Here is a 234331-nt window from a genome sequence, read left to right as displayed (position 1 = left end):
CTTCAGAGAGATAGGCTGGAGCAGGAGAGGGGAAAGATATAATGAGCGAGGTTTTCATCCTTGCTCTGCTCCTTCTATAATGAATAAAATAATAAGAGCAGTGAAGAAGAATCCGTAAAAGCCCCAAATGCAGCTGGAAGAGATGTTGCCTCATGCAGAAAACAGCCATCGGTCTGCCTTCTAAAGGTGCTTTAAGAAGCACTGGCCCTGGTATTTTGAGAAGATGATGCTGGAGACAGAAGGGCCCAGAGCAAGAGCACAGCCACAGTGCAGAGCAGAGTGTCTGCCCCAGGCAAAGCTCTGGCATCCAGAGGGCAGTCGCTGTGGGGTGTGTGCCACAAGTTAGCCAATGTCCCCGAAGTCATCTAAAGCTATGTGGAATAGTTCAGGATCAGGAACATGCCAAGTTATCTTCAGACTTGATGGTTGGACTAGATGATCTGAAAGGTCCCTTCCAACCTAGGCAATTCTAAGACCTGTCTTTAGCCCTATTCTTGGAGCTGCAAGATTCTCACTTCAGTAAAAATCTGATTTAATGTCATAACCTCTCTGAGAAAGATGTCTCTTTTCCCTTAGAGACTCCATTCCTCCCCTTGCAAGCTAAGGCTCTGAATTTACTTGAATCCTTAACTAAGCCTTCCCCCCAGAAAGCACCCGCTGACCTGAGAATCTGACCAACTGTGTTTCTGTCTCAGATTTGCTTTTTCCTAAAAGGTTATGGAGAAAGTTCCCAGTTTGGGATCCTGTGTACAGGGCAGATTTAACAGCAGCAGATGAAGTGGTGACCACCCTTGGCTGCCCAAGAGAACTGCTTCTAGGGGAGGTCATGGGAAGCACTGCTCCGCTACTGGCCAATTAACCCCCAACCCAGCATAGTGGGATAAATTGAAGCCACCAGTGAGGATGCTTGCCTTCTGTTTCCTGGAGAGGAATTTTGAGCTGGCTTTTTTGTCCATGTTGGGGATTATTCATTGATATTTTAAATTGTGAACTTTATATCACCGTCTTATGCTGCAGAATAGCCTGTTCTTCACCCATCTGATAAGAATCGCCCAGCATCTTTGTGTATAAATCTGTTAGGTCATGCCTGCATTTTCGAGCTATTGTTTTAGGAGTCCCCTTCCGGTATTTAAAAAGGGGAAATATCTTCTTTAATATCGTCCTCCAGCTTTGAAGCTGTACTGAACAACAAAGACAGACAAACATTTAATTCTCCCCTAATCCTTTAAATATCCTTACAAGCACATGGTGTTGACACAGTGTTAAGCCCGTCTCCTGTAGCAGCTGTACATCTTCTTTTAACTCTGCCTTTAAAGCCTACAGCTTCAACTGGGGCGGAACAGGAGCCCGCGATACTTCATCTCATGGTAGCTGTCTTTCTGGGTGGTATGGAAAGGGATGTTTTTCCATAATAAAGCGATCATCTGGATTGAATTGCAGATATCTAATCCTCACACAAGCTACTCCTGTTTGGTTTTGTGAAGCGAACAAAGGCATCAACTTAGACATGTTCGAGGCTGGATTTGGGTATCTCTGGGACCTCCTCATCATTCCAGCAATTAGCCAGCCTGTCTTGGTAGCTTTAACACAAAAGGGCAAGCATAGAATCAAAACCTTTTTCTTCAGGAAAGGGGGCTCAAATGGAAGATTTCCTTAACTTCACCCCGCAGGAAAAAGACTGAAGGGGCAGGCAAGACAGTTGGGACAAACCCAACTCTCTCAGGCCTCCTGCCGTGTTTTTATGGCATGGGAGCGGAGAGGGATTTGAGTAGCTGCGTTACAGGATGGGGGGGGGTGGTGGTGGTGGTGTTCATATGAGTTGGTGAGTATTCATTGATTTAAGCCACACAAAACTCTTTAGTGACTTTTGTCCCTTTTCTTCCTCAGCATGAAAACCTTCTGCTTGTTTTCCATCCTTTTCTGTCTTTCTGTGAGGACCCATGAAGACCTTTAGTCCATTCCCCTGGCTGAAGGCAGATAAACCGTATTGGTATAAGTTCTGACAGGTGCCTAACCAGGTCCTGAGGACCTTCAGACACCAAACCCTCCTCACACAGACCATCCTCATTTTATCCTTCCTGTTAAGAACTTCCACCTGGCATCTATCCTGAAAACGTTATTTCTTGGCCTGTATGAACCAATAATGGAGATACATAATCTTTTCCCTCAGCAGCAATGATTTACCTATTCAAAGACTCTTTATGCTATCCCACCTCAAACCTCCTCTTCTTTAGGCTATACAACATCAATTTTTTTCTATATATTTTGCAGACTTCTGGTTATCTGCATTGCTTATTTCTGCCTGGAGTATATCATGTTACCAAAGTGCCCCTATTCTGTGAGCAACCGTGGGACTAAAATCTGAGCGCCACACATCACCATTTTGATCAGCATGGGCACAGAAGCCAGACTTTGGGCTCCTTTTTGATAATCTTGCCTTTTATCAAAGGCTGTAAAAGCCCGGTTTAAGCATTCGATGAAAGCTTAGATAGTTTAATATAAAGTAGCATTTCTGGAGCTAATCTGCCATCCAAATGCACAGCTACACTGTGTCACGGTGTTGGTGGCCATTGGGGGATTTTTCTTTATTGCACACTCTTGCTTAGTGAAAGCTAAACCCAATCTAATAGCAGGAGGCCTTGGAGGCACAGCAAAGTGTATAAAAAGGACACTATTTCATTATTTTTTTTAAAAAAGAAAAATGAAAAAGAAAACCAAAATAGGCCACTACTGAGGATTAAAAAACTGATGTAACAAAAGGAAATTTCTGAGGTTTTGTGCACTTGAGTCACTGCAAAAAGAATATATTCAATGTTGAGAAAGTAATGAAATATTCTCCAGGACGGGCTTTTTTTTCCTGTTTTTTAATGATTTGCTTCTTTAAAAGGCACTGTCTTGTTGGCATTTGAAAGCTTCTCTTTGTAACCCTCTAAAACACTCCAGACATTTTCTACAAGAAGGTTTTAAAAACTCCCCAGTATAAACAGATGGTCTGTTGGTATTTGTATATAAGAAGCTATCAGATTATATTGTAAAACAGACTGGACAGAGTCTTTGGGGTTGGAGGGAAAGTTAATGAACAGGATTAACATGCAATAGCTTTACTATAGTGAGATCCACACAATTAATCAAGACCATTGTGGCACATTATAATATAAAGATGCAATGTAAAATGGGGAAACACCTTTGATTAGTGGATTTGTTTCTTAAATGAAGGGAAAGGTTGGCTTTGAGGAAGTGTTGTGCATGAAATCCTGGTTTTAGCTCTACTAATGCAGTTAACTTGCTACTCACGTGTGAATGGGGATACCACAGCAGCTTTGCTCAGCCTTTTGGGAACACATATGGAGTTTCTGCCTCTGCTGTAGACATCCTGTGAGTCTGGTTTTCCGACAGATCAAGGCTAACACGTTCACACTAAGGAAACCACAGGAGAGAGTGCAACAGGTTTCTTTACACCAGTTCTAAATTGCTGTAGAGTTCAGTTACTCGGAGAGTTACTATGAGCAGTAACATTATGCCAGCTAGAATTCCCACTGCAGGATGAGTAACATGGGGAAAAAAGCATAATCCTTAAGAGCAAAAGGAACTCAAAAAATGAATAAATCATCACTGGCACAGTTGACATGCAGATTGATCAAGGGGTATTTTGGCCAATACATATATTCTTAGACATTCTTCAGTATTTACCTTAAAGACACTGGTAAATTTAATGAATCAAATAGTATGCCATATGTATTCTGATACATTTATCTTTTTAAAATTACACTTTTGGAAAATTTATCAAATTCCTTCTAAAATAAATTTGAAGAAATGCAGCCAACCTGCTGAATCCCCAGGTATGCAGATATCCCCCTAGAGAAAGTTAGATGTCTTTCATGGATGGAAATTACACTCACGTATGAGTTACACTCCTATACTAACCCGATGGGCATGTATGCCCAGTCGTTTGTCATGAGATCAATTATGGAACTGACCCTATGGGCTACTTCTACAAGAAGGACCCTTCCAAATCAGATCCTCAAATTATAAGATACTAATATCCAATAAGGATTTCTCAGTCAGTTGGTACCCTGGAGCTTGTGCGCTTCAGGCACTAATTTAATATTTAAAAATTTTTAAGCCTCTAGAGTTGAACTTCCCTGTTGTGCTTAGAGACCAGGTTAGCATGAAAGGCAGTTTGAATACATTCCCTGGTTTTATTTTCACCATGTCACTCCAACATAATGGTGTCTAGGACAAATTCTGCCTTTACATGATATTCATTGACCTTCACAACAACCAGGAACCTTTCCTTTCACTTCAGATCGATATTGAGGGGTCGATTCTGCCACCAGATCTCTTTACTTGGACATGAGCTACATGGGTGCACCTACATGCAGCATTTCAGCCAAATGCTTAACAGCAGCACAGGATTTTCCCAATGTTCCGGGACATGAAGGATAAAACAGAGCAACTGTGTCCTGTAGAACAAGGCAGACCAGTCAGCCAGAGTGAAAACATCGCAGGCAGCCCTCCAAAAAATGTAGATAGAGCATCTTTGTTGTCTCAAGCTGTGCACAGGAATGCATGACATGTCTGGGGAGAGAGGGCTGCACACCAGGCACATGCCAGTGCAGACAGTGGGGCTTTAACCGTGCAGCTCCAGGAGATGCCAACTGGCTCTGCTGTTGCAAAACTTGAGGGATGGGATGTCATCCAGAGGGACCTGGACAAGATTGAGAAGTGGGCCCATGTGAAATTCATGAGGTTCAACAAGGCCAAGTGCAAGGTCCTGCACCTGGGTTGGGGCAACCCCTGGTATCAATACAGGCTGGAGGATGAAGGGATTGAGGCCACCACTGCCAAGAAGGAGTTGGAGATACTGGTGGATGAAAAGCTGGGCATGAGCCAGCAATGTGCACTCGCAGCCCAGAAGGCCAACCACATCCTAGGCTGCATCAAAAGAACTGTGGCCAGCAGGTCAAGGGAGGTGATTCTCCCCCTCTACTCCGCTCTGGTGAGACCCCACCTGGAGTACTGCGTCTAGGTCTGGAGCCCTCAGCACAAGAAGGACATGGACCTGTTGGAGCGGGTTGAGAGGAGGGCCAGAAGGCTGACCAGAGGGCTGGAGCACCTCTCCTGTGAGCACAGGCTGAGAGAGTTGGGATTGTTCAGCCTGGAGAAGAGAAGGCTCCAGGGAGACCTTATAGCCCCTTCCAATACCTAAAGGGGCTACAGGAAAGATGGGGATAGGGGCCTGTTGCGACAGGACAAAGGGTAATGGTTTTAAACTAAGAGAGGGTAGCTTAGACTAGATATAAGGAAGAAATTTTTTACAATGAGGGTGGAGAAACACTGGCACAGGTTGCCCAGAGAGGTGGTAGATGCCCCATCCCTGAAAACATTTAAGGTCAGGTCGGACGGGGCTCTGAGCCACCTGATCTAGTTGAAGATGTCCCTGCTTATTGCAGGAGGATTGGACTAGATGACCTTTAAAGGTCCCTTCCAACCAAAACTATTCTATGATTCTAACTAAGAAACTCATCTGCCTTGATACACACACACCAGCAACACAAACATGAACACGTGTTCACCATGGGCTGCAGTCACTTGCTGGGTGCTTGCTCTTCAGCACAGAAGAGGCTGAATTGTTACAGAAAAAACAGTAGTTTAAAGTTCAGCTCTTTTACAGGAGTCCCTTATAATGAAAATGCAAGATGCACAAATGCTAGTTTTGGGGTTGGTTTTCTTTTTTTAAAAAAAACTAGATTTTTTAAGTCCTAAACAGACTGCTTTTATCACCTTGCCTGACCTGTTCAGTAGCATATGGATTGGGATTTCATCCTGTGAGTCCTCCAGTAAGACAGTAGCTTATGGCTGAGCTAGTTTGCAATGATCTTATGAGCTTGAAAAAAATCGAAAAAGTAAATTTTATATCTTACTTAGACGGATACTGGGGATATGATTTGGAACTCTATTAAAGGGTCAACGTGGTCTACATGACCCAGATTGCCTAATTTAAAAATTAGGGTGATGTAAGCTTTTACCATGGTCTAAGCTTTTATTGTGGCAGGACCCTCTCCGTGTCATCCCTGGTTCCCGCAGTTGCTGGACCACAGTGCTGCCGTGGGAGGGAGCAGCGCTCTGGACTGTGTTGTCCATCCCAGCTGGTAGCACTTCCCACCAAGTGATTCGGATGCAGCGGGAAAGGTCAGCCCTCACCTGGATCTGGTGGAGTTCCTGTTGTGCTGCGTCTGGCCGGGCAGGGACAACGCTCACTGCTACCAGTGTCTCCCACGCCCTCCGTGTGGTCTCGCTGCCTGCATCCCCCCGGGCACAGGGAACATGCTTGGGCACATTCTCTCGCACTGAGGCCATGTTGCACAGAGTGACTAATGTTGATATTATTATACCCTCTTATCACCCTGGACCCAAAGTTGGCTCTTGGTTGTGGGACCTGTTTGGGTGGGCAGTCATTGCACCCAAGCACTACCAGGGACCCTCACAGCCTGGTGGCACAGACAACCGTGCTCCAGGGCCTGGGAGAGGTCCCTGCCTGTTATTCAGCTCACCAGTATAGAAGTAGCTTCTTCAGCCGGGCAGCAGCCCTGCCTGAGGCTCCCCCATCCCACCAGCCCCATCTTCTGCCTTTACAGCTGGGATAGGCAAAGAAGCACCTTTAAGGCATTAATTTCTTGACCTCCTTCAGATGTACTCTTGGATGAGAGAGACTGTGCCCTATTTTCCACGCTCGAGTGCAAGGGGAGCACAGTCTGCCACCTGCGCTGGAGATGCTGAAGCGAGGAGAGAGCTGCAGACCTCCTGGGCGCCTCCTTGCTTCAGCATCTCCATCCAGGATGGGGAGCGCAGGAACAGCTGGGGTGGTGGAGCACAGGACACATGCCAGCATCCCTCCCCTGTCCCTGCCTGCGCAGCTCCCGGATGCCAGGGAAGGATGCAGGAACTGCTTGCGGGTGGCAGCCAGACACAATGGAGGGACTGAGCAGTGCTGGCAAAAAGATGGGAGGGCAGCAGCCAGCAGAGCTGGGGACATGGGGGGCAGCCAAGAAAGGTGTCCCCCTGCTTACCCCGTGGGGAAGGTGAGAGGAGGACTAAAAGGGTGGAGGTCCCCGAGCATCACCGCCTGCAGTGAAGCAGTTAAGGAGTAGGGACCCCTTTTTTGTTTGCTACATCTGAACATAGCACCGCCTTCGAGTACCGGCAGCGCTGCACTGACATTTGTCCCTTTGAAGTGTCCCCTCTGCCACTCCTTGTTGCTCAGTTGATGGGGCAGGAAGTGCCACGCACTTGGAGATGGAGTCCGGCTAACGAGGAAAGCCTCTTGAGGAACGGGACATCACTTCCTCGGGGCTGGCCTGCTAAAAATAGCCTGCCGGGGATGAATACTTGTGTGAAACAGTCCACAACCCAGCGTGATCTGGTACACGCTGGAATTTCTTTGGGCTAAAATGAGGCATAGTACAAAGCAGGCAGGGAGGGAAGGAGGAGAAGCCCGTTCCTTGATTTCTGGCATCTCATTAGGGGTCTCTGCTGGTGGGGAGGGAGGGGCAGATATCTCCAGGGCATGATCCAGGGCAGGGCATGGGCTTGGGGACCCAGCCAACCCTCTCGGGTCCCCTCACTCTTGGGGTGCCTGGCTCTCTGCTTCAACTTCAGCAGGATCCCAGAGCAAATGACTGTGCTGCAAGCCTACACCAACCCATTCTCCAGGAGCTAAACCACCATGTGTTATTTGTTAACCCTTGCTGGTAATGAAACCATGGCTTCAGTCAGTAGGAAAAGGCTGCAGCTCTTGCCAAGAGGCAGACTGAGCTCCCAGAAGCTGCCAGATGCACATTTTTCTCTCCCCCTCCTAGAATACCACTGTAATTTTCATTTACCCAGACAAACGAGCAGTTGACTAAACAGGCATTAATTATAAACTTCGCATTAAGAAAAGAGACACTTGGGATAATTTTGATTGATTTACTTGGCAGAGTTTTGATAGCTACTGAAAAACATACTATTCATGTTTAGGTGAAAAATAAATGGAGTCAAATAAGTGTCACTGCATAGTACTAGGAGGTATATACAGCCACATGTAAAAATGCATAAACACAAACATTTCTGTACAGCAACTTCTCCTTTCAGTCTGTATAGAGAAACACTGGTTTATAATATGGGGAAAATATAAAGCAGACATACATGCAACAAGGACATGACAGTTACATAGGTCCCACCTGCCTCCCAAGAGTTACAATAATAATAACAATAATAATAATAATAATAAAAGCCTTTTTCAGGGAAAAAATTTGAAACCTGGAATGTTTTCATGTTGAGGTTTCCAGAGAGCTTCAGATGTCAAAGGTATCTGAAGGTGACTTAAAGGCTTGATTCAAAGCCCTGTGAAGGCAATGGAAAGACTCCATTGGTTTCAGCGAGCTTGGGGTCAGGCCCAGCTATTTAACCACGATCCCGTTCTGCCCTCCCCCAAAATCCAAAGTTGAAGTCTGCAGATAAAAATAAACAATCGTATCATACAAAACTTTGTATATAGAATACAAAAGGTAACCGCTGACTTTTTGTATAAAATACAACTTTTTGATAGTATATTTATTTCACATATGTATAAATATAACCCAAATAATATGATTTTTTATTATTTCTACCAAAATATTATTACTTTTTGTTTTGTTTTTTTTTACAAAAGTTTACAAAACAAATAATTCTTTATATTTACAACCCAATACTGCGAAGAGTGCCCGGTCGATGATGAAAAATAGACTATAAGGGTAGTGCACTTAGCCATTGCAAAGAAAGAGAAAAAAGACACTAGCTCTGTTCAGATCCAAGTGTTCTGAAGAAATGATATCGGATTCAAGTTTTGGTTGCAGGAGTCTTTCACAAGCTCGCATTTCAAATGCATCAGGCATATCTTTACAGGACTGCGAATGGCCTCCCCCCTTGCTGGATTTACTTAAGACAGGATGAAATTTTGACCCCGAGGATGGCACTCACAGCCCAGTGTCTTCTCCACTCCAGACTGAGGCCGACGGGACAAAGCTCAGCACTGAATCCACCACCGGATGATACCCTGAAGTCTCGGGACCAGCTCCTCAGCTGAACTATTTTTTTACATCATTTGAGGATCTGGAAAACAATCTGGTCTTAATACAGAAACCAGTGGTGGCTTTTTCAATGGCGTGTGAGGGTAGTTGAAGTTACCCGGCTTCAGTGCCCATTGCTCATGATGACACTAACTCAACCTCGGCCTTAGTGGCATCGCAGTCGCCTGTTCCTACCAAGAACAAAACTCTCCAAACGTATGCGGGGCGCCAGAGGCCTGGGCTGAAAAGCTCTTCTAAAGACTTGGAAAAATTTGTACTGGCATATCAAAGAGACCGCATGCACCCCAGGCAAAACAGGGGAGAAGAGGGAGGTTTCTGGGCAGCTGAGCCACCGCGTTACACAATGCACGGCTGTGCAACGATCGCTAGCCTGGGTAGCAGAAGGGACTCTTCAGCAGCCTTTCTCGTCCCTCTTACGAAAAACATGTCTGGGAATGACCAGCATCATGGCCCAGCACGCCTCAACTGGCATATCTAGCTAAATGCCCACGTTACACCTGTCCTGGAGGTGCTGGTGCTTGTGTGCGTGACGATGCTTCCCGAAACATCATGAAAAATTGCGCCCACGTGAAATGACAGGGTGAAATGACTGGAGAACCCTGATTAAATAAAACCTCTCTTGAGAAATAGGTCAGATAAGCGCAGAGGCTATTGTCAAGTAGTCTACTCATCCCACTGCCACTAACAAGGATGAATAAAGCACTTGCACGGGGTAGAGCGATGCCTCTTGGCACCGAGGCATGTGGACGTAGGCATTGTATTCCTTTGCCACATCTCGTTTTAGCTAATTCAGAGGAGGCTGTGAAACACGTCGCACCACATCATTTTAAAGAACAGCCCTTTCATTTGAATTGCAAGATCTGTTCCCATCTATGAATCCTCCCGTCTGACTCTCTGCGGAGCTGCTTTATAGTCACACGGCACCTCCGTCTGATGCCCTACACTGACCACGTCTATAGGAGAAAATTTAATATGGTCAAGACTATTCCCCGGCACTTAGGTCAAGCGGTGTGGAACAATCTGTATCCTTACTGCTCTGCTCTGTTAGGCTCTAAGGCAAGGTGGCAAATTGTCTATGGGAATGGTTCTTGCCCCAGGTTAACTCCTTAGTGATGCACAGAAGTTGTCAGGGCAATGTTAGCTGGGCCATCCCCAAACCCAGAACAGATGAATGAGTCCAGTGCCCAGAAATATTCCCCCAAACTCTTTCATTTACAAGCACAGATGTGGCTGAATGGAGCCTCCTACTGCGAGTAGCCCAGGTGGTTATAGCTGAGCTACATGCTAGTTTCAGGGGTGGCACCTCTTCTACTCTGCCTGTTCAAGGTTGTGGGGACATGGGTCATCACTGGACCTCTTTCAGGAAAGCGGAATGGAGCCAAAATGCTGTGCAATCAAAGTGGTAGCCTCTCCCCAGACAGAGATGCTACCATTTCTGCTGGAGTGAACCTGTTCAACAGAAGAGGACCGGGCTGAACTACCTGACACTCGCCATGGGTTAAGATGAAAGTGAGGATTGTGGCTTAGTTGAGCCACTTCATGCATTTGCCCTCCTCTAAGCTGGACTAGGAAAGTAGTCAGTGAGGGTCAAATCGTGAGCACCCTTCTCACTTAAGTTGTCCATTAGGTCACAGGAGTCTCTGTGGTAGGGCAAGGTGGCAAAGTGAGGATCCTGAGCTTTGGTGTAGTTCATCTCATGTTTCCCTCAATGCCGAAAATGATTGTGCTGCTGGCAGGACAGTAGCGTCCTCTGATAGTCACTGCAAGCACCGATGAAAGGGAGAAAGCAAAGGCTAGAGCACACCAAGTAACGCACTGGATGATGTTTCCTTCTTCCCTTGGATGAGACCAGTTACCCTTTTGTGTGCTACAAAACAGAGGTTTTAAACCAAAATCATTGGAAAAGCAAATGTGAGTTTGTACTGTGTAGAAGTAAACAGTTTTTGTAATGCAATGAGATTTACACAGGGCCTGATCCTGTCCGGGCTGATAGTCCCGAGGAAGTTAAGGGCTGCGAACACGATGACTGAAGAGCTCTGGACCACTTGGGCTCTTACTTGCACTCGGATAAATGATGTTCCACAACCCATACCACTGTCTGGTGCTTGCACGTGTGGGAAGCTAAACACATTTTTCCATGCAGCTCCCATGAGAAAAACTGATGGGTTTGCAATGTGCTAGGCACCGATGTGGGGAACAGGCCCTTCACACGTTCTCACTCCTTTGCGGCAGGCACGAGCATCGCTTACATTGTCATTTCATCAGGGGAGACTTCAGTTTTGTTCCTAGAGCAACTCTTCAAACCGGGCAGTTGCCCTCCATGGTATTTTAAAGGACAGCCCAGTTACTGGAGTGTAAATTAATAAAGCAGGTTGTTGGCATGTAAAGAGAAAGCTAGCGTCTGTAACTGCCTCTTCATCTGGTTCACCCTTGGTACTGTCACTTATGAGTGGTTCCCCAAGATTTCATCGAGATTGATGTCTTTCATCCAGTCATCGTTACCAGGTTCTGTTTTCAGTAAAGAATCTATAAAGTCTGAGTCACTGTTGAGCGCAGGTCCTATACTGTCACCTTGCTGGTTCAGAAAGTCAAACGCTAGGTCATTACCATGGTCACTTCCTTGGTAAGCCCGAGAGTTTTGGTTGGTAGATGTGAAACTGGTTGATGTCAGAGATGATGGAGGTGTCATACTTGTTCCTGGCTGATTCAAGGTAGGCACAGTCTGTCCTCTCAGCTGGTTGGGTCTTATGCTGAGACCTCGTAGTGAGCCAGCAGATTGTCCATTCAGAGTCTGGTGCATTTGGTTTAGAGGAGGCCTCATTTGGACTCCCGCTGTTAACTGATTAGGAGGTGCCAACGCACGCTGAGGAAAATGCTGGTTGCCTACATTGCGTTGCAAAGACTGGTTAGGATATGGAGTGCCGGTGGGGAAACGGACCCCTGTGGGTTTCAGTGCATCCTGCTGCTTCACTGCAGCTTCTTGCGAGGCCCAGTTCTGGGCAGTGGCAGTAGCCGTGATCATCACGTTGGCTGGCCTTTGGGCGGGGATACCTGTGGCTCCATGGTTCAAGCTTGGCCTTACTTGCTGCGAGTTGACCACTGACCCTGTCCCAAAAGCCGTTACATTGTTTCCCTGTGTCATGGTTTGCTGTCGAGACATCACGGGGTTATTCTGGCTGGGCAGGACTTGATTTTGGTTTCTGTGTGGCTGCATTTGGTTCATTCCTGAAGTCACGTTGTATGTGCTTGGTTGGTTGCAAGGAACGTTCCCATAGCAGCCCATACTCCGAGTGGCAGGAACAGAAGGCATTCGGGTCCCAGCCAGAGTGGACATGAGGCTGGAGCTCTGGGGCATGATGCTATGAGTTGAAATTGGGTTGGATAAGGACATGTTGTTGGAGCTCAAAGTCACCGCCGGTGAAGCACCTGGAAAGGAGAAAACAAAAGTGTTAAAACAAACATGAGTGTATCAATGCGTTGTGTCATTCAAATACCAACAGGTTAAAAATCCAGTTTGCTAACAGCAGAATTTCTTGAAGAAGATAATTTGCTCTTAAAAGGACTTGCATGAACTTGCTCAAGGCCTTAAAGATGCCTATCATCCAAAGGGTGGCTTGGTCTATATGAAGCCATTGGTAGTCTTTCCATCCATTCAGGGGATATCAGATAAGCCAAAACCAGTGCTCATTGTAAGAGAAATATTGGACCAGGGAAGGACAGAGGGGGGTCACTGGGAACCACTGGGCAGGAGAGAAGACTTTTTGCCTTTTTCTACAGAAGCACTAGACACCTCATACAGGACAAAGCCTGTCTAAGTGAGCAGAGGCTGGGAAGATCAAGAATTTTTCTGCCTTACAGGGCATGGCTTATCCTGGATCCCTCTAGAGACAAGGAGGAATGATAGGCACCATTGTCAGCCTTCTTTTCCACCTTCCACCTACCACCTAGAGCAGTGGTATCTACTTCTTCTGGGAATGCTTGACCTGGGTGATAGCAGGAACCAAGACTACGTCTCACACATTTGCAGCGCTCAGAGCCTCCCTCCCTCCCTCCCTGGGGGAGCAGCACAGCCCAGTCTGTGACCTGCTTGTCCTCCTGTGTGGTGGCTGAGCAGGCATGAGGAGATGGCTCGGTGCTGCGCCTGGTGAGTGCCACCCACGTGCCCCTTCTAAGCTCTATTCCCAGCTGGGCTATGGACATTTGCCCCTGCAGAAGTTGACTTGCCCATGAGGGAGCCACACATGATACCTGATGTGCAGGCATTTGCTGCACAGGAACATCATCTTTTGTGCGTCAGAAAACTAGAAGTTATGAGTTGGCATGAATCCACCTTTCATGGCTAATTCTGCCCAGTGGAGGATTTTCCTGTACCTGACATCTATCGATGAATCACAAGGAGAGACGTTTCTCTTCTCTTCGGCCTCCAAACTGTGGCACCAGCTCACTTCTGTGGCAGACTTGCAGCTACATAGTCTCTATTTGGAAGCCACAATAAGTCGTTTGTGCAATGCAGGCTGATCGCTTATGCAGTGTAAGGCTCTGAATTAATCCCTGAGAGATTGGTTGAAGACCAAACGTTTTCTGAACACAGCCAGTGTAGCTAGTGTAAACACAGGCTCTCCACTGTGGAGAACCCGCCTCGGCACACAGCTTAATTCCTTTTGCTACTGTCGCTTTCCAGTACAAGCCCTACAAGAAGGGCAGCTAGGAGAAGTCAGGTTCAAGGCAACCAAAAGGAGACGTCTCTTCACATAGTGTGTGGGTCAGCTGAGGTGATCTTTGCTACATGGCACAGAACAAGTTAAATTCTCGTACCACTTTGGATGGCTCCCAGAGTGTAAGAAAAACCGTTGAATGGGCTTGCTACCAAGGTACCACCACATTTCGGGAATTCTCTGAGCCTCTCCCAGAGGAGGAATCGAGGAACATACAGCCCTGGAGCTTTGCTATTTCATAGGTAGCAACTAGCAGCAATTGTTGGACATGGAACGCTGCCTTGGTTTGATCCTTCGTGCATATAACAAAACCAGACTGAATTTGACTAACTTTGACTTCGTCATCAAATCTTATTATATATTAGTCTGTGTGATTAATTTTATTAGTTGGTCCATCATCAATGGTGCCACACAGGTGCTTCAAGACTGTGATCATGCCTGCAGCGTTCTCCAAATACATCAGTCTCAATGCGTGGCATGTTTTCCAGTCCCTCGGTCCTTCTAAGATCTTTACAGAACGTGACAGTTTTTCAACATTTGATTTCAAGGCTGTACATCACAGCTGGTCACAGTAATAGCTCTTGCACATCCCCAACATGGAAGTAAAGTAAGCTCTTTTGTTCTTGTTCAGCATCATCTCAGACTGCGCTTGTCCTTTCGGTTGCAATCACACAGCCCGTTTACAGTGATAGCTGGAGACCTCTCAGCCATTTCCTTATGCGTTATGTTAATTTTGTATCGCTCTGGTTTCTTAACCAAAATAGGCAGTACAAAATCAGATGCTTTAAAGGACATTATGTGAACAACTATTACCTTTATCAACCAAAGTTGATAAAAAGCCCATGCTAGTTTGAAGAGATTCTTCTACATCAGCCCATGTTGCCTGACATTAATTACATTCCCTTCCTAAATTCTTTATTATTCGGGCTGTATCAGCTCCCCAGTATTTTTGCTCAGCTCTGCGTTAGGTCACTGGGGCTGCAATTACCTACTTACTCTTTTAATTTTTGTCATGGCATTAACAGCCTTCCTTGGAGTTTCAAGACTAAACAAAAAGTGACATTAAGAATTTGGAGAACCTCTCAGCCAGCTCTTTTAAAACTCTTGAAGACAAATCATGCGCATACGTATTTAAAAAGTCTATGTTTAGGAACAGCTGTTTAATATACTCTTCTTGTTGAAATTTCACCATAATGATGTTAGGTTCCCTCGCACTGGAACCAAAGAAAGAATTACCATATTTTTCTGTCTTTTCTGCATTATTTTTATAAATATGCTATTTCCATTTAGTAATGGATGCAAAGGATGCCTTTTTTCCTTAAGTACTTAAAAATAATCTCTTCCCAAATCATTATTAACACTGTAACTCCACAACTGGAGTTGCTTGTTCCAAATCAATATCATAGAATCACAGAATGGTTCGGGTTGGAAGGCACCTTGAAGATCATCTAGTTCCAACCCCCCTGCCCTGGGCAGGGACACCTCCCACTGCACCAGGTTGCTCAAAGCCCCATCCAGCCTGGCCTTGAACACTTCCAGGGATGGGGCATCCACAGCTTCTCTTTTATATCTATATAAACATAAATACCTAAATTAAGATCACCTTATCCTGGAAGGCAGGCTTTTCCTCAAACTGTCTCTAAGCAGGAGATACTTGATATAGAGAATTTAATTGTCTTAACAATTACATTGTCCTAACTTAAGCACATAAATTCAGTCCCCGAGCTGGGCAGTCCCTGGGACAGGAGATGCTATGAGGAGTCCACCTGGTTTTACCCCCACAGGGACAATGAGATTCTCCTCCATGTCCTTCCCGGGAGCTCCCTAACTGTATTTAGCTCTGAAAATGGAAGAGGAGAAAGTCAGTGCTCAGCAGGCAACCTCATGATTAGCCCCATCTTTGGCTTTGCTCGTGGGTTCCATATTGCTCGCTGCTTTTTGGAAATACTGGAACATCTTTTTGCAGGGGGGAGAGAAATGGGGACCCTGATTCTTTGCTCCCTTCTGCTGGTACTAAAACAGAGGAACCGCACAGAAATTGGTGGCATTTCAGAAGACCTGGAACAGCCATCTGGGGAGAGCTGGTTCTCTCTCTCCAGCTGAACTACAAGTTTGTGGAGTCACTTCACTTGTCCCTGGGATGAATCCCCTCCAGGGGTGACCCTGCCAGCTGTTGAGCAGCCCCCAGGGCTACCAACGCACGGCTCCTGCAAATGCCACGCTCTTCAAAGAGCACAAGTGGTCGGGCCACGGGTTGTACTTGTTGTGCAGAAGACGAAGCTTCCTCTTTCTTTGTATCGCTATTTTCGTCCTCTTATTTTTAACGCAAATATTTTCCATTCTGATTTTTTCCAGATGGGAAGAAATGTCTTCCCCGGCAGCGCTGCATACAGCAGCTGGGCACCCCAGGCTGCGGAGATTCGGAGAAACGCCTTCCCTGCCCAATTCACCTGCTCTTGTCTCGGGGGTTTCTTGCCGTGACATTGCACTAGGGGGAAAAGCATAGAGGAATAAAATGCTTAACCATGTGTCTCCAAGCCACTCTGTTATTTTATTTAACTTTTTGCCTCTTCTTCCCTGACCTGAGTGAAGTCATTCCCAGAAAAAGGGAACAGATTCCCTGCTGTTACTCCCTTATGCAAGAGTTTCCTAATCGCTCCATCTGGTAGCTTTGCTGCGAGCTCCCAGCTCGGCCCTTTCTCCCGGGCTCGCCTGAAAAGCTGCTCTCCTCCCTGGGCTCACTCAGCGGGGACTTGAGATTTGAATGGCCGAGTGCTGCCAATCCCACATGTTTCAAACCCAGGAGATGGGGCTCCAAATACCACGAGATTGGCAAAGAGTCCATCAGATTAAGAAGAAGAGGAGCCACATAACAATGGCGATCTACTTATTTTGGAGCCTTTCACAGATGTGGCTGCAGTCATTTCCATTTTCTCTCTCGGGCTAGAAATGGATTGTTTTTAAGTGAAAGCCAAGGATCTCAGTTAATCATTTGATTCCAGGAACGAGCCTTTAAACAACAACACCACATCGAAGCACAGGATTCCCCAGCAAACTGCTGGGGTTGCCAACACATTTGTTGTATGAGTGCAGGAGGTGCCAAGCCAGCAAGCAGGGCTCTCTCTGCCCTGTGGCATTGCCCTCACCACGGGTTATTACACTGGCATTGGTGACGCTTGCGCAAATTTACTGAAGATGATAAACACTCAGGCCCGTTAGAAAGCAGCAGTTTCCAGATTGCAGCAAGCTTATCGCTTCTAGAACTTGTAAACAAAGCAAAGGAGTGCATGAACATTGCCTGAGCTGGGCTGTTGGTGCCAGGTTGGGCCGGCACGTGAGCGAGCTGCACTGGGGAACTCGTTAAAATCGTAATAGAACAAGTTTTGCTACAAAGGACAGGTGTGAAGGAAAGACTAAGATCCCTGGCTGAATCTGCAGAGCCAACAGTCACAGAAAAACAAACTAACCAAACCATCTTTTTTTTTTTCCACAGGGTGTTGTATACAAAGGTATACTAGAAGATAAAGAATCCTTTTTATACTTAAATGCACGGACGCTCTGCAGTATAAAGAACATCCTTTGATCCCACCTGCTGCATTTCGCCCCACCTCCTCTCTCTCGCCAGCATCTTTTCCTTACTCTGCCTTTGCTCTCAGAGCAGCCTCCAGCTAACCAGCAAGGTGAGCAGCATGGAAAGCCAAACGGGCAGTCCTGTGCTCCCAAAACTAGACTCTCCAAGGTGGTGAGGACACAAGAGCTGAAACAAAGGACTACTCCTGAAGTGTTGGGCATTTTCTGCCCTAGGCAGTTCTGGCTGAAAGCAGGGGCTTTCACCCTGCTGTTTGACTGATCTGTTGAAATGCTGCTTGTAGAGCAGCACTGAGGCCATGACCATGGCACATTAAAGAGACCAAAAGTTCAGATGGTAGCTCTGGTTGCCCATGATGGTGTCATGCGAGGTGCTTAAAAATCAGTATGAGGGTCCTCATGAGCTGCCATTTGAAGGGAGGGGTGGTTCTCCTCTCAGGCTCTGAAGCAAGATGTACCACGTACATGAGAGAAGCATCCAGATGGAGTGAGGCTGCATAGTCAAGGGGACACCTCTGTACCAAGTATCTGGGAGAACATCTGCCCCAGGCAGTGCTAATGGGAGGGGTACCACCCCCTCCTTCCCCATGTCTGAGGGACGCAGCATCAGCCTGGATGACCCACCAGCTGGTTCTCCAGATCAGCACTTCTCAGTGGTGGGGGGGACAGTCAGGTAAATAGCACAGGAGAGCAGCAGCCACCAGCCACTGCCTCTGCGGTGATGTAAGTGGATACCCAGAAAATCAGGCCCCGATCATCATTGCATGCATGGCTCTTCTGGATGATCTTCCAGCTGCAAGGAAGGAAGGAAACAGTTTCATTTAGCCCATGGGCACTTACCAGAATATTGATTTGCTTGTTGCATGTTGACCACGTTCCTTCTTTGGTCTTTATAATCTGGTGGTGGTCGCGTCAAGTGTCTGTTCAGCTGATCTTGTGGAGTGATTTTCTCCTAGAGGATTAGAGTAGAAAAATATTAATTTGCTTTTTTTTAATGCTTTCCTGGCTCTATGTTCTGCCTGCCTCTTTCTTTTCTCAGTGTGTAAATAGCTGAATTGTTCCTTCCTTTCACCTCGTCTGGTCGACAGGAGAGGCAGCTGTGAACCTGTGCCATCATAGAATCATTTAGGTTGGAAAAGACCCTTGGGATCATCGAGTCCAACCATCAACTCCACTCTACAAAGTTCTCTCACCCACTGAAGGCTGTATAGAAACCTTTCTGCTGGTTGTATTGTGTTTGAGTCTGGTCTAACTTTCCCTAAAATCACCGAGAGTTGCTCAGCCTCTGTGAACACTGGCCACGTCTGCACTGTAGTACAAAGTGTCCTCTGATGTCCACACCGTCTTGCTCACCATGTTCATCAGACAGAGGGACCTGATGGTTCTTCATGGCTCCCACCCTGTCTGTGCAGCTGGGGAGCAATGAGGGTCCAGACCTGCAAGGTCCACACCTGCACCTTGGTGGCATCAGTGCTCACCAGCCCATTTCACTCACGCAGCCCTCGCAGCCTGCACAGCTGGCAAGAAGGATTTCAGCTTGTCATCCCCACCCACAGCCATACCCATCCCTCACTCTCTCCTTCCTCCTGCACCAGAGGGGCTCCCACAAAAATCAGCAAAACCCATTGCTTTGTCCTCCCTGTGCCTCTTCTCACCAGGGATGCCAGCAGGAAACATGGCCAGGGTTTAGCAAGGATGAGGCTGGGACATTTGGTTTTCATGCCACTCATCGTTGCCCTGTGCTTCCCCGTACACATACATAGTGCTGTCTGTCCTCTTACTCGGGGAGTGCAAACACTGGGGAAAGGGCAGCGGGGAAAGATTGCAGAAAAAGCCGACTAGTAGGGGAGATTTTTTTTTTTTTTTTATTTTGGGCCTGCCAGGACACCTCTCTGGTGAAGGGAAGGTAGAAATCCAAGTCCTTGGACTGAAATATGACTAACTGCCCTGTGTTCATAAAGATCTGGAAAGTGCAGGAACAGGACTCAATGCCAAATCTCTCATCAGCACCAGCGTGACTTGATGCCTCCAGAGTGCCACTGCCCACCCATGAGCAACGACTCTTTGGGATATGTGGCCCCACGGCAGGAAAATGTGGGTTTGCCCACCTCAGTCACTGGTAAGTCATTGCTGGTGCACAGGTGCCTCCCGGAGTCGTGCTTACGGGCAGGCTTCATCCCCTCTCTGCAACACAACTGGGTTTCGTGTTCGGCTGCCAGAATGGCAAGCCAGCTCCTCAGCGTGAAAAAGAGTCAGGCCCTGGCTGGTGATGGATGTCCATCAGAGTAATTTGGGGATTTTCTGCCTGAAAAGAGCATGCAAATGGACCTTCTCATGAAAAATCTGGTTTTTCTTCTGCCAGGAGCACTTTAAAACACTGGGAGAAGAGCCTTTCTTGCGCTATTTAGGCATTTCCGTAAAGCACTCTGGGAGTGAGGGATCTGATTAAGATTTATAAGGCTCGTTTTAACATACCGCTGACCTGGACCCTTGTGAAGAAGAAAGACAAGTTATTTCCCAGGAAATCCCTGCAATACATGTAAAAATGGCAGGCAGGCTTTGTGTGTATTTCTATGTACACAATACAAAAGCAAAGGCAAGCTGATCAAAAAACCACATTCCATAGAGTGATTTTAATTTCTATTTTATTGATTTTTAAGAAGAGCTATTTGAGTCATTAACTTTCCATTCTGCTAAAAAATCTGACAGAAAACTGCAGCACATAGAGCTGACTTGAAACCTCAGTTTTCTTCTGCATAAATTAAAACGTCAACAAATATTTCCCTTATAGGACAAATTAAATCCTTAATTTCAAACTCAACTTTTCTATTTGTATTTTTGGAATGGAAATAAATTTGTAAACGAAAAGATATTCTCTACAGAAAATGGAATCATTTTTGTTTTGAAAACATCCCCGCAAAACCATGAATGCTTTTCCACTTCCGTGTTGTTCTTTAATTACTGAATGGCATCCACTAAATGTGTCAGTATTTCTGAGTCTACATCTTTATAGAGAAAACAAAGTTTTGGATTCAAAATGTCAGGCCAGCATGAATGGGGCTGCCCTGTAGGCTGAGAGATGCAGGTTGAGGTAAATAAGCCACAGGCTTGGGGTTTGCTGTCATTTCAGCCTGGGGGAAGCAAAGGAGGTGGTGGTGGTGTCACCTCCGTCCTTCCCCAGCGTCCTCCTTGCAGCCCTTCCCTAGTTGCCGCAGGGCACCCACGTTGCTTTCTGCCTGCCTCAAGGACGTGCCAAGCTCCGTTCCTCTTCTAGGACTTCTCTTCTGCTTTGGCAAGCAGGACTATCAAGGAACGGTGAATATGAGGATGTAGAGGGCACATGTTCCTGCTCTGGGCAGCTGCGTCTCTCCCTCATTGCACTAGCCATGGGTGATGGGCCATGAAGCACCTTCAGCTGACTCAGTTCATGCGATATCAAAGGCAATGACAGTTTAGTGGAACTAAACTAGTGGGTGCTAGCACTTCTCACTGCCAACAAGACCACAAATATCCCCCACGCCTCATAAAATGACCAGAAACTCCCAACTGGTCTCTCGGATACCAAAAGAGAGAAATGAACTGGCTACAAATATCTGGAAATGCCAAAAGAAACAGAGAAAGGAGGACTCAAGTATGATCTCAGCCAAGCACGCAAACTTGTACTGAACACTGAAATCGATGTACCTGATCCTGGTTTACACACAGGCACTTTATATCATGCTGCTTGGATTGCGGAACATGGAAGTCAACTTTCCTCTGTGGTCGAAGCAGCACAGCAGCCCACCTTAGCTTATCTTGCAAAGAAAAACCACTGGCAACAATCATGTGCCTCAAATTAAGCATATGCTTAGACTCTTCTCATAACGAAACCACAGTAGCTCGGATACTTGAGTTCTTACAAACTGAAGAAGGTTTCAAAAGGGCCGAGCAAAGTGTTGAAAAAATATGAGGCACACTCTGGAAAGTCTAGACATTGCCAAAACGACCCCGAAGTTTTGGGGGCTTTCTTCCCCCTGTCTTAGCTTTCTTTTCTATTGTTTCTATAATAATCTTTTCCATGTAATATAAGGAATTCGAAAACTTACGGCTTCTGCCAACATCTGCTGCTGTAGAAGGAGTTGTTTTTGCTCCATCATTTGCCGTTGCAGAGCCTGTTTCTTTTCCATCAGTTGCTGATTCAACATTGATTGCTGGGATGAGTTCATGTAACCACTTCCAGTGTTTGGATTTGAGCAAGAACTGGAGCTTGGAGTGGGGCCAGCTCCCTGGCCTACCACAGAGTGTTGATCCTGAAACAGAAGAAATGGCTCGTGAAGGATCAAAATAATAACAATCATCAAGAAAAGGAAATAATCCTTTTTATGCAATTAGTTCAAATACGGGACACAGCCCACAGACTCTCAGGACAAGTGACCGATACATAGGCTTTGACAAAGTAAGAAGGTGATCGAGTAACTTCATCGGTCATTGAAAACTCTGAAAACGCGCCAGGTGGTTCCAGTGGAAAACCTCAATGTTGTACCAGGAGCTTGGGAAACGTTAACAGAAGTAACGGAGCCGTCCTGGGGATCTTTCAGGAAACTTGCATCGGGCTGTACAGCAGTTTGTTTGACCACAAGGGAACAAACGCGGCGTCTGCTGGTTCCTGCCATCTGGCCAGCAGCAGCGAGAAGTTACAGACTCATTGCTAGAAGTGGCATGTATTCTTAGAAAATGCAGAAGCGGTAAGTTGTTACTTCGCAGTGGGGTGAGTGGTGCCACTTTCATTCGTCCTTGTCACCTCCCTGACAAGAGTAATCTCTGAGAGATTGCTAATTTTCTCCCATTAGTGGCAGGATTAAATAGGTTTAGAGTTTATCGACTTCCTTGGTAAAAGAAATGTGTAACTGAACAGGACTTTGAAGAGGGCTTTAGGTCTCCCTGGTCTTTGCGATGAATCTAGCTCCGCTTCCTCTTCCCCATGTGCAGCTTCGTGAGGAAGAGATGGCAAAAAGTCATCTCAGGGGGCAACGGGGAAGGCACTTGGGAACTCAGACCAAGAACATACAGGATGGGAGCGAACGAGAGATGATAATATGCTGCTCATTTTCTTTTACCCATGGTTTCCCTTGGCAGCAATATGTTCTCTGTCTACTTGCTCCACCAGCGTTTGGTACTTGGACCTTTACCAAATGCAGGAAATAGTTTTCTCAGTTGAAAAATGCGTTACCCCACAAAAATACTCAGCCTATGTTGGATCACTTGATAGTCAGGTATTCCATAGCTGCCCGGCTACAAATAAAATAGGAGACACTGGAGAGGTCACAACAGTCATGAGAAACATCAGCTTTCTGACTACACTTTGTTGCAATTCACCATAGGAACCAAACCATTTAATTCTGTATAGCCTATTATTGCAGCGGCGTATTTTCCCTACAAGGGGAATCCACAGCCGGAGTCTGATGCTCCCTGTGATGCAGCAGCTCTCTCAGTCCCGAGGTGTACTCCCAGGGTCTGGTCTACAACCTAGGTGAAGCTCTGCTCCATGGACATTGCCTCTCATTGCATCCAGGGAAATAAATACGGACCAACAGTGAAGCATGAAGCAAGGACTGGCCAGGCGTAACCTACCCGTGCCCTGAAGACTGCGGAGAGTTGATGGTCATCGCTTTGCAAACTCCAGGAAAGCTCATTTCTGTGCCTTAGCTTTTGCATCCCCCCTACCCTTCCCACACACACAATAACACGCACACACTACAAACTAATCCAACTTATCTTTCTACCATCTGGCATGGAAGAAACACAATGATTGTTATGGGTATTTCTATTTTAAAATAATTCTGTGGCTTTTAGATGGGGCCACATGAGTGCGTAGCTAGCTAGATAAAGTATTTGACGTCTGTTACTGAAATAAAACCCATGACTTTCTTCTGGAGCCACCTGCAGCCCCCAAGGCAGTGTTACAAACCCACCCTTCAAAATTTATTGGGCTCTTACACAATTATATCCCGCACACTTTCTTTCAGTTCCAGAAGGAATCCAGGATTGCTCGGCACTGCCACATTTTTCAGCCCTTATGTTAGCTGCGAGATAGAAAATACCTCCTCTCAACAGACCTGCTTGCCAAGTTGTTGCGCAAACTTTTTTGTCTTTCTTAAAATATTTTGAAAAGAAAAATATGTTACAATAAATTGGCTTTGACTTCTATATTCAAATGACAACTCTAGCTTGAACCCAGCCGCATGTTACATCCATTAATAGAATTCATCTGTTGTGTTTTTGCACAGATAATGCAGGCTCCCCCCGGCGTGCTTTCATAGTCCTGTGTAAAAAAAACCCGAACAACAAAGCCCAACTTTTTTTTTCCTCATCCCCTGCCAGCCCGTATAAGCTGTGGGGAGGGATTTTGTTTTAAGATAAACCGTGTAGTGTCCATTCACGATACCTATCAAAGAAAGCTCTTCTGTAATAGGAACTGGCACAAAACACCAGCTGCTTGGCAAACGGGCCCTGAGAAAACAGAATAAATCACCAACTTGGAGCCAGTTTGGGGTTTTTTGCATGGCCCTTTCTCTGCCGTTCGTGAAATGTCAGTGTGAGCCTATGAATCTACGATGTGTTACTTCTCCTGCCTGCTGATCTTCCATCGGCAGCAATGTGATGGGAGAAGGGAGAACGGTTTCCTAATAAATCAGGGGAGTTGCTGTGCAGCAGCTTGACCTTTCGTGAACCGGTGCTATGGAGCCTTACTCTCACCCCGCGCTTGCATCGCTGCAAATCAGAAGGCAGAAGGGCTACACCGCTGCCAGGGACGCGGGGCTCTGCCCCTGTGCTCGGACGAAGCGTGCTTTGCAACGTCCCTGCCGAGGAAGGGCGGATCTGGGTTTCATTGGAGCTACCCTGCCTTCATTGAACTGCTTCATCCTGCTCTAAGCCTGGCTTTACTGCAGCAGCTTTACTATGACTCCACACATCTAAAGCTGCCGGTGGCCTTTTGAACTTCATTCCCGGGTTCCCATGCCTGCGGTTTATGCACTTTAACTTTGGAAACCCTGAGTGAAGAAAGGCCGGAGTGGGACATGTGTGTCCCCTGTCCCAGGGGTGCCTCCGCCCAGCAGGCTGCAGGGGCACCCCAGCCTCTTGCCTGCTGCTGCCTCGCCTGCACCGTGACACCATGTTGCTTCCCTGCACAGGAAAGGTAATCCTCTCCCTGCTTTGCCTCCAAAGAGGTGACGTGACCGGGAGCGCATCCCTGCAGCCAGCCGTGTGTCAGGGATGGGCTGGAAGCATCACATCTCTGACAGGTACAAGTGTCTGTCTGGGTTCACCCCCAACTCCTTAGGGTCAAGATCTACAAAGTTAATGCATCGAATAGAATAACAGAATTGCCTAAGTTGGAGGGGACCTTTCAGATCATCTAGTGCAAACATCAACCTAACTCTGACAAAACCCATCACTAAACCATATCTCTAAGCACTATGTCTACCTGGCTTTTAAATATCTCCAGGGATGGTGCTGGCACTGCTCATGCGTGCCGCGTCCCTCCAGCCCTGCAAATGAGCCACATCCCACGTGGGGACGTGCCAGCTGGGGCAGGGGCACCAGCCGAGGGCTGAGCTAGCGTTCACCGAGCACCACAAACCCCCATCTGCTCTGCTGGTGCCCAAACTCCAGCACAGCAATGATCTAGGTGCAAAGCTGGTGCGTTGCACGCCGTTACCTGATGTTACAGTGAGATATAAAACCTACAAGAAGCAGAAAGAGAGGCAGAGTCAGTGACACCTCCTCAGAGCTGGTAGCACAACTGGGGTTTTGTGCATAAGCATCACAAAGAACATTATGCTCAAATGTTTAAATCTGCAGTAAATCAAAACGTTTAAGACTGAGTTTGCCGTTCACTATCCCTGCTGCAGCTGACCTGTATTCATACAAATGAAGGGAGTTTTTGGCTTCTAACACACATTCTGAAATAGACTTTTCTTTCTTTTCTTTCTCTTTTCTCTTTCTTTTCTTTTCTTTTCTTTTCTTTTCTTTTCTTTTCTTTTCTTTTCTTTTCTTTTCTTTTCTTTTCTTTTCTTTTCTTTTCTTTTCTTTTCTTTTCTTTTCTTTTCTTTTCTTTTCTTTTCTTTTCTTTTCTTTTCTTCTTTTCTTTTTTCTTTTCTTTTCTTTTCTTTTTTCTCTTCTCTTCTCTTTTCTCTTCTTTTTTCTCTTCCCTCTCCTCTCCTCTCCTCTCCTCTCCTCTCCTCTCCTCTCCTCTCCTCTCCTCTCCTCTCCTCTCCTCTCCTCTCCTCTCCTCTCCTCTCCTCTCCTCTCCTCTCCAAAGCTCATCCTGAGCCCCTGAAAGCCTTTTGCAAGCTGGCATTTCTGAATTCCTAGTTCAGAAGCGGTTTACGGACACTTGGTTGGAAAAGGACACACAAACCTTTCACCTCTTTCTCCTGGAGACGTCTGGAATTGATGAATAATTTTGGTGGGACAGAAGGGAAACAATGGTCAATTTTTTTACTAAACCACAATGCCCTCAGAGGCTGTTCTCTCCCCTGCCAGGAGCGCTGTGTCTGTGTCACAGGATGGGCTTCTGCTTCTTGCACATTTTCCCTCAAAAGGAGGGGGTGAATTTTTCCGCCTTTCTGTTCCTCTGTGGGGCAGCTCATTCTGTGCCCGGTGTCAGGTCAGGAGCGACAGCGCTGACTTTCACTCTCCTTTTCCATTAGTTCTGGCTTAAAGAAACAAAGAATTAAAAAAAAAAGAAAAAAGAAAAGGCTTCAGATCCATCCACTGAAGGCTGCTCAGCGACGATGCCTGTCTTATCAACAGCTGCTTCCAGGGGAAGAGCTCTGCAAAGTTCTGTTCCTCTGGTGACCAAACCTGTGCACGATGTTCCCACTCATAAGCAGTTTGATTCAGTTGTGACAATTGGCATCACAGGCTGCTTAGAATGAGGATGGCGGAGATCAAAGCACCTTTGTGGATTTCTTCAGGGACCAGTGGCCTTCCTGACCCTGTGAGCTTTGGCTGTGAACCACCCTGGACACTGAACACTCGGAAAAGGAGGAGGAGAAGGAGCGGGAGGAGAAGAACTCCAAGAAGTGGCTCACTGAAGTCCTGCCACACTGTTTCAGGGTGGTGCAGGGCTGGTGGCAAAGCCCAGACCCCCCGAGACCCTCTGGTGTGAACCTCCATCGCCTCAGCTGGTGTGTTCCTTTCCACAGCCAGAAACTGGGGCTCTCCAGTGGACCCCAGGGCCAAGCATGGGGCAGTACCAGGCTTCATAGATATTTCATAGAATCATAGGGTGGAAGGGACCTCTGGAGATCATCTAGTCCAACCCCCCTGCCACAGCAGGGTCACCCAGACCAGGTTGCACAGGAACGCGTCCAGGTGGGTTTTGAATGTCTCCAGAGTTGGAGACTCCACCACCTCTCTGGGCAGCCTGTTCCAGTGCTCTGCCACCCTCAGAGTAAAGAAGTTCCTCCTCATGTTTAGGTGGAACTTCCAATGCTCAAGTTTGTGCCTATTACCTCTAGTCCTGTCACCGGGCCCCATCCTCCTGACACCCACCCTTTAAGTATTTATAAGTGTTGACAAGATCCCCCCTCAGTTGTCTTTTTTCCAGACTGAAGAGACCCAAATCCCTCAGCCTTTCTTCATAAGAGAGGTGTTCCAGTCCCCTCATCATCTTGGTAGCCCTTTGCTGCACCCTCTCCAGCAGTTCCCTGTCCTTCTTGAACCGGGGAGCCCAGAACGGGACACAGTACTCCAGGTGTGGCCTCCCCAGGGCAGAGTAGAAGGGGAGGATGACCTCCCTCCACCTGCTGGCCACACTCTTCTTGATGCACCCCAGGATGCCATTGGCCTCTTTGGCCACAAGGGCACATTGCTGGTTCATGGTCATCCTGTTGCCCACCAGGACTCCCAGGTCTCTTTCCACTGAGCTGCTCTCCAGCAGGTCAGCCCCCAACCTGGACTGGTGCAGGGCGTTATTCCTCCCCAGGTGCAGCACCCTACCCTTGCCCTTATTGAATTTCATAAGGTTCCTCTCTGCCCAACTCTCCAGCCTGTCCAGGTCTCTCTGTATGGTGGCACAGCCTTCCAGTGTGTCAGCCACCCCTCCCAGCTTTGTGTCATCAGCAAACCTGCTGAGGGTGCACTCTATCCCCTCATCCAGGTCATTGATGAATATATTGAAGAGGACTGGACCCAGCACTGACCCCTGGGGAACACCACTCATCACTGACCTCCAACTAGACTCTGTGCCCCTAATCACTACCCTCTGAGCTCTGTCTTTGAACCAGTTAATTATCCACCTTACTGGTGGCTTGTTCAGAAAGACCTGATCTCACTCATGCAACTTCAGGAAGCCAAGCACAGGGTGCTCTGTTGAACAGATGATCTTAGCACCCGCCAGCCCGCTTCTGAGCCACCTCTTTTCTGCTACATCTAATGCAAGCAGAAACACCCCTTTCTGCTAAACGCTGGGGTTTCCACGGATGCCTGGACTCCAAGCCCTGCCTGCTTGTGTCCTTGCCTCAGACGAGAAAACAAAACTACAGGAGGACCATGGCAGAGTGCCTGCAGAGGGAGAACTCTTTCAGTTATAGTGAAAAAGCTAAAAGGTTTTCTTATTTTTAGGAACAACTCCCACTCCCAGCTGGAGCAGGGAGGGCTGCTTTCTGTGCCAGTGTACGCTGCCGGAGCCCCAAGGACTTCCCGAGGTTACGCTCATTTGCTACAGCCGAGGATCTGATCTACATATCAGGGCTGGAAATAACACAGACTGGGCAGAAATACAGCCAGCCCCATTCCCCCTTGCCTTATTGCTTGCTCGGCCCCATGGGGGAGCCAAAAGCATCTTCCTGAGCACCTCAAACTCATTCAACCTTTTTTTTCCGCATATCTGGAATACACAGCATAAAAGTGAGACTTCTCTAAGTTTAGGTCTCTAACCAAAGGCTTAGATCAGATTCCCTCTAAACTGCCTGCTGGAGCTCTGCATTCACGATACAGAGGGACTGGGCTGTATAATTAGGCTCTAGATGTCTAATTTAGATAACTAAGTTAGGAGCCTGGATTCGAGGATATGAACATTTCCTTACACTCCTAATTTTAGATGCTTCTAGTCACACCTGAGTAGGATGCCTGGAATAGTGAGTGTGAAGAGCCCTTGATCTGCCAAGCACTAGTGGATCACTTTCTAAGGATGTATAGAGTGACCTGAACGCCTCTAAAGTTAATCATGCTGGAGATACTGTTATAGGTTGAATATCTCCTGACACCCTGCCAGAGAGCAGTTTTATGCATTCCAGCAAGATCACGATCATATGTGCAAACAGCGTTTAAAAAAATGAATATTGCAAGATCCAAAGACCTGTTTTTCCTGTGTCTGATATCCAGAGATACAGCTGGGTGAAGACTGCAAAATATTCCCCTTCGGTAATTTTGTGGAGTGTTTATAAGGAGTTGGCTCAGCCACATGGGACCATCTTCTCTGTTTTTCTCCTGTGAACATCTGAGCTCTCAGGACAAAAATTTCAGGGCCAACCATGTTTCCAAGGCACATACACAAGGAATCACGGACGCTAGCATTTTGCAATTTCACAAGCCCAGGCTGTCTGCCAGAAATACTTGTGCCTTCATCCAACCAGGGAAAAGAAGCAAATGCTGTGTCACTCCTCCAACAAACCATGCGACGGAGCTCGAAGAGGAAAGGCAGACGAATCCCTTCAGATACTACGAAGCTGGAAACGATCAGGACAGTAGGGAGCACACACCTGATTTCTGCAGGCTCAGGGGTGTGAGTCGCCCACTGGAGGGACAGGTTTGGATATGGAGGGATGCAGCAGATACTCAGCAGGCAGAGGGATAAGTACTTCAGCACACCCAGCTGCTGCAGCTCTCCCTGGGAGGCTTCATAAAAGGCCAGTTTTTTGGACACGCTGAAATTTAGGTGGGCCCCAGAACTGTTTTCAGAAAGAGGTTAATTCTCCCGCTGCTCAGTGCTGTGAAAGTTTATACATAAAAAAGAGTAAAAAAGGACACTGTGCACAATCTCCTAGGTAAAAATGGGTGATCAAATACAGCAAAGGAGCCAATCCCAGCTTTCGGTGAGAAAGCACAAGTGAGAGACTTTGACAGATAGTTATTTGTGCAGTTCTTAACAGCACTTTAGCACTGTCCGTAATAGCACTAACAGCACTTAATAGCACTGTCCTTTATAGCACTTGGCCTTTTCAGCACCAACAGGGAAGCTGCTCACTCCTGAGATCCTTGTGAACTGATTTTCAGCCGTTAGTGATCTATTTGTAGCCTTGCCATAATCCCTTGCCGGAAAGCTGCACAGCCCTATAGCCACTGGCAGGCACTCGGAGAACAACCTTCCCACCCCAACTCCTTCAACTTGGGCAAAGTGGGAGCTGCATCTCTCGCGGGGTCCGGGGCTGAGATTCGGCACTTGCACAACCCCGTAGCAACAGACCCAGGGACAGCCCCTCATTACGAGCCTTGTGCGACAATGCAAGTCTTGAACGAGAACAAAGGTTGACAGTGATTAATCATTAAGACATTTCTTGTTCCTTGCCGCACGTGTTGGAGGCAGCCTCCTGCCGAGGCAGTCTGGCAGATTTCCTGTCTGCGCTCTACCAGCGCCCGTGGCCGGACACACAGAGACGTCTTTTCCCAAAGCCCAGCTCACAGATGAACGTCTTGTCTCCGTTTCTGAGCACGGCAAATTTGGAATGCGTGTGCATTCTGCAAAAATAATAAACCCTCAGCTGTACATCTGATGGCTGTATATTCAGGCGAAACGAGCTAAAGGGGATTTGTTCACGTAGAAATTTTCCCAGAGACTTCAAGGATGGATTATTAGTGTTTTACCACATGCACCCTGATGAACTTTTAATGTGATCTTCTGGCATAATGTATATATGAAGGTCTCCATTTTAGAAAGATTTTTGTTTATTTGTAATGAAAATAACACGCACGTGTTGAAAGTTCAACAGAGGAGGTTATTGTGAAACGTCCGCATCAGAACAGGAATGTTGGCTCCATCGAAGCCGATGGCAAAACTCCAGCTGACTTCAGCGGGGTTAGAATTTCCTCCCAGGTCTCCATCCAGCTACAGGGCACAGTGGCACCCTTGGCTTGGAGCGACCCCAGCGTACACCTTCTGGACAAGACACTTCCCTGGTTCAGAGAGACACTGGCAAAGAGCCTCCACTAACGCACCTGGGCAACGACTACCCTGAGATCTGTACGGAGCTCTGGTTTCAAATGCCTCACGTGCTCTGATTTATATTGAAATAAGTATGCCAATAAACATGAATGATGAAGACTCCTATCAGGTTTTTGACAAGATCAGACACATACTGATTTGTTCTACTTGAGCATTATCATTTGCAGTGGCTGTAATGTGCAACGTGTATTGCAACAAGCCAAACCCTTTAGTTTATCATCACACAATTGCAGGAAACCGAATCAGAGAGGTTTGAGAAGCTGCCACTCCTCCAGTGAGAGCAAGATCTGGTGTGAGTGGACCTGTTTTGCCTGGTACTTCAGGACAAGGCACATGCATGCTCGCAGGCTCTGTGCCTCTGCTAAGGAGTGGTAATTAACAGCTGAGGCTGTGAAAACTTCCTAAATGGATTGAATTAAACACTTGTGATTATCTGTCTGTATCTTTAGTGTGGGCATATATTACCTTATTCATCTAAATGTTCTTGCCTCATTGCCATATGTTTATTATCTTTCCCCAAAATTATCTAGCCTGAGGTTTATACAGAGCATGGAAAATTTCAGCCCACTTGGCAAAACTATAAGCATCAAAACCAGGGTCTCGTAAGAGGAAGCGTTGGGTGAATTCAGTGATAGGTGGCACTCTCATACATACGTGCTTTTAGGAAGAAGTTCTTTACAATGAGGGTGGTGAGACACTGGCCCAGGTTGCCCAGAGAGATGGTGGAGGCCCCATCCCTGGAGACATTCAAGGCCAGGCTGGGTGAGGCTCTGAGCAACCTGATCTAGTTAAAGATGTCCCTGCTTTCTGCAGGGGTATTGGAACTAGATGACCTTTAAAGGTCCCTTCCAACCCAACACATTCTATGGTTCAAGTTACGTCAGGGGAGGTTTAGATTAGATATTAGGAGACATTTTTTCACTGAAAGGGTTATTAAACATTGGAATAGGCTGCCCAGGGAGGTGGTGGATTCACCATCCCTGGAGGTGTTTAAAAAAAGAGTAGATGGGGCACTGAGGGACATGGTTTAGAAGTGGCTCTTGTCAGGGTAGGCTAAAGGTTGGACTCGATGATCTTAAAGGTCCCTTCCAACCTCAACAATTCTATGATTCTATGATTCTATGATTCTACATTTAAACGTCCGGTTTACAAAGCAGTGCTAAAAATGACACTGAAGTCTCACGTATAATGTGCGTCTTTTTTTGCCATATCATCCTCATGCCTTATCCTCATGTTTCCCTCCCTGCAGCAACTCTGGCAGTCCCCCTAACCCAAGGGCATATGGGCAACATACAGGGGAGTGTGTCCCAGAGGTCCTCGAGCTTGTGGAGACCCAGACAGCAAAGACCGCGTGGGGCAGTGCCAAGTGAACTAGCTAGGTGTGCAGTAATTATTCTCAAAGGCCACTGTTTGTTTTCAAAGATAAACCATGCTGAGGGACATCGAGCTGAGGGACGTTTAGCTCAGGAGGATGCTGCGTGAATGGAGCCAACATCCAGAGCTGAACCAGCCCAGTGTAAGAGCAGGTCAACGCTAGTGCTGCGTTGGCAAAGCTATGACCTTCTAACAGATCTAATGGAAATTGACTAAAACAGTCTGTGCCTTTTCTTCTCCACCCTAAACACTCATGCAAACTTCTACAGGAAAATTACTGTAATTTCTTTCTCCTCTTGATTTCCAGGCTGTTCTCTGGTTTCCTCATCTTTTCCCACTGGCATTTATCTAGGTTTTCCTCACACCTTCCATATCCCTCCTCATATAGGATTCACCCTCTCTATTAATTGTCTGCAGTCTAAACGCATTTGTGGCACTTCTAAACAACAAGTAGGAAAAAAAAAAAAGGATGATGACATAATGTGAAAATTTTCCTCAAGCAATAAACCAAAACAAAGCAAACACCATAAACTGCCAGTTTTTCTGCGGGAGGGTATGAGGGAGCAGGCAACCTGAACGAAATATTTAATGAAGAAAGAAAAAATAATTAAACACAAAGAACAACAACAACAGAAAAACCACATCACTGGGACCAAACACTTGAACACAAATGGGCACAACATGGGTGACATGACTGTCAGAGACACATATTAAGATGAAAGCCCTCCTGCTGAGAATACACAGCAAGAACATGAGCATCCTCAAACCGGCGCCTCCTGGGATCCACTTTCTAAACCAACACAGCTCTGAACTCGGATGGAAAATAATGCCGAATACTGAAAAGCAATGTGTGAAGAATGGCTCTGACCTGCGTCTCCCTCCGCTGATTAAAGCCTTGGGTGGGACACGCAGTGGGACCGGATCTCTTTGTTCCAAGTTGCCCGTCCCGGGACAATGACTGATGCTAACCCAAATCAGCATCTGGGGCTGGGGACCAAGTGTCGCTGGGCACAGAAGGGGTGGGGGGGGATGACGAATTGTTTCCCTGCTGTGACAGTCCGTGGCCATGGTGCGAGTGCACGAGGCGGGGTTCAACGGAGCAGGTATGACTGCCCATCTACTCGGTTTTAAATGAATCCCCAGCACACAACCCCAACAGTGGTCTTCCCTCTGTCTTTGTTATAAAACAACTTAATTTGATGGCTGTTAATTTGCGGGAATTGACATAAACCTTAGGCTCCTGCCATCCCCCCTCACTCCCTTGAAGAGTGTGATAATACGATGCCAGTGGCCACAGCAGCCTGAGGGATGGACAAATCCACGTATCCTTTATCTGCCTGGGCCAACAGCAGTTTCATAAAATGTGAAAACACCAGGTTTCCTAAAGAGCACTCCCGGGACTTGCCTCATTTTTCACTATGAACTCCAGATGTAGGAAGAAATGTGGTTTTATCAGGTATCCCAGAAGGTCTGACTACTTCTCTGGGGGATAACAGAGTTAGACAGAGCTCACCCAATTCTGCTGTCATCCCTGCAGAGATTAGCTCTTTGCCTGGCCAGATCCCCACCAGGGGACCTTATCTGCTGTCCCACCGCCCCTCTGGTAGCATTACTGGACATGGCGATGCTGCACTGTGGTTACTTTTTTTATCTAGCTTCAGGGAAAAAACGGTTAATCAAAGGTGGCAGGAGGCCGCTACCACTCCTGCGTGGTACAATGGCACAGGACCTTCAAGGAGAGCATCTCACTGCGCTCAAAGAAAGGTGCAACAGTACTTGGACATAGTGAGTTGTTTCTTCTGTCCTTTATCTGCAACCTTTAGAAAGCTGAAATGGAACCAGCTACAGAGGTCAGAATAGCTCAAGCCACCAGGGACTAGTCCCGCCTTGGACAGCATGCCTGGGAGGAATTATCTGAGGAAAGGCTTCCTTAAATCAGATGAACTCAAAAAGAGTTATACTTCTGGCATTTATTTAAGCTATTTACTGCCCAAATCTTGCAGCGTGGGAAAGAATAACAGACTATCCAGGGCCTGCTGTATTCCAGCTATCAGATAAAGTGTGACTCCAGAGAATGGGAAGGCTGGTGCCAACAAAAACCTTCTTGGACTTCTTCTGCTCATTTTGTATTATTCTTGTGCAAAACCAGTGAAAATCCGTTTTGCATCCCCGTTTTTAAAGAGACCTACTCACCTATGAAAAATTGCAGGTGGACAGGGTAGCACTGTCCTGTTTTCTTTCCCTGAGCAGGGGAAAGCGCAAGTGCAATGGCCTGTGTCTACACATCACCCTCAAATTATGCTGTGGCATTTCCCACAGTTTGGGAAATAGCAAAGGTCAGTAGCCCACAGTGCAAGGACTGGAGGGTCTCTGGTAGCCTGTTCCGCTCATGCTGTGGACAAGCCCTGGGCTTGCCTGAGGGGGACACAGCGCTGCCTTCTGTCAGAGCCTGCAAAGGGGCATTGGGGAGGTGCAAATTCTGCCTCCGTCGTTGCATGGAGGGGGAACGTGGTCCGTGGTTTGAGGAGTGACCTGACCTCTGTCTTGTCTCTCATCCTTTTATCTAATACGACTTCTTAATTAGGTTACCACGAGCCCTAGTGAGCACATCCTGGCACCAACAGGTTCTCTTTTCTGCAGTTAAATGTTGTCGTAGCTAAATGCTTCGTTTCAGTTTTTCATGTTCCTGCTATTCTGTCTGGAGAGGTCCTTGGGTCCTTGTTTCATGTGTCAGCAAAAATGTAGAGGAAGGGAACTTCATTGTGAACTTTGCTTTCTTGAATGGCCTGGCTTCGACTGGTACTCAGTCTCTAACGCCTGTGGGGAGGAATTATTTCAGCGCCCTCCCCACTGCTGTTTTGTGCCCTAAACCAGCCCTTTCCTCCTCAGTCTCATAGCACATACTAAAAATATATAAGTAGCATTATCTTTAGAAGCAACTAATACAGAAATCCTTTGTCAGCATCGCATTGCTCAGCTTTTCTCCAACAATTTGGAGAGGTTGAATACAACCCATGAACAAGACAGCAAGCAGATGTCAGAATGAAGATGTTCAGCACCCTGATGGTCACGGCCACGCAATTTAATAAACACATAAAATAAGAAACGACTCTATTTGTTGGTATCAGGCTTTTCAGGGCACAGAATATATTCTTACTGTCTGGTGGCAGAGCTGAGGAGATAATAGTACAGTAAGGAGCCTTTCATAGGCATCTGCAATGCCTGTTGAGATGCGTTGGACCAGACAGCTCAGGCAAAACGCTGAAGTAGAAACACCCCACTGACCACTTAACTGTGTTTTCATAAAGACGAGGAGAGAAAGCAAAAGCAATAGTACAGGGAGAAACCAGCTGAACTAAATGAACTACATGGAATGGTACTATGTTCTCTAAATACTTGGTTAGACAGCACAGAGGTAAAAAATAGGATTTGGCTTGGCTTGATTTGACTTGGCCTGTGGAGGTCACCCCTTTGCAGTCATGACAGTTGGACAATAATGTAGGAGAAGAGAGAACCATTCATTTATTGCGAGTTTGGATTATTTTGGATTTTAGCTATTCTAAACCTGCATATTTGCTCTACTGAAAAAATATCTTGATCTGTGACATCCTTTTCCCTGTCCTAAAAAGCAAAAGTTGGATTCACTCTTGGGCAATAAACAGCATATGCCTCCTTTAACTTCAAAATAAGGTTTAAATGGGATTTACTTGGCTCACTGGTTTGTACTATCTTGCACAGAAATAAATTTTACCCAAAGGCTTCTTTGCAGGTTGCTCCTGCAAGTGACCTTCCCTCTGGGCCACAGAAAAGTTTCTGGTAAGCTTTTCAGATGTTACAGGCAGGAGAAGCCTACCAGGCTGGAGACTGTGTGGATTCAAACAATAGGAGAAGACTCTGACACAGGAGAATTCACCTGCATTTGTTGATTAGGGGAAGGACAAAAATCTTGTGATGTGCCAAACTGTGGGTTCAGAATATTCAGAATATCATGATAAAGGTTTATACTGGGTAACAAGGAGTTCTGATGTGACATATGTGGGGTTTGACACCAAAACTCTTGATAAATTGTATGAAAGTTACTAGAAGCCTTGATAAAACATCTCTAAAATACTGTGTCCCTTCTGTTATTATAAGTACAGAAGCGGTAAGATAGGAAATAATGTGAGTTTTAACCAATGGCATAAAGTACCTTAAATGTGTGTTGAAATATGTATGATTATGTAAATTAGATCGTTTTGGATGTGTAGGGTTAGAAAGGGCAGGTTCATGAAGTAGTTGCTTGGCGTGCTGAAGAGCTCTTCCCAAGTTCATCTTCTTCTCCAGACCAAAGAGGTGTCAAATTCAGGGAATAACCCCTTACTAGCATGGTCTTGCTCTGTAAAAATGCTTCCTTAAGTTTTAATAGTAAGAATGTAAGAATGTTAGCTGTGCCCCTTGATTTCTGCCATGCTTCTCTGTAATAATTTTTGTGTGACTAATCAGAGGTGAATCTAACAAAAATGAAGTGTTAATTAAGCTTTATCTAATCTCAATCTAATCTGACAGCAGCAACCCACATCTGCTGCTCTGCTGTGCACTCCTATTTGGACCACCTACTATACATGGATAATTAGGTGTCGCAACTGCTATGGCATCTAAATTCAAGAGAGTGCTGAGTGATTCAGACAGCCATCTTAGCAGCCAGACCCACCAGCCCCTGCCTTCCTAGACATGCAATGGACAGGAGTTACTCTGATGTCCCATCTAGCAACCTAGTCTAGTGGAAGGTAGTCTTGAGCAAACGAGTCTACTGGAAGGTGTCCCTGCCCATGGCAGGGGGATTGGAACTAGATGATCTTTAGAGTCCCTTCCAACTCTAACTGTTCTACGATTCTATCATCGAAGAGCCAGAAATGGATTAATTGCATGTCATTAGAAAGTTAGGTACCTAACCCAGTCACCGAGGCTCTCCCAGTTGTTCATGGAGAGAAGGTGACTTGGTGCCTCCAGGGGGTGGCTGGTCAAGACTGGCCTCTGAAATGGATGGGGTGAGTCTGGAGGTGCCTCTGTCCTTCTGCTGAGTGAAGGAGCACGGAGGGCTAACTTGGACACAAGACCATACTTTAAATGGTCAATTCTCACCTGATGGTAAGAAAACTTAATAAGAAATTGCACGGGCACCAAGTCTGTAGTAACAGATTTAGGAGCCAAGAACAAATGTATTGGAAAGATTCCACTCGACCCCGGACCGGGCTCTGTCATAAAAACAAATTCTTATCTGCTGTGATACACTTGAGGGGAAGCAGGCCAAAAGCTGCACAAAAATACTGCACGCCACCTCATCAGATAAAGAAGGAAAGCAAATGAAATGTAGAGCAGAGACATTTTGTGGCACTACCCTTGCACGCATTATCCTTACTCGCAGAGCTTCTTTGTCACACTATTGCTTCATTCTAGCCTTGGAAAAGGATAATATAGTGTAATGCCACTGATAGAAAAAGGCTTGTTTTGCCTTGGGGAAAAAAAAACCCAAAACAAGTTAAATGGTAGCTTGTTACACTGCTTCCATGTGTATCAAAGTTAGCAATCAAGACCATGACCCAACAAGATGTTTAAGTTTCTTAATTTCCTCAGGCTGATATCAGTGGGATATCACTGCAATCCGAAGAGCTCTTCATAGTTACACTTAAAATACTGTTTTTCACACTTCTGCATATTTTCAGTGTGTCCACACAAAGACATTTCCCATATTTGCAGTGTAGTCCTTTTGCCCAGCAGTGAGGATGAACTGAAGTTTATTCTGTTTAGGATGGTCTGGTTGGAAGCCAGTTAGACTTTGGAAGTAAGGAAGATTTGGTGAATCTGGGCCAAAATACCAAGTTTTTCTGCCAACACCATTACCAGACAGGAGGGCTGAATGGTATTATTATTTTGAGTCATCAACATACAGTTTTCCATTCCTTCTGCTTTTGGAAACATTAACTTTTTAACAGGACAACCAACGTATCATTAATAGCTTCATTTAGCCTGCAGAGACTCTGGTGCTGGCAACAAATTTTCGGAGTGCAGGGACCCAACCTCTTTCAGAGCTCAAGCTGTGGAAGCTTGGCTGAAGGGGAGGGAGTGTTTCTTTGTGCACAACACCGAGATTTCCAGGTTTTACTGGCTGCCGGGGCAGGGTACATTCAATCCGGAAGGACAGAGACATAGTCACGGAGCAGCCAGGTGGCATTTTGGATGAGAAGAGCACTTTAGAAAAGTCACATTACACCAAATGGCATGGAGGGGAATGCGTGCAATAAAATATTGTTCAGGTGTGGACCTTAGTAGTAATTTACATGCCTTTAGACGTTAAACTGAATGTGTTCCTTGTTCACTACTCCTGTCTTTAATGAGCTTTTGTTTTGTGGCCTGTCTGATTGTGGCTGGAGCTGTTAATAAGGGAGGGACATGGAGTGCGATGTGCAAAGAACTCCAAACCCAACCACCCTCATGGAGATAATGCTTCTGGTCTGCTCCTCTCAAGCTCTTCTGGAGGGAATTACTCCGACTAATGCCCATCTTGTACGTGCAGTCATTTTGCAAGGATAAGGGATGATCTAATGTATTTTCCTCCTTTGCTCAAATCAGACTTATCTGGTCTTTGTCCACACACGCCGCATGACCTGATTTTCCTCTCCGAGGTAAGTCTTCCTAAGCTGCTAAAAGCTGGCCTGAAAAGCCAGCTCAGAGGTCAAGTGAGCAGGATTTCATGCTTTCGCTGGATACCTTTAAGGAGAAAATGAAAGCTTTGGGTTACACTGCTAGTCTGCCAGCATTAGGCATAAGCTGGGTCCAATGGAATCTTGCAGTGCTCAGTCCACCAGTGGAAAGCACATCCATTTTGAGATGCCAGTGGTCCCCTCACCAGGGCAGCTATTCGTTCAGATGAATAAAAACAAATTAAAGGGAAAAAACATTAAAAATTCCTAAGGGCTAGGCTGACACCTTACCATCTGGTGTCGATAAAGATCTCCAGAGAGTCACCACAAGGACTGTGCCTTTTTATTTTTGCTCCATGAGCTCTGGAGGAGAGAAATTCTCTGCTGAAATTAGGGGCAAAACTCCTACCAACTTCAGCAGGGCCACAGGATCCCGGAGAGTTTGCACATCTCTGCACGCAGACGGATCACCGGCCTCTGCAAGGAACAGCCATTTAAAGGCATGGCACACTGCAAATATGTGGCATACATGGCACAATGGTTATACAGATAAGCAGATGGCAGCTGATATATTCCTTGCTAACAAAGAGGGACAGCCCTCTTTACAGCGGAGAGACCTATCAGCATCTTTGATATCATTGTTCTTGGGGGAACTGCTGAATAAAGGGTCTCTGTCTTTTTGAGCATAATTACAACTGATTTTTTTTTCCTGATAAAGAATGTAGTCATTGAGCCATAATGACATTATTTGATGACTTAAATTCATCCTCTAGTCCCTCCAAAATGGTATAAATTATTGAATAAGTCACTCAACCCCATAAAAGCACTTTAAAAACATTTTGTTCGGCACAATAATGATCAGACAGAATGTAGCAAGAGTTACAGTAAATTAGACTCATGCTCCGAGCTGGCTGCCACTCAATATACTCATAGCTAAATTCTCACCTACTGAGTAAGACACTCTGCTATGGATAAATTAAGATACAGTCAGTTCTAAAGTGTGTTGGCAGGGATCTTTAGTTCCTTCCCATTTTTAACAGAGCACGTCCATGTGATTTCTGGAGGTACTATCAGAGAGCCGCACAATGTTGTGCCTTGGAGAGATGCTGTGGTACCTTTGAGCAAGCTCAGAAACAAGAAAAAATAGTTTGGATAGAGCCAATGTTTCCAGCACACCATTTCCAGCACGGAGATTTGCTTCTCAGACACTCCCAGCTTCTCTGCTGCCAGCCTCAAGCAGTGCCACAAGTTAACCCTGAGGTGCCCACACCTCATCCAGAGGTGAACCTCCCTGCTTAGGAACCCACGTCCACCAGCAGCAGAGCTGCTCCTGTAGCATTCCTCCTGTGCCATGAAGAAACAGATCTACCCCAAATCCAAGACCGCCATCAGTGAAAGCCTTGCTGTGCGCACCCGGTCTGAAGCTACCACTTCCCATCTCTTATATGTCAATGGTGATGCTCCAGAAAGGCGAGTCCTCACAATGCTGTGATACTGGAGTAGCGAAGTAGACCTCTGAACTGAAGCCCCTCGTGAAAATTATGATTAGTTATCACTGCTGATAAAATAACACCAACGATAGATATCTGAAATACTCGGCTGAGAACACAGTTTGACAGCATTGTGACAAAATAATTATTCATGATGCTCCTTAACATAGGGCGTGTTAACTGCTTAAGCGTTACCAGTGATGATGACCAATAATGCACACCGATAATTACAACGCTGCTGTAATTTCCACATTTCTCTGAATTGCTGATAGGTAACTGACAACTTTATAAAACTGAAATACCTTCCCTAAGTGTCACTATGTGATTCCCTTTTACTACCGCCTAATAGAGTCACTACAACCCATAGACTTGGGGCACAGTCATGGACTAGCAGACACTTTTGAAGCAGGTCCCTTCTGAGGAATTTGACCCATCTTACAAAACACTGCCTACGTTTGTTCCTGTGCTGGAACGGAGAGCCAGTGTGCTTGGGAGCCAAGCCAAAGCACTAATTCTGCCCAGTTGCCAATGTATTCTGGGAAATTTCTACCCACAAGCTAAACTTCAGCTTGTTTCTCTTCATCGTAACTGATGCCTCAGCAGAAACCCTGGCCTGACCTTCTCTGCTGCCCTTAATACTGTGCAAAAAATCAGTGATACATCCACAATACAGCAAGATGCAATACAAATTTCCCATGGGAGTTATAGTTGGTTGTAACAACTTTATTCTATCCCAAATAAAAGAGCATAAGAACTAGCAAGCAGCTCCAGTTACCCGAGTATCCTATTTCCAGCAGCAACTGGTAATAAATGCCTGGTACAGGGAACAGAGCACAAGGAAAGTGTTTCTCCCCCTCGTATACCTTTTCCATGTCACTCGTATCTCTATGCCTCTGTCAGTCCCTCCCGGCTTTCTCTTTTTCGAGCTGAAAAGTGCTGGACTGTTTAATCTGTTTCCACCTGGAGGCCATTCATACCTCTTGATCATCTTTGCTGCCTTTCTCTCATCTTCTTCTAAGGAGAACAGAACTGCATGCAGCAGTCGAAATGTGGGCGAATCATGGGCTGAAACACTGGGATAATGATGCTTTGTAGTCTGCTTTCTATTCCCTTTCTAATACTTTGTACCTGCTATTTGCCTTTCCGATAACTGTTGATCCTGATATTTTCAGAGAACTACTCATAATAACTCAATATATCTCTCCTGAGCAGTGGCAGCTAAGTCAGAGCTCACAAATTTGTACATAAAGACAGGATTGTTTCTTTTAACCATGTCTGTCGCCCTGTATTTATAGATTTTCACCATTTCATACAGTCACTCAGTTTTCAGAAACCTTTTCTTCGCTTTTTGCAGCTGGCTTTTGGTTTTACACTGAGTGATTTGCATTATGAGCACACTTTTTCACTTGGTTACTCAGACCTTTTTCTAGATCTATGTGTCTGTTGCACCAAAGGTCCTGGCCTTAATCTCAACGATAAAACTCCTTTATTTAGAACCTGACCATTATCCCCACAGTTTCCTTCCCAACTTGATCCGACTTTCTCTCTTAGCCCGTTGATAGTCTGAACTTTGTTAGATAAATGTCTCCACATCTCCTTATTTACATAACAGAACTGAAAGGAGGTGGAAGTTCATCTTAAGCAAGATGGGGAGCAGAAAACAGGTATCTGCTAAAACAGACACAAAATCCAGCCACGTTGGCACTCCCAAATTGCATTCTTGCCTGTACTTTCTGTAACCAACCATCAGACCACTTCCAAAACTCAGGATAAAACCTAAGGACCCCAATATCCTACATTCTGGCATTCAGAGATGCCAAAACAATCCTACATGTGAGCTAAAGCATCTTGAAGTCTGTTCTAACCTATGACAGCTAGAACGGTCCTGGAGGAACTACGTGTCTGGCCAAGACCCTCCTTGCGTGACCCTGGCCATGAATGGTCCCTGTGCCTACAAAGCAGTGGAAAGTATAAATCTGGTTACACTGGCTTCTGGCTACTTGGGGATGCCTGTACCTGAAAAATCTCAGTTCCCTGTGAGGACAAATGTCCATAGCTTTCACAGCATTGGAGTGACACATTTAATAGTTTCTATCCTCATCTCCTACCTTGGAAGCCAACATGCGAGGTGCTGACACAATGGACACAATCCCAAAGTTCATATCTTGGTGAGAAACAAAGTTACCACATTTGGATTATTACTTTAAGATCTGGATTATTACCTTAAGGTTCCTTACTATCACAGGCATGTTTTGATAAGTGAGAAAAATATAATGCTCATCAAGAAATTCCTGTCATCGTGACCCCTCCTGCAATCTTCTGGGGACCAAACCAAACATACAGCTGGTATCTCTGCAGGGAAGATACGGACTGGAGACTGAGTCACGGTCACTTCTGTAATCTCTGAAAATGTGAAGATTGATATGGGCTTTTTTTTCTCCCTAGATATGTCAGGCTGGAGCACCATTACATTAAAAGGAAGAGGTGAAAAAAGAGAGTACGGATTTTTAGGCGATACGGAAAGATTTGGAAGCCAAGCTTCTGCCTCCTCGGGAAATAATCTTTCAAAGACAGCATTCAGTGGCAGTAATACAAGGGGAAACTTCCTGATTTGCTTTCTAAGACCTCCTCAAGCATTTCCTTAGAAGACAGAGGCCTATTTTTGAATAGTGTGACAAGACCAAGCAGCATTGTATTACCGGAGAACAAGGTCAACCTGACAGACACTTGGGCCAGAGATGCCCAACACAGAAGTCTGCGTGACCTTGCGCCTTTCTTCTCATCGCCAGCCAGCTCATTCAGAGAGATCTGCTGAATGGCTCTGCCAAACTCTGTAACCAGCAACATGAGCCATCAGAACAACACTTCTCCTTTTCTGTGGCTTTTCCTGGAGTTGTGTTGTCCCTGGCTGATGTTTTGACTTGGCAAGGAACAAACTTTCTTTTCATTCCTTCTCCGATCTTTTGAGATTCCCATCAGTAATGCTGGGAGAGCGAAGTGTGAATCATACGAAGCAGGGATGGAAAACTGGCTGAACGTCCTCTGGAGAAGACAGAATTCGTCTGACCTGTTGTGCTCATCACTGCTTTCCACCTCCCACCTGACACCCTCTCCCTGATTCTCTCTTGCTCTACTCTGTCGAGTTTTAAACATTCTGCGCATTTAGATGGGAGATGATTTGTCCGGTGGGATATTCCCTGAAAACTGGCCTTTGCTAAAGTCCTCTGTGCAACAGCGGCGCTCGCTCCCTTTTGTTATGACTCAGATGAGTAGGCCCAATGACTCAGTGGTTTGGAGAGCTTAAATATCAAGGGACTATTGACAATAGCCTTCCTAGCTTGAGTAAGGATTACAAATCTCAGTGCTTTGGGATTGAAAGATTCCCTCAACACCCTCCCAGCTCTTTAAGTTGTTTGTACCCTCCCTCCCCCATATTGCAAAGGCATGCTCAGGTGGTACTCTGATGAGAAACTGGACATAAAACTTCCCTCTTTCCTGCGGCTGCTTAGGCATCATGCTGGGATCTTCAGGGAACAGGGTCAGCATGAGGAGATCAGCGTTATCCCACAGTTTCTGACCCCACAAGACTCAGAAGTGTTCTAGCATTTTCTCGACCTGCACCTCCCCTGTCTCTTTCCTCCAAGAAAAGGGAATATAAGCACCTAAGGTTGTTGCTGTATTTCTACTAAAATGCAAAGGGCTCAACTGCCAGAAAGCCTCAGGACTAGCTGGCCATGGAAGTTTGAAAGCTGCAGACGAGAGCAGTGTGCCCTTGTCTCCATGCCAGGTCCTCCCTCCTGTCCACCACAACGAAGCACCTGGCAACGTTAGGGTGAATGGTGCTAGCGAAGAGCAGGCAGCAGAAAAACAGACATTTCCAGGAGCTGGAACAGTCTGAAACGCACATAATGGGAGACGAGAGACTGAGCAAAAAGAACGAGAGAGGTTGCTAAATGGATGGGAGCAAAAAAAAAAATTGTAAAGGATTTTTATTGATTTGCCTGAATGTCCCTTTCCGTATACACATAGGAAGCACCCAGAACCACAGTGACCAAAATACAGATGCTATCCAGATAAATACGTGTTTACTTGTTTGCTTTGATGTAGGTTAACAATAAGGAGTAGAGAGGATGAAAACATTCTCAAATAATCATACTCTTAAGAGATTACATTAAGCTTTGATACACTGTTGATACATCCAGGCAGGAAAAGATCATTTAAACTGAATGTGATTTTTACATATGTAAGTAATTTTATTTGTGCACATTTTTGTTCTACTTTCTAGGGGAAGGAAAATCTGAGTGCACTGTGAGTGCCTAAAAACTTCATCTTGACATTTATCTCATTTGTTGAAAACAGATCCCTCTGAATTGATTTAATAAAAGCTTTAAGTGCCAAGTTTCCTGCTTGGAGCAATTGTTTTAAACACTGAATGAAGGTATTTCAGTACCCTTCCCCCTTTTTTTGTTCCAACTCCACAAAACCACCATTTTTTTTACTTCCAAATGGCCACTCTCTTTTCATTATTTCTTAAAAATTTTCAAGTTTGACAATGAGATTGTGGCTGCTTTTTGTTTTGTCCTAAATCCTGTAAATTCCTTCTCCTGCCAAATCAACAAGCAACCAAGTGATGATGGGAAAGAATTAATACCAAACCTTGTTGGAGGCACCTAGCTTTTTGGCAGCATACGTGTTCAAACACACTAAAAGCAAACAAAACATTTGCTTGTACGTATTTGCAAAAAGCTACCAAGTTTTATGACAATAAGAAGGCAGCTGCCTAACTCCTCCTCTGACGTTCCAGAGCGGATTTCGGGGCGCTAGGACTGACTTACATGTCATGTGGCACATCTTGTAGAGCGACTGTGTACCTTATTTTTCACTAGCGGGGAGAAGCAGCATTGCAGCACTGATAACAGCAACGTTGCTCATGGGCTCTGAGTACATGTACAATTCTTGAAACGGTAGGATTTACAACCTCCCCTCTTCCTCTGGCTACTGTTATTATTGGAGTTGTTACTAGTATTGTACTAGTTTAATTTAATTATGTTGGGTGTATTATTGCATTCTGACAAAGAAGTCCTCTGGTGGTATTGTCTTCTGTGGTGTTAAAGTCTTGGGACAAGCACGAAGAAACCTTGTCAGATGTAAGAACTAAATTCAGGAAGCTTGGAGAGACTGAATTTCAGTAGTAGTTAAATCGCAAAAGTTTGCCCTCCCCCCCCTTCCCAGCAATCCACTTCTTCTCTTTTAACTGGAACAATCCCTAAGCTTCCCATGGTGCTGCAATCCGGAGCCCGTATAAAACTCATTGGTGTCAGGGATGGCATAAATGGTCTTATTCTCCCATCTTCATGTTGTTGGGAAAAATCACGCAAAAGATGTCACCTTGATTTTGAGAGGAGCTGGCAGTGATGCTTCCAGTAGCATGGATTCCCTCTGGAAGAGCAGGTCCCTCTGCTCACTCCAACGAGAGGAGTAGGTGAGCCCATGCTCTCCACCAAGGTGAGGTGCTTCCTGAAGTGACCCCTCATGGAGATCAGCGTAAAAGCCCCAACAAACTGTTAATCCTTCAGTGGACAGTTTCAGGATCCAGGTGAGGGAGCAAAGACTTGAACTTTCAAGCAAATGAAACCCAGGTCATCCAGAGGTCACCTTCTTGAATCCCTGGCCAGCTAAGTGGCTAGTTAGCCATCTACACACCCAGCTACCTATGTGACTGCCTATTGTTTTTCATCACCATTATATCTTAACTCCTCCAGATCTTTGAGATACAATCTTTGAAGAGCTTTGAAGATTAAACTTTACAAGTCTCTAACAATTCATAGTTTTGCAAGTCATCACTATGAGCTATTGGTTGTTGCCAGTGCAAGGAAGACAACACAAAACGGATATACGATGCACCTACGTTTCTGCTCTCTCCTTTCTCTGTTCATATTCTCTCTCCCACTCTTTTCTTCGTTGTCCTTGAAATCTTCTACTTCTTCTAATTCTTTCTACTTCCCAGTCCCAAGATCCACCTAAGGATTTTGCCAGGGCCTCCTGCTGCTAAAGCAAGACCCATGGTTCATGGTTCCCAAGGGCTTAACGCTGGCCTTAAAGCCAGTGGAAGCATCTAATGGCACATGCCTATTCCCATCCACTCCAACAGGAGCAGAATCATGCTGAACCTATCCATTTTTCAGTGCTTCCCTTTAAGGCTCTGAGTCGTATCTCAGGTAGCATATGAAAGTGCAACCCCACAGCAATATACATTTGTTTACATTCGAACTCTGATGCTAAAGAAGGGTGCTTGAGCCTATTTTTTTTAAATCCCTATCAATATGTGTTGTGAGGTGTCATTTCGCCTTTTCCATGACAAACTGACACAGGTATCTTCGTTCCTGTCAGCTCACCCAACTTGTTTACAGAGAACTTCTCTCATGACTGCTGCCCAAAGCATCTTATTCAGATGGGCTCCCATGTGTGTTATGCTTGCTTTCTTCTTCTTTTTTAATCAGCTGGCATAGCCCCAGATATTTCCTGATAAATCATATCTAATGTCTGCCTGGTGGTTTTCTGATGTGAACAACAACAACAACAAAATAAAAAATCAAAGTGGTAAAAAGCAATATTAAAAACACATTTAGTGCAATCACACACTGGGGGGAAATGAAGAAAGCACTAAGCTCTACCTACTTCTCTACAACCACCTTGAAAGTTTGAAAGTTACAGTGAAAACACAGTGGGTTGCAGAGAGAAGCAGTAATGAGAATCAGAGGATTAAATCAAAAAACAATTAACAGTTTTATTCTTGACATGCTGCTTCCTGCATTTGGTTTCATTTTATCTTTATCGTTCAAGCATTTGCATAAGTGCTTAACTAAGGTGTTAGCAGCATTACTCAGTGAAGTTCAACATTCTGCTGGATTAGAGACACACATTCATCAGTCCCCATTGATGACAATTATTGTTATTGCGGTTCCCGCTATTAAAAGCTTTCCCTTCCAAGGCTTCTGTAGGCTTATTTTTCTTCCCACTTACATGTCTAGATTTTTAACCTTTTATTCTCCTTTATACCCACTCTTACAGATTGTCCTACATCTTTCTATTCAAACTCTTTCTCTCTTCCCCTCCACACTCTCCTTCCCAGCCTCATGCAACCACAAACGGCAGTGGTGGCCGTGATTCAGCAGCTGCGTGGCCAACAAGGGTCGGACAACCACCCCACCGGGAAGAAAGTAGTAGCTTCAGCGCTCCAAGCTGCGGAAGAAGCGGGAGGTGGGATTCACTCCTAGCTAGTGGCTACTCATGGATGCTGAGCATTAATTTAATCTTCCCTATAATTTGCTCACAGCTGCTTTCAACTCTGCTTCTCCTTCTGACAATGTCCAAACTTTCCAGCAGATGGCATCTCCCCCTAACTTCTACCTAAGCTCGCCATGTGCCCAAAGACAGAGCCTGCAATCGCTTTCTTCTAAAACAACCAATTTTACAGTCTATTTGTGCAGGAAACGTGCTGAAGGAAAGTGCAAACGGGAATGAATCTACACCGTTACACGTTCATTTTGCGGCTTAAGCTAATATGTTTCTCTGAGCATTCAGACAATGATGGGTTTTTCACCCCCGGAGAAGAGCCAGTGTTTATTCACAGGTCAGCTCAGAAAAAGCCACCAAAGAGTGCAGATCATTTGCATCTATTTTGACAGGAACTCTAAGATGGAGTACAATTTATTACTTAACCAACCCGAACGGAAGCAACAATAACAAGGGCAGTGAGGCCGATGTACAAGAACTTCCCTTCTTAGGCAAGAGCTGTAGAGCTGGAGCGGTTGCAACCCCCAGACAGATGCTGGATAAACATACGCAGTAGTAGAACACTCCCCCGTGTCCCCCCCGTGTAGCTGCATTTCACCTCTGAGGACGGCGTGAGCCTGACTGAGTGACACCCAAGGACTTTGTCCCAGTGGTTTGACGATAGGCAGGATTTAGGTGGAGCTTTGACTAGCACAGCCACAGCGGCACTGCCAGCTCTGCACATCTGCAGATCCACCTCCAGATGCTCCTCAGAGCCAAATTCCTTTGCACGTCACGAAAGAAACAGGGAGGGAGAAGGGACAGAAAGTTGGGGAGGGGAGATTTGGAGGAGGATGGTGGGAGAAGAATTTAGGAAAAATGTGAATGACATATTGACGGGATGCACTGAAGAAAAAAATTAGGACACTACCACTTCTTGGGACACCATGCTGGCTAAGTCCAACTCTATTCTATCTCCAGTTGGCATTGCCTCACTGACCAGTGAAAAGCAGTAACTGGAGGAATATAGATATTTTCTTTTCAAACTTAGCTGTTATGGCTATCAAATGAACAAATAGAAATTATGCTACTGCGCTGGTGTGACCACATATAATTAACTATCACAGCTGGACCATGAAATGCGTATGGAGAATTCTTCACGAACAGTCCAAAGTTTAAAAACACCCCTCCAGATAAAATCAAGCAATGCAATTATCTGAATATCGGGAATTTGCATCGATGCTCTACAAACAGAAAATGAGAGTAAGTATGTAAAGGAGCCGCTATCTCAGGTCTAACTTTTGACAAGATGGTCTCCCTGAAGGCAGTCTGCGGAGAACACCAGCTAGTCACGTTCATAACTGGATTTAAGAAGTACACAAAACAACAGCCACAGAAATGATAGTAAACAAGAGGAGCTGCATCAAAGATGCATTTTTTTTTTTCTGCTTTACAGCTAAAAAAAGCCTGCTCATATGAAATGTGATTAGCACTGGCACACTTCTCGTATTTGTTCCATTTATTATCGCTATTAAATTGCACCACTTGTGTGCACAATGCTGCAAAGACGATGATCTTAGAGTGCTTTCAGCCGCAAGTTGACCTAAGGCTTTTATAATCTGAAGCCTCCCTCTTGGAAAGGAAGACAAAGCCAAGCCAGACGCTGAAGATGAAAAAATAAAAAATAACATTTAGTGCAAAATCCTGTGTAAATATAAACTGGATCTCTACAAGATGTTTGCTGGTACTCTGTTCCATCATGTTTCTAGATAATGAGCGAGATTTTATAAAAGCTTTCAGCCAGAGTCTGTTCCTGTTGCAATCACTGGTCATTTTTTTAGTTGAAGAGGGGCAGATAAACTAAAGTTGTGTGTTTCTGAAATTGCCGCCCTGCCATTTAACTGGAGTGGTCATTTCCTTTAACATTTTTGATGTGAATTCCATTCCCAAAGAGAGAGCAGCTCAACAGCAAGAGCTGCTAATGCAACTCGTGCCGGTTTCAGAGCATCTCCAGCAGTTCATTTAAAGCGGCCATCTAAAATCCCCTGAATTTCTGGGGAAACTGTCTTGGCGGGGACTTTTAAAACATAACCTAAATTATTATTTCAGTTATAACGTGACTTTTTTTCTCTTTCTTAAATGCCTTGTTTGAATTTTAATTGCTCTGAAATTTCTGATTTGAAGCACATAGTAAATGGGCAGGAGGACACAGGTTTGCTGGGCTGTTTTTGCCCCCTGCCCCCCTGCCCCCAAATGCAGTTTGGTGACTTAGGAAAAAGTCAGAAGGGAAGATTAGTGCACCACAGGGCCCTTTTTGATCCCCTAGCAGCACAGCGGGAGGTGGTGACCTGGCGCCTCAGTCCCTGAGGGGAAGGCAGGCTGCAGCAGGGACCTTTGGGAAAGAGACGCATCAGGGAGGTTTAACACAGAAGGCTACATTCCATGAGACCCTGGAAAACGAATTTTAAACAGCTCTTGGTTTGGGTTGTTAGAGGGCACCAAGAAGACTCTTGCCCTGGACTGGCAGCGGGGTGAGCAGCTCATGCAGGACACTTGGTAGCAGGAGTCTCCCAAATCCAAGGGATGCCAAACACAAGCCAGTGGCTCAAGTGAGACAGTCCGAGCCGAACTGAAGTCCGGTCGGCTATTTATGCAAATATGTGGGGCCACAGGAGGCTCTCGGTTCCTTACTGAGGGAACAACTGAAAGCAGGGTGGTGCGGAGCCGTGTAGGTCCATGTGCCTGCTGCAACCACCCGGCACACGCTCAGCATCTTCCCCTCCCCGAAACAGGCTTGGCAAGGTCTGGAGGGCTTGGGGAGGAAGGATCCCCCACCAGAATGGCAGTCTTTTTTTTTTTTTCACCCCAAGCACCGGCTAAAATCTGAAGAGACAGGCTCGCCTTCGCTCACAGATGCGGTGGAGACCATGAGGGATTTCAGTCTTGGAAAAACTAAGATCCCCTTCTGCCTATTCAGTAAGAGTACAGGCAGCTCTGAGAAACGCCTTTGTGCCGGGCTTGTAAGGGGCAGCCTTAATTATTCCCGTTCCTCTTAAATCGTCTCTTTGTGCTACGGGCTCAGTCGTGATGATTTTTCATTTGAGAGGATTGCATCACATCAGACACGGGGCCATAAATCCCCGAGAACGAGCAGACTAGTGACAGCACTGGCCTGTTTTACAGCAGGAAAGTGTAAAGTTTACTGTCATTTTTAGAAGTGAAATGATTTTAAAATGACATAATCTTAAAGGAAAAAAAAAAACAAACAATAAAACCAACTCAAAAAACACTAAAAGCAACACTGCCGAAAAGTTAATGTCTTCCCCAAACAAAGTGATCAGGTTATGGGAAGGGGTGGGAGTGGGTGTGTTGGTGGAAGTGGCCAGAGATGAATGAAAACAGGAAAGGAGAGTAGCTCTGATGTGGCTGCGATGGCCTGAACACCTTAACCCTTTGCTATCCTTTTCCAACACTCCTGTGGCTTTGGGCTGCCTGGCTTCAAAAGATATTCTGACCGATGGTGTTCTCCATCTATGGAAGGGATGGATGGGCTCAGTCATCCCCCAAGGAGCTGCATACTGGGTACGTCGCTCTCAGGCTGTCCCTTCCCTGGGGACAACCAGCCATGGGCACAGAAGAGAGCCGAGAGGCCCTGGGATCATGCTTTATTTTGACAAAACATTTGGAAAGGACGCGCTGAGATTTGGAGGGAGGGATAGCAAAGCGCAGCCCAAAGACCTGGCTCAGCATTGTGCCAGCGTGGTGTTTCAGGGGTGGATGGGAGGATTTTTCCCACGTGCTCTGCACTGGCCTCACAGTGCTCCCCTGGAAGCCAACAGCACCCACCCCACGCTGAGAACTTCAAAAGCCCCAACCTGAGGGTTTCGGTTCTGTGGTCGCCCAGCCATGCTGGATGGGAGCACCTCTGCTGTCACGCGGGACTCGCTGAGCTACCAAAGTGGGGAAAGAAGCGCCTCAAGGAAAGGCAGGGGACACAGAGGCAGAGGAACCGAGCCCTGCTCTGCATGTCCCAGTGTCACCTTTATTGGGGAACTTCTGTCTTTGGCTGGAAAAGGATGCAAAGGATCCCTTCTGCTCCTATAAAAATTGTACCTAACACTCAAAGCCCCTTTGTGATCACAACACCAGAGCAAAGGAGGACCGAACACTTCCAAGGTGTGTGTTAGCGGCCAGAAGAGGCAGCCCGCAGCCCTGGAGGACAGTGCGTGGGTCAGTCTGAATCAGCAGAGCAAGGCTGGGAGGTCTGCAGGGAGCCCTGCACCCCAAAGTCCCCCAGGCGGTATTTGAAGCTGACGATGTTTATCACAAAGGAGCCTGTACTCTGCATGTCGGGTGAGATGGAGCTCCAGCACACAAGTATTTCCCAACCCTGCTCCTGGGAATAGCCCATGCCAGTTGACGACGTAACTCCGCTGCGCTCCTGCAAATCAAGCTCCTTGTTTGGTGCCATTACATCAGGTGGCAGCACATCCCAAAAGCCAGCTTTTCATATGTACCCAGCATTTTCAATTCAAAAGGGCTTACGAACTCAGGTCCCTTCTCTGCAGTGCCAGCCCCAGTGCCTCCAGAGGCTACGGCGTCTCGCAAGCCTGACACAAGGCAGTGTATGTCTTCCCCAAAAAGCCCGACTTCCACACTCAGAGCAAGTGTTTCAGTGAGTTACAAGGGATGTTTCTGTTCAGACAAACGCATTTCTGCAGCCAGCTGCAAATCCATCTAACAGTAATGTTTCTATTTCAGTAGGCAAGTCTATTATGTCAGCAACCGTCTAGCCACAATCGTTCAGAACACAAAAGCAATCGCATAATCCCCTTACTCTGTGCGAGATAAGCGAGGCTCCAATAAATGGAGCACTTCTTCTCTTGCGGGTTTAATCCCCATTTGAGGGTTTTTTATTGTTATTATTATCCTTTCTAATCACCTAGGAGTAAGCAAGGATTTCAAATGAAAACTGTCCCCAAAGATTTCCATCTTTATATACATGTACGTGCATATTACAAACATACAGGCATGTATACACACAGAGGCATATACTTCCATGTATATATATCACTGCATTCACTCGTAAGATTCACAAGAACGTCTTTTATTCTGATTCCACAAGCGGAATCCCTCTCCAGCAGAAATATGAAGTGCCGCAGCTCCGTGCCAGTGGTTTCAAGTTGCAGGCTTTAAGCTTTCTTTGACCTTTGTACAGAATTTTAATTCTTTCTTTTCTTCCTTGCATTTCTAGCTGGAGGGTGATGACGGAGGCCTACTGACTCAAAGGGGTCCCATCGCCCCAAAAAGCAACTGAAAGGAATAAAAGTTGTGAGCTTCACAGGAATCATCGCCCAGCAGGCAAGGTAAGTGATAAAACAAACTCTATGGAAAATAATTCACCAGATCTCTTTTCTGTTTTGACAGTAAAAGGGAAGACCAGCTCTTTTTCTTAAGTATGAAGACATTTGCAACCAGGGAAAGACATCATCTCCCCAGTTCTGAACCAGGTCGCGGGCTTGAACAGCATCTGTCCCTGCTGGGACTGTGTCGGACACTCAGTAGTGAGTTTCGGGACTCGGTTGTCCTGGCCACTGGCCTGAGAGAAGGAAAAAGCAGCTTCATACCATTTCCTTTGGCCTGGAAAGAACTGTTTTCAGGATAAGTAGCAGATTGCTTCTTCAAATGAGGAGCGCGATAGAAGAATAAAAAGTCTGGAGATGAGAGCATGAATCAAGTTTACAAGAAACCTCTTGGTCATGAATGACTAAGTGAGAAGATATTCCTCCCTGTACCAGTGCCTCACAATTAATGCAGCATTTAAAGGATACTTAAGAGATGATATACATGAAACAGATCTTGCTGGGAATGCTTTGTCTTGGGCTCAGCCTTCAAAGCCCAACATAGTTTTGCTTATACATACATGGCTGGCAGGAAGACCCGGCTCCCTCATCACAGCAGAAGTATGAAAGAACAAAAGCTTATACCAAAAAATGCAAAACACTGATTGCTGCAGAGTGCTGGGACCACTTGTGGTACCAAAAGCAGGTGTGCAAAATGAGGGTGAGCAAACCCAAGTCATTCAAGCTTTTCCCAAACTTTTCCCTGTAGCTTGGGGCACAGGCGGATGCCAGCGAGGCACAGCAATAGCGGGACAGTGCCCTACAAGAGCATCTGGTCAGGCCACAAGCAAAACAGTAGCAAGGGATCGACTTGGTGCTCTTGAAGAATTTATTGTCCCCTCAACTTGATGCCACCTCAACGTGGGTTTTAATGAAGTGAATTTATTTTGCATTGCAGACTCCCAGTGGACATCCTGGACTCGTGCAGTTACCGAACACCAGCTGAGAGGTCAGGCTGAAGATGTAAAAGTGCTACGTCAAACCGAAAAGATATCAACCTTGAAATTTGGCTGAAGAGCCAAAAGCTGCCGAAGAGCAACCTTTGAAACTGTTCTGACTTGTCTTGTAGCTTTGTATAGGCAAAAAGTAACAGCAACTCTTTCAGGATAGGTAACAAAAAAAGCTTCTGCATCACTTTCCACTAAAGCAATATATGCACGAGTAGTTCTGCTTATTATATACCTACAAAATATCACAACAAGATATCACAGTTTACAAACGAGTCAAAGAACAGGTACAGGTTTCAGTACACAGGATGCCATTTACTTTATCATTGAGCGCACTGAGGACAACACGTCTGTGGTCTGGCTCGCCTTTATCTGCTTTTGCAATCAAAGAGTGAAATAACCTGCAATAATTACTTGTAGTCAGATTGTGAACCAAAAAATTCAGATGGTAGTTGGATTATTCTAGGGAGTAAAATTAGGCGAGTGTATAAATATTAGCATGAAGGTATTATATCACAAGCTTCCAGCCCATGTGCGCTGATCCGTGATTCAGTGATGTCAATGGAAGAGATGAGTGTCTTGCCAGATTTTGGGCTGCTACAAAAATAAAAGTGCTACTGGCGTAGGAGTGAGGATGCACATTATGAAAAGGGTCAAGCATATTGTTTTCAAATCATCAGTGTTTTTTGGATACACTGATATTTCAAAATTTTTTTTTTTGCTGAGGGTTTTGGTTTAGTAGTTTTGGGGGCAGGTCTCTAGTCTAATTTAAATACCCAACATTGAAATCAGAAAAAGTAAGGGAAATTTTAAATTCTAGTTCTGATAGAAAGGAATTTTTCCTTTATTTCCGGCACTTATTAAAGGTGCCTCTGCATTTCATAAACATTAGGAGAGCTCAGACTTCATGGATATTTCATTTGGTTTGATGATAGAATCAAGTCCTTCATTGAAACATGACTTTTAAAAGGTATAGTTAGCATTAGATTTAAATTCGGAAAGCAAGAGTTGTTTTTTTCCTATGCCAGAAATCTTTCATACAACTAAATAAATTATATAAATACAATTAGAAAAATTATTTATAGAACCAAAGTCATTGAAGTCCCTGGAAGGGTTCCCATTGACTCCAATGGGTCCGTAGGATAATACTGCAGATCTCAGTGCATTTAATTGAATGAATTAAAACCTTTCAGTTAAACTAAATTAAATAATTCACAAGGCAAATCCTACCCTTCAAAGGGACCTACCTAAAGAGTAGGAGATTTGCCTGAGGTTCACTTCTAACTGATTCTTCAAGGAGCTACTGGAAGCCTCTTCCCTCAAACTGCTAATTCAATGGATGCACAGCATGAGTCCTCCCATCCCTCCTCGCTCCACTGCCAGAGGTCTGGCATTAGCTGGGGAGGAACCACAAGACAATAATAGTGACAGGAAATGATAAATGCTTTTTGTCTCCATCCCTCTTTTGCCTCAAGGGCAAAAGTTTTTATTGCAGCCTGGTGGTTTCACCTCTGCGATGTGCCGGCAGCATGTTTGAGAGCAGCCTCCATTGGGAGTGCTTCCTAGTGAGCGTAAATAAGCGTACACAGCATGCACGTGAGCAGCTCTGTAGAAACTGGAGGAAAAAAAGACTGCTGGCACCAGTTTCCATCCACAAACACCAAACCTAGTGAAAGCCGAAATGACAGAGGTAGGATAATGAGTATAGATATAAGGTTCATGCAAAATTGGCACCTACTAGGCCAGCTTATTTCCCTGGTTAAATGGAATCTGTTTTGGTTAGCAACAAACACAAGAGACAGATTCAACAGTGTGAAATACATTGCTATAATCCCAGTTTAGCCAGCTCGTTTGGTTAAATCTTGTTTTCCAACACTGGAAACAGACGGGAGTATTTGGCCCTTAGGCAGTTAATGCAGAGTCACGGCACACGTAGGAGACTGAACAGGACTTTCTTGGCATGAACCTCCTCAGCTGACAGATCAACCAACCGGTTACTTTATCATTCGCAAGATCATTGGCACGGCCCAAGTCCAGCTACGGAGATTTTCTTGGGGAGGGAGAAGAGGGCATCCTCCCACGCCGTGTCCCGGCTAGTGATGCCTGGGGTGGTGAATGGACGCCTGGCCTTGGGACAGTAAAACCCCCTGGTTTCTGTGTGGCCTCCTGCTGTGCCCCACTGCCTTCCCTTTTGGCTTTGTTTCTGCCAACCCAAGACTACATCTCTGTCCTCAAAAAGGGCATGGGCTGGCTTAGGGTTTACTAAGGGTGGGACATGTCCCACAGTTTTCTTTTTTCAAGCAGTCTGTTGATCTAGCTGCGTGGTTTTAACCAGCTATGCTTTTGCTCAGTATCTGCTGTGAACATGGACACTCAGAGGGCTGGGCTCACGTTTTCTTTCCATTGCAAAATCCCTCATTCGTGTCTCCTAGCTGCCAGGACTGTGAACGCTACCTGAGGCCTGAAAGTTGGGCTGTGTTCTTCCAGCCTTCCAGCCTGTGCATCATCACAGCAATAAAAACGTAGTTAACTCTGCTGTTGGTGATCTGAGAGCCAGAGTATGACCCAGTCGATCCTCCCTTAGCCGTCAGTGCTATGTGTTGCTAATAGGAAGGGAAAAAAAAAGAGTAAAAACTTGTTTTTGTTAGTGAAACAAGCAGATATGACTCATAATGCACACCAGGGACTGATCCGTTGAGCAAGAAGGTATCTTTTTCATTCCTTTCCTTTCTGTCCATAACCAGTGACGCTTTGGCCTCAAAATGAATATTGCAATAGTGCTACATATAGTCAAAAACTTGTTTTAGATGGTTTTCTCCAAAAACCTTAGAAGTTGGAAGGCAAATGGAAATTTAGACAAGACAGATATTCATTTTATTCTCCTGCTCCTTTACTTTATCTGCTTTCTTCTTCCTATGCTTCTGACAGATCTGAGTCTAACTAGAAAGGATGGAGTTGTTCCTCCTTCCAGGGACGACTGTATTGGGTTTTGATAGAGATCTGCTGCCAAGGGCTGGAATCGAATTATATTTCAACCTCAAGATTCCCGTCAGCTGGGATCACTGAACTTTTCTAGCTGAAGGAAGCAGATAGTAGTCCAAACCCCCCTCTGAAGGGACTTCAGTAAGGTCTAAACTGAGGCAGCAGCAAGCAGTCTGTAGCTAACGCCTCTGTAGCAGTTCTCAGTTACATGAACCAATCATTCATCCACCCTTTCAAACTGTAGCTACTCAACGTCAAACCTGGGATGACAGCCACCAGCAGCTCCGGATCCACTTTTCAAAATCCCCCATTTTTGGCTTTTGGCACCAATGTCTTTGGAAGAGGTGGATATGGCAGGTGCATGCTGACTGCTGAAATCAAGTTACATGCATCTGAGAGACAGCTGTCAAGTGAAGAGCTCTAGAAAACCTGACCTCCAGCTTGTCTAAGCATCTTCATCAAAAAAATGTACTGGCTGAGTTCTCGTTTTTGCAACCTTTAAACACACAATAGCTCTCGTGTCTTGCTCCTTCCATCATTAGACAGCTCTATAGAGCTGAGTCACACAGGACTCATCTGGGGTATTGGTCATGCGCCTGAGTCACATGGAGGGAGATGGCTCATAACAGCAACCCAGGCCACGGAGATGGCTCATAGCAGCAACCTTGGCCATGCAGATAGTTCATAGCACCAACCTAGGCTATAGAGATGGCTCATAGTGCCAACCCAGGCCACAGAGATGGCTCACAGCACCAACCTAGGCCATGGCATGGCTTCTGACCAGCCTGCTGGAGCAGGCAAGCACACAGCGAGCACATCGCGTGTTGCATCCCCAGCAGCAGCGCTTCGCCATGGCCTGACTTCTGCACCAGACCCTCTGGCGCACAGTGCATATGGCTCTCGAGGGATCACAAATCCACCCAAGAAGCTTTGCCAGCCATGGGCTCTTCTGAGACATGGCAGAGGCCACCACATTGCCTGAAATGGAGGCCTGCCTCCAGGGAGGCACGACACAGAAGCTCATGACACTCGTGAGGTCTGAATTTGGGCACCTCTATGATGCTTTTGAGATGCTGGAAGTGCTGAGACCTAGCTGCCTGTATCATTCCAGAGGGGACTCCTGTAGTTCTGAGCTGGACTGGGTCCTAGGCAGGCATTTGGCACCTCCACTGCATGGCCTCAGAAGCTGCAAAGCACTTCTGGAGATCTGGCCACACTTTGGCTGAGTTGGATGTATGCTAAGATACCTTCAAATCCCTCTGCTGTGTAATAGAGACTTTACACAAGGGGATGATACAACCAGGTAATGCTTCAAAGCTCCTTCAGGATAGCAGAAGGAGACCAAAGCTTGTCCACACCAGGATGTTTCCATCACAGCAGACATGCTGGTAGAGCCCCCAGTGGAGATGCACTGTATGCTGACAGGAGTCCTTCTGTTGGCGGCTTTACTGCTGATAACAATGCTTGCCTGTGAGCATAGATGTGTCCACCCCAGTGCTTCAGCCAGCACTGTGAGCAGCAAGAAGGAGAAGGGATGGCAGTAAATACTCTCTCCTGCAAGCTGGCATTGCTGTGCTGGCCACCATGGAACTCGAGGTCAGGCCACCATGTATCTGAATTTCATGGGGCTGGGCTTTATTCACCCTGTAGCGCATTTATGTCAGTCTGGGAGCATCAGGAACTTTAAGATGAGAAGTGACTGTAATTTCTGCAACTAATTTATTGTCCTTGTCCATGGCCACTGTGGCAGCATTGGTGAGGATCCACCTGGGCGCATTCCTGAGTCATGGCTTTATGTCGTGATGGTAACAAGTTTGGATCAGCTATGTAAAAAAGTTCTCAGGTTACGGACAGTAATGAGATGAACAAGGACAAATTCTCATCCTCCCTCTCTGGTTACGATAAGGGAAATATGCCTTTTCTCCACTAAAAAGTGGAATTTCCCACTAGGAGGAGAGCTTTTGTGTGTGTATGTCACACAGCTTTACTAGCTGTCAACCGTACAAGCTGATCGAACTCACCTTCTTTACAAAAATTATTTTTTAATTGCATGAAAATCATACATTTACATAATGAATGAGGAATCATATTGGGAAAAAAACCCAGAACCTTCAAAAGGCCATTTTAGATTTCATCCTGCTCCAGCATCCATCTTTCTTGTGTCTTCCATGCAATTTTCCCCCAAACACATGGTCACTGGGCTGCAAATGGGAGCTGGTGCAGCTCCAGCTGGCCTTCTGCCATCTGCATCTATGGGAGCAGGAACAGCCCTGTTCGTGACCACATTTGAACACAAGAGATATAGTCTAGTATAATTAGAAAAGATTAACACATCACTCAATCCTAAAGGGTCGTATAATCATTTAGGACATGGGAACAGTGTCAGTTCCTGATTTAGAGGCCTCAGTCACAGATATGACATGCTAGCCGTAAAGTAGCAGGAAAAAAAATACACGGTGCAATCTATCTTGCTTTCTGAACCAAAACTGTCAGTAGGCACACAATAAAATGTCCACCAGAACATGTAAAATGAATGTTCACCAGATCACGATCACGCAAGGGTCCAGCGCTTCGACTGTGCTGCGGTTTCACTTCAGTTATTTGTAACAATACAGCCCAAAGGCCACCCCAGTGGTGAATTAAGGGCAAAAGAGGATTTTTCCCATACCCTGCAAGCGAGGTAAAGATTTTTTTTTCCCCCTCCCCAAAGACAATGTGGTCACAGGAATGTTTAGAAGCGCTATACTTTTCTGGCAGATGTACCCTTTCTCCTTCAGATCTCTTAAATCCATAGTTTTCAGTGTTAAGATCAGACGCCTGGGAGTCCACAGATTACTTCTGAGGGTCAAAAGGTAACGAGGAAAAGCAAGGTTTCTATTTGCTGTACTGGGTCTGCGGATTTCCTTGAAATAGTGTGGGTTCCCCAGCTGGAAAAGGTTGAAGAGCAGCATGCTGAGCAGCCTGTCGGAAAGCTAGAAGCTGGAGGAAAGTCATGGAAAATAATTTCAGATTTTAAAGTTTTGTCCCCCCTGTGCGATATCTGCATCTCCCGGCTAAATGTTAGCAAATGCAGCTCTTCAGGATGTCCTTTTGCTGTGAAATAGGCAAACAGAAATTTCCCTCATTCCTTACATCCAGTCCATAGAAACTGCTGGTGAATCATAAAGTGGGTGGTAGAGAAAAGAGGACAGAAAGAGGAGAAAAGGAAACGTAACAGTCTGCACTGGATCTGTTATCCAGGAGTAATAAGGGCAGTTGTGGAGAAAAAAAATGTTTATCCCTTGCAATTACTAAGTGTACCTTTCATCTTGATCACAAAACTTTGGTAATGAGATTATGCCATTTGGCCGTGAAAAACATCATTTTAACTCTACAGTATCCTCTCCCCGAGGATTTGTGCAAACATTACCTCAAACATCAAATGTGCATATTTTAATGAACTGTACGAGTCTGCCTTCTATTAAACTCCAGTTCAGAACGCCAGTGGTAGCGAGTTCTTCCCATTTCTGATAAAATAAAAATAGCTAGGAAAAAAATTACTTTCTGCTGACAGGGGGGTTGAAATGATTTGTGCCGAACAAGTCGTAGAATCATAGAAGAGAAGTCAAATAAAGCCAGTCTTATTTTTTACATTAATTTTTACTGTGCAGCTCAGGGGATGAAGCCCAGTGCTGCCAGCAGCGAAGCCTTCCCGATTTGCCCCCGTTAGGGCCGGGCGGGTTTGCTGCGCCGCGCTCCCTGGTGTGTGCAGGTCCAGCTCTGCCCTCCCACAGCGCCCTGAGAAGCCTCGGTGGGTTTCAGCGCAATTCCTTTGGGTTTGCACCCGGGTGTAAACGAGAGCGACGCCCAAGCAGTCGTGATTCAGAGCGTATTTGGTGGGGCGCAAGGGCAGGGACACCAGGAAGATCTGCCAGCCTCACCGTCCTTGTCCTTACCACCGTCCTCCTCCGTCCTTACAAACAGGCAGCCACAAACACAGCGTCTTCCCCGCTATCTGCTCCGGCTGCTCACAGCGGCTTCCTCCGTTCCTTCCAAACGAGGATGGAGTCCCAGGGGGGAGCTGAGGCATCTCATTTTTGGCAAAGAACCTCATTCCCATGGAAGTAAGCGCAGCTTTTACACCGCCATTTAATAACATGGCAACATTCTCACGCATTAGACTCATTTCCTCGCTGCCCTGACTTGAGAAATACATACTGCCGTAAAGCAAGATTCCTGAACGCGAAGCAGTTTCTCAAGCTTGCCTTCTCCTCTGAGACGATGTTTTAAAAAAATACTCAAACATACTTTTGTCCACAGTGCTTAGTGTCATTGCAGACTCTGTGCCCTTCCGCCATGTACGCGAGACGATGTCAACCCGCTTATTCAGAGAGGGAAGACTGCTGAAAAGCTGCTTCGGTTTCCATGAGCACGACGGAGCCTGCACGCACATTCACACAGCCTTGCCTGCAACAGAAGTGGGTGTGAAAACGTGACCCGAGTCCTTCAACAGGGTGGCCGTGGGACAGAAGGCTGGGTCTGCACCTGCAAAGTGTGGTCCTGGTCAAAGCTCACAGCCACAAGCGGAAAGAGCTCACACGGATAAAGAAGAACGAAATTGAAAGATTCTAACCTGGGCTTAAACTGCGTCCTGTGACTGCAGGCTGAGCTGCAGTTCGAAAGCAGCCTGAGAAATACCAGGCTGAGGTGGTTACATGGTCTATGCCGGCTGCCCAGGTCTAAATTTCTTCTCTACCTGTGCCAGAACGGGATGGTTTGAGACCAAACTCTCAATTGCTGGTTGCTTAAAGGACTGTACTGACAGCCTGGCCCCACAGCCGAGCTCCCGCTGGGGGATCCCCCTCATCCGCCTTTAGCTCCCTGGCACCAGGAGAGCTGTGGCATCATCATCCAAACCGCCGCCACCGCCACCACCCATCACACCACCTCTCTCAGGCACCCCCTGAGGGACAGTCATTCATCCCCCGGAGGTGCCCATCGCTCTCCATTGACTGCTGAGGTAATGGGGATTATGAGTGTAATCGAGAAGTGTCATTTTTAGATAAGTATAGTCCGCTGAGACAGCTGTGAACCTGAGCCATTAGTAGGGAAAATTCTTCCTCCAGGCTTTTTATATCGTATTCCCTGAAATGCAGGAAATGCCGAAGAGACCTTCGCTTGTGGAGATGAAAAAGCACTGCGTGAAGGTTCCTACAGCACCAGACCTTTCTGTCACCATTACACTGTATTAACAATTTTTAGCGATTTTTATATGTATGGCATATAAAATTAACAAACATAATTTATTACCCTCTCACACTGTAGCTGAATGTTTTACACAGAGGACCTATTCATCACTCTCTAACTAGTGCAAACAAACAGGGTTCCATGGTGTTGATTGATGGATGTATCGGGTTTCTTTACTGCTGCTGCTGCTCACACTGCTCTTGAATTAATAACTCGGAGTTTACTTTGCACATTGTTGTCCCTTCTTTTAAAGAGCACTTCGAACACCTAAAGCCTGATTCTTACTAACACTAAGTCCCTGTTACAGCAAAGCGGCCTGAATGTGTAATTAAATTTTTCTTCTATTAAAGGCTCCTTTCTGTGCTCGTAATGATATAAAGGGCATCTCAGCCTGAATAAGAATCAGACACAAAATTTTTGCTTAGGAACTTGCAATAGCAGGGAGGAGTAAACAAGGATCGCTGCCACTATTTCCAGAGATCACCCCAGTAATCAGCAGAAGTCTTTTGAACGTAATGCGAAAAGCAGGCATTGATATTACGGGGGTTTTAGTCTCTGCTTGAAAGGGTTCCTGCAATAATTAGTTTAGAAAATGACTTTCCTTCATTTTTTGCAAGAAGCCTTTGGAAGTGAGCGAGACTAGTACCTTGATACTATTGCTTTTGGCTTCCCCATGAAATGCCATTCCAGTTTGGATCAGTTTTTAAATGGCTGAAAATCACCATTTCCCTTCCATTGCTTGCGTTCCTCGGGACAGTTCTGCCACCCTGTGAAAGCAGTCATTAAACCCGTCTTGAAGGCAGCAACAGGAGGAGCACAAATGGCAGCAGAAACTGCTGGGGGATGCTAAGCTCTCCCAAAGCCGCCATCTTTAAAAAAACACGTTTCCAAGAGGCATGGCTCACGGTCACATCGTTGTGCCTGCTCTCACAGCTGAAAAGCAAACAGTAGATCCACTTTCACAAGCCCTGGGGCTGCTTGGCCAAAATGGACCAGATCAACTGGAGATGAGTCAACGGGCAAAAATACTGCTGCAGTGAGGAGCTGGTAGGTTAGGTGGTACTAAACTTCAGTGGGGGAGACATGGCTAAGCTGAACTCCCAGGCACCATTTCTGGCATTCTTTGTATTAATAACCTTTTCTGCCACAATCAGGCGGAGTTATTTCTGTGGCACCAGACAGAAGTGTGTGTGACAGTGGTCAGAGGGACCAAGGGGAGACGTTCAGAGATGGACTATAGGAACACAGCCACTAGATGCAGAGCCTGTCTCCAATGTATCTTCTGGTTTCTGCCATTTAGGGATTTTTCTGAGTGCAACTTTGCACCTACATCATGGTATTTGGCTGCCCCTGACAAATATTTCTCCTGAATTTTCCCAACCTCGACTTTGAATCCGTGCCTACTGTTGGTATCCACAATGTTGTGCAGCAGAGATGCCCACAGAAAGTGTTCCCTGGTATTAGCTAGGTAAGGCGCCTTCCTCTTGCTTGTTTTGCTGCCTGACAATTTCATTAGGTGTCTACAACTTTCCTGCTAGGTGAAACACTGATTAATTCTCCCCTATTCATCTTCCCCATGTCATTCATGATCTCTATCTATATCTCCTCTCCATACCTTCTTGTTGCCTGAAAAGTCTCAGATTAATTATCGGGAAGCTGCTTCCATGCGTTGCCTGAGACGGATGTGCAGGTTGCAGGTGGTGTTTGGGATGCAAACACCCAGTGGTACGGTGGCATTATCCTGTACGTGTGTCTATACATATGTGTGTGTCTCCGTGTGTGTGTGCTCCCCACTTCCACCACAGTGACTCCTGCCGTTCACTTTGCCGTTTGGAACAACCATGGTGAGGGCATTTCAGGTGAGTGCAGACTTCGTCTCCTTCTTGTTCCCTGCAGCACTTGTCCTGTGTTTCTCACAGGACTTAGTAATACTCTGAACTGATGGACAAGAAGGAGTCTGCATGGGGAATAAAAACCTGCTTTTCTAATCTTTGAAAGCATTATTTTGAAACTTAAAATATTTGATTGTACCTTTTTTTCCCCTGTTGTTTATGTAATATAGCAATTATGAACAATATTTTGATTACTATTTCAGTAAGGACAGCATTGCCCTCTGCATCGTCACACATGAAAATATATTTGCCTTCTGCGTAAATGGATATGTATAAAGTAGTTGAGATGCAAATTCAGACGTCCTGGTGTGAAATCAATTTCGCCTGTGACCTACGTTTGAAAGCGTAGATCTTACCTTGCACCTATTTGCCATTTTCTGAAGTCTTAAGATGCTACTCTAGCGTACGTGAGCTCATTTTGATCACACACAAGTATTGACACCTACAGCCTCCCTCAGCATGGAACGCAAACCCCTGAATTTTTAAACTGGTTTAAACTATATATATTTAAATATTAATGAAATTAAATTCTGACCGCATTGGTTGCTGAAACCTCTAAATCTTTAAAAGGAAGTTTCCTGAAAATAGTCATTGACATTTGCAGGAATCTTTGCCTATCTGAATTTTTGACGGGGGAGTGCTTGGTCAAAAAATTTTAATTTGAAAAATTTAGAAAAACTGCAAAGTTTATGCTAATTCTGAAGCCGACCCTATTTTGGAGACTAAAACTAAAGCTGTACTTATTCATCTAAATAGATGGCCTTTTTCACAAGCACTGATCTCCTTCGCCTCTCCTTGATTCGGTCACTTTGTACCAAGACACCTGTTTAGAGGCACCACGCGTATTTGTAAATGCTTTAACTTCCCCAGCTGTGTTACAAAAAAAGCGTTACGCTCACCGTCTTCAATTTTTAACCTTCACAGAACAGTTAATAGTTACTGACTTCACAGAAGCTTTATGGATGAATTAGTGTGTAGAAAACAATTAGCATATATTACATAATTTCATTACTTCTGCTATCACTGCTATCTCAGTGTTCCTACTGATATTTGTGCGTGAACTTAACTTGGTTTAGTTTTTGCTTGTAGCATTCGTGTGGCTAAAATAACGCAAAATCCGGGCATTCTACATCTTTTCTGTTCACTAAAATTTATAGCATAATTCCAGCTCCTGCACTGTTTTGTTGCCACAAAAAGACCAGCGATGAAAGGAAAATTTGGGAAAGGCATTATAAAGACTACCCCCAATATTTACCGGGGGGGAGGCAGGAGACCAAGAGGCACCTTGAAAACGTCATTTGAGAGGACACGGCGCAGCAGCCATTCGCTTGCTTCTTGCCCTGGGAGTAACGTACTATGTTGTCCAGATCCATAGGCTCAAATGTAAATATCCAGACAAAGTTATCTGATTAGCAGCTTCACAATTGCCTCTGGGTTTTCTATGTTGCTTTTGTCAGGCTTGGTTTTGCACAGTAGTCTCCTCTCTTTGAAAGACTATAATGAAGGTGATTAAAATGATTCATTAACATTGTGCCTGTTTGAGCAAACGGTCCAAGCATTTCTATATTCCCTGGTATCAAGGGCAGTGATCTTCACACAAACGTCCAAAGGTCTTTTAGCCTTTTTAATTTTTTCCACAGCTTGACTTTAATTAATGATTCATGTGCAAATGTATATACAATTCCTGCACCAACTGACTAGCTTTCGATTTGCTTTGGATTCTTTGGGAGTAAGACAGTTATGAGCTCCTCAGAGCTCATAACAACAGTAGACCATATATTTAAGTGAATGCTACAATTAAATGTCTGTAAGTCTATCTGGTGTCCCCAGCCATGCCATCTACTCCACCTTGCTTAGTAGTGGCCTACACAGTTCCCCACTTGGTTCCTTCAAAGAAAGGCCCACATGAGGCGACAGCCAGAGGAGTATTTTGTTTTGAAAGCAGAGGAGTAGAAAGGGATTCCATTTTTAAACGGAGTGCCTTGCTATCACATATCATCTAACATTTATTCCAAATTTTATCTTAAAAGCAGTTAGGTTTTTGGCCACCCGGACTGTCACTGGGAAAGCCAAGTGATTTCTTCAATTGCTGGGAATGTGCTGCTAATTTCCAGCCTAAGTTTACTTATGGCCAATTTCAAAGGTGGTTACTAGGTGCACTGGTTGGAAAACTTGTCAGAAGAAAAACAGGGGTGGATATGTTAAAGCTATATGGTTTTTGGACTGACATTCTCTAGATCTGCACAAATAATTTGGCTATAAGCCTGACTTTAAAAAGCTCAGGCTTAATAGGGAGATGAATGATTGTATCTCCACAAACCAAATTTCATTAGTATTTTCAGGTGGTGAGTCCAATGCTCCAGAAAGCATTTCAGGAGGACTAAAAATCTGAAGATTTTTTGTTTTTTTAATGCAGTGTATATATATATATATATGGCTATGGAAAACCCTTCTGAAGAACTGCTCCAACGCTTCCTGGGGCCCCGGAGCTTGGCCCACAGAGATGTGCTGCTTCTGAAAAAGGCCACCCTTAATAGCACTTTGAATTCAAAACAAGATTTTGACAACACAGCTGTACTTAGACCATGAAGTAGATTTCATGTTTACCAGAGGCCTGTAATTTGTGGATGGAGAGTTATTTACTTCTTTTAAAAATAAAACTCAGCAGTGAAAACCCTACATGAAGAAGAGAAGACACCAAGATCAAGGACTGTGGCACATTTGGGTGTCCTGCATCAGTGTGATGGATACTGCTGCTTTCTTGCTGTGTTCAGCAGCCCATGGGGCTGTGAGATGTTTCTCCATGGTGTTTCAGCTCCCCAGAGTCGGTGTTGAACAGGAACCAGGGCTGAGAAGGGACAGTCACTGGGGTGGAAGTACGATGATTAAAAGTAATGATAGGGCTGAGAGGAAGACAGCAAAGGAAGACTTTGCACCCTCCTTATGCCATTGCACAACCAGCCAAAACGGAAGAGGAATCTGGGTTTCAAATACCTTTGGCTTTTTTTAGGAAACCCTGGCCAAAGACAAAAAAAAAAGCCAGTTGGAATATGTCAGAGAAACAAGTGAGCTGGTCATGCAAACAACTCGTTTGACAGAAAGCAAACAAAGTGGAGAAAGTACAGGTAAAGTACAACAGCTATAACTGGAAATGAGACGCCCAGATTGTTTTGAATTTTCTCTGCTTCAGTTGATGCAGCAGATAAACAGTTAATGCAGCCATTAAAGAACAAATGCAACAATCAAAAACCAACAGGAAAAGGCCATAGCTTGCCATAATATGAGCAAAATTACTGCGCTGAATGTCCACCCTGCTGGGAAGTGGCAACACCAGATAAAAGCAAAAGGAAAAAAGAAATATTTTGGAAAAAAATACACCCTGCCCCAAACCTGTTTCTTCCTGCTGGAAATTTTTGAGGTCCAGTTATTACTGTTTAGCCAGGTTTGTTCACAGGAAAAACAGGATGATGGAGCTGAAGGAAGGCTCAGTTTTCAGCCTGTGAAATGCTCATAAGACCCACTTTAGAGCTTGTGGATCCCACGCATAACGAGGCCCATGGACTCCGCTATAGGGAGAAAACACTGGAGAGAGAGAGACAGGCAGGTTCTTACTTGGGGTGCTGCAGAAAGGGTTAAAAATGGTCAGTTCATCACTCTTCTGTGTGGTGCCCTGGAAGTTTTCACAACACCAGATGTGCGAAAAAAAAAAGAAGAAAGAAAGAAAAGCGAACACTAGTAGACATCCTGGTGCCCTGGAAGCAGTTAAATTAACACCCAGCAGGGACAAATTTGCAGCTTTGGGAACAAGCTTAAAGTTAGTCTGTTTTCATTCCTGGAGCGAATTTGCAAGTGTATGACAGTGAAGTATAGCCTGGGAAGGAGCAGGCAGCTTTGGATTAAGGATGGATAGCCAGAACTCATTCCCACCCTCCCTCCTCCCACTCTGTTTTGCACTTAGGTTGTGAAGCTCTCAATACTTCTGCTAATCCCTATGTCTTCCCATGTCTTTTGCCAGTTCCAGTAGGAAAAAAAAAAAAAAAGCTATTCTTTTCTTTTTTTTTCCATTCTAGCTGAAACCAGACAAGACTGGAGTCACCCCAGCGAAGCCTGCTTCAGCTGGGATTGCAGTTTACAGCCATTCGGAGAAGTCTAGTTCTGCAATGGATAAAGCTGGATGCTCTTCTAACCAGAACCAAAGCACTAAATCCTTTAGTCATACATCACACACTTGGATCCAGGCTGTGGCCCGGCTTGCAACCACTGCAAATTATAGAAAGGACTGGAAAAATAAAAGGCTGTGGGAGTACATCTAACCCATCTTCACAGAATTACGGAAAGCCCGCAGAGTCTCTCTCCTTCTTACAGGTTACAGAACAAACTGGTTCCACAGAAATACCATCTTCATTTTCACACTTTGGTCATTGTAAGTTTTTTGGTATCAGTCAACCAGGGGGAACTTTTCAACAAAGGCGTACCACAAAGCTTCTTATGAAGGCCCGAGAGAACCATTCAATCTCCATCATTCTTCCTCATGTGCCTCTTCTGCAAGGCAGGAAGAAATTTCAAGCCCTGAAACAGGCTTCCTAGAGAGATGGTCAATGCCCCAAGGCTGTCAGTGTTTAAGAGGCGTTTGGACAATGCCCTCAATAATGTGCTTTAACTTCGTCAGCCCTGAATTGGTCAGGCAGTTGGACTGGACAATTGTTGTAGGTCCCTTCCAACTGAAATAGTCTATTCTTCTATTCTATTCTATTCTATTCTATTCTATTCTATTCTATTCTATTCTATTCTATTCTATTCTATTCCACTCTATTCCACTCTATTCCACTCTATTCTACACACGTTGGCTATTCAATGGCTACACTTGCAGCCAGGGATGGCAGAAGAGCTGTAGGGTCCCCTGAAGGAAAAAAACCAGAGAACAGGATGTATTCATTTTTTTCCAGTGGGACAAATATGCTGCTTATTCTGTCTCCCTGACTGACGGAGACTGTCAGGATGAATAACACAGACTGAAACATGTAGTATGTCCTTTCAGCTGGCAATTTGAAGGGCTCAGAGTAAGGCAGGTCTGGAAAGCTGCATTTCCTGCCCTGTCCTGAAGAATTCCTGCAGACGCTTTGGGAACTACTGGACAACAAGCCCCTTATGCCCCTTCACTTATTCCTGGCATAGGATACAGAAACAGTTAGTTTTTAAGCTAGTTTTAATCTTCCACACTCCCCTTTGCAAAGACCATAGGTGCTTGTCCCCCGTGCTCCTGTTCTGCTCCATTTCCACCCACACTATCTCCCACCCTCGGATCCCCTGCCCTTCTCTGCCCGCACCCAGACGCACTCTCGGCTTCCTCCTCCTGAGCCGCCAATCGTACTCCCTCACCCAAACCCGGTCTGCATTCTGCATTACTGCCTTCCAGGCTTCTTCCTACCCTCAGACCCTGCACTTCACTCCTTCACCACCTCCTCCCCCATCTCTGTCCACCCCATCACATTTGTCCTACTCTGGATCCAGTCCCACCTGGCTGTTCCCTTCCCTTGCAGTAACCTTTCTGCTCCCTGACTCTCTCCTGCCCTCAGTTCGTGTCCTCACACACACAGGCTCCCTCTTGCAGTCAGTTGTCCACCTTCCACTCCCTCTCCAGCCACCCCAGTAGCTGAGGCTCTCCAGCACCAGCCACCTGAATTGAGTTTAACAACTTGCTGCTGCTGGCAGGAGCGATCCCATCTCCACGTCTTTCCTCCAGCTATGTGCTCCTGCCACTTCCCTTGTGCCAGTGTTGGCTTTGTCTGACCCCACAAGCTGGAGGAAGTCACTAAAAGAGCAGAAAACCAGCACAGAGAGGAAAAGGATTGTTTTCTGCAAGTTTTGTGAGAGCTCAGACAAGTGTCAGAGCTGGTGCCAGAGGAAGGAGTGGGCATGGGCCTGGGGTGGGGGGGGGACTCCTTGCCCTTTTCTGAAGCTCCTACGCTTTAAATCAGCTCTGCCAGCCTGTGAAACCTCGCCTGAGAGTGTCCAAAGCACCTTGTCCTCCCTTTCCTTTGCCACATTTGCATGCAATTCAAGGCCCTGTAGTTTCAGTCTGCGTGTGTCTTGCAGGCAGAGCAGCACAGCTGGATGTTGTTGGACTCTCATGGATGCTGAGACTCTCCTGCAGCGAGGTTATGCCCCACGTTGTGTCTGGTTTAGGTACTCTGAGCTGTGTCTTCCTCCCTGGTTGCAGAGGAGGTTTAGAGGGTTAACACTAAATACAGAAAACTGGTATGAAGAAGAGGGATGATTATTCCCCCTTTTACCTGACTTCTGTGCTTTCTACTCATTCACGATATGATGTGGACCTCACATAAATCCTCACCTTTTCCTATGAAATTGGAAAATCGCTCAACTTATATTTCCACGGCTACATCAAGGATAAGGATTACTTATTAAAAGACTCTGAAAGGCTCTTGGCTTTTCAGAGGGACCATCCCCTTGGGCACAGCCCCTCTCTAAATTCCAGCTGGGGCCTGACGGCAAGAGCATTGTCAGAGAGGACAGAGAAGTGAGGACGCTTTGTGAAGAGATGACATGAAATCAACACAGCTGGCCTGTTCAATGTGGTGTGAGGCTACTCTCAAGACCCCACTCCTTTCCCACAGACAAGGTGGCAAACAGAGTCTCAGGCATAGCCGGGGCATGTCCACCCATGCACGGGTGTCTCAAAGGCCCCTTGGAAAGTTGGCAAGCTGCTGGGTGCACCTCGATGGGCTGTTTGCCATCAATCTAGAGATACAGAGAGAAAACGAGGCACCAAATGCTGTTTTAAGTGCTCTAGAGGTCTCCTCTGGGGACCTGTGCAGGCTGTGAAGGCTCGGAGCTGTGGATGTTGGGTCTATAGAGAAGACAGACCAAGGGCAGAGGGCAGTCAGGTCAAGATGAGCTGTCGGGGGGAGTGACAGGTTCAGACACTCTTCTGGGACATAAGGGTGGTGTCTCTGAGACTGACACTGGGTCTAATTCAACTCCAGACTCTGCCAGAGGATTTCTCTGCAATGGTAATGTGTTACTTACGTCCACGACTCCAGTGGATTGATAGTAATAGCTTTGGATGAGACCTGCCTTCTCTCTTGCCCAAAATATATAATAATATATAAAATATACAGTAACATTTCCTTCCTCTCAAGGTTTGGCTGGCTTGCATATTTAGATTATAAATTCTTCAGGGCAAAAGCCGTCTCTTACACCACGTGTGTACATTACCAGAAACGGGCATGCAGCAAATGAAGCAGGCAGATGGTTCTGGATTAGTTCTATTGGAGCATCTGGCTGATTTTCTGGATCACCATCACATACAAATGGTAAATTCACCCGTGAAAACTCACATTAAAGGAATATTACTATGTCTGTTGCTGTCTTAATGACAGTCATCTGTGGCCTGGGGCAGGTCTCCATCATAAACCCACCAGCAGTAAAAGCGGATGAGTGGAGGAACAAATATTTGCCATTATAATATTCCTTCATTTTGAACCCTTAGAGAGACAAATTACTGGGACTTGCTCTTGAGAACTTCAGGGAATTAAAATAATAGGAAGACTTTGGGGAGTGAAATGGGAGCTGGGGCTTGTTAAAATTTTTTTGTTCCTTGACTTCTTGAGGTATTCATAAATTGCCTACAAACAAGCAAAAACTTACAGGAAAGGGTTTTTCACCATGCCAGCTCCAAATGGCTGTGGAATTATATTGTTTTTCCAGGCTGCCTTTCCAAAATCCCTGCAGGAAGTTGACTCAGGGCTTGACTCTGGCCTCAGATGCACACGCAGCAATAGCAGAAATCCTCACTTCAACCAGGTAAGAAGTCCTTATGGATATCCCGCCCGTATTGACAAGATCACAGGGTCAAGACAGACTAACTTGCTTAGTAGCAGAGAACCAGACCCGAAACATCTCTGGCCCCTTTCCTCCTGGTCAGCTTTGCGTCTTCACAGTTCCTCGTCCCAGTGTTGTCCTGTTACACCTCCTTTCCAGTTAATCTAATAAGCACAAACTCGTGTCCTGTCTTTGGTGATGGTTTCCTAATCTACCTCAACACCCTAGGTCTGTAAACTGTAAACTCAGCCACCAGCACTGCAGATCTTCTCACCTGCCCTTTCTTCCTTGCAGCCACCACCATGTTCTCCTACATATGCACCAGGCACCTTGGCTTTCCCTCTGCTTCCCCATCCTAGTCCATGTCTTCAAGGTGGCAGGGAAGTAAAATCAGAGGACTGAAGCAACTGGCACCCTTACTGTGCCTCCTGTCTCCAACCGCATTTTTTTCCCCACAGCCAAGGTAACTGACTGGCTCATGAAGTGCCTCCTGGATCACCGCAGTCCTCAAATCAACATCTCTGGACGTGCAGATGGGTAGAAGCTGATATCCTTCAAATTCCTTCTATAAAACTCATCTTTTCCTTGATTCTTACAGAGGAGGCAGAGGCCATTTTTAATCCAAGTTTATACAGTTCTTCACAGAATGACATTTTGCCTCATCAATGGACCACCCAGGCACTTTCACAATGCTAATAAATAATAAATAAGACTTCAAGTGTATTGATACTAAGCAAAGAACTCATCCAGGCAAGTGCAATGATGATTTTTATTGGTATCTTCATGGAAGTACCTTCAAAAAGCAGTCCAAATGAGACAACGGGGACTATCTCAGCTACATCCCAAATCCCCAAACCCAGAAGCATTTGGCCTAAGTGGCTAATAGTCTGCTATTCTACCAGTGTAAATACTTTATGCAAAGAGTTCAAGAAACCTTATGGAACTGGCAGTGTCTCTGAGCCTTTGAATAACAATGTCCGCAGGGACTGACCATCCACAGTGTGATTGTCTGTAAATTTCATTCAGCAAACTAAGCGTGAATGATACAAGATACTACCAAGACAACTGTCCACCATGACAATACAGAAACTTAGGACATTATCTCTCTGGTTTCATGTTCATAAATCAGCTATGACCCTGCCGTCAATGGTGTTTATTGGGACACACTCAAGTTTTTATCCAGAATATTTAATTCAGAAGCCCTTGCATGAAGGAATGCGACCAAAATGGAGCTATCAAGAAAAGCTGTCATCCAAATATTATTTTTATAGCGGGCATTGAAAGAAAGGTCACATTGTTATTTTCTTACACTATGGAACAGTTTCTATTATTGCAGATTCCAAAGGCCTGGAATCGTTGTTATTTATGATCTAAGTCAAATTTAAGTCCTGGTTTGTACCAATTACCACAAGCCACTCTAGATTTTCTCTCTTCATTTCACAAATATTTGCAAAATAATTCCTTCACACTTGAAAACAGAGAGGCTGCCTCACCAGAATGTGCTTTTCTTTTCTTCTTTAGTGGTGAACACAAAGGTCTAGGAAAATACTGTTTTGATATGAATCATCCAAAGAAGCCGCATTTTCTTTGAGAAATTTTGGAGGCTAAATTAGAAGCGTAAGTTATCACTCAGCAGTGAACGATAACAAGAGTTTTTCTATCTGCACTTTCAAAAAAGCCATTAGATCTTTTGCTCCTGGTGCTTCTTCCTCGCACAGCACTCTAACAATCTGACAGTTTAACATACTCTTCTTATTAAATCCGTATGGTGCCCGTGCTTTAAAAAAAAAGGTAGAAGGCCATATCCTGCTGCGTACTATACTGCCGTAAGTCCAATTATGCTCTCCTGAAAATAAATGAAATTACCCTGGGTTTACGCTGGAGAAAATGAGAGGAGAATCTGTCTCAGCATCTCTGCGGAGCTGCCAGGTTAGTTGAAATACCACGTCTATCCCTTGGAGATATTTAAGAGCGGTGCATATATATCGGTTAAACACTGATTTTCTGGGCATTCGAAGGGCTGGTGCAATGGAGGGGGCCTGCAAGAGGGAGTCACCTCAGCACCTGGAGCTCCTCTGAGTGGTCTCTCCCCAGCCAAAGCCAGCCATGCCATGTCCCTGGGTCATGAAGCCATTGGCCACATGCTGCAAAATACAAAGCCTTGTGGGAGAGCATGAGGCAAGAGGCACGTATGGGACATTCATGCTTGGAGCAGGTACTGGAGAAGGGATTGCTCAGTATTCGGTAGGAAAGGAGTCTAGTTGGATTTAAAAGGAGCCTGTTAAGATCTGATGAAGAAAATGATCTAAGGCGTGCTCCAATTAGGGCAAGTAAGGGCAAAAAAAAACCCCAAACTGCAACTAATCACACTACATTCCTGAGTTCTTGAAAAAAAAAAAAAGAGAAAAAAGAAAAAAGAGAAAACGATCCCATCCTCAAAGCAATTATAAAGGAACAAGGACTAACAAGGCCCTGAGCTCTGCACGGGGAAACTCTGTTGTGGGTTGTAACTACATAGACACCATTGACGCTTCCAGAGCCTTAAAGATAAGGAGCACTGCTTCTTCATGTAAAGTGCGGGCTGAAGCTCTCGCGATCCCTTGTGTTACCCTTGTCCCCAAAGCCGTGACTAAATAGGGCACGTGCCCACACGTAGCTGATAGAGTGGCCTTGCTCCATTAGGGTTCCCGTTCTCATGAGCTCAGCCTTCTTTTCTCCCCTTCATTGAGTAAATGCATTTGAATTAAAAAATTTGGAGAAGTCAGTTTGAAACTTCTGAGTTTAATTTGGCTTTAGGTCAAAACCAGAAGGGGATGAGTAATATTTTATTTAATACATAAAAGCTTTTTTTTTTCTTTTTTTTCTGACTTCTTGACAGAAGACTGATGGATCTTATTGAACAAGTCTTATAGCCTGTCAAAAAACTTTAAAAATACGCGCAGAAATTCTTAGACTAGTTAAAAATGTCATTTTTTTTGTTGAAAAACCTTAAGTCAGAAGCATCTTTCATTGACTGGACAACGTTTCTTCACAAGGAGAAAGTTAGACTTCAAACTTCTACCCAAGCCCAGTTACAGATTTTCCCCGCTTAAGCCCAGGTTCTGTGTAAGTATTGCAAACCTGATTAAACCTGTGCAGAGTCTGGAGCTTCTGATTATTCCCTAAACAAAGACAGTGTTGAATTTCTAAGAGTTTTTTCATGACTGTGCATATGTTGCATCCTGATAGACAATGGAAAGGTGAATCTTTCCCACAACAACGGAGAGTAAAACAGAGACACAAAACAAAACCTTCATTCAGATCAACCTTCCAGGAAACCAAGACGATTTCCATCATTTTTATGACTTTTCCCTGGAGGCAAAAGACATCTAATTAGCAAATCCCACTACAAGTTCACTCCATTTTGACACAAAGTGAATGTGACAAGCAGAGAAATTATAAGCCTTACATTGCCAGTTAGCAAGCTTGGGCTGATAAAGTCAAGTTCAAATGCTTTTTTTGGATCTTAAAGCTTGCGGAGTAAAAATCCAGAGGGTGAGCCGGTTCAGCTAAAAATACGAATTTATAGTGTTCCAGTCAGTGTTATCTGATGTCACAGCAGCTCTTTATGAATGTGCACTCACATTTCCAGCTACAAAGCATCACAGACAGTACTGAGGTGGTCCTTATAGTCCACCATTATAATGATCTGAGGAGTTGGATGATGCCAACAGAATCAACCTTGATTCCTCATGTAGAAATAGGGCATGAATAAAATAAATATTAATTGTGAAGCTAATTAGTAAATGCTAGTAATTAATCATCCATTACTGTTAATGATGTGTAGGAATCCTCAGAGGTGGGAGATGATCCTCCAGGAAGGAAGACTGTGTGGCCTAAATAAGGTGATGTCCCCATTGCGAAAATCAGTGGAGCTGAGCCATGAGGTGGCTTTGATATTTGTTGTCTTTATTGGAAGATACTAGTGGTGTCTCCTCCTTCAGACAGGACCTATGGGGCAAGCAAGCCCTGACCAAGGGGTTGGTGGGCTCTTGCAGCTGTGCAGGCAGGTGCTAAAGGAGTCCACAGAACTCATAAATATTGCCAGGTGAACAGTAATGTTCAAACCTTTCAAAAACTCTGCCATTTATGGACCAATTCTATTTCTAAATGTCGTTCCAGCAGCTACAGAATACTCTACTCAGAGAGACCTACCTGATTTTCTGAACTTCAGCAGAACTTTGGAACAACTGCTAAGGTTCCCTAAAAAAATACAGTTATCTCTCTAGAGCTTAGAAAAACAATATTCTTACTACAAAAGCCCCGCAATCTATGTCTACAAAGCTTCTAAGCTTCCCAGCTGTGCTGTGGGTGAGGTAGCCACGTCCTGCAGACATAACTGTGGAAAGCGGTCAGATGACAAGAAACTTTGGGAAGCTACTTGCAGAAGTCTGTGACGATAGGCAAAACTCCTTCTTTGGTGTAATATCTAAAGCTTGGCACTCGGCAAAGTTCACTTAGGACAAATTCCCTAAGTCAAAAGATCTTGTGGCTGCACAGGTGAGAGATCCCACTACACTTACGATAAATCTTGCAAGTACCACTATGGCCATGTTGCCAAGTACCATCTTGTTGGCTTGCCTCCCTGAGCAGCAGCCCAGAAGGACACAGAGCAAGGACCTAACATTGCCTCAAGCAGGGTTGCTCTCAGTGTTTTTATTCCTTTCCAGAATGTGACCTTGCATATTTTTTTCAGAAAAATAGTAGGGTTTGCAAAAGTCCTGCTTGTCTCCCCTGTGCTGACAGATTGCTGGAAGCTTCATCATGGCTGAATGAAGGAACTGTTAAAATTCATCTGCCTGCCAGTCTATTAAGAGAATGGGGAAATGCGCCTAAGAAGTGAGCACACAGTGGCCCACGAAGGAGAGGAACAGCCAGCAGAGACCTCCTGTAAAGCAACAAAGCTGGGATTGCTTCCTGCTGCCACTCGTTCTCCAGCATCTTCCAACAAAGCAACGTCTCCCCACCCAAAGATGCCTAAATGTTTCACGTGGTACCTCCTGCTAAGGGATTTTCCATTGACGAAAGTCATGGTTATTTGGTCAGGGAATTTAAAAGAGTTAAAAGGAGAAAGTTGTCCATGCATACAAGTACATTTACTTTACTTTTTTTAAAAGCGTCAGACTGTTCAACAAACAGTTTGGCGAAGAAGCTCCAGCTCTGAATGACTCATTCGCAATGCTGCTTCTCTGGGACTTCATGGAAGACTTAGGCTTCCACTTGTCAGTAGTACCTTATAGCTGTTTTTCATATCCACACACGATCTCCACACCTATATTGCCATTCCACACCCTCAAATGTGTTGAACCTAAGTTCCACCAAAACTCCCCGGAGTGGCTTAAACCTCCCAAGGTCAAATATGTTTTTTTGTTTTGCACCTGGTTTCCAGTTTCTGGGGTACAGTCAGGTTACAAATTCCAACTTTGATTGGCAGGCCTGAAACTTGGGATCCTGGCGCACAGTAACCTGGCACAGCACAACTGAGCTACAACGACCAATCGTCTCAGAGCCCCGTCTCATGATAACACAGTGGGAGCTGGCCATGCGGTATGTAACTGTAGACGTATCTGCGGCAACCTTCACCTTCACGTCTAAGCACTTATTCTATCCACAGAATATTCCCAGAAGTGTGATGGGTGTTTACAAAGCTCACAGATAAGTCTTAGTTTTCCTTTGCCAAACAGATAACAAATGTGCAAACAGTATTTTTGTCATGTCAGTCAAAAGGTATGTAAAACCAGAATCTTCTAACCCTCCCTCTCTCAGGAAAACGATGGCCTAAAAATTAACGTTGTAAAATACGTTACCTAAGATAACACAGGAATTCATTAAAATTTTGCCATTCAAAAGAGCTTTAATTTTTGTAAGCCAGAAAACGTAGGGGTCCAAAATAAGCTTGCATCCACCCTACTGTCTCACCTTCCTGACAAGTATCTACATAATATATATCAGGGACATATTCACTCCATTGCGTTAAGAACAAAGTGTTATGAATATGTCTTTCTTGAAATTCTTAAAAATGTGCATCCACGATATACCTGAATAGGTGCTAAATGTGCCATCACCAGCTCTGCTGAAGTATGCGCTGAGATGGTCATTATCTGCCACCAGTACACATCTCCTGGAGGAATGAGGCCAGGCTGGAAAAGCCTTTTTATTACTCAGGACATAATGATTCTGTAACAAAGAAGGAGGAATTTGCCTTACCTGTCTATGCTGCTGAGAGACTGGATACTGCAAACCTGAGATTTGCTGGCTCTGCTGCATTTTCTGAAGCATCATTTTTTGCTGCATTGCTAGGGGTACGTTAGGTGGCCTTTGAAGAGACTGGTTGGAGAGAGGCTGAGCAGGCTGCGGCGGCGGCTGTTGCTGCTGCTGTTGCTGTGGCTGTTGCACAGGGGCTGAACCCTGTGCCTGCTGCGTGTAGTGCAGAAGGGCAGGCTTGTTTTGGGAACCCAAAACTGAAGGCATCTGCTGGTTTGTTTGCTCTGAGTTAAAGTGAAACAAGGGCTTTGTGTTGCCATGATGCTGCTCTAGTGGTGGCTGAGCGCTGTTGATAAAGTTTCTGTTGAGGTCCTGAGGCTTCTGTTGCATGATTATGTCCATGGGATTGCTCTGGGGAGTGGTTGGTTTATAAACGTAGTTGTTCATCCCTTTCGACTGGTTTCCATTCACTGGTACCCCAAGCATTGCTGAGCTTTGTGGGCTGAACTGCTGCTGGCGAAAAGAAGGACTGGGGATTTTCTCTTGCACAAAGGGTCCAGGGGAAGGTCCTGATGGAGACAAGGTGGACCAGCTGGCCGTCTGGTTCTGCTGCTGCTGTTGCTGCTGAATCAAGGCATGCTGCTGCCGGTTGGCTGCAATCTGTTTGAGCTGCTGTGCATGAGAGACCTCCTGCCAGTTAGGCAATGGCCGACTGGACGCAGAAGAAACCTGCGATACCTGTGTTTGACTCTGAGGGACCGAAGGGATGGGTGAAGAGGTGGACATGGCAGCGGTGGCCATAGTGAAGGCTGGACCTGTAGAAGAAGGCCTCATCTGTGGGGAGCCCACAGGCGCCTGATTCATGCCTGGTGCATATTCACTCTTTATCACCATCTTATCCATCTGCAGGGATCTCACAGGGCCCCTCTGGCTTTGCTGCCCAAGGTCAATGTTGAATGGCTCATCTTGTTTTATTGTGGCATTTATCATATTCTCTAGCTCAAGATCACTCATTGGTGGCACTGATATGTTAGTCAGTTCATTAAACAATTCTTGAAGCTCCAGATCCATCATTTGTTCCCACGAGTCTTCCCCGTATCTGTTAGGAAACATGTTCTCATGGGACGTCTGGCTATCTAAGTGTTTGCTGCAGGACATCGTTTCCCCTGGTTCTTTCTTTACCTCTTTCAAAGCCATATTAAACATGCCGTTCCCACTAGCATGTGTATTGTTTGCTAGGTTGCTGGCCTTTCTTTGTGATCCTTGCCCCACAGACATAGTTCCTGACATTGACTGGCTTTGGCAATTGTTAACATGTTGTCCACCTTGTCCCACTGAGATATTATCACCCACTCTTATCCTCTTAATGTCAAGGAAAGAGCTCTCTGAAACACCATTGGGCCTCTTGTTGTTGACCGGCGACAGATTTACCACCAACTTTCTCTTCAAGGAGCCTTGGAGCTGAAAGAAGCAGAGACAAAACCCCCAATTATTAGATGACAACGAAGAAACAATCTGTAGTTTATTTGATAGATTGATCTTGCAAGTCAACGGGCAAGTAAGCATTGCTTAGTACAGAATGCTATTCTGGGCTTTCTCAGTCAATGAAACTACACAGAAATGCAGGAAAATACCTTGTAAGTGAGACACCTCCCTGTCACCACCACCCCTGTCCTTGTAGCCACCAGCACTTTTTGGGCACTACTGCCTCCACAGACCCCCTTTCCCTCATGGGTGTGAGTGGAGGGAGGTGGCCAGAGCTGCAGCTGGCAAAGCCTAGGACATACTTGCTGCAGATTTGCACCCATCTAACTGTGCCAGACAGATCTAAAGTATTTTCAGACAGCAGAGACTAATGCAGTCATGAAATCTGCCCTTCTACCTATCCAGTGCTGCAGGATTTCACTCTCATGATTCTGGTATATGATCCAAAAGACCATTTGTGACCGCTGTAGAGTCCAAAGGTCCTAGAAGACATTCTAATGGCACACAAGAGATCCAGTCATCCCGATCTCACTTAGGTTTATACGGGCCAGAGATGCGTATAATTAAAGATGTTAGAAGATAACTTGTTCAAAACTGAAAATGAAGCCACTGGAGCCATGTCAGGTTATGTCAGCCAAGGGTCTGGGCCATAATGCACTGCTGGATTATATTCCAGAGAAGTATATTAATACATTAAGACCTAATTGTTTATGTCCTAAAACGTCTGCTATAAAACACCCAGGGCATGCAACACTGCTCTGAGAATTGTAACTCTTTATTTCCTTTCCTTGAATATTTACAGCGATACTTTCATCTGTGCACAAGCCCTGTGGGCCTACCCAAGGAAAAGAGGTTCATGGCCCTGTCCACCTGACGTATACTTATCTGCCATGGTTGTACACACAAATTCCTACCCCGGCAGAAGTGCACTGGCCTTGGAGGCAACAGGACAATGTCATCTGACAAATACCACCAGTGTTCACCAGCGAGAAAACAGGGCTTGTACAAATCGTGCCACCTTGTGAGACTGTGATGGGCTGAGAGAACACTGAGGACCCTAATTTTCCAGTCAAGTGAGGAAGGATGATTTATAAGGTCTTCAGATCACTTTATTTGTATCGTGCTGTTCCATGTACAGACGCCTGTGGACACCTAATACTCTGTTGTGGCCCCTGTTCCCCTCAACTTCAGGCTTATCTATAGGCAAGAGCTTTTCCCAGGTAACTCCAGGTGTGAACACCTTTACTCTGGAGTCAATACCAGTGAGTTGCTGGGAAAAACTCAACTGACAAATATATATTTCCTCCGTACCCACCTACCTTTCTATTGCGCATCAGAAGGTCACTGAGTTTACCGCTTAAAAAGAAAGCTTGCGATTTCTCTTCCTGACACTGAAAATCTCATCTCGTATCTCAAGTTGAGTTTCCAGGAGAGCTTTTGAATCACAGGTTAATGTTTTCATTTCATAAGGGCAGTCGTGTTGGTGCCTATTTGTACATGTCTGCAGACCTTGTGCCTTTAAGAACAACTAATTGTCATTAGGTGTCCTCGGGGTGGGAGATTTGGGTGGTCACTTGCAAAAAGCACAGACTGTCTCTGGTTAGCGTGTTCCTTCTGACACATGAGTCACTGTACTTTCCTTTGCAAAAAAAAACCCGGTAAGCTGCACTTCCGTTTACCATCATCATCTTCGCTGTCAGTGTGTTTTTTAGAAATCATTCTCGTGCCCCCAGATTCATCTTCCTGGGAAACGGGGAACTCCCCAGGTCATCAGAATACATGACTTGGCAGCATGTTTTGCTTTCATATGTGCTGCTGACAGAAAGCCTGAAGAGATAACGAATAATATATCCTCTGCGTGTCTATATGCTTTATGTGGTTAATATGCCTTTCTGAGTTAATTTTGCTTTTGCTTGACATTTTAAAGCAGAGGGAGCTGTTTAAAATGTCTTTGCATTTCCAGAGCACCTAGAGGAGGCCTTCTGACACGATTAAGAACACAGGTGTCTCACTGCACTGTGCGTAGCAGCTGCTGCTCTTCTGCGTTTGAACTAGCTGCTAGCAGACACTGGGGAGCTGGGAAGTGATTTGCCCGGTGACAAGGGGCACATCAGCAGCAGAGCCAGGGAGAGCACCACCACCTCCAGACACATCCCTTAACCAAGCGCTCCCTCCCTCGACGTGGGCTGGAGGACTCCTCGTCTCATTACATCTGCTCTGCTGAAGTGCCCACCAAAAAGGGCACTATGCATTTCTGAAGAAGTAACAACTGCTGGCTTGCCACATCGCCCCAAAACCTTGCAAGCACTGGCCTCTGAATCCGGACAACACCTTGGTCAGTAGATGTCCCCAGCTTAAAACAGTCATGGGAGTGAATGAGGCCGCAAAGGTGCAGGGGACTCTCGGGGGACTTCACTGAGGCTGCAGGAAAGGTCCTGGTTTCACATCCCCCGTGAGTTAGGGATGTGGAGGGCGAGGGCGTGGGAAGGACGTAGCAGCCTACAGGGATGAAGCCCTTTCTCCCTCCTTGCACCAAGCTGTTACCGATTATGCGTCAATTTATGCTCGCAAGGGACCGGTCTGTGTTTGTCCAGTGGGATGAGTAGTGTCCATCACAAGCCTCTCCATCTTGCTATTTCATATGAACTCTGCCTTATACGGGGCACTGCTGCCTGAGCATTACACCTGTTTTGTTTTCTGAAGGGAAAGGGTCAGGGTTCGATCACTCAAATCTTTGCAGTTTTCCAGCAATGGCATTTTTCAACTACTGATTGAAAGTCGGTACTCGAGCCCTTTTTCCCCGAGCAAAGCACAGGCTCTTCAGAGGGTAAAAAAAGAGCTTGCCAGATTTCAAGCTCCATCTCTTCCAATTTGCAAGCCGGGATTGATTTGGGTCAGTAAACGTAAAGCAAAAGTTCCTATGAACACACAGGCACATTCCTCAGATCAAACGGGCTCGCTGATTACACATCTCACACCGCTTGAACTGCGTAATACTGAAAGGCTCTGTGATGGGAAACGAGTGACTTGACAGTAAGCGGGAGAGGAGGAAGCCCTCCATGCACAGCTCCATCCCACAGGTAGGAGGGCAAGCGCCGTGTGAGCCATCAAAGAGCACACGCGTTTCCTGGCAGCCCGTGTTATTGTGAGCCCTTGCACCGAGCGGGCTCTGGTGAGTCAGCACGCGTCCACGCACCCACAGGCAGGGAGTGCTGGACGCATTCATTCTTCTGAAGCTAACACTGGTCAGGCTAAGCCTCTGGAAATCACGTCTGTAAGAGTCAGCGGGGCCAGGCTCTTCCAGTGTCTGGAGCTGGGCACTCCAGTGGAGCCCGGTGACAGGACAAGGGGCAACGGGCACAAGCTGGAACATGGAAAATTCCATCTCAACATGAGGAAAGACTTCTTTGAGGGTGGCAGAGCCCTGGCACAGGCTGCCCAGGGAGGTGGTGGAGTCTCCGTCTCTGGAGACATTCCAAACCCACCTGGATGCGTTCCTGTGCAACCTGCTCTGGGTGACCCTGCTCAGGCAGGGGGTTGGACTAGATGATCTCCAGAGGTCCCTTCCAACTCCCACCATTCTGTGATTCTGCGATTCTGTGATTCTGTTACTGGCCAAACTGCTCAGCGGAGGGCAAAACTCTAGAGTTGACTTGGTCTAAACGACCCAGTGTGACACCACGTCCTGTGCAGAGAAACAATTAATTTCTATTTAAAACAGATTCTGAGTCTTAAAAGGGATTTATGAGGGGCAGCTTCTTCTCTAATGCTCCCTGACACCAGGCCAAATCAGCAGGAGTTCCACCAAGCCAATAATTAGGGCTCATCAAAATCTGGTATCAAATAATCTCACTTTTGGCCAAAAAAAAAAAAAAAAAAGGCTTTTGCTTCACTTTCTTTTAGTTGATTTTTTTTACTAAATGTAAAACTAGAGGATTTTGCTGAAAGTTGATTTTTTTTTTTTCTGGCTCAGAAGGTTTTTCAGAAAATGGAAACAACTTCTTTGGTGCAAAAGCAAAATTTGTCAATGAGAAATTTTACGGATTGTTTTCCCCCAACTACCCATATTTAGCAATATTATTATGACACCTTTGAGCTGTTTCTGACATTAACCCTGTGCATTCGCCTTGTATGCCTTTCCACAAAGACTGTCCATAATGGCCAAGAAAAGAATTTGTCTGTGACAGCAGGAAATAATAAGGACTATCTGGTTTCACTTTCATTGAAAGTCTTATTTTTTGTGCACTTCATGCAGCTTCTTCAGTTGGGCTTCCTTTACAATTTGCTAGAATTTAAGAATGCGTAGGAGCACAGCACTTGAGAGAAGTCCTCAGTCAACCATCCATCAGCCTGGAGTTTCACAGCTCTCAGGACAAGTGAAACACAGCTTGTCCCTCTGACTTGCCCAACTATCTCCATAGTGCTTGCAAATCTCAAACCCCCTTATTTCCCAATGCAACCCATCCTTGGCCTTGTACTGAGATGTGAGTAACACACCCGACTGTCATCTCAAAATGTTTGTAGCCAGACACTTAAAATTGGACCAAAACACCAAAACGCTCCAAGCAAACTACGGAGAAAATATCAGATTGTGATGGTTTTTAGTCTCTACTAATATGTAGTGTTTTAAGACGTGAAAGGAAGATCTCCTACCACCTTTGTTCTCCCATCTCTCGCATTTTCCTACTAAGGTTTGCAGCTTTCTTAGCTCGTGTGGTGGAACAACAGGGACAAAACTTGTAATGTTCTGCTAACTTAAACCCCAAGGGATTATCACAGTTTGTTTGCGAAGCAGGCAGCACAGCAGCGTTAGCGATTCATGTGGAGTAATAACTTCTGATGTGAAAAAAGCAGCTTTGGATTTTATGCTTTTAATGTAGAAGCAGCAGACAGATCCACTTTAGGAGGTCCCTTTTGGACTCCCTAGACTTTCTCACAATACATGCTGACCGTATCTATGGCTGCACTGTGAACAAAATCCTTCATGTATCTGGGGAGGGGAAGGGGTAAAAGAATTACATGAAAAATACAGAAAATATTCAAACAATGAAAGTGGCCAAAAAAAAAAAAAAAAAAAAAGAATTCATTCCAAAGGAGGAAAACATGCTGAATGCTGCTTCTTATTTATGCTGTGAAAGCACCTTTTTACATCCCCGGGCTGGGCCCAGCGAGCCACCCCTGGGATTTAGGGCCCAATCCTGAATGACAGCAGCTCTCCTTTCCAAAACAGTGGTTTGCAGCGTTTGCTGCCAGCCTTCTGCAGTGCCACCTCCCGCGGTGCCCGGAGGTGAGCTGAGCCGAGGAGCATCCCTCCAGGCAGGGTTTGGGGTTCACCAGCGCAGAACCCCCCCATCGCGGGCATCTCCTCAGCACGCTGGAGGATGAGGTGCCCCTCTCCTTGTCTTCTCACCCCTTCGAGCAGGCACGCTGGTCACAGTACTCACGCCATGGCCAGCTGCAGAGCCACCGAAGCACCCCGGGGCTGATACAAGGATGAGGAAGGGCCACTGCCCTGAGCTGCCACCTCCAGGGCCATCACAGGTCCTAACGCCGTGATGACACATGCACGCTCAGAGCCTGTTTCTGACTACAGACACACTTTTTAGGAACAGGCAAAAGAGCTCCCATTACCACTCTTTCTACACACCTCCTGAAATCTGGCAGCTCTGTCTGTTCCCGCTCTTCCCCCTACCCTGGGGCAGCAGATTCACCCTAACGTCTCTCCTGAAGATCTCAATAGCATGGTCTTCTTCTGAGCACCTCTCCCCAGCCCCTCTGCTCTACATTTTCTCTGCACAGCATGAGAGTATTTATTTTTAATGTTTTGTCTTCATTTGCAACTGCTACCTGACATGGCTGAGAATGCAAGCATGACAGTTGTCTTCAGAGAGATTTTAGCACTCCAAGCTCAGAAAGTCCAATCTGCTGGATGATGCTGATCTGGAAAACAACATAAATTTTTCATGCAGGACTGAGTGACAGAGACGGGGCCCTGGGCACCCGGAACGATGGGGAGCAGCACCGAGAGCTGGTGTGTCCTCACAGCACCGCACAGCACCGTGGTGGGGTCAAGGTGGTCCTACCACGCTTGCAAAGAGCTATGCAAGGGTAGCAGATGCTGTTTTCCCACTCCAGCCTGGTTTGCACAGGCTCAGCTCCAGGTGCCTCCTCTTCTTCATGTTCCTACATGCCACCTGCTCTGAGTGTGTCCGCAGGAAGGGGACCAACCGCTCTCTCTGAGCAGTGAGGAGGAGGAGCAGGTGCCTTCAGCCCCATGCTGCTGATGAACGTGGCAGCTCGAGCCAGCACACCTCCACTCTGCCTCGCTCCTCTCCCATTTAGCTAATTGGTCCTGAGACTGCTCCGCTAACCAGGAGCAAGGTTTGCTGCCATGAGGATTTTTCTCTGCACATCCCAAACCTTCCCACCACCCATCCCTGTCTTTCTGATCACAAAGACCAGAAAAGATCTGGGAAAAGACTCGGTGTCTATCCAGGGCCTCTTGCACTGGCGTCCTAGTTCTGGCTGATCCTTAGGCATACGCGCCACTATCAATAATAATGCTGACTGAGAGGTAACACAAGTTTTTCTCCCTGTTTACTGTAGTAAGTGCCACTAAAAGTGAATTTATAGTAACAAATAAGGATGTTGCTTGGCTGACAAGTACCCACTTAATTCTCATTAGCTGGGAACAAGGCTGGAATAGTAATCAGTATGTTAAAAATCCCACAATTTACCTTCACTTATGGAAAAATTACGTATCTTGCCAACTGAACATACCAACCTAAAAAAGCATCCATATTATTCACAGTGTACTGCCTAGAAATATAACATCAGGGCTTTGGTCCAAGTTGCTGAAGCACAATAATTATATTTTTTATGCAGATTTTACATCTGATGGATTATAAAATATCATGTCTAGCCACAGTCTTTTAGAAGAATAGGAACACAGAGAAACAATAGCACTTTAACTAGGTCAAGATTACTAATCAGAATGTAGCAGTCATTACTGTGTGCAAAACAAATAGGCGTGAAAGATCTGTATTTCTTATCCTGCAAGCTGTGTATTTGTCTTCTGGAGAAGTCTTTTCTGTTCTTTTTTTTTTCTTTCCTCTCTTTTTTTTTGTTTTTAAGATCCTTTTCAACCATGAATAAATTAACAATCACTTTATGTGAAATCTACAGAAATTTATGTCAGCGTTTATTACCATGAAATGTGGAACAAAGCATAATGCAACCTGAGCTTTGGGAAACGCGACTGCTTAACTGATCCTATCCTGATGAGAAGGAAATATCAAATGCATTATAAATGTTGACAGGATGATCAGGCATGTAAAAGAGGTCATCCAACACTACCCTCCACATTGTTTACCAGTTTCATAAGTCAGCTTAAAGTATTAAAAACACATACTGTCTTGCACAGGAAGCTCCTAATCCTTAAAAATGTGGCGGCTGTTATTTGATTTGCCTTTTAGAGATCAATAGCGCAGCAGATTTCACCTAAGGAAAGGCTGCTGAGAGCAGTCTGGTCCTGGTTTTCTGCCTAGCATCACTTCCAAACTGGCTGTGCGAAGGCTTCGTAGCTTCACTGGAGCACATACCCATGCCCACACTTGGGCTTTCATTACCCGTCTAAGCACCCGTCTCTGCAACACTCCGTATCAAAAGTTCAATCAATGGAGGAAGACAGCAGCCATCCATCCAGCCTCGGAAAATAAGGAAATATTTAGACCGTTTCTCTCTTCCTGCAAATCAATGCGTCACACAGGACACTCATGCCAACTGTTTGGCCTTGAGGTCTTCTGCAGGCTAAGTTACAGTTCACAGGAGATACAGTCATCGCTTGTCAATTGGAAAAAAAAAAGATCCTTTCGGCATATTTACCCAGTCATAGACGTGCTTCCAGCACCAGAGTCTATCAGCCAGGACAAGGAGGGCCTGCTTGAACGAGAACTGCCTTCCATCATTGCTTCAACTAAGACTCTTAACGAACAACTGGCAAAATGGCTTGTTAGGAGGAAGGAGTCCTGATCCTCTGCCAAAAACTTCAGTTTGAACCAAATCTGAAGTGATTTGGACCAAATCCAGGCCTGTGGTAAGAGAACATCTCTAGCAAAGTTGCTGCACTCACTTGCTTGATGGCTGGATCTGACCTGTGTTAGCATCGTCCCTCTGCCTCTCCCCATCACGCACGTTCACCCCATTAAGAAGGACATAAAGTAAAAGCAGTACTTAATAGCTCAAAAGCTTCAGCTTAAACGTGCAGTGTCAGGACAGGCCAAGTGTACCCCATCAGGAGTTTGACCTGTATGAGCAGAACAGGCAAAAATTTGGAGGATTTTGGAGACAAGCAACAATAGTGATTTGAGAGCTTTGAAGATATGTCTATGAAGAGAATGGACAATAGAAGGGACAAATAAAAAAGAAAATTATGAAAGTTTATATAATAAAACTCTAATGGATTAACTGCCGATCAAGAGGTATTTAGCAAACTTGAACGGCAGTAAATTCAATCCCAATGAATGGACAAACTTTTTCTTCCAGTGTGGATAGAGTCTGAGGAATTACATGACAGATCCAGAGCTCAGCAAGATCTAAAGAGGGACTGGGCATTTGTTTGGAAATGGGAAGATACTGACTTACAAAAGGTGAGGATAAAATATTTAGAAGGGGATGTGAAATAGTAAACCCCAAGGTTCTAACCGGTCTATGGTTCATGGGGCCTGGCTACAGTTGTCAGTGGGCAGGGGAGGAAGAAGTAAGGGAGAGGAGTGGTGGTTTTTGCAGGCCTATCAAGGTGAAAAGTAAGTGTACATTCCCCTGATATATATCTCATTGCTATTGACGAGATGCTGCAAGGGTTTAGAAAGAGCACGTGTCTGGCCGTGTTTCACAACTCCCGTATTTCCAACACTTCAGAAGTCTGGAAAAAAACTGTAAAAATGGAAGTAATCTGAGCGTTATCTAAATGTTTACTACTAATTTTACTCCCGAGTTTCAGTTTTAGCCTGAAAACATAGACAGAATGATAGAACAAGAATGAACAGTAAAACTTGGTCTGAGACAATGGAAGATCATCAGCAGGTTACAGGAACCCCAAATGCCTTACTGTCTTGAACTAGCACGTGTTGCTATTTGGGTGATTTGCGTTATTTGGTCTTTTTATGAATAGCATCTTGATATATTATGAGAAGGTTGAAAGAATCCAAACCCAAGAAAATGGCCAGAGAAGGTGAATGGAAAGGTCTGGAAACAAGCAACCATCCAGGAAGGAATGCTCCAGGAGCTGGAAAAGGTCTGTGTGGATAGAGGGGGCCAGAAGCAGTCCAGGGTAAGAAAAAGGCATCTACAAGCTAAAAAAAGCCCCAACCATACAGGTACTGAAAAGCTTACAAGATTACGCTTAAAAGCAATGTGAGAAATGACAAGCGGAGTGAAGTGGATGACTGAAAGATGTTTGCAAAAGTAGACAAGTCAAATGCATGGAGACATCTCTCAAGAAAGTGAAAATAAGTTTTCTGGCTTTCTTTTTCTCTCTGATTAGCAAAGACATTATTTGATAGCACAGAGCATGTAGCAAAAGCTTTGCTTTGGCAAAAGAAGGTGGCATTGTAATAGGGTTCATGTGTGTGTCTCAAGAGCTGTTGATTCTGCACCAGATGCCACCATCACATGGTTTAAAATGTAACTCCGAACAGTGTTAGACTGGTCACTGAATAGGTAGGGAGAGTATGTGAAGACCAAATCTGGTGCAGGGAAGGGATAAAAGAGGGAAAGAAAACGTGAGCGCCGTGCCTTGGCCTGTGTGCAGGAGACAGGCTCACCAGCAGTGCCCTCAGTGGCCCTCACATGGACTGAGGAGAGGCCCGAGGAGTCAGCTCCAAGGTGGACCTTGAAAACCTCCTTGGTGATGAGGTGACACTGTTTGCACACTGCAGCCTTTCAGCTGCTTTGTCCTGCCCCTCTGAGGCAAAGCCCTGCTGCTAAGCACACACCGTGGTTTGTGGCTTGGAGCGGCAATGCCAGTGACTAAGACCGTTACCGCAGTCCCCTGCTGCAGACGCTCACGTCTCTGTAGCCATCCAGTCTCCTAGGAGCCTTGGTACTGAATGCCTTTACCCCGACTACAACTTTCTTCACGGGGATTGTCGGCCCTAGACTCATCACTGAGTCCCACGGAGACACAGGGGGATGCTAAGCAGCTGATGATGATGTTCCTGGTAGTTCTGGACAGGAGCCTGTCCCCCCAACAGTTATACATTACATCTCCTTTGGTGGTAAACCGTGAAGCGTCACCACAATACTTTTAGGCATTTTTGGCCACTATGATAGTTTTCAGTGAATGGGACAGAAGTAGATTCATTACACTTGATGTTTCCTATATGCCTTATTTCCTATATGCCTTATTTCCTATATGCACCAATCACCTGTTGAATGAACTCATGCAAATAGAAACAGCACTGAAAAATGAGCAGTTCTAGGCCTCTCAAAGATAACAGCTATTCTCTAAGTCATCCTTTCCCCCATAGCAGCCTTAAGCCTGTTTCTAGAGCCAATTGCGATCCCTGGCTTTGAAAATTCAAAATGAGAAAAATTCCCTGTTTGGCAATGACTGAGTGGAATAGCATCTCCTTCCTGACACAAAGGACTGCGATAAGGGAACGTGCTCCTGCAAGACTGGACACAGGTACCACAACCATCACAAGAAACAGCATTCCTTCGGCTACACAGTGAAAATGGCTCAGGCAAGGACTCTAAGGATTCCTCAACTACAACAGAGGTTTGTTGCATCAGTGTTGTATCACTTTTGTAGCCTACACCTTGATGATGCACCAGATGTGGCCACAGAAGAACTGTTCAGCTACTCTGTTGACTTAGATAAGGGAGTCCAAGGCACCTGGAGTAAGTGCCCACCAAAAGTGATGCAGTGGAAACCCTCTGCAGTCATGTAACTCCATAGCTGGGTCTCTAAAATGAAATCTCTGCAGACCACTAACCCAGTAGAAAGAGAGTTCATTTGCTACTTGTCCATTTGCCATGTTATTCACAGAAAGAAAACAAAAGTATTGTGGCAAGGGCCTTAGTGGAGAGTTCTTTAGAAGACCTATAGTATCATAAAATGATGTAGCTGTGAAGAGACCTCTGGACAGTGTGTGGTCCAGACCCTGCTGAAAGCAGAGCTACCTTCAAAGTTACATCAGGATGCTCTGGACATTGTCCAGGCAAGTGTCGAACACATCCCAGGATGAAGACTCCACAACCTCTCCAGGCCCTATTCCAGTGTTGACAGCTCCCCTTTTTTTCCTTATGTCTAGTTAGCAACTTGTGTTCCTCGCCTCTCATCCTTTTGTTGTTCGCCTCTAAGACAAATCTGATATGTAACTGGAAAACTTTGACTGCAGAGTGAATGGAGGAAAGTTACAAATTTGACTTGTCTCCAAGTCAGTGATGAGGGGGGAGGAGGAGATGAAAGCCATAAATGACAATGCACTTGAGAAATGCCGATCTCTGTTTCTATGCAGATTCCTTCAGGGAAAGCATCAGATCAGTAGCTTTTAAATGACACAAACAAAGGGTTGACCACGCAAACTGATTCTGCATCAGATGATGCCAAGTTGCTAAAAGATGCCTTTCCTTAAGCCTGATCTAAATTCTGTTGAGATATCCAAATGTTTAAATGGACTTTGCTGGACTTCTGCTCTCTCCTCTTGATTATAAGGTTCCATGACAAGGACATTATCTCTCTATATTTTTCTGAAAAATACTCTTCATGCATTTAGACACTGCCAAACACATTAATAATGAGCCCTGTTGTCCACCTAAATTCCAAAAGACACAAATGCACATTCAGCACCTCTGAAAAGCAGACACCTATTTAGATGTCAAAATAATGAATCCCAATATACTTTAGAAAATACTAGACTGGATAAAAAATAATTTTCCATTTTAATAACTAATATGAAACCTTTCACCTTTACAGAACCAGTTAATGGTGACACAAATCATCACAACTGAAGAGCTGCACAGCAAACTGCTATATATGAAACTCTGGAGGTAGCAGACCTAGTGGACAAATGACCACATCATTCTTGGTGCTAATTAGTTCCTTTTGCCCTTCATATGCTCCCCTTTCTTTCACAAGCCTTAGCTAGGAAGCTCTGTGTCAAATGTGCTCAGAGGGCACTCACCAAGTTTCCACTCTCAGAAGGACCAACCAAAAAGTCAGGGTTATCAAAGCACTTCAGTGAAACTTTGCTTGCTTATTACTTAGACTGGACTTGCTTTGGTAGAGACATATCTATTCTCATTTATTGTGTGGGAATATGCATTTTATAGCCTGTTAAAATATCTGCAAAAATTCAGAGAGATCTCTGGCTAGAAAAAAAAGTCTTTGTTTGCACACAGAGTTCTGTCTATGGTGGTCTGTACGTCGGAGAAGCCTTTGGAAAGGCAGGCCTTGGAGTCTTGCTTGGGACACGGCCTAAATCTGAGCAATCTCCAGGGCAGTTGTTGCTCTGGCAGCCACAGATGAGTTAAGCCTTTAGGTCATCAATCAGGCACCTTTCACGTGCACTTAAAAAACAGAGGTGGGAAAGTGTTTTGCTGCGTTCCTCAAGTGGAATTCAAATTCCAGGGACCCTGTATATGGCGATATTTGTCTGCATGCGTGTCCTTCTCTGTGAATCCGTACTGAAGTGCGATGAAAGAGTGAGCCAAATTTTCACTCGCTGTTAACAGATGCAGCTACACTGACCTGTATCAGTGTTTTGTTAAGAACCAGCCCCGGAGCCTGAATTCTGGATTATGAACCAGCATTTACTGGAAGTGCGGATTACAGCAGGAACTTTTGTTGGATGTCTATTGCAACAGACCCCTCGCTTCTTTTTAAAGTGCCTCTAGTGTTGCAGGCTTTTACTGAAGGAACACAATGGAGCTGGCAGGAAAGCAATAGCTCTTCACCGTCTCAGAAGAGCAAAAAAAAAAAAAACCCCAGCAGTCCTTAAGGATACAGCACTGCTAGGTAGCTGGGACAATGAATTAACAAGGGCTGACTTTCCCCTCCCTCTGTTTTCAAAGATAGTAAGTAACAAAATCTGGCAGGCTGAAAAGCCCCTGCTCGGAGGAGAGAGACAAAGAGGCAGGGCTGAAATTCATCGTGTCAGTTTAAAAAAGGCAGAGTTTTGCATTTACACAATATGCCCATTCTTGTTCTCCTTGACTCATGGAAAAATATTGAACATCGGACAAGAATGTAGGAATGTGTCTGGTGTCTGATCTCCGCAAAAATCTAAACGCCGTTTGCATTCACGTAAGAAATAAAGAGCGGCTGTCCAGGCTCCCTTGATGTGTTAAGAAAACAACAGTAGTGATAGCAATATCGTTATAATAACAGCAGTAATAAAATTTTTAAAACTGACGGTGTAACTAGTACAAATAAAGCACGAACTCAGGCATTCCGAGCCCTTAATCCCAAACACAGCTCGGCAGAGCTTTCTAGACCATTTGCCTGTCACAAGCATCGCAAAGACTTCTCTCCACCAACTGCATCCGAAGCCACTGTTTGTTTTCCTGGACAGCAGAGGTTAAAGCTTTTTATTGCTTTTTTGACTTCAGATGCCATAATAGTTGCAGTGCCTATATTACCATCTATGGCAGACAGTCTGCGTGTCTGCCAACTGTCAGGCAGCCTATTCATCTCCAGTTGCCTTTTGCCTACTTTCTGCAGCAGAAGAATTTCCCTCCACTCGATTTCATGTGCTGTTCCTGCCGACGTTTCTGCTGCTTGTTTTTAAACGCAGCCTGGCTTCAAGCCTGGGGGGCATGGGAGCCCATAGCCCTGAAGAACCGGTGGCTTCTAGGTTGCGTGCAGCCCGCCAGCAGGCCAGCTACGGCCCTGAGTCTGGACAACATCATAAAACTGGCCTTATGTGACTAGGGGTTGCTGGATAAACCCAATCATTGACTGAAGGAAGAGCAAGCAATGGGGTCAGCATGGCCTGCACTGATGGGCTACTCTAGGATCCCCCAAAACACCCTCCTCCTGCTTGTCCCATGGCAGAGCTGTGGAACCTGGCTACTCATCCTCTGCCTAAAACCCCCTCTTCTTTCCCCAGACCTTCTCATCCATACAAGGCACGTGGTCTGTGCCATGAGGATATTGGTGCACATCATGTTTGGCCACTCCTGGCCACACCCAGGTGTTCATGGAAATCCCCTCAAGTACTTGCCAGCATCTTTAGGCACCAGTGTATCTCTAAAACACCCAATACACTGGTATTTTACCATTTTACCTAAGCCTGATTAGCAAGTAGGACTGTGCAGGAAGATAGGATGGGCAGGTCCCCAGGCCATAAAGTCCAGACCCTGTGATCACAGCCCTATGCTCTATTATCCTTTGCCTGAACAAATCGTGCTCCCATTTAAGAGATCCCCTGAATTCAATAGAGGTGATGCTGATATCTGCTGGTTGCCTCCTCTTGTTCCCAGTATGTTAGGGATCTGAAAACCTGCAGACCTACATATTTCCTGACCCACGACATGAGCTAGTGACTCATAGGAGGTGGAGGGAGGATGAACAGCTCTGCCAGACCTTGCGACAGGGGTAAAACAGATCATTCAGTTGCATGAAGCCGGTCAAACTGCTGTGTTTATTTTAATTTTTCCTAGGTGTGACCCAGCTCGTGGCCTCCTTACCCAGGCTGTGAGAAGATTCTGAAAATTTCACTTTAAATCCTAACCCAAAAGGATCAGTCTCATAGTTCACAATTACCAAGCCCCACGTCATGGGTTGCTCTTTCTGGCATTACTGCCTTATGAAATTGCCTACAGAAACGAAATGGCACCTTAAAATAACCTCCCTCACACACCCCAGGCAGGAAGCCCACAGCTGAAGGCATGTGCCCACCTCCCGGCTCCCTGAGGAGCCCGGGTCTAGAGCTCCTGAAGTCAACAGAAAGACTGTTGTAGACATCAGTGTGTCTTGGAGCAGGCCCCAGCTACCCAAGAGAAGAGATGGGCTTTGCAGCCCATCCAGATGGTTAACAGGTTTAACATACAACCGCTGCCTTATTAAATCTCCAGTAAATTAAATGAACACTTAAGACACTCAACTGAAAGTGCTATTGACTGTGGTAATTAAATCGAAATACCCAATTAACCACACCAGAATAGGAAATGAATATATCATGGCACACCACTCTGTAGTGTCTGAGCCAATCAGATGTTGTCTATACCTTAATTTGGGCTGAAATAATTTTTAAAAGGAGTTTATGATTATTTAGAGATGTGTTTGTATAGCACACACATATATACGTGTACATATGTGTGCATATATATATATACATACACACACATACTATACTATTATATTTAAGTCTTCTGTCTGGCCTCTTAGTCTTACGTTGGCAGAGCGATACTTTTAATTCCAGGTCAGCCACCATCTTCCAAGATAAACTCGCACATTATTAAAACATGTAAATCAGAAGGATTACAAACGTCCCGCAGTGGACTTTTTTTTTCTTTATTAAGAATATTTACATGAAGGTGTCTGCATTTCTAAGCCATTTCAGACTGAGGCCAAAGTGAATGCTTGGTTAAAAAAAAAAAAAAAAAGAAAAGAAAAAAAAAAGAAAGAGCCTTTTTTCTCTCTGTTTAGCCTGTGCTGTCAGGTCTCTGCCTGCTGCTCTAACCACAGCCACCCCAAAGCAAAAGTTTACCTTTAATTAAGTCATCTAAGCGTTAGGATTCTTAGGCTCTGAAGGTCTCTCCCTTTCTTCCCCCTCCTTTTTTCAATCAGGGGTGGAAACTTTATCTCACCTACAAAGGTATACTTTGCCCAAATGTTGATAGATTGCAGTGATAAACCTTCACTTCTTCACTCCAGGCGAGTCTCCTGGTGGAAGGTGCTCAGTTTTCCCCAATGACAGAGCCCCCCCAGAAACACGGTCACGTCGGGGCTGCCTCAGATGGGAGAGGACCCGGGCACGGCCACCGCACCCTGCTCTCCCAGAGACAGGGTATGAAGCCCTGGCTCTGGTTTGGCCTTTGTTTGGAGGGGAATTTGCTCTCCACAAATCACGAAACTGCAGCCTTGTAATAGCAGCACTCAGAATGACAAAAGGCCAAATCGGGTTACAGTCACTCAACCCTACTGAGTTATTTGGGTAGTGGCAAGAGGAGTTATTTTTAATGACTTCACGTCCCAGCCTCATAGACAATAACCAGATAGTGTCTATAAGCCTGCAAGCCTTAATCTTCAGCTCAGGATTGAGCAGCTCCTGAGAAAATAAAGATGTCACAGGGTGGAAGATGTCTTCCAAATTTGGGTTTTTTTAAGCAGAGAACACATTTCTTTCCATTTCCTCAGCCACCTCGGTCACCCTGGCATTGCCCTGGCACTGGTCCTGGCTTACCCTGGAGTGGTGACCAGGTCCCGCTCCCATCTGGCATTCCTAATAGCTTCAGTGTGTTGATGCCCAATGGGCAAAGCTGAGGCAGGTGGCTCTCCTTTGATGAAGCTGGACCCTGCGGGACCACATTCAGAGGGTCCGAACTGCTGTCCTCTACCCAGGCTGCAGAGCTGGGGAAGGCAGAGGTGACCCTACCACAGCCCTGCAGTGTTTCGGAGGGGCCATACAGGTACCATTTCTGTAGGTCTTCTCTTTGCTTTGGTCACGCCTCCGCTTTGGCCACTTCCATATGTTTTCTGGACCAAACTGATCTCTTATTGTTCCTCTCCTCATAAGTGGAATTGCAGCCCCTGTGGCCCTCTGCCACTGTTTATGCTGGCAGAGACCAGTGGATATTGGCAGGCAAACTTGGATGGGATTCACACAGTGAGAGGGCAGGGAGGGAAGAAAGGGCACACTGTGGCCCTCAATGCCTTCGCTTGCCTTGCGGAGAGCATGCCCGTGGATAGAGGGAAAGGAGGTCACAGGTGCGGTGAGAACTCTCCTCACTGGTCAGGAGACTGGGCTGAGGCAGGTTTTGGAATGCTTAGATCTGAAAGATATCTCAGATCTTGGTAGGTATCTATAAGACCTGTTCTCTCTCGGTGGAAGATGCTCAGCTGGCCCCAGAAGCTTTTTTTTATTCATCTGACAACACTTCTGGATATATTCTGATGCACACCCTACCTTGTAAAGGAGAGGTCGTACACCATGTACAAAACATGTGCTGGAAGAGATGCCTCAGGCTTCAAAATTCATGGAGAAGCTCGAGCAGGAGGGCAAAGCCGCTCTGCTTGGCCATCCCTCTTGCACCCTACTGCAGAGGGAGGCAGGAGAAATGAGGCTGCCATTGACCAAGGTGGCTCGCCTTTATGCCTGTGAGATGCCCAATTAAACCAACTCCGATTGAAGTCAACAGAAAACTCATATTGGGCCCCAAGGCCGGTCCTTGCTGCATCAGAGCCTAAAAGAAGAACCTGGCCCAGACTGCCTGGCTACTATTCAAAACGGCTCTTAGTTATAAAGAACAAATTGTAAGTTCTCATGTAATGTCCCTGGCAGATTCCAAACTTGTAAAAGAAAAGCCTGTAAACATCATTCCCACTCAGGAACTGTGCAGTGCTATTTTCTGACCCCGATGCACTTTGACATATCGCAGAACTACGCAGGTTGAATCTCACCCTGACGGTCCCGAATGACAAATTTTAAAAAGGTTTCTCTCCTTTTCTTTCCCTCACTGCTTAATACAAAGAAATGCCTCGTTTTGCTCACGTGGATCTAAAATGATGACATACAACAGGGAGATTACGAGCAAGAGCAGTTCATGAGCTCCAATCCTGCATTTACCTGCTGGGACTCCAGCAGCGAGGAGGGGGTCCCTGAGCCCCGGACCCCTGTGCTGAGCCACGGGGTTGTGCATGAGGCATTTGTTTACACGCCGGAGGAACAAAGTCGTGTCATGGAAATTCTGCAAATGGCTTTGCTGAATTTTACTTTTGCATTTTCCAGCTCCTAGTTGAAAGGAAGCACAGCTTCGCCCAACCTGAATTCTCGTCTGCTGGCGGATTATTTATTAAACAGCGATGGTAGGCTGAAGCTGTTTTCACTTAAGAACAGTTCGTTCAAAGCCTAACGGAGAAGCAGAGTTGCCATAGTTACCTGAGCAAGCCCTCAGCACAGCACAGTTCCTTCCTACAACCCAAGAGTTTAGGTCAACTTGCAAGTTTGTCAGACAAAGCTTAATGATTTGCTGCTTCATGCCAGTGAATTGCATTTATCGAGCGAGAAGGTGGCGTGCAAACCACAGATGGGATTGCCCCCCACCCATTTTTTTTTTTTTTTTTTTTTTTTTGCTGGTCCAAGAAGCCCGTGGGGTTCACACCAGCTGGAAATTCTGCCGGGTATCTGGACAGCTGGGGAGGAGTTTGGAGTAAAAACACATTTAGATCTTGGCACTGGTTTCAGCCGTCCAATCCAGCCCATCATTAACAGCTTCTGTACAGCACTGTTCTTCCTCTAGGGGCTGTAAAAATGAACAAAACCTTTGTTCAACCTAAACTTCCTTTCCTTGTCTGCCGTTCCTGCAGACTTTCCATTCTAGTGGTCCTATTGTTTCACTTGGAAATGTCAGAGCGCTGCACAGCATGCCCATTTTATAAGGAATATATTCCATTTTAGGAGGCCAAAATCGTACACTGTGTTGTTCCACAATTAATTTACTTGAAATTTGCTTGGGCTCACTATGGCTTGTCTGAAATAGCCCTCTTTCTTCCTTTTTTTTTTTTTTTCCTTTTTTAGGCCCCTGCATCTGTATTTAGATTGGTAGCTACCCCAGGCACCAGCTTTGCACCTGAACAAATAGGATTGCTGAGGACAAGATTAGCTCCTTTGTGCCAGCCGATTTGGACACTGGGCATCTCAATGAATGGGCATTTTGCTTTTGAACATCCCTTACTGGAAGCGGCAAAAAAAGAGTAAATACCCCGATTGTATCATCTGTTAAGTGGGTCATTCCTACAAAGGGGACTGGAAAATCTGCCTTCCTACTCACAGTTTCCTTCAGTTCTCCTTGCTGTAGCATTGGAGTGAGCAAAAGGGAGACGAATGTGCGTAGACACTTAATTCTCCTGAGAACTTGGTGAGGTTGGGCAATCCACAAACTAGCAGCCCTGCATCGCCACGGTGCCCTAGGCTTCCATATTGCTCTGCCCTTTTCCCCTCTCGGCCTCTTCCCCCAGCAGCTTTTTATCGTGACTTCAGGCATAAGTACATCCCCGCCCATTGGCACAACTGCAGTTTAATTAGGAAGGAGGTGATGCGAGCACAGCGAAAAGTGGCCACCTACACTGGCCACTTCTGTCATTAATAGCTTAAGTTTTGTGCGACCACACTGGTGGGTCTTGCTAAGGGGCTGCGATGTGGGATGGATAATGTTGCTGACTTGGGACCAGGGACTCAGAGGGATTTAGTCCTACTCAAAATCAATGGGGATTAAGTGTCGAAGCTGAGCAGCTGTCTAAACTCCTCTGGAAGATCTGAGGCTGAATTATAAGGTGCCCACTCAAGCGGTCCTCCTCGCTTCCACTTCTCTTTCTGACAATATGGTTGATGCGCGTTTTAGAAGGCATGAGTTTGGGTAGGCACGGTGCATTACAAGTAAGAGATAGCAAAGAGGAATGGGGCACAGAGAATAAAAGAATAAATTTTGGAGCAGGGAGATAAGGATGAGAAGGCAACAAGACAGGGGTAGAAAAGCAGATAGAGAAAAAAGATAAAATGATGGGAAGCATGGACAGGGAAGGGAAGGAAAGGAACAATCTAAAGGACCTGGAAAAAGAAGGAAGTTACCTGTCTGAGACAATGAGGAAGAGGAGAGTGAAAAAAACTGACAGTGGATGATTTAGTCTGAGAACAGAAAACACTGAAGGAAGAGATCTGCAGAGAGATCCCGGAGAACTAAAGAAGAAAGGAAGGATGAATGAAGCAAAGGAATAAAGCACGGCAGGCCCGGAGAGGTTGTGTCTCTGTTTTGTGGCAGCAGGTCTTCACAGCCCTGAAGTTTTAAGGGGCAGCTCATTTGTGAAGTAGTTTGTCATTAGTGAACCTTTGCAGGACGCACCCATGTTCTGATCTACTTTTAAGTATGATGGATATATTAAAACAGTATGTTCCTGGCTGGACGATTGGCACGGGGGACATTTGATTTCCAGAGACAGTAAGCATGGAAGAGCATCATGCCATTGGAGTTTGGGTTGCTTGGGATCTTTGCATTTCTCTCCTCTCTCTGCCAATACTGAGCCAAGCCCGGTCCAATTTGACAGACTGGTGGGAGTCTCAGAGAAGCAAAGCTCTTACGCATTCCATGAAAACTAGCAGCTGGGAAGAGAGCACCCAACCTGGGGCGCAGAGAAGGGAGGTGCTGGTTGAACCCAGCCATCTTTGTTCAGCAGAGGCTGGCACAGTTATAAATCTGTCATCTTTTGCCTGGTGAGGGTGTTACAGGACATGGGAGAAGGAGCTGGGAGCATTGCAGCTGGTAGGAAAAAGGAATGTAAAGGGACAATGACTCAAATCTGTAAGAAACCCAGCTTCTTTTTCTGTTTCTTTACCATCTCAATTTGCAGAGGTAAATTACCCTGGATGATTTGGGCCCTAAAAGCTTTTGAGTCATCTTCACTATTTCGCTGTGAAAGATGAGACAGTTCAGTTCAAATTGCTCATCTGAAGACATGTTAAATAATTAACAGTATATGGACTGCAATGCTATTTACTGTCCCACGGGGCTGCTAGTCCTCTGACCTTGTAACAGCCCCATGTCATAAACAACACTCCGCAGGACTGCACACCGACAAAACTTCTTAAAATAAGGAACTGTAATTCGGTATCAGCCTAATCGATATGTGTGGTGGAGCAGGTAGTTTGTGCCGGTTCTTCTGGGCCTCGGGTAAACAGAGTGAGTGAAACAATAGAACGAAATGCAGAGGAAAGAAAGGGAATGCAGTATACGCTGGTGCCAAAGCTTGAATACATTCATACGATGTAGTAAACTAAGGTCACTGCCTTTGTTAAGAAAATCTTGGCAAATTGCATCTGCTGTAGAGGTCAGGCAATTATGTTCACAAGGAAACACAAACTTGCACGTTATTTAATGTTTCCAGCCTCTGTAGCTGGGTCCTACGTCAGTTTAAATATACAACATCCCCGATGAGTAACAGATACTGCTGAACACGCTGCTTTCTTACAAGCTCAGTTCTAACAGTGGTAGAAACATTTACGGCAAAGTTGTGTTTTCGCTGAGAAGAGCGACCTCTTTGACATGGAAAAATGTTGAGAATGACTCAAAATAAAATTGAGTGCTTTATTTCACCTCTTTCCAAGTTTTCTATTTTATGGTAGTTTTTATTTAACTACTATGCTAGTTTTTATTTAACTTTGTTTCAGGTTTACTGTTGCTTTTTTTGTGTTCATCATTTCACGTCAGGTTTCCCAGTGCTCTGCTCTCTGGCTGGCCAAGCATCCTTTACCAAAATATTTGTCAAACTGTGAAAAGATAATCTAGCAGATAATCACTAAATGTTATGGGTTGACATTAGCAGCAAACTAAAATGCCAGGTCATTCAGAATCTTGCAAAACTAAATTATTTTCCAGGAAAAAACAACAACAAAAAAAATCTATATTTTTTCTACTTTTATCTTGGTTCAGCTGAACTGCTAACTATAGTGTGCAGCTTTTGGCTGAAAACGATCTTGGCATCAGAAAAACTAAAAGGTGGCAAATATGGCACCAATTTTTAAAGAGGTTCTAGGAAAAAATGCTTATACCAGGCAAAATGTATATATAAAAACATTCTAAAGAATAGCTTGAGGTGACACCTGGATAAATAGGATATACTGGAGAAGTCCAGTTCAGCTTTTGCAAAGGAAAATCGTACTTCACAACTCTAGTAAGGTTTTTTGAAGGAGATAACAAGCATGTGAACAAGAGGAATTCAGTTGACATAGCTCAACTGGAAAGCTTGTGCCCAAAGGCACTCAGCAAGATCACTTGTTAGAGATGCTTAAAGAAACGAAGCTGTTGTGGGGTGAGAGGGAAGCTCTTCACAGTTCTGCCTCGGTTAAAAGGCAGAACGGAAGGGTAAGAGGAAATATCAGTTTTCGCAGTGAAGGGAGATAACCAGAACTAGGTGACAGAAGAGCAGATGAAATTTAACATAGACAAATATAAAATCCAGCATATAGGAAACAGTCCTTACTCTGCTTACCGTGACGGGCCCTAAACTCAGTCTTACCTCCTTGGGAATGAGATCTCAAGGTCAGAATAGATGGTGCTATACACACCACCTCGGTGCTCAGAAGTGCAAGTGCTCAGACAGCAAGCCGAATGCCAGCAAAGGAATAGAGAGCAAAGCAAAGACATATCATGCTGGCACTGTTTAAATCCACCCCCTGTCTCGAAAAGAACACAGTAGAAAGAAAAATATACAGAGAAGGGCAAAAACGACAGTCAAAGGGAAAAAACAGCTTCCGCAGAGGAACCAGTTAAATAGACTAAGGTTTTTCAGACCAGAAAAGGAAAAATCGAGGGGGGAATATGATGCAAATGTATAAAACATGTTGCATGGAGTAGGTGACCAGAGATCGATGAACCTTCCAAGAGCTGGAGGACGTCATGTAAAATGAGCACATGGCAAGGTACAGCAGACAAGAAGGTCCTTATGTGAGGCGCAGCTATGGAGCTATTTTTAGCAAGATGTCATACACGCTGTAAATTTAGATGGGTTCAGAAGGCAACTAGAAAAATTAATTGAAGAAAAATCCTTTCAAGCTATTAAATGCAAATGCACCATTTATTGATGTTTAGCCGAAGCTGGTTGGAGGCTGGGAGAGCATCCTGGGGAAGGCTTATCTGGTTACTATGCTCTTCTACTTATGACCACTAAGGGTGACCACATACAGAACCAGACAAACCTTTGGTCTTAGACAGTCCAACCTTCTTATTCGCGTTTCCTCTTAGGTTTAAATCACAACATTTTTATGTGTGTATGAAACGAAATGAGAAAATCGCTTTTTTTCGCAAGCTCAGTTCCTCTCAAACTGCTCTCAGTTTAGTGATCCCTATTTAGAAGATACATTGGGAAAGGTTACAAGAAATTTTTTAAGGTCTCATGTCTTCTGGCCTGCAAATGTCATTTGTTATATATATGTTCATAAAACAGATAGGAAAATGCAGCTTTCATGTGGTAGAGATCATTGGGTGCTGGTGTAATATAACAAACACTAATGAATGTCAATAAAGGGATCTGTTTCTGCAGACATGGGTGATTCTGTTCCATGCTGTTTAAAAGGAAGCTTCCAGACTCCTCTCTCATCACTAAGCCCAAATTTATCTATTGCAGCGTTGAAACAAACCACTAGAAAACATAAGCGTTGGTCTGTCAGAAGCATCTCCCCACACAGCTCTGAGGCTGAGTCCACGGTGCTGCAGTCTTCACCTTTTGGAGATCAACTCAGCCATGAATTTCAGAATAAGCTGGAATGTTATTTCCCTTGGGTGAAATCTGTTGAAACTGATGTGTGTGTTGTTACTGGAAGTCCCAGTGGGGCTGAAATTTTACTTGCAGTCCGTAAGTTTTGAGAGCAACAAATGATTTAGTTGTAATTGTGTAATCCTGACCAGGAAGCAGGGAGTGGATGATCTAAGAACAGGTTTGTCATCTCCAGCCACTAAATACTGACAGGTTAAAACTTTCATTTAAAAACAAAGCATGGAGGAAGACATATTAGTGTTCTGCACTAAAAATAAGCAAGTAGATCGACCCGGGGAGGGGACAGGTGGTCCAGCCCAACTCAGTCCTTGGACCTGACATCATTTTTCTAGTCCCAGTCCCTGCATTTGCCTCATGTTTTCATCCTTTGCGCTCCCTGTTTCTCCTGATAAAGCTAACAATGCTGCAGTTGTTTTGCTCTCTGACGCTGCTGAGGGCTCTATTTTTAATCGCAGTTAAAGCGGGGGCCAAAAAACAAAGCAAAACTTATCTTATTGTTTGTAAAGGGGCTGTTTAGTCTGAGGTCACGGGGCATGCCTGTCGCCAGGCAGCTTCGCGGCCTCCTCCAAAGTCAAGCAAAGCTCAGGGCCTGCGTGACTCCTGCCAACGAAAACTGTCTTGCAGGTTTGCTTTGTACACTACGTTTTTTTATCATGTCATAGAATCATAGAATGGTTTGGGCTGGAAGGGACCTCAAAGACCATCTTGTTCCAACCCCCCTGCCATGGGCAGGGACACCTCCCACTAGATCAGGTAAAGGCCATTTGAGGCCTTCTAAGTATTTTCTGCAGCCTCACGCTCTCTGTGCGGGTGCGTGGCATGGCGTGGAGGGATGCTGGGGAGACAGCACTGTTTCTTGGGCTGTCTGTCACTGCCATGGCCATCTTGGACCTTTTGAGCAAGAATCCATTTGTCAGTAAAGATGCTTTACGCAGACCCCAGCAGCTCCTCTCCTGACCATGGCTTATTTTGGCCAGAATCAGGCCATCTTCACCACAGTGGACTTAATGTACCTGACCAAAAGGGGTGCAGACAGGTTTTCTAAAGCAACAACTAACTCCTGATGGGGCCTGAAATCAACAGCTGATGCTCCTGAGAGCCCATTTCCTTGGGTACCAAAGGCTTATGAATGTTCCCCAAAGCATCTTAGTGTATACAGAGAAGCGGAGATCTCAGCACCGTTACTTCAACTTTCTGTAATTCCGTACAGAGCTCCTTTCAGTGAATGTGTTTGAGCCTTCCTCACCTACCCAAACAGTTTTGAACGTAATACAAGAAATGGTCCACCTCCGGCAAACTGCCTTCGGAGTCCTTCAGAGTTCACCATGCAGGCAGGCCGCTTGGGTACCGCACCACCTGAGTGGGCAGCTGCAGTACGCCCTATGGCGACCTCAGGAAAACAGTATTATTTTCTTTGGATCTTTTTTTTTGGGGGGGATTAATTCCTAAACTGCTTATTTATCTAATTTACAGGAACTGGTTACATTCCAATTTTGCACACAAAGAAATAATAAAACCATCTTAATTTCAAAAGACCTTGCTTATCAAATGCATTTTTCATAGACAAGATATTTGTTGAGCATTAGTGTTTCAAGGCAGTTTTCTGTGCCTGTGCCAACAGCCACTTTTCCCTGAAGAACTGAATGTATTTAAAATATTTTGAACCCCCACTTTCTGCTTCACTTGCTAAATAATTTCACATTTCTTCCAAAAGCTGATCTTCTTTCATCAGATAGCAATCCATATTATTGCAATCTCCTGGAACAGAGGAATGCTACTGACAGAATGAATATTTAGGTACAGAAGTAATTTTATTTTTTGCTTATTTTACTGCAGGAAAATGCTAAATTTGCACATTTCTAACTAGCATATGTGTAGATGTACTTTTTGCTTCAGCTGTCCAAACCAGGTTATGTTCTACGAGCATGCTTAACTAGTCCTCGGGGTTATTTCTTCCTACTTGCTTTTAACACACCAACAGCCAACAATTCAACTGAAGGTCGGCTTTAGCAAACTTCCATGCATTCGGCTTTCCATGCATTCAGGCAACCTTATGTCCATCACTAGCAGATTCTAAAGACATGGAAAAATGCACAAGGGAAATTTTATTAAAGGTTGCCTATAATATTAACTGCTTGCAGCTGCCCTATTAAGAAACAACATTATCAGCCTCAGAAATACCAAAGCTGGTTACCAAAATGGTTAGGGACTAAGCTGTCTACTTAGTTTTAGTATATATTTTATTTGAGCAAATGAAGTGAATAAGCATGTGTGCAAATGATCAGACATGCTGATTTGTGTGTGATTACTCAAGTCAAATGTTTAATTTGCATAACTGAATGCAAATTAGGTACAGAACTGCAGGCTAATGTGAAGCATGCCATTTGGCGCCTGACAGTTTTAAAAATCAGACTCAAACCCTCCATGCTTAGTGTAACTAAATCAGAGCAGTGGAATTCAGCACAGCAGATATCTATCATTTGATTCTGCTTATAATTATTTGCCAATAAGGGAGGATGACATGTAAACAAGCAGCAGAACTACGAGTCTGCTTCATTTTCTGTCTCTCCAAGAGAAACCGCTATTCTGAGCTTCTAGCATATTCTTTCTCGCATTACATTTTACATAAAAATCTCTGACAAAGGAAAACCTACAAGTGTACAAGGATCTGCAAGGGCTCCCTTAGAATAGCTGTTTAGTAGTTTTTTTGGAAGTGGAAGTTTTCCACTGTACATGGTCCTCAAATTATTTTTAGCGTTGTTTGTTTACAGTCTGGAATGACATATTCAATGTGATTTGATGTTTCCTAGTATTCTTGATCCACTCTTTTCCAAGGGAAGCAGTGGAAAGTCTACAATGTAGTAAACTGAATGCAAGACTTCATATGAGGAAAATATTTGTAGAGAACAATCTGACACAGATCGGGAGCTGAACTGGATGATCTAATGGATTACATTGCTGGAGTCTAATGATTCATAGTAGCAAAATGGCAAAATGGCAATTCTAATGCTATTTAAGAGCACAGCAAGTAGGGTTTTTTTTCTGGGGGGGGGGATATTTGAACTTCTGTCTGACTGTAACATACAAGAAAGCACATAAACTCTGCTTAGGATGTCTTTTTATAATGTCTATAAGTTGGTTATAAACCCAAACATTTCATAAGCCAAGCTTGTGAGTAGAAAAATAAGCAGGAGATCAAAATGTGGCTGAAGAAATCCCAAACTCCAGCCTACGTATATATCCCAATCTGCTGCCTTCCATTTGAAGATACACTCCAGCTGAGACTGCTGCTGAATGTGGAACTACTGCCTATTTAAACAGGGAATTATGAAAGAAAGGCACACAAAGCTCCTACCACCTAGGAGGCAAAAGACACAGAGTTAAAAAACACAACAGCCCCAACAGCCCCAAATGACATGATTTTGCATGCCCAATTAATGATTTATGAGTGACTGAGGTTGGCAACACTGAGGAACTGACTCATGAACGCTCTGCTTTCTCCATCAAGAAAAAAAGAAGCAGAGGGAAATGTCAGAGCTGCCCTTTGGTTGTCTTCCCCATGGCAGGCAGAGCCCTCTGCAAGTGTGGCGTAGAGGGGACCAGGACTGGAGCAGCCCCATGGAGGGCACCGGTCCCGCCACACACACTGGGCCTTCAAGAAGTGCCAATTCAACATCTACGTGGAAACCGAAGGTCTGTGCATGTGCCTTGTCCAGGTGATGGCTCTGGCTGTGCAACCACTAGAGGAGCAAACATGAAGAAACTTTGGACAAAAGCACTCTCACTTCTCCTGCTGGATTATTTCAAGTCCCACGTACAAATCTTTTGAGGTAAAATCCAAACCCTGATGATAGAAATAAGCTCTATTTATTTAAACATACTAGAAGCATCATTTACTACTACCCTGCATAATGTAAACATCTAGAAGACAGGCTGAGGGAGTTGGGGTTGTTCAGTCTGGAGAAAAGAAGGCTCCGAGGAGACCTTATAGTGGCCTACCAGTATCTTAAGGGGGCCTACAAGAAAGCTGGGGAGGGACTTTTTAGGATGTCGGGTAATGGTAGGACTAGAGGGAATGGATTAAAACTAGAGATGGGTCGATTCAGACCGGACGTTAGGAAGAAGTTCTTCACCATGAGGGTAGTGAGACATTGGAACAGGTTGCCCAGAGAGGTGGTGGAAGCCCCATCCCTGGAAGTTTTTAAGGCCAGGCTGGATGGGGCTCTGAGCAATAGAATCATAGAATGGTTTGGGTTGGAAGGGACCTTAAAGATCATCTAGTTCCAACGTCCCCACCATGGGTAGGGACATCTCCCACTAGGACAGGTTGCTCAAAGCCCCATCCAGCCTGGTCATGTGTGATGGACTGGTAGAAGAAAGGTTTTCTGTGTGAGCCTTACACGCAGATATTCACCGCGTGTATGCACATCCGGGAACACACTGTATGTTAGCCTGCAAATCCCACTGCTTCACTCTAGCTGAAATAGAGCTAACACCAAGGACAAGGATTGTTCTTCAAAGGCAATAGAGTAAGCAAGCCTGTTCCTGAGGAACCAAGATATTAACAACTGAGAGAGACGCAGATATGTCAGCGAGCAGCTGAAATTAATGGAATCGCACTTCATCATAATTCAGCTAAGAATCTGACCCTCTGTCAATACAAGTTCACCGGTAGATTCATAAAGATCAATCTATATGTATATGTACATCACACTCAGTCTCTAGACTAATTTGTCTGAATTCAGCTTCCAGCCATTAAAGCCTGTTCTAGTCCTGCCCGTGTGGCTGCAGGGCTTTCTACCCACCTGCGGCACCTCATGCAGCAGCACACCAGACTCACAAAGTCAGTCCTCACCCTTCTCTTTCATAAAAGAAACAGACTGAGATGCCCAAATTCAATTCAGTTCCTTCAATGTTGTTAGGCCCGGTGCAGATACGCTGGTTCTCCTCCAGTAGAATATATCCGTATGAGTTCAGACTCATAATTCAGCTCCCGCAGCTTGACACGTTGGCATGTGTCAGCTCAGTCACGGCAACTCCGCGCGTCTGTGTGTGTTTGTGTGTCTGCACAAGCGCTCACAGTCCCTAGCAAATGGGATATAATTCAAGTAATCGTAAACTAAATTATACTTCAGTGTCAGCGAGCTATGCTAAGTCACATTGCCATGTATCTGTCAGGAACTAAGAGTGTGCACATGGGCAGTCACCGCCGCTAATCAGAAGAGCACAATTACTGAAGTTGTGGAAACCTAATCGAGAGTCTGAGCTCTATGTTCGCACAGGCTGCGGAAGAGGTGTTGGTTGATATAGGTCAGATTTCCCTGCCTTTTCTTGACGACTGCTTTATTCGCTTTTCAGTGATACTACGCAGGTCTTCAAGAGTTGCCAAATTTCGAGCTCCGTTTGTAACCTCACTTACAGAAAAAAAATAAATATATTCTTTTGGAACTGCTAACTGAAAGAGCTCGATGCTTTCAGTGCACTTTGTTAGGATTTAGAATCTCCAGGGAAAAACACAATCAGCGTTTGCAATGCAATGTAAGTATACAAAAAAGCAAGTAGAAATAGGAATATTCCCCCAGCCAAGAATTTTTGCGGACTGGATTTGCTGATGTGCCGGCGGCCACAGGGGCTTACAGGCAAGGGGCTTGCAGAGGAGCATGTAGGGTGTCTAAGCTGTCAGAGTGGGAATGGACAGACAGCCGAGGAGGCTTAGTAAGAGCAGGGTACCCATCTTGGCATTTTCAAGTCTTAGGTTGTCGCTGTGCAGGGAAACTATTCTGATTTAAACGATAGCCGCCTCTGAAAACGGTCCTGCTCCTCTCCTCCCACTCTTCCTTCTGCACTGGCATTTTTCTGGCCTCGGATGAGCTGGGTTGGAGATCTGAGCCAGCTGACGGCTCTCCGCTCATTCCTGTAGGGTTAGTTTTCTGCTGATTTAGCCTTCTGAACAGGTTTGCTGGTGGGGGCAGAAAATCGTCGGTTCCAGCAGAAGGGGAGCGGCAGGGGGGAGGGCACAGGCAGAGGAAGGGAAAGCAGCAGAGCCCTCCTTGGCTGCAGCAGCTGAGCTTTAAGTCCATTTAGTGGCACCGAAGTATGACACCGTTAGCATTCCTGTCCCAGAAAGGAAGAACAATCGGTTCAACTTTGATTCTTAGGACTTCGAATCTGATTTTTCTAGCAAATAGTTTGATGATAAGCTACTTCACTTTGCTTACTGCAGATGATGCTGAAACAGGACAGTGTTTTGAACTTTTCTTTTCCCTGAATCCTCACAAATGCAAACTGTCCCTGGTCCCATTTGTGTAACCTCTCTGGGAACAGGGTGTTGTAGGGGAGAGACCAGCAGCCGGTCCCACATGTGGATGCATTTGGGTGCCTTGGCCCTGGCCAGGTGGGCCCAGGGCTTTGTTGACCCTCTGAGAGAGGCTGAGCACAGCCCAGACCACCCCAGAGAAGGACGAGAAGGGGAAGGAGGACACAGGGAAGGGGAGGGATGGGGCCACAGGACTGCGATGGGAACTCAGGCATCCTGACTGCCAGCAAGGCACCCTGACCAGTGTGTCCTACAGCTTCAGTGCAGGCGGTGCATTCCCTCGAATGCAAAGGAGCTGCACTATGGGCCTGTCATCTTGTGGCAACAGTGACCCCCAGAAGGCTATCTGGATGGAGTCTGACCCCTTCAGTCCAAACACTGCTTTACGCAAGTCCAAACAGCACAGAAAGTGGGCCCGAACTAACCAAAACCAACCAGGTGGCAACCATCATTCACCCCTTCCTCAGGCTAAACCAGTGTAAACGCTTTCTAATTGAATTTCCAGATGTCCAATACAAAATAAATACCAAAAACCAGCTTCAGAAACATAAAGGCTGCAAGCGGCACAAGGCACGTGGAGTTGAGGTGCACTCTTCCCGGTCGTGCCATGCTGTCCTGCTCTCACCCCACCCTGCACGCGGTCACTTTGGGGGTGGCAAGACTAATCCATTAGTGCTGCCCGACGTCTGTGGAGCTTTTTTCAACAGGGTGAACTAAAAGAACATGAATCATCCCTGACACAGCAGCTAATTAGGCCAGAAAGAGCCAAACAGCCTCCACCATGAACCACAAGAACAACCTAGTCTTATTTTGACACTCCAGGCTCGTGAGGTCTCCTCAGCTTCTGAAAGCCTCCTTAGCTCAACAGATTTCACATGGAGCAAATGGCACATCGGCACTAGCATGTCCAAAAAATATGAAAATGGAGAATTGAAAGGTCCCAATCTCCAGTCTGCGCTTTTATTCTCCCTCTCTCAGACGTTAATAATATTTTTTGTTATCATCTGGTAATTTACTGACCACTCACTTCTTCCCAACAGCTGCAGCTTACAGACTTTGTCTAACATTATTCCAATGAAAGTTTAATGAGATCTTTGCTTTAAATAACCTAATGAAATAAGGGTACCAATTAATCCCTTTGGGCCAAAGTCAGTTCCTCTTTATTTTTGTGCTCTAAAAGAGGCTGTAAAAGTCCCTCCTGCAGAGGGTGGTCCTGTGGAACTTCATGGAGATTAACCCGTGAGGTTCGACTGAAACAGTGACGGGGAGTTGGAAATTTTCACTCCAAACGGATTTTCCATTGCAGAAATGCTGATTTGTCAAAACCAATATATTTTGTGGAAAGTATTTCCAAAGAAAAAAGCATTACAGAATTTCAGCGCTACAAGAAACCAAAAAAAGTCTTACGAAGTAAAACAAAGACAAATGTTAAAATATCAAAATTCACCATGACATGGAAATTCTGAGTTTCAGCTGGTTTAGCAGAAACTTTCAACTATGCGAGTAGCTTGACCTCCCCGAGTACTTCTCAACAGGTCCTCAACAGCATCCACTTTACGCAGCCGCGCGGCATTCCTAAAGCCAGAAGGGGACCTTAATGTAAAATCTCTCCACATCTACGTGCAAAGCGAGACATGGCATGCCACTCACTAATTTCAACATTCCTCCATGAGATGTTGCAGTATTAGCTACGCTTGCTCTTGAGGACTCTGACATGGGCTCTGCAGATCGCAGGTCAAGCGCTGGGATACTCGGCGAGGTTAAACGCTCGCTGGACGGCGGGGAATGGCCGGGCTGCAGCAGCACAGACCTCTGGGCAGGCGCTTTTATTCTACTGCCCTAAATCAATCTGGGATCTCCCGGCCGCTGCTGTTGGATGGCTTTTGCTCTCTGAATTAGCTCATTTAACGTTCATGTATCTCAACACTGCGCTACAATCTGCAGTGTAGACAGAGCATTATTTCTAATCTAAATTTATCCAGCTTCAGTTTTCAGCCACTGGATCCTGTTATGTCTCTGTCTATCCATTCTAAAAACCCCTTCTATTATTAGAAATAAGCTACAGAGTTGAACAGATCACATCCATCATCGCTTTATGATCCTCCCACTGTTTTCCTCGCTTCTAAACCACAGTCTCCCTTCTCCGCATTCGGGTCTCCTTTTCTCAGCCTCTGTTTTGCAGCGGGGGAGCAAGGGCAAGGCTGCGAGCATGGCACTGCCTGGGGATGCGGCTCTCGCTGGACGAGGGCGGTCAGAGGGCAGAAAGTGCTGGCATCTGTTGTGCGGCTGGGTACAGCACCACTGCAGGCACGCTTGCATTATGCCAGTGTTTCACATGGTTGGTGGTGCCTGAAAGATTATTCTGGCTTTGGCTTGATTTCTCACCTGATAGGTATTTAGCTTCTGTCGTGCCCTGCTTTGTTCTAACAGTTCTACGCCAATGAAACTACCTTCTCTTCTCCTCCAAACCTTCCAGTAAAGCACGCTACATAAAACAGGCTCCGCTGTTCACCCAGCTGTCAAATCACGACAGGTTTTGGAGAGAGCTGAGATAGGGACCTCATCGTGCGAGAACAGGTTCATCCCCGGGGACGAGGAGAATCCTTTGTCTGCAAAAAGCGGTTTGCAAAGTTCAGTGCAAGTTCCCCGCACGGTCCTGACGTTTGTGCTCTGCCCACACAGCCCAAGTGAACAATGAACTGTGGGAAACATTCCTCTGCCGCTCTCGCCGAGCTGCCAGAGCGGGATGCAGAGCTAGGATTTATAGAGTTAAGAATTACACAAGGTTACACGGCTATATAAAATGCAATTAAGATGCAAAGAATATTTTATAGCCTGACTGCATCAGTGTCATAGAATTTCATAGCTGACTGTGTGTTTTTCCATTTCCTAGAGCACTCTTTAAAAGCTGAAGGAAATGTATTAAAAGCCAACGAGATTAAATTATACATAGTTCCTATTACTTTGCTCTTATAAAAGGACCTCACATGGACACCTCAACCTGAAACACGGGAATGATGAGGTTATTTTTGCCATAAGCCAAACATATGTCCTTTAGGTTATGTAAGAAATATTTGTGGTCCCTGCTGGTGTTGTCAGAACGTTCATCATATATTAGATTCCCAAATATACAGAAATACCCTGCTATTAAAGCTAAACAAAAGGGATTTAACGGGTTGGACTAATGAATTTCAGGAACTGATTATCCATGGCAGTATGATACTGGCTGACGTGTTAAAAACAGTGAAATAATGTAGGACCTTGCCTAAATAAGATTTATACACAGTGCCAGCTAGCTGGTAAAAAATAGCAATAACCTTTTAAAACATTAATTTAGGCTTTTATTAGAATACAAAGAACCTCCAGTTTTTGAAAGCAGGCATTGTCTCCCCTTTTAATTTCAACAGCACCATGGCTTGAATACAACACAGCAGGGTGTGTGTTTTCTAAAGTTGGGTTATTATCAGAGTGCTCAATGCAGTTTGCCAATAAGCCTTTATTTGGCAAAGCTTAAAACTGCTGACAAATGAGATTCTTCCTACAGCAGTAAAAGAAGGCACAGTTAAATATCCCTAATTACAAAAACACACCGAGAACCACCGTGGAGTATGTACATCACTGAAAAATCAAACGATCTCTGCATCACAACCGAGGGGCTGGCATCCCAGCGCCGTCTCATCGCATGGATTAAAAATACAGAAACCCAAAAGATCAGGGGACGAGCTCCTGCCTGGGTTACGCCGGATGCAATCCTGCAGTCGCGCTGACTTCTAGGAGCCGTCTCACCACTGCAAAAGGAGCGCCCCGGAAGATCAGAAGCAACTTTTAAGCACGCAAGAGGGAGAAATCTGAATATAAATTTCTCATCTTGAACCATAAGTTCAATGCACTGATCATCTGCCTACAAAAGTGTGGCTGTGCTTATTCTTCTGGACCTCTGCTACGTTCTTTCCATAGGTGTGAACTGATATAGAGATCAGTGTAAATAAAACCTTGAAACTAAAGGAAAAAAAACAAAACTGTTTAAAGTGAGGTAGTTCTTCATACCTTTCTCCAAGGCAAGACTGGGTCACTAACAGACTTGTTTCTTTTCTCTAATAGTGTAGGATAATGTGCACTTTGAATTTAGGTGTGAATCTCACTCCAAGACAATTATACACAGCACTGTCGAACACTAGTCTAACTCCAAGGGAATTGCTAGCGTTTTGTGGGAGATTGATCTGCCCAGTTGGGCTAAGGTTGATTCTAATGTACCTTTTGTGCATTTCATCCAGCAGCTTTTCAGCAGCTGTTTGTGAGCAACATTCACCGATGAGTGAATATAAGCAACGAAAAACCACAGCGAACATGACTGAGAAAGAGAAAATGATTAACTGCTGCATTTGGATTGAGGAACAGAGTCCATTTAGTTGACGTAGTATAAAACTTACAAACAGAAAACTCTCTTGACCTCAATTCAGGACATTTAATAGTATTTCCAGGCAAAACTCGAGACAAACAGGAGTACAGCTATATGCAACATTGCCGTTTCATGTCTACGCTGTATTTTTTGCATATTTTAAAGATTTCGTATTTACTAGAAATATTTACAAAAATGCATGAGGAACCACAAAGAGGAGCAGCCCATCACAGCAAAAGCAAATACCCAATAAAAATGCCAGAGCCTCAAATAAATGTCCTATAATATAATGGAGCGTCTTATTTGTTACCGTGTCCCATCGTTCCTTCAGCGACACTGAGTGTCCCTGAATGGGGATTTACAGCAGCCGCCACAGCGTGTCTCAGTCACTTAGACTGAGACCATACTAAAGACAGAACTGAAGGGTTTGTGTTTATTCTCACTACTTTCAGGATCAAATCGTCTTTGTTTCCAGCATAAGTTTTTCTGTGCGTTACACCCCTAAACTCAAATTTTAGTTTGAAAATTAAACCCGGTACTTTGCCTGTTCTTCTGTGCTAGCTGAGGTCTGATGCACTTGCGCCTAAATAACATAAGCAATCTTGTCAGGAATGCCTGAAACGCCTAAGGAACCCAACTTCCCTTTTCAAAAGCATTTAATTCATAAGGGAGCAACAATCTAATAGACATCAATTGATTTAGGCTCCCGAGTGCACCAAGTCACTTTTGAAAATAAGCCCCAGCCTCTAAGGTCATGTAAGCGCTTTTGAAAACTTTACACACCAGCTCAAATTCACCTTAATTGTATTGCTAATAGAGTTCAGGCTGAAACAGGATTCCTGGGAATGATGCGTAACCAAAAAAAGATCCCAGCTGCATTGTGAGATCCCAGGTGAGGCTTACGGAGCTGGCAGGGTGAAGAGAGGAGCTTTTCATTGATCATATGTGGTCTGGAGATAATGGAGACACAACAACAGAGCTCTAGATGCGCATCTTCCTGAAAAGGGCGGTTGTTAAAAGGATAGGGGGAAACTTGAGGAAAACAATACACAATATTGTTTGGAAATTAACGGCTGCCCATAGCGGAATCGTTATTCGAGGTACGGAAAGTGCAGTGTCCGGGTCACTCAAAGCTACGCTCATACCTAAACCTAAACTCCTGTTTACGGTGTGCTCGTAAACGGCTGCGACGGGAGCCGCGGAGCAGCGTGCTGCGGTCCCCAGCGCCGGAGGAGAGGGGAAACGGCGGGAAAGTCAGAAGGCAGCAGCAAAAGAGATGAGGCAGATGGAAGGACCAACGTATGAGAAAACGAGTTAAGTATGTATAGCCCGCCTGGGCACCGAATTAAAGTGCCCAGATAATACAAATGCCTTGGAAGCAGAGGTATTATTATTATTATTATTAAACCAGGGAACATCAGGGATGGATTTAAAAACTTGGAGCCACGGGAACTCTTTACCTGTGCATTTTAGCCCAAAAGCTCATTTGCCCAAAACTGCCCTGAAATAGGTTAGAGCTAAGCTGGATTTTTCGCACGCCACACCGACACCACCAGAGCTGAGCTCAGCTGGGGTAACTTGTTTATGAGGCCAAGTGTTAAGAAAAAACGGGGAAAAAAAAGTGTTCTGGATATCAGCAAAAAAAATCCCGACTTGAGATCTACTGGCTTTTACTGTTGTGTCTCTGGGAAGAAGTGGAAGGGCTTATTGCTTGGGTTGTTTAAAAGTAGACTGACAAAATACCATACAGTGTACTAGAAGGAATGACTCTGAAGCAGAAAGGAGATTAGTTAGATGTCCCAATGATCTGGGCAGCTTTCTTCATCTCTTATGTCTGTAGCTTTCAGATGACCTTCTGTAGAGTATTGGGTGAAAGAGTTAAATAGAAGGAAAGCCCCTCAATTTCCCTTTTGCTCTAGGATTCAGTTTACCAGACCATTTTTTGAAGCTCTCTCATGTTAGAAATAAATGTTTTCCCACTTGCTGTCTGAAATTGGGAGTGACAAAATACCCCAAGAAAAGATGTTCTCATAGCATTTCCAGCTGGGACAAGACACAAAGGTTGCCAAAAATCTCGTGAGAAAGTTTATTATCAAGAGATTTCTGACCCCATCTTTCAAAGCTCTGCTCAGCGCTGCAATATCGCCGAAACCGACTCCAGGCTCTGCTTCTCCTGACAGCTGCCCATCACTCCCCACTGAAATTTTAGGCATGGCCACAACACCTGCAAGAAGCGAGGTTGCCAGGCAGTGTCAGGGTATTGGAGGGGGAAGCTCTTCCCTGGAAGGCAGCGGGGGGTTTGGCGGGGGGAGCAGGCAGGTCGGGACACCCCTCAGCCCTGCTCTGCTTTCCCAGCGCGGCTGCAGCAAATCCCTTGAATTTCTGCGATTGCGGGAGTGTCTGTACAAGTGGTTTATGTCCAACAGGGCTAACTCTTGTGAAGCAAACCTCTTTCTTTCCTCCCACTTCTCCCAGGTTATCTCACACCATGGAGCGGTCCCAGAGCGCACAAACTCATCCTTGCGAGTGAAACGAACTCTGAACAGGCTGGAACAGGCTGCCCAGTGGTTGAGGCACCATCCCTGGAAGTATTTAAAAGACGGGTAGACATAGTGCTTAGAGATATGGTTTAGATTAGTGATGGGTTTTGTCGGAGTTAGGCTGATGGTTGGACTACATAATCTGAAAGGTCCCTTCCAATCTAGGTGACTCTATGATTCTGTGATTCTAAAGTTATGCTCAAGAGGAATGCCTAACGTGTGCAGCCACTGGCAGGCTGTTTAGCCCGTGCGACCGCACAAGACTACAAAGCAACCCCATAACGCACATAGGTGTAGACAGAGGGTCCTTGGCACTCCCAGAGCCCTCCTGTCCCACCACATCGCTTGCGAATCCTTGCTAATCATCTGACCGCTTGCATTTCCACTCGCGTGAGCGCCTCAGTGATGCCACCCCTCTCTGTCTTACTTCCTGTGCTTTAATGAGCGCAGCGCTTCCCCACCAAGTACAGTCTTAAAGATCTCCCTCATGGCAAGTGCCTTGAGGTCTTCAAACAAAAAACATCCTGCAAAATATCACAGAAAAAGTGCAATTAGTACTGAAGTGCCTCAGGAGCCGGGGGGTGTCTCAGCTCCATGAGATATATATACATTTTTTTTATTCCAAAAGGAAACTATTATCTCCCGAATGTTCCCATGTTCAGTAGAACAACAAAGCTCTTTTTTTCCTAACATGAAATGGAAAGGCTTTTGGTCCTCACACGTTTCTTCTCACACCCCTTTCATAGAGATAACACGGAAAAAAAAAAGAACAAAGAGGAAAAAAAAGGGAAAAAATAGAGGATGAAGAAATTTCATTTATCAGCTTCAGATTTTTCATTTTTTATTCTTTCATCCAAATCAGAAAATGTAAACATCAAACTTTCTGATAAGATTTTCACTTCTGCAAAAGACCTTTTCCTAAAAGATTAGCATATACATTAATAAAAACCCAACTACCTACAACGCACAGCCAAAGCCTTGGCCTTAGGGCTGTGCAGGTTTTAGTTTACAAGCATGAGAAGTTTAAACACAAGACTGTAAATGTTCTTTGATACTGGACTGATTGGAAAAATCCCAAAAGCCCCGAAGTAGAGAGGAAAGATGTATATTTAGAATTAGCAAGGAAAACAGTAATTAAATAAAGTAAACAATAATTAAAATATTGCAATATAAAGACTAGGATGTTGAAAACTTGCATTGACTAAAGATCGAGTGCTTTTTTTGGCTCAAACCACGATGCCCAAGATATCATTAGACAGGACAATGTGGAAGAAAACTGTTTGATACCCACGTTACTCCGGCTTCATGTCAGTGTAGTGATTTAGTTACAGCTGATTTCAGTGGAAATGTACTGGCTTAAAGCTAGGGGAATGGTAAATCAGGACCTTTCAGGTTTTATTTTCTGATAAGAAAGCATCTGACTCTTTGAAAGTGTGATGAGTCTCCTCTCTATGGGTTTATCCTGACTTACACCACCTGCAAATCCTGCCCCAAATACTTTCTATCGCTTGAATTTAATGAGAGGCTGAAAAGTTCATCATCCATGTGACTGACACAAACAGAAGAGTTACCTATAGACAAATCTGAGAAAAACCAACACCCCCCCACACCCCATTCTATTTAAACTTACAAGTTTGGCAACAATAAAAAATTAGACGCTCTCAGCTCCGGGCCACGCAGCCTTTGATTGCCAGCTATGGGAATGTGCAGGTGTTAAATCACCCACGGCAGGGCTGCCCCACGGCTCCCTTCGGGCAAAGCCCCCGCTCTTTGATCCCTCCCCTGATTTCAATGGGACTTCCCCTCTCCCCGCGTCCGGGCAGACCACAGGAACTAGAAATGTTCTCTCTGACGGCGAAATCCACCTCGCAGATCCTGTATCTCACGAGTGAGTTGGAGAGCGGAGAACAAGGGGTTTTCCCATTTTTCCAGAGGGGAGACATGGCATCTGTCCAAACGCTTGGTGAGCGATGTGCCGTGGATGGGCAGTGGGAAGGAGATGTCTAGAGTAACTGTGCAGTACAGACCAGGACAGATGGTGACATAAATCGGCACATGCCCACTGTGGGCTTTGTTGTAGGTCATTTTATCACTGACCTCAACTCAACATGAGCTGCCAATGTGCGCTCGCAGCCCAGAAGGCCAACCACATCCTGGGCTGCATCAAAGGAAGCGTGGCCAGCAGGTCGAGGGAGGTGATTCTGCCCCTCTGCACCGCTCTGGTGAGACCCCACCTGGAGTACTGCATGCAGCTCTGGAGTCCTCAGCACAAGAAGGACATGGACCTGTTGGAATGGGTCCAGCAGAGGGTCACGAAGATGATCAGAGGGATGGAGCACCTCTGCTATGAAAAGAGACTGAGAGCTGGGGTTGTTCAGCCTGGAGAAGAGAAGGCTCCGAGGAGACCTTAGAGCAGCCTTCCAGAACCTAAGGGGGACCTACAGGAAAGATGGGGAGGGACTCTTTATCAGGGAGTGTAATGATAGGACAAAGGGTAATGGCTTCAAACTGAAAGAGGGGAAATTTAGATGAGATACTAGGAAGAAATTCTTTACTGTGAGGGTGGTGAGACACTGGAACAGGTTGCCCAGAGCAGCTGTGGGTGCGCCATCCCTGGAAGTGTTCAAGGCCAGGCTGGATGGGGCTTTGAGCAACCTGGTCTAGTGGGAGGTGTCCCTGCCCATGGCAGGGGGTTGGAACTAGATGGTCTTTAAGGTCCCTTCTAACCCAAACCATTCTATGATTCTATGATTCCCTGAGTCAACACCTGCATTTCAAAGGCTTGGATATAAACTTTGATTTGACAGGTTCTCCTAATGTGTACTTATACGCAGCCACAGTCGCTGAATAGCAGCCTTAGGAAAGTATCTTGCAATGTTATATGGCAACTTCATTGTAGTCTTTGAAAGAGCCCAGATCCACCTCCCTGCAGGCTCGTGCAGATCTTTGTGGAGATTAGACACACTTCTGTCGTACCCATTAACACTACACTGGAAGTCAAATTAAAACTGCCTTTACAATATATCTATTAGAAGAAATTTAGAGGAGTGAGTACATTTGGTCCTGCAATAAGTTTTCAGAGATGCCGTGTGGGCACAGCACATCCAAATGGGAGTCAGGAATGAGAAATTAAAAACCAAGACATGTTTCAAGCTTTTACAGAGACCAGCAAGTCAACACCACGGGCTCAGCCCCTAAGATCCAGGTGCTCAATGGACATGGATCAGAAACCCAGAAAGGTCACTGAGCTGTAATCAGTATGGACAATGCAGGTGTCCGTGGTAAAGGCAAGGTTTGTCTACAGCAGATACAGGACTTGGCGTGGGATGACTGCGTCTTATGGGATTGGCTCTCTGAGACCTCCGAAGACCAACACTTTGCCCCTTTGCTTTTTCACATGATAAGGGTGCAGCACCGGCTGCAAACATACCTCAAAAAATATAAAAAATCTGAAATAAGTAATTGCTTGAGGAGAAAGATAGTCATCTATGGTACGGGCTATTGCAATTGCTTGATGTGCTCAAAGGATCAGTATAGCATGAAAACCTGAGATGGAGAGAAGGAAACAGAGAAGGAGAGAGGTGGAAAAAAAAACCCCGCAAACCCAGCTATTTTTACATATTTTGGAGATTTTAAAATGATGCCTATTTTTGTGCTGATAATTGGAGACAAATGCAGATATACAATTCCAGTCACTGGCTGCCTTCCACCCAGCCAGCCCACAAGAGGGAAAAGAAGTCAGGAATATGCGCACCAGTTTTCATCTGTGGTCTTCAAACAAGTTTGATGCCTGTCACTTAGAACAAGAATACCAAATGCTGCCCTGATCCCCCTCTCAGACCAGTCTTTATTTCTCATCTTCTAATTCCCATTCCTCTAAATTGCAAAGAAGAACAGAATCAGAGCCTTGTACCTGTACGTGGCATCTCCTGCAGCAATTGATTCAGCAGCTTAATTCTGCTGCGACGCTATAATGTGAATAAATGTGGGTATGTGTTAAAGCATCAACACAAAGTACCTTTTGGGGCAAGCTTGCTCACAACTGCCTACCCTGACGGTTATTTGGTTTGTTTGTTTGCACCTTTTCCTGTAATACCTCCAATAATCGCTGTCATGGAGAGGATGTTTCGGTAAATGAACATCCCCCTGAATTAGCAGGTTGATTTCTAGGCAGTAGGGAATGTTCTGATGAGTATTCAATCGTCACCCCAGCACTAGCAAACGACAGCAGCAAAAAAAAAAATAATAAAAAAACGCCAGATAAACTATGCAGCCAAAGAGCCTGGAGTATTTTAGAAGTGGGTTGAAAACCTCCTGGGCCAGATCCTCCTCTCTCATTTACATTCACACAGCAAACCACATCCTGTCATTGAGAACCTGGTGAAAGCGAAAGTTCGTCGAGCAGAAGAGCGGCGTGCAATCATTAACAGCTCCCCCCAGACCCTGCCTGAGCTGGAGGAGGGAGAAATAAAGTGCTCTTAGGAGCACAAGACAGGTTGCAAGTTGCTACCTTGAGAGCAAAGCTGCCCTCAGGTAGGATACCTTGAATGCGGGAGAAGATGATGAGGGGACTGGAACACCTCTCCCATGAAGAAAGGCTGAGGGATTTGGGTCTCTTCAGTCTGGAAAAAAGACAGCTGAGGGGGGACCTTATCAACACTTATAAATACTGAAAGGGTGGGTGTCAGGAGGATGGGGCCAGGATCTTTTCAGTGGTGCCTGGGGACAGGACAAGAGGTAACGGGCACAAACTTGAGCATAGGAAGTTCCACCTAAACACGAGGAGGAACTTCTTTCCTTTGAGTGTGGCAGAGCCCTGGCACAGGCTGCCCAGAGAGGTGGGGGAGTCTCCGTCTCTGGAGACAGTCAAAACCCACCTGGACACGTTCCTGTGCAACCTGCTCTGGGTGACCCTGCTCTGGCAGGGGGTTGGACTAGGTGATCTCCAGAGGTCCCTTTGAACCCTACAATTCTGTGATTCTGTGAAGGCAAGAAATGCTGTTTTTGATACTTCGGTTGACAGAAATGCACATTTTTGACACTTGGCACCCATCTGCAGCGGGGAATAACGTGAAAACAGAAATGCAAACCACCGGCAAAGGGATGGATCTTCAAATGGTGTAAACTGATAGGGCTGTGAGAACCCGGCTGGCTGATGCTTTGGAGATACCTGGGCCCTTTATTCCACCTTACTGAGAAATTTATAACTAATTATCACCTAGGTTTAGTGAGGAAATCTTTCTGCCTTCCTCTTCCTCCTCCAGCAAATCAGACCTGGACTACACACAAAGGGTTTGTACACACAGGAAACTAAGCCAAATTACAGATGTGAATTTAAAGTAGATTAGTTAAAGCACATTAAATCCTTATATGGAAGGTTTCATTCAGAAATAAAGTAACTGTAATTTGCTTTAGGAATGAATCAAGCAAACTAAAGGCTCCTTTATGTCTGAATAAAAGCATCCACCCAGGGGTTTAATAGGTTTTACCTCAAACACTTTAAATTCACATTTAAGTTATTTCGCTCTGTCTTCCACGCAGATAAGCCCAAGCAGTACCACTTTAACTGAGGTTTTGTTTCAGGTGCCAGCTTAACCCCTGCAGCCACTCGTAAACCGAAATGTGGGGATCTATACAGGGCTTTGCTCTAGCTTTCCTAAATTGGTTTACAAAATAAAACTAATTCAGCTTCTGTGTGGAGATAAGGCCTAAATAGCTGAAAGAATGGGATTTATAGATAAATGAGGAGGGATGCCATAAAAGCTCCATTGATTTCTGGCTGTGCTTCTGTTCTAAATCCCATTCTCTCCTACTCTGCTGCCTCTGCTGAAGACTGCTGGATCTCTTTTTTTTTTCTTTAAAACTTCAGCTGAGTTTCAACTTGCTTCACCAGACTGACAATGAAGACTTAATCCCTCTTGGAATTTGCAAGATGTAAAAGGCTGTGAGTTTGCCCGGCTTGACAGGACTCTGATTGGGAAACTGCAAAGCGCTGTTTGCTGGTACAGGTTGTTCCCATTCATCGGAGCCATCCCCACCTTCCGCCGCGACTTTGCAGAGCCAAGGCTGCTAAAAAATGGATTGATATTGCGTGGGGCAATGAAATCCCCCCCCCCCCCCGGCTTTGCATATGAATCCCATCTCATTTCAGCTTCTGGTTAGATGCAGGCCTCTAGATGGCCACAATTTCACTCCATGGTTCGCACGCTCTGTGTTATTCAGGAAAAATAGTCCAGATTGACGCCACGGGCTTTTGGTTTGTTTTTAATCAGTAGAATAAAAACACCAGGAAAAAACAATCTGATCGCATTCAGACGCTTTGGTGGCACTTGGTGGAGACGGAGTCCTCACTGTGAATGACACCACGGCTGGTAAAGCATTTAGAAGATGCTAACGGCTCACAGCAGTGACAAACACCTTTTAGGAGGACATAATTTACAATCAGCTAAGGCAAATATTTAAACATGCCATTATCACTTCCTGGCGGGATTATTGTAATCCATTATTTGCAGGCCTCCATGCTACCGTACTTCCTTCAGGGATTTGAATTTCTGCAGAACTGTGGCTCCAAAATGCTCATCCCAGCCAAGATTCATTACTCACGTTACAGGGAAAGCTCCGCTGACTTCCTCTGCAGCACAGAACTGACTCGAAAGACTTTTTTTGCTTATACACAGAAGAAAACGGTGATTAATCCATCATACCTATAGTGCAAAGCTGGTTTGGGTCTGAATTCCAAAGGTATGCCGTAAATTGCTGACATTTTACAGAGCGTCTGAGGGTTTACTCTAAATGTATTAAGGACCAAAATCGATTGGTAACACAGAAGTGACTTCACTAGTTATGGCTGTAAAAAGTGTCCAGAGCTTTTGCAAGGGACTTGATTAACTGCTAAGTAATTACATTCTGAAAATTGGTGAGTAATTTCACATTTGGGGCGCTCCGAGACCGGCCTCCGTTCTCTTTTCCTTCAGCGCAGATAAATGCTAACCCGGTGAGTTTCAGCGGATGTCAGGGGTTGCTGCTCAGCACTCTGCGAGCCGCCGCCGCTCCCCAAGCCGCAGCTGCCTGCCGTTTCACGGCCAAAACAGGCTTTGAGTCACAGCCCCTCGGCACACGGCAGCAGGAGTTTCAAGACGTTGCCACTAGCTTTTCTTTTCCCTCAACCATAAACTACCGGCTCCACCGCAAAGCTGGCAGAGAGGACCACAGGAGGGGGGCTCAGCCCGAAGGACAGATGAAAGCTGGTCTTACCCACAGAGGCTCCATCCCGCCAGCGCCCAGCCGGGACTGGTAATCCTGGGACAGGAGTCAGCAGAGAGCCGCAAGAGGGGGATGCTTTAATTTTTGCAGCGAACTTCATCAGGGTTTTGTCTGTCAGCACCTTGATTTTTGCAAACCTCAGCCTACAGGAATAGCTGATGTTGGGCAAGACAGCCCTGATCTTTCAGCTTCCTCGGCACAGGCCCACCGATCCCCGCTGGACCACCTCACCGCCTCCCAGAAGAGGCTTTGACAAGGCACACTGCGAGATAAATACAGAGGGGTTAATTTCCAGGCAACCTCCAGAGACAAATATGAAGCTGTCATCAGCTCAGTGCTAAGCAGATGACTCTGAACACCTTAAAAAGAAGACGCTATTTCTGCAACAGTGGCAGGGGGATAATAACATAAAGGGATCACCTTTAAACTGTAAAACATACATGACAAACGCAACAATTTTTGGAACATCCTCACTGGCATTAGCTAAACCGGGATGAAAACAACATCACTCATCATAACAAATTTTGACTGACAGTCCCAAACCCCATCATTCCTGAAGAACACATAATTTTGAGTCTGAGTAATAATTAGAGCACAACAACGTGATAAACAAAGCTCTTCAGTGCAGTCGCTGCTGCCAGCTCCGCACCGCAGAGGAGCTTTGCGCGGAGTGCGGGTCTTGGGGTGAAACTGAGTCCTTCTGACAACTTTATTCCTCTGCAAGACAGAGCTCCTTACGCCAGCACATCTGAGCAGGAGACAGCACGTACCCCAGGTCCAGCCCATAGGGTGGTACAAACCCTCCCAGCAGGTATCGAGTATCGCAGACCTCACCACCATCTTCTCCACGGGCAGGATGCCGTTCTTCAACCCAATCTTGGAAGGATGTTTTATGTATGTGTTGGCATGTGCATTTAACAAACATGTAATTAAACTCCCTTCCAAGCTTTCAACCACTGACACTTCTCCTCTTCCGGAAGAGTTTGGCAGAACACACGGCATGTGACCAAGGGACAGCCCTCTTTGCACAACACACTACTCAAGGGTGCTCAGATGTGACAGCAATAAGCACGCAACCGGTAAGAAGTGAGCAGAGGCAAAGGTGGAGCCTAACTAATTTGCGAGCAGCAGTGATGTTTTGAAGTTTTTCAAAGTCTAGCTCAGGCCCATGTCTTTCTTCAAAAGACAAAAGGGAGACGGACCAAGACACCCAAGGGCTAATGTTACTTGGAAAGAAAGATGGAGCTGTAATCAAGCTGACTCTAGCAGCATGGAGAGCTGCATAACCGCCTCTGTTTTCTACACAGACAGAAAAGGTCAGATTTCTAGCTACTAATCAGTAGCTAGAAAGCAGCCTCAGGATTTGGTCTTGGCATCATTTCTGGAAAAGGTTAAGAAGCCAAAGTTTATTATTGTGACATTCTCAAATAATTAACTTATGAACGAGACATGATTTTTTTATCAAGTGTAAACTTAAAAGGCATCTTCTCGTACACTCAGCAATCCAGAAGTCATAGAAAAGTCTGGGAAATAGTTTCCACTGCCTGGGTGTATGAATTTGAGACCATGATAAAATGAGGAAAGGGAAAGAGGCAAGGTCTCTCCCAATACCTGAAGGAATAACAAAGTGATGGAAGCTGTAAAAGATAAAACTCTCCCCAGAAGGTGGAGACACTTTGCAGATGCCCTCTTCCCTGAAGAAGGCGATGGGGCAGGTGCTGGGGAGAAATGATTCCTCTTCAAAGGCCGAAATTGGTGAATAAGACTTCAAACCTCTCACCCCAAAGAAGTGCAACTTTGGTTCATATTTAGATGACCTAAGTAGCCTGGGATGCAGAAAGGCCACCAGATATGGTGGCAGGTCTTAGCTCAGACAACAGGAAAGAAACCGGTGGCTGTAAGAGGGATTTGGTATACGAGTGACAGGCTGCATTGCCTGTATGCTGTTGCTCTGAGTCCTTTTTGTAACCCTAAAACCTTCCCCTGCATTTTAGAAGCAATTTGGAATGGGGACTCTGACGATACTGACACCTAGTATTTCACCAAAGCCAGTATTTCCTCCTTGTTTCATTAACACAGCTTGAGATTTGGGGCTATTTTAGCAACTTCTGCATGCAGTCCTGATGTGTGCTGCATGCATCTTAGCTAAGGCAGAATTCAGCCGCTGGGCTTGGGGTAAATAAGATTTAAACGTGCCTTCGTAAGCCTGTTTCACCCACGACTATCTGGCACAACGATGACAAGGAGGTCTTTAATCATTACTTCTGGTTGCTGTCATTGCTGTAGTCAGTGACTCAAATTTTCTCCTAGGTGAAACCTGACAGCAAAGCAAGTTGGAGAATGATTTTTGTGTGGAAAACAGTAGGGGGGCATAGAGTAAGGTTGTGTATCACATAACATTAAATCATCTCCTGGTGGCAGACAGTGACTCTGTCTCATGTAATAACAGTCCGTTTGGTCTTAGATCTCCATGAAGCAGTCAGCTGTGCTGACAGAAAAACAAAAAACCAAGAGGGCAGGTGGGCAAAGCAAAAGCTCCTCCGGCTGCCTGAAAATTAAGCCCATGTTTCACAAAGGCAACACGAACAGTTAACACACGAGCATCGCTTCCTTCTCCCTGTTGCTCTTGACCTGGTAGCCAAAAAACACAGCGCACATGTGGCGAATTTGATCTCTAGATAACTGCACTCAGTAGAATTGTAACAGTGCATTAGCATGAAAAATAACATACTGCACAGCTGCGTGAAAGTGGATCTGGTGCTTGTCACATATATTTTAATAGAAGATGCCTAGAAGGTGATCTCAGAACAAACATGTCACAAGGCAAAAGACAGAAAGGAGAAAAAACACCCCCAAATCTCTATATGTTCTTAAAGGGGTTTTGACATACAAAGTGTAGGTTTACAAGAACTGAAATAAAATTGTTTCCAGCTAGAAATCTCCGTAATCCTTTTTATACAGTGAACCTCAGGCACTGAGGGCTTTGGCAGATGGGCTCTGGTGAATCTTGCTGGGGTGGTGCAAGAGTCTCACTGGCATCTCATCCCTTCCCTCTACCAGCCCATGGATGGGAATGTGGGTCAGTGCCTCGGCCACCCACCCCATAGTCTGGTACCGTGGGCTGAGCTCACCTTCATCGGGGCACTGGGGGCAGGAGGTGGGAGAAGACGTTCCCTTCTCCAGACTTGGGTCCCGGGCAGGACAACCCCTCCGGGGCAGTGGGGTGGATGGCAACAACTTACCACCCCCGCAAGATTCACCAGAAACTATTAACACCTTTAGAAAAACCAACCCACTGGACTACCTTAGTTTAGACCAGATTTAGGCAGCAACCTTAAATGTGCAGCATTTTCTGTGAGTCCCTAATCAGAGCCATCTACAAATGAGCTTTTATTTCAAATTCTTGCAAAGCCATTCCTCCCTTGTAAAAGAAAGAGGGATGGTAGCTACATGTAAATAATAAATATTGCTATGGCTGCTTATCTTTGGAAGGTTTCAAACCTAACCTCCTCCAAGGTCTTCCCAGCAACTATTTTCGAGCTGTATCTTCCCCGCAAAACCTTGCATTCCTGAACTGTTTATTGTCCACGCGCTGATAACCTTGACAGTCCATTTTTACAAGGTCTTAGCTAAAACTTGGAGGGAGGTTGGCGATCTGTGTGAGCTTTCCAAAACTGTTGTCTTCCACACTTGTCCATTTTCCAGCGCAACAAATCACTGACTCTTTAAAAATCCCTTGTCATTAGTATTTTGGCATGTTTCACTTCAAGAAGAAGACAAGCCAAGAAAACTCAGTGATGATGTTATTAAGCTAGACAGGGAGCACCTGAGGATTTCAGCTCCTCTGCAGTATTAGGAGAGGTTTTATTTTATTGAAGGGCATGAGTGTATTAGGATGAATACCTCTGTTCGCATCCTAGAAAGCTCCCTTAACTACCAGACTATTGGGTAAAACAAAGGCTTTATCTGGCAACTTTAACTCAAGCCCCAGTAAATATTTTTCATGGACAGAAAACTAAGCGTAAATGACAGATTTAGCTCAGGGGAGTTATGGTCAGGCCTGAACTGCACTGACAGAGCTCTGCTGGGAAGCCTGAATGCTGCCTGCGTACAGCCAATATAATCAGCCCCGTGACCTTCTCAGTTCCTAGCGTTTGACAAAGGGAAGAAAGTACTGCACGAAAAGCAAATCTCTGAAAGCAAATGCGGTACGTTCTTCCTAGGTCACGCGTGACCAGGTACCTCTATATGGTGGGATTACAGCCGCCCCAGATGGTTTCTCCCTGGGATGTACACTCAGACACTGGGGGTGATGGGTGAGCTCGTAAAAAAAACCAACAACCCAACAAAAACCCTAAGACAACAAAAAAACCCTTAACAAAACAAGTCTGAGGTCATTTGGCCCATTTTTTACTGTTACGTGAAAGGGCCTGATCATCTCCCCTTGCTCGGGGAGATGGAGGAGAGAGGAACTTCTCCCCAGGAGTAGGGGCTCCCTTGCAGAGGACAGCAGGGGGAAATGCCTCCCGGCCCCCAAACCTTTATTTTTTCTGACAGGGACAGGCTCCAGCCACTGATATTTCCATGAGAAGAGCAAAAAGACCTGCAGAGAAGTATTTGCGAGGGGGTACGAGGAATCTGCAAGAGATGACACGGGGAAAGGAAGGAGGCAGCATCCCCTGCCTGTACCTGCAGTTGTCCCCCTTTCGGGAAGTCCAGCCCTCCGTCAGACTGTCAACACAATTAGGGCTGTCACGACGGCTGCGTGACAGCCGGCAGCACCGAGCAGCGTGCGAGCCCTGCCAAACCTATGCCCCTCTGGGGCACGAAGCCTCTGAAAGCTGGACCAAGCCCAGATGTCAACGTGGAACGGCCCCATCCTGCCTGGTGTGGAGAGGAGCTGGGCGGCCTTGGGGAGGATTTCACTCTTCGGAAACTGCACTTTCATGGGGGATTTGGAAGGAAAGCCTACACTTTTCAAAATGCTCCAGCAGAGGGACTGGAGCTGGGCTGTGGGGCTGGCCAGGATTCATGGCCTCGGATAGCCCGGGAGAGCTGGCTCCATCCTGGACACTGGTGAAGTTGGGGGAATGAAAGGGTAGACAGCAGGGAGTCCACCACACTCTAGGAGAACCGTGCCGAAATCAAAGCCTCTCCGCGAGGCTGCTCGGATTCGCTAAGTCAGGGAATTCCATCAGAAAAGCACAGTTTCCCAGATTTTCTTCTGACCTGGCCCAGTGCTGAGCTCCCTCACCCAAGATGAAAGTCCTGCTTGGCCCCTGGAGCAGGGAATATAGTGCAGAAAAACCAACCAGGAGAGAGTGTGGGAAGAAGAGGGCATGGCGTTGTGGAAAGAGTTGGCACGGGGGTAAAGCCAAAGAGAAGAGATGAGTAGTTTTGCTGGAAAATCAGACTACTGAAGGCCTTGCTCCTGGTTCACATGCTCATCCTTTCCTTACACGAGGAGCACAGCTGATGCCAATGACTACGACAAAGTGCCCAAGTGAGCAAAATTTATCATAAAATGAACAGCAAAGTCTTATTCCATGCATGGCCATGAGCGTGGCTCTGCAGGGAAACCCCGCGCTCTGCTTAAGGGCTGAAGCCTGGAGAGCTGAAGGACCAATTCCCCCAGCCCTTGAGGAAACTCACAGCCGTACAACACGAGAGCACAAATCTACAGGGCAGATCCTCCAGGCAACTTGGACTCTTGCTGCAATCATAAACAAGGTACCTTAGCCTCCAAAAATGAACCTCAACTACCGCAATGAAGCAGTTATTTTACAAATTAAAGCCTTTATATCATTGGCTCGTTCCCCCTTCATTTAAATGTCGTGATTTCTTTTTAGAAAGCAGCAGGGAATCCTTGCTAGACGTGTGTGTGATGGCCAGCATGCTGGGACTGAGCTCATTTGGAAGACAGGGGTGATGTCAAAATCAGGCTTTGCATTAAGCAACAGCATTGATGAAGGACAAGGTGTGGGAGAAGAGGTCGGATCTGTGTTCGCTGAACACGCCAACTCAAGCCATATTTGCTGAGGAGCTCCAGGGCTCAAAGCCTGAACTCAGCTCTATTAAAGTTCATCCCTGCTCCAGTTCAACAGAGGAAGGGGTCGGGAGCCCAGCAAGAGCAGGTCTAGCTGTCTGCACCAAGTGGGACACGTCCCTACGTCGTACGTGCACTTTTGGAAATGTGCCGCCCCACACGACACCTGGAGCCCAGCCCTGCAGACCTCACTCAGGGAAGGAATTCCTCACAGCTCAGCAGGACACTGACTTGTGGGCAAAATTTTGCAGAAGCATCTCCCTCAGTAGTAAACGGCATCTACAGTTACAGGGAGACCTTATAGCCCCTTCCAGTACCTAAAGGGCCTACAGGACAGATGGGGAGGGACTCTTTATCAGGGAGTGGAGCGATAGGATGAGGGGTAACAGTTTTAAACTGAAATAGGGGAAATTTAAATGAGATATTAGGAAGAAATTCTTTACTGTGAGGGTGGTGAGACACTGGCACAGGTTGCCCAGAGCAGCTGTGGATGCCCCATCCCTGGAAGTGTTCAAGGCCAGGCTGGATGGGGCTCTGAGCAGCCTGGTCTAGTGGGAGGTGTCCCTGCCCATGGCAGGGGGGTTGGAACTAGATGATCTTTAAGGTCCCTTCCAACCCAAACCACTCTATGATTCTATGATTCTATGATCATGCAGCTACCATGTAGTTGAGTAACAAATCATTTAATTTCAGAATGAATGAAGAAACTGTTTGTTTCTGGAAAACCCAGATCCTGGTGTAGGACACCACATTGACTTCAACAGGAGATGGATCGTGCCCTTCCTAGCATTTATCCCCATCACAAACTGAACGAGCAGGCAGTGCCAGCCCCAAGGAGATGCTGTTTTTCGCAGTTCTTCCTCCCATCAGTGACCATTGCCCCATCTCTGCATCACAGCAGGCAGCACAGACAGCATCAGCCCTCGTTGCCACGGGCTAAGTGTTACTGCGCCCGATGCAGGGCTCACCAAAGTCATCTCACAAAATCTCATTAAGCTCGGCGCAGTTTATTTTGCAAACGAGGAACTGACTGCGGAGACCTTCAGATCCCTCAGATAGCATAAATCAGTCCCTGACTCGAACAAGCCGGAGGTCTGGCTCCCAGATTTTTATGAGGCCAGGCACAAAAGGCAGCGGAGCCAGGGTGGAAATTGGGTGAAGGATGCCGTGGTACCATCACCTGGCAGATGCCGGGACTGGCAAGCCCCTGCTGACCACCAGGCTGCTCACCAGTGCGACCGCGCAGATCAACATGGCTGCTGGGACCAACGGCAGGTCTGCTAAGCCCATGGAGATCACCGTGGACATTGCTCTTCAGCAGCTTGACCACTCCTGCAGGTTATCAGATAGATAGCTCCCCCAGCCCCCAAAACGGTCCCCGAGCCTGCGGTGCCCAGATAGCACTTTCCTGCCATGGACAGAAATAGTTTTTATTTAAACTCAATGGGATTGCAATGATTTCTGAGACACAATAGAGAATAAGCACAAGACAGCACCCAACTCCAAAGTAAATTAAGTCATTCCAGCTGCTTCTCCCTCATGGTAGTTTAAATTTGGGCTGCATTTTAAAGTTATTCTGTAATTAGTAATAAATTTGAAAGTGACCCAGAAAAATGGAGAAGTTAATCTCTTCTCTTAAAGTGTGGGAGAGGGGTATCAAGTTCTGGGATTTTCACGTTTTCTTTTTCTTCTTGTCACCTTATTTCATTCAAAAGTGATAGCTTTAAAACGCAGCGATGAAAAAATTATGTTGTTCTGGTGTCTTCTAAAATAAATTTCACATGAAATACAGTATGTGTTAAAGGCATTTGGATTCCCAGGGAATGTGGGTATACATTTCACTTGTCCTGTTACAACTTCCTATGAATTTACTCAGCTGGCTTCAATAAAAAAAAAAAAAAAAAGAAAAAAAGGAAAAATCTGTGGGAATCTTTCTGTGTGTACATTACAAAGCTACTAGGCCTTTACACTGATAATTTAACACCAGCTAAGCACATGTGCACAGATGGGAAAATGTGAGTAATTTGGTTTCATGTGCTTTCCAGCTTCTTGCTGTAGAGATGGACGCTGAGCCCTGCCTGGACGGGCTGAACTCCCGCGTACCTCTGCAGGGCTGACAGCCTCTTTCCAGGGACGTAGCATGGCGTTTGCAGAAGATAAAGCCAGGCGATGGGTGTGAGTAGCCTTTTTTTTTCATGGCAGGACCCTTCTAGGAAAGGAACCCCTAGGGTGAAAGCTGCTGCTAAGGCTTATTCCCTTTAAAGGGACCAGCCGAATGCCTCGTGGAGGTCCACAACTGAGAGCCATTTCCCTGGCAGCAGCATTTTGCTCGTGCTCTCAGATGAGTTTTCCAGTGAGGGAGCCGTCGGTGCTTGCTGTGACGGGGATCATCCCTGCTAGCGTGTGTGCGTAGGGACCGAGGCCCCTTTTGCGAGACCCAGCCAAGCGGCCTGGGTTTAACATTACAAAAGCCGCCGAGTGCTGTAGACGCCGAGGTCCCATTTGCAAAAGGACCTTCCAGCTTTGACTCATAAACCCTGATAATTCGTGCGGGGCTAATTTGGCACAGCCAGCTGTCTGCACGGCCCCTGAGCCAGCCAAGGGCTGCGGCTCTGGAGCAGCACTGGTGTTGGTGCCGTACAACCAGCCCCAGCTCAGCTCAGGGTGTTCACCTCCCCTGGAGGTGACTTTACACTAACACATGGGCAGGGAGCTGCTGGTGCTGGTGCATGCTCCAGGCTGGGTTTAGCCTTGAATGGCTGAAGGCATGACAGTGCCCAGCTTTGCTAATCGGTGCTGCTCTCCAACCATCTCTGCTAAGTCAGATAGGCATCCCGAGTGATCCCTCAGGCGCACAGGGTCAGACTTCAAAAAGATGGGAGAACCTGCAATGCAAATGGGGCTCTCAGTTGTGGACCTCCACCAGGCATTCGGCTGGTCCCTTTAAAGGGAATAAGCCTTAGCAGCAGCTTTCACCCTATGGGTTCCTTACCTAGAAGGGTCCTGCCATGAAAAAAAAAGGCTACTCACACCCATCGCCTGGCTTTATCTTCTGCAAACACCACGCTATGTCCTTGGAAAGAGGCTGGGGGTTGTACCAGAGCACCCAGAGAGGTGCTTTACTCTTCTAGTCTGGTGTCCATGCCCCATTGGCTTCAACAGACTTGGTCTTTACAAAAGCTCCGTGCCACTTGGTACCTAGATCCCCTTAGTGTCAACAGGATTTGGCTAAAGACTTCTTAATCCTAGTTGCTTTCTACGCCTTTAGGAAACTAAATGTCATTGCAGATCTAGTCTGGAGGAGGTTAAATCTCATTGAAGGGGAGTCCAATTGGCTGTGGAGCCGATGTGGCTAGGACACACCAAATTCTCTGGCTGGTGGCAGGCGGGAGTGCTGTGGTTAGCATCACGTCGGATGGCAGCCCAGTCTCCGCTCCTAATAAGGAGGTGCAGCTGGGTTAATTGGAGGCAGCTTTCACCCCTGAACAATGCTGGAACGTGCTCCATGGTAGCTGCAGCGAGACAGCACAACTGCTCTGCCCCACGCCATACTCTGTGTGGGAGAGAGGGGTTATTAATTATTAATGTTAGGAAAAGTGGTCCGCCTGTTACAGGACTGGGTGACGGGCATTTCTGCGGCAGCTGCCACCTTGCCAGCACACTGAGGGACCACAGACCTCCAGAGATGAAACCGGGAGGCAGTTATGCTCTGAGCCAACAGACTGAGTGTCTTCTTGTGGTGGCAGCAGCCTCGTATGGAGACCTACAGCACACCCCATCCTGGCAGTACGCTGGCGACCTTCTGCAACAACCTCTAGTAACGTGTTCGCAAAGGTTGAAAGCACATCTGTAAAATGTACTGCCTCTGCTTCTGCGCTGTGGTCCAAACCAAGCTATTGAGCAGCTGCAGCTCTCGAAGGATCACATAACCAGGTACTAAGCTCTCTTTTAATAATTTTTCAGGCCCTAAAGATCTGCCATTTACAGAATGTATGATTTCACTACTTCGCGTGACATCCATTTAGTTGCATTACCATTTTGACCTTGCCAACCTTTTTGACATCTACAGCTGTTTTCAGTCCTAAACTCTCATAGAGGGACTCATCTAAGCTTGGGCAGTAGGAAGGAGGAACTTCTTTACTTTGAGGGTGGCAGAGCACTGGCACAGGCTGCCCAGAGAGGTGGTGGAGTCTCCGTCTCTGGAGACATTTAAAACCCGCCTGGACGTGTTCCTGTGCAACCTGCTCTGGGTGACCCTGCTCTGGCAGGGGGTTGGACTGGATCATCTCCAGAGGTCCCTTCCAACCCCGACCATTCTGTGATTCTGTGAAGGTCACTCTACTTCCTCTGATATTGTTGCAACGTTCAGAAATCTCTCCTCTTTTTGTCACTTGGCCTCCCTTTTCGGAGTGTAGGAATCTGAGCTCCTCTAAGCTGTGCTTTTGGAGATGGCATCGTTGCTTCTTGGGAAAAAAAAAAAAAGCAACTTGTGAGCCTCAGTTATGTTTTTCTAACATCCTAATGGACTACATGCAAGGCTTATGCTGGCTTTTTTAATTCAGTAACATGTAGGTTAAGAAGAAGACCTCACATGTTCCAAAGCAAAAACCTCCCAAATCGTCAGCTCTGTTAATTTCTACAAGGGCGCTTCTTCTTCATTTTTAAACATAGAACTCCTCGACAGAACAGTAATGCCTTTTTCTCAAAAAATAATAGAAATCAATCACAAAGAGTATTTACTGTCCATAAAGCACCTTTCTGGGGAAAAAAAAAAGCAAAAAGTATGCTTTTTTTCAGCCCTATTTAACAGATTATGGACAAAATAGGAATTGGTCTTTCATACGTCTCTGTCTTTCCAAAGAGCCCTTACAGTGTTTTAGTTGTTATTTGCTGAATTGAAAACATAGGCTTTGACCAGAGGCTGGGTGGTGTCATTTGTCTGGCTGCAGATGTCACAGCAGGGGCCAGATTTTCACTACATTACCACAACACAGCTCAAACTGCATCTAATTAGTGGGTACCAAACACCGCTGCCCAACTTCTCTTAAAATCTCGGGAAACAGCCACGGGCAAACGTTTCACCAAAGTGGCACAGGATGAAGTTGAGTTTTCATCAGCTGCCTCGGCTGGTCCCTCTCCGCACCCTGCACCAACGTCTGGGCCACCTGCACACCCTTCCCTGGTGCCGGGGCAGGAGCTGTGGTGGCCGGGCTGAGCATGATGGGCACGAGCCAACCGGGTCGCTCAACAATTTTGTTTTTCCTAGCTCTCTGAGAGGCAGCTCTTCCTCCCCCATGGTGTCCGAGAATGAAGAAGCTACAGTGGCAGTCTGAAGGTGTTTGATGTTCCTTTCTTTCCACAAACACCACGTGCTGCCTTGCAACCTCCGCGTATCTCCAGCCTCCCCTGGGAACGTGTTCATGTCAAATTGCGAATACTTCTGAGCCTTGCGAAACGGTGGCAATGATTATGGTAACCTGACGCTTTGCAGAGCAGTCAGCAATGTTAAGCTGTGTTATGCTAACCATGTTAACGAGCTAAGCCATTTTAAATTGGCCTCTTCCCTCAACGGCAAGAAGCAGTGTTGTGTGAAACCTCCATCAGAACATTTGAAACGGGGTCACGGATTACTTTTGAAGGGTAACAGCTCTCCAACCCTCATCTCACATGTGGAGGGCGCTGCAGGAGGGAGAGGACAAGTGAACAGACATGCAGAGATAGAGAAAGGGCAACAAGGTGGATGAAAGGACGGAAAGGAAGAAAACTGGAGTTCTTCAGCTTGGGAAGAGAATACTGGTGGTTATGTCTTCCAACAGCATCAGCAAATGGTGTTGGCAGGACAGGCATCATTTCTGGTATGTTAGGGTTTGATAACGTAGATAGTGCTAGAGCTAAAATTCTGTTAAACTCTACAATATATTTTTATTTAAGTAGAAAACTAAAAGCAGCAGCGAGAGCTTGCTCTGGGGCTTAACAATTGCTGAAGCTTCATCCACGGTGTCTCGCTACTGGCTAAAACTTCTCGAGCCTTTTCTGCAGACCCCTGTGAGTGCCTCCTTCTGCAGCAGCTTCTCGGGTGCCCTCCTTTTGGGGTGGCGCAGCCTTTCTCATCCCCCTCCGGCCACGTCCTCCACACCTCCTTCCCATCACTGCCAGTTCTCACAAAAGTCCTGTTCCCAAAAGACAAGCTCTCCCCTCAAGAGACTTCTTCCCAACGCCAGACTTCCATTTTGGATCAATAAAAGCTTGGACCATGCTAAGTGGGAGTAGGAGTCGGAGTCCTCGAAATAATCATTGCCAGTTACGGAGCTGACACAACGCAAAAGCTGCTTTCACGGGATCCTATGGAAGTGCAGCCATCAGAGGACATGTCCTCAATTTCCCTAGCAGATAGCTGATGGCTTCCTGAAGAGGAGACCACTCAATCCCAGACTTACCAACATAGCAGGGGCTGGACTGAGTCTGAGAAGTGTAAGACAAAGAACGGCAGATGCTGGCAGAGGATGCTGAAGAGTTTTTTTGGGTAAACCTGAAATTTCACGGTAACCACAAGAGGACTAAATCCTCCTCTGAACACCTCCTCATCAAAATCCAAAGCTATTTCCCTCCATGAAGGGAAAACGAGTAACTTTATTATATATTCCTAATCAGAAGCTGCTTTCATGTTAGTGCTAAGCAAAAAAAAAGGTATGAGGTTTCCAGATGACAATGGCGCGGTAGTAATTTAAGTTAACTGTATGTACAGCCCCACAATAACGTACGCAGCGCTCCAGCAAACACAGCTACCTACTCACGGTGTAGTATCAGCATATGTTTCATAAAAATCAGTGATGTAAAAATCTGCCTCCCAGGGCTGTTGCAAGCCTTAATTTAACCCTTTAAAAGCCTCAGAGGAAAGAGGCTTCACAGTGTTTTCTTTCCTTTAGACATAAAAGTGGGGAAAAAACCCAAAATCCCCAACTGTGCAAATCAACTAAATAGTAGTCAAATCATCGCCTAAAACTTTCATTTGGAAGTGAAACCATTTGGATTTTTACCTGTCTTGCATGTGCAAGACAAACAACACTCTGCATGTATAGTGTCCCTTCAGGGAATTAATGAATCCTCAAAACACCTTACAACGCTCATGATCAGCCCTGGGGAAATTATATTAGAAGTTGTCACGGCAGAGAGGTGGATCAGACATCTTCATGAGAAACAAAACTAAGTAACGGCGCACAATGTGGGTTTGGTTATTTAGTTAATCTGTCTGCAATTGACCAATTTTCTGCCCCTGAATAAGAAACATACAACTATTTTTAGGTCAAACATTAACAATTGGGGCTACCTTATATTATGGGTGGGAAGACAACAGATCAGTTTTTAAACAGAGAAAATAAGAAACTCATGTTTCAGTCACATTGTGACTCAAAGCCAAGAGAAGCCAAAAAATTTAAATATATTGGCTGACTCCCACAGAACTGCTTGAAAAGCCAACTTTTAGCCCCAAGTGAATTTCTTCAGTGAGTTATAAGTCCCTAAACTTGGCTTTTAAATGTTACTTGCTGACACAACCTTAATCACAACGCTGCAAAAGCTGTATGTACATAATAATAATGTTAAACTAAATGTTTCCAGCGTTCAGAACTTTTCAGGACTCCCACAGATACCCACATCTGAAACAAAATATTTACGGAAGAGCAGTTTAACTTGGATATGATCACTAAAGGTAGCATATGCAGCACTCGTTCTGTCTGAATCAAATAAAAAATTCAAAGGTCAAAATACACAGAGTAAGAACTCAATTCTGATGAGACGAGAACAAATATTTGTCCATCCGCAGTGCTCTGTCAGTTAAATGTTAGTGCTCAGAGCAAGGACCACGTACCACGGCTCTCGGGGTCTTTGTCTCAGTCTCACGCAGGTCTGTTCCCAGAAAACCCTGGAAATTATTATGAAATGCTCTGAACGCCCTGCTTGAAGGGTCCTAGGTGCAAAGCATTACTGGGATAGACTGACATTTTTAAAAAGCTTAAGAGATTCCCCCCAGAGGAGGAGAGTGTCAGGCCAGGATTTTCTCCTCGTCTGAACAGGACTGAAAAACCCTCTCTCCGTTACTCTGACGTGGCCACTGACAGAGCTGGGGTTCCCCTGGTCATGCAACCAGGGAGAGACTTTGCACCCCTGCACTGACGATCTTCTGAGCACCCTCAGACCCCTGGGACTTTACTGGGGTCCTGCTTCCCAAATCCTGCTGAAAGTGAGGCTTCTTTTTAATTGTACTACGGCGTTTCTCATGCCAAAAACATCTGGGAAAGGCGAGAGCTGACAAAACAAGCACCAACTTTTTTTTCCTTTTTTTTTTTTTTTTTCACTCTCTTGCACGTTGTTTGAAAAAGGTTTAAAGCTAAAATAAACTTCTCTGAAGCAACGCGCGGCTCACAGACAATGGCAGCAGCTGCGGACAGCAGAGGTTCATTCCTGTTTATTATATTCATTAAAACTGAAGGGAGAACTGTGGCAGCACCAACTTAATGGTCATTTGAACATAATTATTAAGAGAGCATTGTTCTTTGGAAAGATGCAAAGTGTCAGACGGAACTTCACACCCTTGTCATAAAAACCCCACTTATTTCCTACCATTAATTGGATAAAATGGGCATTGTAGGATCGGAGGTGGAGGGAAATGGGTTAATGAGCGTGCGTAGGAGGCAAATGACACTGGAAACTCAGTTGTCTACAGAGAGTGGGCAGAGGAAACAAAATCAGATGTGAGCAAATTTCTGGAAGGGAATCGGGTCGACAAAACTCATGAGACAGCACTTTGTGTTCTGATCATCCTTGAACAGTACGAAAAGCAAAACTCTGGCCAGTTTGCACATGTGTTTCAAACAACAAGTCAAGAGAGAAACAAAACCCAGCCATGAATCAAGGGACTGTATCGACAGCCACAAAGCAAACTCCTTTTGGAACCCAGCCACATCCTTGCATCCTACGGCGAGCGCCGTGCAGGCGTTCACACGGCGCCTTTTGCTGCCATCAAACTGCCTCCACCTGGCTAAAAGCTGGGGCAATTCCTCTCCATAAGCCCCAGTGAACCCCCTCAGGGCTCTCTGTCAGTCTGTCTTTTCTTTAGTTGTCTTTTTCTTTTCCAAATCGACGTTGACTGCCTTGCAATGGTTGTTTGATATTAAATGTGAACTTAGTTCTCGCCGCTCCCCATAAGCAGGCTCAATGCCAGGAGCAGCACGTGGGTTGGACTCCATCCTCTCCGTGTGCAGGCTGTGGGCAGAGCTGCTCTCCAGGCGTTTTGGGGTCGGTGTGCAAGCTCCCACGGATGTGCCTGAAATCTGGGTGCCCATCCATGGACAGGAGTGGATGGTAAATTGTTTCTGAGTCTACAGGCTCGTCCACCAGCCAGCGCTCTCCAGTGGGTACGGTGGGCGTATCTCTGGGGCAGCAGCGTGGGAATGCATGTCCAGACCAGGTGCAACACCGTTGGTCCGTACAGACCATCACATCCCACCCTCCCATTGTTCAGGATCTGTACGTGAACAGTGAAGTCCACTCCGTGCCCTCGCCTGCCCAAGCGCAGATCCGCAGCACGTTACATGCCAGAGCGTTGTATGGAGCTACAAGCTCAACCAGGAATTCTGCTCCCTTCTCAGCCAGGACCCCCACTGATTTCTGTGAATGTTTTATGCTTCAGGGAAGGAACTGTTGAGTTGTTCCTGGGCTGTAAAACCTATTTTCCTTAGCTGCTAAAAAAAAATGGCCTTCAGATTTGAGCTGGCCAACATCAACCCCCATTCCACAGCTATTCCCAGTGTTCATTGGTATATAACTGCAAAGGCAAATTATTGGACCCTTTGGAAAAATACATTCTACCTTTCAGCAGAAAGAACAGTGATTCTTTAACAAAATGTACTCCCTTTTTCTGAGACTGACCTTTCTTTGTACAAAACTGTGAGTCTTTTCCTGTAAGTACCAGGGATTTTTGGTACAAAGACAATTGGTTTCACCTTTCACTCTTACATTATCTGATATTTTTTTTTCTGTTTAAATTTACCCCTGCTAGTCTTCATGCATGACCCGTTTGCGCACCTAAGTCAAGGACATCCAAACCCCCGGTCTCCCACTGGAATGATGTTCATATGACGGTGCTGCCCGCCTGCCTGCCTAATTGCCTTCTCATCCCTTCCAGGAGTTTCAGAGCAGTTGGATAATTTCAGCTTAATGGGGGACTAGAGCCTCAGAGGGCACAGCTGAAGCTCTAGGAGGGCTTCCGAACCCCTCTGAATGACCACCATGGCCCCATCTGGCAATGGGCTGTCCCCAAATAGGTGCCCCATCAGATGGCTAGAGAGCCAGAAGTGCAGGTTGGCTCCCTACGTGCTTTAGAAAACCTGATCAAAGATAACTTTTGAGCCTACATGTGATTTGGTTGTATCTTGTCCAGCAGTTCAGACTGCACGGACAAAACTCTTGTTTGCTCCAGCAAACCGAGGGAGGAGGATGCATTCCTCCACTCAGCTGGAGTTGCAGTAGCCGCAGTCGCTACTTTTGGCCTTCTCACTAGATCTCAGGAAGTCGTTATATGTTATACAAGTAATTAACTCTGCTACAAATGCCAGGTAATCCCTAATTTGTTGCTGCCTTTTGCTTGCTGGGCTGAGCGTTGACAGTACTTGGAGCAGGAGACCCACATATAGCATGTAAAACTAAAGCAAAAGTTCTGGTTACGGTTCAGATTTGAGGAAATTTTAGATTGCGGTCCAAAATTTTGTACTTTGAGCTGCTCTGTAGTCTGTTTGTTTCACAGCACAGGGGAATAAGAGTTCCTTTGCCATAAATCTTTCGTACATGAAGAAGTGGGAAATCCACCCCTCAGTCCCTTTGAAAGCACACTCGGCGCTCAACGCGCCAATTAGCGCTTCTGAAGGCAGCAATAATGCTGGAAAATTGCCAGTTGGACTCCGAGAAGGGCATCACCTCTAAAATAATTTCAAGGTGACCAAAGCTTGCCGGAGAAGGTATGTACTTGTCCTCCTAGCCAAAAGCCATTCTCAGATTGCATGTTGCGGTCTCCATCAAAATTAATGCAAGTCCCTTAGCGACATCCAAAAATCTCTCAAAGACACTGTGAAAAGAAGACATTTACCTCGTGTATTTTACACCATTTAAACCGTCTTGCTCACAAGCTAACTAAATTGTGTGCAGAGTCGAATGGGAACTTACTGCCAAAAGAAGAAGTGGGTTCAAAAAATGAAGAGATAAGTTCATAGAGGGCTGGTTCAGTGGTGTCCACATCTGGTCTCGCTGCGTTGGTGACTACTGCAAGCTGGCAATGTTTACCAGGTGAACAAACATCTACTTTCTCGCACTCTGGTCTAAATCTCCACTCCTGGTCATTACTAGACACAAAGACCAGGTTAGATGGACTTTTGCTTGCTACCTCTAGGGATGTCCTTGTGTGCAGTAAAGTGAGCCCTGCTGAATGTTGTCTTAGATGAGTTCAGAACTTCTTACCAGAACAAAAATTCAAAGAAAAACTGAATTTAGGGATCACTTTCAGCACAGGTAGTGAGGGGAATGTCCTTCGAACTATCATCTGAATTCCCTCCGGTAAAATTAATAACATTTTAAATTGTTTTTATTTTATTTTATCTACACGTAATAGCCAATAGGCCTCTGGGTGCTTCAAAAACTGGATTAAAATTTTAATATTGTGTTAATAAACTCAGTAAAGGAGATACAAAATTCTTCAGTAACTCACACATTCCTTCTATTGACGGAAGTAAAAAAGGACTACATTTTAAAGAATAATTTCAAGCAAAATGATATTTCATTCTCTTTTCTAAAGGGAATGTGTGGGCTATTGAGGATTTTTGTGCTTTTATCATTCTGTTTATTCAGATAGTATTGCTACTTTAATCCAATTTAAATGCAGTGCGTTTTTCTTTAAGAATAAACCTGTTTTCAAGATCTAAAATCTTGACATCTTTTACATGAGACTTAAGCAATCTATTTCTATAATTTAAATTAAATTCAAACAGTATTCGGGCAGTGCACACTGTTACTGAGGTTTTAAGAAAGTAAAACAACAGGCTTCGGGGAAGTCACTTGCTGAGCACCTGGAACAAGAATTTGCTGAAGTGATAAACCAGCTCTTGACAGCTGCAACTCGTTCTGCAGGTGCAGAAAGCACTTCTTCCTCTCGGTTCCTTCAGCTCAGTTCAGTTCAGTAATTACTTCACTCAATGCTAAGACACCACTTGAGAATTTAAAAAAAAAAAAAAGCAAACCACGTTTCCCTCCCTAGTCTAGGAATAAAAATTATGTACGAGATGTTTTCACCCACTAGTTCAAAGGTGAAGGACAAGATGGTCTGAAAGAGTCTGTCCAATCCCGTTCCTAAAGATAGTTTTCCTAAAGTTTAGTAAATTCAATAGTTTTTAAAAAATAGATTAGTTTTGACATGCTTATTTCATGAATTATCTATCATATTCAGTTATTAACAGGCAAATTAATATCATGGTGTTCTAAATTTATTTTTCTATTCCGACTCCGTGCGCAAGCAATTTGATACAAATGACCGGAAAAAATTCAGTAATAAAAATGGCTTTATTTCATAACGTTATCTGTTATAGATAGTATTAAAATGTGAATATATACGTGGTAAAGTACGTTATGGCTTCAATGTGTATGTATTCTACATCCTCTAAATTGTTAAAACCACGCCAATTTTTGTGTAAAATCCATTTTTACCTGCAAATCGATATATTCTAGTTGTTACGAAACAATAACTTCAACTTTTTCCATTGGAAAATATCTAAATTATACAGAGCAAACCAAGAGTTACTTGCTGATTTAAATCACGATTGTGACCGGTACTTTAACTCATTGTGTCTTACATGCGTACATTAATAACGGCATAACTTCAGCTCATAAATGAGGCCCAATTTCCAGTGCAGCCAACAAATACATAAGGTGAAATTTATAAAAAAAACCCAACAAACTGAGCTCAAAACTGTTGTGTCTTACTTTCTGCTATGAAAGAAATCTTTGAAGGAATTCATTTATGTTAATACTGGAAAGTACACGAAGAATAAAAATGACACGGTTGATTCTATATTTAAGTTTAAAAAAATGAAAATGCAGAAGAGGGGAAAATAATGTTTTCAAATGTATTTGGGGAAGGCGGAGATGCTGGGGTAAGGAAAAAAAAGCTCTACGCGGACTTTGCTTCTGTTGCACAGTATTGAGAGTCAACTCACACGGGAAGAAGAAAAGGTGGGGATTTTAAAAATTATTCCCCCCACCGAAAAGCTTTATAATCTAGAAATGCGTGCATGAGAATTTAAAGATGCTACGTCTTTTCCTTTCACTGCTTCACAGATCACTTGGCTCTGATCTCACAAATACTTCTTGCTTCCTTACGAATTGCAGCCCTTTTGTTTTTTTTTTTTTCACTGCAGCTGCAAAATCTGTAACTCCAAAGTCATCGAGGCGCTGCACTTAGAGGGGCGAGGGGGAGGAGGGAGGGGGGAATCCGTTTGCTTTGAAGCCCCGTGCTCCAGAGGATGTCATCCCGGCTCCTCGCCGGCCTATCTCTTAAGCCTGTTAAAGGGTACTAAAAGAACTGTCAAAACTTCCAGTGCAGTGCGGCAGCACTTACTCCAAATCCCATGAAAGTAACTGGTCTGGTGTGATAAAACAAGCTAGAAACAAAAATGCTCTTAGTTAAATCGAGCTGAGGTTGATGACGCTTCACGTTGGCCCCTTTCCAGGCCACAAACATACCGCCCTCTTCCTGCAAGCGCTGGCGATTATAAAGACGACTCTTGAATCGCCTGGTTTGATCTTCTGGTTTATCATTGCCCAGATCCTCCTACACTGACCCCAAAGATTCCAGTTCGTTGCTGTCCTCAGGAGAGACTGCCGTGTGCCCCAGGTGGAGGACAGAAGAAAGTCGGATGCTGCTGGTGGTGACTCCTGAAATGACACCTTCCCTTGTGACTGACATTCAAAAAGCCCCTTGCACCTTCTCAGGCTTGAGCATCAAGCCTGAGTATCATAGTTATAGTTTGCACCCATCTCCTCACCTCTGCTATAATGTCACGTACACATGATGGCCACCAGTTTGCGAGGCGGTGCCTGCAGCACTCAGGAGGTACAGCCCTCTAGCAGACAGACAGAGCTCAGGGTTAGAAATAAAGCACGGCATCAAGGACGAGCAACGTCTAGCAGCAAGATGGGGAAATCCATCACAATGGACAAGATACTCATTGCATGGGTTGAAAGAGGGAAAATACTGCCTCTTCCAAACACATACTCAGAATTGCCCAGCAGGCATTCAGCAGAGGAAACGCACAGGCAACTGCAAGCATTCACGAGGCAAAGGGTAAAGCCCCAGAAGTCACAAAAATATGTAGGAAAACAAAGGTAGCTGCCGCACAACAAATTTGGCATTTTTTTACTGGTCTCCTGGGATATATTTGCACAAAGATCAAGTTTAGGTCATATTTTGCCTCCTTCTTCTGCTCAAAACGTACAGCTACAATGACAGGCAGAAATCAGATGCCTCACGGCATACTTTGTAAATGCAAGATTTAACTCTGCTCCTCACACCGCCCTGCGGCACCTCCAGATGAGATAAGAGCAGTCTACAGCTAACAAGAGGCTGACTTAAAGGGAAGGTGAAGACGGAGCATTGCCTGTGCGACAACACCCAGCGCTGCAGGATGACGAGTTCAGTGGATTTGGGGAATTCAAAGCCTCAGTTTCTCACGGAATCAACCCAGGAATTGGAGAAAAATGCTATGGGCTTTCGGATTAAATCTCAACTACTGACAACACCAGCATCCAACCTCACTCAGGAGTGTTTGGCAGAGGAGCACACACGTCCTCAGAAAGCCATGGGTTCACCGCTGCTCTCCTCTAGTAGCAGGTAGACCTCTCTCAGCCCCATTAAAAACTAAATGCAATTATACGCTCTCCGTAGCATAGTACCGTGTTGTTCCTCCTCCCGTTAAACGACACTTTAGGCAATAAACATTTGGTGCTCGCCGGTCGCCGGGCTGAAGCCAGCCATTGGGCTTCCACCCCCATCAGCAGGCAGCAAGGCATGCTTGGGGATGCGGCAGCCCACACCTCAGCGCCGGGGGGCTTTGGGTCGTAAAGTGCAATTAAATGAGCAAATTAAGGAGGCGCTTTGTTTCGTTCCGTGGAAATTCAGAAAGCATCTCCGCTTTCTGCAAAGCTGGAAATATGGTCATGAAAGGGACAGTGCTGGTATCCTTATATTAAATAGTGTATTGGCCATAAAACAAAGAAACCAGTGCGTCCTTCACCTTTTTATAGGGGAAACAGAAGTCTCTTAAAAGTGTAGTTAGAGTTGTTGTGGGGAGGGAAGGAGGGCGGTTTTACCACTGATGTCACTGCCAGCATCAGCCTTTTATGGTCATGACTTAATAGTTGTCTCTCTGCTTCAAAAATCAACAAAGAACGGAGAAAAAAGGCTGGCTTCCTCCTTGGGAAATGGTGTACGTTCAGGGAGGAAGCTGTCTTCCTGTTTTCTCCATAATCGCAGCTTTGCATGGTTTTAGCAAGTTCCACAACTTTAAGCCTCTTCCATATGGAACGTGTTCCTCCAAACATCTGGCTCCTTTTTTATTGCAGTGATAAAACAGATTTATTTTCTACAAACCATATAAAATATTACTTTCTCAGTGTATGATCTACTGTGCCTTTAAAAGTAAAAAAATATACAAAGAGATCAATAGACTCACATGTTTTTCTTTTACTAGTGACAAAATGCTTTCCTAAAGAAAACTCAAGGATTCATTCGGAAACCGGAAAGGAAGAAAGTCTGGACACCTACATTTTATTATCTCCGTGTTTCTTGATGCAAACCAATGATACAAACTTGTATCTAAAACGAACTATAAATCCAGCCAAAGTACATTTCTTAGATCCGGGTCAGATTCGAACGGGTATCTCTAACACTGGTTCTTAGCCTATACGCATCACCTTATAGCTATCAGTGGAAGAGAACAAAATGCTTTGATTAGTTTAGAAGTCATCTTTCTAATTTGCCTGGATGATATTAGAAAAGAATGGCTCATGCCAAGAAATTCAGAGGGCTATAGACTAACGAAGAGAAGAGCTTTCGCTGATTATCTAATGGCAGTCTGGCTGCAATGTCAAATTTCAGTGGGCAGGGCACTCAAGCAATAAACCAGGAAAAAAGCCATTATAAATCAACAGATCATCTTGGCTTCCCATTCCATTAGCTGTTATTTTTAGATGTACCGCATGCATGGCTAAGCAACAATGCTGCAGAGCGCTCCTCCAGAAGTTTTAATCTTTTTCCCTCCTCGGTATTTCACCTGCTGCTGCCCGAAATGACACAAGCGTCCACTGCATGCAACAAGCCTAAAAATATTGCCTATAAACAATATTGTGAAAGATCTGGCCAACACTCGCTGCAGGGATGTAGTCCAACAGTGGCTTCTTTAGAGAAGTGGAAAAAAATAAATGAGTCATTTTCTAGACGCTTTGACAAATCCTGAATTGAGCAAAGTCTAGCTTCATGCATCAAAAAATGGTGATGCTTTCTGCTTTTGCTTGCAGCTTTGTATCAGTACCATTTCTAGACATCTGCTGCCTGCAAAGCCCAACTGTCCCTGCGGGAAGGGACCAACGAGGGGAAGAGTGACCAGGGGTGGGTTGTTTATTTGGTAGAAGAGTGGGTGTAAGAAACAGTAATGAAAAGGGTGGTCAAGAAATGGGAAAAGGCTTCATAAGGCACACAAGCTGTGTGAGCGATGCTATCCGGAGGTCATAGAATCATAGAACGTGTTGGGTTGGAAGTGACCTTTAAAGGTCATCTAGTCCAACCCCCCTGCAGAAAGCAGGGACATCTTCAACTAGATCAGGTTGCTCAGAGCCTCATCCAGCCTGGCCTTGAACGTCTCCAGGGATGGGGCCTCCACCACCTCTCTGGGCAACCTCTTCCAGTGTCTCAGCACCCTCATTGTAAAGAACTTCTTCCTAATGTCTAATCTAAACCCACCCTGCTCTAGTTTAAAACCATTGCCCCTCCTCCTGTCGCTACATGCCCTTGCAAACAGGTCCCTGTGGTGCATCCCTGTGACAGACCACCACAGCTGAAATCAGGGCAATCAACCCAATCCAATCATGTCCTCACCCTACCATGTGTGCCAGACCTGCTCCTGCGATCAGGAGGACCAGGGCTAGAGTGCCTCTCACCAGCAGGACAACACCTGGATGGGATGGATCCTGGTACCACCCTGTCAGTGCCCTTTCCAGGTCCATCTGCACTAGCATCCACCACCTCCTAATGAAAAGTTTGCTGCAATGTGTTAAGGACAAAGAACACAGCTCTTCATTTAAATGAAGACTGCAACCTTGAACATGACAAGGGTTAAATTTGCATCTTGTGAGTCTACAGTCAAAGCCAAATCTGGGCCACCCAGACTAGAGACTGACTGGAAGCTGAAGTGAAATCATCTGTTCTGTGCCGTTGCTCAACCCAGGAGTGGAGTAGCTGTAGGAAGGACCTAAACCAGCTCAGGAAGGACTAAATCCCATGTGAGTGGTACAGGTCCTACCACTGCGGCTGAAACAAGGGTCTGCCTTCGCATCAGATGACAGTCTGTGCATTTTTAGGGCCTGATGGTGGCACAGCCACAAGTCAGCGGTGATCCTCAGGCCTCCCTGCTCTCACTGCCCTACTGAAGGGAGGAGACCAGGCAGAGACTTGGCTTTGCTCCTCCACTATCACATGCCAAGGAAGATTTCTGATGACAGATATGGACTTGTGTCCGCTTATGTCCTGCCTGGAGGGGTCACAATCTCTCTCCTGTATTTCTGACTAGTAATTAACTCCCAGTCTAACTCAACGTAAATAAGTCCTCTTGTGAATACTTGCTATTTTTTGGTGCCTAATAGTGCCCATGTAATGCAGCAGGATAATGTGAAAAGTAATTCACTTGAAGTAAATAACACCCCTTTCTCCTTAAAATGGCATTTGCTACCTTCTCCCCATAACTAGCTTCCTTGCAAAATGAATGTATATATTGAGACTTATTGAAAGACTTACTGAAAACCATTAGATACCCTCTAACTAAACACACCCATTTTTAAAACTACCTCAAATTTACTTAATTTCTGAGTACAGTCCAGGAAGCTGCTAGAGGAAAATTACCAAGCATGGAGAGACCTCATTACAAAGTTTAAGCCTATATTTGTCATAATTACTTTATATATCCATGCTATGTTTTCTAATGTCCACCATACCTTCTGACAAAGGTAAATGCAGGATACCCAGAAAAAAAACACCTGCACCTTAATGGTTTTGAATCACCGATGCTTAGAGCCTTGTTTCCATGTGAAATAAGTGAATGAGTAAAACCACTCATAAAATTACTCTCTGAAATGTAACATCCTATAATTTCTTTGAACCTGGTCCCAAGCCACCAAAGGACTGAAACGCAGTAAGTACTACAGGACAGGCTGCCTTCGGAGGATGAGGAATCTCAATGTTGGAGTTTTGCAGGAACAGGCTATGCAAGTACCTGATTCTGAAGTTGATGATCCTGCCTTGAGATAAGATGGGAGAAGTTGGAGTTGCACCTCCTCTTGAGTTCCTTTCCAACCCCATCTTCTGTTATTCTAGGCGAGCAGCTCTATTTACGTTGATAAAACCCACATGCCACAGCTAAAGCTAAGCATGTGCTTAAGTATGTTGCCAGATTGATGCAGAAGTGCAAAGCAGACACAACCCCTCTCATGGCTTTCGGATATACACGTTGTTTTTCTAACATTCAAACTCTCCCACAGCATTAAGAAGGCACAAGCTCAAACACGCACGGCTGTTGGGAGAGCAGCTTCCTTGTGCTTGCTGTCGCTCGCTGGAGAGACAACGGGCAGAGAGATATTTCCATCTGTTGTACAGGGCACACAACTTTCTTGCAATCTGAGCTGGAAACCTTCCCTGTGATCAGAGAGGAATCACCCGGGTCAGTGTGTGTTTCGGTTTAGACTGTACAATTTTAACCACCAGCTGCACTGGAGAGGTGGCACCCGTGTTCCTGACCCACACTCAAAGGCAGATGTGCACACTCCATTTAATTAATAAGAAGTACAGATTTAACTCCTGAACCTCCCCTTCCCAAACCGGCGAATTTCCTGAAGTCATACAAATCGTTTCCTACCTGACACGAAGCTTAGATCCTAAGAGAAAGCCTAAGTCCTCTTTTCCCTCTCCTTTGTCCCCAAAGCCCAGCACTGCCCTGAGTCCCAGGGTGGTTTATGCATTTCAGAAGCAAAACTACATGTGTCATCCTGAGAAGAAACCTAAGAAGAAATGACTGAGCTTGATGTTCCAGTGCACCAAGTCCTTGCTAGCTACAACTGCAAAAGACCTGACCTAGGAGACAAAAAGTGATCCTCCTAAACATTAGTAGCATTACCATAAAAACCAACCAAACAATCAAACAACAACCAAAAAACCCAGTGGAGAGCTATATATTTTTGTGCGCTGTGTTACTTTAGGCAAGGCAGTTCCTAATAACTAGGAACAAGGGAGGTGGCATTTCCACTTCAATCCCAGCTTGCACAGGGTGAATGTGGGTAAGTCTTTTAGGTTCTCCATGCCTCATTTTATTTGGGAAAACTTGCTTATAGGGGCGTCATGCTGATTAACTCATGAACATTAAGAGAAAGCTTTGTATTCCATGGGTAAAATGACAGGGGAAGTGGGAGCATGCCATTATCATGTCTGGGTAATGAAGTAAACAGTCCTCAGCTGGTGTCAACGGCAGGGATTAGGTGGTGTATGTAGAGCATCTGTTATATAAACCAGATCTCAGAAGCCTATAAAGTCAGATGCTATAAATCATTTCACTGTATTTGAGATGTCTATTTTAACTCGTGTTCAGTGAAATGCAGTTAAGAAACTCAGTTTAAAAGGCTGGATTCTCAGTCTTGGCTGCAAACAGAAAGCCAAGTAAGTGTCTGTGAAATGAAGCCCTCCACTTCGCTGGTGCTTCGTGTTTCCACAGTATCAGAAACAGCGAACTGGCTTTTAAAGTCAAGCAAAGCAGCTGCCCAAGGCCCTGACTTCTGAACGTGTAGGAGAGTTTGGATGGACCACATGAGCAGAAAACCAGCTGGTGAGACAACATGAAGTTGACCAAGTAACTGAGAGGTTACTGCATGGAAGTGGTCCCTGGGACCACAGCCTCTCCCTGCTCTAGGACCAGCATTGCCCAAGCTCTTTCTGCAAAGCAGATCATGGAGGAAGAGAAAGACCAGCATGTCCCCAGCAGAGGTGGACAATATGGGCCTCACTGTGACACAGGGAGGAGCAGGAGTCAGCTCTGAGAACACGCCTTTGAGAGGGCTACAGAAAAGGTGGCAATGCTGAGGCTTGTGTTAAGCTTTGTCGTCTTGGCATCCTGCCTTTGCTGCTTCCCAGTTCCCTTTCCCATAACTAACAGCCCTGCAGGCTGTGCCAACATCTAGCATGGGATCCAACATCCATCCTTGCCCCGGGACTGCAATCCTGCAGTCAGTGGGGAGAGAAGAACCTCCCGAGGGCAATTCAACCCACTCAACGGCGCTTTCTGAACACGCTTTGTCTCTTTCCGCTGACTGCAGAGACAGTCTATCTAGATCAGCAGCTGAGATAAATGGCCCAAGTTTCTAATCACTAAAACGAAGTAAATCCCTCTTCCCAGTGATGCTGAGGGGAAATCTGGCTTCACTGAAGTTCATGGGGTTGCAATGGACAGGGATTGCTCTCATCCCTGTCTGCTGCTCCACACTTTGATACTGTTCAAGTACAGAGAGCCTGACTTAAATCAAGCAAGATATATTCTGTGCTGTTGCAGGCAATGACTGACTTGTAGTTTTACCAATTTATTTCCCTAACAGACCAAAGGTTTTTATTCAAAGTGCTAAATCCCTCCTCAAATTAGCTGTTTTGGTGAGGAAAAAAAAAAAAAAGGCTTTCTTTTAGACACTCCAGGATTTTATGAATGTAGGCAAATTAAAGCACCTTAAAAATAAAGCCTGCAGAGTCTGAAGGAAGTCTGAAGGGCAGTCTAAGTTCTGAAAAGTTGTGTTTTGGGTTTTTTTTCCCCTCAATCATTTTACTAGTTAATCTTCCTGGGAACAGACCAATATTTACTCATCCCATGAGAGAGTGGAGTTGTCAGGAATCCAAATGATACCAAGGGATAAGGCTTAAGGAACTCTACCATTAGTCATCAAATGGAAGGAAGTGGCACAGTTCTTTGGTAATGGACTGTGCTTTTCCCCTCTTCTAGATTTTATCTGAATTTCTCCACATTAAATGGGGAAATGTTAGGAATTGTCTGTGGGGGAAATAAATGACAAGCTCAGAGAATGGTCCCCCATGACTAAGGCCTAGGGGAAAGTCTGTGGTCATCCTGGCCGTACGGCATCAAACAAAATATTGTTCTATTAGAAAAATTATACGTGGAAAAGGTGAAACACCACATTTTCCATACTAGCCTACCCTGACGTTCTCATGGCTCCCAGCATTGCTCCATGCTGTGCCATGCAGACTCACCAGCACAGATCTCCACCAGCCTGGGCACCACCGTCCTGCACTCTTCTCCAAGGGGAGGAAGTGCTGTGCCTTTTTCCATCTCCCTACAAGCCACGCTTTGCTTTCTTTTCATCCTCTTACCAGGTATATTAAACTGCTGTTAAGGCAAGGGTTTAGAAGGCCAAGATCTGAATTAATTTCCTTGCTTTGCGCTAACTCTTTGTGCTACTTCATGGAAAACCCATATACTGGTGTCTCTACTAGGAAATCAAATACCTCTGGGGTTGTTCTCTGATGTTCACCATCACCAATAGACCACATCCAAATCATTACACTCTTCTAACTTCCAAAGCAGGGTTTGAATACACATTCAAATTGTCTATTTGGAATGGTGGGCTGTGCCAGTGAATTGAGTTGGTTTGAAACAGAAATCAGCCATGGGCCATTCAAACAGGTAATCACATTTGTACAGGCAATCATGTCCCACTACCTTAAGACATGACTGTGTCACCACTTTTTGTGATGCTGGGTCTCTGGCTCTCTGCACTCCATCTATCAGCGAAGAATCACAGCAGTTCGCTCCCTATTACATGGAGTTAAGAAGTCATAATGTTTCATCTCTCTGCGACAGGAATAATCACAGATAGGAAAGATCAATATGAGTATAATCTTATGAAATGCTGCATTCTTCCAACATGCCTCTGATTTATCCTATCCAATGAGTCAACAAAGGCTGCCATGTATCTTGCAGTTTTGGCCCCAGAGGTCCAAAGATATCCACTGACAACATGCAGCCCTTTGGAAACAGCTCAAATAAAAGTAAGAGTGTGCCCTGACACAGTACTTTGCATCTCGTTATCTCAGAGTATTCGATACCCTTATCCAGGATGTATAGAGCCTTGTTTCATAAGTGGTCCCAAAGGGAGTCCACTGACACGCTACGCGCCATGAACAGACAGCTCAGAGTTTGGGCAGGCTCTAACATGCACAACATGCCAAGATGGATGGACACAACACTGTTCCCACATAGGAAAAGGCAATATTTGGTCAGCTGAATTGCTACCAGGACTCCATTAATTGCATTGCCTAGTTCTCCACTGAGGAAAGGAGGAGTTTAGTACTACAATGATGTGTTTACAATCTGGAGATGAATCCTACCACATGGGTCAGCTGAGCCATGGTAACTCACCTTGCATGTACTGGAAGACTGCAGCAAGGTAATTTGTCCTAGTTTAGCCTGTAATTAACTGGGGTTGAAATAAGTCTTTTACATTGGCTCCAGGCTAAGAGCGTGTATGCACATGGAGAACTCCACACCTCAGCTAAGGTGTTGTGGCTTCAATCATGGTAATTTGGGCCTAAATCTGAGGATAGCATCTTTCGAACTAGATCCAAGTAGAAACTGCCATGCGTAACGGGTAAAGTTTTTGCCTAAGTGCTGTGGAAAATAAATGGGACTTGCATTCATATGTTTCTTACTCACCAAGATTTATCCTGGTTATTACCATTTCATTGCCTTCCACAGAATTATTGTTAATTCACTGTAGCGTATGTCAGAGAAAAATCAGGAATGCTGTCTTCCCCTTATAGTTCTCAGCTACTAAGTCATTTGATTTAAAATTTGAAAGGTGAGAGGCAGAGAAAATAACCCCTCTGTGAAGAATAACCTACTTGAGGATACCTGTATTTCATAATCCTATTGTATTTGTAAGTGAACCTCCAGTAAATCAAGATAAAGCATCCATTTAAGTCGTGTATGCAGCCCAATCTGAGAGACAAGAGGTCTGTACAAAGCCTGCGACAACTCAAGCAGCTCAGTCAGTCTCATCGCTAGTCTTGTTGCACGTACGTACACTGCTCTTCCATAAGTCTTTGCTAAAGTTGAAGAATATTTTTTGGACATGCATATATGGCTGTGTGAAGTGAGGCCACTCCAAAGCGAGTGGATGGGAGCCAGCTCTAGTCCAGAATTACGCTTCAGCTAACGCGTCCTGCTGATCTGCTGACAGCAAGGAGGAAATAAACAGGAGGTGAAAAAGAGAAGACCCACAGAGCAAGGAGGCACTGGAGAAGGAATCCAGCCTCTGAGACTGGTTACACATGCAAGGAGCTCCGAGTCTGTCCTCAAGCCACACAAACCACCTGGACAGAGTTTGTCAGCTCCTACACACCTACGTTTGCCTAGTGCTCTCGGAGAGGCCAGTAACAAGATGGAAACATACTCCACACGTCAAGGGCATATGCAGGAAATGCAGCACGCTGCTTTTCCATAGCACAGCTGTGGAGGTCCAGCTATCAGAAGCACGGAGCTCACCACCCACCCTCCAGTCTTGTCCTAGCTCAAGGCAATCAGGATTCACATGTTTGTGAGGAGAATATGTTGAGGATTCACATGTTGAGGAGAACAAACTCCTCAAATGTTTGATTGCTTTTCAAGAAGCCCTGAGCATCCCCCCCGAGAGGTCACTTCAGCAGCTCCCAGCCAAGAGGGCTGACCCCCAGGCAGAAGTTGCACTGCTTCAGCTAGAAGGGAACGCAGATAACCATTCCAAATGTGCGTTACAGAAAGGGTTATACCAGGGCAAGTTGCTTAAGCCAGGACGCATGTACCACCTGACACGTATGGTTAACAAGTAGTTGAACATTGGAGAAAGCCCACTTGGAGCCAAAGCAGTTTAATGGACCCTGGGAATGTCACCATCACTGAAATACAAAATCAGGCCAAGCTTCCCTTGGGAGACAGAGGGGAGAAACTCCCAGCACACCGACAAGCATGAGGTCCACAACGCAAGCACCAGCTGCCTTCCCCTGTTCACACACACTCCAATCCTCAGATCCTCGAGCAGGGAGATGGACAGAATGCCCACACCAAGCTCTGCGGTACCTTGGGGAATCCAACATGGGGGCACCATGGGGTCATCACCTTGTTAACCTCACACAGGAAAGTAAAATAAGTAAGTCTGGCTGCCAAAACTGTACAGAGGCATCCTTGGCTCACGAAAGCACACCACAGTGTGACCACCTTCCTCTTAGCACCCTTGACATCATTGCAGACCATGCTGACCAAAACCACCCTCTGCACTCCACAGGTCTATTCAGAAAGGAGCCCAGGGCTTTGTTTCACACCATCGTGGCACGGTAGACAGCAAACAGCTACCGACACCGAGTGCATTGTGTTGGTGCTTGGTACTGTCTTTTCCAACCTCCTTCTCTTCTTTTCCTCTACTTGAGACAAGGCAACCAGCTCAACCTCATGGCGATGACAACATCACACTGATGCACGGAGTTATCGTTACAGTCTTCTGTCATGGTCACCACTTGCCCCATCACGCAAAGTGGAGTCTGCATGAACATCAACAAGTGCTTGGAACAGGTTTTCTCTGCACAGCTTGGCTTTCACACAGCTGTGGAGAATGAATTTCTGTGGTCCCTTGCAGGGAAGCAGTGTTTTTCCAAAACAAACAAAAACCTCTAACCAAATGAAACCAAAAAGGTGTTTTTTTTTCCCCCTAAGTAAACCCAAAACTGGAAACTTGCATTGTCATAAAAGAAGTGCTGGCTGGTTCCCAAGCAGGTAACAAAATTGTTTATCCTCCAGTAAATTGGATCATTTTCTTTGTAGAGTAATACAGCACAGCATGAATTTCTCCTCGAGGTCGGGTTCTTCCCCCCAGCGTATTTCTGCTCAGGGCAGGCGTAGCATTGCCTTCGACTCCTCCAAACTTTCCTGACAGGCTGCTAAAATTTCAGAGCTACCTGAATGCAACGCAAAGGCAAATACTTCCCCACGCTGGTGTCTGGCTGGCGAGAGGCATGTTAAATACGGCAGAGTCGCTGAGGTGAGAGGCGCAGTCCTGCAGAGCACAGCTCCGTCTTACAGCACAGCCATCCCCCGGCAGCTCCCCACACCAGGGACACACCAGCTCTCCCAACCACATGGGAAGACCAGATTCAGCTTCCCAGCTATTCTATGGCATCATAGAATCATAGAGTGGTTTGGGTTGGAAGGGACCTTAAAGACCATCAAGTTCCAACCCCCTGCCATGGGCACGGACACCTCCCACTAGACCAGGCTGCTCAAAGCCTCATCCAGCCTGGCCTTGAACACTTCCAGGGATGGGGCATCCACAGCTTCCCTGGACAACCTGTTCCAGTGTCTCACCACCCTCACAGTAAAGAACTTCTTCCTAATATCTCATCTAAATCTCCCCTCTTTCAGTTTGAAACCGTTACCCCTCGTCCTATCGCCACACTCCCTGATAAAGAGTCCCTCCCCATCCTTCCTGTAGGCCCCTTGGAGCAGGCTGGTGGGGACTCGTGGGCTCTCAGTCCCGTGTCCCATCTTCCCTGTCTACGGCCCTGATGCTGCTCCGCGTGAGCCCAGGCACCGCTGCAGCCGGTCACTGCGAGCAGTCGGAGGCAGCAGGCATTGTCAGGGCTGTCAGCGCTGCAACCAGTTCCAGTGACTCTCTTTTTGATTTACATTTTCTACATCCTTTCTGAGAAACCTCAATTGTCTATTTAATCCCTTAGCACTGGAGCAAAAGCATTCAGCTGTGCAACCCAGTATAGCAGGCGCAAATTTGATACCCATTAAAGCTGAGGAGTTACCAGGCATAAAAACCCATATGGGGACAGTATAATCTCTGGTGTAATTCCATTCATTTCCATGTACCAGTGATGAATCTGACACAGCAGTTGGGATTCCCAGCTTCCTACATCTCTCTAGTGCGTTCAGTAGAAGCAATTCCAGCTTGCATGTATATAGGTGTGAGCAGAATTAGGTTTATTCTGTTGATGTTCTCTGATGTTCCTCTGTGTGTTCTGGTCACAAGCAGGAGGTCACAGCTTTGCTCTCTCTGTACAAAGTTTTCCATACCAAATAGATCTCTTTACAGCCACACCATGATTAACTCTGCTTGCTCCCAGAGTGTGATGGGAGCCTGTTTCAGGGGCTGGCACACAGGGCAACGGCACGAAACGCTGCGCTGCGGCAAGATTCAATTAGGGCACGACTCGGCCTTGGTGCATGAGTCAAGCACCGCTCTCCGCAAGGAGCCAAGATGTGCTTCAAAGGACCCTCACACAGAAGGTCCAAAGATGACAACCAACACGGGCCTGGCGTTTTGTAATATACTTACACGGGGTGCAGCCGCGCATGTGTGTCTCTTGTGAAGTTTTATTGTCCGGATAACAAATTACACATCAGGATGTATGAAAGTCACAAGCATCATACCCGCACTTTATAGGCCTGGCACTAATGTATGCATTTGGGTTTAAAGCACTTTCTTGCAAGTTAAAACCCAGCCCTGCTAAGAACTGGTGTAATTCAATACTTCCTTTGAAAAACCTCCCGTAGGAAGATTAGAACAATCTTAGTGATTACAGTCTATCTGGGGTCCACAGATGCCAGTAATCTATGGAAATTGTGAACTCAAAGGATTTATGTCTAAATGTGATTTTAAATCCACTACCAAATCTCAGTCGTGGGGGGCTTTTTCAATGATTTCTTTCTTTCTTTCTCCTCTTCCCCTCTTCTTTTCCCCGCCCCCCAGACTGAATTTCTGTAACACAGCTGTAACGTCTGTCTTGAAGGCGAACGGGGGCAAGCCAAAGAGCAGCCGCTGCCCTGGGTGTGCGAGCACCGTCCTCCACGGTAGTTGCAGCGATTGCCCCAGACGAAGGCTCCGCTGCGGAGCCTGTCTACAGCCCTCTGCCTGATGAAAGGCAGCTGCGGATGGGTTTCACTTTATTCAGTTTAAAGACCTATCACGGACTCCCACGTGAATGGGAATGGAAAGAGAAGTCACAAATCAAACCTGAACCGTGCAGCCCACTTAGGCGAACGCTATTTGCACCATATGTTTTGCAGGTTCATTTCAGTGGAATAGTAAATTGGTCTGAAATTAGGGCCAGATTTTAGAAGGCAGCACCGAAAGATGTGTCCGCTGAGCACGCATGTGTGTGAACTCAGCCGAAGGGACAGGTCACTCCCAACCTGCAAATAGGGAGGGTAAATGGACGCCTACGTGCAGGACACGGGGATGGGTGTATCTGGACACCTACATGCAGGACACTGGGACGGCGGATGTTGTGTGGGGGGTGCTCCTGTACAGCTCTTCCAGGTGACTCGTCACTGCCTGTCTTCAGGACTCTGACCTTGACACCAGCTACCCCTCCGTGGACACAGTTTTTACTCCCCAGCGTTGGGTACTCCGCAGGCAGATCCTCACATATTTAGGTGGACACACATCCACAAATCTTTCCTATAAGCTTTTCAATTACTGGGCTTTCAAACAACAACAACAATAACCTCATCTTCCCAGCCTGTTCAAATAAACTCTTGCAGATTAAGGGCCTGAGTTTTTGTCAACTTTAAACAAATACGGAGAGCACAAGAGCTCTGCAGTATCGCATTCCCGTGACAGCCGGCTCCCAGCAGCTCCCCAAGGCAGAGCGACGCACTGGGGGGATCGCTTGCCCATCAGCTCCCCTCTCACCAGCTCAGAAGATGCAGATCCAGCGGGTCCTTAATCCAAACCAGGGTTTTGGTTTTACAGCGCTGCAATAAGGAGGTTTCTGCTTACCCCAAACCTGGCTTCAATTTTATCTCATTTCCATAAATAGCACTAGGAACCTTTGGCAATGTCTTGCCACATTTTCCAGCGGAGGACAGGCAAAGACTCAAGGCCAGTCCTATATGAGGGTATCTGAACAGTGTTTCTCCTGCCTCTTTGCACGTAAGAGCCCCCCAAGTCTCCTGCCCAGATGTTTTATCCTCTTCTGCTTTTCAGTCCGTATTTTCGAACTGTCGTTCCCTTGTGTTTCACCTCATTTCCTCCCAGTTTCCACCTCCATTTTGTCACTTAATCACGTGGGCCTCTGTAGCCTCTCATTTGCTTGTGGTAAATCTGGCATCTTTATTAAATCCAGACTGTTTCACTCAAGGGGCACATTTACAGGTAAATCTCCTTATAGGCAACCACCTCTGACTCAATAGTACATTTAATCCTGTAGCTGTCAAACGAAAGGTGATAAATCATCTACCTCTGATCAAATAAATCCTGCCCCTTTTCCTTCAGCCATGGTACTTCCCCTGCATTGTGGAGGACGGGCTGTTGGCTCGGGCTGTGATAGCTGCGGACTGAACTTTTCAACACTTAAAGATCCGCTCCCCCGTCACAAACTCCTGTTTGTTTAATTTGTGCTGAATCGGGGCCTGAAGAAAGTGATTTTTTTCTCTTTGTTCGGTTTCTTTGTTTGGGTTTTCTTGGAGGGTTTTGGGATTGGTTTTTTTTGGGGGAGGTGGGGGCCTTGGTTGGGTTTTTTTGGGGGGGATTGGGTTGTTTTTCTTTCCTGATGCTGGAAGAAGGAAAACAAACCCCCAGAAAGCAAGCTTGGATCAAAATCCTGCTGTAGAGCTAGGAAAGGGTTAAAGGCAGCCCGTCTCGTCTCCATCCCAGGGAGTGAATCAGTAGCTGCTCTGCCCGGGCAGCCCCTGCCTCTACACAAAGCCCCATTGAGGGGGCAGGATGGGGGCAGGAGGGGTTTGCAGAGCGGTTGTAACGCCACAAGCCCCCTCCTTTCACTGCAAAAACCCAGCAAGGCCCGTTGGCAGCTCCCGCCGAGTCCGCAGGCTCTGCCAGCCAACTGCTCCTTGTTTGTTCCCTTTTCTTAAAACAACAAGGCACACAGGGAAAATAAATACAAAAAGCCCCCGGTATGTGTGTAGCATTAAGCTGCAAGAGCCGCTGCTCCAGTCCAAGGATTTTTAAAAACCTACGGCTTCTTCTACCGCGCTAATTTGGCCGTTGTTGCACCTGCAAAGTATTTTTTATTCCAGCATCCTTCTTAAACACAGATGTACACGCTGAGCCGGGAGCCTTCTGAAGTGCTCTGTGTTGACTTAACTCTTTCCCTCTGGACCCAGCGACTTCAAGGAGATCACTGGTGCCAAGGCTGAACGCTTTGAAAGCCCCCGCTCTCAGGTGCACAGCTCACGTGCTCCAATTTGTGTGCCTAAATTTCAGCTACCCATATCTGCCCCTTGACTCCCAAATGTAGCCTGAGCCGTACGGCCCGTGAGTCCCTTGACTTCAGTAAGGCTGTTCAGTACCTATAAAAAAAAAAAACAGGCCACTTGTTTTGAAGTGCTCAGACATGGATTTAGGCCCCAGATGCTCAAAAACTACAGCTTAAATTTAGACATCTGCATCTGTACCACTGGCAAAGCGTTTTTATTTTTGGAAGCACTGAGCCCCAGCAGCTCCCATTAATTTCAGTAAGAGCTGCTGGGAGCAGAGAGTCTTGGAAACCTCTTCTGGGGAAGCTGTGCTAACATTAGACTCTTGTTTTCAGAAGCGTTGGCTTGAAAAGAAATGACACACAATCAGGAGGAAGGAAAATGTTTGTTTAGCTTTCCAGTTTAATAAAGTCATTCCATGAGCAATGGAGCTGGTAAACTCCGGTTTCTTGAGGGTTGGTGCCCAGCGTCCTCAAAATCCCACCACCAAAGAGCAGTTTGCTCAACTCCCTCTCACGTTCCCAGTAGGTTTGGTGGGACAAACTGCTGTGGCCAGATCCTGCTGGCAGGCTGGGCAGTTGGCTGCTGCCACTGAAAACTGAGTGACAGCTGCCTTTCCTCCAGTGCCAACTTAATTTCTTCCCCTTTCTTCTAACCAGACTAATTTTCACGGAAACTGCAGGAACTTATGTGTTGCGGACCCTTAACCTTCTATCAAATTTGGTTGAAAAATTGCCCAGAAGTTATTGCAAACAAGAAGCACGACTGGATGAGATCTGTTCCCTTAGGAACCTCGTCTAAAAGGAAAAATTAATCAGGTACTTGTGGATATCTGAAAAATTCAGGCTAAAGAACTGCGTTATCACCAATTTAAAAAAAATCTACAAAAGACAAAGCCAAAAAACCTTACAAGGCTGCGAGACCTAAAGGCAATTAGAAGTTTAAATGCAGGCACAAACCTGAAAAATGCGTACAATGGACAATATGTGGCACCTTCTTCCCTTTTAACCTGTGCCTGTGTGAGCCAGGTGAGAGCGGTGGTGTGTCTGGTTCCTCCATATGGACGGCACGTGGCTCACATGAACTGTACGATTTGAGTAGGTGTCACATTCAGGTGAATCCCCAAACAACGCATAGAAGCGTCTATAGCTACAAAAGCAATAATTCACTCCAAGCCCAGGATCCTCGTGTGCCGCAGCAGTTGCGAAGCGTGCGGTGCTTGGGGAAGAAACAGCCTAACAGGAGTTTTTGTCGGTGATATTTGCCATGCTTTTAAAACAGTTATAAATACAACCCAAAAAGTCATAAATTCCATCTGTGTTCACAGCTGAAGGAGACACCAGTAACTCGGTCTCCTCTTCCGTGAGACAGGAGAAAATGTCAAGGGAGAACACCGATTTTCTAGAAAGCAAGGAAGTGAGGAAGAGAAATCCACAGCAAAAGCAGCGCAAGTATTTTTAAAAAAGGATGCTTGGGAAATGAAGCCTGGGGATGGGTGACCTGGGTGCTGGGTGTCCCGGGTGCCCTGGCTGATGGGTGCAATGCCTGCTGTTACAGGGTAGCAGAGAGGCTGCCAGGGCTTCCCTCGTCTCTGCCCATCTGGTCACTGGGCTGCACTGAAAGGAGAAGCTGGGAACACCTGTGGACAGCCTCCCAAGCTTTAAGGCTCCCTGAAACCTTTCGTTCTGCCCAACGAACTGGTAGGATGCAGCAAAAGGCAGCCTTGGGGCAGTGGCTCCCAATGACCAAGGCTCCCTAGTCAAGCAAGAGGTCCACTCATCTGCAGGAGGCCAGCAAACCCTCCACCACTGCAGCACTGATGCCTTTCCTACTCTTCTTCCATGTTTGTGATCAAGGAATCCAGTGCTAAGACTGGCAGTAAACCCACAGCAGATCTCTACCCTCCAGTTTTAGTAGCTGGCCATGTTTTAACCCCTCTCTAGGTTTTAGGTTATCAAATGTCACTTGAAACCTGGCATGAACACACTTTTCCCCCCTCTTCTCTTGGGGCAGTGGTGGCGGTTGGGAACTCGACTCTGAGGGAGTCCTGCCCCACTGAGTCTTCCTACCTGCTTGTGTTTGTGCAGTTTGATGGCAACATGGGACAAGCTTTGGCCAGTATCAAGTGACTCACTAGATTGCTGAGAGCTCTTCAAAGAAGACAACTGAAGGAACAGACAACAGGAACATTTTCTAACTATGTCAATAGACTAAGCCAGATTCTGAAATGGGTGCTGAACTACCACAAAGTGAAAAAAGGTCTACAAGGCAATAATATATGGCAGTGAATTTAGAGTGCGAACCCAAGATTTTGTCTCATCCAGGTTTTGTAGGCTGTCCTCAGAAATGCTTAACACAGGGTTAACAAAGAACGCTGTAATACAGACCAATCCTTTCTCTTGCTGGGGGCCTGCACCCTGCCATCCTGATTTATTCCTTATTCATAGGGTGAAAAAACCCATTGGTTTCAGAAGGAGATATTTCAGATCAAGGACTGAAGCATTTGTGCCTAGATTTTCAGTCCGTGTATTTTACACACTTCTGAACACTACCAACAATGCTGTGACTCTGTAGGGATACACGCATTTAAATCAGCATCAAAACTCCTTTATGGCCAAGACTTAAAACGTTGAATGCATTAGAGAAGAGAAACATTTGCACTGTGTTTCTTATTGTTGGTTGCCTTTCTGTAAGTGCTTTCAACACCACCAAATTAGTCCAGAAGTGGTTAAAAGCAGCTAAAGGGAGCTTTGGAGGACTCGGTGTCAGCTGGCATTCTAATGAGAATTAGACAATCGGAAATAGACAGCTCCGAGGCCAAACAATTAGCCAGACAATTAAAAGGCTCTACTGTACAGGGTTTTATGTGGGATAGGATAATGCAGCCGCAATATTTGTGCTAATAAGGTAGACGGATAAGAATGAAGTTAATTTCCCTTCTCAGCAGCTAAATGAACAGATCGCTCCATTTTAGCCAAGCCCAAAAGGACGTAATTTTTCCCTGATTGGAAAAAAAAAAAAAAGGTAAAAGAAAGAAATAGAAATTACAGTCTCTGGCTATGGAAATAAAGCTGGATATTCAACGGGTGTGGAGCTTGCAGAGGTCGGGCGCCAATGCCACCCTGCTCTGCTCTGTCTTCTGCCTTCTGCAAATGCCACTTTCGCCTGTGTCATGGCTGAATCTCTCACCGTTCTCATTCTGGATTTTTCCATAGCTACAGGATAAGATCCATTTTAATGTTTTTGATAATATGTTGCTCACTACACATCAGAGGTATGACAATTTCATGTGAAAAATGAAAACAGGGAAGGGCATGAACACAAACCGCCACTACCCCAAAAAATGCAGGTAAATTCCTGCACTTGGAGAAATCGCAGGGTACGGCACACATGGGGTGTGGAGGATGAGCCTCACCCTGGGAAAACCCCCTTCCTAACCCCTGTGTTCCCCTGCAAACACAGTACACCAGCTATGGAAGAGACATGGGCTGGGGGCCACAGTGACCCCAGAAACATGCCCGACTCCAGAAGGCTTATTTTTCCCCTATATTCCGAAATCTCCTCTACTTCTACACTTCTCTAACCCTGCAGCATAGCAGTGACATGCCAAGAGACACCCAAAGACTCAAGTCCAATTACCCATCTTGTTTGTATGGGGCTGGCTCAGTCACTGCAGCAGCATCTTGCACTGGTGCTTGCAATCTCCCTCAAGGCAAAACCCTCTGAATTTTAACATCCACCTGGACTATGAAGAAAACTCCATGGCACCAAGCAGATGCTACCAGCTTGGTGCAATGGACATGGTCCGTTCACCTGAACACGGTCAGCTGGCTCTAGATGGTCCTGCTCGAGCAGGGGGATTGGACCAGAAGACCTCCAGAGGTCCCTTTCAACCTAGAATCATAAAATCATAAAATCATAGAATGGTTTGGGTTGAAAGGGACCTTAAAGACCATCTAGTTCCAAGCCCCCTGCCATGGGCAGGGACACCTCCCACTAGACCAGGCTCCTCAAAGCCCCGTCCAACCTAGCCTTGAACACCTCCAGGAATGGGGCATCCACAACTTCTCTGGGAAACCTGTTCCAGTGTCTCACCACCCTCACAGTAAAGAATTTCTTCCTAATGTCTCATCTAAATCTACCCTCAACCATTTTGTCACTGTGTGGCTCTGTGATGTGCCATGCACCAATAATGCAAAACACCAACAGTTTCTCCTGCACTGGAAGCGTCACCTCTGGGAGGGAGGGTTGGGAGTTTGTGGAGGTGTGTCTCGGAGCCCTGTTCAAAAACACACACACGCACACACACACACGCGCGCGCGCGCACACACACACGCGCGCGCACACACACACGCACACACGCGCGCGCACACACACACACAGAGAGAGAGAGCCATTTGAGGTTTCATATTCCCTGTACTATCTTCCCCTCTCCCTCAGACAGCGCAGGCTGCTGCCGGAGCCTGCCATCACGCTTTACATTAGGTTACTGGCTTCTGTGGTGTACCAGCAGCCATGTGTTGCTATTTAGCAGACAGCACCACCAAAACAGTGAAAACGAGCTATTTTGGTTTGGTGTCTCCTTGCAGTTACAAAAGACCAGAAGCAAGTTGTCATACATGGGATAATTGAATCCCAAGGAAAACAAGCCACTTGGAAAATGAGCCATTGGTCCATTTTACAGTGGGGCACACTGTAGTTTTTCTGCTGTGATGGCAGGGGTTTTGTATCTTCAAGGTTTACCATGCATGGACAGGATAGCTCACACGTGGTCAGCTTTCCGTGCTGCCCCTCTCTCTCCTCCCTCTTCCCCAGAAAAGCCATCTGAATCGACACATGACAATATCACACACTCCGAGGCAAATGTATTTACGATGCATCGGCATGGCTCAGTTCCGTCTATAATTACCGCATTATGGCTTCAGCCAAGCCATTTCTCCAATAACGCCCAGATGTACCAATTACTTCTCCTCTACAATGAAAATAGATGGGAAACAGGTGACAAGCCCTGTTTGTTGCAGAGGGAGGGAAAGAAAGTTTTGGCTAATCAGAAAATGGCCCTGAGAAGAATCCTGTCTACGGTGAAGGTGCCTTACGGTTGTTGCTGTATGGCAGGTCTCATGCAGAAGATCGCAGAGCTAACTATCACTTTAATATATTTAATACAGGCATCTGTATTATTAACCAAAAGCTCTTTTTGGCCACTGGAAACTGGAAGCATGTGTTTGAGGCTGTGTTCCCATCTTGCCAGCCCTGGCACCATGAACTCTGGCCAAGTTCTGCTCCACCAAGAGCCTCACGTTCCAGACCGACCCTGAGCAGGAGGCCCCTTTGGAGGATCAGGTGTACGTTGGAGTCCTTACCCCTTCCCTACCCTGGTTTTAATAAGGCCTTTTTGTATGATTGCTTCCTGGTTCTTGCTCTTTTTCCAAGCAGGCACACGCAGAGTCCAGGATCTCCACGGTGCAGAAATGACCATCCAATTGTCTCTTCCCCAGGCACGCTGACACGCAGACCAGGGTAGGGATCTAAGACGCAAATAGCATCCCTCTGGACGGCTGGAAATTGCATGTTAGACCACAAAGCCTTCCCCAATGACCGCTGTATCAAAACCAGGCAAGCAGGTTTGTCCCAAAATTCCCGACCGTATCAAAACCCCTGGAAAACAGGCAATGTCTTCCTCCAGCTGAAATCATTTTGCATTCACAAGCAGCAATAGGGGAAATTCTACCGGGCTGACACACAGAATGCTCATACTGATACCAGTATGGCTGCCTACAAACCACAGCACTGGAAGAACAGTAGTTACAGACAGCTTCATCAAAGGGCTTCAGGGATGCATTTGCTCCGTCTGGCATATACAACCGAAAGCTACTTCATTTTAATTTCGTGCTTCATATACATAACATCCTCACTAACGACAACGAGGTAGAGTGATGTAGCGCTGGTGGGAAGGTTGACAAACTTACACTAGTCTGTAAAAGAATAAATTACGATTACATAAAAAGAATAAATTACGTAAAAGAATAAATTTACAATTATGTAAAAGAATAAAATACAATAGCCATTGCCTCACAGCAAACACATTTAAGTGTGAGGGTTTTCTCTGCTATGACATCATTACTATTACGAATGACGCTGTAGCACTTTTACTAGTACGTGGGGAAGTGTCGTTCACATATGACTAACAGACAGTTGATAATCGTTTACATGATTAATGTGTTAGTGCTTCCCCCCACACTGATTCCGTCACATTTGTCAACTCGCTTTTGTTTATTTTATTTTAAGCAGCTCTAGCAATAAGACGCGTGAAGCCTTGCTGTGGGTTCGCAGTGCAGTTATCATCCGAGGGACTGAATCACAAGTCCTCCACGAGCACCGCTGAAGGATTTCAGCTGAGATGCCGGTGCAGAGCTCAGGCGATCTGCAGTGGTTTCTGGATGGGTTTTGACATACTGCCTGTAACCAGATGAGACCCGAGTCCTCCTGAAATCAATGGAAAGCCCTGTACTGCCACAATTTCACCCAGTAAGATCCAAGAATTCCTGTTGCTCTAGGATATTTACTACAAGGAGGGCCATGCTGCCCAGCTTTTGTTTTCTGCTGAATTTAGCTATCATTTCCTAGGTTTCCCCATTGTGTGGCTTTGGCTTCTGAGCCCATCTGCTACACTTCAGGGTATGTTTTCATTGTGGTGCGTGGGCTCTTGGCTCATTAACGTGGTGTTAATGGAGTATGGCAGCTAGAGCCTTCCTCCACTCACTGATAAGACGGTCCTTCTGGAAAGTGGTTTGCCCACAGCAGATTCAGCAGCCGAAGCATTTATCTGCCGTGGAGTGTTAATAACTGTCGGGTTATAATTACGAAATCTCAATATTTACAGAAAAACAGCCTCTCCATTGTGCAGCTAATAGCACAATCTTGAATGTACGAAATGCCAATTTGCTCTGAATGAAGAGCTGCTTGCTAAAATTCAAAAGCAATTAAACCGTAAGCAGTAGCTGACATTTAACGATTATACTGTTTACCAAGGAGCCGCCACTTACTGGGCGCGATTCTGGCGGTGAAGATGCTCTATGGGACAAAAGGACCTGGGGAGCCTCCTCCCCAGCTAAACCACAGAGAGGATTAGTGCCTCAGTTGGGAGACTGGAAAACTCAAGCCATTTTCAAACTTACAGATATAAGGAAGAAATTTTTTAACAACAAGGGTGGTGAAACACTGGCCCAGGTCGCCCAGAGAGGTGGTAGATGCCCCATCCCTGGAAACATTCAAGGTCAGGTTGGACGGGGCTCTGAGCAACCTGATCTAGTTGAAGATGTCCCTGCTTATTGCAGGGGGGGTGGACTAGGTGACCTTTAAAGGCCCCTTCCAACCCAAACCATTCTATGACTCTATGATTTGAGTTGCCTCAAACATCTGGTTGGCAGCAGATCCCATGCACCTTTTTTAGCTGCTCTGATGAGGGATCAGGTTGTGCTCCGAACAGATGAGGCGGCTCCTCTGTTTTCTACTACTAAAAAGAGGGAAGGTACATTTAGTTCCCCTGTCTTTATTCCTTAGCTCACCTGGTCTAGTGCTTAAGTCCTTAAATGTGTTATGTGTCTTCTCTGCATAAGTGAGGGATCTGGCCCTCCACATCTCATATGTTTCCTTGTATCAGTAATTATACTGCAAACTCAAATAAACAAAAATAGGCAAATATTTTTTTTATTATTATTACTCCTTAGACAGCCTTTTTGTTTGTTTGTTTGTTTTGATGGCCCAAAGCCCCTTTTTTTCTTCCTCAAAGTGAAAAGTTCTATTCTACTTGGGTTGAACAGAAAAATATTCACTCTACTTAAATTGAAACATTTCTGTTTAGACAAGGATTTAAAGGAAGGATTTTTCTTTCTAACTGTTCTTAATTATTACAAAGCTGAGACAAATTTCAAAACAAAACTTTGTTTCCTAGTGAAAAAACAAACCATTTCAGTTATTTCGAAAATGTCAAGATATGCCTGCTCTGCCGCCGCCAAAACCACTTGCTAAATTTCACAAGTATTGGTAAAAAGTTTTGGTCGGTCCAAAGCTGGTTTTTTTTTTTTTTTTTTTACAGCAAGGAAAGCCTGTGCCCTGGAATTTCATCCCAACCTCCAGAAAGCAACCTTTACCCGCATTATCCCAGAGCACCCTGGAAATCACGACCGCAAGGCTTCCCCTAAAACATTCGTATAATGAGAGGGTCACCTGTAGAAACTTTACAATGGATTAAATGCAGCAGGGAAAGCCTGCCTGGTTATCACGGCAAATCTATGGATATTCTGCTTAATCCAAGGACCACGACCTGCACAGGAGGCAGTCGGTGCGGGATGGGACCCAGACCCACGCGGCAGCCAAGGCCTGCTGGATTCGCCCCTGCAGAGGAGGGAGCCTGGCAGAGGCCGCCTCAGTGTCCTCATCCCTCCGCCGAACGCCCGGCCGACGGGGGTGGAGGGCAGCTGATGTCTGCGCACGGGGCATACCCTGGTTATCGTTTCTTGGCTTCAGCCAGGTCCTGTGTTTGCCCTGAGAAGCGCAAGGACTGTGACCCTGACCTTTAGGCAGCTTGTGCAACCCCTCTTTTCCATCCTCCGCGCTGCCATACAGCCTGCGGCCCAGCGCTGTGTCCCAGGAGTACGGCCCTGCCTCCGACCCTTTCCGACAAGGAGTGCTGCGAGGATAAGCTGTTCAACGCAGTTCCTGTGCCTACTCTAAGTGTTTGGATAGGAAAAAAAACAAATCCACTTTTGCTAATACTTGTTACAGCTAGGGATAAAGTTCTCTATCTCTCGGCACATTTGGTAACTATTTACTTAACTAAATGGTGAAAAAGAGAAGCCTCAATTCTCCAGAGTTGCCTCCCTCAGCTTGTTTATCACTGTGTTGCAATGGCTCTGTGGTTGTGAAATCTCGAGCTGAAAACTCAAAAGGAAATTTCTAGTGACAAGCTTTCCTTCAGGCTGTAAACAAATAGAATTCATTAGGAAGAAGGAAAAGAAACAGAAAACATCAAAATAAACACACGCGTGCACACAAACACACACGCACACGCTGCTTTTTTAGAACGGTGCTGAGAAAATAAAAAATTAAAAAATCTTTAGGCCAGGCTTTTTTTTTCCCCCTGGGATAACCAGCTTGATCTAATGCTCCCTGCCGTGGGTAGGAAGCTGAGCTTTCTCAGACGGCAACAGAAGTCGGATTGTACTTTTCGGCAGCCTGTTTCGTCTGCCGTGCCCTGAAAGTGCTTTACCCTTTCTACACCTGCTTGTGCAAACTCCAAAACACAGCTTTCTAGGAGTTCTCAGGTGTTTGCTGATAGACAACATATTGCTTAAAAGAAAGAGAATGAATAATGAATTAAAAAGAAGCCTCTGAGCCAACTGTACTAATGGCTTTTTACCTGTAGCACCAAGACCTTGTATATTCTGGCTTCGTGTTAAAAAGCACGCTGATTAAACCATAATATTATGTTTTGATCTAGCCTACAGCTGAATGAATTACTGGCAGGAAACACAGCTCATGAATTCAATCAAAAATCCTTTCATTTGTCACAGCCGCTTCCTGTCCGTCTTTTAAACATCTGCTTCTCTTGTTCGCGACAGAAAAAGTCTTTGTTAAAATAATAAGCATTCACCGATCCTTCCCTCGAATAAAGTGCACAGTTCCTCAATGAAACAAGCTTTCCTCCCCCCTTCAAGTTTATTTTACGTATCTTTAATAGCTTCCTCGTACCCCTCTCTTTCTTTCCGCTTCCAAATTCTGGAAAATCTCAAGCTGACAAAAGAAGGCATTTCCGAAGCGCGAGCTCGAGCTGGCCCCGGCCTTTCTGCCAACGGGACCCAGCGTTTGGGACGCTTTGCTGCAATCCCTGCCAAGAACCTCTCCAGCTCCTTAAATGGAAGCCACTTCCTCCCCGCGGAGGCCGAGCAGCCACCCAGCCTCCCGGGGCAGAGGGGTTTCTCCCAGGTCCTCGCTCTCCCGCTCGTGCAAAGCTGCAGCTGGGATGAGCACAGGCTCGCGGGGAGCATCACCGGTCCCTTCTCCTCAGCCCCCCAGCACTGCGGCTCCTGCGGGCCAGGAGAGAACCGAGAGCAACTCCTTCCTTAACTTCCCGTTTCCATTGCAATGACCGCTCCGTGGCATCTCGGATCTAGGCTATTTGTTCAGCTATTTGTGCAAGTGATGGATATCAGCTGTGCAGCCCCCTCTTGCTGTCCTTAAATGTCTCACAAATCCACAATCAACACGCTGGTGTTTATGTGCATGTTTGGCACTATCCGCAACTCCGCGTTTCCTTACAAGCTTCTACAGGGAAGAACACCAGTCTTCCGGTGGAATTTACTTTGAAGTAAACCTCTTTCTTTGCTAATTACTTCTTAATAATTAATTACCTACTTTCTGTAGTTCTCCTGAAAGCAATCTGGGTGTTCTCTTCTAACCTTGACAATCCATTGCCCAGCATCAAAACGCAGCGAACTCTGCGGGGGGGAAGCCTAAGAGTTGTCTAACAAACCGTAATAGTGCCCAGAAAACTCGGCAGTGCCCACGTTGGGCTGGAAAGTCGCGGGCTGGAGACGGAGCAGAAGCTGTATTAGAAAGAACCAGTGGCATCTCCATGGCTCTGGCTGCAATATCAGTCCCACCGTGTGGCAGCCCTGCGCCTCTTCCTAAAGCCATCCGAGGGAGGATGACCCCGAGTGACTGAGGTGGTGAGGCGGGGGGCAGAGGGCTATCTCCTGAGAAGTCCCCATTCCGAGGAGCTGGAAAAAACCAGCCAGTCCAATTAGCGCATTTTCATGGGGTTTTTTGCATCATGCTAACTTTCAAAATGTGAGACATCGCTTGCAAGTGACTGAAAGCTAAGATAGCATGTTAATGTCTGATGTCTGATGACAGAGAGGAGCAGAAAATGATTAGCAATACTTGCATGATGCTTTTCTAATGCTCAAATGACTTTTTTTTTTTAATTTCCACTTTTCCATCGTGTGCTTTTTTAAATTTCTCTTTTAATGTAATAATTTTTGAAGTTTAGATTATTTTTCTTGCAGAACCTCACTTTTGCTTTGATTCTTCATTATGTTACAGCTTCATCTTATGATCCCGGTGTTCTATCTGAATAAAAGTGATGTAAATTGGGGTTATCCTAAACTTAAGAATTCTTGCAGTGGGTCAGCCCAAAGGTCAGCCTGTCCCAGCGTCCCGTCTCCAGCTTGGGCTGACAGCCGGTACGCAGGGAAGAAGATGGGAATGGAGTAAATGCATAGGAATAAATAGTTTGTGTTTTCCATGAATTGCCATCTGTTTGCAGCTGAGTCTCCTAAGACAGAGCTGGGGTGTTTGCATTTCATGGCTGTCAATGGATTTTTCTTCCTGAGATATGTTTAATTGCTTTTTGTGTTGCAAATCTTCAGCAGGTACAGCATCATGCGGCAACGAGTTCCACGGTTTAACTGCGACCGCTCCCTCCGCCTGTCCGGAGCCCAGCACCACCTCATCATATGGGATGTCCTATAGGTCTTGTATTGAAAGAAACAGCCCAAATTGTTTCCTACTGACTCGCTGGAGGGCGTTCATGGTTGTCAGCACCTCTGTTGTACGCTCTCACTTACTCCCTTTTCTGACAAGGGTGTCCCAGACATCTAGAAATTGTCCTATACTTTGGGGTTTCCTTGTAACTTCGGCACCTTTTTCATTTTAATATACCCTTTCCGAGAAGGAAAGGCAGAAGTAGTGAATTCGTACGTCGCTCTTTTTCCTCTTTTTTCCTAATAAATCCTGATGTTTGATATGTTTTGCACTGCTATCAAGGAACAAACTGCTGTTTTCACGGAGCTATTACAACTCCATGATCTCATTCCTGAACAGACACGGATAACTCACAGTCTATCAACTGGCATCTACAGTTAGGAGCTTTTCCCATGCACAACACTTCACATTTATCTAAATTAATCTCGTCTGCGCTTTTATTGCCTCGCTCCTAACTATAGTGAGTGCCTTCTGCAAGTCTTTTGCAGTCAACTTTCATTTTTATTACCCTTAATAGCTTACTATCGATAGCAAACATTGACACCACACTATCCACCCTCTTTTCCAGATCGTGGGAGAGAACAGCTTGCTCCAACCCTGCCCTGAGCCAGCCTTTCTGGTGTAGTCCCAGTTACAGTGACAAACCCATTCTTCTACTGGTAGAACTTGTTTTGCTTGTGGAAAGAGGTTTTCCAATACTGATACAGCTTTGCCAGATGTGGCCACACTAGGAGTACTTTGCCAGATTGATCTGATGGTATTTTTTGTACCAATATAAAAAAAACTCTCTTATGGTTTACAAGCATCCCTTGGACACAGTATGAAACCTGGGAGTGGAGTAGTGCATCCTTCCAAAAAGGAGCAGGGCAGTTTAAGTAGGGAGACATCAAGGTACTACATAACTTTGCATATTTAACCTTGGGGTCTAAATCAGGTGTGTATTTTCTACTAGTCGATGAGAAAAGAACTCCTCCGGTGGTATAAATTAAGAAAGAAAAAATGGAACTGACAGCAAACGTAGGCGCATAAATTATTTTCTGTAAGTAAATAAGCAGACAGTTGCTGTCAGAGCTTCTGCTCACATCCCCATACGGCCACATTAAGATTTCTGTGGTGGCCCATGCGGCTGTGGTAGTGAATTTTAATAGGTACTTGGAGGGCTTCTGAAAACCAGTTACTTAGGATCTGCAGTATCTTTCTGTTGCAGTTGACCCAAGCTGAGGCACTTCTAGAGCATCCCATTTTCATGCCCACTGCATTATTGGGCCTCCAATGGGGTGTGGGGCAGCTGAGTGAGTGCAAATGCATGCATATGAAAAACCCTAGCCAATATCAACTTGATTTCAAGCTAGAAATAACAATAAGAGACAGGATGGACCAGGATGGGAGCCAAAGTTGCTGACCATTCACCTCCTGAACTGCAACAAGAGGTCCTGCACGGAGGTTTTGCCTGCTGGATGCTGCTGGTGAACACAGCGTGGTTCACCAGGCAGTGTGAGGGCAGGAGGCTGACCCACACAGTAAATCACAGAATCACAGAATGGTTTGGGTTGGAAGGGACCTTAAAGACCATCTAGTTCCAACCCCCCTGCCCTGGGCAGGGACACCTCCCACTGCACCAGGTGAAGCATGACCCGGTTGTGGATGTCTTGCACCCAGGCACCTGTGACCTAGTGATTTTGAAGCCTCCCACCCCTCTTTTTTTTTTTTTTCCCAAAAAAAGACATTAAATGCAATTAGCAGGCAGCAGGTTTCATGCAAACCAAAGCAAGCACTTTTCCATCCAGCCCAAATTAAACAGTGGAGCTCACTGCCATCAGCTGTTGCAGAGGCCAGAAGTTAAAACAGCAATTAGACAAACTTGTGGAGGGAAAATTGGTTGGAAATAAAAAACACAAAGATACTGTCTCTGGCTCAGGAGCTCTCAGCCCTGTGACTGCATCAGTAAAAGGACTGTGCGATGTTTGCCCGTTTTCATACATTTTTCCTCCAGCATCCACTCCTCGCCAGATCTAGGACAGGATCCTGGCCTTTAGAAAATTAGAATAGAATAGAATAGAATAGAATAGAATAGAATAGAATAGAATAGAACAGAACAGTTCTGTTGGAAGGGTCTTAAAACAATTATCTAGTCCAACTGCCTGTCCACTTTAGGGCTGACAAAGTTAAAGCATGTTATTAAGGATGTTGTCCAAACGCCTCTTAAACACGGACAAGCATGGGGTCATCAACCACCTCTCCAGGAAGCCTTTTCCAGTGTTTGACCACCCTTTCAGTAAAGAAATGCTTTCCTAAAGTCCAGTCTGAATGTCCCTTGATGCAGCTTTGAACTATTCCCACTTGATATACCCCTTTCAGACCCAGTGTGGTTGTTCTTCATCCGTGTGTAAAAGTCCTGCGGCTCATTTTAGAATAGTGCGTGCGCCGCTCCAAGAAACCTCTCTTGCTTTTGATTTTGAAGGCTCGACTAAAAGACCCAGGCAAAGTAAGCTACACAAAATCTGATTTGTGTAATGCACAAGGTCTTAGATATCAGTCCTGCCAGCATTTCTTCTTCCCAACTGTTCCTGTGCTTTATCACCTGATTGAGAAAGGCAATGCAATCCAGCGGACTGAGCGCTGTGCAGTGCCAGGGCAAACATGGGAGATTTAGAGCATGCGAGAGTCTGGCCTTTTGTACCAGATGTGTTTACGTCAGCCTGAGGTTCAGAGGTGACTACTCAGACTAAAGAATTACCCCTCTCTGGCCTCTCTGTTAAGCGTCTATTTTGCCACACTAATTGTTAAATGACAGAAACTAATTTTGTTTTAAATGATCTTTAATATTGTGCATTTTAAAAAAGGCTCTGAAGCTCCTACGCTTCAGAATCGCAACTTGACACCCAATTCCCATCTGTCTCCTATTAACAAAAACAACCCTGATAATCTACAGTTGCATGTGGAAAGAGATATGAAAACCTGATGAAGATGATACAGTGTGGACCACCAAGCAGTCAACAGCATCTTAACAGTACTCATCTGAGACAGTGTCTAGATCAAGGAATGACCGAATGAAGAGGAGGAGATAAAATGAATGCATAGGGCCAACTGTGTCCATCGACCAAGTGAAACTCCATTTAGAAAGGTGTAGAGGGTGACTGACTGGACTTGAAGGCCATCCCAAAACTCCGTATCATTATATAAGGCACCAATTACCTGGGCAATCTTGGCCCCAAATGCTCATCCTAAGTGCCCGAATGAAAACAGAAGAGACATGCCAAGAATAGGTTGGATGAGAGAGGACACATGTACACAATGAAGTGCAGAGTGGCCTGCTAACTGCACTGCTGCCTTGCAACTGTGCACTCCAGCAGGGACTTCAGGCGAGCTTTCTTGATGGGGAGAGTGCGAACCTCTTCGGGGATTTCCTATGGACCTGAGCTTGTGTGATCCGGGGAGAGCAGATGCAGGTAGATGGGAGCTCAATGGCTCGATCCCCTGGCAGTAATCCTGCAGGATGGAGGCTTTGGGCTTGGACAACAGCCAGGAATGTGGTAGAAAAACGCTGGAGTCAAGGGGCTCAGTGACTTTCAACTCAGCCCATACTGCTCAAACACTCAGGTGGCCCAGTGCTGCCCCGTTGACTTCAGGCCACCAAAGAGACCTCTTGCACCCCTAGGAGGGCTCCCACCACCATGTGTCCCCACAACCCGACACAGCCCCTTGCCTACAGCCCACAGAGCTTTGCAATGCCCTTCCCTGGAGGCACCATGCTACACTGACTGACGAAAAGGACGAAGAGAAACCTGTACAGCAGAAGAAAATGCTGGATTCCTGATCCACAGCTCCCAGAGGAGACGGGACAGGCGCAGAGAGGGAAACCATGAACAAAATCTGCTGCTGAAGCACAGCACCTTGCAATATTTCCCGTCAGGAACTGTGGAGCTCCCTTTGCTGTTGCTAGGGCCCAGGGTGCCTGTTGCTGCTGTCGCTTCTATAAATAAAGTTTCCATTCCAGGATAAACTAAGCAAAGCAGTGGCTGCTTCTTAGGGAAATCTCCCCTTCATCCCCTGAACACACAGAGAAACAAAGGATCTTCACATCCCCCTGCCGCTGGGCCGGCCTGCAGGCCGTGAGCGGAGCTTGCATGGTGGAAGGCAGCTGAGGAAGAGCTCGGTGGGGACAGGCAGGGACCGTCCCTGGCTGCAACCTGAGGCTGCCTGTCTGTGGAGCAAATGGGAACTTTCCGCAGACACACAGCCGGTTCCTCAGCCGGGAGGATCACACGCGATTTTTTGTGTTCGGAGAATTCCACTGCGTATAATTATTCCTTTGATCATGTTAAAAGAGCAGCCACCGTGTGCTCGAATCGTGGCTTTGCCGTGTATTATCAGTTTGGACAGGGAAAGGAGGCTGTCAGAACAGCCGGTCCAAGGAACGGGCCTCTCTGACAAGTTCCTCTTTTATTCTTTTATATTTTTTTTTCCCCAAATTTGTACATATTTCAACCAAACTATGCTGCTGTCAGGACAAGAAAATCATTCCAGGAACTGCTTTCATTATCGTTAGCAAAGTGGAAGTCCTGTGCAGTGTTTGCTTTGGGCCCAGGCAGCTGCCCAAGGACTGCACTTCAAAGGTCTCTCCTCAGCTCCCATCGGAGCACCACCCCGCTTTCCTAACCACAGGCTCCTCCGGCTCGGACCTGCTTCTCCTTTCATTTCTCCACTCAGTTTAGGTTCACCGAACATCAGGGGGCTCGGTCACGTGCAAGTATCTCGCAGCAGAAAAAGGAGCATCTAAGAGGGCTGACTTTCAGTACCCCACTGAGTTGCTAATCCAAGAGGACGTTTTGTAGCTAGCAAGTGGCAAGAATTGGGTTTTCTAGAAAAAAAAAAAAGCTGGATTTTCCTGGAGCATGAGGAAAGCTCCCTTCTGGGGCATTCACGCATATCCGAAGGACTCAGAGCCAACCCAAGGTCAAATGCTACCAAGACCCTGTGTGCAACCTAGCCAGGACTCCCTAAGTCCCACCACCATCTCCCACCATGGCCTATCCCAGGCAAACACTGAGATAGAAAAAGATGCTTCATCCCACACTTGAGCCAGAGTATCCAGCTACAGGAAAGAGAAGAATTCAGTGGCTCTGGGTCTCAGGGCTTGCCTGGTAACCTCACGGCTACCTTGTACCACCAAGGCTTGGTTCTGACACACTCACACTCGCTGCACGCAGACAATGGAGAAGAGCAAACCAGAGACACGCGAGCATGTCCGCTGGAGCACGCCCAAATGCAGAGCTAGGCTGGGTTTGACAAAGTAGCACTGACTCCATCAAGCTCTTTAGGAGGTTTCAGAGGCTACCTTCACTTCTGCTGCCTACCGACCCCAACGCCATGGGGCATCAATCTGCTTTGCGCCCGTGTTTGAGCAGCTTTGCATCCCAAATGCCAGGGGGTCCCCCGGGCCAGCGGGCACACACGCTGTAAAGCCACTATGGCCTCTGCTGCAGTCAGATTGCTACAGACACTGCTCTGCTACTGTGCCAGCTCCCGGCTTATATTGACTCCAATAATTAATTGCTTTTTCTATTTTTAAATATGAAAGGGTCTCTGTTTGGCTGTCAAGTGCAGCCATGAAAGAGCCAGTTTTCAGCTAAAATGTATCCAGAGGTTGTTTGGGATTTGTAGAGTAGATCTAGGGGCTGTGTTTTTCTCCCAAGCACGGTTCCTTCGGGCTTTTGTGCAGATTTGCTAAGTCTCGCACAACTCCAACCTCCCTTTCCCTACAGCTTTAGGGTTGGGATGGAGAGATGCAGCCCTGGGTGCTGCCCTGACTGGGCGAGCCAGATCTCTGCCCCACTGCGCTTGCCTGCCTTGAAAGGTGGATCCTTCTTGCTCATAAATCACGTTTACTGGAAGGGGCAAAATAGGTTCATTTCCTCTCTTTGTGACAGAGTCCATTTGATGGTGATGAAGGCATCACCCTCCTGATCTGGGAAATGTCCCAGCGGTGGGGAAGCAGCACAGGTCCCAGGTGGTGGCACACACCAACACCTGCTTGTCTTTACTGAAACAGGATCACAGCCACCTCTAGGGACGGAGGTTTAAACTGTATTTTTTCTAATGGGATGGAAATAAATGTAAGCCAGCAACATTGAAGTAATAGCAGCAGTAAGTCCAGGCTGCCAGGCTGTGGGAGCTGGGGTGGCTGGAGGCTGTGATGGGGAAGGCCAGGGCAGCGCAGGAGCAAGGTAAAGCCTTCACAGCATCTCCCTCCCTGTTGCTGTTTATTGAAAGTGCTACTTGGGCAAGTAGTTAAGGGTATTTCTGTCCTATAAGTTGAAACAGTAGCCAGCTTTACCTACTTTTTTGATTTATCTTGACTTGAAAAGTGAGTTGACTGTGGACTACAGGCTGTTTTCCCAGGCTACATTGACAACACTGATGAGTTTCTCTGGCTAGATGAGCACTGACCTTGCTGCACCTCAGCATCCTGGCTATGGCCACGGGGTACCACCTCCTCCTTCTGAGGCGTGGGGTTGGCATAAGCCATGGTGCTTGCTGCGTTACAAACCATCAGCTGATGGCTCAGGGATCTGAATCTGTGCGGGTCACAGAAAAGCTGTCCAGGACTTTTCATCAGGTGGTTCTGGGGTGCCCCACTGCTGTGACAAAACCAGCTTCTGCTGAGAAGGTTTTGCAGTGCAGGCCAGATCTCACTATGGACGTCCATCTGCCACCACCTTTCAGTTGGTGGTATTCTCACTCAGCCGCTCGTTAGCTAAAATGCCTTTCTCGAAGCAGCTGCAAGTGGCTCTACCTACCCCAAGGAAAAGGCTGAGGTTAAACCAGGTTTGCTAGCTCATGTTAGCCAAACCCAGTGGAAGACTGACTCACTTTTGGTAAACAGCTGTGGTTGTTTAAGATGTTACCACCCCGGGTGTTTGACTCTGTTGGAGTGACAGCCCTTGCAGCAGAAACGGCTGGAGAAAACAAGCAAATGTGCCTTGGGCTTCCCAGTTCACTGCCTGGCATTTTAGCGTGAAGCAGCCTCCATGCGTTCCTCTCAGCCCTGGGCTGCAGGGATGCCTGTGGCTCGGGTACGGGTTGCTTTCTGGGAGGCTGGGGAGTCATAATCTAGCAGAAAAAGGGGGATGGATGTCTCTGCAGCGTGGGTTCCTGGAGCTAGACTTTCAGAGCAAGGGTGGTACTTGGGGGGCGACTCAGACCACCTGGATCTGATGTTTCTCTCTCCACTCAGCCTAGCGTTAGGGGAAGATGGGCAATAGAGTCACAGCTGACCTGTCAGGAATTCACAGGGACATCCGTGGTCTGCACAGGTACCCACCATGTGTGTGGGTGACATTATGATTCCCCTGAGCACACCTGAGGGCTCACACCAACCAGAGCAGGCCGCAAGGCTCTCGCAAGCCTTTTGCAATATAATGGGGGAGAATTCCTCCTTCCTTTCTGGGAAACCTGGCAGCAGGGATAGGAAACCAGACATGCCACGAAAGTAGCAATCCAATAGTTTTCTTAGTCAGGGCTCACTTTGTAAGAGCTCCAGCAGGCTCCTGAATTTTGCTGACTGTTTTGGAGGGCTGGTATTGGTATTGCTCTGAAATCTGGAAAAAAAAAAACCACTCAGCAAGTAAGATGGGTCTGCATATTTCTTAAGTTACGTGCGGTACAAAGGATGTCAGCGGCGTGACAGCGCGTGGTACCTCACTCTACCCCCACCTGCACAAACCAGGAGGGGTTCCCACACCAGGCAGTGGAGACTCACGGCCTCTCATTTTCTCTTTGCTTCACCCTGGCTGTTGAGATGAAGCAGGCATTGCGATAGCAGCCCTTACATTTTTTCACTGAGCTGAATACTTCCTTTCCAAGCCACTTAGGCACCGACTCCTGCAGAAGCCAAAGCCAACAGTGTAATAATACCTGCGCAGCGCTGCTGAGCAAAAGGTCAAAATCAGGCTCGCTGTATCACTCACGCTCTCTGTCTGAGGAACTGAAGGTAGTCTTAAAGATTATGTTAGGGCTTTTGGAGATTTATGATATAATTCCAGGCTGTCTGTGGGCTTTCCCCCCACCTTGTCTAGCTGCCTACAAATTATAATAAATTGGAAACACTGAATGCCTGAATATCCAATATCCAGGGTCCCTGACACAGCGATGGCTGATGTTTGGATTTTCACTTCTCAAAGTGAGTAATGTCAATGTGTGTGACCGCGGTCAATTTATCACCGTGACAAAGAACCAGCTACAGTGACTGGGGACAAGAATATATCAAACCCCAAAGGTTTAATCCTGGATGCGTTTTCCACTCTGATTTCATGATGTTCCACTGTCGTTAAATGGGAGAGCTGACTCTAGGGGCTGGAGACTGTGACGCCGTTATTGATCTGCTCCTCCTTGTCCCCTCATTGGATTTTTTACTGGAAACATCACAAGAGTTTTGTGGGTTTTATGAGCTATGCATTTTATGAACCAGTTTATGCACCACGCTCTCTTTTCAGCCACACCACGGCAATTCTGCAGTAATTCCATTCTTATTCAGTAACAAGGCAGAGAAATCACTGCAATCTCACAAATTTCATTCTACCTTTAGGGCTGCAGCACGGTGGTTTTCACAAGTAAATAAGAGGGTTGCAGGAAAATAAAAATGTCGACTCTGGTGGGAGAATGTAACCAACTAAACAAATTCCCAGCAATTGATCATGCTTGTAAGGTACCAGAGAGCAAAAAAAGTTGTGCTCCCACACAAACAAGAGAGATATTTTCAAACATGATAGCTGCATCTGAAGTTAAAAAAAAAAAGAAAAAAAAAAAAAGAAACCAACAACCTCAGCAGCAGCACAAAACATCCTTTGTTGCCGGACGTGAGAAAAACACTACAGTTCTAAAAAAAGCCATAGGAAGGAAGTGGAAGAACCTCAGAGGCGAGTGGGAGTGCGAAAGGAATGTGGCTGCATTTTTCCCCCTCCCTGCATGTAAGCTCGCTGTTCGCAGGCAAAAGGAGAGCTGTTGGGGGAGTTTTACTATTTGGGAACTTTGCTGTTCAGACGTGCAATGTATTTGACTCTTCCATGCTCTCTTTGTGGACTTCGTAGTTAAAAAAAAACACAAAACCAACACCCCAAAGGACTAGCAGCTTTAGCATCCAAGTTCTGCTCTTGGTTCTACTTCTGTAAGTCAAAAGCATCTAATTTCTGATGACTACTTTAATTCTTGCATTGATTTTTACCACCCTGATGCCCCCACTCTTTGCAGCCTCCTTGGTGCACCCACAACCAATAAAACAAGGGAGAGAGCAAGCACTGACAACTTTGGCACTGAAACATTCAGAGAAGCTCTGAATTATATTCCTCATAGCTCCCAAGCCACTGAGATTGCCAAAAAACAAGCAGAAGAAAACAGAAGAGTCATTTGAAAACAATGTCATGAAAAGGAAATCAATTTCGTATGCATTTCTGAGATTAATGACCAGCATAAAAGAGAAAGAACGCGTGGACCGCAATCTTAGGAGGTCTTTATATGGCAGACACTTATGGGCAGAGTAACATGTTCTCTCTACTTACAGTTACCTGCATCTTTAAAACACCTAACTGGACCACTGGGCCAGAGAGTAACCCAGTGGCCCTGAATAATGAATTACTTGCTAAGCCACAGTCACTGCTGGCAGTACATCTCCAGGAGGCATGCATTTGCTGAGCAGTGCTACACGGGCCACATTTGCTTAACCTCAGAAAATGCCTTATCGTTTCAGCACGAATTTGAATTCTCTGGAGACCCAGCAGCAAGGAAGAAAATTGGAGACTTTGAACTGAAATAGAAAAAAAAAAAAGAGAGACTGAGATAGTAAAAATCTCAATATACAAGGGATTTCTTTGTTTATTTGTTAGTGAGGTTTGTCATCCCACTGCTTGGCTAAATCTTGCAGTAACTGTGAAATAGCCTAAATTTTGTTTTATTGGGGGAGCGATGTGAACTCTGAAAGGCTTCACCTTTCACGTTCCCTCTGTGCAGTGGTGCAGTATGTTCCCTCCCTTCCCAACAAGAAATACCATTTATATTTAGCATTTCTCTTCACTTGCTCTCCATTATTAATGAGGTCTGCATGAGAACATACTTTCTGTTTTGTTCCAGAGCTTGTTTGCTCCTCTGCTGCCCGCAGCCACGCTGTGCATCTCCGTACGCTGCTGCAGAGAGCAAAAGCAGTCAAGGAGCACGGGGAGGACAAAGAGGAGCAGCAACGGAGCTCCTGACAAGCCAAGAGAGCCAAGGGTCTGTCTCCCCCTTCCCAGGAAGGTGAGAGGGGAAGCAATTTTGCTTCTTCATAAAAAATGTGGCACAGCCCCCACGTACCCCGTGGTTACTGTGGCTGCCATGCTTCACGTTCCTAGTTGCTAGAGATTTGCTGTTATCTCAGTGTTAATGTGGAGGAGCTTATCTCTATGTCCAGCGCTTCCTGTGGGAAAGCATGGGCCCGACTGCTGCCTTGCTCCTTAACGCCGGTGCAAAACAGGTGGGAAACCGTGTCCCTCTAAAAGACTTCTCAGCCACCTCTGTGCGGCAGCGGGGAACGGGAACCTCATGGTTTTTTCTCGCCCTGGGCTTCCTCCCTAGTACTGATACCAAGCAGGGGTCCCAAAGATGGTGTGCTCCAAGCTGAAGTATTTAAAGTTACTTGCACGAGCAACCCTGAGAGCCCCTGCAAATTGCAAATAGACCATCTTTTACAGCTCCCTGATGAGGCAGAGTGAGGCAACACCTCCATTTTACACAGGGGACAGGCAGCCAAAGAGAGGTGAAGGATGTGCCTAAAGCACATGTGGGAAGTCTGTGGCAGAGCAAAAGGAGCCATGACTTCCAAACTGGCAGGATAAGCCCTTTCTGACACAGCCCCTTCTTCCTGTCCTTCATAACAAAGGTCTGACTCAGGCCCTTGGCGCTGGGTACTCTGCACTGACCCACTCTTCACCCAGACCTTTCTCCAGGGGTGGTCAGCGCTCTTGAGTTTTTGTGTGGACTTCTCAGTGCTGGTAGCTGACAGCAGCTCAGGGCATACCAAATGCCAGGGTGATGAGTGCCTTGCAAACATACCGATAGACAGTTTCTGTGGTTCCGCTTTTTTGTTTACGCACGCAAAACCAGCCCCGAGTCTTCTTCAGCTCCTTCTGCACTGAGAGACATCTGGAGCCCTGATGGCCAGGGACAGCCACAGGAGGACGGTCCCGGTGGAACACGCGGTTACAGCACTGAGCTGTGATTGAGGAGCTCGGTGCCCAGCCCTGTCTTCATCTTCCTGAGTGATCCTGAATAAATCTCAATGGACTTGATCCACAGCCCTTCTGTTTTCTCTGGTTGCCTTCAAAGTCTACCAGGTCAGGATTCAGGTTTCTCTAAGGCTCTGGGCCACAAGTCATCATGACTACTGCATCTTATCACCAAGCTCAAGACGAGATTCAAACTGCCTGCAAATAGACTATCAGTCACTATACCACTAATGGAGAGGGACAGGCTTGACAACTAATGAGCATTTCCGGTGGGCAACGTGAATCCTGCCTCCAGTGCCCAGCTTGGTTGCTGTACAGGGCAGCTCTTTCTCCCACCTTAATTCTGCAGCTCTTCAAGGTAGGACCTGTCTCCTACAGCCTTTGGTACAGCAGGGACTCCCTCCGGGGTGGGGGCCCACCATTCATGCTGTAATACCAAGAGTCATAATAGGACGCCGGCTCCGTGGTGGGAGGCAACACCCACACAGGCAGGGAACGATGCTGGGAAAATTCCTCGGCGCTCCTCCCACGGCCCGTGTGCCCCAGCTCTGCCAGCAGAGATCTGCGGGGGGCCCCGGGGCCTCCTGTGCACCGCCTTCCGCGCAGCTCCTCTGCTCCCACCGCTCCCTCCCATCGCGCAGTGGGACCAGTGCGACGATGCCCCGATGAGGATGAAGCTATGGCGGCACAAGGCTGCCCTGCGTCGCCTGCTCTCGTAGGCTAGACAGCAACCAGTCAGGACAAGGCTGCTCCCAGAAATCATTCTGCTCTCACGTTAATGAGATCATTTTTTTATGAAACAGTGTGAAAAAATTAGATCAGATGTGTTTTTGTCTGTGGGAAACGCACTGCTGTTCGTCGTTCACAGGATGACAGTGTGAAGAGCTGCACTCTTCCCCTGCACTTTCCATCTCCCCACTTGGGTGAACGGGGTGTTTTCCCTGTGCCTTCCACCACCACCAGGGTTTATTTTTAGCTCCCTGACTGTCACTGTGCCTGTTTGGTCACTTCCAGTGCTAACAACAGCTTGAAATTGGCTGTTGCAAAGCTGATACTTGAGTTAGTACCAACCAATTCAGCTTTTGGTTCCTGCTCGGCGGCGGTGAGGGAGGTGAAAGTGCTGTAACCCATTACCCAGCCCCTGAGTCAGCCCAGGCCATTTTTTTTTTGTTTTCTTTACAGCAATCTCTTGAGTGGTTGCAGAAATGCAAACACAAAGCGCTCCTGACAGATTGAAAACAATTAGGAACGTCTCAGAGTCACTGAAGCAGAGATTTTGTTATGATAATAAGGAATGTTCTTTGCTGGTGTATTATTTTAAAAGGAGAAAATTAAGAAGAAATATATCATGAAGGAGCTTGACAGTGCTCAAAACCCACATCCTGTTGTTATCCATGGGCCTGGTACTATATACCGCTGGCAGCTGTGAGATGAACTTTCCCATTAGGCCCCTTCCAAGCCCTTAACCCTGACCCAAAGGGACCTTCTTTCCCTCTTTTAAAGGGAGAGAGAGAAATCAATCTCCCTGCTGATTCAGCTGCGGGCCTCTTATGTCCAAAGAATATTAGCACTGCAAAAAGAAGAAGAAGAAGAAAGAAAAAAAGTGCAGATTGAGGGTTTTTTAATGATGTGGATCGGTGATATTTATGGACTAAGGTTCCTATCCCTGGGACCCATTTGATGCAATCAAATTACTTTCATAAAGCATCAAAGACTCAGATTCTAAACTGAAACCCCTTGTTTGGTCTTAATTCCTTCCAGCATGCTTAGAACTAATAATTTCCAAGACCAGATTAAAGTCACGGATACTACTACTCCTAGCTCTTGTAAACTTCCTCCTGCAGGACTGCCTTGCTTGAGAACCATAGACACTTTTCTCAGGCTTTTTAACAGCTACACACATGTCTTTTTAATTTCCTAAGACAAGGCTAGTTCCTTTCAAGATGTTCCACTGGCTCACTGCTATTACTGTCAAAACTTGCTTGCTCTCCCTCTTTTGCCTGTTCTTTCTCTGCTTACAGGTTTCTAGGAATATATTAAGCTGTGTTTTTAAAAACAGCGGCATTTCCTTCTTCTTAGCTGTCTTGTCTTACAAAAAAAAAAAAAGAGAGGGAAGAGAAAAAAACATGAGAAAGACTCCGAAAGAAAAAAGAAAGAAAAAGAGAATGAGAAAGAAATAAAAAGAAAGAAAAGAAAGTGAAAGAGAGAAAGAAAAGAAAAAAGGAAAGTGAAAGAGAGAAGAAAAGAAAGAGAGAGAGAAAGAGAAAGAGAGAGAAAGAGAGAGAGAGAGAAAGAAAGAGAGAAAGAAAGAAAGAGAAAGAAAGAAAGAAAGAGAGAAAGAAAGAAAGAAAGAGAGAGAGAGAAAGAAAGAAAGAAAGTAAGTCCCACCACACTTAACCCTAAAGCTCAAATCTTTTCAATCTTTGTAAAAAGCTAACAGTGCCTCATTTAGAGGCAGAAGTAAAAAGTTCACCAAAAATGCCCCCATCTGGAAACATTTACTGGCTTAAGGTATCTCTCTCTTTTGCCATGTTTCTGTGAAGTCACATTTACAAGCTAAACCAGCCTTTCTGTTCAGATAGTCAGGATACGGAGGCAAAATAGACTTTAGCCCAGAGCCATGAGGATATTCGTAGTGCCTTGTAATATGCCACTGTCATAAAAATCCTGTTAGCACAGCCCTGCCTGCAAGACATGCTCTGAAAGAAGAGAACGCAGCCATTTCGTGAGGTCTCGTACCCACGCACAGGTTTGTGTCTGGTCCTGTATACCCAGAGGGACTCCTCCGAAGCTACCGAAATCACGGATTTCGATGATCTTTGAGGGTGTACCTTAGCTTCCCCCTGGACAAGCCGGGGCAGGTCCAGGCAGGGAAACCGGAGGTGGATAAATGGAGGCAGCTCTCTGGAGAGCTCCAAGTCAAGGTTAGCAGCCCCGATGGCTCAGTGAAGACCATCAAGTTAGCACACCCCAGGCTCGCCACACAGGCAGATCAAGGAGCCCTGCAGGCTCCTTGGAGTCCCCACTCTTGTGCCCAGCATGGTCCTAGGGTAACTCACTTAGTTTTGGCTGGTTTCACATGGATTCCCACTGGCCTAACCGTGTCCAAGTCATCGTTTTGTTTTGCAGATTCATGGCAACTCTCATATCTTCTGTGTGCAGATGGTGTCCGTGGACGGGGTCAGCTTCTTCAGTGCAAGAGCTCTGAGAAGTAGAATGAGTGAAAGCCTGACAGGAGATGTCTCTGGAGCTGAAGGTCCTGAAGGCTCCAGCACCTCTAATGCTTTTGCCGTGGTCCTGGACACAGAAAACCAGCACGAGGGAAGAAGAGAAGGAAGAAGGGAGGATGCTACTACTTTGTACGGTGAGAAGCCCTCCCTTCAGCAGCAAATAGCAAAGCTGCCTCCTCTCCAGCCTTTCATAGATAATTCTGGAGGAGGTGTGTGGTGTTACCAGATCAGAAATAGGCCACTGAATTCAGAAGCCTGGTTAAATCCAAAATTAATCCAGGTAATTCTTTGTTACTGTGACAGTAGAAGGATGGATAAATGCACTTTAAACCCACTACATTTTAATGTTATTTCTAGCTTTGGTATCTAACATGAAGTATCCAGGTTGGAAAACTCTGACCTAAAGGTTTTCTCCGTTTCATCTGTGAATGAACTCAACAAAGGTTTTCCTGGCCTGAGTAGGAAGTGGTGAAATTTAACTCATTCATATGCCAAAACCACTTTAAGATCCATGGTGATGAAGCATTATGGAAGAGCTGAGTGCTCAGAAATTGTGACTCAGCCTTTCCTCTCTCCCATCTCACCCCCAAAAATTGCAATCAGGAGTTGGCTCAAAAAGTGCTAATTATTTATATTTTTTTAAACAAGTAGTAATGGAGGAGGGAAGTATTTTATTGGACTCCTAGGTCTAAAGTGACTGTGTTCATTTTTCCAAGCCCTTCTCTGTTTCTGAAAGGGACAACTCTGGGGTTTTTTTTCCCTCTTGGAGCAGATCTAGATGTCAGATATAGGATGTGACCTAGGAGGAGCCACTGTAACTCCAGTGACTGGGAAGGGCTGTGCAGTCTGTGTGTCTCCTACAGTACTCCCTCTCACAGCAATGCAACTTCACAACTTCTCTTCTTGTCTGTGATCCCCGAGTGTGCCATGGACCAGGGGGGAGCCATGCCTGATGCAGGGACCTCAGAGAGGGAGGGAGGCCACGGGGCTCCAGCTGTGGGGCAGAACGGGCCATGGCAGAAGACCTACACCTCTGGAGTAATCACGGGACTCAGGGACCTGGAGATTGAAGTGAGACCATCCTCCAAGGCGAGACTGCCGCCGCAGTCAGGCGAGCTGGCAAGCCACCAAGGATAAGGTGTTATCATCATTCTAATTAGCTGCTGAGTTACGATCCCTGATTTCATCATTTTGTGGAGTGCACAAAGAGGACTCCAGGGGGAAAGAGCCTTAGCACAATGCGCACTTTCAACACAAAAACTGGGCTGCCAGGATCACATCACCTTTTGGCTCGTGGACTTACACAGTGGAGGACAGGAATGTGCTGAAAAAGGAAAGCCCTCTCTACTTCTGAGCAGCCCCTAAGGTTAGAGATGTGACAGAAGCTTTGAGGGGAATGAAAATTTAAAAAGAGCTAGCTATTCATTTAAAAAAAGACGAAGGAAAAGAAAAAGAATATAACCATGTGTAACCATCTAATTGTATGATCACTTTTCTGTTGCCATCAGAGATAGAATTTACAAAGAGGACACAACTGCACATCACAAGCCCGATAAAAATTATTATAGGAAGAGCGAGTTTCTGTAGGCTTCGCATTTGGAGGGAGGAGACCTAGAAGAGAGAGTGAGAAGCTGGTGATAGAAGGGACAGTCTGGGAGTTGGAAGTTACAGCCATGCGACGTTGTGACCTTTCAGGCCTTAGACTTCAAGTGAACCTTGGCAAAACAAGACTCTGTCCAGAGGGCCAGGCATGATGGCAACAGGGTCAAGTCACATGAAATGTGAGAAGACTCTGTGTCGGACAAGTAAGAAGCAGTGAACTCTGCAGCTGGCCTCATCAGCGCAGCTTCCCACCCCAGGGCCAGCTCTGCTGCCTGCCACCACCTCCTCAGACCTGCGCTCCTGTTCGTGGGCACCCACAGCTTGGGGAGACTTTTGCTCCTCTCTTTGGCACCTTCTTGCCTTGTCCTAACTATAACCCATGGTTGGAAAAGAAAAGCTTAAGGTAATTCATCTTTTCTAGTGCCTGTCTCTGAAAGAAAATTAGTTTTCCTGAAGTATGGAGACAATGGAGCCTTATCTGTCATTCTGTAGCCTTTTAAGCCTACGTTGTCTTCCTTCCAGAAATCCCAGTGAACATGGGGCGCTGGTGGCTCCACGAAGACACAGGCACACGGAGCACCTACACCAAAGTCCTCTGCTGCTCTACCTCACAGTCACCAGAGGCTGAAGAACGGGTCTCACAAGAAGCTGCTTCTACCACATATAATCAGCTACTGTAACCACCAACAGCAGCTGTTCAACACCAAAGGTACAAGAAGCTCCAATAAAGTGCTTACGATTGCCTTGGGGATAACAAACCTCCCTGTTATTATCAGTGGGGAAACTGAGGCACAGAGAGGCACGGAGCTGCTCGCGGCCACACAGAGAGCGAGTGGCTGGACTCCAAGCTCCTCCACCGACACCCTCAGCTGCGATCACCCCTCCGGGCCGTGCTGCCTGCCACCAGGAAAAAACAAGAAGCAGGTCTGCAATTCCGCAGCTTACAAGACTATAAATACAGTTCAAGGTTGCGGTGATACCATAATTATCCGCAGGAGTGAAACCTGAGCCATTTATGTGTGTGTGTATAACCAGGGCTGGGAGGTGTGTTTATAATGCTGCTCAGAGATTTTCTCTCCATTATACTTTGAGCAAATGTGTACTGTGGCAAACATTGCCGAAGACAAAATACTCTCTTCGTGTGGCTGTGCTTTCTTGGTCTTTCCTCATCTTCCAGATGCATTTTTTTTTTTTCCTTTCTCTCCCTGCCACTCATTCTCCTCCCTGCCATCAAAATCCTTCTTTCCTTCCACTCCCGCCTTCCTGCTGGCCTGGGACAACAGAGCCAGCCAGCAGATTTGCTCAGCAGTCAGAGTCCTTCTCTTGCAGAGCCAGTAGCGTGATACAGAGGGGTAGCAGGCACTTGTAACAGAACGGAAAAAGCCAAAGGCAGTAAAAGGATGGTCTGGCTTCCAGAACGCTGTCTGGGAAGTCTCTAAACTGTACAGGTGTACACCAAACTGTAACCACAAATATGGAATAAAGATGGCTATCCCCACCTTCCCTCCAACACAGTCTGTGAGTCAGATGAGAAAAGAGGTCACTACCTCCTTTCCCTCATGCACATCCCTCCAGAGATGTCCTTCTTTCAGCTTTCTTTTCCTCCCTCCCTGGCTGCCTTGCTTTGCTCAAACCACAAGACACAGCTGGAATTGGGGACAGGCTGCTGGGCCAGCGTGCCTCCCGCTTTTCTGGTTGATTGTAATCTCACCTTCTTGTGTTTTCAACATACTCATCTCCGTAAACAAGTCAAGGCTTCACTTCTGCCCACACTGCCCATTCACAGTTGCCTCGTGAGCTCCTCCTGTGAATTCACCCCATGCGTTATAATGCTGGATCTTGTTTATTTTATACCGTTCAGTCCCTCCTGCAGACCAGCCACCCTGCGCAGCAGCCCCAGCCTTTTTGTGCCACTGTCCCAGGACAAGAGCTTGGAAACTGGACCCTTCCCTCTGGAGTTCTCCTGTCTTTTCCACTCTCGTTGGCTGAGCTCCTTTCCCTCCCAGCCTCCAGCTGTTCTGGGAACAGCAGCTACACCCGGAGCTCCACAGGCAATGACCCAAACTGCTTTGTGCCCTCAGGCTAGTCAAAGTATGCCCTAGTTTGGGATGCTCTGATGTACCAAATCCCCACGTGGCCTGACTTCTCAGAGGTGCTGGGCAACTCCAGTCAAAGTCAGTGGGCCAAAGAGCATCCCTGGGCATGTGGGAAACAGGAGCACCCCAACTGAGGGGACAGATTAGACTGTAGAGTCTCATTCAATTCCCAGGGGAATCAGCTGAAATTTTTAGGTGAAGGTCATAACTAGTCCCAGTCATGTCAAATAAGTCAGTCACTCCCACAAGCACAGTTTGCACCAACTGGTTCAAAAGCATCACATTCCTACTCTAATCACTGATTAAAGAGGAGGAAACTGCACATAAATTCTGTTATTGCATGGGCTGGACTTAAACCCCTATCAGTTCATATCTTGTTGCAACCATAAATCTTCTTCAGTGACAGCAAGTTTTTTATGAAGAAGTAACCATATATTCCTAATATCTGGCAGCTGGCTTATGATCCATAGTTTATAAAACTTGTTTTAAAATAAGCTGTAAAATTCGTTACATATATTACTGTAAACCCCCGGGGTTTAAAATGCAAGAGCTGGACCACAAAATCACGAGACTGGCTTAAAAAAAACAATCCAGGAGATTTAAGAAAGAAAATAGTGAAAAGAATCCAACATTTATTCACTACCAGGTTTCTGAAGCTATAATACACATTGACTAAATGTTCACAACATTTTTTCCCTACAGCCATGATGGGGTCAAATAATTTTGAACAAACTTGAGATTTCTATTTTATCACTTTCTTTCAGGGCTGCTGGTTTACCAAAAAAAATAGTATTATTAGAACTTGCCATGACAAATGTATTAATTCACTGCACAAACCAAATTAAGATGGTCATTATGGAGTATATCCTTTTGCTAATAATGACACCGACTACGATGGCGTCATGCCAGACGTCTGATGCCATTCTGGTTAAGATTAGAACATTATATTGTCCCAGGGATGCTAGCAGACATTCGAATAAGCTGTCATAGTTGGCAGTAAAGCCAGACCTGACCAATCCAATACATTCTTCAGCTGACGAAATGGACCAAAATGATACAATGGGATCTTCATGGGCATTAGAAGGAGTTGGAAAGGGTGAGGCGATTTGGCAGGTGTAGAAATGAGATTGGGAAAAACAAGATAAATATTTTCCCTGTGAATAATTGTCCACAAAATCTGCAAGTGAGACAATAAATCCCAGCTTACTGGAATAACTCCGGTCTGTGAAAGAAAGGTCTTTGGTGAAGATAATGCAGAATGATAAGTGAGAGCAAGGGAGCATCCCATACAAACGTGGCTGTGAGGCAGCACTGTGTGAAGGCAGGATGGCTTTGGGAACACCAGCGTCTGGTGGGGACCATGCTGCCCAAATCTGCACAACCAGCAGCTTCCAGTGGTTCCTTAGGAAAGGCACACAGCTTCTGGTGTTCGTACATGGTGTCCCCATTACAAAGGCTACTCATTTTTTATAAACATTTTGGGCTGTAGTGAGACCACCTACTCTAGGTATCTAACGTAGCACCCTACCACTTTGGTACCTAAGGTCAAAAAAGGGGCTCATGTTTTTTGCTATTCACATTGCCAGGCTCTTGGCACAATCAATGCATAACCTGTTCACACGGTTCCTTCTGGCATCATGTCTGAGCTAAGAAACCTACCCACAGAGTGGTAAGGATCTGGTCGGGTGGTGTTTGGATGGTCCAAGGATTTGAGTGAAGAAAGCTTAAAGCTGCACAGAAGTAACTGGGACATTTAAATAAGGCACAAACCACAAGTGGTCTCCTCCTATCCTACTCTTTCTCTCTCTGCAGACTGTACAAGTTGGAGCAGGTGGTTTGAATCATAACTAATGTAATGCCTGTTGCAGACAGCCTGAAGATGACCATTGCATTATCTGCTTACTATTGATTCTGATTATTTTCATGTCAAAATTGATCTCCAAGCCCCCACAGATCTCTGGTACAGCTGGCATCCAAAGATGGATAAAGAGGGAAAAGTTAATACTTGCCGAGAGAAATACTGACTTGCATACTTGCAGTTATGTCTATATCACCTTCTGAGCAGCATTTGGCCCTACGTGGCTGGCTGGGGCTCAAAACATTTCTAGAAAAATGCATCAAAACAATCTTTTTTTTCTAGGGTGTGAGATGATGGTTGTGTAGCTCCCCTGGGTGCAGTAGCCCTGTAACCAACGGAGGCTTTGTAAGCCTTTGTGCAAAGGCTGAAGCCCAAGCAGAAGGCGAGCCTGGCCCAGGTCTATCTGGAGCAGGTGTGCTCAGTCCTGAGCAAGCAGGAGGTCTGGTGTCGAAGAAGGGAGCACTGTTGTGCAAGGGCAGCTCCGCAGAGTCCTGTGCATCTTCCCCCTCCACTGTGCAAGGGCAGCACACAAAGTCATACAAGCAAAAGTAAGGATTCTACCCCTCAGGAAGCCTTGAAACCCATATTGGAAATCTTTCCTGAAAATGACACATTTATGAAGTATATTACAGGAGGCACATAAAGGGATTATCACTACCTAGTCAACTACAAAGGATCTGGGACTCCCTGGATTTCCGAAGGTACAGAAATATTTACTTTATCCATTGGATGGTGCCAGTGGTTTTGGATATTTGGCTGTACTTAAACTGCTTTACTTTTGTAAATAATTGATAGGACAAGAGAAGAAAAAATGCTTACGAATGGCTCTGGTGGACACCAATGATCCCTCCCGCACACTCAAACAACATGAAGGTTGTGACACAAACTGAAATTTATAGATACTGCTGCACCATTAAGCCAACCCAAACATGTCCTTTGCAACACACAGCTGAAGGAGGTCACTTGCATATTTTGATTCCCAAAACAGCAAAACAACCCAAACTCCCTGGGCAGAGACACCCAGCGCCTGCTGATGAGCAAGCTGTGGAGTACCCGCATGTACACAGACAGGGCAGGTTCTCCATCCAACCGTGTGGTCCAGCTGTGCCTTGCAGTGGGAGGATCAGCCTGGGCATCCTCCCCTACTGTTCAGGCCTTGGGAAAAGGATGGGGTAAGCGTTGTCTGGGCTCTCATTACACCGTGGAAGCTGAGAGACTCTCCTGGGCTTAAGGCCAGGGTTTTCACAGGGAACAGAAGGACCAGGGTGTGTAACTCTACCCCCTGAAGCTGCCCTGAACATCATCCCAACTGATGGCTAAAATTTTATCCTGAGTTACATCCTCACGGACACTGCTAGGGGCTCCTGGAAGTGCTGGGTTTGAGTCAGACATTAATTATCCAGGTTTATCCCTTTCCCTTCTCACAGGGAGGCTGTTAGGAAGAAATTGTAGGGGTGGAGGGTAGGAACGCAGCCACATCTTTCCTCGTCCTCCCTTATCTCTGCCCCTCTTTCAGGGCTTAGTTTTGGCAGATGTGCCTGGTTCACAGAATTGCTTGCATTTCCTCTGGCTTTAAAAAAAAAAAAAAAAAAAAAGAAAAGGGAAAAAAAAAAAGGGAAAAAGAAAAAGAAAAGGAAAAAAAAAAGGGGGGGTGGGAAAGAGGCCCAGGCCTTACAGGTGTATGCACAGAGGGAGAGAAAAGCCTCCCTTCACCAAGTACCCAGAGCTCATGCTCATCCACGACCTGTATGGACATATTCTCTCTTCAGGCCAACCCAAACACACAAGAAACTCCACGCTCGTCAACAGTCTAACTGGAAGAATTGGGCTACGTGGCATTTAAGAGGCGCTCTCTCAGACATGCAGGTTATTGTTTTGATGATCGTGCCAACCTGCAACCCTCCTCATCTCTGGGGATTTTGCTTTACATATTCAAATGCATCAGCATTTCTGTTACCTAAACCTCTACTCACCAGGGCTTATGCATCCGCTGCAAACCTTCATTCTGAAATTAGCTCTGCAGTTTATTCCTCTGCATGTGCTTTTAATAATTGAAAAGCAGCTACGATCTCCTCAGCTGAGTGGCATTTTGCAGCACATTTGTCCATATTGAGAACTACGTCTGCTTAGTATTTGCAAACCAAGATAAACAGAAACAAAAGAAAGGAAAAACAATTTACAGCTTTCCAATGCACACACGTCCAGCAACATTTTTCTCTACCAGCAAACACATCACAAACACAGTAGGTCAAGAGCAGCAGATGTAAGGAGTGCCAGGTCTTTGGAATAGTTTATTTTACAACCAATTAGACCAATCGTCCGCCACCTAAAAATTTTCTAAGTTGGCAGTCACACCAGGGAAGCAGGGACTTCTGCTAAAACGGCCTACTAAGATGTGGATGTAAACATAATTGCGAAGTCTGTTTCTTTTACATTGAAAAGGATAACATCTGGTTAATTTGTGCACAGAACTCCGCTACTTTTTTTTTTTTTTTTGCTAAATGTATATTTGTATATCACGTAGCAAGGTGATCACTGTATTTGTGTATGCAGTGAAAGGTCTGGGGAGGAAACCACCACCGATACGCTCTGCTTGGCCTCTGCAGTATCTCATGTCCATGGGAACGGAGCTGGTTTCTCTCAAAGGGAGCTGAACTGCATTTCTAGGAAGTGCTCACTGGAGCCCCACTTTCTGCAGAGCATTTCGGCGGTGCTCCAGGACTTGCAGCTCTTACACACCCTGAAAGCATCCCCGCCCTCATGAACTCCTGCCTTTCCTTATGCACTTTTTATCATTATCATTTCTTATCTGATGTTATATAAGGAAGCTGAACGCAGAGCAGCAGCCTCTCAGAAGCTGTCCCTCTCCCACTACCTTAGAGGCTGCGTGAGGCTGTTGAATGTGCACTGGCTGCCGAATGCGGACTGGCTGCCAAGGGCGGCAGAGGCAGGACAAGCAGGAGACCATCGTGGCCAGCGAAGTGTGAAGCTGACTTGACTTATCATAGAATCATAGAATGGTTTGGGTTGGAAGGGACCTTAAAGATGATCTAGTTCCAACCCCCCTGCCATGGGCAGGGACACCTCCCACTAGACCAGGCTGTTCAAAGCCCCATCCAGCCTGGCCTTGAACACTTCCAGGGATGGGGCATCCACAACTTCCCTGGGCAACCTGGGCCAGTGTCTCACCACCGTCATAGTGAAAAATGTCTTCCTGATACCTAATCTAAATCTACCTGCTTCTTCGTGGTTGTTCAGCTCTGTCTAAGCATCTGCCCATGACAGTTTTACAGAGGGTTTGAAGGTAAAGGGAGAAATTTGATGTTTGGTACATCTGAAAAATCCCTCCCCCCAGATGCAAAGAGACTTCTTTGAAAATTCAATTAGTGGCCAAGGGGGCCACTAAAAAATTCAATTAGTGGCAGCAAAACCAGAGCAGGTGGGGACTGACCAGAGAGCCCACAAAGCAGAGACAACTAGCTTACATCTGGTGTGAGTGAGAAGGGGAAGACAATCATGAGACAAAAAGACGATGGTGTGGTCAAAGAAATGAGTGAGGAAAATTATCTTTTTGACATCACTTGAATAAATTCATTTGCCTTTCTGTTCACACTGCCTTTACATTCTGAGGCTTTCTAGAGATGAGTTTTCTGAGTGCGCTCTCTGCACTCTCAAATTACAGTAATTATGAATTACTCCTTTCAGATAGAACTGAGGTTTTACACATTTTTTAACTCGTGCCTTTGCCAACTTCTCAAATGTCCACTCTCCAGGCCTGAATACGAAGGCTGGGTCACAGAAGTTGTCCCTGTTTGGATAGCTTACACCAAGAAATGCTCAACAACACGACTTGGGCTGAAGTTCAGAATTGTGAAGAAGCACTAAAAAATGAAACTCTTGCCCAAGTGTTCATGGTGTGACTTGCACTGGTTTTACCAGAAGTTCTGACTTGCTCCCAAGACCAGAAACATTCCCAGGAATGCACATCTAGTGTACATTAGTCACTGTTGGGCTAAACAGCAAAACATGCTGCGTATTTAATGAGTTATCCTCAATTTAGGGCCTATAAAGAGTCTACTTTTCCAATAGACCTTTTTTAATTTAGCCCCATTTGCTGAAGATTGCCCATTTAATGCAACACATCATTATGTTTTTATTGTTAGCTTTTTATGAACTGTACCAGATTAGCTGCAGAGAATTTACACTAGATGCCCTAATTAGACCTTTATAGGTAGCCATAATTTTCTTTTCATGTACCCATAAAGACTGATAAATTAATCTGCAGGAACATGAACTCCGTCATCTTTTCTCCCTCTTCACCACTCACTCCTTGTTCTGATAAAGCCCTAATGAACCCACTTGCACAATTCCCTTCTGTTTTGTTTTCCTTTAAAGGCTAATTTCAACGAGACAATTCAACCAACGGCAATATTTTTCCATATATGATGCCAGAGAATAAGCAGCAATCATGATCCTTTCTTATATGATTTAATCATTTCCATTCTGAGCAGAAAACGATCCATCAACAATGGCAAACAAAGAGGTGTGATCCATAAGGTTTAACTTTGGATCATTTATTTAACAGAGGGGAAAAGCAGGCAAAATAATGAACAGTAAACTCCTCAGCTGCTAATTGTCAGTTAATTAGCAAAAAATGTCAGAGTAGGAACAGAATCTCTCCAGAAAACAGCAGCAACAGAAAGATTTCTCATTTACAGTTTTGAATATGCCTCTCGCACAGAAGACAGCCCTCTTAAAGGACACAGTCTCTGATTCAGCAAAAAACATTTTTAAGCAGCAAAATCTTAAAAACTTCCTTAAATATAGGCTTAAAACTCTGCTAACTCAAGTGAATCTGGGGGTGGGGATTGGATAGGGATATTTTGCTTTAGATGGGATGCCAATCTGCTCTACCTACCTGATTGTCACAGCATCTCCATTCAATATTTTTTGTCCTCAGGAATCAGTGAGGACAAATAACATGGTCTATTCATTAGTGCTGGCACCCACTTGCAAACTGAAGACCATAGCTTTTGCTGCACTAAGTCCTCATCAATGGCTTATCTTCTTAATTATTGGCTCAGAGTCAACAATCATAGAAGGGATTGTTGATTGCACTCATACCTGCAAAATGGCTAACTCCTAAACACACGTACAGTTTCCTTCCTGGGTATTGAAATGAAAGATCTGTACTAGTAATATCAGCCATCAGCTACAAATGTGGAAGCAGCGTGCTTGCTAATGAACTATTCAAGATATATCCGGCAAAAATGTGACTTTGGGTCATTAAATGAATGAAAGCAGTATTAGTGGTCTCCGCTGATGGAATGTGGTGCTTAAGAGGTCTTGGGCACGTTTCAAAAAGGACGCTACACCAAAGTGTCTGCTGTAGTCCACTATACCAAATGCTAAGGAAGAAAAATGTAATTTTAAAAAACCCGGGAGTGGGGAGGATTCACCACAGATAGTACCAACAGTGAGTGGCAAAGGAGCTGAGTCACCACTGGTGCTCTGTGGGATTACAGTGTGCGGAGGAACTCAGGATGAGGCCCTCGTGCACCCTGGAACCAGAAAGTCCCACCACAAAGCTCTCCTTAACACAGGGCATTGTAGTTTTCCTTGGCCTCCTCTTTCACTAGGTTGGGATTTTTTTTGCTTTGTTTTCTAAGGAAAATAAGCACATGTGGTCCTACTCATGCGTACTTACATGTGAATACTTGCATCTGCCTAGCCTTAACCCCTAATTCTTACATTTGCTGGCCAATTTTAACCAAACATTGAGATATAAATGAATCTGAAAACATTTTAGGTAATTATATGGCTATTGACTTATAGGTAGGCAGATAGAGAAAGCAGACGTATATTCACGATCCCACTGAAGCAAAGGTGCAAGATGACTAATTCTTTAGCAGACACCAGTGAATCCACTCAAGGCAGCCAGGACTCACTTGTTCACAGCCCACAGAGCAACTAGACATGTTTCAAGAGGTTGTTTCCCCACACCAACCATGTCAGTGTAAATCTGGCACTGCAAGGTGACATCAGGACCCAAGTCCACTCCATGGTCAGGTGTCTAAATGAGAGACACCCGACTGGTCTCTAGACCCATGAGCCTCCCGCACCGATCGAGAGCAGGGGGTGCCCTCCCTGCCTCTGCCCCTCTTGCACCTCTCTTCTGACCCCCATGCGGAGGAGGAAGGGGTGCCTCACACCAAGCCATGACCCTCATCCGCCTCATAGCGTCTTCAGGCGCCCATTTCCAGTAGATCTCAGCAGATCTGCTTTTGCCCTGTGCTAAGCAACCAGCACCTCAGCTGTTAGCAACACTGCAAAATTTAAACATCCCAAATCTTGCTCCTAATTTGGGCCTCCTGGTTATTAACTTCTGATCATTTTTATCCAAAACAACAAAGATAAAAATGAGTAACAAAAGAAGTACATGAAGAAGGGGGAGAGAGTGGAAAACATAGGTCAAACTCCCCCTAGATATAATCATTCCAAGAGTGTAATGAATTTTATACCAAGCACCAGTCTTGCCAGCCTCATTTAATTATGGGGCCATATACATAACCCCATCAAATTAAGTAATCAGGGACACAGTTTGGCTCCTGGACTCAGCCAGTGTCTTTTGATTACATTGGGGGAAAGAATATTAGGCCTTTGGAACAGCTATAGCCCATGTGTGATTTTTCACATTATTACTGGCGAGCACCCAGGACGTGTTTTTGCAAATGCACGGCTCACGAAATAAATCTGAAAGGCCTGTGGAGCTCTCAGCAAGAAAAACGCCCCTTACCCCCATCCTATGGGTAATTCTGAAGGAGGTTTGCTCAAGTGAGGATACATTCCCAGTAAATAAAAGACAGAAGATGTTTTAGTAGCGCCTGCATGCATGGCAGCAATGCCAGACCTACCATGTGTTCTGGACAAACACTGGCATCAGAGCGAATGGCATCATCTACCAGGTGCTGACACTGTGTGTGTTACAGGGCTCCCAGAGGGAGCGGGTTCATTAGCCATGTCCTCTACTGCTATCATCTGCCTTTGTTTAAACCCAGAAACTGATAAATGCCGCCCTAACAAAGAATAGTTACTGTTGCCCTCAAAGGCTGGCATTGCTTTCTGCACCTGAGGCATCACAACATGCTCAACCCTGTCCACATCCCACCCGAACTGTATGTTCACAGAGTCTGTTCTGGGCTGGCCATAGACTGTTAGAGGCAGGGGTCCAACGGGAATTGTTTGGCTCACAGCCCTGGCTAGAACTAAGCCATGTACATGTGAGTCACTGCATCCTATAGCAGCAATTCACACCATACCTGCTTCCCCAGGCAGCGCTACTGCCTGACCGTCACAAGGAATTATGCTGCCCAAAAGGAGCATTTACACAGTCTTTACGAAATGCCCTAATTCTGAAAGGTGCAGAGGGGGCTTCTTAGGACGTACGAAAGCCCCAGGAGCTCAGCACTACCCCTAAAGGGACTGAACATTCATGGGATTGGACCTTTTGGTCAAGCCAATGTTGTGGTCAACTCGGGTATTCTCTGTGCATACCAAAAAGCGTTGCAAATCATCTTTAGGGATTGCACGGGATCTGCTCAACGCCTCTGCTGCTCAGCAGGAATAAAATAAAAATGTGATCCATATATTTTTAAAGCAGGATCTGTCCTATACTTTTTACAAATTTAAACCATTTCTTTGCTTTAAAGAGCTAAAGCTTTTTTTGTGTCAGAATCATTCAACAGAGTTGGAAATATCAGTGGTATCCCCAATGTAAAAGCACCACTCCCCAGGCATTCAAAAATCATGAGTCAGATGCCCCCCTCCAAAAGAAAAATCGCACAATTGGCTTCAAAACACGCACATAAAAATGTAATCAATTCCAAATATGGTTTTGGGTTTCTTAGGATATAATCGGGGTCATGTTTCAACCATTTTTCTGACACCAAAAGCACTAGAAATTTTCTTTGTTTTTCAAATCAGAGCTGAGAGATTCTCGCATAATCCATTGTTTCTAGGAGCTGGGGTTTTAAGCAAAATAGCAAACACTGGCTCATGATAAAATCACAGAGCTGGCAACGCTGCTAGTGTGATACTTTTCTCCTACCATTAAAAGCCTGGCAAGGAAGGGAAAAACACCAAGATGTTCAAAAGGCTGTAAACAAACTCTCCTTTTGCAAACTCTCCTCTCACTTCAACCTCTGTTCTGTGCATTCAATTTGACAGGGATCAAACTCTTTATTAAACCATCACTGCTGACCACCACAGTCGTCTACAGCAAGAGCTGCATTTGAAGACCTCTTTTTGTGAAGCTTTCAGTGCCTTTCTATAGGTGTCACTGGGATGTGAGGGTATTCAAATCCCAAGTCCAAGAGACTGGGAAAAATCCTGAGCACAAGACATCCTATGTAGCTGAAGGAAAAGGTGGATACATATCCTTGCACCAGGCAAATCAGTTCCTATGGTGGCCTGCTCTCCTTACGGCCAACAGCAGTTCAGAGCGGGAGCTCCAGGCCATGCCTCCATGCAGTCTCTAGTGCAGTGCAAAGGGCTCTTGCCATGCCCCACAACTGCCTCCTGTCCCCTCGGCTGGCACAGAGCTTGTCTGGCCATGCATGGTGGCATGCTGAGACACGGGGCAAGCTCAGGCAGGTGAGATCTCATAGGCTTTGGAGGATATGTTCTGGCTGGGTCCATGTCTTGTACGTGAGCTTGCTTTCAGTACAGAGAGTAAACCTCACGGGCTGCCTCAGGGCCTGTTTGACTTCCATTGTAGAAGTACCCCAAAAGCTTTCACCTCTATCTTAAGTGGCCTTATTTGTCTTTCTCCTCCTCTGGCAAACACTGAGGGGCAGGGCATATCTCACCTGTTTATAGAGCTCTAGGCAGGAGTAATTCACCCTAAACTCTTTTTTTTTTATTCAATAGAAAAGTGTAAGCATTTCTAAGGTACAATTTTTCTCAACTATTTTGGATGCTCATAGATCAAATCCTGTCCAAGGTGTTCTTATTTCTCTCCACAGACCATGGAGGGATCCAAGGAGATCGGCGCTGTTGCAGATGTCTAAGATGTCTTTTGGAGGACTCAATAGATGCATGTGCACTAACATCTCCTTATTTAAGCCAAACCTCCTGCAAGGTTTTATGATAGAACTGGCATCATTAAGGAACAAGGAGAGATGACCATTACCCACATCACCATTCAAACCCCACAGTCACTCCCTAACCACAGGGAAAACCAAGCCTGTAACCACCAACAAAGCATGTTTTGCATCCAGCTCAGATGTAAACTGTTTCTGTGCTCAAGAAAACAACACTATGCCTAAAATGTCATTTATAGCGTCATATGTCTGTTCTTGGACTGTTTGGACAACATGAAAACCATTGTCCCCAGCCAGTTCTTAACAAGAGTCGACTAAAGCCAGTGAGAATTTGGCCATAGCTGTGTGAATTATGGGCTCGTAGTTTTTTCCTAAGGAAAAGAAAAGAAAAGACATTTTTTATCATAACCTCTGCTTCTTGCTGTCCTGGCTATTTTGTTAAGGTTTGTAGAAGTTCTCCACAGAAATAAGCAACCTGTGTCACATCTGGGAGGACTGAATGGCTGCAGGAGAACATTTCCCTCTACGCTTCCCAAAAGTGACTCCTGTCCAATATGGTCACACGTAACAGCACTGAGCTCAGTCACAAGGTTGTCAATAATCACTAGGAAAAATGTTTTCAATGATGCACTTGGAATTTAGTGGACACATTTCATTCAAGAATATAACCCTACCTTCATCAGCACCTCAGTCCCCTTCAGGTCTAGGAACAAATATAATGATCAACTCTGATGTGAAGAGTAACTAACTATTCTGACAGGGCCCAAACCGGAGTCCGTGTCACCAGGAAGATCAAAATATGGATACTCCTGTTTTCCAGAGAGGAAAAGCTGACAAAATACTCACGGAGAACACCAAGCCAGGCTTTGAATGAAAGGCAGTTGTTCTGAATCTCCTAACACTGGGCTCCACCACAAGTGCCGACTGCCCTGCTCAGCAGCTTCATAAAGGATTCTGGGAATTTGGTAATGGACTGGCTAAACTGCTTGAATTTTTTTTTAAAGTCAACTTAAAATTGGAAGGAAGTGAAACACCAAAGAAAATCAAGCATAGTACTGCTTTTTGATCATGGAGTGATTGTAGTAATTGTAATCTTTTATATCTAGCCGCTCTTCACCGTAATATAGTGAAAACGATGTCAAGACATAATAATTTGCTAAACATCTAGAGGGAAAAGGAAACACAAATAATAGACAGCATAGATTTAAAATAAGTGTTTCCTTTTTTGTTAAAACACACACGATTACCAATGGATAAAATCTTAAAGGAGAAATAATTCAGTATGCCAGAACAGGGCCACTGTGATGTGGTTTGAAAACTGGCTGAAGGTTCATAACCAAAGGCTAATGCTCATGTAAATGTAATGAGTTCTTCCCTGTGAGGCAATGCATGAATCAGTGTATTAAGGTGGATTTTTTATTTTATTTTTTTAGTACTTATTAATGGTATGAAAGAAGAAATAAACAGTTCAGGAACGAAATCGTCAACTGCTAACAGAATGGGTGAAACAGCAAGAAATGACGAAAACAGAGGAATATTGCAAATAGAAAGAAACCTGCAGCCAGATAGAGTAAGAAGCTGAAATTTAATTCAGGCACAAAAATGGCAACTTGTTGCCTGTGGAAAATAATTACTTGGCTTACATACACTCAGCAAGGTGGAGTCCAAGTGCAGGTTCTGAGAAGGTAACAGTACAGAGGAAGGGCAGACGAGTGCCATAAACATGCACGCCCAGAGCCTCAGAGGTACCCAGGCTCTCAGATCACACTCCTTTTTACAGGAGGTAGGTCTGTCTCTCCTCCTGAGATATGAGTCCCACGGCACAGTGTCACCGACCGCAGGGCATTAGTCTGCAGGCGCGTTAGCCCGACACACCGACAACCGGCTTCCAAGTCCCAGCACTGCTGTGCTGGGAGGAGACAGGCAAAAGGGGACCGAGCGTGGACACACAGAATGGTCCCAAGTGGTTGAATCCCCCCGACGCTGTCTGCCTGGGAGAGCGTCCTCAGCAGACAGGGCTGCCCTGCCCGGCGCTGGTATGCAGCGGGTTTGCTAGGGCTCAGCACGTGCGGCTCCAGCCGTGACATGGTCAAGGTGATGCTGGAGAGAAGAGACAGGGTGAGAGGGATGGGGACTGTGCAACCCCTGGCAAGCTCAGTATGAAGAGAGGGGATTATGCCCAGGAGGCATGACGGCATGATTGATGAGGAAAACTGAGGAGCTGTATGGAGACTCTCGCCAGAAATAAGTGGGAGAATGGAACACGGATGATAACAACCTGCAAACGCTTATCGGGTGCAAAAAACAATCAGAAAGGGAGAGAATTTATGGCCCACTTTCCAAGAAGTGTTCAGCCTTCTTTAGCTATTTACATCTGCCTATGTCTGGTGCTAGCAAAGAGCTGAGCTCTTCTGAAAATGACTTACATAAACGTAATAAGAAATTGAAACAGGAATTAAATCAATGCTGAATCTTGAAAAAAGACACCCTGATGCTGTGATGCTGTGGGGTGGCATCCTGAAGGATGTTTCATCACTTGGGCCTTTTTAAACTGGACAGAAGAAAGAATTAGCACTAGTCCTGCAGGGAATCTGTGTTTCTGCAGGGAAAGAAGTAAGCTGTTTGCACCAGCAGGTGTTTTCCTCGTCAGCCTCAAACTTTTAATTACGCAGCACAGGTTCACTCTTGGGCATGTTACAGGAAAAGAGCATTTTGAGCCCAAACTTCTAGTTTCCCAGCCTCCCTGAGCTCTCACCCATTTGCAAACAATTGCGAAGGTGGAAGAATTCAGCGAACAGATGTAGCCTGCCCCCCTAGTCCCATCTGTTCACATCAGAAAACCACCACGCAATCTGGCAGGGAGAGCTTTCTCTGCTGAAGATAGATGCTGGCCTGGGCTAGGACAGGAGAGGGAAGGGGGGGGCCAGGGAGGGGCGGTGGTCGCGGGTCGGATGGGAGAAGCACTGCCCGCGCTGCGTGGGAAGCTTGCACAGCATCTGCCAGTACCACGTCTGGCTCAAGTCGGAGCGAAATCCTCCGGCGAAGTCTGTCAAAACACAAAGAACCTGCGTGAAGCTCGTTGCAGCCCCCTGCGCGCACATCTTCCCACGAACGCCGCCGCAGCAAGGAAATGTCTCTCGCTCACCAGCCAGCCAGAGGAGGCTTGTGAATCTGGGGATGAAGGCATGAGAGGATGTGCCAAATACACAGCACTGAAGGGAAGGCTGAAGTAAATGCGTGTTCAAAGGTGCAGGGTGTGAAAGGCAGGGGAATACGGACTGCAAAGTGTTTGGATATTTGCTTTCCTGCACTGCAAATCATTAGCAGCAGTGCTTGGCACCCCTGAATGGGATAAAATCCCAGTGATTTGGGAGCCTCAGTGACCTAGGCTTAGATCCTGTGTATCCAGCAGTCCTTACTTCTTCCCTAGAAGCCTGACTTGGGGCATGGCCCACTCACCCTTCCCTTCTTCATCACCAGCTCCTCCTGCAGCCTTTCTGCTGGGCTGGAGCTGCTCCAGGCTGCTCGGCAGCACAGGAGGCAGCGGCGAGGTGATGGAGCTGCGGTGCGACAGCCACGGGCGCTGGGCAGAGAGCGGAGATGGCTGCCAGTTCCCGTTCCTCCCAAGCCTCCTCCTTCTCCGTCTGTGGAAACAGGCCGGCAGCACTTCGCTCCTTCCCAAGGGTGTTGCAAAGATGAAGCATTCATCCCATGAAGCAATTCAGCTAGTGCACCTTTAGGCAAGTATCTAGGCTGTAAGGTAGCCACAGCACTGCCCAACCAAGCCATCTTCAGGTTCTCTCTACGACAAAAGTAGCGTAAAACCAGCACGCAGCCACGCGCAGCGTTAATGATGAGAAATGTACACAGCCTGCTTCTAAGTAAATAGGGAGATAGAACATCAATGAAAAACTGCAAAGCTCTTCCTCCTCCACTGCTGGCGTAATTCAGCACTTCACATGTGAGATCACAAAATATTAATGGGAAAAGGCAAAGCCATAATGCTCTTCTCCTACTGATAGCTGAGGTACAAACTATTTTTAATCCTTTTTTTTTTTTTTTTTGCTAATAGATTTTCTTGCCTTGGTGTTTGGGGGTGCTTAATATCCTCTGGGAAAGATAAACATCAGCGATTATTTTAGGCCTGTATGACCTTGCTGAGGAGTAACATGACTCCGTGCAGGGCTGAGAGCAGACTTGGCAGAGCCTAGTTGTAAGGAAGTCTTCTATTGTGCAGACTTGCTTTGCCTGTGAAGCAATATGTTTTTTTGTCTTGCAGAGTGGAGCTCAGAGAAAAGGCTCAGCCTGCACCAAACTCTTGCAGAAAATGACTGACTCATTTTCAGAAAATCAAACAGGATCACAGGAGGAAGTAATAACTGGCCTTCAGAGCTGAACACTTTAAAACCCTGCTCTTGATTCACCTTCACAACGGCAAAGGAAGAAGATAGCAAATGACGGTGGAAAACAAGGCACATTCTGTTGGGTTTTAATCAGTCTTTGATTTATGACAGATTTCACTAAATCTTTAAAAAACGCCCATCCTAACATCTCTGGCGATATTTTCTTTTAAACTAACAAAGCAGCGTTTCAAATTCCTGACCACGTCTTGGTTGGCCAACAGCAGAGCTCCTTTCCCGAACAAAATGATTTGTTGTAGCAGAGAATGGAGTAAGCCACAACAGCTGTAAATCTGCATTTGCTTCTCTGCACAGCCCTGCTGCACCTGCAGATGAACTTTCAGTTCTGAAGCTGAAACAAACAGCCCTGGCAATACATGAATTTATTAGCTGTCACATGTCCAAACTACTGCAGGGCACTTGAGTCACGGATGGAGTTATGAACGAGGGACAGGTTATAACCAAAGCAGCATAATGGAATTATTTTTAACGCTGCTTCCACCTAGTCTACTGCTCATTTTAAGTCCTCTGCAGCTTTGCCAGGGAAGCCCAGGGCGCTGTGGTGGTCTGATCTCTTCTTCCCCTCTCCCTTCCCACTCACATAGAGCTGTATGTGCCACGTACACCTGCACCGGGCGGCTGCAGTCCTGCACAGCATCCCTTGCCCCTTCCCACCCAGCCAGCTGCTGCACCCAGCCCTTAACAAAAAGTCTCCCATTCGGGGTTAATGAGTGTGGTAAATGAGCTATCCTAACTGTGCTTAGCTTTCAGTACAGATGAAAATCCTTTTTGGATCAATTAAGATTGCGCTTTTGGGCTGAGGGCCTGTTTTCATACAGCATAAAGAAATGCAGGCCTGGTGTAGCTCTCCCTGAATTCAGAAGAGTCTCTGCAATATCCCAAGTGAAGAATGTGGCTGGATCTAAAGAGCTTTGGTTTACATGTGGGTCAACCTCTAAGAAAAAGCGCTACCAAATAGGACAAAAAAGAAGTTCCCAAGCACCCGGGAGCTTCCAGGATATCCACTTCACAAGCTTATCTTTGACTTCTCGTCCCCACTAGAGGGATTTAGGTGATCTCAGGGGGGCAGAAAACCTGCCTTGCTCAGCTGCAGGAGATGGCCAGGAGAAGGAAGGTGCATTCCTGCAGCTGTGTTGACACGTAGCAGGAGTTATTCTGCCTCCACAGACCTTCTACCTGGCTGGGACAGGGCTAAAGAAACGCTGTAGGAATTCACAGTCTTGCAGAAGTTTGTGGTAGCCATTTGGAGCAGCAAGGCTCTGTTAGGAGGAGGCTGGGGAATATGGGTATCATCTCCTCACCTCCACAGCTTGTCCACACCACTGCCAGCACCCTTGGTTAGCCCCTGTAATTAGTTTCTGCCTAACCATGACCTTTCCTTCTCACGTGGCTGGCCTGAAATGCTGCTAGCTGGTTTTTACCATCTTTTGATAAGCCTTCAGGGAGAAGACATCACTAAGACAAATGGAGAAGACTTCAGTGTGTACAGGGGAAGGGGAAGCTTTGTACACTGCTGCCTAATTAAAAAAGATGTCAGGATGAGGATGCAGTTAGGTTTGAAGCGAGTTTACAGCTTCACACAACTTCCTCTCTGCCCGCTGCCCTGAGGCTCAGACAGCCCAATGCAAACAGAGCAAATCCCCTGGGGCAGAGGAAGGAGAGCACAGAGGTTTCCTTCCCTTTTCTGCTCACCTCACCCCAGTTCTGCCAGCTTTCCTTCCCTGATGCTTGTAGAAGAACATAAGCACCATTGATACCCCTATCTGAGGGCTGGGAAATGGTATGAACTAACATAGCTAGACCTGCTGTTGGACATTTCCTTAGCTGGGCCGGGCTCAATAGCTATTAAGACCATTTTTCCCTTGGGGAAGGAAAATAAAACAGGAGCTCCGGAAGCTGACTTCCCAAATTTCTCTGACACCACAGCATGCATGACCCCAGAAAATCGCTGCTGCAGTTTACACCAGCCAGCTCCTCTCTGGCTAGTGGAGGAAAAGCTGAGAGATGTTACAATCCTTAGACAAGTAAACATCAGTAGCTCCTCAGATGGAGCAGCATACAAAAGAACATGAGTTTTCAAGATGCCGTTCAGTTTAAGGATGACTCCCTGAAAGATAAACAACTTTGTGGATACTTTCACTGAGCACTCAGTAGAAGCTTCTCCTTTGGAAGACAGTGGTAGAGCTGGGTCCAAGTGTCAGTAAGAAGCACAGCCTTCGTGCTCATCAACTATTGAAAACAATCCCTTCATTTCATAAGACCTTGCCGCTTTTAGATTCATCTACATCAGTTGTCCCCTTGTTTTTGTTGCTGAAAAGACTTGGAACAAATTATCTCCTGGAGTAAACCGGTGCGTCTCAGCTGATGTCAGTGGTGCTGCACCAGTTTGCACCAGTGGCAAATCTGGCCCCAGCCACACGAGAATCAGGAAGCTGAGGTTACAGAAAGGGTTATTTGCACTACAGGAATGAATGACGGCGCAGTTTCAGTTTCCTGTGTGAATACATTTCTCGCATCCCTCACTTTTGGTCTTTCTCACACGCTGCATCCCAAGCACAGCGTGCTGCGAGGAAAGATTAAAGACGTTGCAATTCTCATTAATCTGGAGCGTCCCTGAACACGCAGCTACGACAACTCTTTGGGGAGGACATGAATTTCTGTACTGAACCAGCAATGTCACAAAACAAGTAACAGCAAAGAGGAAAAAAAAGGCAGGATAAAAGCAACTTTTGAGCAGATCATTAGCTTTAAAGCAACAGCTTTTCAAGCCCCTGGGTAAGTCCTCTGCTGGTGTGAATTGTCACAGCTCCATCAAGCACAATTATTTAGACCAATTGATTTGTCCTGCTGTATTTGGATCACAAGGTTAGTCCACTTCTTGTTGCAGCAGTGGTAAACTTGTTAAGATATCATAGAGACCAAGTAACTGGAAAATCAGCTCCCAAGACAAATCCTGTTAAATGCATTGAGATACAGCACGGGGACAATGGGTTCACTGATGGCTGGATCCCATGGCAGTATCTAATCTTTACACCATATCTAGATCACAGTGAAGTCAATAGGAGTTTCCGTCACCTCCCGTGTTGGCAAGATCTGTCCCCAGCTTCTCGGCTAGAGCTCACAGCTCAACCACAGCACACTGCAAGCCAGCCTAACGTCAGAGACTGTGATGGTACCCAGGCAGTCTTTCACCTTTGGAAGCAAACAGGGAATGCTGCTGGCTGCAGTTCATAGAAGGAGTCTCACATTGTCAGAGGTTTTGCAGGAAAGTAATTTTGCTTTCCCTTGTTCTTTTAGCAATCAGAGCTTTGCTAGATGATAATTTATGAACATTTATAACACCTTTCCCTGAGAAGTGCATGTTAAAATAGCATTCCTAGATGCATCTATTACAACACTGAACAGTCAGGTAGGAAATTCTGACTTAAAAAAGAAAATCAGAAAATCACCCCCACACCAGTTCTTTCCTGTAAAAATTGGAGATTTTTAAACATCCAGAAGCCCTGAAAGCAAGGAGTCCAAAACAAAACCCTACCATTTCCCACCTGCTCCAATACATTTTGGGAAGAATTAGATACAACATGAGAACATGGCATGGCAGCCAGGGTTGTAGATGAAAACTGCACTTCCAACAAATAAAACTATGCAGCTGTGTTTTAATACTTCAGAATAACCCTGACAACGTACACCTAGTTTCTGTACACTCACAGAGAGTGCGGTGAGAAGCCAGCGGCTAACCAGGAAATCCAGCAGGGTCTAGTCTCCTGGATGAGCCCTGTGGCCCCAGTTATTCCTTCTCTAATGTGGGACTGGCTCCCAGTAATTGGCTGCTTTGGTAAATTGCTTTGAGATCTGCCCATAGAAAGTGATTTGTAGAAAGCATGCATCGCTGTTAATTCCACCTCCAGGGAATAATGGCACTACTCAGAGTACAAGACGCTCAGTATGCAGATAGTTTTAGCTTTTTGGGCCTGGGCCTGGGCCTTGTTTCATTTTTTCCCCTGTTTACTTGATGTATTTACTTTTTGCACTTCATTCAGGATAGATAATGAAAACAGAATAGTCTGCTTCCACTTTTGTTTCTGGAACAGATCAAAGACTTTAACGGACTCGGACTCGGCAGAACTCTAAATGCTCCTTTCTGTACAGATACAGCCAATTAAATGGCCCTGTTGGCTTCCAGGAGGATTACTTGAGATCTCATTATTTGCACTGCTCTGAATTCAGTCCTTAGAAGAGAGTGGACACATTCTGCCAAAAATGAAAAAAAAAATATTAAAAAAATGGAAAACAGCAAAGGATTCTTTTTGCATCTCCTGTATTTAATGCGATCGGCCTTAGCAAAGTGCACTGCACTCCTCCTTGTTAAAGCAGTCCTGTCCTTTTTTTTTCCCTCCCTGCCTTGGAATTGCTACAGAGGGATAAAGTTCTGCATGGCTCGCTCACTCACACAGTTGTAATAAGTCAGAGCAGGTTGGCTCCCTGCCCAACAAAACACAAACTCCCCTAAAGTCTCCAGCTTTTCCATGGCAACACCACAGTCATCAACACAGCAAACAATCGCTCCAACCCCTTCTACGTCTTCCCTCTGAGCGCAGGGAAGGATAGCATTGCACCCAGCCCATGGACCTGCGCTAATTATCGGGCATGAAAGGAGATAGTGATGGAGATCGCGTTACCCTCTGCATGGAGCTTTAGGTGAGATCAAAGGAAAGAAAAGGCACTGAAACACTCAACACTTCTCAGTGTACTTGTGCTTAAACAAAAAGATTGTTGGGGCACGTACAAGACATGAAATGCCAAAAAGTGTAAGTGTATTGAGCCTGAGCAGGGGTGCAAACAGCATTATAAAGCAAGAGTTCAACGCTGGGTGAGTCCCTCAGCCCAGGAGAGCTGCATGTCACTCCAAGGTGTCCAACAGCCTAATCCTTGCCATGGTCACCCATGTGCACTTCTGCCAGGCCAGTGCCTGGCTTTCAGGGGATAACAGCAGACTGATGGTGCGGCAAATCGGATTGTTCCCCCAGCTCTGTGCTGTGTGTAGCACTGCTCGTGATCCACATGGGGAGGGAACAGTTACAGCACTGGGTCCTCATCTGCCACTGCTTCGCATTGGCATCCTTCACACCTGTCCAAATAAGGGCCAACACCAGGACTGAACACCACCATCCTCATCTGGTAGCATTTTACTCTCACTTTACATAGGTGTATAAGACCTCACAAGCTGCAAGGCAATAGAAAATGAGGCCCAAAAGGCCCCAAAATACCTTATTTAAACTTAAGAGCTAGTGGTTTTCAAGCTGTGGTCTGCAGACCCAGGAGGGTCTGAGGAGTACTTCTGAAGGGTGTGTGAAAGCTAAGCAAGAAAAGCAAGTCAATTGCCACGAGGCTTAAATCAGTTGTAAATGAACCTTCATATGCACTGGAGAACTTTTAGAGGATCTGCAATTTGTAAAAGATTGAAAGGTATGTCCACAGGCTTTACATTCCCCTGTAGACATGTCAAGAACCTGCTCTGTGCAAGGAAAGCTACCCTGTTTTCAGATAATTTGAGGGCATACGTGACAGCGTGGATAAGAGTATGGGCAGTTCTCTGCCATTAAACCTCACCAGTGTAAACTCAAGGGTGGATATAGTTTTCCTGGCATAAGCAATATTATAATTTGTTTGGATTATGATTTTGCTGGTTTAGTTTTAAGGCCCTAGTTAAAGTAAAAAAGCTTTGTAGCCTGGAAATGCCATAGGCCGACAAGGTCCTTGTGGACAAAATAGAATTTTGAAGGTAAATTGGCCCCCAAACAGCCATTTCCAATTCGAATCCTGGTGCAAAAGAATGTCCTTCAGGCTTTACAAAATTATTTAGCTATTTTTATAACATTTGAAAAAATGATTTATCTGGAGAAAGTTCAAAATGGAAATTATACACCAAGTATTCAGGCTTAAAGGGAGGCTTGGGTAGCACTGTGCTTTCAGCGTGCCTGGCCTCAGAGTAAGCCTGCCTGAAGGTATGAACCTCTGCTGCTGGACCGGGGACATGAGGGTGTCAGTCTCCATGGTAAAATCCTGCCACCGTTAGTCTTTCTTCACTGACACATGTGTATCTGAGGCACTGCAGGCCACAGTCCCTCGTACAGAGGGTCTGGGGTTTGCCTTGGTCCAGTACAACCTGTGGGAGAATTTGTCCATCCTTTGGGGTGAATGGTGCAAACAAGAACCGTGGGAAGGATTTTGGTGCACTAACAGCACTTCATCTACACGGGTTTCAGCCCAAGTGAGTGCAGAACTATTCTAAACCATGCCCTCAGCCAGATTAACCTGCTCAAACCTACATTAGAGACTTTTTGGTGTGGATAGCTTAAGCAAGAGGGTGAGCTTTCTACACAATACACATACATATGGCTCAGGTAGGATTTGCAGCAGCTAACACAAAGCTGGATACCCTAACTAATGCTGAGTTTAACTCTCATTGACATCAACAGTGCTTTGCGTGATGCCCACAGTGTGATGAGGTCCTCCTGGTGATCTGTTTGATGCCATTTTAAGATTGCTTCACCCTGGCTGCTGGGTTACATCTGCACAGTACAGGTGCCAAAATATAACCCGCTGGTCAGTGTGTGTTATGCATTCGTTTCTGTGGCTCATCCACAGAGGAAATGAGTCTCTCAGCTACTACCCTAAAAAAGCTGGTTCTTCAGGCCACACTATGATAGCTCATAAATGTAATTCTAGAGGTCCCTGACCTCTAGAATTTGGTGGTGGTGAAAACAGTGGTTAGCACACAAGTCTCTCTGTGTTAAGGACACAAGGACACCAAAAAAAAAGAGATTACCCTATGATTATGTACTGATGACCTGAACAAAGCCAGTCAATCCAAGCTGAATTCTGCTATAAATATTATTTTTAATTTGATTTTTCCTTAGCTTAAGAACATAACATTTCACTTAAGGCTTGGGCCTGGTCCTTTTTTTCTTCAGTGTGAACAGGGTGACTAGCACAACGCCAGTGGCTCATACCGAGACATATCATAACAACACAACTGCCTCCTGGGACTCCAGGGACCGGGTGATGCACTGCCACAGCACTCTCAAAACCTACAGAGCCAGAAAAGCAATCTGGAGTTTTGCATTAGTCTGCCTCAGCTACAGCTGGATTCCCATCGGTAGGCTGGAGAGCCTAAGGATGGACGTGATGTTCCCCCTATCACTCCCTCATGAGTCGCTGGTGGTGGTTGCAGACATGCATTGGGATGTGAGCCCCAAGGAGACTCCTCAGCCAGAGGAGATCAGATTGAATTCCAGCGAGACCACAAGAGCAAAGATCAAATGGCTTATTAACCAGAGATGAAATTTCAGCCTTGTTGCTATCGGTACAGATTCTCTTCTTTCTCTCACTGGTGTTGATTAGAAGAAAATAATGAGATTGAGTATAAAACTGAAGGGTCCTGCCCTAGTCAAGGGTCTGTACGTTCACTTTCTGCTTTGTACCCAGCCATTCGGGCACTTTTCTGCATGCAAAGCCATTCTCTGTCAGTAGATCAGACTTTTGCGCTCTGCTACACCAGCTACTTGCTCTCTTCACAGACTGATGGGGCAAAAGCTCTCAACCATCTTCCTAGTGTTCCTGTACAAACCAAGGAATCACTTAGCCCATGCTGGGAAAACAAATGTGAAGTCCTTCATATTGTCATCCCACCTTACGGTGCAGTCCTGCCCACTTGACATCAGAGGCGTCCGTTGCCATTAGCCACAAGAGCCCCAGGTACCACTGGCTCTGGTTTGAATCTCTGCACCCCCACCATGTAAGTGTGCTACTTTCTGCTGGCCCATCACCAATAGAAGCTAAAAAAGAACCAAACACTCCTGCTTAATTTTGTTTTCTCTTTTTCCGGACAGTTTTCATGAATAGGCAGACCATCTTCTGCCTGCTGTTGAGTGGGGTAGGCACTGCCTGTGTCTCCTGCTAAACAGCCCATCCTGGCTGCTGCAGAAAGACTTGGCACCACCAAATCCGTAAGCTGGCTAAGAGGCAGGAAGCTTTGTTCGTGTATTTATTCACTCTTTATTTCTGATGCTGTGTCCTAGGAATACAGTCCCCTGTTTGAAAGAGCCTGAGGTCCTTAACAGGCCCTTATAAGCACCTCTGGGTGCTGATCTGTCCTGCTTGGTTTGGGAATCATTTGTGCAAAGCATGCATCCTTCTCAGCGTTTACTCGCTTGAGTTTCTGCTGGAGGGTAACTGGACAGTCTTTTGCCTCAGTAACCACCGTGTAAGAGGAATTGCTGGAAGTGTTTCTGCGGTGCAAAAGCAGACAAACAAATGAAAGGGGGAGGCAGTGGGGAAGAGGGTTGACTAACTGGAGCATCCTGACCACGGGCTGCTGAGGAGTGCCACAAGTAAAACTAACTGGAAATAAAGCAATAGCTGTAGCTCATTCCCCTCAGGCGAGCCATATGAAATCCAAGGGTGCAGAAACTACAGGACCTGCTCAGAAAAATTAACTCATTAATAATGTTCCTGAGCGAATGATCAGAGGAATTATTGACATCTATAGCCTTGCACTTGATTTTTGATGGAGAAACCCTCCAAGACAGTGGAAACCTTTCAACAATCTGTTCCTGGACTACAGGGTCCCTCAGCCTCCTGCACCAAACAGGCTGTGCAACCAGGTCCTTGCCACCACAGAGTTGGTGAGAGATGGGGGAAGGACAAGAAGGTCTGCTGTTTGCAATGCTTGTGCAGCTCTTTTAACCTTTGCTCAACAATATGTCTCATTTCTGCCTCTCCGCCTCATGCTTTTACCAAGGCCCCAATCTCCTTCCTGTCATTCCTCGATAACAAGGTAATAAATGCAGTAAAGATACTGATGTGTTAGATTAGATAAGAGAGGGTTACGAGAGACTCTGACCAGCACAGTTGTTCATGCAGGACTTAAATATGTCTTGCTATAGGCAGCTTTGTTTTGCTTCCAAGTCCATTGCTCCTGTGATCTTGTACCCTTACAGACTATTTCAGAAGAAGTTAAGTCCTGACAGGTAGCTACTTGCTCCTGTGGGAGGCAGTGGCTCTGGACTCCCCTCCAAAGCACTCGCAGTAAGTTGCTGCCAACAGGAGCTTCAAAGTGAGAATATGGAGAGGTTTGTGAGGCAGGAAAAGGTGACAGGGAAAGAGGGGTTAAGTATTGAGGGAGAAAGCCTGATCTGAGGAAGCGAAGTATATCAGGATAAGGAAGGGCACAAGTTTTAGAAACATGAATGTTATGTAATATGGCTCATAAAACAGGAGATCTGGCCACTCAGTGTCTGTTTCATTGGTGCTGTGGAGTGGGTCAAATTGGACCGGTGGGTTTTTTTCCCCTTTGAAAGAGGAAAAAAAGAACTCGGCAGGAGACAAGTTCTTTTCCTCCTTGAAAGGATGATTATCCTGCTCTGTGCTGATTTGCTTTCCTGTTCCCAGCGTAATTTTCAAGCTTCCTTTCCTTACATGTCATAGCCTTGTACAGAGAGAGACACTCGGGCACTGACAGCAAAATTTCACTCTCCTCCTTTGCCCTCAGCTCCTACCAGTGGCCTCTGACACCACGCTAAGATCGACGGCTACCACATGTGCTGGGGAGTCCAGGCATCCCAGCACCCAGCAAGGACCAAGCACTCATGAGAAACAGTGTGCCTGAGATGGAGTTTCAGCATTGACACTGGATTTTCTGGCTGAAACCCACCTGTGTGTGGTACGCCTAGAGTCCTTTACAGGTAAATCCCTAAATTATTCTATTTTCTTTAATATGTTTTCAGCAATATATTTAAAGAACAAAAAGCCAAAACAGAGGAAAAGCAGAAACAGTGACAGATGAGAAGAATGCAGTGATAAAATAATAATTCAGCCTTCTGTGAAGGAGCAACACTTACATCATTAGCAAGAAAAGAGACTGGACAGTCTCTTACTAAGTACAATTTGTAATTTTTCCTAGACCACGCATACTAGCAAGGAAGGAAACGTGCCTTTTACATTTGTTCGCTAGTATTTCTAACTTTGAAACAACAAGGTCTGTCTTTATACAAGGCATTTAAAAACAGTGTTTTCACTGTACAGCAACCCAAAATGCCATGTTAGTACTATAAGCATCATTTCAGAAAGTAAATAGGTAACTACTTCTTGGGTAAATACAAAGAATACTTTGACCTCTTGCACTGATGGATGGCTCATTGACTGATGCACTGATGTGACATGTTGGGTCTTTTTTGTGAGTGATGTCTCCAGCCAATATTCTTGACTCATGCAAAATCTCCTAGGGATAAATTTTCCAAAGCACTCCAGAGATTTTAGGCTGAGATCCAAAAATCCAATTAGGTGTCCAGTTCCCATTGGTTTCCGTTCAGTCCACAGAAGATTAGATGCCTAGATGTTTTAAGTCAAAAAGATTTGAACTTCTAGCTGTTCCCAGTGATTTCTCTAAATAATCTGTACATGAGCATGCAACACAATTACCTTACAGAACATTACAGTGGCATGTAGGCAGCCGCACTACCAAAATGCATTTGGAGTTCAGAGTCACTCAGATTCCAGAGCACGAGTCAAAATGTAAGAGATGACCAGGAGAGCCTCCACATTTTCTGCCTTGCCCGTACCACCTTACCCTACTTAAGAGTCATTAAAAATACAAGATAATAGACATAATTCTATTCTGAAAAGTTTGGTATGCTCTTAAGTATTTTCTAAATCGGGTCAATAAGGATGCCTTCTCCAATATGGAGTCCCACTTCAAGGAAGCAGCACTCAAACTGAAAAGTATTTAATAATATGTTTAACCTCATACATATGCTTTAAGTATTTTTCTGAACTGGAGCCTGAGCATTCACAAATCCATGCCCAGTTTGTGAGCAGCCATGGCCTGCAGTGAGAGGCCAGAGAACCTGCAAGTGCATTGTCAACTAACAGAAGTTTTTGCTGTAAGTTTCTTGTGACAATGACACAGGACCTTTGAGCTCGTCCTTTATAAAACTAACAAGAGGAGGAGAGAATACGCTCATGATTATTAGATTTCCAGTTGAAGTAAAGAGAGAAAGACAGCTAGAGAAGCAGTACGAAGGAAGATGGGGAGAACATGTGGAAACCATGTGTTCAGCATCTCTCTGTTAGCCTGGCCCTCTGGCCCTTTCTTCCAAGTTAGAAAAACAACATTACGAAGCAGTGTCAGAAGCATGAAAGGAGAGAAGGGAGGGCAATAGTCCAGGTGAGAGAGGGGTGAATGTGGAGGAGGAGGAACAGCTAATAGCTTTGGGAAGTGGAGGAGGGGGATGGCAGAGAAGGGCTTTACCAGAAGTGTGACTTCTGTGACCAAAAAAGGCAGTGTGAAGCTGTGGTGAAGAGTCCTTCTGACCTGAGTCGAAGAGGCTGTGCTTTGGTGACAACGTGGGAGACCCAAGCACAGACAGTACGTCCTGGGAGAGGGCTCTGAGAACTACATCATGGACCATTTCAGTAAATCGCTCTTTCGACACACCAGTCACCCAAATGCAGTTACCCTTCATGGGCTTGACAGAACGAACACACATCCAGTACACTAGTGATGGGGTTATCGACCTCACTAGCCATCCTGACTCTATCAAGGCCCCTCAGATGTATTGTGTGCAGTACAAACGTATGTCAAAGGCCTTACATATGGTTGGTATATATAGAAGGTTTTAGAAATGCGTACCGTTTACTCAAGGGACTGGATTAACTTCTGCAGTGCTATTCTGGTCCACCTGTAAATACATGGCTAAAAGGCCTTAAGAGAAGTAGTTACTGTGTACTGGCAAGTGGCACTTTTTAAAACTTGAATATTTTGTGTGATGAATGCTGGGGTTTTGTTTTATTTTTTGAGTACCAAAAATGACAGGATCATGTTATACAACTACTAGATACCAATCTTTTTTTCCTCAATTCAAAGCTGTTTTTTTCCTGGGGGTCCCCTAGGGCTAAAAAAGTGTGTGTTAAACTTGCGGTATAAACTGCTGCTAGGAATTACCCGGGTCCTGATGCCTTTGCTTAGATGAATAGCGAGGTCTGTATGGCGACTGACCAAGGTGACGAGAGGGGAGAGGACTGCGGTGCTCCCGGCCCTGCTCACACAGGAGCCTCACAGACTTTGTCCCAGGCGTGTCTACAGCTTCCTTAGCTGTGGAGCGCGACACTAATGGCATCTTAAGAGCTCTAACACGGAGGATGGTCAAGTGTAGTCTGAGGATGGCGTTCGTGCTGCACCCAGGGCTGTGATCTGAGGTTCACCATCGTGGGCACAGATAGCAGATTGTGCCTTCAGGTTTGCCTCGGGGCACTCCTCGAAGGGCAGTCTAGACGTACCCAAAGGGGTAGCCCAGAATAACTTAGCCTGGAATCAGCCATTATCTCTGTTCTGTAAACTCATGGCTTTGATGGAAAGCAAGAGGATTTTGTGGTAAAAGGCAAAAAAAAGCAGGGAGGTGGGGGGATGGGGCCAGAGTGTGTTTGCAGCTGCTGGCCATCAAATTTCAATTCAATCAACATGACTGAGTTCCAGCTCCTGAGAAAGAGAGCTTTTGACGACATATTGACATAGCCTGAACTACAGTGGTCCAAGTGGCAGTGCTATAATTATAAGGATTATATTTAATACTGCACTTGGAAATGAAGGTCTGAAACACTGTGACTCTCTCTCTCCCTAAAAGCTGGCCAAAATCTGTCCTAGGAACCATTATGGTAATACAGAAAGTTAGTAGGAAAAAAGAAATGTCGGAACTCAAATCATTATGAAAGGGGATCATGTGGCTGGCAGCTCAGGTCTGCTGGGAGTTGAGCAGAGGGCAGGAAAAATGAGTGTGAAAGGAAGGGCAATTGGATTTGCAGGAAGAATGGAGAGTAGTTTTTAAAAATACAGAATTAACTGGTTTAAGGAAATAAGTCAATTGATAATTAATACGCAACTTACTTTTGAATTCAGTTTCTTTTTGTAGCACATAGTGGGCTTCAGCCAGGCTGAGGCCTGTTTGTTGAACAAAGACCAAACCCTGCAAATACTTCTAGACGTGCTTAATTCTACACATCTTGATTTCAGTGCGATTACCCATGTGTGCACAATTAAGCACATGTATAACTGTTTCCGGGAACTGGGCCATAGAGGTAAGCAGCCCCATGCTGAAGACCAAGTGTATCTAGCTTGGAAGGATGTCGAACCAAAAGCTTTTTGAGAAGCAGAGAGAATGCATTTCTCTGGAAAGCAAAATAATTTACTATAAACTAGCATAATGACCAGAGATAAAGAGCTTGATCCTGCATGAGGCTGATGTTCCACAAGATGTCCACAGTGCTTCCCATAGGTGGTTTCAGGAGGGACCAATCAGATCAGAATTAAGACTCAGAAGCTCAGATGTTGAGATACCATAGCAGTGAGGAAAAGGGGAAAAAGGAAAAAAAAAGGCGGGGGGGGGAAGGAGAGGAAAAAGGGGGAAAAGGGAGGAAAGAGGGGAAAGGGGGTAAAAGAGGGAAGAGGGGAAGGGAAGGGAAGGGAAGGGAAGGGAAGGGAAGGGAAGGGAAGGGAAGGGAAGGGAAGGGAAGGGAAGGGAAGGGAAGGGAAGGGAAGGGAAGGGAAGGAATTGGAGTGTCTGGAGATGGTTTCTAAAGCAACAGAACCCTAAATAAATGGTCTGATTTTCCAAAGTGAAAAACATAAACTGAACAGCCCATGCAGCATTTGTGCCAACTGTCACTGGGGTGGCATTTCTGAAATCTGGTGGAATGACTCATCCCAAAACAACAACTGTTGCCAACAAGGTCTTTCCTCCAGGTCTAGTTATTTGAATGAGAGAGCTGTAAAAACAAAATAAACAGAAAACCCAGAGGCAATTCCTTGTCTTGGGGTTCAATTCCGACACTTCCTGTGAAGCCATCCACTCTCTCAGTTGTCTCCCCAACCCACTGAACAGGAATCCAGGTGATCCTCTTGGCCCAGGAAGGGATCTGGCCTGCTGGAGTGAACCCCTTGTTCATTAAAACAGATTCCTCCTTCTGCACCCAGTCACCACCTCTCACACCATGCATATGGGCAGGATGCATCCTCCTGAGCCATTTTGCCCCCCACATTAGGGATTGCACATGGCAGAAAACATTACCAGGAGAAGCATGACCCTGCTGACACATAGCCAGTTCTCAAGTGGTTTGAGACAGGCACCCTTAAATTCAGTGGGATCGGAGCTGGCCCAAAGAGTATTGTCATGCAGTAATTAAACACAGCCCCGTCAGCACAGATAAGCGTCCTTCTTCGGCTAGTACAAAATACAATTTCAAAGACGCTTTCTGAAGCAGTGTTGTTTTGCTGAATAATTTATGTCCCCGAGTCCTCCGAAAATGAGCAGCATACACTTCAGCGCTGCAATAGCTATTCAGTGGAGACAGTGCACATTGTGTTCAGTAAGCTCATTGCTTAAACACTGTTGCCATGACTATAAGAAAGTGATTATACTATTGTTTACAAGAGACTCTCGATAAGTCATTACCACGGTAGCCAGAGTTTTGCCTTGAGTCAAAATTTTTGGGAAGAAAAAAAAATCTCACAGGTGTAATTAACTCTGTGATCAAGATAATTCCATTGAAAGGCTTTGAAAACTGAATACATCGTAGGGTAAAGAATGAAGATAAGTAAGAATCACAAGCGTCTCAGGACTGTTGACTCTGGTTTTCTGACTGTTTCATTGGTAAATTCTGTGAAGAAAAGCCCTGCTAACTAAATAACTGTTGTAACTCGTTTTGAAGCAAGAAATAATTTATAGGCCAAGCACCCATGTAGGAGTTCAACTGTCATGAGTAACTCTGTAAAAACAAACCACTTTGTACACAATGTAAGGGAAAAAAGACATAACAAATCTGACTTAGAAGAAACATTTGGGATTATGAAATATGGTGTTTCAGTGTCCTGGAATGAAATCGATACCTAGAGCACTTAGTTCTGAATCCTCTAGTGCTTATGTCCAGTACGTGACCTCTTTATCTCAATAGCGTGCTGATGATCAATAGTTTCCAAAACTAAGAAGTAACTCTGAAGCTGTCGGAAAGCCATCCTCACATTTCCTATGGACAGTAACAGGCCGCAGAACACAAAGCACAGAGATGATTAATAGAGTGCTGGACTAGGAGTCAGGAAATCTGGGCTCCGTTCCCAGCTCTGCCACTGACCTGCTGTTTGACCTTGGGCAAGACACTTGACCTTTCTGTGCTTCTGTTCCTCCTTCCATTCTTTGTCTGTCTTGTCTCTTGAGGCCCCAAGGTATGCAGGGAAGGGCACGGTGCTCACTGGGTGTTTGTGTAACACCTACTCTGGGGAGGTGCGGGCAGAGCTCTGTAATAAAGCCAGGGTACCACAGGGACAACTCTTGCAAAACAGTATGTTTTGTTTGAAAACAGAATAGCCACGATGAACCTTCTTGGGGTTCCATCTGCTAGTCCAGGATCTTACCAGGTCTTCCAGTTAGCTTCAGGCTCAGGCAGCAGGTAAATGCGTTTGCAAAATCTGCCTCCTCACTGTGTCAGAAGCACTTTCATGCGGATTTCTAATTGGTACTAATTTCTCTGCAAGCCCATCAGAACGATAACTGAGTGACAGAGATAAAAACAGCCACAGGAGCCATTTCTGAACAAAAGGAATTTCTTCAGAGAAACGCCAGCGCCTGTATGTGAAGCCATGGGCATAAGGTATTTTCAAATTAAAAACAAAATGTTATTATATTTTTTCAGTAAGTGTGCTGGAATTTCGTGTAAGTCATTCAGTTCAGAAATATTTCTGAGTCTTCCTCCCACCCCAAGCCATAGACATGAACCTTCCTCCATTACTACAGTATCATCTTACCAGATGGGAGGCAACATGTGCAGGACAAGGTGGCTCCCACCTGCTACTGCTGGGGTGCAGCTGCAGCCTCAACGGAGAGCGGATGACTTGCGTATATGCGCTCTGTTCCAGTCCAGCTTTGTTCCCAGTTTGCTGGAGCATCAAGTACATGAAGTGCTTGGCCACACCCAACTTAATTGGGAGACTAATTTGAGTACAAACTGATGCAGAATCAAGAGCAAGTAAAGCAATAAAATATGAAGCATACATTTACGATTATGAATGAAATGTTGGGAAATGCTTTTCTCTCCTAAAAAGAAGGGGCACTGCCACATCTTGCACTTTTACTGTGAAGCTTAGCAACGTGATGCCACAAAACCCCCAGCTTTGGGAGTCATGCGATTATGTAAAAGACTCATTTGGGTTTGTATTTCCAGTACTCATACCTGTGGGTCAAAGGCTGAAAAGGTGATCTGAGTGCACCTCAAAGGCTCAAAACACAGAAGTCAAATAAGAAGAATCCATCCAACTCATACACATTGCCTGCAGCTTTGCCAAAGCAAACGTTCAAATATCCTGTCTTAGGCTCCATCAATAATGAATTCGGCTTCTAAGCCATAAAACTCACCATCAGATCTCAATGCACTTCACAGAGGTGATAAATAGTATTTTTCATAGAAGAAACTGAGGTTTACGGAAGTGAAATAACAGAAGCAATCTGTTAAATAGATCCTATAGCCAGAGTAGAAACACTGAGTTTTTAGTTTACAGCGTGCTCACCTAATACCTGTTCTTTGAGAGTTGCAGGTATTTTGTGTTAGGTATTGGTGTTGACACTTTGGTACAGTTATGGATTGATTACCTGCATCTAATAATACTTTGGAAGAACTTGACAAAGTATGACAAATTCACAAGTTGGCTTTCAAGTGGCTATAGGAAGTTTTTCATGGGAAATCCCTGGCATAAATAGTTTATGCTTTCACCTAAAAAAACCCAACAAAAAAACCCCAAAACCCTGAAAAACTCTGTCTTTTAATACTGTTAAGTTGAAAAAGTGATCCAAATCTCACTTGGCACCAAGTCCTTCTTTTCTGCAGTCAAGGCCACTACCTCTTTCACTGCTCAAAGCTGTTCCAAACTGTAGCAGCATGATATGGTTAAGATCCTTTTCAGGTTTACAGCCACTGATTCAGATTTGTGGAAAATACCAACCTGCTATGAATTCCATCAGCTTCACCTTACTGCTGCTGGGAAGCTGTACTGGGGACATGCCTGGGGGGTTGTACAGGGGAATGCTGACATGCAGGCACCAGAGAGAGGCCAAAGAGCAAAGACCTTGTTCCTCCTCTTCTCTCTGGAGCAGCCAGGTGGCTGAAACTCTTCCATACCATGGAGCTGATTGTGTGCCCTCTAAAGTGTTGCCTCGTGGTTTCTTTAATCACCTTCCTGAACTCCATGGAAGTGACGGTGTCAGGTCATTATCATGTAGACTTGCGCCCTCAGCGGAGACCAGGGTCCCATGTGCTAGGCAGTGAGACGCTGCTGCTTGAAGAGCTCAAGCATAGAAGGGAAATAGTGGCACAACAGGGGGACATGTGCAAGGTCACAGAGATGCTTGCTGGCAGAGCTAGCACACCTATGCCAGGGCTTTGTTAGCTGGAGCAGCTTGCCAGCTTCCAGCTTCTCCGACACCACATAGGAGGTGCAATATAAATGGAGCAGTGGAGGTACTACCCTTCCCAAAGTTGTCAAAGGGACCAGGATGGAGCCCTTCTTTTCCAGTAAAAGCCAACATACTCGATAAGAAAGGCAGACAACAATTGGATTCTGAAGATGATATCTTGGTAGAAAGGACCGTTGACAGCAGTTAGGAAGAGGAAGAGAGGCATGTTACGGCCTTTCTCAACCTGCTAACCGACTAACCTAGTTGCTGGGGTTTTTTTGGTCACTGCAAGCTAACCGAACCCCACACACACCTTCTGCGGGCAGTGTTCTTTGCAAGGGGAGAAGTAATAATAGTGAGATAAGTCAAAGTTTCAGCAAGCAGCTTCTCTGACTCAGATGTACCTTTCTAAGGTTCAGATTTCCCCACAGAGTGGCTAGCATTTTTGCTGGAGTCACACTTCTCAGCGCAGAAGAAACACAAGCTGCATATCGCTCTCCTTTGTTGTGGTGCTTCACACAAGAGATGCAATTTGAGTACCGCAGGGGGTGTGAGGGCTCTGTCAGAAGACATGCTGTAATAGTCAGGGAAGCTAAGGAGCCCATGGGTTGGCCTCGGAAAGCATGTCAAGTCCAGGCAGACAAACTGTTCCTCTGCTCGCTACCTACAGCGAAACTCTGGTGGTGGAAACAGTCTGTTAAACAGTTTCAGAACGGAGGAGACTTTCATTAAATGTATTCAAAGCTTAAAAAACTTCAAAGGAGGCAAGTGATTTGATGGGAGAGCTAGGACTGAAAAGGCTCCTACACTAACATACGTTTAACAAATTCACTTGCTAAACTTTTCATTAAATATAACAGTTATGCAACTTCCAGGGGCTCTTCTTGATTTTGGTTCAGAGAATGTTCTCACAGCCAAGGGGAACAAAGATTTTAAATGGCACCCATGTCCATCCTAACCAAGTGGCTCCCAGCAGGCCAGAGGGCCCATGAGAGCAGATCAAAGTTTCTAGCCACAAAGGCAATGTGACATTCATTCTACCTGACTGGGCCACATAAATTATCTTTATCAGAGCACAGCTTTGCTCCTGCAGAAGCACAAGGAGCAGACAGTGGTCCATCATCTCACAAACCGAACATTACATTGCTCTGGTGCCAAACTCCAGCTTCACAGAATGGTTTGTGCTTTAATCCACCTGCACCATAATGTCACTTCACCCCATAGCTGGTCACCTGCTTCACAGCACTTCCAAAAGTTACCTACGTTCAGAACCAGAAAATGCAACTGCAGGGTACCCTGGCAGCCAACTAGCAAACAAAGCAAAGAGCTTGGGAGAATCAGGAAGTGTGTACTTGGACCAAAGATACCAGAGCACAATCCTTCCTTTTAAAATACTTCAGGATTTTTAATGCAAGCACAGGGGAGCAAGCACACTGCATCATAAAAAAAAAGTCAGGAAACAAAAATCAGGACCTCCAGGATCATGGAAAGGATCTCCACATAAAATAGCTGCCTAAATTGAGGTTTTACAAGCCAAACTTGGCTCTTGGCACCAGTCAGACAACGCTGTCTTCCATTGAGTTCCTCAGGGAACTGGGACAAACTCATTGACTCTTCCAGATTTGTACTGCCGTTGACGAGAATTTAAGGGAGCAGGAGGAATTAGACCATTCTCCTCTTCCTTGGCTACATCATCTTTATGGTACTGTTTTCCCTTTTCTTCTTCACCTGCTTGCAGACTACATAGAATCACAGAATCATAGAATTGTCTGTGTTGGAAGGGACCTTTCAGATTATCGAGTCCAACCACCGACCTAACACTGACAAAAACCATCACTAAACCATGTCCCTAAGCACTATGTCTATCCGTCTTTTAAGTACCTCCAGGGATGACAATTCTACCACTTCCCCGAGCAGCCCGTTCCAGTGTTTGATAACCCTTTCAGTGTAAAATTTGTTCCTAATATCTAATGTAGACCTCCCTTGGCGCATCTTGAGGCCATTTCCTCTGGGGAGCAGGCCACTTTCACAGTCCCTCTTTGGAGTACAGAAAATATTAATATAGTTAATTAATATTTTTAATTAATCCTTATAATGTTAAATTCAGCGCAACTTCAAGATGAGTGAAAGTAGAACAAGTCACCTGTGACTGATGACAAACATTGCTTAACACACTCAGAGCCACCGGTGTAATGGCTGCAATGATAGAACCTGACCAGAAAAATACAATAATGCCTGTGAAACAGAGTTCTGGGCTTGCACAGAGCAAAATGAACAGTGCTCAGCCTATGTCAGAAGAACGAAGGAATGAATCAGCCGCCGGAGATTTGAAACTGCGGTGCAAGAACTTTGGTATTACCAGTTCAATGCTTAAGCCACTGAGGAATGCCCTCCAGAGCTAACTGTTTATATGTAACATAAATAATATAAACAGCTAAGTGCTGGAGGGCATATACATACATATAGATGTATGTATAAAAGAAATATCTGTTCCACTCTGCACCATGAAAAATAACACCACCATATAAATAAACAAATGTCAACTGTTGGGAAATGCAGGGAGGCAGAAAGTACAAAAGCTTTCCTAGCTCTGTCCCGAAGAATAAATTTCTCCTTGACATGCACCCACATCCATTGGTCCAGCTAAAACATCTGCTCTCCACTCTCCAATTAGAAAATGCTGCTGCCAAAGATGGCTTCTCAAAAATCAAAGTAACACTGCCAAATTGAGCCCAAACCAAACCTCACTAAAAGCTCTCCCTTCTGCTGGTTTTAAAATGTCCATTGGGAAAAGATAATCATCAAATAATAGTATCAACAATGTCAGATAATCACTTCAAGCTCTTTGATATGTTCAAGTGAATGCCGTTTCAAATGTTATCGAGTGTCAAATATTTACTCTTGAGTCCAACTGTGTAAACGACCCATCCAGTGCCACTAAACATGGCAGGAGCACTTGTAACGAGAGCGGTGGGACCTGCAAAGCAAAGGAAACAACCCAGCTATTTTCAGGAGAGGAAGCATGGGGACAATCTTGTTTTTCAGAACAAAGACCGTCCTGATAGACGGAGCTCCCCAAAGAGAGTTATGACTACCTTTGCGCTTATCTGGGTGCAGCTTTTTTTTAACTGGTGAACCTACAGCAAGGCAAGTGGAGCTTTACAGTCCCCCAGTGGAGTCAGAGATGTGTCCAATGTCACATGCTCAGTGTGAGACTCGCACAGACGCTCTTGTCTTGTGCTTCCCTGTGCCAGAGCTGTACCCGCCACAGAAGAAGCTCAGAGGCGCGCCTTGTTCCAGGGACCCTGTGCACCTCAGATCTACGATCTGCTTCAAGCAAAAGGGCTGGAATTCAAGGAATAACCATCTGTGCAAATAAGGCTTCCACTGGATTTCCTCTTGGGAAACACACCATAAAGCATGAATTCTGCTGCCTTAGAGACGGTTCTCTTCTCCACCCTTTGTAATGCACAGGGTACCAGGCTTAGCCTGCCTTGTAACTTCCTCTTTCAAGTACCCTTGGAATAACTGGTAGAGCACATTCCTCCTCCAGCTATGGCCAGAGCGAAAGCAAGACCCCCATTATTTCCTGGCCCATTCCTGCCCTCTGAATTCTCAAGAACAAGAGCACAATGCCCTGCTACCTGGTGCATTACCCTCGTCTGCTTGAATTCATCCCACTCAGACACCCTGTGGTTTGCTTTTCCTTTTTAATATTTGCAACAACATTCTAAGGAGCTCTTGGTAAGTGGAACATGTGCCTCCGTGACACAGAGACGTGACTTTGAACCAATGCCTTTCTCTGTTCCTTAATTAGACAGCCCTACCAGAGCAGCACATGAAGAATGTCTGTGTCAAGCACAGAGTGGGAGGATCAGCGATGTGCAGTGATACCATTACAACAATACTGCTTCATGAGCCAGCATTTCTTCAGTGTCAAAACATGGTTCAGGGCCCCAAACGTCAGGCTCAGTGAAGTCACGTACCTTGTCAGCAGCATTACCGAACGCCACCGAATGCTAGCGTGCAAAAACAAGGGGGACTTGGTTCAGACCTCTCCCTTCTCAAAGACACATACGTGCGGAGTTATCTGGGAGGTGACGCAACACGCAACGTGGAGCGAGGGCCGTGCATGGCATTCCCCAGCAAAGAGCAGGTTAACAATCTTTAGCGGTACTTCAGAAACAAGGACAACCTCTCTGCATTTGAAAGATGAAAATCTTTCAATATTTGCTTTGGAGTTGTTTCATTTAGCACTTTCAAACAGCTGCCTCCAGCTATTTCATAATAATAGTAACAACTAGTAAAAAAAACCTGAAAGCAAAAAAAAAAAAAACACCACACAGGCCTGTTCCCTGATTTCAGAAAGCGGATTTTTCTGGGACGCAGATTATTAGGCAAAAGCCTTTCTTTTTTTTTTTTTTTTTTCCCATAAGACAAGTGCAAAGCATTTCATTAATACACGCTGGAAAAATAAGATAATGGCTTTCTTGATTGTGACGAGGAATGTGGGGAGATTTAATCTGAACACTGAGTCAGGTCGAAGCGCCTAAACTCTCCTCGGACACAATGTTATCGCATTAACGCTTACATCATCACTCTCACGAATGATGCTGACTAACGCAGCCCCAAACGTCGATCCACGCACCGTGGCGAACTCCCAGGTGAGAAGGGAGAAACAACAACAAAGGTCCCGTTTTAGCATACGTCAGGCACTAAAGAAAGATAGGTTTGATGTCTGGAGCGGAGGGAGCGATCTATTTTCAGCCGTTCGAATAGCAGCCACGGGCCTATCAGGACGCAGTCACTCCTCTTAATATTTCGCATGTGTGTCGAGAACTAAGAGTTGGAAAGCGGCACAGGGCAGCATACGCCTTCGAAAGCATGGTGTACGGACTGCTCGTAATAAAGTAACAGGAGACAAGGCTTCACCTCCTTGACATGTTCCGAGCAATTTCCAGTTGAAAAAGGTCAACATATCATTTACAAAGCGGCAGCGCCTGGAAAACTCTTGTAACTCTGCTGCACGAAACGCACCGGGTGATCGTAACCATCCCTTTCTGGTGGGGCTGGTGCTGGGGGCACCGGGCGTGAGACGCCGTCGGTCGGTGGGACGCGGCTGGGGCTGCTTCTGCGGGGGCCGGCCGGTGGCTGTGGAACGTGGCCAAGCCCCACGCACGGCCTCTCCTTTCTGGGCACTGCCTCCTGTATGGAGCATCGGCCGACTCCGAGGGACGCGGCAGCCAACTTCTGCCTCCAGTGAAAACGAAGCCCTGACAAACAGGATAAAAAGGGGCGGCGGGGGGTGGTGGTGGTGCTAATTTTTCACGTGGGCAATACTTTAGTGCCACTTCCACCCCGGCTTGGGGATGTGCCGGCAGTGTTTGCCTCCTCAGAGATGCTCACTGCCTTGGCGGAGTGGCACGTGAGGCATTTTTAGGACCACAACCTAGTTTAAAAAAACAACCAACAAACCCCAAGCAGCCCCAAAATCCCTTCGAGGAGGACAAGTCCCTCAGCTCCCCAGCTCCGAGCCTGGCAGACCCGCCCCACCGCTCCTCACACCCTCGACGCCACGGCGGGGCCGGCACCCGGTAGGGACCATGGCGGGGGACACAAGGCGCTGCAGACCGAGCCGGGCCGCCACCGACACCCAGAAAACACCCCTCGGGTGGGGACGGGCCCGGGCCCGGGCGCCGACCCCGCCTTCGCGCCTGGCGCTGAGGGGAACGGGAACGGGACGGGACTCGACTCCTCCTCACAGCCGCGCGTGGCCGCCCCTCCCCGCCGGCAGGGGGCGCTGTGACTCACCGCCAGGAGGGCCGAGGCGCGCTGCTCCCCCGCCGGCTGCTCCCCGTTGATGCCGCCGTTGCTGAGGAGGTGCTGGTGGTAGTCCGGGGGCGCGGCGGCGGCGGTCGATCCGCCGCCGGTGGCCGCCGCCGCCGCCTTGGGGTGCTTGGCGGCCTTGCGGGCTCCCTGCCCCTGCTGCACCAGGTGGAGGAGCTGCAAGGTGCTCTCCCGCTCGCGGTCGGAGCTCTCGGCGCGGCCGCGCTCGTAGCGGCCCTCGCAGCTGAGGTGGTGCTGGCGGCAGACGGCGATGCGGGCCCGCAGCCGCTCCACGATGGCGCTGTGCACCCGGGGCGCCGCCGGGCCCCCCCCCAGCAGCCCGGCCCCCAGCCCCGCGGCCTGGGGGGGAGCCGTGTCGCCCATCGCTGGCTGCCGGTCCTGGCCCTCCGGATGGGTCGGTCCTCACTGCCGCATGGAGGGTGGGGGGGGTGGGGGGGGAAGAGAGGGGGGGGGGAGGCGGGGGCAGCGGCGGGAGCCCGAGCCCGGGGGCTGGCGGCGGGGCGGAGGGCGGTCAGCCCCGCGCCCCCAGCCCACCCCCACCCGGCCCCCCGGGCGGTGACGGCCCCGCGGGGGCTTTGACAGATCGGGGGTGGGACGAGGGCGTCCGGCGGCCGCTACGGTTGTGCCAGCATCGGCCGGGGGTCGGGGCCGGGCAGCCCCCGCCGAGGGGCTCCGCGGGGGCGGAAAGGGCGCCCGGGGAGGTGGGACGCGGGGGGGGACGGGACGGACACACGGGGGGCTCCGCCGGGGGAGGAGGGCGGAAAAAAAAAATAATAAAGCGAGCCTCTGCCTCCGAAAGGAATCCCTGGATGAAGGAGATCTCCCTCGGGAATGAGTGAGACTTGGCAGGTTTATTGATTTTATTTTATTTCGGGGGAGCGGGGCGGGGGGGTTATTCCTTGAAGTGGAAATTCAAGGCATTGCCGTGCTCGGCGGCACGGAGAAGCCCCCCGGCGGACCAAAAATTTGGCGGAGTGGGGTTTGTTGGTTTTTTTTTTTTAGAAAAAAAAGTCTTTAGTAAATGTGCGAATAAAGAGCCGGGGAAGGAGGAGGAGGAGGAGGAGGCTCGGGTTAGTTTAGTCTTTGTGCTTTCTCGTTTCTCTCGCCCGCTCTTTGCTAGCCGCTCTTCGGTTTATTACTGTGTCCGACTGCCGCTAAATTGTAGTTCCTCTAAAAATACGAGAGACGGATCCCCCGGTCCGGAACAATGTCAGTCAGTGGACTTCCAGACCACGCTTCGCCTTCAGTTAATCCAGCCACTGGATAAAATCCGTACTGCTTTCAGTGCTTATTTCCCCCCTTAGTAATAAAGCAGCAAGCTACGAACCCAGGCAAAGAACTCCTCTCGCGTACTTTCCCTTATAACTCCCAGATATTGAATAGTTTCAAGTACAGTTTCAAGAAAAGCACGGGGGAAAAAAAAAAAAAAAAAGCAAAAAAAAAAAGCCAGCCCCTCTTCAGACAGTAATTACAAACGGAGAGTTGCACTTACAAACTTCCAGCATTTTGCACCCAGAACAGTCCAGCCACTTTTCCTTTGTGTTTTTGTATATTCCATCCCCGACCCGCCTGGGGTGGGTGGTTGCCGGTGGGTTATCGGCGCTGCCTCCGCCGGGCGCTGCTGCCGCCGCCGGGTGCCCGCGCTGCCCGTTGCCCCTCCGTGCGGTGCGGTGCGGTGCGGAGCGGGTCCGCGGGTGCGGGGCGCTGCGGGGGCGGGAGGCGGGTGTCAGCGGGGACGCGGCGCCGGGGAGGCCGGGGCGAGGCGCGGAGCCTCCCAGCGGCCGCGGAAGGGAGTCGGGCCGCCGCCGCCGCTGCTCGGCGGGAGGTATTTGCATGGGAGGAAGCCAAGGAAATCCCCTTTCCTCTCCTCGCTCCGTACCTGGGTGCCGGGCTCGAGCAGCGCAGCCTCCCGCTCTCCCTCCTCCCCCAGCGGCGAGACCTTCGGGCGAGTACGAGGGAGTTCTCAAATAAATCACGGCGCCGCACTCCTCTACCAGCTGGATTTCTCTGGAACAGACGGGAGAAAAACAAGCGGCGTCTTCCAGAGCGCTCTCATGCACGGGGCGAGGGCGTGACACGAGGTCAGGCTTGGGATGTGGGAGCTCTGGGCTCTGACATGAGCTTCTCCGGTGTCCGGGGCAAGTCACGTAGTCCCTGCACTTGGGTTCTTCCCCGGGAAAGCCACCGCCTTGGTACTCCTCTCTCCCGACTCCTCTGTTTGGAGCAGGGGCGGCCAACTGCGAGATCTGCCCCCTGGTACTGGCCTCGCTGCAGCTGGCAGCCGCCAGGTTCTGCGTGTTGCTGTAGGTGAGCTGTGAAGGAGGATGCAGAAATAGCTGGGAGCTGGTCGGCTTTATTAAAGCAATACGCTGTTGTGCTACCGTGGCTGTATTATTCAAATTCACAAATACTTCTTTGGGAATAAATATGCCCCCCAAGCGTGCAGAGACACATCCCTGATGGAAAACCTTGAAGGTCTTTTGGGGCTGTACAGCCCCTAATACATCATCTCATTTAGTTCTGCAGCGGGGTCCAGTCAGAAAAATACACAAATTTCATCACAACATACCGGGAGCATTAAGCTGAGGATGAGGAGGAACTAATGATAACCCTCTCAGGTGGTTTTATCTCCTTCCAAGGTCATGCACATAAATACTTTGAATGCCAGTGATGAAATGACGCATTCCTGGAAATTCACTCAAAATACATAAAAGATACACAGTGCTGGACATATGGGAAATATGAAAGCCCCCCGCTTTCTTGACCCCCGTCTCCTTCATGTTGCAGGAAACATCCCTGTGGGTTGCCAGGATCTGGCTATGTGAGCGCTGGCCAGAGGCTCCAGCACATTCAGACCCACGTTTGCCCCAGCTGATTCTTCGCTGGGGACAAGGTCTGGGGAAGCTGCGTTTGTGGATGTGCTGCCTTCAGAGGAAGGCATTATTGCTAACAGGAAAAAGGGATTTTTTTTTGTTTAACCTTGAACAACGGAGGAAGAGTGGGTTATTATTCGATACGTAACAGTAGCATGCATCGTTTGAGAACAATGGGCTGGCACAGTTGGGAAAAAATATGAAATTTTAATGTTTGTAAAATAATGGACAATGTTACCTTTTCTTCAGGCCTCGCTAGGGCTCTTATTCATTCTTTATAGCCCAGATGTCCCTGCTGTGTTTAAGAGGGTCAGTCAGAGAACGCACGTGTAACAATAACACATGAACCTCACGGAGAATAAACAGGGGTGTTTTAAACCAAGTCTTGGCTGGGGTTTTCAAAGTTGCTGTGGGAATACGAAATCAGTGGTGCTGCTCCGGAAGGTACCAGGGTAGCTGCAGGACTCCTCTCTCTCTTACCAGATTTTGTAGAACTCAGAGAACGAGCTTTCAAAACAAAGATTTTTGAATTTTAACCTAAGAAGTTTAAGATTCACGGGGTTTTTTTGCCAAGCAGCATCTCATATGTTTTGTGGTTTAACAGATCCCTTTCAGAGCGAGAGACAGCTGGTTGCAGCGCTGTGCTGCTCAATATACAGCAAATGCTGCCCCTGGCGTTTCAGAGAAGGAAAATACCCGAAATCCATCCCGCAGCTTTTCCAAGTTTTCTCCAGAAGTCCCTGTCGAAAGTTACCAGCCCCTGGACACCGCCAGTATTTCTAGATTGGTTAGCTGTCAGCTTTTTTAAAAGCAAATGGTTCTCAACGTCATGGTAAAATCGCTTGCGATTGGTGTCATAGGCGTTCTAATAAACACACACATGATGAAACATAAGCATACCAGGTCCTGAATAAGTAATTACTTTTTTTTTTTTCCTTCTGTCGACATTAATTTGTGACATTTTACATGATATTGCAATCTCACATAAGCTGTCATGCCTGGCCATTTTTTTTCCTGTGTGAATTCACTGAGAATTCACACAGAAATTCTGCCTGAGAACTCTGAGTTCAGCAGCCTCTTCCAGATCTGCAAAACATTTGTGCTGGGTTTGCAGCCAGGAATTCTCACCATAGATGTCCAATTGTGCTAATAACTTTCAAAAAATGGAACAAAAAGACCGTGCTGAACTTATGTCACTTAAAAACTTGAGAACTGGCTTAAATCTAGGCACATACCTTGTTCATCTGTGTTTAGAAAACATGTATCACATGACTTCAAAGTTATATTAACTCCACTGGAACGGCACATGCTCCATATCAATCCTGGGGAGGATTTTTGCAAACTGAGTTTTGAATTTTCAGCCGTTTCCATTATTTGCTTTTTGGTGCGGGTTCTTAGCCATTTTGAATGACGGCAGTTCTAAATACATGTATTTCATAGAATCATAGAATCTTCATGGTTGGAAAGGACCTTTGAGATCATCGAGTCCAACCAAACAACCTACAATCTCTGCCACTAGAGCATGCCCTGAAGTGCCACATCTAGACGTTATTTCCTGCGGTAGTCACAATTAGGCAGGCTCACGTACCATGCAGCTCACCTGGTAAACTGTTTAACTTTCGGAGCACAGTCCACCGCACCTGAGTTAGTTTTCTTGTCTTTAAATTTTGTGTATAACGTGCATGCAGTTACTGCTCTGTGTAACCTGTAACATAAGGCATCTTGAACACACACCAGGTTTTTAATTAAGAATATAATCCCCAGAGCAATCTACAGAAACCGTGTCTACATCTTATTTAATAATCAACAGGAAAAACACCCCAAAAACCCAAACAACCCCACACCATCACTTATTACCCAGAAAAATATCAAAATTCACATAAACTATTCAGGGAAGTGGAGCCACTGAGATGGTTATTACCAGGTTCTTTCGATACCATTTCATGTATTTCTCATATTATTCCTTGGTCGGTAGATCATACTTTCTTACATTCTTTTGTCTCACCGCTAAATTCAGATTAGAAAATGGTACTTCTTATTTCTCAAAGCGGAATCAGAAATTCAGCTTTGTAAAGTCTATTTTGTGTGTGCTGGATATTTCTCTTGGAGTGGTATTGTATTTACATGTATTTATCTAACACACCCACTCTGTTTATCCAGACAGACCTAAAGAAGGATAAAACTACAAGTCTTTATTTATCCAAATAAAAGTAAACTAGAGGAGTTAAAGCATGGGAATTGCCTGTAATTGCCTGCTGAACTGCTAGAAATAACTCCTTTTAGGAAACGGGAGAAGCTTTCACTGTTGGAAAAAAAAATGACAGTAACAGCTATCTACTACTAGCAAAGTTTAACATCCCATTTGATCCACAAATTATGTTCTATCCAAAAACTGAGGGACATGGGCAGAAAAATCACTTCTTTTTGTACTTCCCTCCAAGAACTGGGCATCGAATATAGACAAAAAGGGGCTTCTTTCCCCGAAATACATCACATTAGTAAGGCTGATCCTGTGCACAAACACCTTGTGTGAACATTATCATAGGCTCCAGTCACAGAATTTACACTAGAGCAGATTATCGAAACATTACAGGAACTAAAGTAATTTGCAAGGATGGTCATTAATCACCTGCTCCAAGTCTAATCACATACTGAGCTCCCTTCATTGTTCCATTAAGACAGGTACTTTATCTTAATTAGAGATACCACTTCAAAAATTAACACTGAAGACAATTAAAATTGTTCCTATCAGGACAAACATCATATTCTCTCACCCCTTAACTCCACTCAAATTCTCTAATGTGGAAAAGGAGGTATGAAAGAGTGGTCAGATTTCTGACTTCTCCCACCATTAAATATTTGCACAAAGATTTTCTGCTAGAAAAATTCTTACTGAGCATTTCTATATATAGAAAGTCTCGGGGGTACGAGCCCTCTTTGTACTTCACGCTGTACAACTGCCAGCATTTACAGCCTGCAATGGAAAATTTGACCTAAAATTTTTACATATACGGCTCTTCTAAACAATTGTTTAATTTCCTGTGGTGAAGACAAATGTAAACATGATGCAATGATACTTCACAGCCTCTGTCTTGCAGAAACTCTTCAGGTAAGACAACAGCCACAGAAATATTATCACTTCCTCCAATCTCTGCGGGGAATATCGAAGCATGAGAGAGACTACACACACACACACAAACATTGTGTCAGCCCCTGCCAAGCCAGATCAAACATCAGTTCCCTGCTGAAACAGAAATCAGTGATGTCAATTCTAGGCATTTTCTTAGCCCAACTGGTGATGTCACAGGCAAAATTAGTAAAGCTATGAAGGCCCTTTCTTCCAAGGAACTCTGAGAGAATACCTTAGTATTCCTGTTCGAAACAGAAAAATAGAAGATCTGGAAAAAAATCCCTGCAGGAACAAGAAAGAAGTAGATTGCTCACACTTTCTAGGTGAGCAAAGAGGAGGTGAGAAACATGATCTGGGATGTGGTAGATATCAAAAAATGAGTAAAATTAATCACTGGAACAATTCACCAATTTTCATTTTCAGCCAAAACATATGTTTTCTTGAAATATTATCAGTAATCAACAAGCCAAAATATTTTTTTAACTTGGTAGCAGATGGTTTAAATGTGGCAAAATGAGAAATTGACCATTCATTCTGATAGCAAAATTTTTAAATAAAATTGTACATTCTTTGAGTTTTCAGAAAATTCGCAAGGTAGCAGAAATGAAGACCAGTCAGGAAGGCTCTGAGAGGGCGTACTCCATTATGTGGTATAAAACCCTTTTATTTCAGAACCGTTTTCCTTTGTAAGAATAAAGTTACACCAACCATAGATGTTATTTTATTCTTCTAGAGAAGCCAACTAAAGTGT

At 45.8% G+C, this 234331-nt stretch overlaps 2 protein-coding genes across 4 annotated transcripts in view; both read right to left on the bottom strand.

The window, feature by feature from the left end:
* Window positions 1-7954: 7954 nt before the first annotated feature.
* On the bottom strand, window positions 7955-227962 carry MAML2 (mastermind like transcriptional coactivator 2). Its single transcript, XM_074571138.1, has 5 exons — window positions 227542-227962; window positions 77980-79437; window positions 21499-21702; window positions 18254-18365; window positions 7955-12536 (listed from the first exon to the last, which is right to left on the bottom strand). Exons 1-5 carry the CDS (start codon window positions 227938-227940, stop codon window positions 11554-11556), a joined length of 3156 nt encoding a protein of 1051 aa, XP_074427239.1. The 5' UTR covers window positions 227941-227962; the 3' UTR covers window positions 7955-11553.
* A 6246-nt stretch (window positions 227963-234208) lies between these two features.
* Window positions 234209-234331, bottom strand: part of CCDC82 (coiled-coil domain containing 82) — a 17182-nt gene continuing 17059 nt past the window's right edge. Inside the window, exon 10 of one of the 3 annotated variants that reach the window (XR_012585017.1) lies at window positions 234209-234331. This exon is cut by the window's right edge and continues 776 nt beyond it. The gene's annotated coding sequence lies outside the window, so the exon portion shown is untranslated. The other 2 variants (XM_074571053.1, XM_074571010.1) reach the window with 2 other exon arrangements.

Source organism: Larus michahellis, chromosome 1 (assembly GCF_964199755.1).
Source record: "Larus michahellis chromosome 1, bLarMic1.1, whole genome shotgun sequence".
Taxonomy (NCBI): Eukaryota; Metazoa; Chordata; class Aves; order Charadriiformes; family Laridae; genus Larus; species Larus michahellis.
The sequence above is the reverse complement of the archived record's forward strand: the minus strand, read 5'-3'. Positions and strand labels throughout refer to the sequence as shown.

Coding starts and splice junctions, on each gene's coding strand:
- MAML2 (XM_074571138.1), bottom strand. CDS start 227,940: ATGGGCGACACGGCTCCCCCCCAGGCCGCGGGGCTGGGGGCCGGGCTG. Junction 18,366..21,498: donor AGCAGATGTTGGCAGAAGCC/GTAAGTTTTCGA, acceptor CTAATCCTCTAG/GAGAAAATCACTCCACAAGA. Junction 12,537..18,253: donor ACAAGCAAATCAATATTCTG/GTAAGTGCCCAT, acceptor TCTCCTTTCCAG/GTGCTTCACCGGCGGTGACT.